The sequence below is a fragment of the Rhipicephalus sanguineus genome, chromosome 10 (genome assembly GCF_013339695.2).
Source record: "Rhipicephalus sanguineus isolate Rsan-2018 chromosome 10, BIME_Rsan_1.4, whole genome shotgun sequence".
Taxonomy (NCBI): domain Eukaryota; kingdom Metazoa; phylum Arthropoda; class Arachnida; order Ixodida; family Ixodidae; genus Rhipicephalus; species Rhipicephalus sanguineus.
The window spans coordinates 150,420,413-150,679,534 of record NC_051185.1 but is presented as its reverse complement, the minus strand read 5'-3'; the positions used below and the strand labels follow the sequence as shown (position 1 = coordinate 150,679,534).

Here is a 259,122-nt window from a genome sequence, read left to right as displayed (position 1 = left end):
CATGTAGGCATTACGCGCAGTTTGTTGATGCGACGGTTTATGCGACGAAGAATAATGGCTGAGCCATTTGTAATGGGTTGGAAGCTCTAAACGACCCACAATTCACATCGTGTGACGCCCCGGCCATTATTTTACTCTCCCACCACGCTATATAACATTGGTCAACGTGAGAAAGAGAGAGACAGGGAAAGAACTTTATTGAGACCCTGAGGAAATGCATCACGGGAGCCTTATGGGCTTCCTTAGCAACCTATAGAACTCCACTTGCGAGGAACCCACTACGATATAAATGATCATAATTTTTTGAAGTAGGGAAGCAGCCACTATTTCATTTTTCGTCATTCTGCAGAGAATCGTGGTACCCGCTAAACACCTTTAAGGCATTCTGTGCACTTTGTTGAGGCTGCGGCTGATGAAGATGAAGAATTGGGGGAGAGCCCTTTGTAATGGGTTGGAAGCATTCAACAGCCCGCTCGTTGCGCATTCGCATTGTGTGACGCCTGGTTACAAAATTGGCGTTGTGTGACGCTTGCTTGCTATTTTACTCTTCTACCACGCTACATTGCTTGTGTTAATGCGGTTTCTTCGCGACATGAAGCCTGCATACGGTCTTTTTGCAGCGCAGTTTCAAGCACCGGCATGGCTCCGAGGTAGAACACTGGGCTCCCACGCAGAGGGCCTAAAGTCGGTGACAACCTAAGAATAAATATAAGCTCCGCCCACGAGGCCACATTGTCCATATTTTGCATGCCTCCGCGCTACAAACAAAGTAGTTCCTAAACAATGGCAATAATTTTCACTCATATAAACCTTATTTTGCAATACTGCACTGATATTGAAATAAAGAAAACAAAGCTAGATAAAATAAATTTTGAAGGCACGGAGTTCGGCGTCAGCATAACAATATATGTGTTGTTTAAATCGCACCCCCCGCTGCGTTCATCTCGGAGTCTATATACGAAAAAGTAAAGTACATCTCAAAGGCGATGTTTCTGAGCAGTACCTAATATGGTATTAAAACAAAGGATACCAGATTTAACATAAAACTTAAAATAAAGGAATCGTTATTGTACGGTTTCACAGAACAAAACAGGGACATTAATCACGTTTAATAAGGTCGTTTGTAATTTTTTTGCGAAACTCTCGCCGCCAGTTTTCTTCGCTGTCTGCTGTAACTATGGCAACTGTGACTCAAAGCGAGGTAGGGCGAAGTGGTCTGAGATCGCCTTTGTGAATTTGTACTCTTTGTGTTCCCGTAAATACCGCATTTGCGTCTCTAGTCGCCGTGCTTGTCATCGTGTTTGAGGAAAACGCCAAGGCTTCGATCATTTGACGTCTACTTTCATCGAAATAAAAGCGTGTTGCACACATGGCGTGTAGCTGTGGGGGCCATTGCGTGCGTTGCCGTTCACGCCAAGGAGGTGCACGCGGCTAAATAATTGGCATTGACTAAAACTTTAAGTGGGATTATTTCTCGCTTCGACAACTTGCACTGGCACTGCTATTACCCCTTAAACCCTTGAACGTTCAAGTTTTTAGTCAATTTATTATTTATTTATTACATAACTGCGTCACCCCAGTGGGAATTACAGCAGGGGGGGCCCACTTTTGCTAGAAGAGGGGCCCCTACCTTCGATATATGTGTGTATCTGTGCGAAGGTATATATATATATCTATAGGTAGATTGTGAAGAGGCTGTCATCGGTTGCCGTAAGACAAATAGGAAAAGGATACACGCTTCTCAAGAGAGTTTATTTGTCAACGTTTCGATCGGAGACCGATGTTTATCAAGGGAAAATTTACGAGGCTTCGATGCGCTTTTATAGCATCGTCCTCCGTACAGGTAGAGCGACAAAAAAATATAAATAAGAAAAAAATGTAGAAGTGAAAAAATCAGGAGCCAAAAGATGACAAATATACACTCGGATGATAGAAAAAGCACGTGCATCCTCGAAGAAAAACAGGAAAACATATAGATGTCTACATAGATAATCTCGGTGGACACAATCAGTAAGTACATTCCTCTCGTACATTGTCAGGTCCCAGCTCTCCGGCTCCCCCCTCCTCATTTGTTCGTGGAGCATAGCGAGGGGCTGAGGCTTCACAAGAAGGGATAAGCGCTTAAAAAAGGGTCTATGCACTATAAGCTTCGCGAGTTTAATATAAACAAATTATCACTGCGTAATACATGCACACAATACACGCGAAATGCTAAAAAAACGCACGTTAGACAAAAACAAGGATTCCAAATATGATATCGTGAAGTATGATGCAACGCCATTAAAAACAAGCTTTTTTCACTCAATAATTGTTTTTAGCGGCGTGACTTCAGTTACGATCACGATACATGCAATCGACGTGTCACAGCGAGCGCATCATTTCACAGTTTGTAGACAACGATTACCTCGCACGGTGTTTCTCGTTGCAAGGCGTTCGTGCATCGAGCGCGATACTTACGCGACGGGCACTTCAACCTAGCACATCATTCTAGGCTGGTGGAACTAAATTCCGTTGATACGACACAACTGCGCCAATAGGCACACGTCGCATAATCACAAACGCATCAGATGACCACAATTATCTTCTTATAAATCACACACCACTGCATATTCTCCACACCTGGTTTGTTTACTTTCGCATTGTGTTGCGCTAATGGGTTATGTTGGTCGCTTTCTTTCTCTCACGCTTCGTGCGCACATACGTCACTCACATAGGCACAGAGCACGGCGCATACACAATAGCTCACCAATATCCCCACGTTGCGCGAGCTCCAAGTAACACGAAACCACGGTGAAACACACGCGGACATGCGGCAACGCTAATGCCATGGCGTTTGCGGGCGGTAAATCGCACACAGACGCGCACATTCAGACTTCACTTTCATCTCACTGCACACGAATGAACGCGACGATAATCGCCGATGTGGTGACCCTCAGGCGATATGCTTGATGTATCCGAGCGATGGAGGGAACACACGCCGTGCTGCAATTGACGCTGCCCAAACGACGGAACGCGCTAAAGCGTTGTAAATGACTACGAGCTGCTGCCGCTTCGGTGCACTGCAAACGCGGCACAGTTAGGCACAGTCACAAGCTTCTATACTGCATCGGATGACGACCGGCGAGGACGAAGCTGGGTACGTGCGAATAACAGTAGGAAATAGAATCTTCTGGAAGAAACAAAGACCGCAGGAAATTCGAAATGACGGATCTCGGTCTCGGTGCAGCGGTACTAGCGGTACCTCGCCTCTCGTCGCGAACGGCGCCATGTTGCATTTTTCATTGGTTCGTCTTAACCGTTACGTCATGGTAAAGAGCGGCCGTAGTTGGACGCGCATAATACAAATGGACAGTGGTACAGTTTACTTTTTATTCTTAGCTTGTCACCGACAATAGGTTCGAACCCCGTTCCATCCTGGAAATTTTTTCTTATTTCGTCTTTTATCTTATTTCGAGCGATAGTGGTTACGGACACCGGCGGCGGCGGCGGCGGACAACTAGGGCGCCAAAAACGGCCCTTGTTGTGATCTCATAACAGCTTTCGCTGTAAAACCCAGATCATGCCAAGCGTGTGCGTGGCTGCTGCTGATCGAATCCCAGTGCCAAAGACTCATCGTGATAAGCCCCTTCACTGTTTAGTAGGGTGATGGTCGGCTGGCTGACGCACGTGGGAGCATTCTTGTGGATAAGGAAAGCTTCGATTACTTCTCTCGTTAGCTATACGAAGGCCCCTACCGTGTCGTGGAACGCACGTCCCCTGTAAAATACCTGATCCAACCCATTGACCCAGCTTCGGACATGCGCCGTCGAAGGCGCGACATTGTCACCGTGGAGCGGCTGAAGGCCTACTATGACCCGCTCATAGTGACAAGCTTTGAGGTCGCTGGGCGGCTCCCTTTTCGTACCCGGGGTAATTGTAGCGAAGCCTTGAAACTCTGCAGTGTCTCGTGCTCTCCAACACCTTCTAGTGTGTCGCCCTCTTCGGCTCCTTTCGGAGAGAACGACTGATAAGTGCGGCAAGTTGGCCAAGTTGGTGAATATGCATAACTTCGACTGGGTAGCGCTCGTGCTGAGGGCCGGTCCCCGCCTTGACTGTGGCTCTCGTGCATCGTCGCCGAGTAGCCGCCAATAAACGTCTTTACAATATATATATATATCTATATATATATTATATATATATATATATATATATATATATATATATATCTATATATATATATATATATATATATATAATATATATCTATATATATCAGTGGCGTAGCCAGGAATTTTGTTCGGGGGGAGCTCACGTTGCAGCGCGACCTCCTCATTGAATTTTTACGACTAAGTATATGAATAACATTTATTTATTTATTTATTTATTTATTTATTTATTTATTTATTTATTTATTTATTTATTATATTCTCAAAGGTCCCATATGGGACTTTACATGAGGGGTGGGCGACACAAAAATTGCGGTATCGATGAAGGTGGATGTGCTTGAGTCTACTTCCTGGGTGGCATTTTTTGAAGCGCGCAAAATCGCGGATGACTGCTGCTTCGTTCGGAAGGTCATTCCAGTCTCGGGCGGTGCGCAAAAGAAGGACTGCTGAAATGAGGTGGTGTGGGCACGTGGCGGAATCAAAGCAGTTTGGATGACTTGTGCGATGACCTCGATGGACCGGCTGGATGAGGTGGTTGTCCCGCGGGGTTGAATAAAAGAATCTGTGAAAAAGGCAGAGACGTGCAATACGACGACGAAGAGTGAGGGTAGAAAGTTTAGCTGGATTTGAGGGCGGAGACGCTCGAGTAGCGGGAATAATCTGAAACAATGAATCTGGTTGCTCGGTTCTGTACTGACTCAAGATATTTGATATGATTAGTTTGGTGGGGGTCAAAGACAGCAGACTGCATACTCAAGTTTTGGTCTGACAATGGTTTTATAAGCGAGTAGTTTAACGGAAGGTGGTGCCATGGAAATGTTACGGCGTATGTACCCGAGAGCGCGGTTAGCGGAGTGAATTATGTGATTTATATGGTCGCCCCAAGATAGGTCACTCGAAAGATGGACACCCAGGTATTTAATCGAGTCAGTAGCAGCTATATGACAGTTGTTGATTGTGTAAGTAGCCGGTGTGTGGTTTCGGCGACGATGGAAAGAAATCAGTAATGTTTTTTTTTCGCATTAAGGGACATCAACCAGGTGGTACACCACTGCTGAATACGTGAGAGGTCATGCTGTAGAGGGGAGACATCGGTGGGGTTATTTATAGGGCGGTAGAGGACACAATCATCAGCAAAAAGACAGATGTTAGATTCAACGGAAAGCGGAATATCGTTAATGTATATTAGGAATAAAAGAGGCCCTAGGACGGTACCCTGCGGCACGCCGGACAAGACATGGGAGAGGTCGGAGGAGTGATCATTAACATGCACGAATTGTTTACGGTTTGTTAGGAATGCTTTAATCCAGTTAAAAACATGCCGATGAAGGTCTAGACGCGAGGTTTTTAGAAGGAAACGGGAGTGGGGTACCTTATCGAAGGCTTTTTCAAATTCTAAGAACAGTGTGTCAATTGGAACGTTACGGTCCATATGAAGGTGAATGTCGTGCAGGAATAATGTTAGTTGGGTCTCGCATGAGTGATCTTTACGAAAGCCATGTTGGTTTGGGTGAAAGAAGTTTACGGATGATAAAAATGTAGCAACATGAGAAAAGATGACGTGTTCCATGATCTTTGAACAAACACTAGTGAGCGAGATTGGTCGGTAATTACCTGCAAATGAGCGGTCACCTTTCTTGAAGACCGGAATGACCTTCCCAACTCTCCAGTCTAATGGGACTTCACCTGTGTCGAGTGACTGCTGAAAAATGATTGACAATATGGAACTGCATACATGTTTGTATTTTTCAGAATTTTGGCGTTTATGCCATCTATACCGCATGACGAAGAGTTCTTTAATTGGTTAATAACTTTTACAATTCCCTCTGAATTGAATTCAATCTTTGGCATTGGCGGAAAAGCAAAATGCGGAAAATCAGGAAGTTCGTTGTTAGGTTCGTTAGTAAAGACGGAACAAAATGCAGAGTTGACGGATGGAACGTCGCAATCGGCAACGGGGGATCCAGAAGTGTCACAAAGAGAGACTGTGGTTTTGTCGTCCGGTTTCATAATTTTCCAAAAAAGGCGTGGGTATGTACATGTATTACCATGTACATACATTGTCACTGGTATTACCATTAACATGTATTACCAGTGACAATTTGTATTAGATGTTGCAAATCACTTCTTGAATGCTGCCCTCTGTTAAGAACGAGTAAGAAATGTGTTTTTTTCGTAAAATATTATGTTGGCATGCCCGCAAAATCTTTCCAGGAATAACTGTCTTCAATCTTTTCAATATTTTTTTTGTGTGTGTAACAGGTACGGCAAATATCACGTAAACTTCGGAACTGCATCAGTTTTGAACTGAAGAAGCGCCTGATAACAAAAAAAATGAAGTCCACAAAATAACCAGGACGAGATCAAATATTTTAATGTAGATTGTTTACGCAAAATGTTCATCTTTTTGCACAAATGATGCGGCCAGGGAAAAGCAAGAATGGGAAAGTACACCTCGAATACGGGCAAAACATAAGTCACCGGAAACAGTGCGCAGTATGCTTACGCAAAACTTCACAAATGTACATTTAAATATGCAATCAATAAACGGAACTAAGCAATGATCACTATACATAATGCCCAACTGATATGTCCTTGGGCCAAGCTGCTGTCTCGGACGCACCATGTGGACAGAACTATAAAGGAAGAGCGCAGAAATAACGAAAGAAACTATTTCAAAACTGTTTTAAAAGTGCGAACCACTATTGTGCACTCAATATAAAAGGAAGGTTGCCGCTTCTAGTTCAAAAAGCAATGAAGAACAAAAACGACAAATGAAAGTAACAAACAATGCTGCTAGTACGGCTTCCCAATAGTTGAATTTGTTTGGTAACGCCGCGTATGCCGACCTCTCAGTGAACAAGGTGAAGCTGTCGATTGGCTGGTAATGTCCACCTGATGCCCGTATTCTTATGTTTATATTAGGTCACAGTGTTAACTGCTAAAAGGTACAAAATCCTCACGGCTTTAAAAGGTGGTGAACAATAATATTGCGTCAGAATTACGGGCTCATTGACCTGAACTCTGGAACAGCAGTGTCTTTTCCTTTCGTTTGCGCTGATTTTTGTCCTGCTCGGTATCAAAGGACAACGTTGACCCGGCGAGGAAGCTTAGCGAAACGGTCAATGACTTCCGACACGCTGATGTCGACATTTCTGTGGGCGTACAGAAGTGCCTGGCCAACCATGCGTTCCTCAGACATCGTGGAGCGTAAGTAGTTCTTCAGTAACCTCATGCTTGAAAACGTTCTCTCTGCGCTGGCAGTGGTCACTGGAAGGGTGACTAGAATCCGGAGTAGCTTGTACACATTCGCATAGAACCTGCTGTCGCAATGAGAGAGGCATCGGTTCCAGTACCGGGGCGCTGGTTTGCTGCTTTGTTCGCCCACTTTGTCCACCATAGTCGCAGTTCTCCAAAACCAGCCCTCGTTTCGACGTCATGCGCAAAAACGGTCAGGAGATTTTCTGCTCCTTTCTCCCGATCATCTTGGCATTGGTGGTATTGCGGATGGTACAATTATGAAAAGTCCTTTAGAAGTGCCCTGTGCTTTTCGAACCGTTGGTTTAACTGGGCTAGTACGTGGTCCATGAACGGAATGAACAGGGTTCTGCGAAAATATTCTTCCGCGCTTTCGAATGCATTGCTCACAAGGTTTTGCTTCCGGACACCGGCTCGACGGCTGGTGATCTCCACATTCAGTTTTTCTGCCAATGCCTGCACTTGTGCAAATATTTTTGAGAATGAAGCATTCGTGTTCTTGCGGTCACTTTCAATTGTCTGCTGTACCACTTCTATGTCGTCAATGGCAGCGCTCATGTCGATACTCCTCGTCTGCAGCTTCTTTGACAGTGGCAAAGTCAGTGCTAACACGTGCTCCGTCACATGCAGGCTTACAAGGAACGCTGGTGAAAAGAGTGCCAACATTAGACTGTTTGCCTGCACTGGACTTTCGCCATTTCCGTTAAACTTAATCTCCTCTAGTGCTGCGATCAACGGCTCAAAGAGGCTCACAAATGAAAGCACTGCATCGTGCTTCTCGGCCCAGCGCGTTTCGCATAGTCCCAAAAGGCGCTGCCTTGTAGACTCAGGACAGCTCAAACTTATCATTTTTCGCAAAACGTGTGAGCGGCTAGAAGATTTACGGAAAAAGACTGACGTCGCCTTCAGAGTCCCAAAACAGTTTCGGATGTCTGTGATGGAGCATGCCGCACACAGAAGTAGATTAAGGGAGTGACTGGTGCTGTGAGTACATAGAGTGCGGCTGGATATTTCTCACGAACAGCAGCTTGAACACCATTCGTTTTGCCGGCCATCGAACTTGCACCATCGTAGCCTTGACCACAGAGATGCTGCATGTTAATTCCCATTTCTATAAGGAGCCTTATGATGGTGTCGGCGAGGGCCCGGCCATTTGGTCGTGAATTGGCACAAAGCCTATAAGAACACTTCTTCGATTCCGTTCGCATCCTTATTAAGGTACCTTGCACAAACAGTAAGCTGCTCGATACCAGCAACATCCGTCGTTTCATCAGCAAGTACGGAGAAGCAGCCTGCAGCGTTTACTTTTGCGACTAGGCTTTCCTTGATGATTGCAGCAGAGATTTCTATAATGTGGTTTTGTACATCTGGACTAAAATATGAGGCCTTATTTGGGCAACTTTCCAAATGCTTTTTTAGATCTGTGTCGCCACAATCCGCGCGCATGCGAAGCAGCGCTCTGAAGTTGCCTGTATTTGTAGAGGAGGCTGTGCTTGAATCCATGGGACCACTGTCTCTATGTCCACGGAGAGCCACACCTTGCCGCCCGCAAAAGAGAACTGTCTCAACAATAGGCTGTAACTTCCTTCGGGTCTCTCTTATTTGAATTTGCCTGCCATGGTCCAGTTGATCAACAACACTGGGCACACATCCTGAGAAGGTTTGAAGAAAACTATCGGCTACCAGATGAGCGTCAGTGTGATATTTAGTGACTTCATGTGCACCGAAGACTTCGAGGGCGTGCTTCCACTTTTGAAATGGCTTGGATACGAGGGCCTTAGTGCGCGCATGTTGGCCCTTGCCAATCTCACTTCTGCTAAAAAGGACACACACTCGGCAAAACGCACCCTCTTGAAGCGCTGAGTAGCTAAGCCATCGGTACCTGTCCAGCCAAGCCACGTAAACCTTCGTTTCTGCTTAAAATCGTTCATAGACTTAAAGATATAGCACGGCGGAGGAATACAAGGAGAAGCTAGCAGTTGATGTTTTGTGTCATCATCCACTTTTGAGCCATCTGTGTAGAGCCCGATATCAAACTTGCTTCTGCTAACATTTTGAGGGTCAGAAAAAGATAAATAATTAAATAAATGATAATCAGGCTGAAGCCCAATAAATCCCACCACCCGGGTGACGCCACTGGTTGGTGGTGTATGAGAGCACGAAAAATTTCGGGGAGGGGGCTGAAGCTCCATAAGCACCCCCCCTGGCTACGCCCCTGATATATATATATATATATATATATATATATATATATATATATATATATATATATATATATATATATATATATATATATATATATATATATATATATATATATTATTGGACAATCAAGACAGATTGCTTTTAAATGCGAAGCATTTCTTAGCGAACCTCTGGCACTTTGAGCGTTTCTATCTGCGTATCTCTCTATCTATCTAGCCGCCTACGTCTGGGTGCTCTCGTGATCGCCTCCTTAACTTAGTGTAGACCAAAATTAGCATGGGAGGGTAAGAGGACTTGATGAATATGACTGTGTGGTCATGACATGCATAATGTGAAAATCCTGTCGCGTGCGTCGTCAAACCCTTTCCTCGAGACACATATGGCACATACCCGTTTACCACCGGCCGCGGTGTACGGGTATGCGCCACAGGTGATTGACAGTTTATATCTACCCAGGAACGGCGAGAACAGACATTAGTAATTTGAATGCGAGAGCGTTAAGAAAAACCGGCATCGGCAGCGTTGACCCGACGAAATCAGGATGCAAGCAGGAATCGAACCCAAGCATTCTGCGTGGCAATCGGGTATTCTACCACAAAGCCACGTCAGGTCTACGAACTGATTCATAATGGTGTAATAGTAGTGTAATAGTAGAATCAGTACCAACTAGCTCGCCTTTCCGTTTTGCGTCTACGAACTGGTTTGGAAAAACAGCAGGCGTAATGGCGGTGCAACATCAGTTGTGGTTGTGGTGCTGGGTATCTAATTTTACAAGAAAGCAATAAACACTACATAGGTAGTCCTACAATACAGGCGTCATATCAGATTAACGTCCGTGATTCCTGTGTTGGCTCCGCTTTTATAGCACTCTAATAAGCATTACATTTGCATTCCTATAATTCAGCAAGCTATATTGAAGCATTGCTCGGCCCCGGAGGAATACATTAACGAAAGTTACGCATGATATTCACATCATCGCAGCGTAAAGTGCACTTATTCCGCCAGACCGACGCAGTGTCCTGTTCATTTCTACCGAGGCTGGGCGATGGCCTCATGCTGACCGAGGATGATGACAGATTGATTGACAGCCGATTTGTAGACTAGGCTACGTAGGTCACATACGCCCAGGTAGCCTACGAATGCGACAAGCGTCATCCACTGATGTTGGTCTACGTAGCCTTATCCAGGCCTACCAGCCTCAACGGCCTAAACCTCACCAACGCGATGGGTGACTTCAGATTCCGACAAGTCGCCGGCTCTATATACAGACAATTTGTCGACGAAATGACCGAGGCATCCACGATTTCTAACAGCTGTACTATAACTCATACTTCACTACACATGGACCCCTCGCCACCGCGATCGCGACCGGATCCGATAACAAGTCATGACCAGCGTCTAGTGCTCACTGATCCCGGTGATGATGACCTTGTTAAAGAACTGTTAGGAACCCCTTCCATGCAAGCACACGGGTTCGTGAAACGTGCGTGCTTTCTCTACGATAACGGACAAGTATAAGCACTACATATGAGCTCACCGCTTCTGGTGTTGGTAATACCCACGTTGCCGTTGGCAGCGTTACCCAACATTAAACAACTGGTTTATAACACATATGCGGCTGCAAAGCATATATGTGTGCGTATAAAATTTATACAAATCTTTAGCATGATTTCGTAACGTGTCGCTCAGTAAAAAAAATTACGCCACAGTCACCTTCGCGCCGCATGCTTCGCGTTACACTCACTTCCACGGTACTTGGGATCTGCCGAATTTTTTCAAAATAAATGGTTTTCTGTGGATGTAATAACTTTACTAATTTGAGACAAAGCAGAACGAAGAGGTACCAACCGATCACACGGTAGAAGCTTGAAGTGTCCATTTTCCCGCGCTTTCTAATCGCTATCTCGTATGTCTTGAGGGAAATTGCTCCGCTTGTCGAATGCTAAAAGCAAAAGAACGTGCGTTTGCACTGTTCAAATGATAGCGAGGTTATATACTAGGCACCACAGCAAGGTTACCGCGCTACCAGCGAAATTACAGAACCTTACGACATTCACAAAAAAAAAAGGCACCAGTTGTGTAAACATGCCTTCGATAGCCCTGCATGACACAGAGATTTGATTTTTAATGGTTCCGTCAACTACATACAGATTGTACTTGGTTCACCCACCCCTCTGACTTTCGCATCTATCCTCTCATGACGTCATCGGCGTGCGTTCACGTGGCATAGCTTCTCAATCAATCAATCAATCAATCAATCAATCAATCAATCAATCAATCAATCAATCAATCAATCAATCAATCAATCAATCAATCAATCAATCAATCAATCAATCAATCAATCAACTTTTATTTCTCATAGAGAAATATGGGGGTGACGGAAAAAAAGCCGCAGTACTGCGGCTTGACAAAGCTTTCAAATAGGTGTTTTTGTGCTAATAGCGGTAGTTCTGAGACAACGCTGGTGTGCTCTGTCCTCGTCTGTTTCGCGCTAAACCATTCAGGACGTTTAACCCCATCCAACTCGCATAAATGCCAGTTCATCAGCTAGGCATTCCTTTTGTGTCGCGGAATAGTTAGTTGGCTTCGGTGTTTCATACCGATCGGCAAGCATAGGCAATGGCCGTTTCAAGATCCACTCTTCTCTGTACAAGCACGGCGCCGAGCTCTGCACTGCTTGCATCAGCGTGAATTTCGATTTTGGCTTGTTCGTCGAAATGGGAAAGGGAGGAAGGCTACTGCGGGTGTCGTTTTAGCTCCTAAATAGCTTCGATCCGTGGCGTTTCCCATTTGAACTCGACGTCACATTTTGCGAGGACCGACAGCGGTGCGGCGATGCGGGAGAAGAAATTTTCACTGAGCGTCCACAGTGGGCACACAGATAGGCGAAGAAACCAACGCACTGCTTTCTTGTCGACTGGCTCGCGGAAGTTCTTGATGGCTGCTGTCTTCTGAGGGCCTCACCGAGCCCCAAGCTTGCTGATAGTGTGCCCCATGAAGAGTATTTCCTAGTACGCGATATGGCACTTTTCCAGTTTCACGGTGAGCCCGGATGATATCAATAACCTGTAGCACTGTCAAAAGGCGTCTAAAATGATCATCGAAGTTAATAGCAAAAGCGACTTCAGTCAAGTAGATGAGACAGAAGTGCCATTTCAGCTCTGTGAACGCAATGTCCATTGCATTCTGAATCGTCGCAGGTGCCGAGCAAAGCCCGAACGGCATGACCTATAACCGGACTCGAATACGCTGTCTGGCGTGATGAAGGCGGTCTTAAGTCCCTCCATCCCTTTCGGTCGATTTGAGTTTGCCAGTAGCTCGTCTTGATATTCCTTAAGAATAAATACTTGCATGACAGAGTGGGTACAGCATGGCGTCTATCCGTTCGCGGAGGTAAGCGCCCTTTTTAGTGGTATTGTTGAAACCAGGATAATCGAAGTAGAACCTCAGGGATCCATCTTTCTTCTTCACTATTACTAAAGACGATTCCCACGGACTCTTCGATGGCTGTATGATTTCATCAGGAAGCATTTCGTCGACTTGTGGCTTTATGGCCTCGCGTTTTCAGGCCGAAACTCGTCTCGGTATCTGACGGACGGTGGTCGGCCACATGATCCCGTGCCATCTCTAGCGACAGGGCTTTTGTTGAATTCTTGATGAAGCAGCGAAGCAGCCTTTGCATTACCGGAGCCACCCTTTGAACTTTTCTCACTTATGCCTTGGAGGACTTTGATGAGAAAAACAGGTCCAAGAGGACGGAACATCGGAGGAGCTTCGGTAGAATCTGTGAGGGTGAAAGTGTTCCTACCTTCCACAATTTCTTCTATGTCCATGAGCCTTTGTTGATGTGCTTCTACTCATTGCTGAACTTTGTGAGCATCATCGTTGCTTTCCCTCCACGCAGTTCGTCTATTAAAGGGACACTAAAGAGAAACAATGAATTGGTTTAGATTGATAAAGTGTGCTCGGAGAACTATTGTGTAGTTTAATTATTTCACCACCATTGGTTTATTATTAGAGGAGAAAACCAAATTCAAAGTTTCATTTTTAAATTTCCCGCCGAACTTTGTAATTCGTGACGTAAAATATTTCAAAGAGCATTTAACGTATTTTGGCGCCACTGGCTCGACGAAATTTCCACAAACTCGTTATGTCAAGTCTCTGGCCCCCTCAGAGGACAATGTGCTTCGATTGAACCGATTAGGAACTACGCAGGCCCAAGCAGGCGCCGTCAAAAAATATGTGACGTCACGGCAAATGGTGCGGGAATTCCAGGTGGCGTCGCCATCTGTATTTTCTTTTTGCGCGTTTTCTCGCTTATTAAGCGTCTTCGCGCAGAAAGCGTGGTGTTTTTGGTATCGTGGACGACTACTTTACTAATGCGAGAAAAAATTGTTCTGCTCTTAAGTGTCCCTTTAAATGCGAAGCATTTCTTAGCGAACCTTTTGCACTTTGAGCGCTTCTATCTACGTATCTATCTATCTATCTATCAATCTATCTAGCCGCCTACGTCTTGGTGCTCTCATGACCGCCTCCTTAACTTGGTGTACAAAAAATAAATTGACAAGGGAGGGTAAGAGGATTTGACGAATATGGCTGTCGGGTCATGACATGAATGACGTGAAAATCCTGTCGCGTACGTCGTCAAACTCTTTCCTCCAGACACGTGTGGCACAAACCCGTTTACCACGAGCCGCGGTGTACGAGAATGCGGCACAGGTGATTGACTCTACTTGAGGTTCTTTCCAGCGATATCGCTGGAAAGTTCGACAGCGCCTGTATAAAAGCCGACGCGCTTGACTGCTTGTCAGTTGATCGACGGTCGACGCTCTGTTTCAGTTTCCCGGCCACAAGTTCGGCCAAATAAACAGTTTCATCTCGGACGTGCTGACTGCTGTCTTCGTCGACGTCACGACCACGTGACAATATCTACCCAGGAACGGCGAGAACAAACATTGGTAATTTAATTGCGAGAGCGTGAAAAAAAAAAACAGACTGCTGGTGCTCACTGACCACGGCGTTGATGACCTTAATTGTTCAAGAACTGTCAAGAACTTCTTCCACACACTGCACACGGGTTCGTGAAACGTGCTGCGTTCTCCATCATAAGGGACAAGTATAAGCACTACATATCAGCTTACCGGTTCTGGTGTTGGTAATACCCACGTTGCCATTGGCATCGTTACCCAACTGTAAACAGCTGGTTATATAACCCATATGCGGCTCTTTAACATATATGTCTGCGTATAAAACTTATACAAATCATTAGCGTCATTTTGTAATATTTCAGTCAGTAAAAAATTGGCCGCGTATCTGCGTGCTTCGCTGCAAATGTCGTCGGAGACGATAGAGGAGCGCTGCGTTAGAGTTACTGTATATGCTACCTTTAAGTAGCAGAGTTGCACATAGGTCTGGCTAGCAACCATGGCTATGTCGCGAAGACTCACTCCGTTTTTGCAGGCGAAATGCCTACCGGGCCACTGGCGTCTCGAAGACCGGTAATTTACTTTAATGTGATTGACTAGTGTCAATCCAGTTCGCTGCAGTGGCGCCATCAAGAAATACATAAATTAGCTCCAGCGTCAGCTTCTCCGCAACGCATGGTTACTAGCGGCGTTTGGAAGGCAGATGCGCAACTCTGCTACCTAAAAGTAGCATATGCAGTAATTCAACGCTGCGTGAGATATGGGCGCCATCTCGTACTACGTCGGGAAACGAGCTTGTGCAGAGGGCACGGAGGAGGAAAGTTCTTTGCTTCCTCCGTGGCAGAGGGCTTTCGTCGGCGCGTCGCATTTTCAGCGCAGCTTAAGAAACTAAGGTCTTTAGAATTATGTATCTATGCATATTATATTAAAGGAACACACCACCTAATACTTACCTAGTGATGTTCCGTCTCAGATATGCGTAATATTTACTTTTTGATCGACAACGTTCAGAAGTATGAACAGCCGTACCAGATCAAGATGGGTGGGCGCTAAGCAAGTGGTCCAACTTTGGCGGAGTGGCTGAATCGGGTGACACACAGACTAACAGACAGACAGACAGACCAAAATTTCTGCGTTTAAGTTCCCCAAGAAAGACTATCGTCTTTAAAAAAGATTGCGCCATAGTCACCTTCCCGCCGCGTGCTTCGCATAACATCGACTCCCATGGTAAGTGGGATCTGCCGAAGTTTTCCTCTTGCGACGCAAGTCTAGCATTTGACAAACAGGTGCTAGTCACCCTCAATGATACCTTCTATATCTGCGGATTTCTTAGTGCCGACCGAAATGAAGACGCTATATTCTAGGCGGAATGGTGACTTGATCTTTGAGCATATGCAATGTTTTCTCGGTGCCGTGTTCGGCGGCTATGCTTGACCGCAAGACAGAGATGTCGACTCGTCCTGAGGTAGACAACTACATGTTGACTTAGGAAGTGCATACCGAGAATTATACGTCGTGAGCATACTTGAAGAAAATGAATGTCGCAGGGTGTGATCTTGAACAGTGTGGCCCTGAACAGCGACTCTTGTCGTGAACATTCCAGTCGTAGCGGTATTTTGAAGCGTCCTCCAGCTGTTCGGACTTGGAGGGCCTTCTCATGTCGTCTTAACATTTCTATTCTTGACGGCAAAGGATACACTCAAGACGGAGTAGTTCACTCCAATGTCCAATATAGCGGTGTCTGTGTAGCGTCGCGAAGCACGTCGAGGTCGTCTTTACCGTCAGGTCGCGGCGTCGAACGACTGCTGCGCTGGCTTGACAGCTGCTGTTAATGTTGCTTCGTTGCTTCATCGTTACGCTGTGCGTGATCTCCGGTTCTTAATTTTTTTCTCTATGGTCGCGTATCCTCGCTACGTCGACGAGAACGATCTTTCAACGTTGTCATCGACGATGGAGGTTCTTCGGTATTTCGACGAACAGCAGCCGCCCCTGCATCGGTTCCCGCCTTTAGTTTTCTGGATGCGCACCATCTGACCAGCTCCGAGTTGCGCCATTGTACGGCCAACGCTGCAGAGAACGGTAGCGTCCTGCCGGCGCCAAGCGCGATCGACGTCCTTCTCTCCACTCAGCTGCTTCGAGATAGTCGACGTTATCGCGTGGTCATGGTCGCGGCTGTGGACGCAGTGCGTGGACGGCGAAGCCTGCAGTACGCCTACCTCGCGGAACTGGCAGTGGTGTTAGGTGTGGCCGCCTTCTCCGCAGTGGCAGCAGAGTGAACGATGGTCGGGGTCGCGCCACATGTTGATCCTTCTAGGGGCGTAGTGCTGATTGAGAGGTGGGCGGTGTAGGTATTTCAATGTGAAGAGACATGCCTCAAGAAACTTTTTTATAGAAACTTGTGCCGTAATGTAGGCACTTTGATGAAAAAGTTACACTAGGTAGTTTTATATTATATTTGATTTTTCTCGCAAAGGATGGCTTCCCCCTCCCCCAGCTCGTTTGAACGCACGCCCACACACGCCAACATCCCCCGCACACAAACACACACACTCAAATTCTCCGTGTAGCTCACGTCTCGCTTTCAGCGTTGAGGCTTCCGATATTTGTGTCTCCCTTTCCGGATTGTTCTAGACATAGTAGCAGCTTCGCTGCTTGAGCAACTTGAAGCTGTTTAAAGCAAGCGTTGCATCGCTAACATGCCATGATGTTGTAAAAGATTACGAAAGGGTGCATGAGATCTTATAGCGAAACATAATATTATCTGCAGTCGAAAACTTGTAAATAGTTTCACATGTGCCAAACCAAATTCCCGTGCGTGAAGTGTTACAGAATAGAGGTGACATTGAGCGTTCTTTTTTTGCAGCGATGCCAAGCGACGGTCCCCGGTACTCGCCGTCGCTGCGTCACCAACGTAACCGGCCTGTACACCCGGACTCAGTACTCATGGACAGGGTGCAGATTTGGGACGAGCAGGCCCTGCTGCTGCTTATGAAATGGTCGGTACAACAGCTTCCTGATGCTCCATTTTCTTCCATTCCCACTTTCAAATATACTGCGAGAAGCTTCGGAACCACGGAGATATAACGGGTGTTTATATATTTATTAAGAATGCCACATGCGCTCAGGAGGCATTGCTTTGGCAGGGTGTACAGTTCAACAGTACAAGCACTAGAAAAGTATAATCAGCGTCGACGCTGTATGCTGAGACCCGTTATGATACAGCAAGCCTTCGGAGCTGTATTTATATTCTGAATGAAAAATTCATAAAGGCTCGACGATAGCTTCTTACACTGACAATATGAAGTTCTTTATCTTTTCTTCGAACCCAAGAAAGAGGCCTAAAAGCCCATTGGGCCCCGCCATATGTAAATTTAATTCAGTAAAGCCCTCGCGCAATTAATGCGCCAATTTAGGACTAAGTGATGCACATACATTCGCTACTGCTGTCTTCAGTTTGAGTCACATCGGCGTCGTACGTTTACATCAGAGTCAACATCACGTTTATAACCCAGATTCATTGAGACATGACGTGCTCACGTCGAGCAGTTTTGCAGACCACTTGTTATGCTTAAAGTTTTCCATGTCGCAATTTATTCCTTGAACGCGTACACACCGTACATGTTTTGGAAATATTCTTGCGTTAACAGGCCTGTGTCGAAGGAGCACATAGGAACTCCGCGTATCGAAAAAAAAGGCGATAGGCATTCGTAGCCTTCTAAGATAACAGCAGGCCCTTTAAAAGAGCGATAGGCATTCGTAGCCTTCTAAGATAACGGCAGGCCCTTTAAACAAGCGTTATATACCGGAGGAATAAAATTGTGAGCTCTTTCTTGATTCAGTGCATGGTGGTGCATGCCCGTTCTTATCTGGAGGAGAGAAATGTCTGGTTAATTGCGAGAACGAATGAGACTGAAGTCTATTAAATATGTGCGGGGTTCCCAGCACCTTACAACCTTCTTAGAGGGACAAGCGGCTCCTAGTCGCACGAAACATCAATAACAGGTCTAGTGGTGCCCTTTCATGTCCGGGGCATCACGTGTGCTACACTGAAGGAAGCAGCCAATCTTTATCCCTGCTGCAAAATACTCGGTAACCAGCGCAACTTCTTTCGTGATTGGGATATGGTATTGCAATGTTCCCATTGAACGAAGAATTCCCTATAAGCGCGAGTCATAAGCTCGCTTTGGTTACCTCCCTGCTCCGTAACGAAAGCCCTCGGGAGGAAAACGTTTCATGTTTAGGCTGAAGAGCGACGTTCGCCTTTCTTCACAACACGGTCCCATAACCACGTGATGTGTTCTACATCGCCGATCTTACCCCTTCGGGGCTCAAATTGGGGGAGAGATGGTTGGTTGGTTGTGTTCTCAAATGGTTAATTTATCCTCCTAGAGCGACTCAGTCTCAGAGACGTCGTTGTAAAGGGCTTCGGGTAATTTGAATCTCCTTGAGTTCTTTAACGTGAACTGGCATGTCACAGTACGCGAAATTGGCTAACAGACTGGTGAGTCGAGCCCATCAGCACTGTAGCTTCGAAAGTGTTTCCTTACAAATAAACTTAAAGTTTGCTTTACAGGAAATAAATAATGGATGAAGTGAATAGTGCACGGCTCAAATAAAGTAGACGGAATGTGGGTGGAATCGAGATGCTGTCCGTAAGCTAATTTCCTTCCACTTTCTATTACTGATCAGTTTAGAAATCGCTAGGCCCCTTTGTTAGAAACCGCTTAAAGGTAGAATACACATAGAAAAGCCAAATCATTGCACTTTAGCAGAACGGACCGATGTACTAGTTTGTGTGCAGCCTCTGTCATAACTCGCCCATGCTTTTGTTGCCCATATTATTGACGCTCCCTGCCGGGCAAGGTGCTACGCCTTCTGCGTCCGCAAGGGAATTTTACCTCAGGAGGTTGGTGTCCTTTTCGGTGCTGTCAAGTCTCCATGGCATCACCTAAAAAGACTCAGTAAAACTTTAAAATCGTAGCTGCGGCGGCAAGTTCGATTGTTTCGAGACTCTTTACGAATATTGTGTTTTGCGGCTTAGCCGGAGTGGCTAACCACAAGGAAACTGCGGGAGTTCAAATCAGGCACGGCGAATTGAGACAAGATGGCTATGTATTGTCAACCTCTTGCGAAGCCATTATGCAAAAAAGTTCCAAGAAGCTGCAAGCCCTTCGAAGTGCTGGGAAGTGTTCACCTTCCCGAGGACATATCAGACTGCTGGAAAAGGGACCCAAGTTTGCTGCTCCTACAGATGTTCCTGCCCAGGATCTGATTTGTATCAATCGGGACTAATCGGAAGACATATCAAGAAAAGGGAGAAAGGTGCGCTTTCCAAGGTGTCGAATGCCTGCTCCAGAACAAACATCGAGAGAAGCAACCGCGGAAATACAAACCATTGGGGTGCTATGCAGGATGGCCCCGAGCTTCTCGGGCACACGAGTTTGCTCCGAGCCCGCCCTACGACGGTCATGATAGGAAGACAATGCGGAGCGCGCGATAGCAGCGTTGATAAAAACGGCTACAAGCACGAGCATGGCGTCACAAATGCATGTGCGGCATTTGCGACGGTTTTGAAAGGAAGACCGCGTGCGAACACGTCTGCGCCGCCACTCAGTCAACATTTCAACAGTGCAGCGATGTCAGCGTGTTCGTGGGCGTTTGTCCTCTTTCGGGCAAGTTCTTTCGTTCCACCTGCAGCATGAAAATTTCCACTCTCGAAGGCAACAAGGGCGCACACGCAGCACTCTCGTGCAGCTCGTTTCGCTTCTCTCGAATATTACAGATAAATAAATGGACAGGTTACTGCTATACTTACATTACACGTCTGAAGATTTTTCTGTAGTAACGAATCGGTAGAAACATTGTCTCCACAAACAGGTAAATAATAACAGTTCTCGCCGCAAATCCCACCAGGGGTGCTTGCTTCGTGGCTGTGAGTGGTACGTCGTGAGCGTGGTGAAAGTGAATGCGAGACATCGTAGCCACATGATGATATAACCTTTAGTTATCCGTGCGTGTGTGCATAGTCTGTGTCATTAAGCTGACAGATGAATCGTGCCACTCGCTGGCTTTGCGCCGTGAGTACTGCTGCTCGGCAAGAGGAAACGCGGTGGGCGGACCCGACATTCGGCGCGGGTGTCTGTCAATCAAATTGATTGACGTGCGAACTCGGGCACGAACTCCTTGATTCTGAAAAGGCCCCAGTTCAACTCGTGACTGTCATAGCGCCAGTGTGCCTGTCAAGTGTTTGATGTGGCGGACGCTACTCAGCAGCTTCTTTACATATAAAATAATTTGGTTAGCCTTGCACTACTTGTGCAAGGCTGGGGCATCGGAGGAGCAAGACTTGTGTTTGGGCAAGTTGGTTCATACATGATACGGACATACGAGCGCTATGGGACGGGGACATAGACAAGAGGTACACAGGACAGGCGCTCATAGCGCCTGTCCTGTGTACCTCTTGTCTATGTCCCCGTCCCATAGCGCTCGTATGTCCGTAGCATCGGAGGAGCTTGTTCTCACCTAACTTCTTCCAGCTTATTAGGTGGCTGGTCTACTCAGTATGCTTGGTCTGCTTCTGAGTAATGACCATGTCAGTTCGGTCTCAATATTGGTGCTATTGATTAGCTAGGCCTAAATTAACGTGGCAGGGAATAGTTATGACTGTATTGGTTATGTTTTAATTAACATGACATTAATTACTCAGATTTCATTACCAAGGCCCTAATTAGCGCGAATGTACTTAACATATTGTCAATTAGAGTGATCCTAATTACCGCGTACTTGGTGAAAAAGTTTGTCATAAGCTTTGTCTGAATTAGCGTGCTCCTATTTAGCGCCGTGTTAATTATCATGGGCCTGATTAGCTCGGTACTAACTAACATGGTCTTGAATAGTCCTGTATTGATTGTTAATGTTTGAATTACCACGAAATTAATTACTCAGGTTTAATTCGCAAGGTCCTGAATTGTACAGAGGTAATTACCATAATCCTTATTATCACTATACTAATTAATACGATCTTAGTGAGTAGTAAGATTTTGATTATTTTGGTTTTAATTACGTGCTCCTAATTAGCGCCGTGTTAATTAGCATGATCTTAATTAGTTCTTTCTTATCTTTACACGGCTTCATTAGCGTGGTATTAGTAAGACGTGGCTTAATTAACTAGGCCTTAGCATGATTTGGCTAATCAGCTTCGTCATAGCATGTCCTGACTTAGCTAAGTATACCGCCCAGCCAATTAGCTAATGAGCCGGGCGCACCTGCTCGGGGAGCGAGCAGACGATTAATAAGAGGTCGATGAAGGCGCGCGCCGGCCGACCAACACGCTGGTATGCACAGGCCGAGCATGGTGATTATACACGTGGCCTCGGCGATTAGCTCTACCCGTATTGTAAGGCGCTCGGTCGGAACTAATCTCGCCATGGTGCTGATAATTCTAAAGGATACTTAGTGCAGACATTAAACGCTTGAAAATGGATTCAAACTGCCCGCGCACACATAAGATATATAGTTAGCAGAACTTTCTGTCACTTTTCTTGCATGGGTGCACTTCTGCGCTCAGTGGAACGACGAACAAATGAAAGAATGTGCCTGTAGTTTGAAGACACCACCCAACCTTCTCGACCGCCCGTGACGTGACGCCGCGTTTCATCGTAACCAATGGAACGGAGCGCGCGCTGAGGGATGGATTTCACCTTCTCGTACTATATATTGCTACGTAGCTAACCCATCAAGAGCCAGATATTCTGCATACAGAAGACGACAAAGAGGACTGGCCTGTCGGTCTGCTGTGGGTGCTGTCCTCCATCTTGACCGATGCTGTGCACATCAGTGCAAATACACTTGTAAATAGTCACGCCTCGTGTCATTTTACGTAACATCTTTGTGGTGGAGGCGCTGGTTGTTCCCTGTACTCATCACGAAGCTCCCCAACGGCCGTATCATCGCGAGTCCGACCATGTCACAAGTTGACGGAACATCGTCATCACCGCCTGCCCCTCCCGTGGCTTCCACCTACGTAGTCCTACCTCCTGCTCGTGATCCTGGCGTATTCTCCGGACAGGATGGCGTTGACATTGACAAATAGATCAACCTGTATGAACGCATCAGCGCCAGCTATAGGTGGGACCCGACCCTTATGCTCGCCAACGTACTTTTCTACCTTGATGGCCCACCGCGGGTGTGGTTCGAGACGCACGAATCTGACATTACGAGCTGGGAATCCTTCAAAGAGAAGATCCGCGACCTTTTTGGCAACACCGCTGGACGGCAGATGGCTGCGCGGAATCAACTGGCAACTCGAGCACAGACCTCTACGGAATCGTACGTCGCGTACATTCACGACGTCATCGCCCTTTGTCGCCAGGTTGATGAGCACATGCCTGAGTCAGAGAAGGTATCGCATGTGCTGAAAGGTATCGCAGACGATGCCTTCAACCTGCTTGTTTATACCAACGTTGCCATCGTCGAATCAATCATCAAAGAGTGCCGACGGTTTGAACAAGCCAAGAGCCGCCGTATAACTCAGCGATTTACGCGGCTTCCCAACACGGCCGCAACCTCATCTTGTGAAGCCGCTCCCCAGCCGCCCACCTATGACAATGTCACACGCATTGTTCGTCGGGAGATTGAAGCTGCCTGTCCTGCTCCCATTCAACCACCCGTTTTTACGGCACACACCACTGACCCTTCACAGCCATCGGTGGCCCTCATTCAAGCTGTGGTCAGGCAGGAGTTTGCAAACCTCGGCCTTCCTTCAGCATGTCCCCTGACTCGCCCTGTAGTACCGCCTTACTCCACAGGGAACGCTCGCCGATCCTCTCCTACAGTGTCCTTCCGCAACCCTACGGAATGGCGAACACCCGATGACCAGCCTATCTGCTTTTCCTGTCACCAGCCAGGGCACGTTTCTCGCTATTGCCGTCGCCGCTGGTCAAACCCACCACGCCAGACCTACCCTACCTACATGCGCCCTACCACTTCTACACGTTCAGCCGCTGCACCCTCCAATTTCTACTCGTCCTCTCACGTACCTCTCACCAATGACGCTACTTCGCCCGTTCGCCGCTACTCCCGCTCGCCGTCGCCGCAACACCGCCAGTTCCGCTCTCCGCAGCCTCGACGCTTTCCCTCGCCGACCTTCTCTGGACGCTCGCAGCAGGAAAACTAGATATTGTAGCTTATGGAGGTGAAGCTGCAATACCGTCGACGCCTACAAATCCTCTACTGACGCTGCCCACACACCACAGCCTGCTTGAAGTAAAAGTCGACAATGTTTCTGTGACCGCCCTCGTTGACACAGGCGCGCACCTGTCTATTATGAGCGCCCCTCTACGCCGCCGTTTGCAGAAGATTATGACGCCGTCCACGACACAGGCAATACGTGTTGCCGATGGCGGTACTGTAGAAGTAATCGGAATGTGCACTGCTCGTGTCAGCATTGGCGGTCGTCACACCGTCGTCCTTTTCGCCGTTCTAGCTCGTTGCCCTCATGACCTCATACTTGGCCTTGATTTCCTTTCGGCACACTCGGCCTTAATTGACTGTTCTTCTGGTACACTCAGCCTCGATCTTCCTCTTCTCGCCGATAACTGTGAAAAGCCCGTCAGCCGCTTGAGCCCAACCACTTTTGTTCGCCTGCCACCTCGAGCAGTGACGTACGTCTGTTTGTCATCGACCCCTCCAGTTCCCGACAGCGACTACATCGTTACACCTATAACAGACGCACGGCTTACGCGCAATATTACTGTGCCGCATACTATCGCCACCATAGTGGATAACTCTGTCTTCCTTCCGCTCCTCAATTTCGGCCTCATCCCCCAAGTGTTGCCCTACCAGATGTCGCTGGCCCAACTTACAGCTATAACCGACGATGACATCAACGTTGTCGCCGTAACTGCTCCGGACCAAGCTGAAGTCTCACGGTTGCCCGGTTCTGACGCCGCCATTTTTCGAAACATGATTGGATCAGACCTTTCCCCTGATCAGGCCGACGCTCTCTCCCAGGTCTTAGCCTCGTATAGTGACATTTTCGACATCCATGATCGTCCCTTGGGACAGACTAAGATTGTCACTCACCGAATTAACACCGGTGACTCTGCACCCATCCACCGTAGGCCTTACCGCGTGTCTGCATCAGAGCGAGCAGTGATTCAAAAAGAAGTGGCCAAAATGCTAGCGAAAGATATCATCGAGCCATCGTCTAGCCCTTGGGCCTCCCCCGTGGTATTAGTAAAGAAGAAAGACGGCTCCTGGCGTTTCTGCATTGATTATCGGCACCTCAACAAAATTACCAAGAAAGACGTGTATCCTCTTCCACGTATCGACGACGCACTCGACTGTCTCCATGGCGCCACCTTCTTTTCATCTCTCGACCTCCGATCTGGCTACTGGCAAATTGCTGTAGACGACATGGATCGTGAGAAGACCGCATTCGTTACCCCTGACGGCCTTTACCAATTCAAGGTCATGCCCTTCGGTCTTTGCAACGCTCCAGCAACCTTCGAGAGAATGATGGACACGCTGCTTCAAGGATTTAAATGGTCGACGTGCTTGTGTTACCTGGACGACGTGATCATCTTCTCACCCACCTTCGCAACACACCTTGAACGCCTTTCGACCATTCTATCAATATTCCGACAAGCTGGCCTCCAGCTCAATTCCTCGAAGTGCCACTTCGGTCTTCGTCAAATTACTGTGTTGGGCCACCTCGTTGACGCTTCCGGTGTACGACCAGACCCGGCCAAAGTCCGCGCTGTAACGAACTTCCCCATTCCTCGCTCTGTCCATGATGTTCGCAGTTTCGTGGGCCTGTGCTCGTACTTTCGCCGTTTCGTGAAAAACTTCGCGGCACTCGCACGCCCACTCACTGACCTTCTCAAACAAGACGTCCCGTTTTGTTGGGGTCCTCTCCAAGCTGACGCCTTTTCTCAGCTAATCACCACTCTAACGAAGGAGGAAAGAGTAAGGCATACCATAGAAAGAAAGAGAAAGAGGGAAACAGAGAGAACGAAAGGCAGAAAGAAAAAGATGGAGAGAAAGAGAGGGAATCAAAGAAAGACAGATAAAGATATAGAGAGTGAGATGAATAGACAGAGGAAGTGATAAACACAGAGATAGAGCGAAAGAAATGGGAGAAAGAGGAAGGAAGATAGAAATACCGAAAAAGAGAAAGAAATGAAGAGAGGGAGAGAGAGAGAAATAGGGTGAGGAGGAGGGGTACGTCACCGGCTCCGCTGCAACCTCAGTCTTCGCACCACTAGTGCGGAGCTCCCCTACTTTTTGTCCACTGTGTCCAGATGTATGAGCCGTTATACTACTGTAGTGTAAGCTTACCACTCTCCCATCGCAGCCTACATTGAACACTTAGTTATTCACCTTTGCTCTAAACAAACGTGCCCGCCATTGCACTTTCACGACAGCTTTTCACTCAACTGCAGTAGAGTACATATTAGCCTAACCTGGCTCCCTGTTATTTGAAACTCCCACAAATCTAGCTTTTTGAAGCCTAGACTACGATGTAGTTGGTTTGTGAGGGACAGCTGTATACAGCTGTGCCATAATAGAGTACATAATACCTAAATTGTTGTCTTTTCAGGTGAATCTTGTGTTGAACTTGTATTGACATTGTCCTATTCAATACAACGGAAGCTTGTATTGAAGAAAAGAGTCTCACATTTTTATACAATTCTGAAGGAAGCGCATTGTATTGGAAGTTTTCGTCAATTTGTTTTTATTTTTGTACGGTTTCCTCTTTTTCTTTTGCTGTATATAATATTTTTAGGTTGTGACATGAACTGAGAGCCCGGGAACTGGAAACTAGAAGTAAGTTATCGCAGGTTTATCGTGTTACACAACACCGCCGACATGGATCCTAATTGTTATGTCCTATTTGAGGCTTGTTTATTTGCATTTCGTCAATCTTATTTAGTTATTTTGCTTTTCCTAATGTTCATTGCAGTTTCGCATTGACATCGTTCGTTATACCCTGTCATAGAATGTGGGTCGATGCAACCTAGGAAGACATTGTCTTCGGGAACTCAGTTCTGTCTAATTATATATTGGTCAGGTCGTATTGTACGCTTGTGACAATGACAAAATTGATGTAGCACTTTGGTGCACGACTTACGCAGAAACGATCATTAGTGGTTGCCTATGCGTATGAAAAAATTGCCTGGCACCTTCGGTCCTTTCTAACCCTTTATGAGGCATGACGTCACATGCACAAGGAAGTTGTACCTTTATCCAAAACATTTTATTAACGCTAAGAAAAGTTGGCCCCACAAGTTTTCATCACTTTCCAGATAATGGTCTAGACACAGAAGGTGGGACAACGTGTTTCCCACTGCGCACGAGAAGGAAAGAAGGGAGGCGGGACAGTACATGTCTCAACGCTCACGAGGTGGTAGCAACAAATAAAGTTACATTATTTTAGGCTCATTTTGCTAAATGAAAGGGACAGATGCCCTGCATACACAATGGCACTTCACAGGCTGTGCACATGAGCTTGGTGCGCATTGCGGTGCGCTTGCTGGAGCACCCGCGGCATCTCCTTCTCGTATTGGATGGCTTTGGAAAGTGGTCATTCCCTTGGAAACGGACTTCGTCTGGAACTCCGCCACTAAGTACAGAACCACTGTGGCGCGAAATTTTTCGATGGCGGTCTGCCTGTGATTGTCCTATGAAGAAGGTCTGCCGTTCGATAAGCTGCCGCCCGAGAATGGGCTTGAAATGGAGCAAGTCCTTGCTGCTAGCACCGTGAACACCTGTGTGCTGAATAAAGGCATTCACGATGGCAGCGTCAACCATGAAATAAAAAGTGCAGTGCCATCTTTTCTTTGACCGCCTGTCTACCACTTAGGCATTCCTTTCAGATTTCATACGATCAACGCCACCCGTCCACTGATTGTAATCCTTCAGTGCCTTGTGGCCAGTGTTGCGGAGTTGCCATTCCGGAATTGGAATGATTCCGGAATCATTCCACATTTTCGCGCCCCCGGAATGCAATAGGAATCGAATGGGGGACAACGCTTGGAGGAATGTAATGGGAATGGAGTTAAGCACCTTTTGCACGGAATGGAATTGGAATGGAATTACGTCTGTTTTCGAAAATAGAGCATGTTTTCGTCTACGCGCTGTTTTTCAAATTTCAAACATTACTAAGTTAGAGCCGCAAATTTAACAATAAAGCAGGATTTTCAAAATGGCTTGGCTGATTGCAAGCACGGTACATTTATAAGCGACGCGCCTACTACAATTCTGTCCTTATATAGACTGTGTTGCTACAAAGTTTGTCTCTATTCCTCGCATAACCACGGCTCTATGCCGTTGGTATCCATCGTGCGGAACTACGGTGGCGGCGTACCCCCTCTTATGCCTTGTGATTTTTTTTTTTGCCTCGGTGGCATTGCAGTTCTTAATGCATCAAATTTGTTCATTTACGCCTGGTCGCCTGCTAAAAGAGTGATCTTCTAGCCGTACTTCGTATAACATTCCAATTTGTTGCTATCACGCTCATTGCTTCGACCTTTCGGTGAAACTGACTTTTATCATTGTCTTATTCATTGACGTTACCTAATAAGAGAAAGACGTTCCACATATGTAATGTAATACATTTCACTCACATCGCAAATATTTGTGAGTCATCTCCCAGCACCAAGTTGGGTGTAGAGGTATGTGCCGAGTACATAGTCCTTGGAAGTATTTTTGACTCTGTTTTTAAATACTTGGGTGTGCCTAAATAGAATCTTAGAACTGCAACTCGGTTGCAGTTCTTAATGCATCTGATGACATTAGCTTTATGGGGCGTTCATTCTTAAACCGATAAAACTGTCCAGGTGCCTTTCCTACGTTGAGGAATTACAGAAATGGAATTGAACTGCCCGGCCATTCCCCGGAGTGGGAATGGGCTAAGTTTTTTCATTCCGAGGAATTGAAAGGAATGGAATGGAGGCGCCCATTCCGCAACACTGCTTGACGCACGTCACCCGAATCTTTTTTCCACAAGGCAGCTTCTTTTCCACAGTGGTTTCGTCATGCGGGTCGTGATAATTGGATATCAATGAACGTTCTTCGGGTCCCGCCACTGTTAGACAGAAACTGGCCCCTTCGCTCTATGTAGGAATGATCCGCGCTGTAATTTACTGTAAACCTTCACCTCTGGAGGCGGATCTTTCTTGCTGGATCTTAAACTTCCACAAGGAAATACACCTCGTTCTCGGAGGCGGAAGAGAAGCTTTGTTGACGAAATAAAATTATCACACAGAACGTGTGCGTCCACCACGTCTGTTAGCGAAAGCACAACGTGCTCACCAAACCCCATGTCAGTGGGTCGACGCTCTGTGCGGCCTTGGTCGAGGTCAAACTTAGAGGTAACCGGTCTCACTGTCAGAGATACTCCACACTTTATACCCTCGCTTGATTTTCGGCTTGAGCGGCATATATTTCTTGATCGATGATGGGCCCTTAAAGAGGGTCATAGAGACGTCGATAGCGACTTGGGAGGAAGACTCATACTCTTTCTAGAAGTTCGCATTGAGCATTTCCATAAGGGGCCTCACCCTGCAACACCTATCAAAATTTGGTGAGGTCTTATCGGGTATCTTAGAACTGTCGTTGAGGTGCAGGCAACGAGTGTTATGTTGAAAACGTCGAAACGACATCACGTCGGATATTTACTGCATATCAAAGAACTTGCCTCAACTCCAGTACAGATAGACCTGAGGTAAGTTATGAATGTCCATTAGAATGAGCGTCCCTATGTACGCTTTCAGCTCTCTCACTGTCAGCGATTGACAGTTTGGCATCATTTCTTGAAGCGCATGTAGGTTTGTTTCTTCAACAATCATTTTCCACACTTTTTCATCAAAGTATAAAGAACACGCATCGGAAGCGCTGCAGTCCACATTTAGTTTTTGCGAGTATGTCGGTGGATTTTCGGCGATGCTCACTGGAATGTCGGACGGCTGCCCGGCTATCCATCCCGCACAGTAAGAATCCTCCTCCTCTTTGTGCTCACTGTCATCCTCAATGGGCGCCGCGCGCGCTTTCTTAGGTTTCCTATTCTGTGTGTATGCCTGCCTGCATTTTAAAATGCGAAGCATTCCTTAACGAACCTTTGGCACTTTGAGCGTTTCTATCTATCTATCTATCTATCTATCTATCTATCTATCTATCTATCTATCTATCTATCTATCTATCTATCTATCTATCCAGCCGCCTACGTTAGGTTCTCTCATGATCGCCTCCTTAACTTGGTGTAGACCAAAATTGGCATGGGAGGGTAAGAGGATTTCGCGAATATGACTGTGGCGTCATAACATGAATAACGTGAAAATCATGTCGCGTACGTCGTCAAACCATTTCCTGCAGGCACGTGTGGCACATACCCGTTTGCCACGGGTGTACGGGCATGCGCCACAGGTGATTGACAGTTTATATCTACACAGGAACGGCGAGAACAGACATTGGTAAAAACCGACATCGGCAGCGCTGACCCGACGAATGGAAAGAATCAAAATTACGATCCCAGCAGGAATCGAACCCAAGCATTCTGCGTGGAATTCAGGTGTTCTACCACAGAGCCACGCCAGGTCTATAAACTGGTTTGGAAAAACAGCCTATTCAGGCGTAATGTCGGTGCAACGTCAGTTGTGGTTGTGCTGGCTGTCTAATTTTACAAGAAAGCAATAAACACTACATATGTACTCCTACGATACAGGCGTCATATCAAATTAACATCTGTGGTTCCAGTGTTGGCTCTGCTTTCATATCAGTCCAATAAACATTACATTAGAATTCCCATGATTCAGCAAGCTATATTGAAGCATTGCTCGAACACGAAGGAAAACAGTAACCAAAGTTACGTATGATATTCACATGAGTGCACCAAAAAGTGTACTTAGTTTCGATAATATTGACGTATGTACTCTAACGCGAGGGCTGACGTTACGTCGCACCATAAGTTACCCTTTAAACGTCAGTGTTGTCGACGTATCTGGTAAGCCTAAGATGTGCACACCGCTACTACAATTACAAAAACACGTCGATCCATCTCGTAACGCTTTTCTCAAAGCTATAAAATACAGCATAGAAGTACTCGCTGACTGCTTCGCATGAAACCGATTGCCACAACGCGTGGGACCTGCCGAATTTTTTCTTGCTGGGGGGCTGGATGTTTTCCTCGCCCTCTGATGAATCCATCTGGGCCAAAGTTGAGGTTGATGGCACCGCGAACTCGTCACCCGAGTCGCTTGACATATCACTTTGCGAACCGTCAGGTCGGCTAAAAACACCTATGATGCCTCTTTAGCAGTGAGACTTCGTTGCCCTACGAGGAAGAATAGGTAACGAATGAATACGATTTATTAGAACACGAACGACGCACTCGAATAGACCACAAACAATCCCCAATACATCCGATGGATGTTCAGCGCCAGATGTTTTGAAATCCATTGGACATCCGTACATATCCCAACGACATACGGCGGACGTCTGACGGACCGCCCAGCGCAAACAAAAATGCGTTAATTCGGACATCCTAGGCACGTCTTTCACGGACATTCAGACGTCCGCCGGACTCAGAAATTTGGACATGAACGTCCAGGGGACCCTTGTCGGATTTTCACTCCGGACATCCGTGATAAACCGGAATTTCTGAAGCCTTAATAAAAGACTTACATGCATCATTCTGTTCCTCATTAACAAGCCGAATACCTAAATTAACACTTTTGACTATTCAAGTTAATATACAGTGCCTTTATTATGCATATTTCGGCTAATTTGGTGCATGTGGAAGCAGTTCTCATACATTTATGATGACTGCACACCGATGTAACTTATATTAAATATGTTGAATGGTCTCTTGCAGAGGATGTTGTGTCTTGAGGTAATATGTTGTCACCCAGGTAACCTCTACCAGTAAGAAGGTCTTTTAGTTCCTTTGAGGGCACATGTTTGTGAACGCAACAGCACAGCAAAGAAATAAAGTGAAGCATGGTGCTTTGGTTGTTGGGAGTACAGCTTCTAAAGCACTGAAAATGGAGAAGTATGAGTTGGTTTTCAGACCGTGCTTGAGATTTATTTTTGAGACCTGCCGTGCTTGAGATTTATTTTTGCTTTAGAGGTCGTACTCTATATAAGAATGAGGCCACCAATCATATGCACCATTCTTCACTTGCTTTACTGTGCTGTTGCATTCACTAATAAGTACCCCAAGGCAACTATAGGACAGTCTGACTGGCAGCAGTTGCGTGAGTGACAGCATAGCGCAGGACACAATATCCACAGCAGCAGCACATTCAACAACATCCATAGCATCCCCGGCAAGTTGAACATATTTAATGTTAATTGCATTGGTACGCAGTCATCAGACATTTATATAGCTTCCAAATGCACCAAATAAGCTGAAATATGCAAAATAAAAGGCGCTGTGCAATAAGTCAAATAGTCATCACAGTTAACGTAGATATTTAGGGTATTAATGTGAAGCCAAATATTGCATCTAGGCCTTTTAATAAGACTTTAGAGCTTTTCGTGACGATCTCACGAAGGCATAGACTTGCACATAAAGCAGATCAACAGCATTTTTATTCAAAAGCGCACTGCAAACACATCACTTGTGTGCATATAAACACCTGGCACAGCAGAACCTAACGTATGAAGACATTAACTAAAAGCCGATGACCCGCAGGAATTGAAAATAACAAGAGAAAGCGTGCATGTTAATTTGAGCATCAGTACAGTAGCACAGAAGAGAAGTAATAAATGCACCTTGAAATCACTTAACACATCAAGTCTAGTGTTCCTCCACTAACTAAAGTAATCTGCCCTTCACTTGTTTTACTTGTCCACCGAAAGCAGTGATGTTAACATGTTTTTTCTGACGGAAAACGACACTGCTAGAAAAATCGACTATGCTTACACCTGAACTGCAATACAACAACCTAAAGGAACAGAACACAAGTGAACAAATACCTGGCACAAGGAATATACACACACTTTGTACAGACTTGAAATGGCATGTTTGCAACAATGAAGAGTAATTTGCATGATGCAAAAACAGATGGGCTCTTTCATTTGATGTCGTGAATACAGACTGATAGCAATGACACGTTATCTGTAGGCATATCCAGAGCAAGGACTCCACAGAAAAGTTAATCTGTAGAAAGTAGAACTACAGCATGCAACATACAGCAATGTATACACAACGTAGAAAACTGATTGGGATACACGCATACTCAAAATAAAAAGGTCTTAGATCCATTCAATGTATTGTACACCAATGTTCTGTACTAAAACAGAGTAATCATACTTCGCTAAGGGACACCTTTCATGTAGCAGCAAAATGTTCTTGGTGCATCAAATATATATTTGACTAAAACACACACACACAAAATAAGACTTGGGAAGGTATCTGGCACTAAATTATATGCATAACACCGTGGTTTCACAAAAGCATGGCTCTGCAATAACAGCAACTTATATTATGCAGAAGGTAACAGAATGCTTCGTGACGTAAAATTATGTATATTAACAGGCTCTTGCAGGTTATTTTACACAGAGGGCTCAATACCGGTCTCACAAAAATGCGGCTTTGCAGTGGCGTCAAGATAGTGATACATGATGCAATGCTGATGACAAATGAAAGTTAAAAAAGACCGCTTGTACTCTACACTGCGTGTGAAGATGCACTGGCGTGTTGAATACTAACAGTGGGTCAACAAACAGATACACATTTAGGACAAACAGAAATCTAGGTGAAGAATATCTCGGTTTCACGCACAGATTTTGTACAGAGGCATAATAAAAAGCAGCAATGAATGGCTTGCAGCGACCTAACCGTAATTGCCATGTTGGAAAACTAACATGGTGGGATGTCACGTTAATGTCATCAGTACACTAATGTTATCAGTACAATAAACAAAGGCGTTTGTCTAAGGTGTTCGAAGCTCAGTAACGTCACTGCAATTTTTCGGCCATATACGCCTCCAGAAATTTCGCCAGAATATTTTATGCTTGCATTTTATCCCTTGTAATATTGCGCTATATATAAACATCTGAGTAATTGATAATTACTATGCGGAAGGTATATTTTGCGTTCAAAATATTTTCATACCACGGAAGTTTGTGTATCTTTCGAGAAACGCATAACATATTTGAGAAAATCTTCATCTTGGTCCCAGTTAGACGCAATTTGCACCACATGGTGTTCGGATTGAAAATCGGCTTTATACCTCAAATGCAAGCAAATAAATAGCTATTCTTATATGGCAAGTTTTATCATTACACTATTCTGTTTTAAGCAAGAAAATGTTTTTTGAAGTTCCCCATTGGCAGAAATGGGGAACTTCAACGAGGAAGCTGCCGCGTGAACAAATAGGAATATACCCTTCAATGTCAATGGGGAACGTAGTACGTGCATCGTGTAAAATGTACATATCGCCGCAAAGTAACTTATTTACTGGTGAATACCTCTACAAAAATTCCCTTTAAGCCTCACGAAACTTATGTATTAAAATAATAAAGCTGAACGTGAAGTATACATACATGCGGTAATATTGATACATGACCATAGGTCGGCAACCTTACTCATTAGTCGACTCACTCAGACACAGATCGAGCCGTGCATGTGAGCCTGAGTGAGTCGGGTGAGTAATATTTTGTTGCGATTGAGTCCGATTGAGTCCGGTTGTGAAAAAGTCCAGTGAGTCTGAGTCCGAGTGAGCCCGGTTATGGGAAATTTCAGTGAGTCTGAGTCCGAGTGAGCCCTCAGCGCAAAATATATTTCTTGAGTGAGTCTGAGTGAGCTCCGCACTTTTTTGCCGACCTATGCTTCTATCTAAACAACTTCAGCATTAATATCAGCCTGATGTCTGCCACGTTTATACTCCCGTCGACTCGCACATACTTCAATGCACTAGTGTTCACACACCAGCTCAATATTTATTGATCAGAGGCGGGGGGAAGGGGGGGGGGGCAGGTGACTTTCCCCGCAAGCTTTTTCACAGGTAGTTGTTGATAAAGATATCTCGTGTGAGTAATGTATTTCAATAAAAATGGCCTTACTGGATTGCAACCACTGATAACTTATATTTGAACGTACGAGATCAAAAGGCGCCAAGTAGAGCACCATTTATGCGAGATATTGGCGTTGACACCATTGTTGACAAAGCTAATTATGTTCTAACGGACTCATGAGCCGACTCACTCAGACTCAGATAGAGCCGTGAGTCTGAGTCTGAGTGAGTTCGAGTGAGTAATATTTTGGTGAGTTTCAGTTCGAGCGAGTCAGGCTGAGCAAAATTTTAGTGAGTCTGAGTCCGAGTGAGTCCAGTTGAGGAAAATTTTGCTGAATCTGAGTCCGAGTGAGCTCTAAGGGCACAATATATTTCATGAGTGAGTCTGAGTGAGTTCCACATTTTTGGCCGACCTATGTACATGACCAAAGGTATTCGGTCAGACGAATGCTAATTTGTCTGGTAACTTTCTCCTCACTTTCTGATATGCATAAAGGGTTCATCATGGTGCCCGTATGCACCGAACAGTGGCGCACCAACGGGGGGGGGGGGGTTTAGGGGTTGTAACCCCCCCCTGAGACCGACCAACCCCTCCCCCCCCCCCCCACCGTATCTGCCCCGCTGTCCTTCTCACCGGGAGTCCAAAGTTCATATCCAGAGGGGTCCTGAGGTCGACTTTTCCTGAGTGGCTCTAGAAATGTGTTGTATTCACTCATCTACTCCTAAATTGAAAAAAAAAAAAACGCAAACCGCATGCTCTATGGCTCTGCGTTCCTAAATTTCCAGGGAAGCAGCTTTCCAATAATAATATCTGGGGTTTAACGTCCCAAAACCACGATATGATCATGAGGGACGCCGTAGTGGAGGGCTCCTGAAATTTTGAACCCCTGGGGCTCTTTAACGTGCACCTAAATCTAAGTACACGGGCCTCAGTCATATTTTCGCCTCCATCGAAAATGCAGCCGCTGCGGCCTGGATTCGATCCCGCGACCTTCGGGTCAGCAGTCGAGCGCCATAACTTATCACTAGACCACCGTGGCGTGGCGCAGCTTTCCAAGAAAAAATATGCTTTCACGGGGTGTCAGTCTGGCCCCTTTTTTATTTTCTTGCCCCTTTGATTACTACAATAGAGCATGCCACGGCAAATATAAGAATGGAACACATCGAGGGACGAGCTCTCATTTCACTCCAGCCGCAACCAAAAATATTTCTCAGATACGTCTAAACGACTGTTTTTCGATCGTCAAGAGATCCTACGTCATAATTTTTCTCTCTCATATAAATTTCATTGAACGAGAATTCAATTCGCCCTTGAAACATAAGACTCTCGGCCGCGTTTGGATTTTCCCGTAGCCTGAAAATAAAACGCTGTAAAAACACCTACACAAGTCGATATCTTCGGTTTTCTTCAGACCCCCCAAAAATGCGGAATATATTAGTCTTAGACATTAATGCGAAGAGCCGGAACATACTGCAGCGCACAACGTGAAAAAACAAAGAAAATCAGATGATATATTCAAGAAACTCACCAAGAACAGCTACGGAAAGTCTTTTATTCAGAAAGCAGTTCACTTTCAAAAACACGACGCAAGCTGATAAATCCAGCAACCCCCCCCCCCCTTTTCCAATCAACACCACCACAGAAATGCATCAGTCTCTACTATCCGAGTAGTGATCGAAACCATCGCTCGCATCGACCGGCCGCCGAAAGAGAAAATTCAAGACACCAGCTGAACCGAGAACCTGAAAGAACGTCGTTTTGCGATCTCTTGCAAAATTGGGGAACGACGTCGCCAATTTTGCAAGAGATCGCAACCCCATAGCCGAAGATTCCGAGGACGCGGACAGCCGAATCAATTTTCCTTAAACTACAGTTTTCGCAGTTGAAACCAACTACCGGAAATGAATCTTGACATATGTTAACGACCCAAACAACGTGAACCGCGCTCAATACAACCTACCCCTTGTGTACAGCACACAAAAAAAAGAAAGAAAAAGAGAGAGAGAAAGAGGCATCTGCGTACCCACTTCGACGCGTCCGTCTAAAAAGCTCCCCACCCCCTTCACTGTTCAACTCATGCCTTCCGGTCAAGCCCTTGCACTGCTCTGTTCTTTTGCCGACAAGCACCGCCGCCGCCTGAAGCACCCTTCCATATTCGCCGAACAAGAAAAGAAGCCCTATTCACGTGTGTCCTTTCCTCAAACTCCGAAGAGGGAACCGCATGGTTTCTGAAACGCGGGACAATGCTCACTCAAATTTTAAAGATAAGAAGGCGTCGGCGGCATCTGATCCATCCGCCAAGCTTCGACGCACGTGTTTTCTATTTTCTTCGGGGCTGCTGGTGAATGGTACCGTCTGTCGCTTAATGGCTGCAACGGAGTGGTCGCGCACTTTTTTCTGAACCTCGTTGACAGCGGACGAACGAGACGTGTTAGTGCGGCGAGAAGAAAGGCCACCTCGCAAGCGGCTCGTTCATCAAAGCGGCCGCGAACCCACGGAGGCTGCGTAGCACGAGCACACGACGAGTTTAAGCACATTGAGTGGTTCCTGCATTTCTGAGCAACCCTTGGAGCAACTAGTGTGTGCGTCGCCAGCCATTGTCGCAGCATCGCGCGCACACAGTGACTCTAAGCATGCCATGCGGAGTCCGGCCGTTGCAAAGATGGGAGGAGCAAGAAGCCGTGGCAGAAGGAGTAAATGTTTTTAACGACGTCTGCTAAGAAAAAAAGAACCTTGGGAAAGTGCGGAAGGTCTGTTGGGGCGGCACGTTTCCTTTTCTTTTTCTCAGTAAACGTCTCTCGCCCATTCTTTTGCCACTTCTTTTTTTGCATGTACATCGGGCGGAAACTACAACGTTTGATGTGCACACATGCGTGCACGTTCAGTTTGCTTGCTAGAACTTGTGACCGTGTTTGCTGCGTGAATCTGCGTTGGCAATGACCTACCTCGCCGAAGCCCTCTGTCAAAGCGCCAGTCGAACGAGGCTATGGTCGAACACATCCTCACCTACTACCCAAAAAGGATTTCGTGTTCATATTCAAGCGACGCAGCAACAACACCGGAATGCCCGATTACGTCCATAGAGGAACCGGTAACTCAGCAGATATCGTCGTCTCATGCGTCCGTTGACCAGGCAATTTTTACTAAGGATGGTTCAGCCGCCGAACCTATATGCGCGGAGTGACCTGGGAATCTACGCTGGAAAGTCAGTAAGTGTGGTTATAATGCAGTTTATCCGTGAGCTGAGAATTGTACTGTACGTGTGCTGCATTGAACTGTACATGCTATTTATAATCAATACTATGTAGTTTATAAGTAATATTTATGGTGCGTTTTGAAATTTATAGTTTGGCGAGACTCCAAGGAAGCGTAGGAAATTATAAGCTGCAGCGTTTTTTAAGAGTTGAAGTTGCCATGCATGCGGGCTTGTTCGTATGGCATTTTCTTATTACACTGGTAGTGCAAATACACGGGACACAAGAAACGCACACGAAAACACACACACGGCGCTGGGTGTCTTCATGTGCCTTTCTTGCGTCCCGTTTGTATGCGCTACCTGCCATAGTAATAAAGTTTTAACATCATTGCGCGACCGCCAGCCAGCCGACATGTCGGTTCAATTTGTAGTTTATTTTCTACGTGCACAGCTGCTCCACTGAACGGTTTTTTTGGCCTTGTCAAGTTATTTCAAGACCTTTCTGTAAAACGCTGAATAATCATCATCATAATTCATGTTATTCTTCTTCTTCTTCTTCTTATTATTATTATTATTATTATGATTTGGTATTTTATTTGTTGTCGCATTACTCCAGCTGAAGCAAGGAAATGGCATATTATGCAATGTGCTTGCCCCCCCCCCCCGCACTCCTGTAATCTTGTCAGAAGTTCAACCCCCCCCTGAGAGAAATCCTGGGTGCGCTAATGGCACCGAATGACTTTAGGTCACTAATCACGACATGAAAAATTCGTCAACACGATGTGTCGCTGGAGCCGACGTTTTGGCAAGCGGACTTGTCTTCTTCAAGGCCGCAGCTGCGGCCTTGAAGCCTTGAAAAAGACAAGTTGCGGCCTTGAAGACAAGCCCGCTTGCCGAAATGTGGGCTCCAGCGAGACCACGTGTTGACAAATTTTTCATCCCTTCAACCTTCCATCTTCCCCCAACTTCTGCCTTTTATGGAAAGCAGAACATGCCACATAACACGAAAATTCCTCGTAATATGTTAATAACATGATTTATTTGCCATATTATATAAGCAGAAATACAATTTCGCCATCTTGAGAAGTGCGTGTTTATAAACGGCGCGTTCTCCGTGATGGTGATGTTACGTGATCGCCTCGCAACTGCTGCGGCAGATGGCGCTATCCATCCATGTCTTGCACAAATCAGACTTTACAGTGGAACGCCAACTGCACAACTGCACTCCGAGATCCAAAAATCTGGTCGCCGATTTCCTGATAAGTGTGGGGCAAAAATTCTGCAGCGTTTTTCGACGCGTACATCTGTGCTTCGATATTCGTAGAATAAACCTAGCGCTTTTTATGCAGTAAATTTATTTCAGCTCAGTGCATTCTTGAGCGCAATGAGCGTAGCACAACGCTTGACGCACTTGGGCGATATTTGAGGTGTGAATACTTCAAGCAGCAATTTCTACTTCACTAGCTGCGCTACCGCTTATCGGCTCAGTAAAATTGAATTTCGTGGCCTTCTTATTGGAATGCATTCAATCGGCACAAAATAAAGATGGCAACTTCTCATTTCCTTGGTGTGAAATGGTTTTCGGCGTTTCCGGGCTCAAAGAATGTTGCAATAAGCTCAAGATACGTTACCACACTTCACATAAATGCGCTGGGGTGCAGGGTTGCCACTGACTTTTGAGTAAATGTCGCCAAACGACGAGCAAAAAGTCGCCAAAAGTCGCCATTTTTTTTACAAATTTCGCCAAAAAAGTAGCCATTCTAGATATGTGCGGCATACCCAGTAATAAAAATTTCCACTCACGTATAGCCCCGTAGAATACAGTACCACCCAAGACCCTTAAATTATATTGACGTCTCTCGATGCCAGTCGTATCGCCCGCTTCACCATGGGAGTGCATGGTGCTGCTTCTCCGACTAGCCGCATGATGTGCGTGGTGGCGCAAGGGTGAATGAACGAAACGCTCATGCTATCCTTCCATCCCTGTCCTCTCGTTTCAAAGCTTAAAGTGTGGTATAAACCTTGGGTGAAAACCGTGAAAGCATTATTTGTAGACAGCTTTACGTACCCTTATATGAATTAAAAGGATTAAAAGGTTTATTGAAGGTAACACGACAGAATTCTTACAGGAACCGATCATTAGTGAGTTTTACACCTTTTCAGTGTGAACTAATATGATACCGGACATCACCGATCCTTTGTTATAGTTACTTATATCTGCACGCGTCAATCCGATGCGTTATTGCTGTATAACAATGTAAAATGTTATATAGCAATTGTTTTTATTACACACGCTCACCGAGAACAGTGAAAAATGCCTCAATAAATAATTTTTATTGCAGAAATAGCCGCGTATCCGCCTCTCTTCGCTATTCCAAAACAGTGTTTGCCAGCTGAATAGGGGGTACTGCAACAGTGAATAAGTCGCCAAGCTATTCAGAGCAGTTGGAGCTTTGGCGGAACCAATGGTCGGAACACGCGGCCAACCCGTCGTCTTGCCCCTTCAGATGCGAAACTTCAGATAAGCTTAAAGCACCTAAAGCCATAAACCTATAGTCAATCACTGCCCCCTCGCGGTTTGCAAGGCAGTCCGCTGACTTACATTTTGCTAGAATGTCGCTGGGGGACGTTCCAGTACCTCCTGCATCTAGATGGCATCCCGAACTAAGGATCCCACTCACTGATCTTATTTTCACAGAACATCAAATAAACGTTTTATTATCTCTCTAGATGAATTGAGGAGGTACACACGAGTTACAGGACGGACATACCGAATGAGGCGTAATGTGCACATTCTACTCGTGGGTCTAAAACCAAGAAAAATACTGAGAATGTTGCCGCTCATTCGTTGAGAAGACACTGAGCTTAGGATTCAAAACTCGGTGGAGACCTAAGCCGAAAATCGCCAAAAATTCGCCATGTCGCCATTCATAATTTTAGGTCGCCACGGGCCTCTCAAATTCGCCAATTTGGCGAAAAGTAGCCACCATTGGCAACCCTGCTGGGGTGGGAGGCATGCCGGTTTTTTGAGAACGTTTGCTGAACAAGTCATCCGCTTTCGCTCGTCTTTGGCCTTAACTGCAGACTTCTCCTTCTTCCTTGCAATGCGTATAGAGTCTGAAGCAAACGCCACTTCTTACTGCATTAAATACCCGCGTAACTGCACAGAGTGGCCGAGAATTTTAAATAAATAGGTAATGGGAAGTCGTGGGCTCGGCGCCTTTTACTTGCACGCGCGCTCCATTATCTTATGTTTTACTGACATCGCATCGGTGAGAAATGTCTCCGATGGCGGCGCATTCATGATGAGCCCCACGTCAGTGCCTTTTGCAATTAACGTCCTTGGCAGGTGATTTCTGCATGCGTGTAGATCAGGGGCGTAGCCAGAAATTTTTTTCGGGGGGGGGGGGTTCAACCATACTTTATGTATATTCGTGCGTGCGTTTGTATGCGCGCGTGTATATATAAGCAAGCAAAACTGAAAAATTTCGGGAGGGGGGGGTATGAACCCCCCCAACCCCCCCGCCCCCCTGGCTACGCCCCTGGTGTAGATAGCTTCGCGTGAACGATGAGGTTCACAATGTGGCCGCGCGCACGAAGGTTGTTCGTATCTATCTATCTATCTATCTATCTATCTATCTATCTATCTATCTATCTATCTATCTATCTATCTATCTATCTATCTATCTATCTATCTATCTATCTATCTATCTATCTATCTATCTATCTATCTATCTATCTATCTATCTATCTATCTATCTATCTATCTATCTATCCGCACACGTGTGGGTGCTCTCGTCAGTAGCCAGAACCTTTTTCGGGAAGGGGCGGGGGGGGGGGCTTCGTGCTACAAACGGGTGGTTGTCTATTATCACTTTCTTATACTTTATGTATGTTCGTAAAAGGTGGTTGATTTCCCCCTCCCCCCCCGCCCCCGTAAATATCTTCTGGCCTAGGCCTCCCCTGCCTCTAACGTTTAATAACTCCCATGCCATAGCCAGCGAGAACGGACTTGGCGTCTCGAAGAGCCCCTGTTGACTACGCGCATTAGAAGCCACCTTACCGGTGGGCCATATATAGTGAACGCGACTGTCCAAATAATGCTCGAAAACTAGAAAAAAAAAAATTCAGTGCCTGCTGGGTCTTCGCAGCTTCATCGGCATACATAACCGAAAAAGCAGCGCGTTCCGCCCGCGGCCAAGAGCAGCGCGTGGCTGTGCCTTTGTCAAGGCCAGGTGCAGCACGGCAACTTCGCCGGCTTCCTTATAGAAATAATTTAGTACACTGAATGAGACACCGGAATGGGGCAACTCGCGACTGTACTCCCTTGACCTTTAATTTATTCCAGTCGAGGTTCGACTACCACCATGCCTCTCCCGGTGGATGCAACTGTTCATGTCGCTAATGGCTGTGCGCCACCTTTAAGTACGCCTACTGTTTCGCTAACGGCCCGGCGGATAGTGTCCTGTGCGGCGTTTCTGATTGCACCGGAGGCCGTACAATGTATCCTTATAGACCCCTCACTTAACAATGAAATACAGATATCGCTTGCCGCTCTAAGCCGACTGGATGACAAAACGTTCCCGAAAGAAAAGAGGCTGAGTCCATGACTTCGACCATCATTCGTACTGCGGTTCATAAGAGCAACGATTCCCTTGTTTTTTATTGTCACTCTGATCTTCACATTGCAGAAAACTTTGCTTTCGTAGCCTGGATTCCACAAACCTTTCGAAGACAATTGAGCTGTGAGGTGACCACCTTTTATATGTGTGCGCACGCAGCTCTTGTTCCCTTGTTCCTTCTCCCTTTCCTTTTCCTACCTCTTACCCATTCCCTGTATAGGGTAACTAAACCAAGTGCATAGTGATTAACCTCTGTGTCTGCCCTTCTTCCGTTCCTCTCTTTTTCTCTCGTGGGGAAACGAAAGCATCAAGTATGACTACTATTTAAATGGTGGCAGCTGGTCTAGTTTCGTACTAATGTATGACCTGACTCAGACTTCATTTTAACGTATGTTTTTCCACGGTAATTGAGGGAATATCTTAAGACGTTTCGAACAATCCATCCTCGGATCCACGGTTTGCAGTACCTTCTGCGCAGCTGTCCTTGAAAGTGGTGGATATTTATGCAGTTTGAAATTGCAATAGCGTAGGAGCGGTCTATTTGGTCTCACTGTCGCCTGTGCCAAGAACAGCAATTCAGAGGCTGAAGAGGGTTCTCAAGGTTCTCAATAGCTTTTTTTTATTGCTATCATTAAATACTGGACACCAGGCGCTTTCACCTACGTGCTTATGACGTGCGCGTATAGTGGTAAATATAGACGAGAGCGTCGACTGTCACAATGCTTCTATTTATATCAAAATATGAAGCAAATCCGCATTACTTATATATATATATATATATATATATATATATATATATATATATATATATATATATTATATATATATATATATATATATATATATATGTAAAGAAACGTCCTTTGGCAATGGCAAGATGCTGCTGCTATTGAAACATTTCTTGGAAGCCCCGTGCCGCGCTCTTTCTTTTTGTCTTTTTCTTATTTCCTAAGGTGTTGCACATACTGCAAGACTCTGCGCATGAGCCAAAATGTATTTGGTTTCGCTCGCAACGGTGGCGTGTCATTCCTGTCGGGAAACCTTGCGAAACCATGCTTTCTGTTACTTGTCAGCCCTGGGAAGGAGCATGGGTGCAATCTAGAATACAAGTTTGTTTTTCTGACATTCGAGACACGGCAGTTTCCGCCAACAGTGAAAGTAAGCTGGGTTTTCAATAGGCCTAGTTTAGTTAGTGTAGCTTGAGTTTTATGCTGCTATTTGGAGAGCAGTGTTACACTGTCAAAGAGGAAACTAGTCGGAAAAGTTCGTTGTAGCTCGCGTTTTTTTTCTACCAACTTTGTCAGCAGCAACGTCTGCCACAGCGCAACGTAAAAAGAACCCTCCACCGCCCCAAGAAGCCGAAAAGGTGAAATGAAGTGACGGACATTGTCTTCAAACCAAGCAAACACAGAAGAAGTAACGGTCTTTTTGACAAATCCTGCTACTGACTGACAGTTCATTCATCACCCCTTGTACGCTGTTTTCCTTCGCTTCGATTCATCAGCAGAGGCGGACGTTAAAGGAGTTTTACGCCTAATTCTTGTAGATTTTTGCAAACGAAAACTTCGCTTCTTTCTTGCTACTCAGAATTGAAGGATTTACATGCAACATTCGGTAAAATCGCACTACACATAAGGAAAGCACGATTTCTCAGCTTATAGACTGGTTGCCTACCTTCTGCCGCTTGTGACACGTCAGCAGAACAGCACTGACTCGACAAACAAAACCTCGAGCGAGAAATAATTCCGTTCACCTTGAACAGAGGATGTTGGCTATTGCATCCACAGAAGAGAGCTGTCAACGTCCTTGCATGAGATTGCCACATTTGAGCGGCCGGCTGCGTACCACGCAACACCCCAAAGGCTCATGCACACTTGCGACTTGCACCGGTCGCGCGACCATTTGTGATTGGCGACCAAAAAGAGATTCAAGGCGACCGATGTTCACACCTGCGTGCGTCTTATACCCGTCGCCACACAGAATTCACGTCTGCTGTCATTAGTGGCGTAGCCAGAGCGCGGCACACCGCGGGCCCGTGTCCTCTCCCCCCCCGGAAATCTTTTCCGCCGTGGCATACAGAGCACGAAACGACTCTCGACCACATCTACCTGCCCGGCTCCCACTTCAGATCAAGGAGGTGCCCCCCCCTCCCCCCGAAAGAAATTTCTGGCTACGCCCATGGCTGGCATATGGCTCGCATTGTGATGGCCTGTAAAATAAGCTGACGACCTGTTCCTGCGCATGTGATTGGTTCAGAGGATTGCGACTGTAGTCATGCTACTGAAAAATCGAGCAGCGAGCGACTGAGCCACTGCAGTCGCCTTGCGACAAAAGCGGCGATTTGTGACCAGTCGCTTCGAGACTGACTTGTTCGCTTGACCGGGGCTTGTCCCAGATGAGAAACGCCTTAACTTTGACTCACGATTCTAGCACTTTATTTAGAGAACGACAGTAATACGAAAGGCACAACGACAGCGGTGAGCCCATTGTCGGAAATACGATCTCACCGGGTGAAGAAGTTCCTCCACTATGTGGGAGCGCTCGTAGAAGAGAACAATGACGACAGCCGCAGTCACGAAACCCCACAACTATTAATGTAGCTGTGTGGATACATTCTACAATAATAACATGTCTAACAAGTGTAACAAGCATGCGACATCATGCTCGGTACCTGGGTAGAATGGCATCGAGGGCAATATTGTCACGTTGTGGCAATATTTTATCTATTCGGTTTTGACGAGCAAGGGCGGTTATCAACGCTCGACGCTGACCGCGCCGTAGTGTTCGAGAAGCTTCACGATTGTAGCAGATCACTTTGTTGATATTGCGCGCAGGACGCCGTTAGTCTAGATTATTCCAGAGCTTGCGCGACCACCAGTGGTAAGACTGGAAAGTTCGATGCTTGATGTATAAAAGACGGCGCGTCCCAGCCATGAGCAGTTTTTATCGACGGCCGACGCCCTGTTCGCCGCTATCAGTGTATACATCGTGTATTGCTGTAGTTTGGTTTTCGTTTCCCGGCCACAAGTTCGGCCAAATAAAGTTTCATCTTGAACGCGCCGCGCCGACTGCTGTCTTCGTGGACGTCACGACCCCGTGACAATATGCTTCGTGACAATAACACCATACTAAAAGTGACAAGTAAGCCAGCGATTCTTCTATATAGCTTGTTGTCTCTGGTATAGACTTGGAGATCTTCCTACAGAGGAAGTTCAGAAGCAATCAGCTTCTTTTTTTGGAACACTGGAATATTCAATCGGCTCCAAATCACGCAGTGGTAGTTTGAATACTGACTGCTATTAAGAAAAAATGCCAGGCCTGCGCGGAACACGCAGCGCAAAGTCACAGCGAACGCTGGAAGAGCAACCTTTCTAGAGGCCGTTGAAAACTCTCTTGGAGCGACTAGAGCAAGTACTGTTGCAAGGTACCCACTACGCCATAAATAACCATAATTATGCGAAGCAGGGAAATACCTACTATGCCATTATTCATCATACTGCGGAGAAGCGAGGTAGCCACTACGCGTCTCTAAGGCGTTAAGTGCACTTTGTTGATGCTGTGGCTGATGACGATAGAGAAGTATGGCTGCGCCCTTTTTAATGGGTGGGTAGCTTTAAACCACCATTCGTTACACAATTCGCATTGTGTGACGCCTGGATGTAATGTTACTCTTCCACCACGCTGTATTACGTATGTTAACGCTGTTCTTTCTCCGGTATTACGCCTGCATAGGGCCATTTTGCGAAGGAATTTCAAGCACCGACAGTGGCTCTGTGGTAGAATACTCGACTGCCCCGCGGAGTGCCCGGGTTCAAATCCCGTTCGGTCCCGCATATCCTGCGCTCTAGTGGTTACGGACACCGGCGGTGGCGACGGACGACTACGCCACCGAAATCGGCTGTGGTTCTGATCTCGTAACACCTTTCCCCGCAAAATATGAGAAGTTGACTATAATTTGTGTTACATTAGAGGAGGCTATGCATAGCACACATTCCTGCTGACCGCTGATAAACCACCTATCAAAAGCAAATGTGTCGAGGCGCTGACCGTTCTTCACGGCTTGCTTCGATGGCATGAATGCTAAGCGCACAGGAAAAAAAAAAGACCTTTCCTTTACCATGCAACCAGCCCACTCCACTCCGTCCTGCAGCAGTCCTTGGCAGAGACCTGCTTTTTAACTGTAAATCTGTCTTTTCTGTTTGAATTAGATTCGTGCCCCGCATGCTCTACATCCGAGCGATCCATAGCACATACGATCATCGCAGGCTGCTGCTCCAGCAGTCGCATTTCGATCGCATACTTCCCGGTAATTGCGCTCAACGAGCCGAATGAAGGATCAGTGCTACTTGGATATCATGCACTGGTTTATTATCACTTTGTAACATATCGTTTATGTTCACCGCACATGCTACCTGCCAGAGAGGTAGCTTTATTATATGCATACTTCAGGCATTCGTACTGTGCCTGTTACAGCGACGCTGTTATAGTCTACCTTGTGCCGTCGTAGTAGTAGTAGTAGTAGTAGCAGTAGCAGCAGTACAGTAGTAGTCGTCGTAGTAGTCTTAGTAGTAGGCTTCACGCAAGTCATGTGACCAGTGGGGGGGGGGTGCATAAAGAAATAAGTAAAACGACATGGTGATTATGCTGATGCTGATGATGATGTTCGCGTGCTTACAGCTTCGCTGTTCGACTGTTTTCACGGCGTGGCACTGACTGACTTTTCCTGCCTCTATCCAACAATTCACGTTTCGCCTCTAATTCATGCACCACGGCCCCAATCGTTATTGCAATGGGTCTGACGTATGTCTGCTCAGAACTCGTCCGTACGCCTAGAAAACCAAGTAATCTTTATCATCACGATCGCTATCAGTAGCAGCCGTATAATCACCATCCTCGTCGGAATCACTTACGTTCAAAGACGTATATACAGCTGTCGCGCCGCGCGGAATGCCTGGTTAGACGAATTTCGCTCTACTTGGGATCTCCGACAATGTTAAAGGAAACTTCAAAGCAGTGGATGCGTTCTGCGCAATTGCATATCGACGGCAATGGCACGTCATAACATTCACTTTCCAGGAAATAAGCAAGTGACATAGTCGGGCTATCGTCAGTTGATGCTTTCACACCTGCGTACAAACTTCTCTGTGATATTTCTTCATTGGATTTGCAGCTCGAATTTTATGCGGATCACTCATTCTTTCGCAGTGTGCTTCTGTACGCGGAAACTACTGCTTGCTTAAATTTCGTTAGGTTTGTTTCGTTGATGATTTCGCTGAAGTTACGAACTCCTGTTTCACATTTTGAATCGGTTTTTCTAGTGATCGCTCACTCGCTCTTGAATGCTTTCTTTACTTCTATGTCCTAGCTTTCTGTATTACAAAGGCTACTCTACCTTATATTCTTGTTCGCATCTGCAGTGGACATTCTGTCACATGTGTCTTTCTTTTTATGTGTTTTTTACTGGCTTGACCTATCACAATCTATAACTATTTCTTTTTAACAATCCAAATATTCTCGCTCCTTCCATGACTCCCTAAAGGCAGCCGGCACTATCTCATAAATAATAACAAAAAATACACTCGTTCTGATGAGTCCAGTTGCTGTATTAAAGGTGGCGTGACATATAACTTTGAAATCCGGACAGCACGCACATAGATATCGAAGCTACTCCAAGGTATCCAAAGTGCTCGTAGGCTTCTTAAGCCTCTCTAGGCGTCGAAGCTTTGCGCAAGCTCGTTGAATGCAAGGCCCGCGGTCCGGGAGTGACGAAAGCGTTAGGCCAAGCTGCGGCCATGACAGGCAGTGGTCGTGAAGCGTGCCGCGCGTGCCAAGCGTGTGCTCCGCAAAGATCCGTTATATTAACGTTATTACTACACACGCAACAGTGTTACACAAGGACGCGGGGCACTCGACGCCAGAATAAAAACTATACTCCCGTTGCGGCGCGGTCGTACGCTCGGTGCATTATATAAGGCGCTGAATTGGAAGGAAAGAATTACAACTAAACAGAATAATGAAAGGCAGCAGGAAAGTGTGTCGCATTCGTGAGACAAAAAACAAAAACAGAAAACGTCAACCTCGCCTTAATGCACGACCGGGATTTATTTGCCGATATTTCGCAACGTATCACATCCGTTGCCGCGACCGCATGGTCTAAATCTACGGTTACATCTGCACTTTTGCTGTAAACACTCAATTAACTATTTGAAATATACCTCTTTTCGTGTTCTCTGTGGATGCGTGGTGCTCTTCGCACTAAATGACACAGTCACCCTACAGTGCGCGTCTTGTGTAGTTTTTAGTTAGGGAGCAAAAGAGCATCTGCATTCTTAAAATTTGGAAGTCAATGTCACTACGCAAAAGTCATTACGTGATGCCACATACATATGAGCAACTCCCTGTCAATACTGACACCGGGCATATTACATTAACAAGGTCGGCCTCCAGCGTAGATCGCACTTAGTAACGAAGAGCATGCTGTAAATCTGACTAGTGGGGTCGTGCTTGTAACGTCGCGTTCTTGAGAAATATTTTGTCTTAAGCCTGTTTCACATGCAGCGATTTTGCTCCAAGAGCGGAGCGGCTGCCGTCGCGGAAGCCCAGAAACAGGTTTTTTAGAGCGACCAGTGGACGCGCGATCGAGATCGCCGGAGTTGGAAAAATTCGCTAGCGGCAGAGCGGCTGCCCAAGGTCACCCAATGGGAGAGCAGTGACGTGGGGAGCACGTGATTGCAGGGGCGGAGTCGAGGAGCGGGCGCGTGCGCCAGGAGGAACTCGGTTTCCTAGCAGACGACATTCGCTGTAACGAGCTGGCAGTGTAGAAACACCTTTCTTTTCGCTTTGTTGTTCTCTACTGCGCTTCCATCAAAGCAGACAAATCGTTTGCACGTGTCATTTTGTTCTTTTGTATCTTTATAGAATCGTGGCACCAACACAGGTCCGTACAGGGGGACCCTTCGGCACTGCGCACTTGTTGGTCGCATGTTTCAGTTTTTTTTTTTTGCTTCTCTGACCCAGCACGTTCGAATAGTTTACTGTTTTCTTTTTCTTTTTTTCAATGGTCACGTACCCAGAAGACGACAAATGCGAGCCCCCCAGACGACGACATTGTGGGTTTGCAATGGTTGCCGGCCCAGACGGCGCACCAACGCCTTGCGGCACTCGAGAGCAAAAGCCACCGAAAGCACTCTGAAAGCTTAAAAACCACAAAAACCAATTCTTTTTTTTTTGCTTTTCCATGGCCAAGTGTATGAGTGTGCAAGAAGACTTGCGTGGTAAAAAAAGAAAGCTGTAACAGAAATAAACGTGACTACTGAAGTTGTTTAATTGCACTCTGATACACTGCACATTTTCGTCATTCAAGGTTTAGGCGCGTATAAATCGAGCACCGAAGTAGAAGGCTGGTGAAACTCGCAACCCAAGTGCACCAAAAGAAGCGAACTCGGAGAAAGGAAACCCGCGGGTAACGGGCGCTTTCCACAACCATCACTGCGCATCGCAGAGGCGCGCGCCGCGCAAAAGCGGTGCATGTGAAACGAAGCCGCGTGCGAGCGTCCTGTCGCCGCTCAATCGCCGCGGGCCCCGCCGCTCAGTCGCTCGCATGTGAAACAGGCTTTAGGCGGTCTGCCTTCGATAATACAGGGTACTTCTGAAAACTTTTAATTTGTTACGCTTTTTACCTCTATATTATGGCCGATCGCCATCTTCCCTTCTTGACGTCTCTTTGTTGTCCGCCCCTGTCACTCCATCTGCATCTTCCTGTGAACAATGTGTGTCCCGCATCCTCCCCTGTCGCCAGCTCGCCCGAGTGAACCCTGAGGCAAGACACAAGCACCGCAAGAATCTCCAAGACGCATCTCGCAGCGCTGTGTTCTTCCGCCCCGGCGACGAGGTGCTACTCCGGGCACCCGTTTGCACTCCTGGCTTGTGCGACAAATTTCAATTTCGGTTTCTTGGCCCATACACAGTCTTGGAGCAGACCTCTCCCGTTAATTATCACGTCGAATCTGTTATTGCTCGAACTGACCGGCGCCGTCGTGGTACCGAGATTGTGCATGCTCCTCGTATGAAGCCTTTTACAAGGCGTTCTCCGTACCTTTAAGTTGGGGGAAATTAGTGTGGGCATTTATCAAGGCACTAAGGAACCTGGATGACAAATCAAGAGAGCACCTCACTGAGTTCACCAACAAGTCATGGAGCAATGGAAATGTTCCAGCACTATGGAAGAAGGCCACCGTCATCCTTATTCCCAAGCCTTGAAAGCCACCCGGTCTCGACAATCTTAGGCCCATCTCGCTCACTTCGTGTGTGGGCAAGGTAGCCGAGCGCGCAATCCTGAACAGGCTCTCCCGATACTTGGAAGAAAATGACGTCTATCCCCACCACATGAAAGGCTTCAGACCTGGGCTTTCTAGTCAAGATGCCATGAAGCTAATCAAGAATCAGATCATTGATCGCAACACGAGAGACACGAGAGCCATTCTTGGCCTTGACTTGGAGAAGGCTTTCGACAAAATCCTACACTCCTATGTTTTGAGAACGATCTCGAGCCTTGGTCTGGGCAAGAACTTTTATGACTACATGAGATCCTTTTCGGCGGGCAGATAAGCCACCCTCAAAGTGGGAGACCTCGTTTCAGACTCCGTTAAACTTGGTTCTAAAGGTACGCCACAGGGGTCGGTCATATCCCCGACCCTCTTTAACCTCGCCATGATTGGTCTGTCCAAAAAACTCTCGGAGGTCGACGGCATTAATCATACTATATATGCAGACGACGTCACCATATGGTGCACCGGGGGCAGCGATGGCCATTTGGAAACTGCGCTTCAAGATGCCATCGAGGTCACAGAAAGCTACCTCAGACCTACTGGACTCTGGTGCTCACCGCGGAAATCAGAGCTGCTACTTTACAGCCCCAAGCGCAGGGGCCCCAAACCGAAAGGTTGGAGGCCTGTAGAGGACATCGACATCACTCTAAGGACAAGTGAGGGTGGTATCATTCACAGGGTGGACACCCTCCGCGTTCTGGGTATGATGATTGAGTCCAAACGGTTCAAATAACCAGGACTATACTGAAGCTTACAAGGAAAACAGACAACGCCCTGAGGTTGATAAGAAGGGTTGCTAACCGGCAGCAAGGACTATGCGAGGACAACCTCATCAGGTTGGTGCATGCTTTCGTGATGTGTCACGTCACCTACGTAGCGGCAATGCACAACTGGCAGAGGTCGGAGCGGGGCAAATTGAACACGTTGATAAGAAAAGCGGTGAAGAGAGCCCTCGGGCTTCCCATGTATACGTGGTCGGAGAGGTTGCTTCACCTCGGCGTGCACAACACGCTGGAAGAGATAGCTGAGTCACAAGAGAGGGCGCAGTTCACGAGACTTTCTACCACCAGTGCCGGGAGAAACATCCTGAAAGAGCTTCGAGTTCACCCGACAGAAATCGATACCAGCTACTGCAGCGTTCCTCGAGAACAAAGAGAACGTATTACCGTGGCACCCATACCTCGGAATGTCCACCCTGAATACAATGTAGGCAGACGACGGGCTAGGGCTAAAGCCCTCCTGGAGAGTGCCCATGCACATGCCCGGAGTTGCTGTTTCGTTGACGCTGCACGGTACCCAAACGGAAAAGCATTCGTTGCAGTCACTGTTGATCAAGATGGCATTGTTACAAACTCCTCGTCGGTCGGGACCACAACGGCTGAGGTTGCCGAACAGGTCGCAATAGCCTTGGCCCTGCTAGACGACGGGAGAACAACAATATACAGTGACTCAAGATCAGCAGTCCGAGCATTCGGTAGGGGCACCATCTTGGAATCAGCCTTGCGGATCCTGAGAAATAAGGAGGTACAACAACACACAATTGTCTGGTTCCCAGCTCACATGGGACAGATCGAGGGCGCTCCGTCCAACCTCAACGAGAAGGCCCATAGAGCTGCGCGAGGAGTCGTCGACCGCGTAGCTACTGAACGGCATGACGATGAGGTTGTGTGATAACAAAGATCCCCAACGATGTACAATGAACTTTGCAAGAACTTTTATCTGAGGAGGCGAAGGTATCCGCCACCGCACAGTAAACTGAACAGGCCTCAGGCATTGACGCTCAGACTCCTGCAGGTCGGGGCATATCCCAGTCCCGCACTCTTGCACAAAATTTACCCAGAAATTCAGACGTCAAACACATGCGCGCTTTGCTCAGACTTTGCCAGCTTAGATCATATGCTCTGGCGGTGCCCTGCGTTACGGGTTCAAAACGTTACATCGTCAAAGTGGGATGCTGCGCTACGCAGTACGGATTTCAGGACGCAGCTATGGGCAGTCCAACGGGCCCACGACGTGGCGGACAGATTAGGCCTATCTGTCCCGACGTGGGAGCGGCCCGCTAGGTGCTAGTTCACGCCCCGACGGACCTAAATAAAGTTTTTCCATACCATACCATTTATCAGGCACTTCATCATCTGTACATTATCATCATCACATGGTGTTCTTCATCATCTTCGCTTGTGGGGACACATCTTGACATTGTTCTGTGTCTCGGATGTGATCGGTTCGCCAAGTCTCGAAGGCTTATTAAAGGCGTGTTAACTGCGACGTCACAATATCAGTAAATATTGCGTCCAACGACTCGTTTGGTTGTGCATAACATAATGCACATAATGCATACATGTGCTCGAACAAACACACACACACACACACACACACACAAAACGCGCACACACAAACACACGCACGCACGCGCACGCACCGGTCATAAATGCCGAACGCCACATGTGTTGCAGTTCTGATGAAGTCGGCTATTTGAGGACATACCTCTCATTGGATATCACGGGATGCTTATTCCTCCTTTTCCTTCAAGAGAAAGCCGTAGGATTGACATAGTTTGTTGTTCTGGTGATTTATCACATCCTAAATAAAGCAGAGAAATAATAGACACTCTAACGAGTGGCGACGACAATATTGGTGTGACATGTTGTTTCGTCTTGTTTTATTTGTCGCGGAAATTCCAGCATGTAGCTGCCTTGTTTCTTTAGTATCAACCGCTTCTGCGCGAATTGCAATAATCATGCAGAATACACGCCAGTTCGTTTGACGAGATGACAGCTAGGTATGCGACTCCTGTAAATTATAGCTAGAAAAAGAGCCGTTCTCCTTAAAGCACATACAAAATGTAACGACCAACATATGTATACTATACGTAATGGATAGGCACAAGGCAATGATTTCAGCGTAGATAGATAAGCTCTGGCAACAAGGCACGCGATGCATGTCTTGCGCGGCGTAATGGGAAGCCGTAAGGATTTCTACATGCGAGGACTACAGCGCAACGTCGTAATTTGGAAAAACTCTTATATCTTTCGAATGTTGTTCGCCATTATTGGTGTTTTCGTCTGCAGAGGCGAGCCGTGGCGTCCTGCCAAGTTGCTCGCCGGGCATTATACGTGAATTATGTAGATTCGCATTCGGCAGCAACTGGTGTACGCCGTATCAATTGTGCAAGGAGGAAAATGAATGGCCGTGCACCGTGTGTTTCATCGCGGTTTGTAATTAACATAGGTTTGTCGACGTGCACCCAAATCTCGCTTGAGTGCAACGAACACGACTATACGCGAGTGCAGAATGCTTTATCCACGTACGTGTTAGTAAACAACTTTCAAATGCAGAGCATGCAGCAATTAGCGCTAAAGTTGCCGATCCAGAGACAAACACAAGCCGCCGCAAGCTAAATTGGAAGCTAGCTAGTGTTGCTATAGTAGACATTCTAAGAAGTCGTAACCTAAATATCATGTTTACATACGCAGCTGTTTTGGATCGGATCAAGGGCAACGCGGTTATCTGCCAGCATTTTTTGTTGTCGTGGTTTTCGAATTACGGTGCGACGAGGTTACAAAGTAAAAACAGAAAGGAAAGCATGCTTGGCACGTGCTCGCGTCTTCGGTCGCTCTTGAAAACGTACTGTGCTTAAGGTGGCGTCTTTGTTCAATGCGACGTTACGTAGTTGAAAAAGTGCCAAGGCTTTAATGCGCTTGGCCGAAATGATTGAACAGGTGCTTCGGGCGTTTCATGGCTCTAAGGCATCGTCTACTTCTTGAAAACAACACTTCATTGGTAGTCGAGCCAATGCGTGACCTCACAGTTCTCGCCTACTTTAAGTGAGGAATGTGCACTATAAGACACCTTATGTTGATATACAAAAATAAAAATTTATTATGTGCCTAACTACTTACGAAATCGGAAACTGCTATGAACGCTAGTAAACTTCTCTTCCAGGTTAATACATTAAACTGGGCTAGTTGGTATTGATTGTATGCTTCCATATTGCTAGCGAACACGCACAAAGGACGACATAGAAAGAGACAGGACAACCGCTAGACTTCAATTGATTTTTAATAGACATGAAGGGCACAATATATTTCTTTGCGCACACGCAGGCGCCACGTCACAATGTTTATCCCCCAAAAGAAAAAGAAAAGAAATTCTCCGCCGCCTATCGGTACCGCCAGTTCGCACGTAGTTTCTTCTTACACAGATAGTCCAGTTCTCTTTTCGACAACGCGATGAACGTAGTGCTGACACATGTGTCACCCGCCTTGTGAATTTCGACAGCCTCTACTATTTCCCTCTTTCTCTGTTCCCCGCCAACGTACATCACAGAAGTGGCGTCATATGCTGGGGTACAACCCTGGCACTTCTTGCAGTGCATCGCCAATAAACCACTCCCTGCAAGCGATCGAACAGCCGTGCGATGCTCCCTGAGCCTTTCATTGACGCATCTGCCCGTCTGGCCAATATACACCTTGCCACAAGCAAGTGGAAGTGTGCACACGACTCCTATCTTCAAGCTGTGAACTTTGATTGGTGTTTCTTAGCACACCGCGGCTTCTCAGGTTCCGTCACAATAGAACAGAGCCCAGCCAGCTTATGAGGAGCCGTGAACAAGACACCAAGACCGCAATTTCGCGCCACTTTTTTGAGCCGGTGGGAAACGCCGTGAATGTACGGGATTGAAACCCGTGGCATGCGTTTGCCCGAGTCCACCTTGGCCGCATTCCCTCTAAAGCTAGCTGTGAGCTCCCTTAAGAGCGCTTCAGCAACCGAGATCATGGTTTGAGGAGGGTAGTCCGCCTTATGAAGACGTGCAAGTTGTCCACTCAAACTTGCCTGAAAATTGTGCGGACAGGACTTCTGCAGGGCTGCACGCAGGCTGTCCGTCACAATTCCCCGCTTAACCAGCTTCGAATGGGCTGATACGTAACTAAGGACCTCTTTTTTGGAACGTGGCTTGTACATCCAGCATATGCGCACGCCCGTAAAGCAGATAGATAATTCTAAAAACTGAAGAGTGCCATTGACAGGCATTTCATGAGTGAAACGGAGCCCCCCCGCACACACCTTAAAAATATCTAAAATGCTAAAAACAGAGCTTTCACTATTCCGTAAGTTGTCAAGATTAAGAATTAAAAGAAAGTCATCTACATATCCAAAACACCGGACCACGCTTTTATCAAGTCGCTCAGCAATACGCTTGTCACACTGTGCTAAATAAATTTCACTAAGAACGGGGACTAAAGTAGATCCTATGCAGATTCCATTACTTTGGATAAAGCATTCTTCTCGGAAACGCACAACGCTTGCCGTAAGATAAAAAGAAAGCAGTTCTAAAAAGTTATCAACTGACATGCCACAGGCATTTTGAAAATCAACAGCAACCCCGTTTTCAACGTGATCACGAACTGCCTCTAAAAGACGGTCCTGCGGAATACTACAAAATAAATCTTCTACGTCAATGGAAAATGCAAAGTTTCCGTGTGGTTCTTTATGTTATTCAGTTAAAAAGTCTACAAGATCCTTGGAATTCGTGACACCAAACGGATCCGTCACTCTGAGTAGATTCAGTTGTTTCTGCAGGAACCTAGAAAGAACACCTTGCCATGACCCCTGCTCAGGCACTATAGCACGAAAAGGTATATTTTCCTTGTGTGTTTTTGCCGAAAAAATATTCTCAAACTGTCTTCATCTGGCATTAATCAGTTTCCTCAAAGACGGTTTGTTTAAATCTTCACACATCGACAGGCATTCTTTCCTCACCTTAGCTAAATGTCCTTTAAAAGGAACAGGGCCGCATTCCAGGGCTGCATTCACGAAACTTTTATATCGTGAGAGCGTTTTGACATTGGTCAGTCGGCTTCGCTAATGATATGTCCCGCCACATGATTGGCTGAAACATTATATGAGGGTGTCCATTCGGGCTTGTTGGTATAGCATGGTAATTGATGGTAGCGCAGGCTAAGGAGAGGACAGGAATAGTGTCGGATGTGTCTTTCTTTTGCCCTGTCCTTAGCCTGCGCTACCATCAATTATCATCAAACATTCTCTTACAAAAATATTTACTGTGAGACTTTTATGCGAAGGCGGGCCAGGGGTTTCTCCTAAAATCAAACATCCTGAACGTGAAATGGCGATACAAAGAAGGTGACGAGAGATAACTAACAAACAAAAATAACAAAACTTTCCAGGCAAGGAAAGAAACGGCTATGAAAGAACCTCATGAAATACTCCTCACCCTAAACGGTTCCCATCCCCCGTATTTTCGCGATGTTCCTAGGGCTGGAACCTTTGGTATGTTGCAGCTTGTAAGGGAAGCGGGGAACGGCAGTTAATGAGGATGTCTCGGTGGGCTATTTGGTATTGCATCTTAAAAGCGTTAGAGCGCAGACAGACGGCGTCAAAATGAGGAAGAAATAAATCAGTGCTGTGTCTTTTTCCTTCAACTGGTCCCCGTCTCGGTGCGTTGCAACGTTTCTAAGGGTGCGGGAGTGTGAGGGTGGTCTGTGTTTGACGCGGTGACCGATGGTGATAGCGATGATGACGGTGACTGCACGGGCACTAACGACGAACAACAACAACAGTAATACCCGTGTCACACGGCACTTTTGAATGCGATCAGAGTAGATCAGGATCGCTATCCGGAACGATAGTCGCATGCTACGCGGTCGTAACTTATTCGCATCGAATTTGGCGCAGGCGTAATCCAAATCGCGATATGGGAGTCGGATCACGATGTGCAGGTCGCAATCGTCTTGATCCCGATCGGTCTTGACTTAAAGTGACAGTGTAGCAGCACCTGATCCGCTTCGATCTTAATCCGGATCGGTCCTGATCGCGATCGAAAGTGTCCGTGCGACAGCAGTATCATAATACCCTTGTGCGCACGCGTACCGCTGAGCATTCTAACCACACATTCCCTTTATAAACACGGAACACTGGCGTTAAAACGTACGGTTTTATTACAGTATTGACCCTGATGCAACTCATGAGTTATATATAGATAGAAGTGATCCACTTCTATGTCAGCTTCGGGTGTGTACAAACGGAACAGAGATAACATAATGCTGAAGCGTGCAGCTTCGTTAATTGTAATCTTTCAACAGCCTCGCTGTTGAATGATTACAATTAACGTCCCCTGTACTTTCTGGCTTCATTATCTGATGATTTTCATTAAGCTTCTACATACCGGGTATAATAAAGGCGTCCACATTGAGAATTCAGATTACCAACTTGTTTGTTGATGCAATTTCGAACACGGCTCCAGAGGCCGCAATCTAATGGGCCGAAATTCAACAACCATAGAGGGCTTAGATTTCCATCGACGTTAAGGAAAACCTGGTGGTCCGAATTGTTCCGGTTTCTTTACTGTGTCGCGCAATAATAATTGGGTCGTTGTTATGACTCGTTACTTCCAACAATATACAATTACCAGGATTAACAAGTAGCGTCACTTTGCCTCTTAAGAGCATCGCTCACATCTAGGTTAAGGCTAAGTAATTGTGAGACCTGTTTCTCAGATTTAGGTGCGCTTTAAAGGACGCCAGGGGGTTGAAACAATCCGGAGTCCCATACTACGGCGTGCCTCATATTCATATTGTGGTTTTTAGTACGTAAGACACCGGCAATTATTATTTTTATTAAGTATTTGTTGGGTGGTCAGTGATTCGACTGATCAGATTTCGACGCGATGCGGTCAAAATTCGAGCATGATAAACATGGCGATTTCATGTTGTCGGTGTACACAACGCACCTGCTGGAACTCCGAAATAGATTTGAGCAACTCGCCTTTAAAAAGCAGCCTCTGAACTTCATTCGTGCTGGAGGAACTTGAGATGGAAAGCTCGGAAATCGTTTTTGTGCGCGGTGGCACCGACAAGCAAGCCTAGAAAATTATTTGTGAGAGACAGGATTGCCACAGGGGCAATAACTGGACAGTGCGGGATGACGCGACATGTGCTGGTCTTGCCGTAATGTATCCATTTATCCGACGCGATGAGTCAGCCCTTGCACAACGTGCGAGCAAACGAGCGAATGCCACGCATTTGCGGTCCGCTGACTCACACGGCCTTCTCTACATATTCGCCGGCTTCTTCTCCTCTCTGGCGCGGCGAGAGCGCAGAGAGCCTCGCCACCGCCTCTGCGCTCATTTCAAGGAACACGTTTCGGCCACGCGTCTATTCGGCCAACGCGGCAGAATGGTCGGGGCATTGCGAAAGCCTCTCGCTGGACGACGTGCCATCGCGGGAGCGTGGTGAAATACTTTCGCATCTTCACGAGCCAGAGGCCTCTCACAACGAGAAACGAATTTTGGCACCGATGGTCAATGCAGGGAGTGGACTAAGCGCTGGGGAGAGCGCTTGAAAAATTGCTGCCGCGGCACCACTGCGATAGCCCCGCTCTTTTTCAAGCAAAGCCTGTTATGAGTTACAGATTTCGATGGCGGCCGCGGCGCCGTACGCGAAAACCCCGGCGCCGGCGAGTGTATCGAAATGCAGCCCTGGAAGGTGCGTCGGTTACTTGCATATTTAATAAAAATTCGGCAGATCCCACGTACCGTGGGAATCAGTGTTATGCGAAGCATGCGCGGAATGGTGACCGTGGCGTAATTTTTCACATTGAGCGAAACTTTACGGAATGACGCTAGAGAAATGTGGAAGTGGTATACACACACATATACGTTGAAGAGGCGCATATGAATTATATAACCAGTTGTTTAAAGTTGCGAAACGATGCCAAAAGCAACATCGGTGTTGCTAAAACCGGACTCGGTAAGCTGCTATGTAGTGCTTATATTCTTCAAAACTAATAGCGCGAATCCGAACAGCACAAAGGAGAAACACATATGAACAGGACAGGCGTTACTCGCAACAAAGCTTCACTCAGGAAAGTTTCCCTGGATATACACAAAGCCGAGTGGCACGCGCAGGCGCACTACACGTATACTTTACAGTCACAGTTGCAGTTGTTACAGTTGCGTTACAGTAGTTGTACTTGTCCGTTTTGACGGAGAAGGCACGCACGTTTTACGAACCTGTGCGTGTGTGTAGAAGAGGTCTTTGACAGTTCTTGAAGAAGGTCATCATCACCGTGATTAGTGAGCACCAGCCGCTGGGCCGGACTTGTTAATTGAAGCCGTTCGTAATCGCGGCTACGAGGGGTCTAAGTTTAGTGAAGTGCAAGGTATAGCACAGCTGGTGAAAATCCTGGATGCCTCTTGCGATGTAATGATCTATGATGCCTCGTGTCCAGGACTAACAGGGAGGTTTGTTGATGCGCTGTACACATTCAAGCCGTCTTTGACGCATTATAAAGACCAGGCGTTGTTGGGCCTTGATAAATGAATGTTGAAGTCACCGGCAATGATGAGAGGTCTGGTTCTCTCGGCAGATTTAATGTAGGAAAGATTGACCCCGGTTTTTGCGTAACCTCCGCGGTCCACGTTGCGGACCACGTGGACAAGTGGATGGTAGTTGAGCATCTGCCAGGGATGTTATGTCTTCAGCTTCTTCGCTTTCCTTGCGTCCGCCGTGGTGGTGTAGCGGTTACTGTGCTCGGCTGCTGACCCGAAGGTCATGGGTTCGATCCCGGCCACGGCGGTCGCAATTCGATGGAGGCGAAATGCTGATGGCCGTGTTGTGTGCGATCTCGGTACACCTTAAAGAATACCCGATGGTCGAAATTTGTGGAGCCCTTCGCTATGGCGTTTCTCATTTCATATCGTCGCTTTCGGACATAAAACCCCAGGAATTATTATTATCACTTTCCTTGCGTGTCAATGTGTGTGTTCGCCGTTACTGTGTTGGTTGAGACTCTGTGTCACCTGTGGCACATACTCGCATAATATTAACTCTGGTTCACCGTCCTCTTCTTGCCTACGCAACCATCCATCAACATGAGGCTACTGAACAGGCAAGCTGTGTCTTTAGAGCTCGAGTTACTGTTGCCGAACAGTATTGAGGATATCAGAGTGAATCCCCGGAAAAATGTTGTAGCAGTGGACGTCGCTCAAGCGTCAGCGTTAGATTCACTGAGCAAAGTCGCCGTCCTCGGTGGCATGAATGTTCGCACTATCATTCCGCTAGGAAAACAGGCAGCTACAGGCGTCATATATGACATTGATGTGACCATCTCGAACGAAGATCTGCCGATTCTCATTAAGCCTGCTAATGATGGGCCCCAAATACTCCAGGTGTGCCGTCTAGGAAAGTCGAGATGCGTGACGATTGACTTTAAGAGTGATCGCCTGCCGTCACATGTTAAGGTGGGTCATTTCCGACATGCTGTGCGGCCCTTTGTTCCTAAGCCGCTTCAATGCCGAAAATGTCAGAAATTTGGTCATGTGAGCGCCGTCTGTGGAAATTCTACAACATGTTCTCGTTGTGGTGCACCACACTCTGCCGACAACTGTAAGGCTAATTCGTATAGTTGTCCGAATTGCCAAGGGCCCCACGACGCCACATCAAAAGAATGTCCGAAAATAAAGCAGGAAATTTCGGTTTTGAAGAAAATGGTGAGGGACCGTTCGACTCACCGAGAAGCGGTTGCTGTCGTCAGGCGACATCGTTCTCGTCGCAGACGCTCATCTCGAAAGTCTGCAGGTATCAAGCCTGCTGTAAAGCCTCCTTTCGTTGAATCGGCCTCATCACCACCGCCGAACAGAAGGAACACGCGCACTGAGAATGCTGTTTCTGGAAAGGACGCTGTGGAAGAAACATGGCCATCACTCCCAAGGATAACTCCTGCAGAAAAACTGGAACGCGCACCGGTAGCACCACGCTCCGCATCTCGCCTAGATGAGGTGACAGAGCGTGACCGTGAAATTTTGATGGTGATCAAGTCTCTCATCAATACTATTCGCACGCTTGTAGGCAATACGAACACGCCTACAGCACGATGCGCAGTGCAAGTATTGGATGCCCTGAGTCCAGTGCTTGCCAACTTTGCATAGACACAATGGCTCGTTCACTGCCTTCATTCCGAGATGAAGTACGTAGTGCGACAGTTTTCCAGTGGAATGCCAGAGGACTTAAATCACGGATCTCATGTTTTCGCCAGTACGTTTTCCGCAACAGGTTTCCTGTATTAGTAATATGTGAACCAAATTTGTCAAAAGCGATAAAGCTCTCTGGCTACGAAGCCTTCACTTCATCGACTTGTGGTGAGCCCAGCAAAGTAATTGTGTATATCCGTACAGACTTAACCTACATTCCACATTTGGTGCAACCCCATAACGGAAATCAGTACGTGTGTCTCCGCGTTGCGCAGAAGAAGGTAGCCTTCACGCTTATCGGCGCCTACATCTCACCATCGGGTCGGTTCGACGGTGAGAGACTGCATGACATCTTGATGGCGACACCTGGACCCTGGATTGTTACTGGCGATTTCAATGCTCATCACTTGCTTTGGGGTAGCACCAAAATTGATTCTAGAGGCCGGAAACTTGCTGAATTCGCCTCACGCCACGAACTTAACGTTATGAATGACGGCAGTCCAACGTATTTACGTGGTTCGAAATATAGCAGTTGCTTGGATCTTGCATTGGTGTCACGGCGATTCACTCAACAAGTGCGATGGTTCACTGATATTGAAACTCACGGCAGTGACCATATTCCAACGTATTTGAAGGTCACAGGTTTTACAACTTCCTCCCGATCAACTTACAGAAGAGTTAATTGGACAATGTACAAGACAAAGATGGAAGAGGCACGCGATGATATCACGTGCGGCCTCGAGGAGGTAATTATAAATGTGATGGAAACGGTTAAGTGCGCATTTACGTACGTATCAAAACGTACAGATTTCGATGTGGAACTTGAACGATTACGAACGATTCGTAGGCGGGCTGAGAGGAGATACAGGCGCACTAATTCGCTTCATGACCTCAAAGATGCTCGACGTCTACAAAAGAAAATCCAACGTCGAATGGACAAGCTGGAGGACCAACGGTGGAAGAAGTTTTGTGAATCACTCGATCCTCGCAAACCTTATATGGAGGACGGTGCGTGGCCTTGGCTCGACTCCACAACAACAACATCCATTCAGCACATTGGCTCTCCATCAAGGCCGCCTGCAGGTTGACGTTGCCGAAGATTTCTGCGTGAAGATTGCGGGCAATGTGGTCGCCATGAGTGACGAAGTTCTCGGTGATGTCCCTGTAGCGCGCATCTCTGAACTGAATGTGCTTTTCTCACTCGAGGAACTAGATGCGGCTCTAGCCACCTGCAGGCATTCATCGTCACCTGGGCCGGACGGCATTACATACGCTGCTTTATGCCATCTTGGAAGGCGCGGCCGAGACCAACTGCTGAAATGCTACAACCAGTCATGGAACGATGGCGTCGTTCCCGAAAGGTGGAAGTCCAGCCGTTTGGTACCGCTCCTCAAACCTGGAAAGTCGCCGCTTGATCTGGCATCATATCGACCCATTGCGCTGTCCAGCTGCGTGGGGAAAGTAATGGAAAGAATGGTTCTGACACGTCTCGAGTGGTACCTAGAGCGCTACAATATATATCCAGAGGCTATGGCTGGTTTTCGAAGAGGCCGCTCTTCTATTGATAATGTCATCGACCTTGTAACCTCTGTGCAACAACAGAAATACCTCAAGCGCATCTCGGTTGCAATGTTCCTCGATGTGAAAGGTGCATACGACAACGTAACGCACGGTGCCATCCTCGATGCCTTGGCGAACGTTGGAATCGGTGGAGAAATGTTTCGATGGATTCGAAGCTACCTACTGAGGAGATCCTTCTTCGTGCATACTGCGGAAGGCCGCACCGTTGACCATTACACCACTCGTGGCGTTCCACAAGGCGGGGTGCTCAGTCCTACGTTGTTTAACCTCACGATCATTGGCCTTGTCCAAATTCTACCTCGATCAGTCAACCTCTCTGTGTATGCTGATGATATATGTATCTGGGCTTCAGCAGTGACACGACCCCAGGTACGCGCACGGCTCCAAAAGCAGCGAGAATAACGTCGATGTACCTCCATGCTCGAGGCCTCAGAATTTCCACCGAGAAGTGCGCCTTAGTCCCTTTTACCCGCAAGCCCATGATCTGGTATCCCGTTTCCATCGACAACGAGAGGCTTTCGTATACGAGACGTCACCGATTCTTGGGCGTCATTATCGACAGAGATCTTTCGTGGAGTGCTCACATCTCGCACTTGAAGAAGAGGCTCACCTCTATCACACACATAATGAGATTTCTCGCTGGGAAAACGTGGGGCACATCAGTGTCATCTATGCTTCAGCTGTACAGAGCGCTCTTCTTGGGATATTTGCGGTATAGCACGCCCGTGCTTTCCAACGCCGGAAAAATTAACACCCGGGTCCTGCAAAGCATTCAAGGCCAAGTACTGCGTACATGCTTGGGGCTACCTCGGTGTGCTAACACAGTAGCAACGATTGCTATTGCTAAAGACCACCCGATCACGACATATATAACTGTCGACACACTCCGGGCACATATCCGCTACATATCCAGAGTGCCTGACCACCACCTCGCTAGCTTGCCACTAGAAAGACCAAAGGCAGCGTTTTCCAAGGTTGTTGCGGCTAACCAGCATTCCATCTCGTGGAGATTCTCGCCCGCAACAATACCACTATCTCCGGAGTGGTGCATGAAACGGCCTGTGCACCTTGAAGTGCCGGGGATATCTAAAAAGGCAAGCCTGTCATCTGCAGCCCTCAAGCAGATCTCACTGGACCTTTTGCATTTGTCGTATGCTAACCGAATACATATTTACACAGACGGTTCGGTCTCGGGAAGTTCGACAGGTGCCTTTGTGATACCATCTCGATCAATCACCGTCAAGTTCAAGACATCACACGTCACGACATCTACGGGCTCCGAGCTCGCCGCTCTTCGAGCCGCTATGGAGTTTGTTATGCAAGAATCCCCTAGTAGATGGGCCATATTCTGCGACTCCAAGGCAGCCCTTCAATGCGTGCGAAGTCTACGACGTGGAAACTACCACCAGTTGGTGTCTGATATCAATGCAATTTGTCATCGCGCCGTTAGTCAAGGACACGACATTGTTTTACAATGGCTGCCGGGTCACTGTGGCATCAGTGGTAATCACCTCGCTGACGACGCTGCCCGATGTGCCCACGATGGAGCGCCCACACTGTTCATACCCTTGTCAAGAGTAGATGCAGCTAGAGAACTTCGTCGCATCGCGCATAATACCACGCTTGCGCACTGGAATTCTCCGCTTAACTCCAATCCTCGCCCTAAGAACCTTGAATCATTACTCCAGCTACAACTCCCATCCAAGATTTCTCGACGTGACGCTACAATGCTGTGCCGGTTGTGGATCGGTGTAGCGTTTACTAACTCATTCAGCCATCGCATTGGCATGGCCGATTCATCCATGTGCGAAAGCTGCAATTGTATAGAGACTACTGAACATCTCTTGTGCCACTGTGCCCAATTTGATGAAGATCGCCGGATTCTCCAGTGTGCCTTGGATAGACTGGATGAACGTCCCTTTAATGAAGCAAAGATCTTAGGAGCCTGGTCGCGCAGCATATCAGCCCAGAAAGCCACACGAGCCCTACTGCGGTACTTGAAAAGAACCCTATTGAGCGACCGCCTGTGAAACTCGGCACTGTGTGTGTGATGTGACATGTGTCTATCCTTCTCTCTCTCTCTTTTACTCCCCTATTCCCCCTCCCCATGTGTAGGGTAGCAAACTGGACGCATTGTCTAGTTAAGCTCCCTGCCTTTCCTACATTCCTTCTCTCTCTCTCTCTCTCTCTGGTTTACGGGTATGTGCCACACGTGACTGAGAGAAAGGGTTTCATGACGTACGCAACATGTATTTTGCGTTAATAATGTCACGACCAGCGAATCGTGTTCGTCATACACTTATCCCCTGCTATGCCAATTTTGGTATATTACAAGTTATGTAGACGACCAGGAGAGCGCCCAGACGTAGGCGGCTAGATAGATAGATAGATAGATAGATAGATAGATAGATAGATAGATAGATAGATAGATAGATAGATAGATAGATAGATAGATAGATAGATAGATAGATAGATAGATAGATAGATAGATAGATAGATAGATAGATAGAAACGGCCAAAGTGTCTGAGGTTCGCTAAGAAATGCTTCGCATTTAATACTAATAATAATTCTTGGCGTTTCACGTCCCAAAACCACGATATGTTTATGAGGGACGCCGTAGTGGAGGGCTCCGGAAACTCTGGCCACCTGGTGTTCTGTACCATGCACCTAAATCCAGGGCTGGGCAAAGATACTTTGAAATTGTAGCGTGATACGATACAAGATACTCAGGCAAGAAGTATTTGAGATACAGATACAAGATACCACCGCGATAATTTTGTCCGATACGATACTTGCCAATTGTGTCTTAAGATACTTCGATGCATTCGCAAGTTAGTTATTATATATCCATATGATGCAGTAGCAAACGCCAATGCACAAAAATGTCTGCTTGAAGTTCCTTAACTCTGACCATGTTTGTTTCATTTGAATGAAATGTCTTTAGTATCTCAAAAGTACTGTCTTTCTTGCTCAAAGTACATTAGTACAATTCCTAAACAACTTACGGGGGTTCAATTCCGAAACAATTTACAGGGAAGAACTTCAATAAGAGGCCTTCGCACGATGTTGCAAATAGCGGCGTGGAGTTTAACCGTGTCTGTAAACCACCACTACGCAGTATTGTTTCAAGATGAATTCACCTTGCTTTTGTTTCGTAGCGGCAATTTGTATATTGTTTTGTATTCATTGTTTATGTATACTACATTTGTTTTCGATTTTATTGTATTCACTTTGTTTCGGTGATTTCTTGATGCCTGCATCATGAAGATTTTCACTAGCATTTTTTTTTTCTTCAGCTTATACTAACTATTGTTTAATCATAGATTTATATACCATGCGAGTTCTTTTTCCTTTCCTTTTTTCATTCACTTTTTGCTTTCATTTGTCAATCTTGCGTTCTCCCTAGCTTTTCAGTAAGTTTTTTATGAACGCATTCTTCTTTCTCATGCTGCATTTGACACTTTAACATACATGTGTTTCATTATTAGGAAGTCCCCCCGTCAGTTCTCGCAACTATGGGACCTCCGAATGTAATACATATCACTAACGATGTTACACTGTATGCAAACAAACTGTATAAAATTCATATGCTGAACATTAACTAAACTTTTTTTCTGAAATAGCCGGACAGTGTCTCCTTCTGTACGCAATTCAAGAAGCCTACCCGCCGATCGTATTAGCAGCCGGAACTTATAGCAGCTGGCGAGATAGATTCAGATTTGTATGACAAATGTTTTCAGTTGTAGTAAAACGATGTTGAGCTGTATGTGCGCGCATACAACTCTTTGAACTCATCCTTACTGAAAAGAGAGAGAGAGAAATAAGCGGAGCTTAGCGTGCTTATTTTCTTCCGTGTTTTATTTTGCACTGTAAAAGTCAATTCAAGATTAATGAAGACCAAATGGCGCGGCTGTTACTTTAGTCTCCTTAGTCCAGAAAACCTTACACCTTGACTATTTCCCTGGTCCGGTACATCAAGTTGCGGGGCAAGGTTGAAAGGTGGCTTCCCAATGTTCTCGGGTCCACTGCCTTATTCGTCGCCTTGTTTCAAGCCGCCGCGATCGCTGCAAGGTACCGCACGCGTATGATAATCAAAGCTAATCAGGTTGATCGGAGACTAAAGCTGAAACCTTTTTTTATCGCTTCCAGCTCGGCCAAACTAAAAGAATCAACACTTCTGCACACTCATCGACTCACAGCGGCTTGGACACATATAGCGGTGATGCTATCCCTTTTCGCTGAAACAAAACGAATTTCCTGAAACAGGAAGAGGTTTCATCGCTCCATGATACGTTTACTGGTTTCCGCCCGTATTTGCGTCACCGATGATTTAAATTCCAGGCTAGAAAGATCATAACAAAAGCATGACAGACTGATCCAACGTTATAGATCCCCTGCTCAGCGGTGGCCTTCTCTGCAATGTTGGAGCACAAGGCGCGAAAGTGTGGTACAAGCGGCTTGCACCGCAGAGAGCCTACAGTGCGTGGTCGTGAGACGCGGAGGACAATCTTCACAGCAGAAGCGTAGGACAAATTCCATTATACAATTACGTGATAGCTATGTTGAAGGAAAACTTCGCCTCAGTTGTTGCTTTGGCAGTGTGCAGCCGACAGTGACCACTATCGAAAGTGGACGGGGGGCGGGGGGGGAGGACTGGAAGCCCCACCCCTACATTTTCTCAGTGGGGGGGGGGGGGGCTAGCGTCACCCCTGCCCCCCCCCCCTCCCGGTTGATACGCCTATGACTGGAGGTCATCGCTCGTCGAAGCCTAACCTCCATTCTCTTGGTCACAGTTTATCTAGCATACGGACACAAGGCCTAACAAACCATTTTTGACAGTTCCTGTTTTGAGTGGCGGAGAAAAGCGACCTGGCTTCTTCGCTCAGTGCACGTCGAACCTTCGAAGCACAGACCTACACAAAACACGCTCCTTCGGCCAACAGTCAAAACTCATTTATAGAACGCGCCAGCATTCGTTGCTGCGTGCCTCCGAAGTGCCGGGAAGTAATTTTCGCGCCCTTCTGCAAACACGACAAGCGTGTCAACAGACGAGCGGACCGCGTGGCCCAGAAGACGCGCCTTATTCAGCCGCCATGCGTCGCAGCGATGGACCCGGAACACATGCATGTCGCCGGCGCTAGTTCATCACCGAGGCGAATCAAATCGACTCTCTTCCGTGTTTACGTAGGACGTCGTTTCCGTGTTGTGCTTCAACCAGCGCATTCGTCACGCAGTAAGAGTAAGTGCCAGGCGTGTTCGCACATGGCCAGCTCAGATAAAACCCCGCGAACTAGTCATAACAAACAACAATGCACAGGAATAATAATAATAATAATATCTGGGGTTTAACGTGCCAAAACCACGATATGATTATGAGAGACGCCGTAGTGGAGGGCTCCGAAAATTTCGACCACCTGGGGTTTCGTTGACGTGCACCTAAATCTAAAAACACGGTCCTCAAACATTTCCGTCTCCATCGAAAATGCAGCCGCCGCGACCGGGATTCGATCCCGTGACCTTCGGGTCAGTAGTCGAGTGCGATAACCACTAGACCACCGTGGCGGGACAATGCACAGGAAGGTACTCGTCTATAGCAACTGTCTTTACTGTTTACAGAGACCCCCAGAGTTGTCACCAAGCGCACACGCCGGCACAAGGGGCACTCTACAACGGGGGTCTCAAATTCAGCTCAGCTAGCGGGCCGCAGGCACGAAATTTAGTCTCTCGCAAGGGCCGGGAGACCAAAGAAGAATATTGGAGCTGAGGGGAGGAGGAGGGGAGAGTTTGGACAGTATGTCAGCTAACGTTGACATTTGACAGAAGGCCTTTCCCGTTTCGCATACATGGGGGATTTCTGAAGGAGATTTGGCGTCAAGATTCGAGAAACCTATCGATGCTGATCTCTGGACGCCGATTCTGAAAAATAGTTTTCTTCCACAGCTATGTTTCAACACACGGTGCCCGTATCGGGTGCCTCAGGAAAATATATCCTTGAGACCAGACACATGTGCGTATAGCTCATGAGTATACTTATTAAGAAAGTATACTCATGTATACTCAGAAAGTATACTCAGAAAGTATTAAGAAAGTATGCAGAAAGTAGAGAAGATATATATGGGACGAAGACAGTCATGGGCGGGCTGGGCACGTGGCTATCGAACGCAGGCACATCCGGCTGTTTGAGTCCCCTGCCTACAACCAGCATTTTTTACGCGTGTCAATGGTTCATTAAACAATGTGGGCAGCAGCTTGCACTAATTTCAAACGGCGAAGCTTGTGGCCGATGTAGATTATTAGCAAGGCCTCGATTCGCAAGATCCTCTCTCACTGTTCCTGCCTGTTTCTGTCGCTTTCTATTCCTTTCTCATCCGCTTATCTGTCACAAAAGAAAGTTTATTGAACCTGTACACGCCAGCACATGAGACGTTTCTGAACGAAATACTTATAAATTGCGTCAATGTAACTTACACATACGCTAGACGCAATCTTATACAGACTGGGGTAATACACTGTACGCTACCAAGTAACTACACAACGACAAACATATTAACTAAGCATCTTACTTCACAAGGTGATGGGGGGAAATAAAGCAAAGGGAGGAAAGGGAAAAAAAGGGGAAGGGGGAAGTGTAGCACGGGGAGTCGGAAACCTTGTTTCTTTTTCCGAACTCAGTATGGCGCTGCTGGAAATTCAAGTTTCTCTATGGTGTTCGCTTTTGCATTTTTCCGAAGGCACACGCATTTAAGAAATACCTACATTGCACATCCGTCGTGTCAACCTCAATGGACGTGCTGGCCACAGGCCTTAATATCCGCCAAATTACTAGGCAATAGAGATACATGTACCATAACTATCCTCATTTCTAGTGTGTACATCGCCAAGAGAAAACTGTTTTTACTTACAGTCAATCCTAAAATGAAGAAGAGGACGACGAGAGAGCGCGCCGGACGAGTTATTGCGTTCCACGCGCTAGGCGCGGCTTTGTTTTCTGGTCACTCGAAGCGGCTCAACAAAAAATTGGCCGCGTATCTGCGTGCTTCGCTGCAAATGTCGTGTAAAGACGATAGAAGAGGCGCTGTGTGAGATATGGACGCCATCTTGCAATACGTCGGGAAACATGAGTGCTGTGTTGCGTGCTGGTAGTCCCGGCGCAGCAGCAGGCGAAGACCGGCGGTGACCAACGCGACCGGCGGGGACGCCAGCCAGCCCGAAAACGCGGTTTGGCGCGAAGCGCTGAAGCAGAGAAGCGTCCGCACTCAACGAGTACTCTCCACACAATCTTTTATTTACACGTCGCCTGGGTAAAACAGGAACGCCAGAGCGGCGCCCACAACCGGCAGCCTGAAGGCCGCCCACAACGCTGCTTTTTCATTTTTTAAATATTTTTTTTCACCTTCTTGGCCTTCTCAAAACTAAAGTTTTTCAACATCAACCCATGGCATTCGTACAGTGCAATACAGAACCGAAACCGAAACACAACAATGAGCTCGTGCGAAGGGCACGGAGGAAGGCAAATGTCAGCGCAGTCGCATATTCAGCTTTGTTGAAACAGCGCTCACTAGACGACGACGAAGTAAAAGAAGACACAGGACAGGCGCTCCTGTCCTGTGCCTTCTTTTACTTCGTCGTCGTCTAGTGAGCGCTGTTTCAACAAAGATGAACGCATACCAACTCGCTCAAGCTTCCATTCTTATGCATTTTCAGCGCAGCTTAAGAAACTAGGGTCCTTAAAATTACGTATGTATGCATTTTCTATTAAAGGAACACGCCACTTAATACTTACCTAGTGATGTTGCACCTCAGATATGCATGATATTTACTTTTTGATCGACAACGTTCACAAGTATGAACAGCCGTACCAGTTCAAGACGGCTGGCCCTTGGGCAAGTGGTTCAACTTTGGCCGAGTGGCTGAATCGAGGGACGTGCCGACAAACAGAAAGACAGACAGACAGAAAGACAGACCAAAATTTCTGCGTTTAAGTTCCCCAAGAAAGACTATCGTCTTTAAAAGCTTCAACAGCAGAGCAGCGCTGTTACAATTATGTGTCCAAAGCATTTCAAAGACATATCATGGACCCATACGATCAACGACACGCGAAAAAAAAAGAAAAAAAGAAATTGTACGGTGAATCCTTGGGCTGGCGCATGGACTGGATGAGAACCCTGCGGTGCTGTACAATTAATAAAGTAAGTCGCTAGAACAGCAACTTCCCGTGCATTTATCGCTTCATTCGTATGCGTCTAGTTCGCTGGTTTCCATTTCGGTTGGCCGACCCGCATACGTGTCTCCAATAGCGCGAACTGTGGCCGTTGCCAACATTCGCGGAGAAATTCTTAACGAAATGGGCTTAGCTAAGACAAGCTCCGGTTGGCGTCTGCCAAGAGGCCGCACGACATGCCCCCGAAGCCAGCATCCATGGCCGCCAAGGCTTGCAACTTCCCCACCGGCCTCGAATGACTTGCCAAGAACGCCGAAGGTAGTCCCCGTCTAACCAAGGTTCACTCGCTCACTACTCGGCTGGAGTCCGCGCTCCGAGCAAGGACTTTCGATTCTTTTCGTCGCTATTTTTTGAGCTGCATTTGAGAACGAGCCAGCGAGATGGCCGCCACGCAGGAAGAACAAGAGAAATGCACCTTCTTTTGCTTATCGGAGGCCGCCTCCTTTTTTAGTCGGCCCCGCTGATAAGTCGGCAAACGCCGGAAGAAGGTCTCTGCTATTACGACACCGCTGTGTGCAGTAACTGTGACATAACGGGTTTCGCGCGGCCGTTCACCGCGTTTCAACAACGTCGGCCTAGATCGAAGGTCGCGCGCTTGCGTGAGAGAATTAGTGACGGGCAGTATGCGTTCGTTTGCCTTCGAAAGACTACGGCCGAAGAAGTGATTCACCGTTTCGGAAGAGGCTATATATAACGAAACAGATCGCGCAGCTCGTAAAGGTAAGTTTTCACTGGTCGCTGGAGTTGCCGAACAACATTCACGGCTGGCAGTAGCATAATGACGTTGAAGAAATTATTTGGTTTAACTTCCTACGGTCACCATTAATGGCCAACACGAAAGCGAGGAGGACGCTTGAGCTGCTTCTTGAAGAGTATAGAATGCGATAGCGTAATCGCTCCGTGCGCATCGCCTTCTCAATTGCTAGCCTACCTTCGGTTCTCGGTGCATGCCTCAAATGTGCCGCAAGGAAACGAATGTCTGTGCGCGTAACTTTGGCCGTTTCAAACTATCCTAGAATGCCTACTGCAAGTACACTTGCGAAGTGCCCACTACGCCATAATTATTCCTCTTGCGAATCAGCGAAGCGCCCTACTACGCGTCCGTAAGCAAACACGCGAACCTACGCAGCTGCTAGCTTTGTTGATACTTTTACTGATGATGATGATGAAATATTTCTGAGCACTTTTTAATGGGTGGGCATTTCAAACACCCGCTCGTTGCGCAATTCACATGTCCTTGATGTCTAGCGCGATTCGACGCTTCTGCCACGCAATATTACATGCGGTAAGTAGACTCCTCCTACTACGTAACAATCACATAGTGTTTTTTCCGGAGCAGTTTCAAGCTTGGCTGTTTGTTATTTCTTGAATAAAGGCAGTAAACAAAAAAATGGCATGGCTCTGTTTTTGAATGCCTGCTTGCCACACAAAAGGGCAATGTTCGAGTCTCACTCGAACCGAATGGTTTTATTATTTATTTTGTTTGCATCTTTCTGGATTTTTCGCTCACGGACAACGCTGACTTTTCGCTCACAACGAACGACGCCGACGCCAACCCCGACGGCGACACCGGAGTTTCTGTGAAACGGGCTCTTCAACGCTATCGCTTTAATAGTCAGTGGTTTAACTCGCACCATCACTAGAGTTTTCGCAGCACAGCAACAATGGAGCAGTGCATGTATGTGAAAGAAAAAGAAGAAAACAGCGCGATTAGTAGTAGTAGTAGTAGTAGTAGTAGTAGTAGTAGTAGTAGCAGTAGTAGTAGTAGTAGTAGTAGTAGTAGTAGTAGTAGTAGTAGTAGTAGTATAGTAAGTGGTTGCTTATTTGAAAAAATAAACAGAGAAGGTGGGAAGGAAAATGAAAATTAGTGCTGATGATTGCGCAGTAACTGTGCAGCTCGACCAGCGGACACCACAGCAGCGGCCATCAAAAAAAGCTACAAGGACCTAGTTGAGCCACCATGTTTTAGGGGTGAAGCTCTTCTTAGTCTAACCATGTCACGTCTCCGTTGTCCGGCGTAACCACCTTTGCAAACTGCCCACTACTTCGTCTTTGCAAACATCCCACTACGACCCATCACCGATCCTTTGCAAACTGCCCACTACTTCGTCTTTGCAAACATCCCACTACGATTCATCACCGATCCATTACTTCACCGACCATAAAGCCGTTATAATGAAGGGGGAACGGAAGCCACCTTTGCAAACTGCCCACTACTTCGTCTTTGCAAATATCCCACTACGACCCATCACCGATCCTTTACAAACTGCCCACTACTTCGTCTTTGCAAACATCCCACTACGATTCATCACCGATCCATTACTTCACCGACCATAAAGCCGTTATAATGAAGGGGGAACGGAAGCCACCTTTGCAAACTGCCCACTACTTCGTCTTTGCAAACATCCCACTACGACCCATCACCGATCCTTTGCAAACTGCCCACTACTTCGTCTTTGCAAACATCCCACTACGATTCATCACCGATCCGTTACTTCACCGACAATAAAGCCGTTATAATGAAGGGGGAACGGAAGCCACCTTTGCAAACTGCCCACTACTTCGTCTTTGCAAAGATCCCACTACGATTCATCACCGATCCATTATTTCACCGATCATAAAGCCGTTATAATGAAGGGGGAACGGAAGCCACCTTTGCAAACTGCCCACTACTTCGTCTTTGCAAACATCCCACTACGACCCAGCACCGATCCTTTGCAAACTGCCCACTACTTCGTCTTTGCAAACATCCCACTACGATTCATCACCGATCCATTACTTCACCGACAATAAAGCCGTTATAATGAAGGGGGAACGGAAGCCACCTTTGCAAACCGCCCACTACTTCGTCTTTGCAAATATCCCACTACGACCCATCACCGATCCATCACTTCACCGACCATAAAGCCGTTATAATGAAGGAGGAACGGAAGCCACGTCTAGCTACCACTTACGATTAATAAAATTTCTTGTATAAATATATAAAGTGTCACGTCTTTGATGATGTACTGGGCTATCGCTTTGATTACTGCTGGGCGAAACCACTGAAGATTTCATGGTGTAACCATGATTGCTTCAGGAGCTTCGCCCAAGCTCTTCATCATTCACCCGTGGATATGCTGTGAATTTTTTTTTGAAAGCAACAGAAGCTGAATAGGGGCCAGAGATCCTCTTAATACTTACTGTGGCATACAAGGCGAAAAGTGAATTTTCTCGCTCTTAGGTAGCGTCACTGTCGCTGATAGAGCATACTTCAATGATTTGCAAAGACAATGACGATGACGTTTATTTTTCGCACCAATACAGCGTAGTGTAACGAAAGGGGTGGGCTGAAAAAGTTGTCACTTAGACAGCTTGACGGAGCCGCAGGCCCCCTCATTGGCGATCGTAGTAGTGATGCAGTAATAGTAGATCAACACAATTCAAGAATAAATATATCAATGAACATATAGTAGCACAGTTAATGCATTCCAACTTTACGCAAAAAAAATGCCGTCCTTTTCAAGAGACACACAAAAAGCAGGAGATATACAGCGTTATTTTAATTTTGCTCGATGTACACCATGAACAAAACACAAGCCCTCTCTAGGAAAAGCACCAGAAAAGAAAAAAAACGTTTCTTTTGCCCTTTCAGTCAAAGGAAATCGAAGAACATCTGTTTTTAATCAAAAGACGATACTCGAAAAATCAGACTCCATGAATTTACTAAACATGTCGAGCTCACTTTCTCCGTTTATATAGATAAAATATCCAATAAAATGACGTAACGCCATCCAAGATCTCGCTAAATATTGCCAGTGTTTTTCAATCCCGACCCCTTCCTGTACAGGCGGCCTCGCATTGGCACGGCGGCATGCTGCACTGCTAGCGAAAACTCTTGGCACCAGTCTCTATCCTTCCAGCTCCTTCACTTTTCGTCTCCTTTCACTATTTGAGTCACTAGCGTGCCAACTCCTTTCACTACTACTCGCGGCTCCTGCGCAGCGTTCCAAGATATCGTTGCGATTTAGAGTGGCGGTGGCAATGGACGTCAGCGGCAATAACTTCTATGCACATCGAATGGAGATACAAAAGTACGTGCTTGTGGATTGTATTCCCCGACGCACGGATGTACTTGGTCAGCCGAGTAAAAACAGTCACACGGTCCGTTATGCATTTGTCTGACACGACTCGAAGGCGAAAGCCATCTGAACTGTTTAAGCCAGCCGTAAAATCTTTGGTTGGTGGTTGGTTGGTTGTTGGAAAACTTTATTGAGGTCCTGCAAGGCGCGCGTTAGCGCGCAGCGGGCGACTCCCACGTCGGGACTCTCAGGCCAAGCCTTCCGGCCGCTCCGCGGGCCTGCTGGACGGCCCAGAGCTGGTAAGCCAGGAGGGAGCTGCGGAGGGCCGCCTTCCACGTGGCCGAAGCAGTATCGGGGTTAGTGTACGTTGCCTTGCGCTCCCAGAGCATGTGTGTTAGCGTGGCTACGTCCCCGCATGCGGGGCGAGCGTCATTGGGGAACACCTCGGGATAAGTGGCGCGTAGGGAGCTCGGATTAGGGTGTCCGCAGAAAACTACAGGTGCGTATGTGCCACAGGAATTGGGCAAGCCCCACTGCCGAGTGCAGCGGGTGCTAGCGTTAATGGAAAACTGCTCGGCGAAGTATAGCACGTGAAACACGTGAAAGAGAGAGGGAAGGAGGCAGAGAGAAAGAAAGCGATAGAAAGTAAGACAAACATACAGAGAAATGAGGGCAATGAAGACATAAAAGGATGCAAGGAGAGAAGGAGAAATGCAACGAAACAGACACGAAAAAGAGATCGAAAGAACAGAGAGCAAGAAAGAGAAACAAAGAAAAAGAGAGAAAGAAGCAGAGAGAAAGAGAAAGGATAGGACGAAAGAGAGATGACGATTGAAAGGGCGAGAAAGAAAAAGAAATACAGAAAGAAAGAAACAGACAGAAGAAATAAATAAAAAGTAAAGAGAAACAAGGAAGGGCTCCGCTCTTCCTTCAGGCTTGCCACCACTAGCGCGTAGCTGCCACAATGTTCTTTTTCTCTTCTCGCTCGATTTTAAAGATCATTCCTACTACTCCCCCCAAAACCTTCTGCACCTCCCGTGGTTTCGCAGTGCCTCCAGGATCGGCCCCCTTCCCCGGTGGTCTAGTGGTTATGGCGCTCGACTGCTGACCCGAACGTCGCGGGATTGAATCCCGGACGCAGCGGCTCGATTTTCGACTAAGGGAGTAACAGTGCGAACACACACCCACAAGAGAGACGACACTCATCTCTCTTGTGGGTGTGTGTTTGCGCTGTTACTCCCTTAATCTAAAATAAACCAACTCGCCCAAAATGAAGTAATAATGCATTTTAGATGGAGGCGAGAATGTTTGAGGCCCGTGTACTTACATTGAGGTGCACGTTAAAGAACCCCAGGTGGTCGAAATTTCCGGAGCCCTCAACTACGGCGTCCCTCATAATCATATCGTGGTTTTGGGACGTTAAACCACAGATATTAATATTATCCAGGATCGGCCACACCTTGGACCAAGCGACGATTGTATTTGATGACGTCATGATGTGACGTCAGAATTATGACTACCTATGACGTCATAGGGCGACGTCATCACGTGACGAGGATCTTTTGCATGACTCTTGTTGACGCTGACGCCGCCAGCGGTCAACTTTCACGTTCGATGAGGCAGCTAAGGCTCTCGCCTTCAAGATGTACAGTGAAAAACTGAAAGTGATCGACAGATCTTCTAAACTCAACTGCTTTCAACAGCAGTTGAATTTTGTTTTCCTCGTGCAATTTTTTTTCGATGTGTTGCCCCGTCTTTTTCGAGGCTTTTTTAAGGCGCATGCATTCGAGGGAAAGCGGCATCTTTTCAGAATTCTATCGTTTTCGTCTGCATCAGTTCATTCCAACATCGGATTGCGAGTCACCACAGGTGCGATGGCCAGCTTCTTCTTTTATACCTGAAATTAAATATTTATTGCTTTAGAAGAAGTTCACGCATGTCATAAGCCGATATACGTATATATGCAATACTGCGCTTGACAATATAATGCATTAACAGAGAGATTCATGGCGCCAAGCTTTCTCTTTAAGTGTACTCCTCTCTGACATCATGCACACTTAATCATTCCTAATGCGCACTTTTCTGCGCAGATTGGGGAAACTGCTCAGACGGAGACAGACACGATGTGACCAGTATTATAAGTTCTGTAATATATACCGAGGTTTCACGTGCCAAAATCACGATATGATTAAGTCACGCAGTAGTGGAAATTTCCACCGCGCAAATTTCGACCAGCTGGGGTTTTTTAATGTGCAGTGACATCACACAGCACATGGACCTCTATAGGTTCGCCTCCATCGAATGCGACCGCCGCAACCAGGATGGAAGATTCATAAATTCTCTTGATTTCACCAAAAGCTGCACCTTGTTACAGTGCACTTTTTAGTGAGGAGCAGGTGTTTGACTGATCGTGCAGTGCATTAGATGCCGCAAGAAGCGCGTTCGAAGTCGCAGCGAATCAGCGGAACGTTACTCTAATTTCGTAGCTCATAGAATGTTTTTCGCAGCAAAAGCTCCGTGACGTCAGGTTATGGTCCGTAGCCCCCTCAGCAGTTTAGTCATACGCTGAGTGCGAGTTCTCATGATCCCGCACTTGAGTTCTCTATATAACTTACCGACGTAAGTGGTAGTGCGGGCGAATTAATTGTGCCGTGCAAAATAAAAAAAAAACTGGTTTGCTCAGAACAACGCCGATAAAAAAAGTGAGATAACAAGGATGAATACCAAGGATAAAGAAATTCGGCGGTTGTGGGTTCGGATCCCACCGATGGAAAATGCGCTTTTTCGTCCATCTGATAGGCGGTCAAGGCTATAACCGGTATTTTAAACCGAAAGCTCTCCAAGCAGAGGCCACGTAAGGCTACTGGCGATAAATATCGCGTTATAAATGGGACGCATTCATGCTTTGCTCTAAACAAACACGTCGAACTCAAGTTACGCGTTTACGTGCGCAGAGCGGGCAATATGAAACGAACAAGTTGTTGCACTGCCGCGTAACACTGAGGCACGTGCACCGATCGCCGATCAATGTGAGCTTCGGTGTTAAGCTTCGGCCATGATCTCAGGCATTGAAAGACCACAACCCAAGATTATATTAGTTTTGACAGTAGCACGGTGTATACCTTGATAGAACAAATTAAAGGTTGAGATATGTAATATGTGCACATTACACGAAGTCAACAACTATGTCTACTTCGGCCGCTCCATAATGCGATGACAGCACAAATGCTTTAAATGGAACAGTTTTGCCTTCCCGCCACATGCTTTGCTTTACATCGATTCCCACGGTACGTGGGACCTGCCGAATTTTTTTTCTTCGGAGGCCTAAAAGTAAACGCAACGTTGTAAGAGCAGCACGCCATGTAGTTAGGAAAATTGAATATAGTCACTTTTTTCAGATAATAAAAAGAAATGTCTTATTGCGGAACCGCCTGTTCGGTCGTTGTATCCAAATAAGAACACTATTCTTACTGGAGTGAGTAACAAATGTAGATAAAATATTAATGTATATACCTAATTTTAGTTTTTTGGAGACACAGTTGAATGTTTTCATCGCATCGCAAACATTCCTGTGGCAGTACCTTGATACCAAATGATTGTTTTAGAACATACCGGGTGTGTTTTTTTTCTTGTTCCGGACAATGGATATTCATAATGACAATCCTATGACGGTCAGGCTTCTGTTGTTTTCGCGCACGAAGTCTACGTCGAGTAAAAATAGCAAAAAAAAAAAACCAAACAAACGCCCTGTATAAATGGACCCAACGAAAGAAGACAAAGAGGCCCCTTCCAGATGTCCACAGCACGACCCCCGAATGCCTCCACGACTAACGAAATAGTGCCGCCCATGACTTCTCGCTGGAGGTAGGGGTCAACGGCTGTTCGGCTCATGAAGTCAGTCTGTAGTGCGCGCCCATTGGTACTGGATCATGCACATCCGTCTTTGACGAGGAAATGCTGCTGACTTCTAAACTTGAATTGCCCAACGGTAAAAAAGACATCAAGGTTACGAAAACCACAGTGTGCGCACCTAACGATAAAATAAGTGAGAACCTTGAGTGACTCGATGTAATTTGTCAACCCTTCGGATACTAAGTGAGTCGCGACAAAACAGGAAAACAACGAATGCTGAGTACATCATCCTGCGATGTGGATGACTACAATAGAACAATCGTTGTGAAATTGAAGTTAGAAAAGGACACTAATAAGGTGGAAACGTTCTTTTAGTGAACGTAACTTCGTAGTCTGAAGATGAAGAACTAAGAAAACCGCAAAGACACTGAAGGCTTGTATCTGTGATGCATTGCATTTTATATAGGCGCCGCCATGCGCATGAGCCGTGCTTCAATCGCGTAATGACGCAAAAACTTAGGAATCACAGACAAATAGATAAAAAAAGGGGGATTCCTAAGCCTCGCAGCACCTTCTGTTGTTGAACTGCTGATCTGGTGTTGCGGCAGCGGCCTCTCTCTGCACAAGTTTCCCAGAACGCGTGCGTCGCATAAAGGCCGCATGTTGCTCTCGTTGGACCGCTGTCGCAGTTTCAGCCTCTTCCTCTCGACGAGCGGCCGCTCTAGCCCCTTCTGCTGTGGCGTACTCTCTGTGTCTCCCTCCTGCAGCGACAAGGGCGTGGGCACGTGATATCTGAGCACTTAGTTTTTCTTTTCTTACACACGCGAACGCCGCAAAGAGGAAGGGGACACGCACTTCGCGCATTCACGTGACATTTTCTGTAACTCCACGGCCTTGAAGTATAGAGATCTAAGGCATTGGCCTTACAATGAAGAAACGTGCCAGAGTATGGTTGTCAGCCACGAAGGCTGCACGGTCGACACACAAACAATCTTATTACTAGCTTGACGAGACAATAAATTTCACATTGATTGTGATCATTATTGATTGATTTTTGTCCCCTTATGCGATTGTACTATGGCTTATGCACATGGTGGTCCATGTAAGCGTGAATTGTATCAGAGAAAAAGCTTTCGCTGCAACTTCGCAGTTGTCTTCGTCGTTTCCTTCGTGGCTTGTTCTTTGTTTTCGCGTTGCGAAGTTACGTCATAGAGTACTGACTAGCCCTACCGTCGCCATTATTAGAAAAAAATAAGCGCATGTACTTGCACAAAATGCGTCCAATGTCTTGTTAGGGGGCATAATTCGTAAGCATCTTTCGGTCGACAGATTTCCTTACCAGTGGTAGGCCGCCTTGGCTAGTAATATGCCCCTCTTACGATGGGTAATAATTGAAAGGTATGGGCCATTGGTGTGATTTTACGGTTTGTTTATTTGGAGAAGACAGTGTGACTACTGCGTACCCGAATTATTGAAGACCAAGTGGTAACAAGTAGTACCTGAGCCTTAACTGCTTGAACATATAGAATCCAGCTGTGTGAAACGTTTCTCGAAGATTTTTCACTTGCCTGTTGCCCCAATGGAACATCATTCCTTACAAGTTTGTAAGCCACAAATATTGTACAATACTGATAAATGGGCGAGTTGGTAGGCATTCATACTCAAACTTGCAGCACGCACAGTTGACAGTGACACAAAGGAAGAGAGACAAACGAGCGCTAACTCACAAATGTTTATTTTTGAAAACGACTCAACATATAACTACCACGAATCCGCACAGAGTATAAGCAAAGCGAGTCATGTAGCATAGATACAGATTACAAAGGGTTAAGTAAAATTCAAGAAGGCCAACTCTTTATCGGTAAGTGCCACCGATGGCTCACTGATACATTTGTAGGCGCACCTTTCCTTATGGCACACCTTCTTGGATTATATGCTGCTTATATGTTCAGTCGTTTTCAAAACTAAACAGTTGTGAGTTGGCACTCGTTTGTCTCCCTTCCTTTGTGTCACTGTCAACCGTGTGCGCTACAAATTTAACCACGAAAGATTGTACACATGTACAAATGCTGTATGCACAAATTATAAACACCGTGGCCGCACGCTTCTGCTGAGAACCATCTTTAGCTATGCCGTACGTCGTCTAAGGATCTGTGTATGTTACTGACGACGATGATGATATTGATGATAATGATAATAGTAATAACAATAATAATAATGACGATGACAGTGATTGTGATAGTAATGTGGTTTTTCATCACCTAGATTCAGGAAGGTACCCCCTTATCCCTGGGAAGAAAGTGGAGCAAGATTGAGTTGCAGCATTGAGAGAGTTCATGTTGATTCCGAACACGGCGACTTTTTCTTTCTTAAATGTATATAACACGGTGGGAAGAACAACGCTGTCAACAAAAGGACGGTACAAGTGCTCACAAGCAGGTTTCTAGTGAGTGCTTGTCGTGCCTTCTTGGTTGCTTCTTTGTCCAATGCTGCTAGCTCAAGACGGCTGCAATCAGGAGTGGGGTACAAAATGCATTTCATGCCCACGTGCTACACATTATGAGAAAGTGGGAAATAGATACTCTTCATATTACTGATACTACACTTCTACGCCATTACACTATCACAAATACGCATACATACTACATACAACAGAGAAGAATGCAAGGATTGGATTGGTAACGCATGCAAGAGCACCAGTAGTGTTTATGCAACATCGTGAAGCGTACAGGCAGAAACGTACAAGGCGACAAAGGAAACTCTTAAATCGATAGCTAAACAGTCGACAGCTGTGCATTCAGTGCCTTCTGTAGTCTTCTGTAGTCGAGCGTTACAGGGTGTCGATTTGGAACTCCTTCCATTTCCGGACAGCTAGCCGGCAGAATGGCTTTTTAAACACACTGCTTCGACAATAGAACTCTCGTATCGTATTCTTCTTCTTCTTTTTTTTAGTGGTGAGGGTGGTGCGTGTGCGCTATTCCTCGCACTCTGTTACGTATTAAGCGTTATGAAACGATTGGCCCACCGGCGTACGTTGTCAAGCTCGCATCTTCCTTTTTTCCCACGTGCAGGAACAACGCGTCCGTAACGGAGGTGCAACGAGCCGTGTCCAAGCTGGATTTGAGCGAACTGGAGGCGGTGTCCACGCGCAAGGAACTGTGCGGTCGGCTGTACCCGACAAAGTGCGACCCGTCCGCGCCTTACCGCACTCTGGACGGCTCCTGCAACAACATCGAGCACCCCAGCTGGGGCAAGGCCCTCAGCTGCCACTCGCGCATCGCACCACCGGTTTATCTGGACGGTGAGCGAACAGTGACACGCCGGTCGGGTTATCTCTGCCCGAACTTGTATAGATTGGCGACTTACTTCTGCAGTCGGTCTTGGCACAAGGTCAAGGTCTCCGGACGTAGACACCTTCAGACTGAGAGATTACGGCTTGCCGTCACTCAGAATCAGCCCTTTATAGTTGGAGAATAACATTGGGTACAAAGGCAAAAATTGCGAGTAAGTGTAATGCAGTGCGTGATGGTGCTTAGGAACGCAAAAAAATCACACAACAATGCAGTGGGGAGAAAAGTGGCAAGAGGACAAGTGCAGGTCTGCTGCGATCAGTGGTGAAAACGCTGCCGCCTCAGTTATTGTGAATGGTAGTGTTACGGAGCAACTCCAGGCGCTAGTGTGGGCCAGTTGGGTTATTTATTACTTTCATAATTATAGCCGGTTATAGTTTAACGGGCTTAGCCTAATAGCGGGATCGAAATGCCCATGATTAGTACGCTAAACGACCTGTAGCGTTTACCGTACGCACGCTATTTTTCAGATTTAGCGTTACCGTGTTTGCGTGGTTAACGTATACCGTGTGCATATAACATGGCGGTGGTTTTTGACGCCGGCTTCGAACTGAATTTAGCCTTGATGTGGACGGATCCACTTCCTTCGTAGGAAACGACTGTGTAAAATGGTTTCGCTTGCCTTCAGGCAGCTTCGACGACCGAGTATTACGGATAACTTAGCGTAGTTTTTGAGATCGCTTCGCATTCCGTACGTCCCTAGGCTTAACTCTAAGATTGGTGTAAACAAATCTGCAACAAAAAAGCTTTCGCTTTTGGTGCGTGGTTCATATTTATTAACTTTTATTCTTACTAAAAAAGTAGTAATATTGCTGCGTGCGGTGATACAGGCGAGCATTCTCAGTTTTTTCTTTTGACTTTTTTTAATGCACTCACCCTCCGCTAGGTGACGCCACCGTCACAGCTTGGGCATGTAGACGCTATGCCGCTGAACTAAAACGCGCTGTCCGCAACGAACGTTTGCGGCACGGTAACGCTATTCCCTTAAGCCCCCGCTATCGTGCTATAACGCTGAACTTTAACTGTCTAATTATCGTCATATCAATGTCGTCATCTGTCTTTGACCTCATCTTTTCCCTCTGATGAGTAAAAGCATATCAATAATAACACAATAGAAAATACTGTATAATAACAGTTTTAGTAGTAGTAGTAGTGGTGGTGGTGGTGGTTGTTGTTGTTGCTGTTCTTAAAGTTGTAACATTATTACAACATTATCAACAGCGCTTACATTTTATGCAGTGAATTTACATCCAAATATTCAACATATGAAGAATTCAAGGAGAAAAAGTGTACGCATTGTAATTGCAGCAACAGATGGACTCGGCCGGCCTATGTTCATTCATTTTCACACAGATTAAAGAAAGTCGCATCTAAGTTTAGAATAAGCGCCGGTTTTTCGCGTGAAACCAAACTAAAGGGAATTTGCCAGGGATTAAATAGGCGCATAGACAGAAAAAGGAGTAGAACAAATCAGCAATGCAGAATGAAACATGCTCCGAAGTTTGTTCCTTGCATCCAGAACGTTGTGTATTCAATTCCTTTTTCATGCGGTCGTCCGTACATTGTTCAGATCGGGCGTTGTTTGAATATTCGGTTGAGGGAACACCACAGTTCATTGAAAGGCTTTACGAATTAGCATTTGTCTATGCATTGTCCCGATTGTGAGTGCCACCCGCTGTTTGGTTAGACAAACGTGCTCTTCAGGAACCCAGAGAAAGCACCAAAAGAGATTATGGAGGCGTTTTTTATAAATAAGAACGCGTCTCAGTGTGTCAGCCAGCCATCCATTGCCTTACTGGATAACGAATTTTTCATATTAGATAGTGAATGAGGGTATTTTGTTACTTCGTGCCGGGTTTTGGGTTGTGGTTACGATATTGCTTTTATTTTTTCGCGTTTCTTGCTTTCTTTGGATACGTCTACTTGACAATGCTTAGGTGCGCAGTGTACTTTTTAGTCGGATGGCCAAGGCCGGGTTAGTCACGAGGTGTTCTGTTCCTGTATTATATATGTTATCGTTTTCTTCAATAAAGATTCAGTTGAAAGTCAGCGCTGCGCCGTGTCCACTTCGCGTCTTCGTCTGTGTTTTTGCGCTGTTAGCCACGATGAATCTGCACCAACTCGCCCAGTATTCCATCCTACTTCATTATTTGCAATCGCCACCAAGGAAGGAGCACAGGCTTCACGAAATCGTAAACGTTAAGGTGACCACACCTGTGTAAAATAACAAGTGTCGGCCCATAAATGCGTTACTGAGGGAAATCTTTCAGGAAACATACCTTTCGTCATTAGTGCGTGCTGCAGAAAGGTCGCGAGTTTCGGTCACTGGCAACTTCCTCTCAATTCCTCTGATGTTCCAAGCCTTTTGAAACATACACTGAAGTGCTAGGAAAAACGGCCGCTGATGACCTCAACTAGCCCCGCAGAGCGTTTTGTTCACGCCAACTTTAGCGGTCGGCATTACCCATCGAAATGCTTCGCATAACTTCCTTCTATTTTTTTCCACGAATAAGATGCATAATTAGTCCGGTTCAAATACGTCCCTACGATCATGGAGTGTGAAAAACTTCTTCACGGATGGCAGAATTACTCGTAAAATGTAATTAAATTGCATTACCAATTACTTTCTTGTATTTTTCAAATGTAAATAAATTACACTACTTGTTACAGCTGGCCGAAAGTAATGACTTTACATTACAATTACTTTTGAAAAGTAATGATGCTGCTTTGAAATTAATTCAGCACAAGTTCATAATTCATGCATTAACTCATGCACGTTTCTTTTACGGAACGTATACACTGACATCTCAGGTATCTGTTCAACTCCACACGCATGAGGTTTGGTACTAAGGTTAACTTATCTCTGATATGTTCCTTTCCTTCTTACAGCCAAGCTGTATGTGCCTAGGGGAAACCAGACTTCGTCCTTCTTATGTGCCTAAAAGCTCCTAGCGCATATGTGCCATAAGCCGCACTGCTCACAACTGGTCCACTAAAAATCAAGAAAGAAACACGCGGACGGCAAATGCCAATTAAGATTTTTGAACACATGGAACAAATCAGGGGCGTAGCCAAGGGGGGGGGGGGGGGTTGGGGGGTTCAAACCCCGCCCCCCCCGAAATTTTTCAATTTTGCTTGCGGTATATAGGCACGCGCTAATACAGCGACAAACACGAGGGCCACAAGCTTCGGCTGCGCAAGGTTTACAATCTGTACAGAGTGCGTGGGCAATGATTTTTGGCCAATTTCTCATGCCATAAGGGAAACAGAAGTGCTATACTTTAGCCGAAAGTAACTGGGAATGTAATGAGTAATTTATTTTCAATTACTCGATCGGCGTAATTACTTAAATTACTAAATTACCAGACCACAAAAGTAATTGGTTACTTTGCTTATGGTATCAAAATGTAATTTCACTGCTGCCAAGTCTGCAGTGTGTGTTCAGTGAAACTCCGAGAGACTTCCACGAAGTTAAGCCTCAAAGGCCATGTACGTGCAGGACTCGCGATGGCGTGGCAAACGCCCGCATCTCGTGCAGTTAATTGCGGTCAACTGCCGAGCGTTTCGCGAAACGTGTTGTCCACCCTCGCGTGGCGGCAGCAAGTCCTTCATTCGCGAGGTCTTGGCCAGTCGCCAACGAAGCGGTCTTGAAAGAAAGCACCTTGAGAAACACCACTGCTCCTGGTCTGTCGCCGTGAAAGATGGGGCTCAGAGATTCGTATCACGGAAAGCCGTATCACGGCAGGGGACGATGCCGGAGGAACGGCCAACACTGAATTCCGAGAAAGCAAAAGAAAATAATCGAGAAAAACAAAGTAGTCCCGGAAAGGGGCGATAACGGCTCGGGGAGAAAGGCTTCTCTAGAAACTGCCGGTGCGGCGACTGCCCGAAGTGTCAACAAAGAGAGGACTCGAAAAAAGAAAGTAATGTAAAGAATGCAGTGCACGACGGTTGCTGTGTGCGTAGCCACACGAATGTGTACGTGCTTACCAAGGTCACCCCGTGCTCTCGAGCCGGCGCGCACAGTGACCTTGCATCAATGTGAACGGTGCTTCATTTTACTCGAAGGAGAGCAGCTGATGCACTCGCAGCGACTGACCGCTAAACTACACCAGTTCAAACTTCCAAGATGTAGTAATTAGCTTGTTCTTAACAAAGCAGAATAACGGGCGAGTTGGTATGTATTCATCGTTACTGGAGAGTGCGCAATGACTACGGAGACCAAGAGAACAATACCACACAAGCGCTCGTGTCGTGTTGTGCTCTCTTTCTCCGTCGTCAGTGCGCGCGTTCCGGTAACGATGAGCTTGTTTTTATTTTTTTTGTTTTTTTTGTTCACCGGTGGCTTTTGGTGACACAATGAGTGTACGAACGTCAGTGAGATCTATTTGAAGTAAAACATTTAACCTTACATGTTATCCTCATGCCTTATGAACGCAACGTAACCGTGTCGTGCGCGGGCTACCAACCATGTTCTCCCTTACCGAAGTACCTTCCACAATGGCTAGCATTGATTTGCGCTCCATCGAACAGGCTCAGCTCACCACATGACCAAAATCAGAGAGGTTACGTATCATGACCTTGCTTAGAAAAAAACATTCAGCATTGTTTTGGCCTTATGACCAAAATATTCGCTCCTCAAGCAGTCCATACGGTCCAAGCCAAACGCTTAATTATGCAGTATGGACTGCTCATTCGATTTGCTACATAGCAGTGATGTCATTTAGTGGAGTGAATTGCGAGGTTCTGTTATCGGTATTTCCAGCAATGTTTTGAGATTCATTATTAGTTACCACACCGCAGCTATAGGCATGTTGTCTTTGGTACGCGATATTGAGAAAAATGGCCGCCGTTAATTGATTCATTGTTGCTTAATTCTGACGCCACAGTGCCTCAACTTTCGTACGTACATTTGGTGCAGGGATGTTTCTACTCAGTAGACTTGTCCATCTTCTTGGCGACTAAAACTGCCGTTAAACCTGTTGTGACTGTGCACTAAACTTTCTCTTTGTTAATAATTCTGTCCCCTGAGCATTTCGATGCGGCTTTGCCACCCTCTCCGTCCAAACAGCAGGCCATCCCTTGGAGTGAGTGTAACAAAGCCTCCAGAGTTTTTGGTGCTGTAGCTTGAACTTGACTTTAGACATGCGTGTATAGACGTGTTTCGAGCTTCCTTTAACAAAAAACAATCTCATCTCACGCTAAAGCACTGTGATGCAGGTTCTTTTTACTGCTTGTAATACCTCTCTAGCGCTGAGCCTGTAAGAGTTTTTTAAGGACAAAGCCGTTTATTTCACAAACAACACAAAAAAGTTTTAATGGGAAACTACAGGAAAGATAACTATACACAAGTAAACGCTTAATAAAAAGCTCACTGCACACGTTAACACACCGAGCACATCAACTAGAACGCAAGTTCAGGAAATTAAGCTATGCTTTACAGTTCAGCGCGGATAAGCGACAGAGCGGCGGCAGAAATGGTGGTCAGTCTCACCAGAACGTTCACAGGTTGGCCGACGCTTGCGCAACAGAACGCGGTGCCGCTGGCTTGTGTAGTGGACACGGGCTGACTCGTTAGGAAAAAGAAACGTTGGCTGGTGGCCGACACGATGACAAGTCAGGACAGACATAGCCAGCAACTGGACGAACAGCTCGGGCCCGAAGCCCGACTGATGCTGAAGCCTTGGTTCACGCACCATTGCTGTGGTTGGAACCCTGGAGGCTCGGGTCCGCAACCCGACTGCCCGTCTTCAGCGCCCTGTCCGGGCACAACCTTCTGCCCGCCACGTATCCTCGAAATTCCCCTTTCTTCTGCTGCGGATCAGGCTTTTTCTCCACCTCGTGCCCACTTCTCCACTCCTCACTGGTCATTTTTACTTCCTCAACGTCGCGCTATGGTAGCCGCGCCGTGCGTCCTCGTGCTCTACGTTCTTCATCTTCGTCTTTCATGTGGCTCCGTTCACGAGCGCTCTTCTTTTTATGTCGCGCACTTTTCAAAGGCTCACATTTTGAGCGCGCACCACTCTCATCACAAGCACTTAAGCCATGAGCGATGGATAAGACCACTAGACGAATAATGTTCTTGCCTCGTTAGGCAAGCTGTCGTCAAACCTTGAATGAGATTGAATACTTGCAAAGGTAACATGAAGGGGTAAAAAGATGTGAAAGGTGTTGATTAAAGAATGCGAGCAAGCCGACTGCATCCTAGCGAAGATTATGAGGATCAAACATAATTACATAAGTGATACACGGTGAATATCAGTTAAGGGGTCGTCCGTTTGTGCATCCGTAACGAAGAAAAATGCAGTCCGTGGCAGCATATAGTATTCTAAACGGCATAAAATCTTGCTGGCGTTAAAAGCAGTCCTGTTACAACTTGAAGATGACTTCGAAATTTCAGGTAAATGCCTTTGTGCTGGAGCGGAATTAATTTATATCCGATTGTAATGATCGCCACAATGACCATAAGCAAAAGGGAACATACAATGAAAAGCGTAGAGGCCAACCAGTGAGCACTCCCGAGGCCAAAGGAATGTTCGTACTGTGACGCGGTGGTGACCATGGAGTACGAAGCAGCCAAACCGTTGAAGATTGAGTTATTTATTGTACGACCTTGTGCACAGCAAAAGGAACACTCGATGTAGAAGCATGTAACATGCGCTCATTACAATGATAGCGGCGATCATCGCGGGTCCTCTGGTGCGATTTGAGACCTGAAGTCGGCTGTCACGTTTTACTTCATAGTCCACTGTCCGGTTCGCTGCCCTTTTCATTCTTCATACTAATTGCAGCGCATAGCGAGTAATTAGCGTTGTTTGCATGATCCGCGCACATGTCACTCGTTTCAGTCGTATTGTTCTTGGGCTATTTTCAGCCAACTCATGCAAATCTGGCTCGCGCCAACATCGTAGTTCACTGCTTTGCCACGTGAAGCTCGTAAGCCACCTCGTCCCTCCGCGAAGCCTGTTTCATTTCAAGGCGAGGGCCCCGACGCCATCGTGAGAAAACTCATCTCCGCGCACAAAGACCGAGAGTAAGTGGCGGGACGTGCTGAAGCCTCTTCCCAGACAACAAAGAAACAGAAAACGCGGCGGCGCAACCACCGCCACCGGATGCGCCGGGAGGGGCGCAGCCAGTTGAGCGAGCAAGCGGTCACGCAGGACACGCGCTCTCGTCCGGGTCACGTGCGACCGCGTCCTTCCTTCCGCAGACGCTTCACCTTGACGGTCTCGTAAAGGGTAACATGGAGAGAGAGATAGAGAGAGAGGAGGACACGCGGTCACGCGGTTCTCGTGGCCACGGGGACGAAACAAAGAAACGAAAATACCTACCGCTCCAGGGCGCTGCACTCTCGGACGAGAAGCACAGTAACCCTCCAACTCTTTCGCCTTTCGCTATTTTCTCCCTTTTCTCTATTTGCCGAAATGAAACCTTCTCTCCCTTTACACTGTTCGTGTACCTGCGCCCGCCTGACTCTGAGGTGCCCTCACGCAGCAGGCGCATAAGGCCAAGTCCGCACGAGTACTCTACTGACTTTCTATAGGACCGACGGGGATCTTAACTAAATCCTGTGGTTTCACGTTCTAAAACAGTGGCATTATTCTAACGCAAGTTGCATAGTGGGGCACTCCGAATTAACTTTTAATGCCAGGGGCTCGTTAATATTAATTTTTATGAAAATGGTGCGACCGAACAAGACGATCAGACTGAATACACACGAACACAAAGGCCGCGGCATTAGGTTTCTTGGATCTTCGGTCTTATCGTCTTATTCCGTTGCGCCGTTTACATAATACTGCACGTGTACCAAATTAGCCAATTGTGAGTCCTACTCGGACAACGCAGCGCGACTTCGACGAAGACAGGAGACGTAGATAAACACAGACGAGCGCTGTCCGTGTGTATCTGTGTCTTCTGCCTTCGTCGAAGTCGCACTGAATGTCTCCGAGTATGAGCCAATTCGCCCAAGTCAAGGTACTACTGTCGATCCTATGTACCGTTCTTTAACGTGCACATAAATCTAAGTACAGGGCAATTCTGGCATTTCGGCCCGATCGAAATGTGACCGCTGTGGTCGGGGAACGAAACCAGCGTCGTCGAGCTTCGCAGTGAAGCACCGTAGCTGCTAAGTTACGATTATTGTCGCAATTGGCATAATCAGCAAAGCACATGTGAAGACCTGACTTCGCGCATCTGGCATAGTATACTTGCGAAGACGACGTCAAGTAACGCGAGCTCAAGTGGTCTTTCTCTCGTGAGGCACCACAAAGACTGAACACCATTCCAGGACAAATACAGACTGAATGTCATGAAGCTTCGTGAGTGCTTGTAACAAGACACTAAAGGCGCAACGGAAAAGCGTCTGTTTTGAGAATGATGAATTCGTCGAGCTTGTATTCGTGCATCGTCTGCCACAGCACACTCGTCCGCCGCCGTGGTGGAGTGGTTACGGCGCCCTGCTTCTGACCCGAAAGTCGCGGGTTCGATCCCTGGCCGCTGCGGTCGCATTTCGACGGAGGCGAAATGCCAGAGCTCCGTGTACTGTAGTATGTAAGCGCTTGTATAGGAACACCAGATGGTGGAAATTATCCGGAGCCCTCCACTGCGGGGTGCCTCGTATTCATGTCGTGGTTTTGGGCCCAGATATTATTACTATAGCACACAGGACAAAGACAGCACTGTACTGCTTTCTCTGCGTGTTTTGACATTCAGCCCCACCTAGCTGCAATTCCGCGCCTCTTATCTATTAATATACAATAGGCCTCGAGCCATCATTTACTTTTCTCTCCCCCTAGACTCCCTTCACGCACTCCTGTTCGGCAAATACTACTTTCCTCTTGATAAACGTCTTCGTACAACGCTCCTGTATTGGATTAGTCTGTGATTTCTTCAGGGCATCGACAGATTGTCTTGGCGCAAGGGTACGAACCGCATATCTGAGCGCAGTAACGACAGTCATTAGGAAAGGGACGCGTGCATGACCGGCAACTACGCTTATCATCGGCAATACTCAGGTCGGCAGACTCACTCATGAGTGGAGTTACTCAGAATCATTCAGACTCGAAATGAGCCTTGAGTCTGAGTGGGTCCGGTTGAGAAAAATTTTAGTGAGTCTGGGTCCGATCGAGTGAGTCCGGTTAAAGAAAATTTTGTTGAGTCTGAGTCCGAGTGAGGCCTAAGGACATAATATATTTCTTGAGTGAGTCTGAGTGAGCTGCACTTTCAACTCATCATCCTATCTGCTCAACTTCAGCGTTGCTATCAGCCTTGTGTCGGCTCATGCTTATGCTCACGTCTACTCACACATGCCTCAATGCGCTAGCGTTGTTACCCCAGCTCTATATTAATTGATCAGAGGCTTGAGTTACGGAGGGTAGTAGTGAATGGCGGAGGGGGTGCTTTGACCTATCCTCCTCACCCCCAGCACCCACACCTGCAAACTTTTATACCGGAAGTTCTTCATAAAATTTTCTCTTTTGAGTCGTGTCTGACTAAAAAGGTCCTTACTGGATAGCAACCACAGATAAATCTTATTTGAAAGTGCGAGATCAAAGGTGCCACGTAGAGCACCGATTATGTGAGATACTGGTGTTAAAGACCATCGACACCATGGTCGAAAAAGCTCATTATGCTATAACAGGCTCATGAGTCGACTCACTCGGACTGACTAAGAATCAGATTGAGCTGCGAGTCTGAGTCTGAGTGAGTCCTGGAAAGTAATATTTTGGTGAGTTTGAGTACGAGTGAGTCCAGTTGAGGAAAATTTTAGTGAGTCTGAATATGAGTGAGCTCTACTTTTTTTGCCAACCCAGGGTCATACTATACAGCGAGCTACCGCTTCGGGTCGATTCACACGTGCGTGGTTTCGTATAACAACATTGAAAAATCCCCCATAAAAACGAGACAAACTCCGCGCATGCGAGTCTCCCTTTTGGCTGTGCAGCGAGGACATTACAACTACACTGACAAGGAGACAGAGAGGAAGCAATTCGCTGAACAAGTGTGATGCGTGGCGGTGTCGTTTCGTCGTTATCGCCACGTACAAGCACGCATTTGCTTGTCTTACACGAACAAGTTCAACAGTGCGGTCGCACGTTCCGCAACGCCAAATGTGGATGTAGAGCCAGCTACCATGACACGCTCTGTGGCTCTGATACAGAGTGTGACGTCTGCATAGTTTTTGTAAAGTTTTATTTAGGTTGCACATAGGCGCCATCTTTGGCGTCTCTTGCTGGTGCTACAATGATACACACTTCCAGCGCCGATAAAATCCACTTCCAGCGCCGTTCAGTATACGTGGCGCTTAGATACAGCACATGCAGATGTGATTAATTAGCCATGAGAGCAGAGCTGACGTCGAATAAATCCATGTCTACATAATGACTTTATCGAGTCCTTTGTCAGGTCGTCTCCTTTTTATTTACGCGAAGAATGAACGAACCAAACCTTCATATTCTTGCTCCTTCGTATACCTGCGCCTCCGACTCTTCTTTTTATGCAGTTTCTTTTCTTATCTTGCGTTCACGCCCTTTATTGCTGCAGCAAATGCTGTTTCATTTTTACATCTTCAAAAGCATCTTTTATCACACACCGAGACTTTCCTGTTCCACACACACGCTGCAAATGCATAGCTCACACTGTGCGCGTATGAACAAGCGAGCACGAGAGATTGATTTTCGTTTTCAGTACACTTATCGGCCCACTGGCCTTCGCAGTTTTCCTTGTCGGAAGTTTACAGCCGGGATGAGGACAATTCTTCTTTCTACTGGCGAATCTCTCTTTCAAAAAAAAAAAAAAAAAAGAAGCGTGGTTTTAGTCAGGGGCGTAGCCAAGGGGGGGATTGGGGGGTTCAACCCCCCCCCCCCCCCGAAATTTTTCAGTTTTGCTTGCGTATATATGCACGCACACATACAAACGCACGCACGCACATACATAAAGTATGGTTGAACCCCCCCCCCCCCCCCCCCGGAAAAAAATTTCTGGCTACGCCCTTGGTTTTAGTTGTAGCTTTACTCACCAACGTGGCCGAAATTTAGCGTCAAGTGAGCGGATGCCCAGGAAGCAGCCAAACATTGTTGCAAAATCAATGCGTTATGACAAATAGTACGAAGGAAGAGAAGAAAACATATGCATGCAGTTAATAAATGTAATGGAGGGTTACAAGACATCAACGAGGCGTACAAGACGTCAACGGCAGGGCATACAATCACCTCTCAAGGAAAATGTGAACAAAGGGCTAATAGCAAATGAATACGAACCAAGAATGCCTACTACACACGTTAAACTATTTACGGTCATTGACGCCCACTTGCTAGAGCGTAAATGGTGGGAAACGCCCAACGCAAACAAGACGGGCTGTAGAGATTGCACGGCGAGGAACCGGGACCTCAGACGAGCTGAACGATGTTTCCATAGGCGGACATGTCTCTGTCAAGGGAGCCCTTTCATGTTTAGCCTGTTAGTTCTAAAGGCGCCTTAACGTGGTTTTTCGTTCATGATACGATTCGATTCCTTCTTCCTCTTGGAAGCATCGTGAATTTGATTAACCTTACTTCAACTGGCAGGGCTTATGATATTACCGGGAAGCTGCATATGGCTAGGACATTTCTTTTGTTAGAGAGCAGAAGCGTATGTGACCCAGAAATAAATAAAAAGAACACTGTTCACCTCTGGTCCACTAAAATGAACGAAAGAACAAACCATGCGCGTTGGAACGCATGTGCCACACAAAAGACAACGCATGGCGCAGCAAAAAAGATGCATGCTGCTCAAATGGAAAGCCTTGAAGGAGCATATGATAAATTCGAAAGAGACTTTCTGGACAGAAATTTCGGATTTAGTTGGAGGGTGTGTGATCGGCTATGATTTGAAATTCTCTGTCACCTTTTTTGTCGTCGGCTAAGGAACTTCGCTGATCATCTACGTTCACACGGTGGAATGGGTCCTGAAATTTCTTCCGCCCCGTGCCACCTATGGACTATTTTGTGGACGGGTTTCGGTGCCGCCATATCGGGCTGTTAACCTTCCCGTTTTGTGTCTTTAACAAGAACGAACACTGCTACTGTGGACGCCCAGGTATACAAATGAAAGCGGTTGGGTTGGCGCATTCGATGTTTCCTCACCTTATCAATTCACGCCACGAGATACAAAAATAGGAAAACAGTCGTTTAACATCCGAGTGTGGCAGTGCCCATATGTCATACGTAAAATCGTCTACAGTCCTACAGGCCCCGCATAATGTGTGTTACTGTCTTGTACCTTGCCGCCGCTACCTTGGCCCCGCAGCCCTCATAGCCTGCAATCGCCCAGAAACCTGCCCCGTCTGGTTGGTTGCAACGGGCATTCCAGTGGCGCCGCCGGTCGGGTGCGTTCCATCGGCCAGTGAGCGACCCAGAAACCGAGACCTTGCATCACCGACGAAGGAGTGGGTTGGAGGAGGTCGCTGCCTCGGCGCTAAAGGGCTGCGCAACGACTCGTATATCTGAGCTTGGTTGCCGTAAGAGAATCGAACTGGTCTGGCGGTGATCCGGTTGAGAGAGTACTTGTTTTCTTATTTATATATACTCTAGACATGTGTGGAACGAATTACAGTGTACTGTCGATACCCGAGTCGAAGTTACATAATATTACTCGACAGGTGCGGCAGACTGGGTCAATGGTCAAGGTCAAAGGTGAATGCCTCTATTGGGTATAACGTTTCGCATAAAGGATACGGACACGAGAAGAGACGACGTAACACATAGAGCGTGTTACGTCGTCTCTTCACGTGTCCGTGTCCTCTATGCGCAAGTAACAGGCCCAAATTGCAACCTTGGTGGTGTATGCTTTGCACATGTCCTAGTCAGTGCTTGTTAAGTTCCGACTTATTGCACAGTTAACTGCGCTACGCTGCTTTTTCGTCATTATTTTTCATTTTTTCATCAATCTGTACACTGATAGTGAAGGGGTGTATACACACGTGCAAAGCGAATCGTTCGTTCACCCGTCTGCACACTGCAGCCTTTCTTATACATTGTTTCTTGGCGTGGAGTGCAAAGCGTGCGAGCGCACTGCTTTGTTGCGCTTGAAATTTATGCGCTTCGTATCGTCGAATCATTGGTGGCCCTAGAAAGGTTACCACGAACTTTGTAGCCCTAATATCGCCATTTTGAAACTTGCATCTCACTGAGCGATGGAGAAAATAACGATGGCATTATTGATGATGATGATGATGATGGAATAATTGGAACCTACCCACTCAGGGGGATCGGCCAATGGTCGGGCGGATCATATAGTCTGAAAATTGATAATAGACGTTGCAGGGTCAATTAGAATGAAGGGGTATTTTTTTTAATGAAGTCCAGTTTTAGATTAGACCGTATTGCATAACCTCAGAAATGACCAAAATGATTGTCATTATGACAATTTAAGAATTATTAGCGGTTGATGTGTCGAATAAGACGATTTGATTCGCATATGAATTTCTCGATAGCACTGCATATATTCCCGTCCTAGTGCCCCAGCACAGAAGCCCTTAACAGTGCAGTTGAAGTAACTGGCAGACCAAGATTACAATTTGGATAGTTCGTTTTCTGAGAGAGGAAAAACGTCGGCAGTCCACCAAGAAATGTTCGATTGTTTCTATCTCATTGCAAAAGGAACATGTGGGAGAGATCGCCAGACCAGCTCTGGGCATGTATAAATTAAGAGTTGGGATCCTACATCGCAATCTAGTCATTGCTACTTCTGTCTGCCTTGTTTTACACCATTTTCTGCTCCAAGGGAACTGAAGGTGCTGAAAATCTGAAAAGCGAGACTTGGAGTAAGCAATGATAAAGCGTGCTTTCTAAATCTGGCCGCAGCAACGAACGCCGTAACTGGAAGTAGATCAAGGACTGGGCCTGCAAGGGAAGCCTTTGCCAAAGTGTCCGCAACTTCATTCAATACTATTTGTTTATGCCCCAGAACCCAAATTACCCGAAGGTTTCGCAAATGCTGTGGACCAAGTACGCGCAATAATCTCAGAGTATGTGATTCAGCAGGGGTTGGGAAAACAGAACACAATGATAATGAATCTGTTACTATAGCCACTGAAGTTATGGAGACGGGGAGTTTACGCAGGGCCAAAATGACAGCTAAAAATACAGCCAAAAATATTGGTGTATGATCAGGGAGTCGTACAGAAAAGGACCAGTCTAGTTGTGTGGAAAAAATTCCAACGCCGGCCTTTTCCTCACACTGCGAAACATCAGATGCTATCACAACAGTCGTGCTAATCTGATTTAAGTGATATTGAACAAGTCCATTCAGTACATTCCAATGAAGTAACTTCGCGTTGTTAGGGAATATATCATCATATGATACCGCCAATGTACTCAACCTATTATTCATTACCATTATATTATTAGGGTTATCTTTAATGGGTCAATAGCCGCTGCGTAAGAATCACCTGTGGGATGTGGAATCGAGGCCACGAGACATTAAAAAACGCCAGGCCTGCGCTAAAACCGCAGCACAGTCACAGCGAAAGCTGGAAGAGCGGCGTTTCTAGAGCCCGTTAAGCTCTCTTGGGGCTACAATTCAAGTACACTAGAAAGGTACCCACTACGCCATAAATCACGATTTTTGTGAAGTTTGGAAGCACCTACTAAGCCATTATTCGTCATTCTGCGGAGAAGCGAGGCACCAGCTACACGTCTGTAAGGCATTATGTGCACTTTGTTCACGCGACGACTGATGACGATGAAGAATTATGGCTCAGCCCTTTGTAATGGGTTGGAATCTTTAAACGGCCCACCAGTTATGTAATTTGCATTCGGTGACGCCCGGTCGCTATTTCCCTCTCCCGTCATGCTGTATAACATACGTTGACGTGGGAAGAGACGGGGGGGGCGAAGAACTTTACTGAGACCCCGAGGAAATGGATCATGCGCTTATGGGCTTCCTTGGCAACCAATACAAGTGCCCTTGCGAGGAACCCACTACGCTATAAATCAGTGTAATTTTACTGAGACCCAGAGGAAGTGGATCATGAGCTTATGGGCTTCCTTGGCAACCAATACAAGTGCACTTGCGAGGAACCCACTACGCTATAAATCATTGTAATTTTTGATAAGTAGGGCAGCAGGCACTCTGCCATTTTTCTTCATTCTACGGAGAGCGTTGGTACCTGCTAAACCCATGTAAGGCATTATGCGCACTTTGTTGATGCTGTGCCTGATGACGATGAAGAATTATGGCAGGGTCCTTTGTAATGGGTTGGAAGCATTCAACAACCTACTCGTTGCGCAATTCGCATTGTGTGACGCCTGGTTACAGAATTCGCGTTGTGCGACGCTTGGTGCTTATTTTACTCTTCTACCACGCTATATTTCATATGCTAATATGGTTCCTTCCCGACATGAAGCCTGTATAGGACCTTTTAGCAAAGCAGTTTCAAGCACCGGCATGGCTCAGAGGTTGAATACTGGGCTCCCACGCAGAGGGCCCAGGTTCGAACCTCGTTCCATCCTGGAATTTTTTTCTTATTTAGCTTTTTTTCTTATTTCGAGCGATACTGGTTACGGACACCGGCGGCGGCGGCGGCGGCGGCGGCGGACAACTACGGCGCCAAAAACGGCCGGTGAAATGATCTCATAACAGCTTTCGCTGTAAAACAGTTCTGGCTGGCTTATAAATACATATTGGTCTCGTCTTATCGGCGATTCATAGAGCCTTAAGAATGTTTGAACTGTTAATATTTTGAATGTAGTGCTCAAAGATGGGATTCGAGATTCCTTATATAGCACTGCATTTGCTACAAATTTTGGTAAGCCAAGGCGCCAGCGAAGTGCTTGGCGTTCAAACAAAACTAGCGCATTTAACTTCCACGCTGGGGCGCCAGAGAATAAGGCACATTCAAACTCCAGTATAGGGCGTATATACATGCGGTAAATCATTATCAATGTGTCTCTGCGCATGCCCCATCGATGATTGCTAATCCTTCTGAGTATTCCCATCGCACGTGACGCTTTAGTGGCCGTACGTTCAATATGCATACGCCAGTTAAGCTTTCCACCATAAATAATTCTGAGGTACTTGACTGTTTGCACTTGGGGAATGTCTGCTTGATGTAATGAGAGGGATATATTTATGTTGTCTAGCAGAGAGAATGCCAGAACTGCACACTTCTGTACATTAATGGTCAAACGAATACTGTCGAGCCAATATTCCAATGTGGACAAGTATCCTTGTAAAAGGTCGTACAATGCCTGAATGTCATCTGCCGGGGCAAAGAATGCTATATCATCAGCTAAACATACGTGTTTACGTTTCGATGACAAGAAATGGAGCTAAGCAATATATTAAACAATGGCGGTGACAACACTGCTCCTTGAGGAACACCGCGTGTTTGTCTGAATTTCCCATTTGAAATACCATTCTGTACGCAGTAAAACTCCCTGTCCAGCAAGAATTCAGTCGTCCACGCAATAAAATAGCCAGGCAAGCCAATCTCTTTCTTCCTTTCAAGTAAAATCCGGTACTCTACACAATCGTACGCTTTAGAGATATCTAAAGTAACCAGTACTGCGTACTGTTTCTGACGCCGTGCCAGCTGGATTCTGCTCTCCAGATGAACATGTGCACACCATATTGATATCCCTGGTCTAAATCCCATTTGACAGGGACTCAATAATCCTTTAGCGGTCACAAATTTAGTTATCCGTGCATGTAATAATCTCTCAATTAATTTGACAAAATTGGATGTTAACGAAATAGATCGGATGTTGTCCAGAGCATACCCTTTATTTTTATCTTAAAGCAGTGGAATCACCTTCGCTACTTTCCACACAGAATGAATCCAAGCGTTTCTTATCGAATAATTTATGGTATCCAATAAAACAATAGGAGCGACACCGAAGAAAATTTTCAACATCTTTGTAGTGATGCCATCAGGGCCTGGGGCTGCCGCTGGTAAACCTGATACCACTGAGGATAACTCAATGACAACACTTCATTATATTCGAGACTGTCCTGTCGCACAAGAGTTGAAGGAATGCAGGAAGAAAATCTACCCTCCAAACCTCTGGCAATTACATCTAGAGAGTCTTCTATTTCTCGGGTGGTTAGCACAATTGATTCTATATTTAAGGAACGCGGAATTAATTTGATTGATCTTAAATGCCGGAACAACGCGCTCTTATTTTTAGACTTTGAGAGAAATTCAAAATGGCGAACGTTGTATTCGTCGTTTGCTCTCGCTACTGTTCGTTTGAATGTCCCTGCAATAAACTTGTAGTTTTTCCAGTTTCTAGGAGACTGATTGTGCATGAGCTGCTTCCACGCTGCTTTCCGTAGCTCATAATCTCTCGAGCAGTCGTCATTCCACCAATTTCTAAAAGTAGGGTCTTTCGTTCCCTGTATTTCGAACTCCGATTTCTTTCGAGAGGAGTCGATAATATCGCAAATATTACGCACGCTGCACTGATTCTAAGTTTAAGCTGTAAAATATTTCCGCAAATTCATTTTAAATCTGTTATAATTAATAAACGAACGAACGTTAACCTGCGCAGGGTACTGTAAGCAATTGATCTCGAATACTACTGGAATGTGATCGCTGCTGGTTCCAGCCAAAATTGTCTCCCAGGATAATACCGAAAGTCCTGGACCCGAAAACGTAAGATCCAATACCGATCTAAACTGTCCCTGCATAAACGTTAAGGATCCAGTGTTATGGCAACTGAACTGATTGGATGCCGCCCAGTCCCATACACGCTTTCCACATTGGTCTGTTTTGAATCCCCGTGATATATGGTGGGAGTTGAAATCTCCAGCTAGTACGATCTTTTTTCCACAACTTAGAAGAATTGAATCTAAGGACCGTGTATCCAGCACACCCAAAGGAAAATAAGCATTAACCAAAGAAAATGTGAAGCCTCCTGGAAGAGTTAATTCTACCGCCAAAATTTCACTTTCTGCAGACATTACCTGAAATGATATTTGTGCTTTGTGACAAAATCTATTCGATACAAAGGTAAGCAAAGCACCACCTCTGGATGTACGATCTAATCGAAATGATCGGTAATTACACAAACTGTAGAATTTGTCAGGAGATAACCAAGTTTCTTGTAGTAGGATTACATCCGGATAAATCTGGGAAACTAAAACGTTTATATCTGTAGAAGCAGCAAATACTGATCGGCAGTTCCACTGCAGCATTCTCATCTACCTTCCGGTGGCGAAAGCACCGCAGAGGCTACTGCCTCTTCCAAAATATTAGCTGTTGCCTTGACCTGCAGGAGAATTTTCTTTGATTTCGAGCTAGGAATAGAATCAGTCGCCTTTAGGGGAGGAGCCCTTCGTTTCTGTACGCGCGGGTCAACATCCATGCTTGCATATTTCTGTGAATCTGCTGTGTAGGCTTGCGAGCCCAGACAGCTACCGCTTTTTGTAGGAAAGCTTCAAATAGGGCCTTCATGAGAGGGAGTCGCATTTAAACCATCGACTTGCGAGGGAAGAGCGTTTCGGCTGAGACCCGCTGTCTGAATAGTCCCGCTTGAGCCATTATTCCCATTTGAGATGCTAATAACCCACTAAGGCATTCCGTCACACTTTCTACGACTATTTACATCATTTTGGCCTTAGCTTTTTCTACAGCTTCTGCTATCACTTGCGAAATATTTGCATCAATCATCACCTGGTGTCGTGCACTTACGCTAGCATATCCATGTTCTCTTTCCTTTACAACTGAAATAGCCTCTCTTCGTGAGCACCGCCTTTTATCCATAATCTCTAAGACTTGGATTTCCTGCGCTCTAGCTGGACAAGTGGGTTCATCAGCTTTGTGAGCACCTCTACACAGGCAGCACTTGTGCGACTGAGCAGTGCAGTCGTTCAGGGAGTGACTCTCTCCACACATACAGCATCGCATGCCAGATTTTCAACCTCCCAAACTGTGTCAAAATCGCCAGCAGTTGCGACATTGTAATCGACGCGAGGCAAGCGGATCTACTCTAAAAATCAGAGGCCACACTTTGATTTCCGAAGGGCATGATGTACCTGCAAACGCGGCAATCACCGACTCTGTTGGAACTCGTTTGTTGTCGACCATTTTGTTGCACCGGTAAATTGCTATCGCACCATCTGCGGAAAGCTTCTCAAGTGTCTCTGCCGGACTCAAAGTAGCGTCTGCACCGCGAACAATTCCCTTTGTGCAGGCGAGGTGCGGCGGGATGAAAGCACTAACTTGTATTGATCCAAATGACGAGAATTTTAGAAGATCATGCACACAAGCCTGGTCCGGCCATCGGCAGACAATCCCACTTTTGCCAAACTGCCGGACGTCAGTAATGTGAAGATAGTGGCGCGTGGCCACCTGGAGTTCCGCCGGCACCGCTTTCGGATTTGTAAGCCGAATGGATCCTCCGTGCAGGGGCACTAGCGCTACAGGAATACTGCTCACACCACTGCGAAAAAACGCTTCAAGCGGCATTTGATCAGGTGAGAGAGTGGCTGACCAAGGCGGCGGAGACCGCCACAGCCACCTCCAGGAGAATTTGTCGACATCAGTTGTGCTAGCAGCCAATAAAACAGTAAATCACCTTTCAACCACTACGATTTAGATCCGCCCGACCCTTAGACAAAAACCTTGAGTGCTCACTCAGCTGTCTTGAGGGCTTCCGAACAGCAGCCCGCTACGTGCTAGAGAACCTTCCAAAGGACCTTAATAAACTTTTTCCAGTCATCCATCCATCGCGCGAGATCAGGCGCTTTATCATAGCAGTCACAATAAGTCAGCTAAAGGTTACCACCACCTAATTGCTCAATGTTACATTATAACAAATGTCACGTGATTTATTCACGTATAAACATAAAAGAATGACGAGGGATATCAAGGGGCCAAAATCCAGGTAAGCGCAAGCTCGGGTCACGTGGCCACCACTAACGCTGTGGCTTGCTTTCTTGGCTGCTTCGTCGTTGTCTCGTATTGTTCATTTCATTGGCCCCCGGTTAAAAGCGTAGCCACCCTGGCGACTTAAGGAGTTGTCAGTATAGCGGGGTAATAATAAGACTTGAGGCGACGCACATGGACGATTTCTATACCACGACGACGTAAGTCTTGGGACGGTGTCTAAGGGTCAACCTCATAATTGACTGGAGACGTACGAGCGAGAATGCGGTAGGGCCCATGATATCGGGCCAGTAATTTAGACGAAAGGCCAGGAGTATTCAGTGAAATTCAAAGCCAAACGAAGCTACCTGTCGTGAAGGTAGCTGGGAGAGGTCGGTCGGTGTCATGCCTTAGCTTCCGGTGGCCTTCGTCCTCGGGTTGTCAGCGAATGGGCCAATTGTGTGCAATCTTCGGCGTACCTGGTAACATCATGAATTACAGTGTATTCACATGAGTCAGGCGGGTAGGGAATCATAGTGTCCAGCGTGCATGATGTTTCGCGTCCGTACAACAGAAAGAATGGCCGAAACCTGTGGTCGCGTGCGTAGTGGCGTTGTACGCGTACGTGATGAATGGAAGGACGGTGTCTCAATTGATCTGGTCTTATGCTGTGTACATTGGCAGCAAATCACCGAGAGTGCAATTACATCGCTCAGTGTGGCCATTCTTTTGCGGATGATATGCGCTCGTCATGCGATGAACGATGTTGTGCTGAACGAGCAAAGCTTGAATAGCGTCAGACAGGAAAACACGCCCTCTGTCGCTCAAACGTTTTTAAAGATCACGGGGAGCACCGTGGCGAAGGACAAAGTTGCGTAAGATGAAAATCGAAACTTCTCTTTCGGTTGCTGTGGGCAGAGCTGCAGTCTTTGTCTAACGGCTGAGGTGGTCCACACCGACAATTAACCACCTATTTCCAGGGGAAGTCGAGGGAAGCGGTCCGTATAAGTCCATACCGACACGCTCAAATGGGCGCCGGACAAGAGAGAGAGAATAAGGATGGAAGAAAGGCAGGGAGGTTAACCAGGGCTGAGCCCGGTAGGCTACCCTGCACTGGGGAAGAGGAGAGGGGGAAGGAAAGTTAGAGAGGAGGAGAGAAAAGTCACTGTTGGCGTCGACGTAACGGCAGTTCTGCGCTTGACATCACAGGCGGTGTGTCCATCCCGTTGCTGAAACTAGAGCAGCGCATTCGTTGCTTTATGCAACTTGTATGCGCGGTCCCATGCAATCAAAATTTCGTTGACGGTGAAGCCATGGTGGTGCTGCTAGTGTTCTCATGCAATAGACTTCTGAAGGCTTGCGAGAACTGGAGTGATGGTGTCCAGCAGTTGCAACACGCTTCGAGCTATCGGCTGGGCGTTGAGGTGGAGCTTTACGCCTCTGACAGGCAGTGCAAGCACGTACGTGCTTGCACACAAATGCATAAATGCCGCGCCAGTAGTATACCACTGACGCGGGTGGTTGTAGGTCTTGAGAGCGCCGGCGTGAGCGCTTTGCGGGTCGTTGCGGAAAGCACTTGTGGGGGTTCTCGCCGCTTGACCAAACGACGGGATGCAGCGCCACCTCAACACTCAGACAACATTTATTAGTTCAAGGAACGATCAATAGTTACGCTTACAATTCAAAGTCCTAACGGCCACCGTACAATGCATTTACAGATCAGCCTTCGCCCCGCCGGCCATCCACCACGCGCGTGCACACACCCGCCCAGTCCGTCGGCAACACCCCCCGCATCTTGTCGGCTGGCGCTTTTGTAGCGGATCTGTGCGACGCGCGCTCCCCTACTGCGCAGCACGTGTCGTTATCGGGTGGCAATTTCCTCACATTCCGCCCCCTAAGAAAAAAATTACACCATCTCCCGCTAAAGGGGACCATGAGGCGGTGCGAAGCCGGAGCACTTGCACGATCTGGCTCCGTTGGCGTTCGTTGGGCATGCTACCGACCTCGGATCGTTATTAACGGTGTTATTAACGTTGTAGACGAAGGTGAGACGGTTAACCAAGGTCTTTATTGAGCAGCGTCTAGTACTTGAGGTGTGCACTTTGCTTTGATGAGGATGGCTTTGTGGTCGCTGAAGTGAACCGTGAGGGGATCTTGGTGTAGTGGGTGGATCTTGAAATTGGTGAAGACGTGATCCATGCATGTGCCGCGAATGGTAGTTGGCTGTTTGCGGTCGTCGTGTGATACGTGTTGCAGCGAGTGGTGTGATGACATGTACTCAACTATCCAATCGCTCTTCATGACGTCGGCATTAAAGTCGCCAATGAGCATGAAAGGATGTGTGTCTGCACATTGCTTTCGGTAATCACCCATGGCCTCATCGATGTACTGCTCCACGGCTGTGCGTAAGAGGTCGGGTGCGATGTACATGGTCATGACGTTAACGCCATAGACACTAGCGGCACAATGCTCGCCGCTGCTACGTTGGTGAGCAGTGGGGTGCAGTTGTAGGTCCAGCGCGTTGACGGAACGTTTGTCGGAACGCTTGACGTAGATTTCCACACCGCCTGCAGGTCGTCCGAACCCCTGCGTACGCGCGACCGTAGCGTAGCCCGAAATGTCAACGTTCACGGCGTTCCACGTCTCCGTAAAGCAGAGTACGTCCGCTTTGCTGAGCACTAGATATCGCTCAATGTCTAATGCATGAGCGCTGAGCTATCTGGTGTTTAGGAGTGCTAGCGTGAAATCGGTGTCTGCGTGAACGCCGGTCTCGAGCGTGTGCAAGTACCGGTGCGTGACGGTGTCTAGCCTGTGTTTCTGCAAGCGTTCAAACTCCTCCGCCATGTTCTTGTCGGCGTTGACGTCTCTGTGATGGAAGCAGTGATCGCCGGACGAGTTGGTGAGGTATAGGTTGTTGATGTCGGTGCAACGGCTCAGCGCAACGTACACCAACTTTTGCGGATGGGTATTTGCGTACTCGTACACGACCTCGGAGTACGTGCCGCCCTGAGACTTGTGTACGGTAATGGCGCTGACCTGCACTAGAGGGAACTGGAGCCGTTTGCAGGCAACGCCGGACTTGCGGTTGACGGTTAGTGTTAGACACTGTGGTTCGATCGGGATCCACGCGCTTTCAACGACGTGCCCGTTGCGTGTGGCTTCTCGTACCGCTCGTTTGGAACGCGAACGAGTGATCCTGCCGGTGGTGGGAACGTCAAACTGTAGCCACAGGCGTTTAGGGTAGGCGTTGTCGTCGCCGGCGGCCTGGCGCTCGCAAAGCTTGAACGTGCCGATAGCGCCGTTGACGAGCCCATCCACTACGTCGATGTTGGACGTGATCATGTACGGTTTCCCCACCACCAGCAGAATCTCCCGCGGAAGGTTTGCAAACTCGCTGGTAGCCATTTTGTCAACCTTGCGTTTGGCGTTTTCGAGTACGTGTGGAGTCTCGTAGCCGAGGAACGTGTCGCAAGCACGCAAGCACAGGACTTCTCGCTGCTCTTGCTGTTGGTTGGCAACGAATGCAACCAAGGAGAGACGGAGCTCGAGCAAAACCTGTCTTCACTACCTCGCCAAGAGAGCTGCGGAAACAGCAGTCACGAGTTCCCCTCTCCCTCCTCGTGCTCGCACATCCCCCCTGCGTCCTCCTCTCCCGCCGTCTCCACCGCGGAGAGCAGCTCGACCGGTTCCCCACCTGCCCCCTCCGCAGCGTAGTGTGAGTGCGGACCACAACGCGGATGACCACGCCGCGTGACATATCCCCAAGCAAGAGATACTTCGCATCTAAAAGTTCGTTGATGGTGGTTATCTTTGCGGCCCTTCGTAGCATCGTTCGTGGCTCCGACGGCCGCAGTCGGGCCCGCAGCCAACGCGGAATTAGCCGCCGCCGCCTTCATCTCCACTTCCTGACCGCACACCTCTGCCGGGGTTGAGAGAGAGTCGCGGTGGGATGGTGAAGTGGGGCGTGCGGCCTTGCGCTTCTCGCAAAAAAAAATCTTTTTCTCTTTAGTGTCCCTTTAAAATGTAGGGATATGTAAAGCCTTTCCAACCTGTCGCGCAAAATGAGACGCTTTAGCAGCGGGGTGTCCTCTAGTATGTGCCAAGAGCTCACTCGAGCGTACCAGTGCTGCATATTACTCCAAAATTAATGTGGAAACAAAGCGCAGCACTAAAGAAAGTAACTCATCAGACATTCATTATTACGTTTCTTTTTTTTTCTTTTCTTTGCTGCAGTAATGCCCTGACCCGAGAAAGGTGTTCAGCATTGTGTGATGCCGCACACTGTTGGCGTCTAGCAGGCCCTGTATGCATTTCGCGTAATCATTAAATGGCCTAGATTGTTTTCTGTTCGATGCGAGTACTGTGCTACCCGATATCTAAGCGCCCACGATCTAAATGACGCTTTTCAGCACGTCTGTTCTCAGTGTATTGCGTCGACAAGCAGGTTTACTGATGAAATTCACCGAATTGATAAACTGTAATTTAACTTACATCAGCATCATTACGTTGTGACATGTACATACCACGATCATATTATCTTCTTTTTATTTCCCTCTCCTTTCCTGCCCTCCTCCTCCTAGCGTATTTCTGTCCTCAATCCCCTCCCCTACACAGAGTAGCATGTAGGCGCCTTTAGGTACGCTAACAGAATTCTCTGTTTTTCATGAAAGAGCTTTCTCTCTCTCTAATGAAATACTCGCGATCGTTTAATATTAGGGACAGCCACATAGTGATAATGAGGGACAGGTCCTATGTATATGCAATAGTAGGTGAAATAAAGGACAGCCTCTGAGAATCGCGGTGACTTTCAACCTCACTGGCTTGTAAGCCGTTTCAGGGTGGTCAGATAGGCCGCCGTACTCGTGACTCATTTATTTTTAATGGTGCTTCCGCGACTGTAATATTGCAATTACTATCTTGCCTCTCGGAAAACAACATGCGTACCCTTCTTGAATATTTCTCACGCACCTCAGTGAAAACAAGCCAGTTTAAGCAAGTTCGAAGCGTTAAATGTTTTCTGCAGAGTAGGATCGCAGATCAACATTTTAAAAGAAGTGTTCAAAATTGTTGGTTCCCAACTTCGCCCAAAACTTTAAAGATCTTGGCTGGCCTTATCTTTGCAAGAAGGTGAATGAGATTCCAAGTGACGGGTAAAGGCACGTCGAGGGGCTACAAGATCACCTTTAAATGTATGTATGGCATGACAACATCTTTCTACGTAGCAGTAGCTCACAGAATGAACTGAAGAATGCAGCTCGGCTGCAGTATGCACAGTAATGTTCATTTTGACAAAATCAAAACGAAGAGGCTAGATTGCAAAGAATACACAGAAAGTGACTCCCAGTTCCTAGTGCTTAAGAACGAGTGGTCAGCTCTCGCTTAGCAACGCGATTGTCCACTATACACTCGAGACTCTTGGCTGTAATAGAAGGGCGCACTATCACGGCGGAAGTGTCCCGCAAGCTCAACACAATTACTAGAGACCGGAAGTTCAGGCACGAAAAAACAATGTTTTAGGCACCTATAATAGGTCCTAAAAACTGTCATTTAGGCATAAATAGGCGTTAAAAACTATCGTTTAGGAATATATAGGTGCAATTCATAATGACTTCAGCAGCGTGTTTCAGGACAAATCTTCGACTTCTAACAAACACAGCAGACAAATCCTGTGCTCTGGGAAAGTCAATTTTATTTTTTTCATGAAAATGATTAGGAGAAGAATAACCATTTCAACAGATTTAGGTAAAAGCTAGGGTGATTGAACACTGTGAGAAAGGCTATGAATGCAGTGGCAAACCTGCACCATCTCGAGGTTTTCGGGCTTGAAGTTGTGCCTTCTTTCAGTCAGTATTTGTTTGTATGCGGAAAAAGAACGCCCGACATCCAGTGAAGCTAGTGGAGCGTGCTTGTAGTCCGGCACTTTCGATGTCTAATTGCATCTGGAATCTTCGAATCTTCACCGCTCAGAACTTTGGACACTTGTTTTTACACATAAAATCCGGGATTCCTAATAATAATATCTGGGGTTTAACGTCCCAAAACCACCATATGATTATGAGAGACGCCGTAGTGGAGGGCTCCGGAAATTTCGACCACCTGGGGTTCTTTAACGTGCACCTAATCCGGGATTCCTGTCCAAGCCAGATTTAAGCTTCGTGGTGACCCTGTCAGCACGAAGCTTGGGGATGGTGGTGAACCTTTCTTGCACGTCCAAAATTATCTCAACACTCCGAGTCAGAGTGTTGCCCGAACTTTCAAGTTTCGGTATGCTTTCTGCAAGGAAAGTAAAATGAGCACACAGATATGCCTAGTCAGATTTAAGTTTATCGGGGCGTAGAACAGTCTGGGATCTTCTCACGGTGATGCTCTCGTCCGCTGCAAAGCTGTAATAACAACCTTAACACCAGCGAAGTGTTTTTGTAGTAGACCACAGCCTTCAGCCAAGTTCCCCAGCGGGTAACAACGGGCTCCGGTGGAAGAGGCACATCCTGCAACTGCTCTTTAAAGGCACGAACGCGCGAAGGCGCCTTAAGGAACACCGCCTTAGTTCGTTAACAGAACTGAACAACTTTCTCAGCCCTTCACAGACCCGATGAATACCATGGGCAAGACAAGTGACATGCAATAATTCTGGATAAAACATATTGAGAAGTGCAGCAGCCTTGTGCATATAAGCTGCTGCATCTGTGTAGAGCAGCATTACACGGTCATCGTGAAATCCGGAGGGTTACAGTACCCTCAAGGACGAGTTCACAAAGTAGGCGGTGGTATCACCGCCCGTTTTTTTCTAGTTGTTTCGAGCATACCAAGAAAGGTGTTGTTTTCTCTTTTGCATCCAGCTTTCCAGCTACAAAATGTCCAAGTAATCATCCGGTCGCATCTGTTGGATCGCCCACTAAAAACCATATGTATGATTCATCGAGTTCTTGTCTGTTTTTTGCTATTGTGTCCTCGTACATGGGCCGCAGGTACTGCTTGCGAAGAGTGGACTCTGATGGTACAGCGCTTGTCTAGCCTCGCTTTCCCTCGCTAGAGTACAGTCTAGCCTCGCTCATGCAACCGCCGTGCTGCACTACTCTCGAACCAAGCGACGGAGATCTTTCAGGGGGGCCCACTAGCGCTGGGCTAGCCTCGCTTTGCCTCGCTGAGGTACGCTGTAGCCCCACTCATAGTCCGACGTTATCAGAGCGTTAGCGAGCGTCACATGCGTGGAGCGCATCGGCCGAATCCAGTTATACGTTGGCTGTGGCATTGCGTCGAACTACGGTCTGTTTTCGCCGACGTGGCGCAGCGCATGCGCGCGTCTACCCTCGCCGAGCTATAATCGCGCCTTAACAGGAGCTAAAAACGTGAACGAAATAAACATAACTAAGGCGTGTTCTAGTTAATATCGCCACACTAAGTGCTTCTTTTCCTCCGTATGAACAGCTCATTTAAGCAAAACGTGTACTCGACGAACGCGAAAAGGCATTTTTAGGCGCTGAAAAGCTGATATAGGCACGAACCTCGAAATAGGCACTTATAGGCACAATAAATGTTTGATTAAAACGTTTCCCTTCCCTTAGTTCGTGCTTATATGTGAAATAGGCTCGAACCGGACTCCACGAAAAAATAGGCATTCTGCCTGAAGTTCCGGTCTCTAACAATTACACATGGCGAAACATGCTCGTAACTTGAGAGAACACGAATTTCTGCTCTGGAAACAAACGAACAAGAAAAGAGCTCGCCTAAGAACACAATACCCGCTCAACTCCTCCCACGCCGTACAACTGGGATCCACGCTTACGCTGTCGCAATCTTTCTGCGCGTACCATATTATCTCACGCGCGTAATCACCACCATCACGACCATTGCGATGTGGTCATCGCGGGAAAAAAATACAACGAAAATCTCAAGGTTGATAGTGTACATACAGATATGTAGTAGAAGGAGTGGCTAGGGAGCAGCCGAACTTTATCTAATTAGACGCCGTGAAAAACCACGAAGAAGGTAGCACTCCTGTAGTAGCAGCCCTTGCCAAGCAACGTTGACCTTCCGCGGCGCGAGGACACCGCGCATTATGTAATCACGTCTCACTGCACTACGTGAGCATGGCTTGGCATCTCGCCCAGCACGAGCAGGGTCAGATGCGGCGCCGTGCTCGCAGCCACCGGTACAACCAAACAGCAAGGGCGGATGGTATATGGAGAAAGCCGTACGAAAAGACGTGAGTTTTCGCGAAAGGCAAGCATTGCAGAAATGTCCTCGCATTTTGAGTCTTATTTTTCGCTCGATGTATTCGCAACAACTCACGTCTCCAAAACGTATCGAAAGGGCCTCGAGTAAATTCAAGTAGCAACGTGTGTTGCATCTACTGCGGCGATACGTTGGCGGCGAAATTGTTTTCTGTTACCGAGCGAACCGAATCATCCTCAGGAGTCGTTTCACTTCTTCGAACATCATGTACTTATATCATTAGTGTCAGCATGCAGACGTAAAAGTTGAATATCCGCTTTCGCACACTCAGCTGTTGGTCACTTAGGACACGGGATAGTGTTGTCACTTGCAGATCAGCAGGCGTGCGTGACACCATTTGCCAAGGTCTGATGTCACCGAAGACAAAATTTCTGGGAAAGTTGGCTGGTTGTAGCTAGGTAGCACGATAGTGGGGACCAAGGACACGGGGGAGTAGAAAGACACCAACAACATCTGACGTTGTTGGTGTCTTTCTAGTGGTCCGTGTGCTTGTTCAGCAGGATCATGTTACACAGCTATAACCAAAACCAACCAGCCAAGCTTTCTACGCTTAATTTCTTGGTTTGTGGAGTTTCACGCCCTGAAACAGCTCAGGTTACGAGAGAAGCCGTAGTAGGGGGCTTCGGATAATTTCGACTATACCGGGGTTCCTTAACGTGCAGTCAAATCCACAGCACACAGGCCTCCAGCAATTCGCCTCCATCGAAATGCAACTGCCGCGGCCGAGATCGAATCCGCGTCCTTAGGGTAAGCAGCCGAGCACCGTAACCACTGAACCGCCGCGGCGGCGCTTTGGGACACATAATAGCATTGTCACTTGCAGATCCCCAGGCGCGTAACACCGTTAGGCAAGGTAACCCCGAGTTTCAGGTCTCCAAAGACGAACTTCCGGGGAAACGTTGCTGAGAAGGAAGCAAGCCCTTGTGGATTATGTGCACATGTGTGCGGTCTGATGATCGACATCAGGGTAGAAGATTACAGGAGAGATCGGGGTCGTAAGAAATCAGTTAGGGCTGTGCGTGCGTCAAGTGAAGATGCGAAAATCACCCTTTCCGTCGGTGGGATCCGGACCTACAACCTTGGATCTCACCTAAATTGAAAGCAAATAAAGTGGACGAAAAATCGCCATTTCCGTCGGCGGGATCCGAAACCACAACCTTCGATCTCACTTAAATTTAAAGCAAATAAAGTGCACGAAAAATCACCCTTTCTGTCGGCGGGATCCGAAACCACAACTTTCGATCTCACCTAAATTGAACGCCAATAAAGTGGACGAAAAGTCACCATTTCCGTCTGTGGGATCCGAACCCACAACCTTCGATCTCACTTAAATTGAAAGCAAATAAAGTGGACGAAAATTCGTACTTTTTGTCGGTGGGATCCGAACCGACAACCTTCGATCTCACTTAAATTGAAAGGAAGTAAAGTGAACAAAAAACTTAATTTCCGTTGGCGGGATCCGAAACTACAACCTTCGATCTCGAAGAATGTAGGTCCGGATCCCACCGACGGAAAGGGTGATTTTTCGTCCGGCTTACTTCCTTTCAATTTAAGTGAGAATCATCACACTACAGTTAAGAAATCACCTATAATGTCCCCTATGCTTAATTGTCTGTCAGTTTCATTAGCTGTCTATTCCATTTACGTTCTTGAGTTCTCTCTTGTGTCCGTCTGTGCACGCCTGGTCTCTTTAACACGAATTGTAGCTTTGCCGTTAAACGTGGATTGTACGAACACACAGAGGGAGGCGTCATAGTCAGTCGACTGTACGGACTGTACTAGAGTCAGCGAGTTTCGAAAATATTGAACTTCCGAAATACTAAAAAGGTGCTTTCAAATGAGTGACGTCACAGTTATCTGTATTAGGGTTTGTGTACAAAATTAACACAACAAATAGGCCTCCTTCTCCTCATTCAATTATATACTTCTCACAACAAAATAAACATTCAAAATGGAGCTTCCACAAGCGTTATGAAAGTCTAGGCGTGTGTTTGGCAATAATATCCGTCGTAAGACGTTAACAAAGGGGAAATAGAAACATGACCGACCATTCACACGTGGCTGATTATTATGACAAATTATAAAGCTAAACCATATTATATATCGCATTCAGTGTCCGGTCCCATCAGTTTCTTCTCACAAATGTTCACAAAATCAACGTGACTTGCCCGCAGACAAGGGCACGGGTGATCGTCGGTACAGTCGGCCTTTCATTCTTAGAATCCACACATTTTCTTTAATGACACCGCATCTTTAATTAGTCCGGCTTTCGTGCCTTGATTATGCGAGCGGACGACACAAGCAACAGGCTATGAAAGAGAACGTTTTTTCAGGCTTCTCTGACGACAAAGCTGCGACCACGGCAAAGAGCCAACACGAGCTGAGGTGCCCGTAGATATAAATGCGAACTCGTTTTTCTTTTGATGACCGCTAGATTGCCGTCGATGGCCATTGTACTTTCTTCTTGCGAACTGAGGTGATGACTTGGCGTAGGCCTCACCGACACCGATGAAACAAACGATACCGAGTAGCCATAGCAGCCAATCCATCCTTGCGAACAGAGTCGTTTGCCTGCCTGAAAAGCATTTTGCATCGTGATCGCGCTGTTTGTTTTCACTGTCCCGTGCAGCGCCGTCGTGTGTCATAAGTATCGCGATAGAGTGATAAGCCGCACTTGCCCTTCATGTACGCTTTCCCTATTGCGCGCCCACGCGCAACACGCAGTGCAGGCAGTGGTGATCTTTAACTGAGCTGTTGCGCCACAGTCGGCCGTGAAGCATCCTGCAAGGTATATGCCTATTAGTTGATTTCACTATATTCCTTCCTACATGCGACGGCAGCTTTTGCAAGTTAGAAGAAAGCCAGGAAAGAAGTGGGCATATCTGGCAAGGCCGCTGAGGTGTACTCAGCGGCAAGATTTTCAGGAAATTTTACTTAACCAAATCATGCGTGTAAACAATGGAATCATTCCCTTAAGACTCATGACCCATGCCGCGCCCGAATGTCTGGGAAGCTTCCAGATTATTTTAGATCTTCTGATAGACTTGAGCGCGCAAACGCGAACACTTGAGTTTGTTCTGGAACTAGCGCAGCCACCAGCGATAAGACTCGAATGTTCGATGCCACATGCATAAATGCCGGCACGCCTAGCCGCAGATCCGTTTTATCGACGGCCGACGCTCTGTTCGCCGCTATCAGTGTACAGTGTGCATTGCTGTAGACTTTCCGTTTTCCGGCCACAAGTTCGGCTAAATAAAGAGTGTCATCTTGGACACGCCGGCTGCTGCCTTCGTCGACGTCACGACCTCGTGACATCTGGTGGAGGTGCTGCTTCTTTCATGATCCGGACTCCCGCGCGAAGCGCTCACCCAAGCCCAATCCCCGACGAGGACGACGGCAAAGAAAACCCGGATCGTCGAACAAACCGCAGGCAGAAGGCACTGCAGCCAGAGTACGTGTTCCTTCCCGAAAAAACCAGGCAGCCTCAGATCCCAACATCGACCGCAGCGACGATGACCAACCCGGTGCAGCCTGGGCTGATCCTTCTCCGGCAGCCCAAGGAGCCGCGAACGCAGGCCCATAGCCAGGAATTTTTTTCGGGGGGGGGGGGGGGCACTTGCTGAAAACCTTGACTTTTTGAGAAAAACACCTATTTTTATTATTTATTTTTGGTAAAAACACATACGTAGCCAGGGGGGCGCAGCCCCCCCCCCCTCCCCTGGCTACGTGCCGGCGCCAACGTCACCTCTCTCGTCGACCCTGGAGCTGACTATTGCGTCGTCAGTGGGCCATTCGCCGCAAGGTTCAAAAAAGTTAGGACCGCCTGGGTCCTAACATCGCATAGTACACGGGCTTCTAGCATTTCGCCTCCATCAAAATGCCACCGCCGCGGCCGGGACAATACCCATGCAGTGCTGCTTATGCCACATGTAAGCGGCCCCCATAATTTCCTATAAATATTTGCATCTTTCTCGCTTGCCCTCAGGCAGGAGTCAATAGCGTCTTCATTGTGCGTCTCATTCACATTTTTGTAAGACGTATGTTTAAGAGCGCCGCCATTGCTTTCAGATGACGCATACGCATTAAATCTACACTTTCTCATGGTCGTTTGTAGGATTCATTACTGGGCACAGAAGAACGGAGCATTACCAGGCATTGTTCGTTGCTGTACCAATGCTCACGCTTGCAACACTTCTTGAGAAAGAATCCGATTAAATCAAGCCCTGCGGGTCTCCGGGTCCGACGATTTATCAGACAGAATCGCAGCACCGATCTCGCACAGCAGCGGCGCTCAGTTGTCGTACGCTGCACAGCGAGGCCGTCTCTTTTCCTTTTCGACTCAGCTGCAATGCTTATCGATACGGCACCACTCAGATGCAGATCAAATTGTGTAACACCCGGGAAAGGGCTTCCGCCTTGGCATCGATCGCTGCAATATCATCTCAGCACATCTATGAAATCGCGCCAGCGGTCAGGTCTTTAGCCATAAGTATAAAAAGAAAGAAATACTTTGCAAGTTAATAAGCGAAAGCTGTCAAAGCAAAGCGCATGCCAAAAAGGGATAGCTCTGGCTCGAATGCTTTGGCGCTATGCGCGGGAGACTGAACAACCTTTTTTTCATTTGTTTATATTTTTGTTTGTCGGAGTCGGGACGAAGGCCACCGCGAAGCGAGGTGAACGCGCTTTAGATGAAGCAGCTTGGGGCGGAAGTGGCGTTGCTTTTACCTCGTCCGACCTTGTCGCGCTCTTTCCGGTAGTAATCGGCCCTTCGACGTAACTCGGCGCGCGGTCACGGTTATTGCGGATGCCGGCGCAATTCTACAAAGGTCGTCGCGCGGCAATGGGTTAATCGAGCGATAAGCCTATGTGTGTCGTCGTGGGCCGAGGCAAGCGAGTTTGAACGGAGCGCGTGACATCTGACAGCACCTTGTGTGCGGATGTCCTTTGACAGTTAGGGAGATCTTTATTGCAGCTCAAGGTCATGTGCCTGCGCCGCTGGCTTCCGCAATACACCCTCGCTGGCGGCTTGATGTGAACACATGCTTTCTCCCTCTCTCTATGGGAGCTCTGTTTCAATGCTTCTCTTATAACTGTGTCTCGTAAGAGCCTTGGGTAACGACCTTTGAAAGTGTGTCGTTTGATGGTTTATCTGCTCCGTGAGAGGGAGTGAAAACAAAAATGCAAAGAAAGGTCATCGCCTGATGAGTGTGACCTAAGATGCAACAAGATGCCATGCCAAGGGCCTTTTGAGAAAGGAAGTTTCGAACCCGGGACCTTCCTCAGAATAGGAAGCATGTGTACGGATAAGCCATACCATATCGGTGGTGATAGATTGGCTGTTAGTTTTAATAGTGACAGAAACGATATTAGTCGTTGCCGCGTTGAAACTGTTTACGTTCGTGTGGTCTTGACATTTCAAGGGGGCCCCTTGAGGGCAGTGAAGGCAAAAGACAGGGACAAAGATTAGCGAAGAAAGGAAACAAGTGCTAGGTGAAAGAAAGATGCAGTTACTCATAATCTATTTAAGAAATTTTGCGGAGTTAGTAGCGGATAATCTGAACGATTTCTATTTTCTTGTCGTCCCGCGTGCGTAAAGCACATTGCTCAAACTTTAGCCGTATGAATATATCCGAGTACAACTATAACTATAACTAGTATAACCATATGGACATATGCATGCGAGCGAACACTTATGCCAACTGTTCGCATTGTAATGCTTCAGCAGATTTCAATTCCTTAACTTAAATGAGGTGTTCACTTACAACGCTGCTCTCTTCACCATATCAGTGGTCAATTTGTTTTTTGCGCAAATGCATGGGCCGCAACATTTACCGGTGCTTGTCATGCCCAGACTCCTCCTGTCTCATAAATACTGAGAACGAGGGTTGTCGCTAGTGCTTCCAAGTTCCACTTCATCAGTGCAGTTGCTGCACTGATGAAGTCAACTCCCCTTCGCAAAACCCCGGATTCATCCACATTTATCATTCCGGTCATTGGAAAGAACTTCAAGCCCCCACGTCCTCTGAAGCCTATTTCTCGCTTGGTTGCTTGTCCCTTGTACCTTTGCACTGGATACACCACACAATTTGAAATAATGAAACAATGAGTCAACTCCTTTCTGTTACCTTGCAGTCTACACGCGTTTTCTGCAACTTAATTGTATCTATTCAGGAAGCTTGAACCATTTCCGTTGTCTATTTTAGGACTCGCGTCCAGGAAGCGGAGGGGCCCTTACCGCGACCACGCTCATGTTTACCCACTGAGCAGCGAGTATCCCTTGGATGACGGCCTCAAACTTGCAGTGAGCCGTAGAGCGAAGAGAAGAAGCACCAGGGCCTCTTCGTCCTCAGTCACAATGAATAAGAGAGCGCAACGGAGGTGCGTGACTATGACCGCTATCTCTGTTGCTGCGGCAAGCAACAGTAACATGAAGAGCCCCAGCATACGCTCTGTTTTGGTGCTGCTGGAAGTGCTAGTCCCCAATGAAAACACCGGCGTCAGACTGAACACGCCTGAGAACGTCTTGAATGATGTTTCGCACGCTGCCGCACTGAACACACTGCGCAACGCCACAGTCCCGGATGGAACGAAGCTCCGCTTCTAATCCTGATGACTTCTGACGTCATCATCGGTGCCATCTAATATGTAGATGCTGCCATTAGCTCCTCCAACTTGGATGTTGTTCACGACTCAGCCAATCAAGCTAGCCTCATCATGAAGGTCGCCCACTTGGGCAACTCACGCTATTCGAAAGAAACGTTTAAGGGCGATTGTCTCCATTCGTATGTATATATTGTCACGGCGTCTTGACGTGGACGAAGGCAGCAGTCGGCGTGTCCAAGAAAAAACTCTTTATTTGGCCGAACTTGTGGCCGGGAAACGGAAAGTCAAACTACAGCAATACACAGTGTGCACTGATAGTGGCGAACAGAGCCTCGGCCGTCGATAATATTTCAAGTGGTAAAGCGTGTCAGCTTTTATACGTGTGCTATCGAACATTCCAGCGTTACGCTGGTGGCAGGGCAATCTCTCGAAGAAACTAGACTATTTGCGTCCTGCGCGCAATCCTAATGGAATGAGCTAAAACATTTGTAGAAGCTTCTACAACATCGCGGCGCTGTCTGCACGCAGCGTTGCAAACAGTCTTTGCGGGTAAAGCCCGAATACAACAAAATAACACGCGTGGCAATGCCCTCCTCTGAAAAAGCATCGCGCCAATGCTTGGAACAGAGCATGGAACTGAAAACATGCATGCAGTACAAAAGAAACATAGTAAAGCACGCAAAAACTAGAGTCCACAGGTTCCTTAACGCGCATAGAAAGGCTTCAGGCGCACCATATGCACGACCTCGGGGCGTGCCCGGCGCCACTGCGAGTTCGTCATGCCGTCGGCGATAACCTCGTAGTCGAGTTCGCCAAGTCGTCGAAGTATGCTGTACGGTCCAAAGTATCGTCGAAGAAGCTTCTCGCTAAGTCCGCGTTGGCTTATTGGCGTCCAGACCCAGACACGGACGCCAGGCTGGCATTCCACGTGGCGTGGTCCAAGGTTGTAACGACCGCTGTCGGTCTTTTGTTGGCTCTGGATGCGCAGACCCGCGAGTTGTCGGGCTTCTTCGGCGCGCTCAAGGTAGACGGGGACGTCGAAGTTTTCTTCGTCTGAGACTTTGGGTAACGTGGCGTCGAGCGACGTTGCTGGGCTCCTTCCGTAGACCGGCTTGTACGGCGTCATTTGCGTCGTTTCTAGCATGGCCGTGTTGTAAGCGAAGGTCACGTATGGAAGGATGGCATCCCACGTCTTGTGTTTGACGTCGACGCATATGGGCAGCATGACGGCGATGGTCTTGTTAAGCCACTCGGTGAGGCCATTGGCCTGTGGGCGGTACGCTGTGGTCCGGCGGTGGCTTGTTTGGCTCTATCTCAATATTACCTAAGTTAGGTCAGCAGTAAATGCCGTACTTCTGTCTGTGATGAGCACCTCTGGGGCGCCATGACGGAGGACAATGTTCTCAATGAAGAACTTGGCTACCTCGGAGGCACCTGTTCGGCGTAGCGGGTCATGTAGCCGGTAGCTACGACGATCACTTTGTTTGCGGAATTCGACGTCGCGAGCGGCCACAGTAAGTCCATCCCGATTTGCTGGAACGGCCGGTGAGGTGGCTCGATGGGCTGCATAAGTCCTGCTGGCCTAGTCGGCGGTGTCTTCCGTCGCTGACAGTCTCGGCAAGTCTTAACGTAGTGGGTGACGTCGGCAGCAAGGCGAGGCCAGTAGTACTTTTCTTGTATTCTCGCGAGCATGCTGGAAACACCGAGGTGTCCTGCCGTCGGGTCGTCGTGCAGGGCCTGGAGAACTTCTGGTCGTAATGCCGAAGGCACCGCGAGAAGGTACTTGGCTCGCAGTACCGAGAAGTTCTTTTGGAGAACGCCGTTTCGCAAGGAAAACGACGCCAGTGCTCGCTTAAATACCTTCGGAACAACGGTGGTGCTGCCCTCGAGGTACTAAATAAGTGAATTATGATTACCTGCATCTCTTTTTATTATAACTTAATCGAAAGAAAAATCACGTCATGACCTCAATTCGCACGCACCATTGAACTAGACAAAATAGGGAACCGCTAAATCAAAACGACAAACAATAGCTTTGCCATTTGGGCGAATACAATTGGTATGAAATCATTATTTTCGTCACATCTCTCGTCTCATTAAAGGCTCTGATATACTCCAGCGTAACGTCGTCGAGCGCGAGCGCGCGTCACGGAGACGTTACGTCAGAAAAAAAAACAGCCCTCTATGGTCCGGCGTCGGGTCCGGCGACGCGGCCGACGGCTGCTGGCGCGCTAGGGCGTCGCTCGGCGCCGAATAGATCCTGCTGCATTTCGCGCTGGCCGCGCCGGACTCGCATGTAAGTACAGAAACCTGCTTCGCAGGCTGTTTCGTCGGTTGCCGACAGGTGGCGCGGCCGTTCTTAGCTTTACTACGCATGCGCTCCTCTAGATGCGATCGCACCGGCGCGTTGGAGCCGGCTCGACTGTAGCGGAGACTGATTTGCGCCTGGCGTAGCGTCGCCGGCTCGGCGTTACGAAACGCAGCGTCCTCGCGGGCGCTCGCGTCGGACGTCGGAGTATAACAGAGCCTTAACTTTCGTCTTACGCTTTCATAATTTGCTTTATCTTTTTTGTTCAACGCTGTGCAACGTATATGCTTCCCTGTTATTCTTTAAGCACTGCATTTGTGACATGACATGTACTTATATTTATTTGCTTCCTCCCTGATGTAATGCCTTGTTTGGGGCCTTTAAGGGCTTAATAAATGATGATGATGATATCCAAAATTTCGGTTACGCAGAGTAATTCAAAATTCGCGCCAGTGAAACCGAAACAGGAAGCGCAGGCCACTTGCTCTCACCAACCACAAGGTGCGCTAGGGTCTATTGGGCCGCTGAGGTCTAGGGAAGTGTCCATTCTTAACATTTTTTTCTTTCTCTGTGCCTTAAGGCCAAGGCATGTCCGTTCGTGTGCGTCTGTGTCCGTGCTTACACACTACTCGCCCACTCGTCATCATTCACTTCGTGGAGACGCTTGTTTTAACAATATTTAGGTTTAACAATAGACTAATATGAATCATAATTGTGACAGAACAATATAAAACACCCGCAAGCGCAAACCCTTCATACTAGACGGCGACTTCAACGTACACATTTGGACCTTAGGACCTAGCTTTGTCGTCGACTTTCACTGTCGGCTGTCACGGTATATAGAAAACCATTGCATAGTCTAAACATATATGTGTGTATTTGAATAAAAAATGTTTACGATAGACGAACATTGATCATAATTGTGAAAGAACAATAAAAGATATCTACAAGCACGAACCCTTTATACTAGTCGGTGACTTTAACGTAGACATTATGGACCTTAGGACCTACAGAAGGCGGACCCTAGCTTTGTCGTCGACTCCTTATGTCACTTTATGTCATTCAATTTACATCATATGGGACAACGCTCAGGTAACGTACGGTTACCCACCCATACAATGTCCAGAGCTTCGCCCACTCGTCATGATCTACTTCATGGAGATGCGTGGATTTTTCTTTAGTCTCACGTCATTTTTCGTCGTGCAGGCGTGTCCTCACCGAAAACCCTGTCCCAGTCCGGTCGCCCGCTGCCCAATGCCCGCCTGGTGTCCAACGCCCTGTGGGACCTGCGATTTTCGCAGGGAGCCACCTACTCTGACCGGTACACGCACCTAGTCATGGCCTTCGGACAGCTCATCGACCACGACCTGGCCCTGACGCCAGACGCGAGAGGAGGTACCGTAGGCCGCCTACGCCCACGCACGCTCTGCAACGTCTGGCGTCAGACGCGCGTAGGACGCCTCCGACTACGCGCGCCTGCTTACGCACACTCGCATGTGTTGCTTGAATTTGAATCGTGCCTCTGCTTTTGTGCAATACTCTGAACGCTTGTAGTTTAACCCATACTTCTGAGAACACAACACGTGCTATAAGTTTGAAGCCGAAATTTCCTACCGTAAAATCCTCAGATAGTGAGCAGTATCTGGAATTTCATTGTTTAACATATTACTAAACCGTTCTATATTAGCCAACACAATACGGCATTAGCCGTCATTTAGCCAACGTGCGTCTGCACTAGCCTGTATGCTTTGGTCTCTTATTGCGGCAACTGTTGTGGCTCACTGTCTTTCGGCGCCAACTGTATGCTATGAGCATAGGTCGGCAAAAAAAATTTGGAGCTCACCCAGACTCACTCAAGAAATATATTTTGTGCTTAGGGCTCACTCGGACTCAGACTCACCAAAATTTTCCTCAACCGGACTCACTCGGACTCAGACTGACTAAAATTTGTCTCAACCGAGCTCACTGGAACTCAATCTCACCAAAACATTACTCACCCGGACTCACGGAGACCCAGACTCACGGCTCGATCTGAGTTTGAGTGACTGGACTCATGAGGGAGTTTGTCGACCTATGGCTACGAGTACATCTGCTTTAACGGCAGTGCTCTGCTTTCTTATTGCGATAATTCGCAATTTTAAAATGGGGAATTTCAATCCTAATTCAATGCACGCTTTAATCCCATTTCGTTCAATTCTTACGACACACACAGGTGCTCCTGTTGCTCACATGCACCCTCATGCCAGCTCCTTCCATTTTTTGTTGTCTGCTTGTTTACTTATGTTTCGCTCTTCTATCATACCAGCTGCACATTGGCACGCACCCGCTCTATGGGAATGCCCCAGAGACGATTTTCGCGTGCTCACTTGCACAAAGAGGCAACAGAAACTTCCCTTTTATATTGAAGAAATTGAAATGTAGCAGCAGAAACTTCCTACGGGCTTACTGTCAGATATCGCGTGAGCATTATTCGCAATACCTTTGCTTCACCGACATATGGCAACACTAGGCAAAGTTATCCTGGCTTGCACGTGACGTCATGGACGCCGCTTCTGAATGTACTGGTACTCCACGATGGTGGTTTTGATGACAAACGAATTGCGACAATGTGAAAACGACGTGGCAGGAGCGTCTCTGTGCATGCGTAAATAAATAACCTGCATGTGATGTTTTGATAGCATTAATGTGGCATCGCAAGCATGATTTAGTCAGCAAGAGCCACCTTTTCCCTCTCTGTAGATGATAATAACAATCATTTCGCTAACTGTGTCCGAAATCGGCCAACAACGACCTACGTGGCATCTTTACTTACTACGGCAGCTTTACTGTCCTGCTCGCTTCCTTCAGTAGTACGGTGCCATTGTCACATGTACCTGGATTCAACTTAATGAACTCGCGTGTAAGTCGTAACGGACGCCCGGTTCTACGAAAGGAGTAGACGTAGCATGCTTACCAACCAGAAAAAAAAAAAACGTGCTGTATATGGAGCCGAACCATGCGGAGCCGATACATGAGACTGAAGTAGCTAGAAGAATAAGAGTCGGGTGGAGCACATTCGGCAAGCATTCTCAAATCATGAATGGTAGTTTACCGCTATCTCTCATGAGGAAGGTATATAACAGCTGCATCTCACCGGTATCTACTGACGGAGCAAAAACCTGGAGGCTTACAAAGAGGGTTCAACTTAAATTGAGGACTACGCAACGACCAATGGAAAGGAACATGATCGGTGTAATCCTTAAGGGATAAGAAGAGAGCTGAGTGCGTCAGGGAATAAACGGGTGTTAAGGACATCTTAGTCGAAATCACGAATAAGAAATGAACATGGGCAGGGCTTGTAGCGCACAGGCAAGATAACCGTTGGTCATTAAGAGTAACTGACTAGATTCCAAGAGAAGGCAAACGTGCGAGGGGGAGACAAAAAGTTAGATGGGCAGATGAGATTAAGAAGTTTGCGGGTATAACGTGGCAGCAGCAAGGACAAAACCGGTTTGATTGGCGGAACATGGGAGAGGCCTTTGTGCTGCAGTGCGCGTAGTAAAGCTTATGATGATGATAACGATGATGATGATGAAGATGATATGGAGCCTCACGGGTAGCAAGAAAATACTCGCGCTCGTTACAAGGAAAATGGCGTTTTTTTTAATACCAGCGGCGGGTCAGCTACCTACTCGAAAATCCACTCCAAGTTGTGCCGTCGCATTCAGAAAAAGTTCGTCCGCGTCCTATAGATTAAAAGGGTCGCATCTCATTGCGCAAGCAAACCGGCTCGGCGACTTTCAGTGCTTGCACAACGCTGTTCGGACTTGATTCCGAGGCGCCCAAGCGCGCTTTGCGCAACACGTTGTCTGCACCCTCCTATCTTTCGCTAAAGTATTCGAAGAAGTGCCGCAACCCGCTGTCGTGTCATTAATACCGACAGCTCACGTTTTTGCGTTACATGAATGCCGGACGCGTCGAAAGTACATTTCAACCTTTCAGGGTTATACGCGCCTTCCTGATAGCAACGTTTCTTTTCATTTAAGTTGAGTGCCGTGGTGTGCCGGTAGAAACCGCACGTGTGCAAAGGTTTGCAGACAACTCAATTATTGGATTGAAAGTGAATGCAAGCAATTTCGATGTTATATCAGCGAATATTCAACATTGGCAATTGTTTCGCCATACTTGTAGAACATTAGCCAGTAATAACGAACATAAACCATCATCTTTTATTGAATTTGAATAGAACTTTATAAAATGAAGTATGGTTATGGAGAAACATGCTTTAAGCATCTGGATCCGTAGTAGAGTGCTATTAGGGATACATACGACAATTACCTGAATAACTCTACAGGCAGGAAACAAATTTATTATTTCTTTGTTACAAACACCTACAAAATCCTTATCTATTATTGTAGATGGATAATTACAAGTATAAAAGTCGTATCAATAGAATGTCACGAACAGCAGCACCAAAACAACCATAGTACTGACATACAGACATCCTGATAAAGATGAAGACAACATACTCAAAATCAAGCATATAATATCCTATCGCAAAATATGTTAGACTTCGCATAGAACAAGACACTTAAAGAGTTATCTAAAGCGGACTCATGTAAAGTTCTCTATGGCAGAAGAAAAAGTGGGTGCTTAGACTATCCTATCGGGAAGCAAATTCTATTCATCTGTTCTTCGGAGAAAAACCTAAATACATTAATACGACATTGGTAGGGCATTGTTTTTTTGGATTTGTCGCGTCTCTTAAACTGATACTGAGGTTCTCTTAAGTATTTTGTCGCGAGAGGAGAGGGGAAACAGTCGACTCGAAGCGGATGGCTGTTTGCTCTCGGCCACAGCAGCCACCAACATCTTCCTTCTCGACGTCTACCGCCACTAGAGCGTGGCATTATGTTGTTCAATCCCGTGTTATCGTTCACACTTCAATTTAACAGCATATTAGGTTAGCATACAGAACATCTAATACTCCTACACATCGTTTCAACAGCGCATGAGCTTAGAATACCAGATATGTATAACTTCTAATACAGTTCCTTGAAATGCCGGTTAACCATCGAAAGAAAAGTATTGTGTGGCTTTACGCAGACTGACAGATTATTCAATAACGATATGCCAACACTGAAAAGCCTCCTTTCTCCGTACTGTCGTGCCTGTGTATTTGGATCCGTCCCTCCTCGGCAACCAGGTTGCTGCTACGATAGGGCAGCGTCGTACCCGGACTCCGTTTGGTAGCGTAGTCGAGTCTCCGGGTTGAAGAACTGATGCTAGCAAGTTGGGAAAACAATAACAAGTTTACTGGCACTTTTGAACACTCAATTACATAGTGACAAGGTAAGAGTTCAGCGACGAGCGCATTGGATGAGCCTGTTACCGAGGGCTCAGAGCCCCATTTCTCACATAGCACCGTCGTTTTAACCCCTCAGGCTGGCTCCTCCTTCTTGATGACCACCAATCACACACATGACCTCACCCACCATGGCACAGTCCATTTCACTGTCGCTGCGGGGTCGTTGCACTCTCGAAACAGCAAGGGTCAGGTGGTCGACGGCACGCTTGTGGGGGAAGCAAGGCGACAGGTTCCTCGGGCTCGTTCCTCGTACTCTTCTTTTCCCCGAAGGGCAGAAGAGGGTTTGCGGCGACTCCTGTCTAAATATACAGGTCAGGTCGTCTTCGCAGCACACCAATACAAGCCCAGGTGGCCCATTGTGAAAACGTCTCCAACTTGGCCGTCCCTGTATTAGTTCAATATTCTGCCCATTGTCGGTCGCTTGCCGTCCCTGGAATTCCGTTTCCAGGAAGGATGCAGGTGTTCTAGCAGTGTGAGAACGCCTCGCCCGCCGATTCTCACGGTCAGCGCGTCGCCACCGACTGCCAGTCATAACAGTACACATTTGTAAGCAGTGCTTCAAGGAAGTTGCCACATTTAAAGCCTTCCTGTATTGAATTGCGATGGCGTAAAGACTGAAGAGGAAAATTGCTAGTTAAGGAGTTAATAATAGTGATGATCATTACCATAGTTTTGTTATTTATTACGGCAAACGCTTCAGATTGCTCATGAAACACGAAAACTGACCGCCAAAGCACTCATGTGCATCCCTCTTTGCCTACCGTTCTTCACTTTGTCGCTTTTCCTTCAGCACTGTAAACTCTTGAAAATGCCATCATGATGTCACTGGTAGCCGAAATATGTGAAGTCATTATGACGTCACTATGACGTCACATAACGGGACGCCAAGCGACATGGTCGCTTGGTCAAACGTGCGCCGATCTCAGCTCTGCAAAACCACGCGAGGTGCGGGGGGATCAATGCAATCGACGAAGAAGAAGGAGAAGAAAATGGTTTTTGCTTTCGAGTCGTCTTAGGCGAAGGCACAAAGGACCGCGTGACTTGTTATTGAGAAAAGCAAGGATTTGTAGAGATCACATAATTTTATTGTAACATAAAATGGATTGCGTATTTTTTCAGGAATACTAGCGGTCTTATGTAAAAATCTTATGTTTGGTCATAGTACACTGTCATATTCAATAGATAATGACAGCGTGCTATGGAATAGGTCATAATAATTTGTTCTCAATATCGCTGCATCAAAGTGATGGCGACACTTGAAAAGCATAAAGAAGACAGGGCTGAGCTTGTTAGTGAAGAAGTCAGTGTGCATTTTCCAGTTGAAATGAGGATCGAGTACAGGGGTCCGCAAACTGCGGCCCGCGGCCCTCTGGACAATATTAGAACGCCCCTCCTCCCCCCCATCCCACCCATATTTTAGATGCGAAGCATCTTATGGCGGAGTTCAAACCGGTGGTGGTGGTGGTGTGCGACCACCCTTACTGCGCATTCGCGAACCCTCTCCACACACCCCCTCTCCCATTTCCCCCTCTCCCATTCCTTCTCCCATTCCCATTCCCCTCTCTCACTTCATCCTCTCCCCTCACTTCCTCCCTCCCCTTCACCTCTCCCACATACCCCTCCACCTCTCTCACATCCCCTCTCCCACTTTCTCCCTCTCCACATCCCCTCCACCTCACCCCTCCCCACTTCCCCTCTGAAACGCGGGCTCGACATACCGAACCGCTGCTTCGCATCGCCTCATGGTCCCCTTTAGCGGAGATGGTGTGATTTTTTATTCAGTTATATGGACAATCTCGGCTGGATTTTGCCGTCGCCGCCGTCATGCACCATATATATATATATATATATATATATATATATATATATATATATATATATATATATATATATATATTATATATATATTGTAGTGATAAATACGGTTACCATAGAGAACGATGAAGAAGACGGTTGTTGTGGTTGGTGCTCGTGCTGGCTCCGTTTCGGGGAACTGACTGCTGTCCCGTCGCTGTCTCGCCTCTAAGACGCTCACCGTACCTGAACTATTAAACGCATACTATCAATTGGTGGAGGTGCTGGGTACTTCACCCTGGAACTTCGTTCTCGGACTCTACCTCCCGCCTCGTCGATTCCTGACGACATGGCCCAGCAAGCTGCTACCCCAACCCCATCTCTTACCTGTTCCGGCATGCCAAGACAGCGCGATCCGGTGATTTTCAACGCCTCCGACGAGCAAGACGCCGAAGACTGGCTATCTTCATACGAAATAGTAAGCGCGCACAATAAGTGGGATGAAGCCGATAAACTTGGCTACCTTCACTTCTATCTCGCGGGTGTGGCACAGCTGTGGTTTAACAATCACCAAGCTGACATTCCTACCTGGTCGTCCTTTAAGACACGCTTCGCGGAAGTATTCGGCCGACCCGCTGTTCGCAAGCTCCGCGCCGAACAGCGCTTGCGCGCGCAGCGTTCTGGTGAGACCTTCACGTCTTATATCGAGGATGTTGTGGACCTCTGCCGTCGTGTCAATCCAGACATGTCTGATACTGACAAAATCCGGCACATTATGAAAGGTATTGAAGACGACGCCTTCCACATGCTCGTTGCCAAAAACCCCCAAACTGTCGCAGAGGTGACTCAGTACTGTCAGAGCTACGACGAGCTGCGGAGACAGCGCATTTCTACGCGACAGCCGAGCTTCGACACGGCCGCAACGTCTGCATTAACCGTTGGCGCTGTTTCTACCGACCAGACCACGTTCATGCAACAGATACAGCAGTTCGTCCGCGAAGAAGTGGCGCGACAACTGTCTCTTGTGCCTTACGTTCCGGCCAGTGCGCATACGCTGACCCCGACACTCAGACAAGCGATAGAGGAGCAAGTCTCTGACGCTCTCCCTTCCACCTACCATCCTTCGCCTATCTCCGCACCTCTGACTTACGCTGAGGTCGCCAGACGACCATCGCTGTCGCTACCACTCGTCACGGACCCTGCTCGACAGGCTAATGCCTTCTACGCAGCTACAGGCTACAGGCTGTACAGGCTACAGGCTACAGGCTACAGGCTGGGCGGGTCCGGGCGTACAGGCTAATGCCTGTACGCCCGGACCCGCCCCCTTTTCGCCGTCCCGCACCACCGTCCTCCAATCCTTGGCGCACACCCGACAACAGGCCGATCTGCTACTCCTGCCGTCTCCCTGGCCATGTCGCCCGTTTCTGTCGTCGTCGTGATTTCCGCCAAGGTGCTGGCGAAGAAGGGTACGGCTACTATCGTACAGAGCCACCTCAGTCCAGTTCCTTCCACCCCACGTCGGACACGTCATCGTCAAGTCGTCGCGGCTTCGACAGGCATCGGTCACCCTCACCACGGCGCCGTTCCATTTCGCCTATGGTTCGTCGCCCGCCACCCGTCCCAGCGGAAAACTAACCGTCGCAGTTCCCGAGGCAAGAGCTGCGCTCACATCGAAAACTTCAAGGCCTCGATTTCTACCCGCCAACGAAATAACTGTGTATATTGATGGTGTAGCTGTGCAAGCGCTCGTTGATACTGGTGCTGCTGTGTCTGTGCTGAGTGGTGAACTGTGCCGCAAGTTAAAGAAGATTACGATTCCGCTTTCCGACGTCTCTCTCCGTACGGCAACTTCGCACCACATCCAGCCTTCTATGGCGTGCACAGCTCGGCTAGTCATACAGAACGTTTTGTATGCAGTTGAATTTGTCGTATTTTCACCATGTTCGCATGACATCATCTTGGGCTGGGACTTCCTTTCCGCTCATCATGCCGTCGTTGACTGTGCGCGTGCCGAACTAGAGTTGTCAACGATGTGTGAACTGCCGCTGTGTCAAACGCCGATGTATGACGGGCCCTCTGACCAGGCATTATCTTCTCGAGTCGTCGTCGCTGCGGACACTCACATTCCTCCTCTGTCCTCTGTTCTTGTGCCACTCTCTTGCGACGGCGCGTCCTCTGTCACTGCCCTGTTTACACCCTCCGAAGCATTTGGCTCTCGCAAGAGCTTCCTTCTCCCATTCGCAGTTGTCACTATAGAAAACTCTTGCGGCGCCATCTATATCACGAACCCGTTTTCTTCCCCAGCCACCTTGTTCCACGGCGAACTAATAGGTCACCTTGAGGAAATAGTCTCTGTTTACTCCAGTCACCTGCCTGATGGCTCGACAACTCCCCACGTAAACAGCATTACCTCTGATACCACTACCACTTCATCTCTCGAGGCATTCCTTCCATCTATTGATTCCGAACTCCCCCCTGCTCAGCGTACGCAACTCTTGGCGCTACTTGATCGCTTCAAGACGTCATTCGACCATAACCAACGTTCTTTGGGCCGCACGTCTGCCATCGTTCACCGCATTGACACCGGCACCCACGCACCTTTGCGCCAGCATCCGTATCGAGTCTCTCACGCTGAACGCCGGGTCATCGACGAGCAGGTGAGCGACATGCTTCAACGTGGCGTAATTCAACCTTCACACAGCCCTTGGGCCTCCCCGGTTGTGCTGGTGAAAAAAAAGGACGGCAGCATCAGATTCTGCGTTGATTATAGGCGTCTTAATAAGATCACGCGAAAAGATGTTTACCCGCTGCCCAGAATTGACGACGCTCTCGATTGCCTGCAAGGAGCAGAGTTCTTTTCTTCTTTAGACCTTCGATCGGGCTACTGGCAGGTTCCTATGAATGAAGCCGACCGCCCCAAGACTGCGTTTGTAACTCCCGACGGACTGTACGAGTTCAACGTGATGCCGTTTGGCCTCTGTAATGCGCCTGCCACCTTCGCACGTCTGATGGACAACATCCTAAGAGGCCTAAAATGGAACACGTGCCTGTGCTATCTGGATGACATCGTCGTTTTCTCGAAGGACTTCGACTCCCACCTCACTCGCCTCGCAAGCGTCCTCACTTGCCTTGCGGACGCGGGACTGCAGCTGAACTTGAAGAAGTGCAATTTCGCCGCACGCCAGCTTACCATCTTAGGGCACGTTGTCAGCAAGGACGGTGTCCGTCCCGATCCTGCCAAGCTTCGCGCTGTCGCCGACTTTCCCAGGCCGTCTACACTAAAAGAACTCCGTAGCTTCATAGGCCTTTGTTCGTACTTTCGCAGATTTGTGCGCGATTTCGCGACGATAATCGCCCCACTCACACAGCTACTTGCCGACAACCAAGACATTTCGGCGTGGTCTTCAGCTTCCGACAAAGAATTCGCCTCTTTACGCCATCTTCTGACATCCCCACCTATCCTACGCCACTTTGACCCGGATGCTCCAACCGAAATCCACACGGACGCTAGTGGAGTAGGCCTCGGCGCTGTTCTTGCCCAGCGTAAATCTGGCTTCGACGAGTATGTCGTTTCCTACGCCAGTCGCACTCTCACTAAAGCAGAAAAGAACTACTCAGTCACGGAAAAAGAATGCCTTGCCATCGTTTGGGCAATCACGAAATTTCGACCTTACGTATATGGCCGCCCATTCGACGTCGTGACTGATCACCACGCTTTGTGCTGGTTATCGTCATTAAAAGACCCATCTGGTCGCCTAGCTCGTTGGGCGCTCCGTCTTCAAGATTATGACATCCGTGTCATCTATCGGTCAGGCCGTAAGCATTCGGATGCCGACGCTCTTTCTCGTTCACCACTTCCCCATGAGTATGCTGTTGCGTCTATTTCGAGCTGCGATTGTTCATCTCTTGAACATGCCGACATGTCATATGAGCAACGCCAGGATCCATGGATAGCCTCTCTCCTAGAGTATCTGTCTCCGGCGTCTCCACATACAACCAACCGCTCGCTTCGACGCACTGCTCGCCACTTTAAAATCCGTGATGGCCTCCTGTACCGCCGAAACTACCTGTCTGATGGCCGCAAATGGTTGCTGGTGATTCCTCGCCATCTACGTTCCGACGTCTGTGCCTCCTTTCACGCGGATCCGCAATGCGCCCATGCTGGTGTGGTGAAGACATATGCACGCCTCCGGATTCGATACTACTGGCGCGGAATGTACCGCTTTGTTCGGCAGTACGTCCGTTCATGCTCCAAGTGCCAACGCCGGAAGAGCTCTGTGCACACGACCACAGGTCCACTCCAGCCACTGCCCTGTCCCTCTCGGCCGTTCGACCGCATCGGGATCGATTTGTACGGTCCCCTACCGTACACACCAGATGGCAACCGTTGGGTGATCGTCGCTGTGGACCACCTCACGCGCTACGCTGAAACTTCCGCACTTCCAGAGGCCACAGCACGTGAGGTCGGCTTGTTCATCCTTCGAAAGCTCGTTCTTCGGCATGGTGCACCTCGCGAGCTACTCAGTGACCGCGGACGTTCCTTCTTATCCGAAGCCGTAGAAGCCCTCCTCCGCGAATGCAACGTTGTCCATCGAACTACTACCGCATATCACCCGCAAACCAACGGGATGACCGAGCGCTTCAATCGCACACTCGGCGACATGCTCTCCATGTATGTTTCCGATGACCACACGAATTGGGACCGCATACTGCCGTTTGTCACGTATGCTTACAACAGCGCCATTCAGTCTACTACGGGGTTTTTTCCGTTCTTCCTGCTTTATGGTCGGGAACCTTCCTCGTTCTTGGATACTATTCTTCTGTACCGACCGGACCCCTCAGAAACTACGACTCTAGCCGAAGCCGCCACTTATGCCGAAGAATGTCGGCAGCTCGCACGCTCGCTTACCACGCACGACCAGGCCCGCCAGAAACACTCTCATGACCGAAACTTATCTGCTTCGTCATATTCACCCGGAACAATCGTGTGGCTTCGCGTGCCCTCATCTGCCCCCGGCCTTTCCACAAAGCTCGTCCCTAAGTATGACGGTCCTTACCGGGTCCTACGCCAGACTTCACCGGTCAACTACGTTATTGAGCCTCTTCAGCCACCTACGGATCAACGCCGCCGCGGGCGCGAAACTGTTCATGTCGATCGATTGAAACCTCACTACGACCCACCAGTACTACCTGTGCCATAGGTCGCCAGGATGGCTCTTTTCTGCCGGGAAGTGATTGTAGTGATAAATACGGTTACCATAGAGAACGATGAAGAAGACGGTTGTTGTGGTTGGTGCTCGTGCTGGCTCCGTTTCGGGGAACTGACTGCTGTCCCGTCGCTGTCTCGCCTCTAAGGCGCTCACCGTACCTGAACTATTAAACGCATACTATCAATATATATATATATATATATATATATATATCAAAGTCCCAAAGAAAAAGAATTCAGAAAAATGTTTCCGAAGCGCGGAATCATACCAGCGACCTCTCGTTCCACAGCGCGTGGCGCTAATCACTACGCCAGAAAGCGCAGATCCTTCAGATAGCTAACGGCGAGCGTTATATACACACCCTTTACGGCTGGCAGGACTCAGAGATGGCAGGCGCTTATAAGCGTTTCTTCATTACCAGCGAGATGGCGCAAGGAGCGCGACGGGCGCATTTAAAGGTCGTCGGCTCGCTCGCTCGCTTCTTCTTATATTTGCGCCGGGAGAACCTTGCCCTTCCGCTGTCTGCTCGCGCGGTTTTCTTGTGGTGAGGGGAAGAGAGATGTTTCGAGCTTTCACCGTGATGTCCGCGCTCAGGTTATAGATCGTACGAAAGTCACTCGAGCTCAAGGGACGCCGCTAAACGGACAAACAGAAGATGAGCACGAACTATCAAGTGTCACAGCTCGACACTTGAAGCACGCTAGTTTCCTTCGCTGCTTCGGCCGCCTTTGCAACAGGTGCGCTGTTCAAACTGAGAGTATCCATTGGCGAGCCTCACTTCGTATAGCATTAGTTTATTGCTATCACATTCATTGCTTCGCCCTTGCGGCGAAACTGTTACTTTTTGTTTAAAGAGGTATTTACCATATACAAAAGGAAAAAAAAAATAGCACTGCAGTGAAGATTGATCTTTTGTTCGGAAACCACGTGGTTAAGACCGATTATAGATAAAGAAGTTTTAGTAACCGCTTCCCGATAAGTTTCGCGAACACCATATTGATGGCACTTAGTACATATTTAGTACATTGGACGGTAGCTATCCGGAAGGCTATGGTCTGCAGTTCTGTGAATTAGAACCAGTCTGGCTAGCTTTAATAGATCTTGGTAAGTTGCGTGATTAATAATATTAGTAATCGGAGAGCAAAGAATGTCAATACAGTTTTTTAATACAATTTGGCACCTTGTCAGCGAGCGCGACAATTTGCACGACATTTATGTCGATGTATCACAATGAATTGACAAATCTACACGGAACGGCACCGAGCAGCACATCACGGCAGGAGTCCGCAATTTCTCTAGCAATGTTATAAACATAACGGCTCCAAGCCAAACGAATTGAGGAGCCATTCCATTCATTCTGTGTGGAGGTGTGTGACCAGCGAAGCTGTTTAGCTAACGACACACATATGACATAGAATTTGGAACTTTAGCCGATTACCCACGCCGCAAGTGAATCATATATATCTCTCCAAAAAGTCCCTTTTGAATGTAGTGTATGCGCGTTTAAAGTTTTCTATTTGAGTAGCATGCGTCCTTTTGCTGCGACACGTGTCGTCTTGTCTGACCGTGCACAATCTTAATTGGAGTTGGCCGCTCGTGTGCTCCATTCTTCATTTTTAACAAACCAGTGGTGCACAGTAGAGTTTGCCCAATTTCTGTGGCGGTTACGCTATTGCCGCCGAACGAAGGACATGGCATAGCCAGATATATTTTAGGAGCTTGCTCCTTTTGCGGGAGGGGGGTTGTCTCTCGTCTCTCCTGCCCTGTACGCTAGTTCTCATTGCTCCCGCTAGAGGCGCAACTGTGCTCTCTGTTGATTGAACGACGCGTGCTCCGCTCTCGGCGGAGCAAGCGCCGATGTTCGCGCCATAGTTAGCGCTCGCTCTTGGCGCGCTTCCTTTCTCATTCGCCGGACATCACTCAGTTCACTTCACTACCGCTACTCATCATGAACACCGGAGAAGCCAAGGCAGTAGCGCGGAGGGCTCGCAATGCAGTAGCATCGCTGGCTCGCCGCCAAGACCTTGCAGTGAGAGCTCGCGAGGCCGAAGAGAGACGCCAGCACCGACCGCAAGCACAAGCCACTACCAGCATCGAGGCGGAGGCAGCGGCGAGGGCTCGCAATGCCGAAGTTAAACGGGCACGTCGACAAGCGGACCGGGAGGCGGCACACGCCCGCGAGGCCGCAGCGAAGCGGGCGCAAGGACAAGCGGACCCCGAGCTGAGAGCCCGCGAAGCAGAAGCAGCGCGAAAGCGTCGACACGCGGACCTCTAATCGGCACGGGCACGGGATGCAGCGGCCAAGCGCCTGAAGCGGTCGCTACCTGAGGTTGGTGGCGCCGATGCTCGCTTTAAGCGTGGTTTCCTAGATCGCAGTTTCGGCCACAGCTGCAAGGTATGCGACCGCTTGCTGTTTGACAAAAACCTCACCACAATGTCGACCATTTGGAAGCTCTTGAACAAAAAGTATCTACTGCGTCAATATGTAAATTTGTGCATATAGTGCATCGATATGTAAATTATAAGCATTGTGTATATAATGTGTATATACAATCACACCACAACAACTCCCCGTATGTGTCAATTCTTTATATGATGATGATTGAGCAGATGTACAGAGGATTCACGGTTTACCGGATTTAACCTCTGGAGCAAGCTCCTTCATCATCATTCACATCATGGATATGCTGTGATTTTTATTGATTGATATTGATCCCGTGACTTGGGTGTATGCCTTGTGTCATGTCATTGTGTCATGCACGTTGCGCTTTTTATTGCGATCGCAATTATCCGGACACCCTCGGCAGATTCTTGCCGTCGCCATCATGTCCCGTACATGTATTTGTATGGGTATATAATAAAAAGCGATAATAAAAATACTTCAAAAGAAAAAAATTCTGAAGAGCTAGCGACCGGGGACTCAAACCTGCAACCCCTCGCTCCGCAACGCGCTGCCTTAGACAATTACGCCATGCGTCATTCGTTCACCTGGATGCTAAGGGCAGAATACAAACGCACGGGACTCCACACGTGGCGAAATTAAAATTATGCGAGACGCGGGCCACGCTGCATCGTTGCCCGCGCTGCGTTTGCGTCGTATCGCTGGCGACCCACGCTAGTTTTGCAATTTGGGTTTGTAGCGCCGCGCCACTCGTGGACAATCGGCCGGGGAAAAAGAAGAGCGTGGCGTGGCTCGTGGTGGCGCGAGCTAGTGGGAACGCCTTGGCTCTTGTAGGCTTATGCCACAGGAGCGAAGAAACGAGACGGCTGAACGAGAATCACAGTATACAGGGTGTTCAACATTAAGCTTTACGGTTTTCTTAAAATTTAGCACAGCGATTACGTAAAAACTACCCTTGAAGATAAGTTACGTATACAGGGGGACACAAAGTGAGACATTAACTATTGCCGTCAGCCACCTAATTAACTAAGATTGAATACTGAACTTCTCGGTGGCTGCGAGCAAGCGAGCATGTTTTTATTGAAGAGTTGAAGGCAGTTGCACTTCTACGCAGTTCCACATGGAAGAATTCTAGCTTGTCCGTGCTCCGAGAAATCCCGCTGCAAAGTTTAATTGCGGTTTGCATGATTACGCATGCAAAGCAGCGAGCACTAGCTCAAAGATCCTCCCTGATGCGCCGCGGCAGTTGCGAGCGGTGTTTAATCTCCCAATGGGTTCAAGGCATAGGCAAAGATGATAACGGTTACCCTTTTGCTACTGGCTGGCGATAACAAGCAATAACTGCTCGTCACATAAGGCAGGAACATTGCGCTGATCCTCACCGCTTTCCATGCGTGATCATGCAAACCGCAATTATTCTTTGCAGCTGCATATCTCGGATCACAGACAAGCTAGAAGAATTCTTCCAAGTGGAACTACGTAGAGTCGCGACGGCCTCTAACTTTTCAATACAAGCATGCCCGTTTGCTGCACCCACTAAAAAGTTAATTATTCAATCTTAGTTAATTGGACGGCTGAGAGCGATAATTATTGTCCTACTTCGTGTCGCCCTGGATACAAAACTTTTCTGCAAAGGTATTTTTTACGTACTTCGTAGTGCTGAATTTTAAGAAAGCCATAAAGCTTAACTTTGAAGACCCGGTATATCTTACACCGTGACCAGAATCCTGAGGCTAAAGTTACAGCGGAAACGCACAGGACACCGAAGAAAAAAAAAAAGAAACGTACGGCAGGAGCGCTGACTAACAACTGCTTTATTCTTTCATACGCCAATGCATATATAAGTCTAGGGTAACTTTACTGCACATGCGCACACAACAGTACATCTCTACCAAAACGTGTAACAAGGATGCTGCTGTATTAGATACGTGAAGAGATGAAATGCTGTTCAGATGTGTGTAGGGACGAAGAAGTAAAGAAGAAGTAAGAATGACAAAGAAGTGCGTTCGCGCTGTAATTTTAGCCTCAGGAATAACTACCAACTAGATCCAAATGAAGTTTTAGATGCGAAGTATCTTAAGGCCGAGGTCAATCCGGTGGTGTGCGGCGTGACCACCCTTACTGCGCATGCGCATACCCTCTCCACACACCTCCTCTCCACTCACCCTCTTTCCTTTCCCTCTCCACTTTCCATCTCCCCTTCCCCTCTCCACTTTCACTCTCCACTTTCCCTCTCCACTTCCCTTCACCACTTCCCATCTTTCCTCCCCCTCTACCATACCCCTCTCCCCTCCCCCTTTCCACTCTTCCTCTGAAACGCGGGCTAGACATGCCGAAATTCTCTCCTGCGCAACGCCGCGATGAGCTCGAGCACATGCGCGTCCCCTCCCCTTCTCTCTCCTCTCCTACGCTGTCCCCCTCTCGCCCGCCTGTCGACCGCGTTCCCCGCTCGCCCTGTGAGAATTAACGGCCAGGCTAGATGGAAGATACGACGCGCGTAGCGTCCCTCTTCGCGTTCCACGACGCGAGGTCGGTAGCATGCCCAACGAACGCCAACGGAACGCGATCGTGCAAGTGCTCCGGCTTCGCATCGCCTCATGGTCCCCTTTAGCGGGAGATGGTGTAATTTTTATTTTAAATACCAGAATCAACGCCCGCAGGGAACTGTGATAGTTGTTAGTTCACACTCGCCCTGTGTGTTTTCTCTTCCTCCGTCCTTTCTGCTTGAAAAGCCCGCAGCAAGTTTCTAGCTGCATGCCGTTCTTCCTGTGACATTCCAATTTCTTGCTGTTGCATGCATTGCTTCGTCCTTGAGGCGAAAACTGTGAGTTCTTTAGATGTCTCTATTTTCTTTAGCCTAATAAAGCTTCAGTTGTGAGAGCACTTGTGGAGTGTGTTTCCCTTCTTCGTCGTGTCTCGTATAGTTGCGCTCAAAGATTTACATGAAAATGCGATACCAACTAGCACACCTAGCTATCCTTTTACATTTCGTGCTGGCCTTTATAAAAATAGACCAACACCTCCGCCTCGGGCACCGGACTGCCGAGAGATAGAAGCGAATGAAAAGCCTGGAATATTTTCAACTTCACAGGTTTAAGCCAAGGCTCAGAAACACCTATGAAATCGAATTCAAATGAATCAGCTGCAAGGAAGGAGCAAAGAGTATCAATATTTAAGTGCAAGCTAAACGCGTTGCACTGTATGAGAGAGTAAACAGAGACTCTCCTGTTATCTCTTGATAAGTGACACGTAGCCATGAGCATGAAGGTTAGCAGATATTAAGTAGATGTTCTGTAGTTTGAATATGTAGAATGCTTGAATTGTATGTTTTCCAGCAAGAAATTTTCCGTTCGCAAACCAGGTGTACCTCCAGATATTTTTTTTCTCCTTTTTGCGCGTGGTATCCTTGGCAAAAATTACTTTATTTTCAATGCACAGATGTTCATTCATACCCACTGAATCATTCATTGCTTTTATGTCCAATGTCTAGTGGAACGGGCCTCTATTTTTTAGGTGCTTTCAAAGCATTATCACGGACTGAGCGAGATACGAATTTCACGACCGCGTTCGGCTTTTCGTAGCCCTTGCTCCTGCCTCGATGAATTACATCCACGTCTGCGCGTATCAGTGGAATACTATTGAACATTTTTGCCTACTTCTAGCATTGCTTCAACTAGTTTCAAGTGCGAAGCATTTCTTAGCGAACCTCAGGCACTTTGGTCATTTCTATCTATCTATCTATCTATCTATCTATCTATCTATCTATCTATCTATCTATCTATCTATCTATCTATCTATCTATCTATCTATCTATCTATCTATCTATCTATCTATCTATCTATCTATCTATCTATCTATCTATCTATCTATCTATCTATCTATCTATCTATCTATCTATCTATCTATCTATCTATCTATCTATCTATCTATCTATCTATCTATCTATCTATCTATCTATCTATCTATCCGCCTACGTCTGGGCGCTCTCCTGGTGGTCTCTATAACTTGTAATATACCAAAATTGGCGTGACAGGGGATCACTGTATGACGAACACGATTCACTGCTCATGACATGAATAACGCAAAACGCCTGGCGCGTACGTCATGAAATCCTTTCCCTCAGTCACGTGTGGCACATACTCGCATACCACAGTTCATGTTATGCGGGTATGTGCCACAGGTGATTCACAGTCACAATCAACACATTAACGCGAACATACACATTCAAACGCAAGGCAAGGGAGGGAGCTGAAGACAGAACACCCCTGAAAGACGCTCGACTGCCATTCACTCGTCCACGTGGTCAACCAGAATGACGTAGTGTTCTCTTGAATTCAAATGAGGTTGTGTGATGGCCTCATGCGGATCGATGGTGGCGTCAGATTGATTGACAGCCGCTTTGTGACACGCGAAGAAGCCGCCGCTAAGTGCCCTGACGGCATACGGCACACACGGCATATGGCATTCGAGGTCTGCGGGAACACATCAGTCAAAATAACAAAGACATTGCGCTCACTGCCATCTACGTGAGAACTGTCAAGAACCCCTTCCGCACGTGCACAGGGGTTCGTGAAACGTGCGTGCGTTCTCCATCATATCGGACAAGTATAAGCACTACATATCGGCTTACCGCATTTGGTGTTGCTAATAATTATGTTGCTGTTCGCATCGTTACGTAACTGTAAAGAACTCGTTATATAACACATGGGCGACTCTTCAACGTAAGTGCGTGCGTATACCATTTGCGCCTATGTTTAGCGTCCTTTCGTAACGTCTCGGTCAATGTAAAAAATTGCGCCACAGTCACCTTCCCGCTCAGTGTCTGTTAATGTTTCTGGTTTAACGAGAGGCGTATTTTCTTGCAACCCCGTCTGCGCGAAATAAGACGTTCAAGTGATCGAGTTGGTGAACGTAAATTACCTTTAAAAGAAAACGCGGGGCACAAAACAAACATGCGGCGCCTTTCGTTTGTTTTTGTTTATTTCACGCTGTTTTGAATCTTTTCAGAATGCATGGAAAGAAAAGTGGCGCTATATTACACGGGACTGCACTTGATTACCACAAACCTGGAGCTCGGAGTGCAGTTGTATACAAGAAATGGCGGGGCGCATTCAACGTCGGGCATTTATTATCGCACGCTCTTTTCTCATTATCCGCACAACCACCGTTCAAATCGAGCCTTTTTGAAGCTTTCTGACAACCGGTGGGGCTTTTATTGTTTTTGTGCTTGTTTGCTTAGTTGACTTCATGTGGGTATCAAGAGCAACGGCCTTCGAAGTGCGCTTACCTTCGAAATCTCTGATCGCGAACTCAAGAATGTCGCTCGAAAAACAACACGAAACAAACAGAACCTCAGAGTTAAAGGGTACAAGGGGTTGAAGAGGGGGTGGGTGAAGACGAGGGGTCCGTTTTATTGCGAATCAAAGAACGTGCTAAGGCAACAGAGAAAATCTTAATAGCCAGGTGGCTCTGCGTTTGCGCAATATCCGCCATTTGCTCTAGCCGTCATTGTTGTTCAGCGTCGGTTTTGCAAGTGACGAGCGGCCGTGTTCGCTACTCTGCGGCGGTCAGTAGACTCGAAACTGTGAGAAAGTCCGATTCTGAGAGCTGTCCACTTGACATTAACGAGATGATGACTTTGTGTTTCGAGGCTTGCCTACGTGACGGTCTTCTTGGAAAAAAACCCCTAGATGGACTGTACATGCACTGTGGACTTAGCCATACTTATGTAAGTTTATCAAAGGGTAAACGTGTAAGTTTGTAAGTGTCCTTTCATCAGAGCTATTTAGTTATGTTATAAGGAGCAGCTGATGCCATTTAACGGCGCCATCCTACAATAAACACGAGGGAGAGGGAGAGACACACATTACTAGCATAATTGGCGAGGGCGTCGACATGAACTCATGCTCTCAAGTCTGTTACTCTGAACAGGGCCAGAGGGCAGGCAAGTGAGACTAAGTTGGTGAATGAGAGTAAGCAGAGAGGTGAAAAAAATTATTTTATTTGCTTTACCATGAGATTATTGTATGTATGTATGTATGTATGTATGTATGTATGTATGTATGTATGTATGTATGTATGTATGTATGTATGTATGTATGTATGTATGTATGTATGTATGTATGTATGTATGTATGTATTGTCACTTACGCTCATTTCTTTGTTTTTGTGTTGCCGTTACACGTGTGACCGACGCCCGGTGCACGCGGCGACGGAATTTTGGGAATCTTCCCGATTGTTGTAGAATGCGCTGATAAGATATTGCCCAAGCCATGAGTGGTTGAGTTTACTAGCCCCAGCGATAGTGCTGGAAGGTTCGATCAGGCACGTACAAAAGCTGACGCGTTTCACGGGCAATCAGATTATTCGACGATCGACGACTGTAATCGCCGCTGCCGTCGTATTGTGAGTATTACCCGGTTGTACAATGTTACTTGATCTCCTGGGCACAACTTCACCCAGTAAGGTGTGTCGCCCTTAAAAGTCTGACTGCCGCTTTCTTCACCGTGACAACCACGTGACATCTGGTAGAGTGGCTTGTTCATTCGTGCACCGGACCCCTGGAAGCTGTGAACCAAGGCCACTCCGTGAAGAAAGCCATGTATGGCTTTCACTAGGCAAACGGGATGCCAAGGTTGGGGCAAACTCCTTAGATATTATTGTCGGGGCCCTCAGCAGAGGGCTCTAGCAGCGTGGTAGCACTGTCAGCCCTGGCTTTGGTCTTCCAATACCGAGCTCGCCAGCCCCGTGTCGCACTTCCAATTGGGAGATTCTTAACGACACTTTGGCATCGCCTGTGTGAGCGTGCGGTGAGTGTAGCTGCAGTTCTGGAGGTGGTAGTCGTTGATCTGACAAGGCTGTGGTGGCCGTATGCTTCTTCTTAACGACGGCAGCGGTGTGGGATTTAGCAGTAAGTGTGCAGTTATTGCCCACTGGAGCCCTGACCTTCTGTTTCAGTACCATGTTGTAGTGGCTTGGAGCTATCACGCGTACACGATTGTTACCGCTGATACTTTCTTGTCCAAGTGTCCAGAATAAACTGCTGCAGGATATTGCATTGAGGTGAGGCGGATGAGGATACCGTGTGGTTCATTTGCACGCCGCTGTTGGTGTGGGCTGGAAATGCCGACTGAGAGTCCGTAATAATCTATATCTCGTCATTCTTTGGAGTATTTAGTGCTGATTTACGTTACACGGCGGCTTACAAGCCGCTCGCGTAGGCCTGTGCAACGCAAGAACTTCAACAGCAATTTCTTTGCCTTGCGGTTGTATTCGGCCTAGAAGAACGCCCCTCCCCTCCCCCCTCCCCTAAAAACGGTTAATTGCCATGATGGGGATGGTTAAGAATCTGTCCAGCAGCGTTCTTCTCTGCAGCATATGCGCTGGTCAATCGCCTAGTCCATGTTCCAGCCTTCCAGGGGATTTACAGGGTTCACAGTCAGGTACATACGGCTGGCCCATCAGGTGTGTTCAGCGATGGATGAAGGCTTCGCAATCCGAATCCTGCGTTACAGTGACATTAAATGTTCAAAATGCTAGCACGCCACTGGTATGTATTTCGCTGAGCGTACTAGAAGTTAATTAAATGAAACCGTTTTTGCCTAAATATCTTAAGCAGTTACGATTCTGCAAACTACTTACACCTTAAGAAGCAAAGACATCACGCTTAGTCGTCGATGCACAGCCTAAGTGTTCCCTGCCAGCTGTTATTGAAGTCCTTGTGCTTTCTTCGTGGGCCGATGTGATTTTCATTTACAATTATTCGTTCTCGGACCAGCCTCTTGTTGCGAGTTCTTATCTTCAGATTACGCTCTATTAATCAAGATATTAAAGCCGAAATTTGATTGAAGGGCCCCTCAACAACGTTTGAAAATATAAAGCACGAGCCCGGTACTCTTTCCTGGCGTTTCCCTTCTTTCAGGCACATTTAGGGACGCCAGTAGTCTGTTCAGGTGACGTCATGAGGAAATAAGCTCTCGACTGGTCCATGCACGAGGGATATCAGTTGAGAATTTTCTTCGACCCTATTTTGCCGTGCAGTTGCACGCCCGTTCTGCCTTGCCTCGCTTGGCTAACGTGTGCGATGAACTGATTTCACAACTTGTTTTGCGTGTCTTCGACGCCGCGAGCGGCGATAACAGTCTGCAGGTGACGAGCGTGAAATCCTCATATGTTCAACGCTTTGTACTGACATTGTCCGCGTGTTTTATTAAGGAATAAGTGGCTAGGAGAAAATATCGCCTGTACGAACGGTAAAGTAAAGGCGAGCAAGAAACCGCTATCTCGACTTTGAACTCGCAATGGTTTAGGGGCTCTTTAATTTAATGTTTATTGTGAGAATAGAATTTGCATGATCCCGACTTCAAGCGCGCGTTCGCTTGCACGCACGCCCGGACGCGCGCACACGCACACATGCACCGTTGGAATCTGCGGCTGATAGGAGCGAAATAAAATCACTACGGCTCGATTAAAGCACGGCGTTTGTTTGCGCATGGCCGTAGTTCGGTGCACTATAGACGAGCCGGAGAAAAGCCACTCTTGGTCAGCGCTTGTCGAAGCATTACCTTTGCGCACTCCTACGCGTGAACACACGCTGCTTGCGTATTCTACGGAGTAACAATGACGTTACGTAACGGAACTATTGCAATTTAACTAGACAATAAGAACGGGCGGAAATAGTTTATATTTTTTGGAAGCATGAGAGATGTGCATGTGACCGGCCTCACGGTTTCTTTATATGCACTTTCACTCAGCATTGTTGGTCGGTCGGCGCAACTAACCTTAAAAAAAGAGTAGAAGAAAGTTGCGGAGATAACCATTAAAAGAACCGCTTGCGAAACTCGCGTCAAGCCATGCCGCCTCGTCGGTAATTGCTTTCGAAACAGCCCCGTCGCTGCCTTCATGCTTTCGCCCTTTGTGTATCATCGCGCATGGGCTTCGACCTTGCCTCGGCGACAAACTCTTTTTCACGCTCTTTACAAAGCGCCGCCGGCCACGCGGCGACGGAGGCGCTGAAGTCAATTTGGCAACGCTTCAAGTTACGCCTAAACGACTTCGCCTCGCAATCTCTCTCTCCCCTCTCACTCCTACCTTACTGTAACTCACTCTTTCAACGCCTTCCGCCTCAACGTTCCGCCTCGCGCTAATGCGCGCGCCTTCCGCTCCTCCCAGCCCGTGGAAAGAAAGGTCGAAAACGATTCCACCAAGTACGCCTAGCCGCTATTAACAGGGCGCGCCCTTGTCGGGCTTGCATTGAAGTGCGCAAAGCACTTGTCAACGGCACACCTCTGCTTTCGCAGGGCAAAGTACGTGACGTCCGTGGTGCTCCAGTGAGCAATGGCATTTTATTCATTTATTTATTTATTTACAGTATACTGCGGTCACGAAGGACCATGCAGGTGGGAAACTATACACTTGTAGATTTACAAGCACAAATTTCGCCTTCAGTTCGTTGTTCAAAAGTTAGCAGTTTGTCGACGCTGCATAGAATCACGTATTAGTCATTGGGTTTTCAGCCAGGACCTAACGCGACAACCCATTCCGGATTACGACTGCCCAAGCTCAGCATTCCCACTTTTAGCGGAGACGCTCAGAACTGGACAGGATTTTGGGAACAGTTTGAACAAACGGTTCAGCGCAACGCGACTTCATCCCCGACAACAAAGTTCTACTACTTGCGGAATTTCCTCGCGGGACAAGGGACCGCAACAATCGCGGGGTTACTAAACACGGAATCATGTATTACGCACGCCATCGACATTCTTAAAGGGGCCCTGCAACACTTTTCGAGTATGCTCAAAAAGCGCTGCCGATCGGTAGTCGAGGCTCCCGAGAACACGCGAGCCAAATATTACAGCGATGCGCACGGCCTGGAATTTACAATAAATTCTCAAAATCAGCTGAAAATCGCTCCCGCTTCTCTCGACAAATGATGTATTAGTCCGCAAAATATGACGCGATTGTCGGCAGTTCCACCATTGGCTGATGTTATAATCACGATAACACCCTCATTATTACTTTCGTTGTTAATTTTGAGTTCAATAAGTAGATAATATGTATGTTTATATTCTGTTATCGCGTTAAAAACACCGAACAAACATTAATATTAACACTTCCGGTCTCACCAACAGCTCGTCTGCTCGTAGTTGCGTCGTTCCGTTTTCTTCGCCATGCGCAGTGCCGAAAACGTGAATATTTCTGTGCTTTTGACCATCGCCGGTTGCCGTTGAGAGTGGCAGCCGTTCGAGTGTTGCCTCGTCAGCTGAGAACTGCATCGTCGGCACGTTCTCACGACCGACCGAGGCACGGGCGCAGCGTGTCTCCGATAACAATGCTGGCGTCCGGTAATGGCGGCGCTTCGGGGTCGTCTGCCAGTGCCGTCTTACGAGGCGGTGTATCGGAGTATGGGACGAAACCGATCTCAGCTGTCATTCGTTCCAAACGAGCGCGCAGGTTTGCTTCCATGGTTGGCAGAGCGATGAAAACACTACGGCGTTCGAGGTGCACACCCAACATTACCAAACCGACGCGCAGTTTTCAAGCACGCGCGATACACAGTGCGATCGGCTCCGCTCGACGTGAACGACGCAAGCCGACCGGAAGTGGCGGCACAGACCACGTGGTTGCGCCCAGACGTCAGAGAGAAAAAAATGAAGAAAAAAACTCCGCCGGCGCTCTTGGGCGGAGCCTCGCTCCTCTGCGCTGCCTCCCTCGACTCGCTGCCTAGCTTTCCGCGCGCTCGCGGCGTTGAGTTGAGGGAGAAAGCTGCGGAACGTGATCTCTATAATTTGGTAACACCACTTAGACTTGACGGATTCGAATAATTTTTGCGGCATATGACTCGTGAAGAGTCATACGTCAATAATGAGACTATTCCAATATAACTAAGAAAGGTGTTGCAGGGCCCCTTTAAGGAAAGATTCTGTGACCGAAAGAAGATAGAACGATATCACCTGTCAGCATTAAGGAACCTTCCGCACGTCGTGTCGGGAAACGATGTAAGAGGCCTTAGGAAGTTGAACGACGCCGCGCAGCTGCATTCGTTGCCTGAAACTTTTGAAACGTACCGACAGTTAGCTTTTCAGCACTGCTTGTCGACATCCTGCAAAACGTGTTGCCGGGCGGCATCGTCCTGTCGTTTGTTCGCGAAAAACGAAGAGACATTACGAAGTCCTCCCATTGCAAACCCTGTAGGTAATGTGTCGGGACAGGCACTCGTGACTGTGTCTTCGGAAGGCAAGCTGAATGACCTGCTCAACATCACTTGGGTAGAGTTAGAATGCCGAGAGCAAGGTTTCTTAACAAGCTAGGAAAGCAAAAGGTGAAAATTGGAAGGTCACGAGATCACAGTACCGCTTCTGTGCTGCATAACACTACTGCGGCAAAACGCGAATGCTTCTTCTGTAGATCGGATAAGCATGCTATCCGCACCTGTGACTCCAAAATTTCTCTAGGCTCGAAGGAGCAGCAGCTACTCAAGGATACTCGCTGCTTCAGGTGTACGGCACGGGGGCACCAGGCAAGGTTTTTTCAGGTAAAGCTGAGTTGTTCGCTTTGCCATGGAAGACATGCCTCCAGCATGTGCGACCCGACTTACAAGAATCGGGAGAGTAACGACAAATCTGACAATACGGCCGCATTTGTATCGTCGAACGCAATAATTCGAAGTTACCAGTCGTCGTATCTTATGTCTAAGGTGGACAATGGTATAATCCTTCAGACTTTCCGTGCTTGGGTCGTTCATGACGCTAACCGTACATATATCCGAGGCATCTTGGATGGGGCAGCCAGCGATCATTTATCGAAGAAGACATCGCAAGGAAACTACGGCTGAAAGTTGTCAGCGATGTAAGAATTGAACTCAACACTTTTGGAACAGAGGCTCCATCACGTGCGCGAAGGGTCATTATTGTGGAAGTTCCGCTGCGCAGCCTACACAGCTGTCAGATCTGTGTTGTGCAAGCCACTGTAAATAACGAGGACCCGTGGTCGTAAATCAGGAACACGTCTTTACTTAATGAAGGCTAGCTCCCAATCCCCTCTTCGTTCCCCTCTTCGTTTCCTCCCTGTTCCTACCCCGAAGACTATGCCCCACTATTCTATTTTCAACATCCTCCGAGGGGGAGGGCACGAACGTTATACAAGTCACTTCGCTGCTTTCAATGTATACAACTTTTGTATCGGGTGCTTCACCACGTGGGCCGTTGCCACACTTACGGAACAGCCTCTGACTATCTCGTCTGTGATGTGATCACGTCACTTGGACAGCTGTTCTTGCACAGTCACCGCGTCTCAGACGCCATTCTGTGTGAAGCCTGCTGATCCGACATCTAAATGATGCGCGCTTGCATCTCCGGCGTTTCCATCTGGGTGTGGCATTGCTGGTGCAATCCGCACTCAGGTTCTCCTGCAGGCGGTTTACTGCAGCGTTTTGGAGTCTTCTCCACGAAGTGCCTGGATACCTGCAGCGACGTTTCTTGCTGAGGCCCGAACCCTGCGAAATCTCGAATTTTAAGAAGGTTCCCGAGATCGACGCTTGTTCGGATGAGTTTAGCCCGTTAGTGGCGAGTCCCTTTGCCTGGCTCTCCCGCTGCTCTGTAGGAATATGCTCATTGAGAAGCTCCCATAGTAGGTTCGCGTGGTGGCGGTATTGCTTCGACTTCGTTTTCGGGGCCCTCCACTTCTCTTCCCGAGGCAGAAGCAGCGCTTTCTCTTCCTTGTCTACGCGCTCCTCCCTTTGCTCAGTCACAACCTCCTCCAGTTCCTCTAAGCAGTCCACTTCCTCCAAGTCCTCATGTTCAGGCTGTGCGTCCAACGACGAGGATACCACAGGAAGCACAGCGGGACTGTTAGCTCCACCGACCAGCAGATTGAAGCAGTCGTCGTTGCGGGTGGGCAAGCTATCGTCAGGGATACGAGGCTCCGGAATCATGGAAGGCTCTTGGTAACCTCCAGCATGTCTGCTCAGAGAATGCTCTAACATATCGAGCTCTTGTGTTTTCTTTGGCATCCGGTTGTCAATACTAATCGTGCCGAGGCGCCACATAGCCGATTCGTCGCACTCCACACCAGCTGACATGAGGAGGGCACAAGTCGTTGTAGCCTCGTGAGGTGAGCTTGTTCCCTGTACGGTCCACCCAAAAGACGTTTCGACCGCAGTGAGTTCCTCATTGAGGCGATCGATGCTTCCGGTGGCAAACTTCCAGTAAGCGTCTGAGCCAATCAAGATGCTGATGTCATCTGGGTGCCAAGTCTCTGGATCGAACAGATCCGCAGCATCGTGTTTTCTGGCGCACAACAGCTCGAGCACTTCAGTGTCCAGCGGTGGACTTGTCGCGGAGCATATTTCAGGTACCTCTAGTGCTTCCAACGTAACGGTGCTGTCGTTGAATCGTCCACGCAGCGTGACTGAAAGGCGTGGACAGCGCAATTGATGCCGCAGCTTTGCATTTCCGAACGTCACCAATGATAGCTCTTCGATGCCAAGGGCTCTACATCGCAATCTCTTTGCAACGTCGGTGCGGATAAACGAACACTGGCTGCCGCTGTCCAGCATCACACGCACCAGGAGTCGTCGTGGTCCGCTCTCCGCCCAAACACGACCTGTCTGAAGCAGCACTGACTTGGCTCCCTTTTCGCCAGTTGAGGCCGTGGTTACTGTCGGTGGAGTAGTGCCAGACGTACCCAGCTGCTCAGTCGTTCTTGGAGAAGCGGTCATTGCGACAGCGCGTGACAATTCGCAGAGGACCGTTAGGTGTCGGCGTCGGCACTTGTTACACGTGAGATTCCGGGAAACTCGGCAGAATTGCGCGACATGATTGCGCGTTCCGCACCTGTAGCAGCAACGAGAGTTGCGCAACCTGGCTTTTTTCTCTTCGACAGACATTTCGGCTGTGCATTCTGCGAGGCTGTGAGCTCTGCTGTTGCACAGTACGCAAGACAGAGCGCGCTGCTGTAGGGACTCCGTCGCAACCACCGCAGATGCTGATGGAATGGCAAGTGCAGATCTTGTCGGCGAATTCATGTCATCAGGTACCATGGTCGAGTGGCGAGGATGCGACGACGTTGCTTCTTGCTTTCCTTCTTCCCGCGCTTCGACCTGTATTTTTAGGAACGCTAAAATGTCGGTCGCCTTGTGCGTTCTCGCTTCAGGTGGCGTGGTCTCTGCTGATGCATTAGTACCGCGCGTGCTCTCCTCCTTCTTCTTCTGTCGGTACATTATCGCCAAGTCTTCTGGCAAGCACCTCATTAGCACCCGATTCAGCACCACAGTGTACTGCTCAGGTGGTACACCAAGACCTTCGAGCGCACTTACGCGGAAACGCACGGTGTCATGCAGCACCCGAAGCTTCTCCACTTCCTTGGAACTCCTCACGGGCGACAATGCAAGAAGCTGGTCGATGTGCTCGTTGACTAGTAATTCCTGTCGACCGAAGCGCTCTTTCAGTGTTGTCACGGCAATTTCATAGTTGTTATCAGCCAGCCTGATGCCTTCGATAGCTCGCTTGGCCGCTCCCGTCAGGTACGTCAGCAAATACTTAAATTTCTCGATGGGCGGCAACTCAGTGTTCTCGTGAATCGTGGCACTGTAATGGTCCCAGAATTCTTGGCACTGACGTAAATCTCCGGCATACGTCGGGACCTGAAGCGTCGGAAGCGCGACCGACCGATAGCGTGGCGTACTGACGGGTCCTGGCGGCGCCCCAGCAGATCCGATGTTGCTCTGGGTGGCTGCTACCCGGTCGTCATTGGGTTCACTCCTAGACGGGCCGCTGAGACCGGTCGCCTGTTGACGCTGTGACAGGAAGAACTGCGCATCAGCAATCGCGTACAGAATCTTCTCGTGGTAGTCGTTTGTGCCCTCCTCATGTCAGCTGGTGTCGAGTGCGACGAATCGGCTATGTGGCGCCTCGACACGATTGGTATTGAGAACCGGATGCCAAAGAAAGCACAAGAACTCGATATGTTTGAGCCTTGTCTGAGCAGACAAGCTGGATGTTACCAAGAGCATTTCATGATTCCGGAGCCTCGTATCCCTGCCGATAACTTGCCCACCCGCAACGATGACTCCTCCCGTCTGCTGGTCGGTGAAGCTAACAGTCCCGCTGTGCTTCCTGTGGTGTCCTCATCGTTGCATGCGCAGCCTGGACGTCAGGATTTTGTTCCGCTCAGCTTCGTGGAACTAGAAAAGGTTGTGACCAAACAAGTTGATCACCTAGGCAAAGAAGAGAAAGCACTGCTTCTGCCTCCGGAAGTGAAGTGCAGTGCACTGCAAGCGGCGCCGAAGCGAAACAGCGCGATCCATGCACCCGAGCACCTCAACGAGCTTAATCCCTGGGAGCAGAGGAACAGCCACGTACTGAGACTCGCCCCTGATAGGTTGAACCTATCGGAACGAGATGCGTCCATCTCGACATCCGTCTCCAAGTTCGTGATGACGCATAGTTCGTGCCACAGACGCGAAGGGCGCTGCAGACATACAGGCACTTCGTGGAGAACACCATGGCAATACGCTGCGGAAAAGTGTCTGCAGGAGAACCCGAATGCGGAGCACAACAGCAGTGTCTTGCCGGGATGGAAACGTCGGAGATGGAAACACGCACACCATTTCCATGCCAGGTCGCCACGCTGCGTCCCGGACCGATGTTCATCGCAGATTTACATGAGAGGCGCGGCAGTGGTGCAAGAAGAGAACGCTTCTGCCATCGAGTGACATCGCTACACTGCCATGCATTGCCGACTTTGGATGGACCTTGTTTCGTTCGCCTTGAACCGGACCACGTTCTGAAGCCCTGTACATAGGTTGTGCATGTTGTCAGAAACGAAACAACCTACGTCACCTTCGTCCCGTCCCCTCGGAGGATGTTGAAAATAAAGAAGTGGGGCATGGGCTCGGGGAGAGGCGCGAGAGGGAGCTAGCCCTTGAACAGTAAAGACGTCTACGACCACGGGTCCTCGTTATTTACAGCCACCATGGTACCAGTTATCTACCACTATGTTCTACGTCACCCGACGACAACAAAAAACTGCGACTCGAAGGAAAACTCATCACTGATGAACGATGCTTCCTTGGAGCAGATGCAGAACCCGGACTGTCTACTCATTGGGTCAGATCACCTCTGGAAGATACTGACTGGATAACTAGTGCGAAGCACAGACACAGAAGGATTGGTCGCCATGAATTCCTTCTTCGGATGGACTCTCCAGGACCAATCCTACTGTATCTGTGCTTCGCACTAGTTCGCCAGTCAGTGCCTTCCAGAGGGGCTTCTGGATTATTCGTGTTCGTGAGGAAATGAAACGAGTTATAAACGCGTGTTTTCTGCGCAAGAAGTATCGCACGAATCCAGCGAAAGTGCAGTATGCTCCACTGCCACTCGAAAGACTTGTCTCTTCAAGGCCGTTTGACGTAACTGGGATCGACCTTGCAGGACCCCTTCATATATAGCTAAGGACTCTCGCTGACACAACCTGCAAAAGATGCAACTTGGTGTTCACGTGCGCCACTACCCCAGCAGTGCACCTGTAATTGACGAACGGACTTTCTACCGAAATCTCCCTTCTGGCATTCCGGCGATCTCTAGCTCGAAGAGGAGTACCGCTGACGCTATTCTCGGACAACGCACTGATTTTCAAAAAGGCTTCACGAGACCTGAAAGAAGTATGGGAGATCATGAAAGGTTCTCCTTTTGCGTGCTTCCTTGCCACGCACCGAATATAGTGGAAGGTCATTGTGCCAGTAACACCTTGGTGGGGAGGCTGGTGGGAGAGGTTAGTGCGGTGAATCAAGTGTTCACTCCTCAAAGTGCTCGGAAAGAGCTGCCTCAAGAGCAACGAGGCGGAGACTGTACTACTTTAAGTGGAAGCAGTGATCAATTTCTGGTCGGAAATTCATTCATTGCTTCGTCAGGGCCACTTAGCTCCGAGTATGAAGCTAGGTGCGCGCCAGCAACAGGGGAGACCTCACTAAGAAGTTGAGGTATCATCAAAAACTGCTTGACCACCTGTGGATACGATGGAGAAAGGAGTACCTCCTAGAGCTGCGCGCCCTTCACCGCTATCCATCGTGTACTAGCAAGGGCATAGAAGTGGACGACATCGTTCTTGTCGAGAAGCCCTGCGTTTCAAGGTGCCTGTGGCCCCTTGGAAGTGTGGTGGAAGTTTGTCCGGGTCAAGACGGTGTAGTACGGCACGGGCTTGTCGAGTCAAGACGCAAGACGGCTACTTTGTGCGGAGACCAGTCTTGAAGCTCAAACTAGAGTAGAGATAGCCTGCAACTCTTTGGGGCGGGGGGATGAAGAAAAAGTATAAACGTACGCAGCCTAGGACTGCGAGGGGTGACGAAGGAGTTAAGAATGGTATGGGCAAGATGGCTCCGCGTCTGATTTATCGTATTCGCTCGTAGTTTTCTTTAGCCTATATAGGATTGTATCTTCAACCCTTCATAAATATTTGATTCCATTGCCGAAGAGCCCCACGCGGCAAAATGGATGCCATCATGCTGCAACGATGAAAAAAAGGCTCTCAAGATGGGTGCGAAGCTTTTTCGTGTGATGCACGTAGACTAGCTCGAGCTTGGGATGATAGTTTACGGTACGGTTTGTTAGGAAAGGGCTTATGATGATGTACATTTTTTTTCCGCATGCAACGTTGCATACTTCCATCACTACTTAATGTGAAGCATTCTTTTGGAGTCTCTACACGATGCTTCGCAATATGTCGCCAGGTCGCAACATCTTTCGAGGACCCATCAAGCCCAGCCGGACTGGCGGTTCACCGTAAAATAAAAATAAAAACAAAATTTAAAAAGCTGCAGATCCCACACCTTGTGGGAATCGGTTTCATGCGAAGCAGTCACCGGGTAGTTCTATGCTGCGTTTTTTTGCTCTGAGTCAAGCGTTCCGAGGTGGATCGACGTGTTTTTTGTAAGTGTCGTAGTTGTGTGCACATTGTGGGCTTACCAGGCACGTCGACAACACTGGCGTTTAGAGGGTAACTTATAGTCTAACGTAACGTCAGCACTCACGTTAGAGCACATTCGTAAGTATTATCGAAACGAAGTGCACTTTATGGCGCGATGATGTGAATATCATACGTAACTTTCGTTAGCTTATTCATCCCGGGTCAAGCGACGCTTGAATATAGCTTGCTGAATTATACGAATAGAAATGTGATGTTTATTAGGCTGCTATAAAAGCGGAGCCAACACTGTAACCACAGACGTTAACCTGACATGACGGTTGCATCGTAGGAGTACATATGTAGAGCTTATTGCTTAGTTATAAATTTAGACAGCCAGTATCACAACCACATTCGACGTTGCACCGACATTACGCTTGCATAGGGTGTTTTCCAAAGAACTTTTCAGACCTGGCGTGGATCTGTGGTAGAATACCTGACTGCCACGCAGAATGCCTGGGTTCAATTTCTGCTGGGATCCTGATTTTTATTCTTCGCATTCGTCGGGTCAACGCTGCAGGTGTCGGTTTTTACCAATGTCTGTTGTCGCCGTTCTTTAGTAGATATAAACTATCAATCACCTGTGGCGCATACCCGTATACCACGGCCCGTGGTAAACGGGTATGTGCCATACCTGTCTGGAGGAAAGGGTTTGACGACGTACGCGACATGATTATCACGTTATTCATGTCATGCCCAGAGAGTCAAATTCTTCAAGTCCTCTTATACCCACCCAGACGTAGGCGACTGGATAGATAGATAGATAGATAGATAGATAGATAGATAGATAGATAGATAGATAGATAGATAGATAGATAGATAGATAGATAGATAGATAGATAGATAGATAGATAGATAGATAGATAGATAGATAGATAGATAGATAGATAGATAGATAGATAGATAGATAGAAACGCTCAAAGTGCGAAAGGTTCGCTAAGAAATGCTTCGCATTTATTAAGTGTGGCACTCGAATCAGTGTATATCTAGCCCCACTGAAATTACCAGTAGAGCGTGCTGGTTGACGGCTGCGGCAGGCTAAGCAGTAAAGCCTTGTCTCAATATCCTCGTAGCCACAAAGAGGCGTGATAAAGAGAGCAATTATTTTAATAAAGCAAACACTTCTATGCCTGCTTTTTCGGAGCTTGTAGTTTCCTGCGTCTGCTTCGTCGCTCTCTCACCAACGAAGTGCATTTCAGTATTGTCACTCCAGAATCGGGCCACATTTGCGGACACTCCAAATGGCTGTTCCGCGAAACGATAAAGGTATATCGACATATTCCGCGATGGCCGATCCTAACGAAACTTGTGTTCACGTTCTTGAAGACACAGCAAAAAACAATGATCAAGATACAGTAGTGTCCAGGATCAACCGAGATGCCCAAGTCGTCATACCTGTGTCACACGTGCACTTTTGAAAGCCCATCCAGTGGATGGCCATCGAAACGTCACAACTCTATCGACTCGATGGAGTTGTCACGTTGCTTCTCCGCAGATTTGGACGGCCGTCGAGCGGTTCAGGCGTTCCTTGCAAAAATTGTGTGGCGCTGCGGATATTTCTTTTCGTTTTCATGTCACCGAAAGTTTAATGTTAATCCACTTAAAAGGACAAATATGTCCGTTATTTTTGTTTAAACATTTCAATAAGTCGTTTGTGCGTAGTTGGGAATATATATATTTAGTTTTTAAGTTGTTAAGCAGCGAAAATGTGGCGAACAAGACATGGCAAGACAAGCCCATCGCAGCTTTGGAGAGTATGTCCAGTTCGCACATTTCAAGTGACAAAAATACTTTATTATTATTATTATTATTATGTTACATTGATATATATTTCTTTTCAAGCATACTGGTTATATTATTCTTTTCGTAATCGTGAGTACGAGGACACTGTCAACGATGGGCCACTTTCGCGCGGTTTCCGCTTGCGCTGCTCAATGGCTTTCGAAATTTGAAGGGAGTTGTGAGGTGCTCCGTTGACTCGATAGACTATTGAGTCGATGGCCTTCGAAATGTCCCGTGTAGCAGCTCGTCCTTCAAACCATTGATTCAGTAGACTATCGGTTGGAAGGCCTTCCGAACGCCCGTATGACACGAGTATCAAAGGGACTCGTGTTTAACGTTCGTGTCTTCGTGACGTCAGTAACGACTTGGGCTCTACTGTCGACGCCCTTGAGAGGTTCACAACGGCGGAATCTTCGAAGAAGAGGCGGTCTTGCCTCGAAAAGAACCCGCTGGTACGACACTCGTCCGCAACACCAGCAGCTGGCAGCGCGCCAGAAGAGTAACCAGAAAAGAACAACAGCAGATGTCGCACAAAGATCGCGTGGCGATCGCCCCTGCATTTCGCAACAATCGCGGATGCTCGCCGCGGACAAGAGCGTGGCTCGTTGCATGTGAAATTTGAGGCGCACGTGGGGGCCATTAGTGTACAGAACGTTCTCGAGAAAGTGCCCCTCGTGGTCACGCTGTGAGCAAGCAACAACTACCGGGCCAACCTTGGCGAGTAGTTGCTGCTTATGCGACGTAGTAATAACGCCAGGATAACAATAATCATAAATACGAATTCCCACGCAGTTTTTCTTTCAGACATATGTATGGCAAATCGGCCCAGGTGGGACGGTCATTTGCCCAATATTTTACTCATTTCATGTCGTCCATATATTCCAAAGGGGCTGATCTTGGCGATGGGCCTTTAACCTCTTTCCACGTAGGAGTCGCTCTTTGTGGGGCATATTTGCAACCAACTTGCAAGTACTAAGCGGAACTTGCCTGCAAATAATGTCCACGAGTGCCGCCTTCTTATTTGCTCGCCCTTTTTGCCACCGCTGCCTCGCACCTGGATATATCTACGGATTGCAAACTTGCCGATCTTCGAGCCGCAGTGGAATTTTTTTGTACACGAATCTCTCAGCGAATGGGCAGTATTCTGCGACTCTGGGAGAGCCCTTCAGGGTGTGCGAAGTTTACGCATTGGCATCTACGATCAGTTCACTGAAATTAGTCATCGTGCTGCTTACGGACGACATGACATCTTTACAGTGGTAGCTGGAAGATTGTGCTATCGGCGGCAAACGTCTACCCAATGACGCTGCTCAAAGTGCCCACGACTGAGCGCCGACACTGCCCGTATATTCATCAAGAGCGGACGCTGAAAGGGAACTTTGCAACGTCGCGCCTACTACAACGATAACACACTGGAATTCTCCGCTAGGCACCAACTGTCGCTATTATGGCCTCGACCCATTAATACGGCTGCAACTGCCAAGAAACAGTTCGACGTGACGCTACAGTGCTATCATCGGCTGTGGGTTGGCGTAACCTTCAGCAACTCGTACAGCTGTTGAGACGGTTTCACCCATGTGTGCTAACAACAAAATTCGACCAACATCGCCGACTCTGCAGCATGCCTTAAGCAGACGTGATGATCGGCCGTTTACTGAAGAAACCATCTGGGGAGCCTGGCGTCACAACTTATCCCAGAAAGCCACAAGAAACGTTCTACCTTTCTTGAAGGCAACTGAATTATTGGTGATCACCTGTACTCTGTCCATGAGTATTGTGAAATGTGTGAACTCTCTCCCTATCATTTCCCTCCCCTCGAGTGGAGTGGCAAACTAGACATAGTCTAGTTAACCTCCGTGCCTTTCCTGTATTCTTTCACATTTTGCCACTGTGGTCATATATCGCTGTGCAGCACTATTTGTTTATTTCATTACCTCCCATTTATTACACACTGCAGACCCCAGACGCACTCGAGCTGTGTAGGCAGAAAACAGAGTAAATTTCGCCAGAGTAGGCGTAACATGGAGCGCATAGATAATATTATTATGTTTCGCCTACGCTGCAGACATCTTGTACTTTATTTTCTTGTAATATTCTAAATTGAGTGTCACATATGAGGGTTTTGTGCACGTGTGTTGCGTTACGTTATTGCTGCAGGAAAGCGAGAGTTCTTCAACGTATCACTTCTGGTGAAGTAAGCTCTTAAGGTACGTGGTCTGGCAGACCGGGCTATTCTAGTGGCGAGTGATGAAAGGAAGTTGTTCCGGCTCCATAGCACCCAAGCTAGTCAGACAGGAGCGTATCAAAAAATTACACCATTTCCCGCTAAAGGGGACCATGAGGCGATGCGAAGCCGGACCTCTTGCACTATCGCGTTCCGTTGGCGTTCTTTGGGCATACTACCGACCTCGCGTCGTGGAACGCGAAGAGGAACGCTACGCGCGTCTTGTCTTCCCTCTAGCCTCGCCTTTAATTTTCACAGGGCGAGCGGGGAACGCGGCCGGCAGGCGTGTGGGAAGGGGGCAGCGTAGGAGAGGAGAAAGAGGGGGAGGGGACGCGCATGCGTTGGTGCTCATCGCGGCGTTGCGCAGGAGAGAATTTCGGCATGTCTAGCCCGCGTTTCAGAGGAAGAGTGGAAAGAGGGAAAGGAGAGAGGGAATGTAGAGAGGGGAAGCGGAGAGAAGAGGGGGAGGGGGAGTGGAGAGGGTATGCGCATGCGCAGTAAGGGTGGTCACGCCGCACACCACCACAGGATTGAACTCCGCCATAAGATACTTCGCATCTTAAAGCTTTCCTCGGGAACGGCGGTAAGGGCGGGGGAGGTTCGACCCCCTTTAATGTAGGCTCGTGTGTTTGTGTACGCGCAAACACATATAAAATGCAAATCTCGGGAAATGCGTGAACCCCCCCAAGCTATCCCCCTGGCTACGCCAGCGTAGCCAGGTACATACATAAGTAAGTCTCTTTATTTCTGCATAGTTTACTCTAAATCAGTGGCAACATTTTCGAAGAATTTGCCACTTATTTAGGGGCATTTAAGTGTAACGAGCTTATAAGGGCATTATGGGTGGCTTCTTTTTGCAAGCCAATGAAGAAGGAGAAACATGATAAATATAATATGTACGAAACACTATTTCTGGAGCGGCATTTCGTAATGGTACATGTGATTTTTTTTTTATTGCCGCTGGCCGTCCCATTGAGTGAGAGATAATGGCGATAAACACAGCGCATAGCGACATTTCAAGAAATGACAGCTGATGAAAAAAAAGGAACAGACGTTAGCCAACAAAGCGCAAAGTCTGGCTAGTTGGTCTTGATTCATAACGTATGGAATTGCACAGGGCGGAATACAGGACGAAACACTTAAAACACGTGAGCGATTGCTGCCGCTGACGTGTATTTCTCATGATTTTCGTTGTTCTTTGCTCGAATTGTCATTGCAAGGGTGCTGAATGTCATGTGGTGTTAACATCAAAGGGATGTAAGACTGGACGAGATGATTAAGGTTCACAGTTTAAAATAGCGCGAAAGACGGAAGCACGAGACAAAAAGGGCCACAGGACAAGACACTGAACTAACAACTGACATGGTTAGTGCAAACCGGAAAAAAGATATACACAAAAACAACCTCGTGCGTGCGCATATAACGCCACCATTACGCGCAATATTGTTCAAGAATGGTGATTTCACAACTTATTAGGCTGACGGATGGAACTGAGACGCAGCGATTATGATTCTCGTTAACGTGGAATGTCTCGATTAATTCGCGTGCGTTTACGTCATTCCGATGCTCCTTGTTCCTCTGACGTTTCTGTTCCTGCTACTTCTTGCTGATGTTCCTGATGCTCCATGTTCCTGTTTATGTTCCTGTTTCGCCCTTCATCGCGAACAAGGTTCCCGTCTGGCAGCCGAAACGTCAAAGTAAATATTTTTTGGCCTTGGTCAGGGTCTTGCAAAGTTTTCACCATTATTAGATTAGGACAATCGATCTCACTCCATATATCTCGCTCCTTTCTCTGCAGCCAACGGGTCCCTGCTGGTCTGCTGCGGCACCAGCAACGAGACATCACCGGCTTGTTACCCGGTGAACGTAAGCAGCGACGACTCCTTCTACGGACCGCTGTCCGTGCCGTGCATAAACTTCGTCCGCTCCTCGGGGTGCAGCGACTGCGGGGGAGTCATGCGTACGTTCGCTTCACTCTTCATACACTCACAAATTGCTGCCCAAGTAAGTCTAAGTGCCATAAGGATGAAAATAAGCGAGAAGTTAGGCAGTCGTAACAAGGTGATCTCAACAGAGAGCGATTGCTGCGAATATATCGAATAATCGAACGAAAAAACCTTCACCTTAGTGAACTGGACAGAGTTCCCCGAACCACAGATAACATCGGAGAGGTATAAACTTGTCAGCATAGATTATGCTTTGGGATAGCATTCCTACGCATGTAAGTGTGTGTAGGAGGCGAGGGCTGCATGAGCTTTATATGAGGTGTACCTTTAATGTCCTTGATCTTCCCACAAAATTATGGTAACCTTCATATGTTTGAAACAGCGCGTAAAGTACGAGGACACAGAAAGAAACAGACAGGACCAGGCGCTGACGTTTTAGCAGGCTATACTGTCACGTGGTCGTGACGTCGACGAAGGCAGCAGACAGCGTATCCGAGATGAAGCTTTTTATTTGGCCGAACTTGTGGCCGGGAAACTGAAAGTCAAACTACAGCAATACGCTGATAGCGGCGAACAGAGCGTCGACCGTCGAAAAACTGACAAGCGGTCAAGCGCGTCGGCTTTTATACAGGCGCTATCGAACTTTCCAGCAATATGGCTGGTGGCGGCATTATCTCTCGATAAAGCTGGAACATTCACGGGCGGCGCGCAATCTTAACAAACGATCTACTACAATCGCGAAGCTTCTTGAACACTGCTTTGCGGACAGCGTCGATCGTTGATAAACGTCCTTGCTGGTCAAAACCGAATACATCAAAATAAAACAAGAAGTGGGCGTGGCAATACATACTAAGATACCGACTCGTACTTTACGCGCTGTTTCAAAGCCATGAAGCCTTACCAATAAGCTCAAGCCGATACCCTTTTATGGTAACCTTGTAATGTTATATTGCCGATTACAGTTGCTTGAACTGCATCGAAAGTGCAAGGTGCTGCGCCGTAAGTTTATTTTTACAATTTGTGTGAGATACGTGTCAGCACCGTTGTACTTTCATCTACATTTAGTGCCTACCTTGTTTTGTTTTTTCTTGTTATCGCTGTATGCCTTACTTCAATTTCCTTGAAAACTGTGCATTAGCTACTTTAGCATCAAAAACGTTGTGTCACGCTGTTATAGCGTGCGCCGTTCCTTACCTGGTTATATCGGGTGGTTGGGGTAAGGAAAGGCAAGGAAAAGCAGGCAAAATATTTTACGATTATTATTGTGCATCAGAACAGCCCTCGCCCCCCCCCCCCCTCCCATATGGTGCCACGGTTCTTCTGGGTCCACCCACGTGACCTAGGAGTGTGTCTGCAAACGACGCCGCGCTACCTAGGATAACTTACCAACTCTGTACATACTAAGATACCGACACATACGCGCTACAGTGCAGATTATGCGAAAAATCAAACAGCCACCCTGTACCACATGGTATGGACATGGCCGAGCCTGAGTACCACATAGTAAGGAAATACCACAATCCATCCAGACAACACAAGACACAATCCGACAAAGAAGGGTGGTAGGCAGCTCTGCGGCCGTATAATGTACTTTTATTCCGTGTTCCGTATTCCGTTTTCCCTGTTACGTCACGCTTGAAGCGCCGCCCACGCCGGAAGCCGCGACGTTTTTTGAATTTGGCCAATAAAATGCACTCGTAGCCGCCCATAGCTTGTTGAGCAAGACAAGTGCGGCAGTTGGCGTTTTTTACGTAGGAATTCTGGGGAAATCCCTAGCATTTTTTAGGTATTTTCGGAAGGAAAATTTAGGGGCTTTAGTGACTTTTTGGCTGAGGGTCGCAAAGGGGCCGTATAACTATTTTATTTCGTCCGCGAGCGTGTGACAAAAGAACAATTGTACGTAAATGAAAATAAATTTGTTTTATGAGCTTCTGGTGCTAAGGTTAATGAAGCGTATTGGGAAGAAAACGCAAAACAAACGTATTTTGAGAGTCGTAGCCACATGGGTGTCGCTTTTGCATCCAATCCAAGTCGCTTAAGGTGGCCGTTGCGAGAAAAACAGCTGATCGTCTCTGCGAGCCGTGTTTTCTGTTCTGTCACCTATAATACTGCGAAAAGAATGTGATCGCGACTACCGGGGAGTATTTTCGTCGCAGAGGAATATCGGAAGCTGCGAAGAGCAAGGAAAACGTGGAATTCTAGCCGCAAGGTGAGTAAACTATGCCGAGCATGCCGTTACCGCGTTATGTTTAATTTGCTTTGGTTCTTACAGGTAGCGAAGAAACATCGTTATGAACTGGGGAAGCCTGTAGTTCTATCGTCTGATATCTATTAAGCTTCACCTTTTGATTTCGTGAACGATAGTGCTTGAGCGAGCGTAGTTACAGCGTACACGGACGTGCACATTCAGTTGTTTCCCCTGTGCATTTTACGTACTACATTTCTGCTGAATCGAACTTGCACAGTAGAAACTTGTTGCGTAAAACATTTGCGTTAACATGCACACCACGGTGTTTCATTTGTGATGATATAACGAATAGATTTGGTCAGCATAATTGTTGTAGACTGCAAAGAACTGTATCATATATGCTGCATTGGTTTACCGCGTTGCGGCGAGAACTCTGAAAAAAAGAGGGGAAAACTTACGGAGCCACCTATCAGGCTGTTCCAGCAGCGGCGGGCCTGTTTTTGGTGTGTGTGGCTAGAAGTGCTACGAGTTTTTCGCCAAGTTCCGAGTTTTTTTTTTTTTTTTTTTTTGCCACGTAAAGGAGGCTCAAGTGTGAAGACTTAACGATGCTACTTTGAAGTGCTTGTACCAAGGTTAGGAAGAAGCGGAGTCAATTCAGGGTCACATTTTCATGGAACAAAAATAAGTGAAACCAACACTTCAAATCTATTTGACTTCTTGTGGTTGGGCCCTGGTTTAAACGTATAAATAACAAAAAACGGTTGGATTTTTTCTCCAGCTCAATGACAAATCCCTTGTCATCGCTGCCTATCCGAATCAAACCGATGGAGCATTAGTTTGGTTTCCTGTGTGTTCTTGCATTAAGTGGCCTGTAATACATTGTGAATTTCTCTACCTGCAGCATCCAGAGCTTGTCGATGAAGTGAGGGGCATGCGTTCGGCTATCTAATGCATCGCAGGCACGCTCTAACATCTCCTGGCTGCCAATGGGCCTGGAGTTCCCCAGTCTTCACTGCTGCTGTAGCCACCTCGTCGGCCATGAACATTAAGACTTTATTGCCGTTTTAACTTGTCTTCATTTTTCTGTTCTTTGTTTCGCGTTTCTTTACTTGCGTGTCATCTTTTCGGTGTGAGAGGTGTAGTGCGTAAGTGTTTTTAAATCGATACTCCTCTTTCTTGGGGTAGTGTGAGCACGTCTGCCCAAGTTGCTTTGACATGTGATTGTCAGCCTTCTGAAATGATGCACACAACACATATCATGTGGCGTCATTTCGTGCGGCAAGCCTGTAAGCTTAGCCTTTCTCTCCAGTAAAACTGACACTGCAAGATTTCGTGGCAGTGCTTGCTCTTCATAAGTTTTTTGGCATATGCTAGTCAGCTATCTGAAATGATATGCAGACCATGCTTGACTGTACACCAAAAGACTGTAGTTTCATGATGTCACTTGAAGCAGGAATGTATAGACACAAGTGTGTTTACAAGTTGCACTAAAGGATGATATGCCTGTTTGCCACTCACAGGAGGTGCTTTTACACTGAACAAAATAATCACACAGTCCTTTTTGAAACTGCAGTTGACTTCTGCGTGGGTCACAGCTATCAATCCTTTTGCAAAGATATGTCCTCGAAAACCAAGCATATACTCTTCTTTGCAAATTAGGCCAGTTACATTGCAACATGCATTTTACATGTACGTAATGTTGGCGCTATATCTGTTAGAAAAAACTTTGCTATTGCTATTCAGGAAAGCATCCTGTCAGTTGCACAGGCGTGTTTTGAACACTGTATACATTGGTTTGTCTTGCTGCTTCATGTAATATCATTGTTATGCAACTGTCCTTTCTTATAAACATCGACAAACCACCATCTTGTTAGGGGTACTATACTACTCTGTAATATATCTGAAATGCATAGCTGTGCACACAATTGCCCACGTACCTTGTGGTTCGTATACTGTGCACATTTCGTGTGTCCCTCTTTTTTTTTCATGCGGTAGGATGGGACGCAGCAATAAACAGACAACATGTGCCGAACTTCAACCAAAATTTGAGGTGCGCAGACATTGGTTACAGTATTGGTCCCTGCCACACGCGACCACAAAGGTGCTCCTTGAAACGCATATAACGCTTTTAGCAACGTAATATGTCCATAGTACAAAGGCATGCTAATGCTATCTATATTTGCATTATAGTAGCCATTAATTACCCATGCAGTACGATGTCACACTGCGCTTCCTTCAGCATGATGTTTCTTGTAACTTGTGCATGTAAAGATGTCAGTAATGCTTTAAAAACATGACACTACAGTTTCACAATGTACGTTTATTTACAGAAAGTATGTGCCGTCTTTGCATTGGTGTGAACACGAATAAATTCTTTTTTTTTCAAGGTTCTGTCTTGAAGAGACTGCTTACATATTCTTTCACATTACTTCTTCATTCACAAATGAGCACACTTCTGAATGAGAAAAAGGTACTTGAAATGCCAGACGATCTGTTTCAGCATCAGTTGGCCCTTTCAAAAGGAACAGTGTGGTGGATGTGCAACAAAAGAGCACAGTGCCCACAAGCTGTGCGTGAAGCAAAAGGCAAGCCCTGTGTTGTTATACAGGAAGTGAGGAGACAAAGACTTGGTGTGCACTCCCAGTCATAGAACAGATAACGGTCACAGTGTTTGTGATTAGAGGACGGTCAGCAGTAACAAAAACAATAACAAACCCTTGCTTTCCAGAGAATTGGCTATAGCACTCAGCTACCGAGTACAGTGCGTTATATTGACAGTTGCTAAATGAAAAGTTCCTATCTACCACCATATAAAAATGACCCAGTCACGTGTAGTCAAGTTCTGCGAAAGACCTGGTCATTGAGCATATGATGAAACCCAGTAGCGATTTATTATTACCAAGAAATTTAACTTCGAAACGTTTTATTCTACTTGTTAGGTAACATCTTAGCAGGTAAGAAGTTGCGCTGCTAAGCTTCATTCAGCGCATGGGTCGGTTCCTGCTGACAGTGAACACATCTCCATGAGGGTAACGTGCAGGATCACTGCTGTACTTACATTGAGATTCACGTTAAAGAGCCACAGGTGGTCAAGATAAATTCACTCCTCCACTGCAGTGTGGCTCAGAATTGTATCGTGGTTTTGGCACGGAAAACCCGATATATTATTGTTACTTCTTAGGCACATGTTTCTCACTGAAATGACACTTGCCTAGTGCTGTTGTCAGTGGTGCAGTTAGCCAAATAGCGGATTACCACTGCGGACAGCTTGTCCAGGAATACATGAGGAGCGTGATGACCTTCCTTGTCTAAGTAGCGGTTGGGGGTCATCTCTGACAACACTGCCATGCTCACTATTGTAATCATCGCTGAAATCATGAACATTTCTGTCACCTTCTGCAATGCAAAGGCAAGTGCAACACTGCACATGCTGCAGCAATGTGAGATGCACATTCTGATTCTTAATGGAGGGTACAACTGCACTGCTGAACGCAGCTCTTCAATAGCCCAGCACAACGCTTCATTACAGACTGCATTGCAGCATGTGCAGTGTAGCACTTGCCTTTTTACCCCGTTTCTGAGAGGACAGCCTCGGAGAGGTGTCAGGAGCCATGGTCCTGGTTTGTAGACTCTGTCACCTGCACAAATACAAGTGGTGTGTTGTAAATACTACTTCAATGTAAGAGATTCACAAGGCTGAGCCACACAAAGAGAGCAATGATAGAATCATCTACATGATGTAATGCTACACTTCACCAGTCTGACTTACCCGTACTACGCGAAGCATGACTACTACAAATGGGCTGTCATGACAATGTGAGTCATTTGTCGATATTTTGGAGCGGATAACCGATAGCTGCAAGATGACACACATGCAGCGAGCGACATCCTGTCAGTTGTCACAGTTACCAACAGTACCTGTAGCTAATCAAACAGGGCATTAACCATAGCGCGAGCAAATATTCCGCTAGCTCAAACTGTGAATATCCCAACTTTTTGTTCTGCTCACCTAGAGGCCAGAAGGTACGGCCGCGGCAATCCGGGCCCCTTCGATGCGCTCACGCAGCCGCGTTGTCCACCAGACGTGGGCGTCGTAGTCTGACCCCAGACGCAGTGGTTCACGGCAGGATTCCGATGTCTTCGTCGCAGATCTGACGAAAGCGTGAACCACTGTGAGCCACATTTCGCTACGCGGACATGCGCTCGAAAGGATGGGAAGACCGATACTTACTAGCATGACGATGTGGGCATAATGTCCCTTGCGGGGATAAAATGCCGCCTTGTGATGGTCGCCCTTAGGTGCAATGATGACGGCAACGCTGCCAAGTGAACCCACTTGTTACGGATCCCGGCGTGCACGGTTACCTCCGCCACAACATCGCACACAGTCTGCTCACCGCAGCTTGCATGATGACAATAGTATCCTCGCTTCCAAACGAGGCTTGAAGGCTGCCACTCGCGAAGAACCGAAGACCGCACAACACCCACAGGCTGCACCGACAGCGCAGTCGGTCGCCTTCCTCGGCCACTTCGTCGCACAACCAGCACAACCGCCGCACCTTCCTTTCTTCGGGTGAAGGTGACGGCGAACTCTTTCATCGACTGGCATGTCGAGCGCGTGGTCGGGCGCACACGGCGCTGCCGAGCCGGTGAGCGACCGCCGCCAACAACACGAAAAAGCCGCCATGTTTGCTATTCCGTCGAAACGGGGCCACTCGCTGGCTGTTCCGCGCTTCGACGGAACCGATTCCGTATATTTTAGCATAATGAGCGCGTACTCGTCATTTTGACGTCACCAAAATTTGGGCTTCCGACACGTCACTTGAGTGACAGGTGAAACGACCAATCACGGGGCGCTAATGGCGGCCAAAACGGAATACGGAACACGGAACAGCGGTTCATTATACGGCTGCTGACCAGCTGAGATACGAAGAGGCCCTCGTGAAACAGCCGAGGACAGCGGCGTGCGCCAATGGGATCCCGGGCTGAGGACTCTATTCACCGACCTTCTAATTTGAAAGACCAAATGAATGTTTTATTCTTTCTGTCGCACATGATCTAGCCCGTTTAGGATTGAGTACCTCAAGAAAAAAAGAGGCGGAGTTTCATATATATTCCCTGGCGCTCGCTTTCCTTGGAGGCCATGATCACGATGTGCCAGTGCTGTCCACTTTGCAGACGAGCGTCGGTTCGTGAACCAGCAGAGCGCCTTCTTGGACGCCTCGCACGTGTACGGCACGAACCAGGTGGAGCACGAGGCGCTCAGGAACTCCGAGGCCAGGGAGCTGATGCTGCTAGCCGGAAAAGGGCTGTTGCCGCCCAGCGTAACGCCCGACCGCGACGGTTGCAGCGACCCCGCGACCGCAAGCTTCTGTTTCCGAGCCGGAGACGGCAGGGTCAACCAGCAGCCAGCCATCGCTGTGTTGCAGGTACATCTCCGGTTTTATACGCAGCCCGATACTGAGGTGCTAAAGTGAAGATTTCTTTGTGAACTTCTACGGGGTTCTCAGTGCCGTGGCTCCTGCGGCTGGCTCGCCAACGGGCCCCTAAACAACCTCTAAACGTACAATGAACGAGCCCAACATTCTCTCCTGACGTTTGCCCTCTTTTCGGCACAATTCGCGACGCCAGTAGTCTGAAAATAAAAGCAGTGCGCAAAAAAATTACACCATCTCCCACTCAAGGGAACCATGAGGGGATGCGAAGCAACATTGCGGGCGCACACCAACTTTCCGTTGCGTTCACTCGGCGTTTCCGTTAGTGTGTGAGGTTTTAAAGACGATAGTCTTTCTTGGGATACTTAAACGGAGAAATTTTGGTCTGTCTGTCTGTCTTTCTGTTTGTCGGCACGTTACTCGAATTCAGGCACTCGGCCTCGGCCAAAGTATCATATCATATCATATTTATTTCAGACAACCAGTATACATAGTTGCCTAGGGGATCGGCGTAAAGGCAAAGAAAGCCTGACAAAGCGCCGATCATCAGCGTACACACATAAATAAGCAGTCGTACATGACATAACAAATGCGAACATAAGGTGCCATCAAACAACGCGTTTTTTCCAGAAGTCAAGCAGTTAGAAGCAAAAATATGTACATAATTATGAATAACACACGTAATTCACAATTCACGTAACACACGTAATTCACAATAAATATGAATAAGAGAGCAACAATACACACAACAATAACCAGGAAAAAAAAGAAAGGGGGACTTGCAGCATATGCAAGTTACATAACACAGGGAGAGGAATTGATAGTGGTGTGCAAGTCTGTTTGGATTTTTAGAAGGAAGGCGTGTATCATTTTTTGAAGACAGGAATGGAGGACCTTTCTTCAATTAATGTCATCACGGTTGGGTGCTCGTTAAGGAAGTGGGGAATTTGGTAAGTTATTTTTTGTGTACCGTAGTTCGTACGAAGCATATCTTTCTTGAAGCTGATGTGTCGTAAATTATGGCTGTGGTCCCGCTCAAGAAACTTCTTTAAAAATTCAGTTAGGTTAGATTTAACTTCATGGTATATGAGCATTGTTAATTTTTTATGTCGTATGTTATTAATTACTAGCAGTCCATGCTTTTCAAAAAACGGCGCTGTGTGTGTGAACGGAAGGGCAAAAGTTCAATTAATCGCACAGTTCGTTTTTGTAAAAGGTGTAAGTAGCTGCGGTTTGTTTTTGTCGTTGTTCCCCATATAAGAAGGCAGTAGTGAAGGTGCTAATGTATTGTTGTGTAGTAAGCCTGTCTTTTCAGCCATACTGGTAATAAATGACGTAACGTGCAGAGTGTGCCAACTGCTCGAGAGATGTTTTGTCGTAAGTGATATATATGAACAGACCATTCTAAATATTCGTGAAAAAAGACACCGAGGAACTTGTGAGACGTAACGCGATCAATAGGCTGTCCCTGAAAGCTAATAATCTTTTTGCTAGTGTATGTCTTGTTGCGGGGTCTAAATACAATAAACTTTGTTTTCTTGGCGTTCAGATTTAACCTGTTGGCCCTAAGCCAGGTAGATAGGCTTTGTAACCATAGATTGGCTTTAACTTAAGGTCGTCAATATCTGGCCCAGAGAAGAATACGTTGGTGTCATCAGCGTATAAAATAATTTCGGGTGTGAGAGGTATGTTTACGATGTCATTAATGTATATGATAAATAAGAGCGGGCCAAGGATTGACCCTTGCGGCACTCCGCATGTAATTTCACCGAATTCAGATTTCGCATTGCCAATGTTAGTATATTGCAGACGGTTTTCTAGGTAACTTTTGACGATGTCTAGAGCTGTTCCTCTAACACCGTATCTAGATAGTTTGAGCAGTAAAATATCGTGTTGAACGGAATCGAAGGCTTTTTTAAAGTCTAGAAATAGCCCTACTGTGAGTAACTTTTTTTCTATATTGTCAACTATTTTATCTTTAATATCAAGTAATGCCATTTCCGTGGATTTGTTCTTTTGAAGCCATATTGATTTTTAACGATAATGTTCTTTTTTCTGAAAGAAATGAGTAAGTCTGGAGTTTGTTGTTTCTTCTATAACCTTAGAAAACATAGGTAAAACAGATATTGGCCTGTAGTTACCAAGATCGTTTTTATCTCCTCCTTTGAAGATAACTGTTACCCTTGCAATCTTCAGTTGGTTGGGGAAGATTCCAGAGCTTAGAATAAGATTACATATGTGCGATAGAGGTAAACAGATAACATGGGCGACTGCTTTAAGAGGCACTGCCTTTATTTCGTCTACGCCACAGGCACTGCTATTTTTTTTATTTTTTTGGCAAGCTAAATATTTTTTGCGCTGTAGTAGGTGACATAAAAATTGTTGAGTCTGAACTGTTGATGTAGGACGTACAGCTAATACTAGTGCTCGTCGATGACGTGCAAACACCTGCCTTTAAAAAATGCTCATTAAATTTATTTGCCAGCGAATGACCTGAATATAGTACGCCCTCAATTAATACTTCCGATATTGCTTCTCTCTCGCTCTTGTTCCGTAATTCATTTACGCATTTCCACTCTTTCCTGGAATCGTTAGAAATGCTAGCAAACCTAGTCTCGTAATACAAGTTACGAGCGTGTTTAATATCAGATGTTAATTTATTTATTTTTTGTACTCAGCTAACTGATCAATGTTCTTTGTTTCTATGAATGATGCAAATAGTTTATCACGTGTTTTTATTCTCTTCAGTAAAGAGGCATCAATCCACGGTTTTCTGGATTTTTTGGGCATTTTAAGTTGTTCTAGGGGAAATGCGGTATAATAAAGTTCTTTTAATGTTTTAATAAATAGGTCATAGGAGACGGTAGGGTCGTTTATCTGCATTATAGACTCTCAATTAGTTCCTTCAACCAAATGCTTAAAATAATCAATCTTTTCTGCCGATATCTTCCTAAGCAGAATAGGTGGGTGTTCTTTGCGCTGGTTGCGTTGGGCCATGTAGGGCGTAAAAAAGAGAAAGAACGGCAAATGATCACTTATGTCTGATATTAATACTCCGGCATCAGATTGATCAATTTCATAGTTTGTAAAACAAACGTCTAGTAAAGTTTCAGACATGCTTGCTATCCTTGTTGGTATGTCAATAATACTGCTAAAACCGAAAGAAAGAAAAACGTCAAGTAGCTTTTGTACAGATGGCTCCATCGAGAGGAAGTTAATGTTCAAGTCTCCACTAATTATGGTAGGTAGACCAACGTATAAACAGTGCTCTAAAACACGCTCCAGAAATTCAATAAATGGGGTTACAGCACCGTTTGGAGGCCTATAAAGAACTACCAGCATCGTGTTGAGGCATTTAACAAGCACACATTCGTAGTGAACATCAATGAATGAGTATTCTGGAATAACTTCATAATTAAAGCGGCTTTTAAGGTATATTGCAACGCCACCTCCTCGTTTGTTAGGTCGCGACACTGATATGCAGTTGTATCCTGAAAAGTTTACAACAGGGCAGTCATTGGAGAACCAAGTTTCGGTGAATGCTAACACGTCGAATTGATGATCTAAGGTGTCTAAAAAAAGGTCAACAGAATCATGCTTGTTTCTTAGACTTCGTGCGTTAAGGTGAAGCAAAGAAATTTGTTTGGTGCCACGTGAGGCCTTGAGACGCCTAAATGAATCAGCATCATGATAGCATGTTTTATCGTGTGTAGCCATATGCTTACATGGCGCAAGAAAAAAAGATTTTGACATTCTTAAAGCTATCTTATGAGATCAAGGTCACTGGGTGTCCTAATCCTTAGTACTCTGTCACGTTGACTGCGCCGAACAAAGAATTTGCCATCCTTGACCCAGGCGAATTGATATTCCATTTCTCTTGCTTTTGTTTTCATTTGCCAGAACAGCCGTTTGTTCTGAGCAGTCAGGTTTTCGTTGATGAAAACCTTTGATTTCTTTCTCCTTAGCTCACCTCTTTTTGAAAGTAAGGCGTCACGAGTACACCGGGCCGAAAAGCGCACCATAATAGGTGACGGCTTATCAGCCCCGTCTGTTCCTGCTCTGGTGCGCAATCGGTGGGCGGCTTCGATATCCTTTTCAGATAGTTTTGGAAGCTCAAGTTCGTCGGCCAAAAGATTGTTTTTCTATCACTTTCTCGTTTGTTTGTTCGGCTAGTCCATGGATTTCCAGATTAAGACGTCTGCTATATTGATCAAGGTTATTAACTTCCTGCTTGAGCAGTTCTACTTCCTGTTCATTTGTCTGCGTTTCGAGTTTTTCCACCCGCTTTCTTAGACTGCTCATATCAGCACTCTGTCGCTTCATTTCGGCAGGCACTTCATCATACTTTCTTGACATTTCCTGTACTGACCTTTCAATTCCACATACAGTGGCAGCAACGCCTTCTAGAGCGTCAACCTGTGATTTCATTGTAAGTAGTAACGACAATTTTCTGTGAATTTCACCTATTTCTTTTGCAAGGTTCATTCCGTGTTCCACACTTTCTAGTTCAGTGCTCTGGCTGCTTCGAGCTTTTGACGTTTTACATGTTGCACAGTTCCACGAGTTCATCGCTGCTGCAGATTTCTTTTTATATGCCGATTCTGTGACTCCTGAACACGCACCTACATGATAACTGTATTTACATTCTGAACATGACAAGTATGTTGTGTCCCGCATCGCTTCATGGCAAGAAATGCAAGTGTCCGCCATGTTAGTTACTGTTAGTTAATAAACAGGGCGCAAACACGAAGGAAGGCAAACGAAACATTGCGCCGTGTTTCGTTTGCCCTCCTTCGTGTTTTCGTTCTTTTGCGCACCACAGCATTAAGGTGTACATTGTGTGTGGAGAGTACTCGTGGAGTGCGGACGTTTCTTCTGCTTCAGCGCTTCGCGCCAAACCGCGTGTTCGGGCTGGCTGGCGTGCCCGCCGGTCGCGTTGGTCACCGCCGGTCTTCGCCTGCTGCTGCGCCGGGACTGCCAGCCCGCAACACAGCACTCATGTTTCCCGACGTATTGCCAGATGGCGTCCATATCTCACGCAGCGCCTCTTCTATCGTCTTTAGACGACATTTGCAGCGAAGCACGCAGATACGCAGCCAATTTTTATTTGGTGTTTGTGTTATCATTACGTTGTGTTTGTGTGTTGCTTTCCGTACAACTCATCTGAACGGGAGCGAAGCGAGAATGACGGAAGCCGACCGGGCGCACGCGCTTAATACACATGAAATGAGGAAGGGAGAGGAGAGAGTGGGTTACAGCTGTATTTGGCTGCGGCGCGGCTGCATCACGTGGGAGGAGAGGTTGCGACGCGGCTGCAGCGCGGGGGAGGAGAGGAGAGAAGGCGACCCAACACCTGCGAAAAGGAGGAGAGTGAGAGAGAGAGTAGGCGCATGCGCAGTGGAGCGCGGACGCCACTGCCGGACACAGCCCCGAGTAAGATCTGCTTCGCATCTAAAAAACACGGGACACAAGACAAAAAGACGGGACGGGCGCTCTCCCTTCTTTTTTTTTTGCGCGCTGATTTTATTTTCAAACAGTGCACCATCTCGCCCAGCAACGCATTCTATTAAGCCAGTAGTCTGTTCACGTGACCTAACGAGTAAATAAGATCTCGATTCGTCAATGCACGTGGAATATCAGTTGTGTATTGTCTCCCACGCTGCTTTGTCACGCAGTCGCACGCCAGTTCTGCCTTGTCTCGCATGACTATTGTGCGCGATCAACTGATTTCTATTTTCGACTACGCAAGCCGAAAAGTGCCACATCTTGATAGGCTCAACGCTTGAAGTTTAGTAAAGGCGTGAAAGATCCCCTCGTTCGTCTGTGAACTCGGAAATGATTTAGGGGCCCTTCAGACTAAAAAAAATGTTGATCCAACGTGAAAACACTTGACTTCCGTTTTGCCACTTCTAGTACTACAAGTGATTTCCGGGCCCACACTCCCAATCTTATGCTCAATTCCGGTTCGCACTACCGGGCTCCTAATCTACTTGCCAAATTCCACTTCATTTATTGTTATATCTTCCAGGTGGTCGAAATTTCCGGAGCCCTCCACAACGGCGTCTCTCATAATCAAATCGTGGTTTTGGGACGTTAAACCCCAGATATTATTATTATTGTTATATCTTGTTAAGAACGGACTCCGAGACAAGTTTGGTCAAAGGCGATCGTCGACATCGCAGACCTCGCGCCCATTTAGTACAGAAAGCGACCCGAAAAGGCTCGGGAAAGCACATTGCGCCGTCCACGTTTTAGCATGATGTCCACGAGAAGGGTACGAAAGAATTTCGTTGAATGCAGATGCTAACAAGACACGTTGGATCAGCAGCAACCTTTTAGGCATATCAGCATACCGATCACTTCTCCGCGCGTACTTTCCCCTATTCCTACGTCTTCCATCCCTACTTGTCGTTGGTTTCTTTTGTAGTTTTATTCTCTAACAATTGCGTGTATCGATAGCATGGTCCGGAAAAGTGTACTTGAACAAAATGTGAACAGATGCGTCTCCAGAATAAAACAACTTAGTCGTCCCTGGACGCTCTCGCACTGGAGTGGAGTTGTTGAAATGTTCAATGGGGTACTGCTCTACTGTTCCAGATTTTGTATGCTCGACAACACAACCGCGTGGCCCGGGAGCTGAGAAACCTGAACCCCGACTGGGACCCCGAGACTGTCTACCAAGAAGCCAGGTAGGTCTAGCTGATGCGAAGCTTCTATCGGCAGCGAAATTTGACAAAGCTTGTGAGTTGCATATAGAATCGCCGTAGCGTACAGCGACGGTTCAGAAATTGTGCAGTTATGCGTTTTGTGGGGACTCTCACCGGAACTACCTGAAAGAGCACTTTACTGCCCACCTCCGAGACACCGCCGAGCTTTGATCATGAACGGACAGCAATTTCTATGGGGCATCTTTTCTTTTCTTTTTAACAGCAAAGCGGTTATAGCTCGCCATAATTTGTGCGATGTTTCCAGAAAAACATCCGGCACGCGCTCTCTTCGTCCTCTTCTTCATCGTCGCCGTCGTCTTCATCTATTGCTTCGCTCCCAAAACACAAGTGCCGATTTCTCCGGCGTGGGATACAATAACTCTGATGGGCTAATGACGAGTACAGAGAGAGAGAGAGAGAAAGAAAGTGAGAAGTTCTAGGGGGAAAAAATTGCTTCGCCAGGTGAGATTCGAACCCGCGTACACACCATCCGAAGGTGAGCGGCTAGCCCAGCACATGATACCTTCTTCGCGCCACTACTGCGGAGCTGCCTAACCTTTTTTTTTTTTTTTTAGTGTAACGGATTACTTAGTGGTTAAACACTATGACAACACAGTGGTGACACGGAAAACACAGGGGAAATTTTCATGTTAAGGTGTAGAAAAAGTCTGTATGCATGTCGCATATACTACACGTCAGTTTACGCGCTCCGCGAGTCATGTAGCGATTGAAAATTGAATATCCTTTTTACAGTTACCGCGACTGTGGTTCGGTGGTTAAGTGTGTCAGCGTTGTCGTTCTTTATTTATTTATTTATTTAATTATTTATTTATTTACTTACTTACTTACTTACTTATTTATTTATTTATTTATTTATTTATTTATTTATTTATTTATTTATTTATTTATTTTACCTTCAGTGTACGGAATACATTTCAGAGGGGAACGGCATTGCACAACACTAAAAAAAAGTAACACAAAGCACATTTCATACAAATACACCAAGTGATAGAGGCACAAAGGTTAATAATGTTAACAGTTTACAACAACATAATAAAGCAAATGGTGAAAAGAAAATTTTATTTTTATCAGGCGGTGAAGGACAAGCAAAATCAACCAGTTATTGAACAAAACATAAACCTAATCATTGTTTTAAGGATATTCTTAAATTGAATGGAAGTCGGCGATGCTCGTTAACGATGCAGGCAGGGAATTCCATTCATTGTAAGTTCTTCGGAAATATGATTAGGCGTAAGTTACTGCGTTGAAATGGACCACTGTGTCTTTTTGTTGGTGATTACGGCGAAGAGCAATGAAATGTGCTGGTTAGATTAATCGGGAACGAGGTTTGGGATTATGATAAAAAAAATCTCATGAAACAAACAAACGCGCTTGTGCTTTCGGCGGGTGGCTTGTGGGATGAGGTCTAGAGAAGCCTTCATTTGGGTGACACTAGCGGTAAGATGGTAGTTAGCCAAATCGAAGCGAGCTGCCCGATTGTGAACGGATGCCAGCATGTGTGATAATGTTATCTGACCACAGACCCAAAGTCATGAAGCGTATTCCATTTGTTGACACGCGTATGTGATATTTCATAAACTCGGTTATAGCGCAACAATGTGCGTATGTGATGATATAGTAATAAGTTTAGTGACGATAGAAAAAGAAAGAAGTTTCTTCGAAGGTAACCCAGTCTTTTATTAGCTTTGCATGTTATATGTCCTGTATGTAATTTCCAGCACAGAGTGTTACTATATGAACAACGAGGTACTGGTAGGATATTATAGTTTCAAAGGGATGACTATGAAGGAAGTAAGTTTACAAGTTGTATTGGATCGAGAAATCTTCACAGATTTGCATTTTTAAGTTTCTTTTTCCAACTGTGACACCAATGAAGTATGTTATTGAGATCAGCCTGCAGAGATTGAATATCATTATTCGTGACTTATTTTACGGTAAATCGCGCAGTCATCAGCGAATAAACCAATTCTGGAAGTAATTGGAAATATATCTACTCATGCAAAATGAATAGATTCGTCAGTATAGATTAGGAATAGCAGGATGCCACGTACTCATCCTTGAGGAACCCCAGAACCAGTCGGTGCAGTGGAACAATCAACATCGTTAGTGCTCACAAACTGAGCACGAGAAGAAATGCGCGAATCTAGTTAATAACTGCAGGGTCAAATTTTTAGAACACTCAGTTTACATAAAAACAGTCAATGGTTGACTTTATCAGACGCGTTAAAAAAAGTCAAGAAATATAGCGTCAGTTAAAGAAGAAGAGTCCAAACAGAAATGACAATTGTTTGTGAAAGAAATTAGTTGAGGATCACAAGAAAAAACTTTCGGAAGTCATGCTGAGTTGAAGAGAAGAAGGTATTATCCTGAAGAAAATTAACAAGGAGAAAATACCATGTTTCATTATTTTTGTTTAGTATTGATGTGAGAGATACGGGTCGATAGTTAGATGGATTATGTTTATCACCGCCTTTATAATCGCAGCAGTTTTCCAGTCTTCAGGTAGCGCGTGGTCATGATACGATTGTGAAAATATGCATTTCAGGCATATTTTCACAATCTGCATTTTTTTGTATTCTTTAAAAGTTTACTATTAATTCCATCGATACCGTTAGAAGATGATTATTTCAGGGTATCGATAATAGCGGCCTCGCCATGTGATTCAAACATGAACCCATTGCGGCATATCTGCAATGGAATATGTATGACGGAATCCATTGTGAAATGATTATACGATTCAAGTTCAGGACGTTGGGTATGATTAGATGAAGACGAAAACAGCTTAATGAATGTTTACCGCTGTGTAGTGTGCTCCTTTTCTGTGACCGCGTTTTTTACGCTACGTTTAATGATGTTAATGAATGTATCGTTTAGTACCGTAGCACAAAGATGGTCTGAAGCAGGATAGCTGGTGGGTGAAAGTAATAACACTTTACTGGTGCAACCTGGTTTCACTGTGCTCCAAGAGCGTTTAGGGTTAGTCATCGGAATATTCAACAAGGTTACGTTGAAGAAGGGGGATTTCGTAGACTTTAGTGTTCTCGAATTGGCTGAAGAAGTTGTCTAGTGCGTTGTCCAGCGGGCCATTTAATGAATACTGAGCGATTCCCAAACGTCTTATCTTTTCTTGTTAGAATGTCCGTTTAAATATCTGTTATACCACGGAGCTTGGCGATTGGACTACACCCGCCGAAGTTGGATATGGAGATTATTCAGTTCAGACACTCTATTTCGAAACATAAACCGGTTAGTTTCTACTGGGCGCTCGAGGTAATCTGGTAAAGAAATGTCTAAAAAGAAGCTCAGTTCGTTATTAATGGCTAGTGGTTACATTTGTTATAGTCTCTGATGTTCTTAGAGCGTTTTTCTGATGGTGCATGCGACCGATCGAACGCTACATGCAAAATATCATGGTCGCTCACGTCAGGCATGTGCAATACTGGCGACGTGATATTCCCCGATGACGTTAGTACGAGTTCTATTAGGCTGGTTATCCTCTATAGAACAATGTTCTAGCTCTTCACAAACAACTAAGCAATACTCCATTACGCTCTTGCCGGCCTCGTGCGCAGGCGCGTCATTGTGGCGCAGCACCAGCACATCATCTACAACGAGTACCTTCCAGTGGTGCTGGGCCGCCGGTACCGTCATGCACCGGGCCTGCGCAGCCGCTATGACGCCCGACGAGACCCGTCCGTGTTGGTGGAATTCGCGACTGCCGCGTTTCGCTTTGGACACGGCATGGTTGACCACTTCTCTCTAGTGGACGAGCAGTTCAGAGCGACTGTCTACTCGCTGGCTGACCACTACTTCCTGGTGGACGACCTGCACGAAATGGTGAGCCAAGTACAGTACGGTCCACTGTTAAACGAACACTCATACTAGCGCCTTTCATATTTCCTAACTGCTGGTAGATGTGGAAAGATTGTTCTTGCACGACACTAGTCTGTCAAAAGGAGTAAGAACTGTCAACCACCAGTAGTTTTATGGAAATCTAAGCCACTATACTTATTTCAAGGGATAGAAATCCGGACATGACCTCCGCGCAACTGTTCCCTTTAGAGAAACCTTGCCACACTTTTCCAATGGACCATCGAATGACTTCATTAAATGAGTTCATTGTGTCACAAAAATATTTGAGTCCGTCAAGTAAGAACGGAGTTACACAGATTAGTCGCACGCTGTAGCTGCTCTCTCTCTTCTCTGGCCCCGACGAGCGCGCTCGAACCTAAGCAGGGAGGGATGGCATGAGGGAAAGAAGCTACGTCACGCACGCTTCTTGACCTTGAGCACTTTTTATCCTTTTTTTCTTCGAACGCGTGGCTTACTTTCACTATGATCACGAGCGCAGGCACGTGGCGGCCTCCCGCGGTGGCCTCCCTGGCTATGGAGCTTGTGACGCTCAAATCAGCCAATGATCGTGAATTTTGGTACATGGCGCGGTCATTTGGGTATATGGCACCATTTGTTGGAAGTAGAGGGAACAATTTCTAGCTCACTGAAAATTAATTGTAAATTCCAGACCGCGTGCTGCGTTATAATGTTTGGCTCGCTTGTTCTCAGAAGCCCCGACTATTGATCGGAAGCGTTTTCTGACCTTGCTGAAAAAGTGCTGCAAGGCCCCTTTAATGTGGACCCATCTGTACACGGTACAGACGAGCAACACCATTAACCAATTCAATGTTTCGCGCTAATAATACTAATACTTAAAAAAGATAGAAAATTATTCTGACAAAACGGTAGGCGCACCACAAAGAAATGAATTTGGGCGGCCAATCAGGACAGACAACCGGTGGACAGTTCAAGCAACGGAACGGATACAAAGGGAAAGAAACGGAAGCCGAGGACGGCCGCGAGTCTAATGGAATCAATCCGCGCTAGGTAAAGTAAATTGGAGATCAGTGATGGAGGCCTTCTTCCTGCAGTGAAGATTAGATAGGCTCACAATGATGATGGCGATGATGATTATGATGGCACGATGATGATGATGATAGTGGTGGTTGTGGTGGTGATGAGGACCACGAATGTCTTCCAAGGGTTTATGTTTATACGGGCAAGTCCGTAAGGCTCTGCTGTCCATTTACTTGAGCTCGCATATACTACCATCATTCTTTAGCACCGGATAGTGTGGGTATATGGTTGCTGATTAACTACTGCATCCATTCAGTAATCTTCGCATCTCGTCCAGGGGACAGTGGACCGTCTCATCCGCGGCCTGGCCCTGCAGCGTGCCCGCGTGCCCGGACCGTCATTGGCGGAAGCAGTGCGCGTACACCTGTACCGGAACGCGACCAGCCAGGCAGGCCTGGACCTAGCCTCGCTCAACATACAGCGGGGTCGCGACCACGCGATGCCGGGCTACTCCTTCTGGCTGCGCCGTTGCCTGGGGCGACGCGTGCACGACTTCGAGGACCTGTACGCCTTCATGGAACCTCACCGTGCACAGCTTCTCGCAGAGCTTTACGAGTTAGTATCGAGACTTTCTAAATCAAATGCAAATAGTTCCCATTCGGTTCAAGCCATAGAAGCTCGCATTCACTCCTGAATTATGTTCAGTTGAATTTCATTTATTGAGAAGCAGCTGAAAGAACGGACGCGGACAGGGGAGAGACAGCAGAAGCGCTGTCCCTCAAGAAACGCAAGCATGGGGTATATCGCATCTACACACGCTGTCAAACCGCGTCAGACAGGCTACAAGTAGGTGTCGACTTCTATCATTTAGATTATTAGCAAAATTGTTCATTTCTGAAGCAATCTGGCGACATTCGGTCAGGCCCGGCGAGAAACTGTTGCCAGCGGGGCCCTGGAAGAGGGGCCCCGCCCGTGGTAACTAACCTTTTGCTTTAGTTTATCAAAGTTTATTCTCTCTCTCCCTCAAAAAAAGAAAAGGTTACGTACGTTATTGCTGCCGTTAAAAAAAGCCTGATGGGAAGGCCCCTAATCAGGTTCACGACTGGAAGCAGCGCAATCCACAACCACGAAGGTTGTGGATGTCGAGTACAATGCACCTCCAGACTACCGCCTTGTTATTTTGGCGTAATTGTTGAAAGGTGCTGCTTTCACGTTACGAGGTGGACTTAGACATATCCTTCTAAGTAAAAACCGTGTCTCTTAAAATGCACAGCTATTATCGTTCTTGTGCCGGCGTAAACCGGGCTATAAAAACACGATGTTTGTCTTGAGGCAGAAGGTTCAGCGTACACGAGCAATAGCTGTGCCTTGTGATATCCGCGTGCTTGTAACGCACGGTAATGCGCGTGCTTCAATAGTATCTATCGATGCGCTCGAACACACTTCCTTTGTATTCTAACTCACCCGTTTAACCAGTCTTGTGAACTTTTTATAGACAGGGACGATACAAGCTGAACAAACAGCTTGATCGGGGTGCCTTACCCATACGACAGTACAGTAATTACATACTGCACGCACAGTGCAAATGGGTATATAATTGAGTATACAAATCTGCTTACTCATGCTTACTGCTCATCAGGGTCGACATGTTCGTCAGTGACAGAGAATCGGTGGAGCCTGAAGCCGTCGCTGTAGTTTGCAAAAAGCGCGGTATTGTATAGGGCCCCAAGCAAAAGCGACGTTGTCTATTGCGTACAGTAGCTCAAGGGTGTGCGGTTGCTAAAAGTTGAAAGCGACGATAGTACGCGCGAATTCCAAAAAAAGTGGCGAAGCTTGCACTAAGTCGCGCAAGGCTTGAAACAGCGAAAGTGGACGAGTCTGAAGTCTAGTCTGGTTGCTTCTAGGTTGTTGCTAGGCTTTAGCTAGGTTAGTCACGACACGGATGTCCAAACTCCAGAACCGAGCGTTCGCACCTCTCGTAGATGGACGGGCACCTCATCGTTGGCGTAGGGCTTCCATCGCCTGGGGCTCTTCTCGCAGCCGCCGTTGCCTTTCCTGTTCCCTAGTACGGCAGCTTCGCACTAGTCGTGCCAAGCCTGGAGGAAGAACGCAGCTGGGTGGCTTTCTTTGTTTCTCGTTATTTTTTTTCTTACTTGCTTCTCTTTCTTCCTTTCTATTCCTTTCTCTTTCTCGCTTCTTTTTATGTTTATTTCTCTTTCTTCCCTTTCTTTCACTTTATTTCTCTCTTCATCTTTCTATTTTTTATATCTCTTTCTATCTCTTTCTATAGATTTCTCTATCTTTCTTATCATGTCTTTATTCCCATTAGTTCACTCTATTTTTCCCTCTCTCTTTCATTCTACACCTTTCTCTCACACTCTCTTTCTCTCTCTCTCTCTCAATGAAGCAGTGGTGAGTATTGGAATTTGCCCAACTTCTGTGGCACATGCCCGTTGATGATGATGGTTTTTTGAGAGACCGCACAAAATGGCCAGCCCGAACATCTTCGCTGTTAAAATACGGCCGCCCTTGCGTTCGTTCGTCATGCTTCGAAAGGTACCAACGCCTCGACTATTTCAGGATCCGGGCTAATCCCATCGCTGCTTACGATATGTTCAAGAAATTTCAGCTCCTCGCAGCCAAAGCGGCTCCTTCAGGCTGGAGTGACAAGCCAGCTGCTTGGACGCAACTAAACAACAAGCGAAGGCATCGCAAATGCTGCTCGAAAGTCGCCGAAAAAACGACGACGTCATTTAAATAAACAAGATAGAATTGCGAATCCGGACTGGATGAAGCTGTACCCACCGTTCTTTGAAAAGTCACAGAAATAGCCTAAAACGGAGGACTTTATTAGATGCGAAGCAGCTTTTGTGCTGAGCTTTGTCCGTAGTTCTATTGGCGACCGTCCGCTTTCTAAAACCTACCATAGCCATCTGTAACATACTGAACGCGCGCTCGCGCCATGGAGGCGTCTTCTTCGTCTTGTTCTTCGATCGCCTTGATGATGATGCGTGCAGAGCACTTTAGGGGCCCGGGCTGCCGTATGATGTCCTAGCTTGGCGTAACGCAGACAAAAGCACGTGTGCTGGCACGCGCTAGCGCATTCGGGCCTGTGTGAGGGGCTGGGTAAGACGCTGTGGCCTCTCCCCGTTACACTCTCTCAGCAATCATGTGATGGCGTCGGGGAACGAGATTCTGCAGACGCGCGATGAACCCGCGTGGCGTGCTCCCACAAGAGTTCGGGACGAGTAACAGCAACAGCAACTACAGTGAATTCATGGTGTGCTCCACATGCAAGGAGGCGTTAATCTCGGGCAAGGTGCCCGTGATGAACGAAACTTTAAGTCGACCCATGCGCTCCTTCGCATCCGCACATGGTTCCCCTTAGAGGGAGATGGTCTAATTTTTTTTTTCAGATACCATGATGAGTGACAATTGCGGCTCTTTCCCGGTCTCGGTCGTCGACCTTGATGCGGTGGTAGCTGTCGTGGCAATAACCGTCGGGATAATAACGTCGTGTCAAAGCATGCAGCCACTCAAGGAAAGAAGCTACAGCCGGGCTGACAGCAGAACAGCTCCGATCAAGCAGAACAGCTTGCTCTTCAGAGCTCTCCGAAGCCTTCGTGGTGTGCAACCAAAGCTGCAGCGCAGTGTCGCCGTGCAACGTACAGAAATGCGCTGAATGTACAGGGGTAGTTAAAATTTTCCAGGCCGCTATCCTATGTAATCGTATTGCAGCGCGGCCTGTGAACTTCTGACCACTCCTGTACATGCCATAATAATAATTGTTGCGGTTTTAGGTCCCAAAACCACGATATGATTCCTAGGCACGCCGTAGTGGAGGGATCCGAAAATTTAGAACATCTGGCGTTCTTTAGAGTGCAGCTAAATCTAAGAAGACGGGCCTCCGGCATGTCGCCTCCATCAAAATGCGGCCACCATGGCCGGGATCCGGGCCTGTACATGTCAGTGTACCAATACAAATATGTACAGATAACAGACATGGCAGAGCGTTAGACAAAAGAAAAGTTTACATATTTTACGTAGAAAATTTTACATGCATTGAAAAACGTTAGACAAAAGAACAGGGAATTAACACGGGACAACTCTTCCAGGCACCCCGAAGACGTGGACCTCTGGGTTGCTGGCCTGATGGAACGGCCGGTGCAGCCAGGCGCCCTGGTGGGACCCACCTTCGCCTGCATCATCGGACGCCAGTTCCGAGCGTTCCAGGAGGGAGACCGCTTCTTCTACAGCCACGCGGGACCCATGGCGCTTACGGATGGTACACAGAGTAGAATTGAAAGACTGAGAAATTTATATGCTGGAGTTCTCGAGGCTGGAGGCTGAAATGCTCTAGTCTGGATTAATTTTGACAACGTGGTAAAGTTCTTTAACGTACACCTAACTTCTAAGCACACGGATGTCGTCGTACCGCATTTCAGTTCCACCAAAATGCGGTCGCCGTGGCCGGTAATCAAACCCGCGTCCTTGAGTGAAGACGCACAACGCCTTAACCCTTAAGCTACCGCGGCAAGTCATGCTGAAATGGCAACGCACACAGAAGACGACACAAGCAAGTTAGCAAACAGGAACGCTTCTGTTCTGTTTCTAGATAAATATGAACTATCACGTAAAACAACTAAGCTGTTGCATATGGAAAGCGGGCAGATCGGTGTACTATAGGGAGCGATCTGCCTGAGCGGTCTGAGCTATCAGTGTACTATTGTGAGCGATGGTGTAAGCAGTGACAAAAGGTCCGCATTCTTAAATGCCATTGGTAGGTTTAGTATCGTCTGTATTTGTTGTTGTTTCGTTCTTTTTTGTACTTTCCGGATTGGTTCTGCACATGTCCCAGTAAATACGTAGAGCTTTTGCGTGCACTCTCATTAAAATAAATATCAGTCAGTCTGCTGCTACTATATGTTACCTTCTCTCCCTCTTCGTTGTGTGCGCTCCGTGCTCTACATAATCGGCACATACATATCAATGCGCATTCTACTAGACCATACTACTTGCACTTTATTATCCTCAAAATTTAAAGCCACATTACAACGCATGATCGCAAGGGACATGTGCTATAGCGGCCCTTTGATTTCTTTAAGGGAACGCAAAGGGGCCTATTTTAATGGTAGATAACGGTGTATGAATTTCGGTTACAACGTTGTGCCCTCAGATTGTACTCGGCGGTGTTCCAAGCGATCTCGATTACACAGCTTATAGAAAAGTACGAATAGCAGTAGTTACGTTGTGTAGTGAATAAGCTGCTGTAATTGATCTCGGCCGCGAGTAAGTGTCCTATTTTCTCCACGGTGTCGCTACAGCATCCATCAATTTCTATATTTGCCCTGTTTTCATCCTAACGTTATTGTTCGGGGAAGACGTGTTCTCATGACCAAATGGCAAATTGTGTACTACAGGAGGAAAACACCACAAATGTCAGGACAGGTCGCGCTCTCACGGTTGGCCGTGGCCTCAAATGTTATCCACCGAGTACTGTAGAGACGGAACACGCCATTTCGCTGTCCAAGTGGAAGCCTGTCACTTGGATTATGAGGACGGCCTTGGGTACAGCGCGAGTTCACGACGGCCCAAAAGTATTGCGAAAACGCGAGGCTTTTTGTTCTGGTCACAATGGAAGCGTCGGCGCGAGGTGTCTCTGATATAAGATCGGGTCAAGGGAGTAAACGCCGTCCGTGACACGAAGGAAAAAAAGAACAAAGCGAGAAATAGGATGGCGCCGGAATTTAGGCGACAGTTGACAAAACTCTTATTAGGTCTCGCTGGTACAACAATAAGGAAAAGCAACATTCGTACGTCACACTAGCTTTTTTTTTTTTCTGCGACGGAATATTCCACCGAAGCGCCTGCACTCCTAAGCAGTGATTTAGGGCGAAACTATCTGTGTGTCAGTTTCGGAGAGTAGCATTGTGAGCCTTCATGTGCACGTTAAAAAGCACCAGATCCTAAGAAGCACAATGTGGCCAAATTTCCGGAGCCTTCCACTACGGCGTGCCTCGTAATCATATCGTGGTTTTGGCACGGAAAACGCTAGATATTATTATTATTATTATTATTATTATTATTATTATTATTATTATTATTATTATTATTATTATTATTATTATTATTATTATTAATAATATGCGAGCGCCGTCATCTCGGCATAGAAACGAGACATCCGGGCAACCAGTCACAAGTGTTCGATGAAACTTTGATCACGCATCTTGTAATCGCCGAAGCGAAGGAAAGTAATGCTAATATAATGTTCAGTTATCAGAAATTCAATAAATTCCATGCTTTTGTCTTTGAATTCGCCTAAGAAATACCGGCTTTGTGGTTTCTCTAGAAGTCGCACGAGGAAAACTGCTATAAAATTAATAATCGGAACGCTATTCTCTTTAATGGGCTATTTGAAGGAGAGACATCATATCAAAACCACCGCTAGTCTCGTTATTTAGTTATTTTTGTTATTTTTGTTATTTTGCAGTTGTGAACTTACATTGGCCCCTTTTCAATTCCACAACGTCAGCCCTGAGTTCAATTTCAAAGGCATGTTAGCGATATCGCTGGACATTGCTACTTGTCTATTAGTACTACCCTCTCCAAGCAATCCACAACTGAACTGGTAGATCAGCGTTCTACAGCACATGTATTCTTTTATCTAAAAAAGGAACACACCTGTTAACTAGCATGTGAAAAACGAAGAGATGAGATAGCACTGTGCTTCCATTTATTGAGCACGTAAACGTTCCTCGCTACTCGGTCGAACACTAAAAACCAATCTATCATATCGACAGATATCAATCCTGGCTAGTCTTTGTTAGTGAAATGCAACCTCAAGGTTTTGAAATTGTCAGACGGTGTCCCACGTGGCAGAGCGTCAGGCCATGTTCTGATCAACAACAGTGCACAACAAAAGTCCGAACATTCCACCGCACAAAACCTAGAAACTAATTACGTATTAAGATACGTGCGCCACATTTGAATCTAAAAGCCAAAACCTGGCTTATAAAAGGCTGGGGTTTATACAGGTGGCCGTTAGCAGCAAGACAATCGGAGCTGATGCCAACGACAAGTAGTTGGGAGGAAGCAATTGGTTGTCGTAACAGCTAAAAAATGAAGACGACAGAAGACGATCGGATTTCTTTCGCCTCGCTTGCGCGGTTAGAACCCAAAAGCATGCATTCGTAAACCTGGCCCAGTTTCCTATCCTTGCGGCAGAAGGCTCTTAAAGTCTAGTCAATGATGTTTGTTTTCGCCACTATACTGGGTGTTCTAGCTAACTTGCGCCAATTATATATTTCCCGCACCCCAAACAAAAGCTGAAAAAATTGAACAGGGCAGTTGTCTCAGCGTAGATGAAATAATCAGACATTGCTGGACAATCGTTACAACCTTCCTGTTGAATATTTTTCGTCAGAGCTGCTATTTCAAAGGTATTTAAGCATTGTTATCTCAGCATAGATTAAATATTCCGATGTTTCAGAACAAGTGCTACAACTTCTGTATTGAAGATTTTTCGCAAGAGTTAATAATAAAAAAGCTAATTAAGCAATATTTGCTAATTACCCAGCTTGGTGGATTGGAAAAACAACGTCCTGGTGTGCTACATACGGCTCAGAACAAAACTGGACTCGCGTCGAATTAGCCCAGCGTTGCCGACTTGCGACTGTGCAGCGCTCACAAAAAAGACGAAGGACGAAATAAGCGCACCCGACAAGCGCTGACTCTCACGTGAATTTTTATGATGTTCTCAATTCTGAACCTTGTATACACACGCATAATCTTTCAATAGCGCAGGCGCTTTCTTCGCATTAGCGCGAGCACTTTTCTAGGCCAGAAATGCAAGACACCAACCGTGTTTTGCTTTTTTTGTGCTCAGCTCAACTGCAGCAGGTGTCCGAGTTCAGCCTGTCCAAGTTGCTGTGCGCCAACGCGGACGAGCCGCACCGGATGATCGTGCAGAGGCACGCGCTGCTCAGGCCCGACTCCATCTCGTAAGACTCATTCAATTTGTCGCGTGTTCTTTACTTGACAAGTCCTTACGGTATGCGCCAATCCTGCTTAGAGCACTTCGAAGTCGCACATATCGACACGAGTGCTTGTCTTTTATAATGAAAGCCTTTCACTGTTAAAACGCTGACATCTGTTTTCGCGAGGCGCACTGCATTCAGGCCATGCCTTAATGCAGTGGAACCTTTTTGAGTGTTTGCGAAGTGTCCGATCAGACTGTGCGCACGACGCGTGTGATGGAGTTAATTCTAGAACTAACGCAAGCTCCAGCGACAACGCTGGAATGTACAGGTGTGAGCAATATGAGATAGAACATTGAGATTAACTATTAAAGGTCATAGCGGCTAAACGCAGTAGGCGAGCGCGAAAGTGTTCATAGCACTAAAGGACCGAGCGGAAATGTATTTCTTGCAGTTCAATACGTCACATTCATATCGGTACATTGCAAGCAATCATTGAATAAACATGGATTCGGTGTTCCCTCTCATATCGCTCACGGCTGTACTATGACGCATGTATCAAAGCCGACCCGTTTCCCTGACGATGAGATTATCGACGACCGAAGACCGTACTCGCCGCTATCATTGTACCTGCTTTGAGTACCACTTGCTTGTGCTTCGAGGGCTCCTTTCCCTGGGCACAAGTTCACCAAACAAAGTCCATTTCTACCAGCTTAAATGTTTGCTTCTTCACCGCCACAACCACGTGAAAATATAGTTAGAATGGCGATACAGACCTCTAGTGTGTATCGTAAGGCTCGTTGGCCTATTTGTTTTATTTCATTGGCCCTTTGCTCATTCGTGACAAAGCATTGACCTTCGATACATTTTGCTAACCTAACCAACTAGTGCAAATCTGGTACGTTATGTAAGTTTCCACAAATATTTCTTCCACCAGCCGTTTTTCTATGCATCAGGTTATCTCAAGTGAGCCTACATTTTGCATGCACACCTGATAAAGCTCATACATTTTGCTTTATGGTCACCAGTTGTTCTATACCGTTGTTCACCAGGTTTTGCTTTATGGTCAACGAGTCACCAGTTGTTTTATACGGTCTAAAATTAAGGCTAGCGGCTGAGCTTGAGCAATGTATATGAGACCACAAGTTCGTTCGTCATATGACGCCGTGGGCACTTCTGTTGTGTCGTGTCGAACGCTGAACGTGCACACTTGCACTCTCTGAAAACTCCGAAGCATCAGCGAAGCACGTTATCATAAAGTGCCCTCACTATGAAGCCGGGATCGCTGTGGCACCTGGCGGAGCAAATCTCAACTACGCGCTTCTCTATGCGTGCCCTCTGAGATCCGCTTCGGCAATGGGACGAAGCACAAAGTAAACCCAAGGAATGCGCCAGGGCAAACGAACGACGACGTGCCAGTGTCACTACCAGCCACCTAAGTCGTCAACTAGAGGCGCCTCCATTTTTTTTCTTTTTATTTATTTTACTAAATTGTCTTATACGTCCATCCAGCTCTCTTGGGTGGCTGCAATCAAGATTTACAGCTTAACTTTCCAAAACTGGGTATCCTGAAATTAATGTGTAGTCACATTTGCTCATTTCCTTGAAAAACAAACAAAAAAAAAAGCTGCGCGGAATAGATTCGGAACGGCGCAAAGAATTAATTCAAATTACTAAGGGTTATTCAACACGTGCAGCTAATTTATAAACACGAGCGTTTTCGACTACCGTCCCCAACGCCCAGAAATGGCTGCTCTGGTCTATATAGCAAAGTTGTAGCTTTGGCTCACATCTCGGCCTTTGTGTATTTTAACCCGTCTCTTTAGTCATCGTTCGTCATTCTCGCAAAAATAACCAAACTGTATGCCAATGAACTGGTTATCTTCCTTGTAAACCTCTTCGGGTTTTGCTGAGTGTGGCTGTGCTAGGGGCTCTTGCTGTCTGGCCCATTATATCGCATTAAGTTGAAACTCGATTTAACGAAAGGATTCGAGCGTGGTCATCATTTCGTTAAATCGAGTTTCAACTTAATACGAAATGATGACCATGCTCGAATCCTTTCGTTAAATCAGTGATGAAAAATTCAGTGATGAGCCGACGTTTCGACGAATTTTTCATCACAATCTTCCATCTTCCCCTGACTTCTGCTTTTTTCTGGATTTTGTTAAATCACGAAGATTGTAAAATCGAGAGAGATTTTTCAGTCTTTCCAAATCTAAAATTGTAACCGCGGCAATCTATTTATTCCTAATCCCCGCCTGCACGTTGAATAGTCCAGAAGGACGACCCAAGGGAATCCCCGACATAGTGCCTACCCCCCCCTCTCCATGTCGAGCAGGCCGAGCAAGGGAGTTGAAATATGATCGGTGCCATCTGTCGCCTAAATCATGAAATGACGAAAGAAGCCGCCGCCCCTCTCTCCGAAAGCGCTAACGACTACCGAGTCCGTTGTTCTGTACAGGGGCGTGCAGCCTCGTCAAAATAAAGCTAGGGCTGCGATTAAGGCCCCTAGATGCTTTGACGCAATGGCGCTAGATCGCACGCTTGCTGAAAAGCCCATCCGTTTCAAAATTGGAAACAAATCACATTTCTTATTGTTCATTTCCAGGAAAAAAAAGCTTTGTTAAACGGGTTTCGTATATAGTCAAGGAAGTTTCATTAGTTGGGGTTCACGACAGCGTTCAGCCCTATGGTTACCTGCCGGGCAACGGATATTTCTTCGTTAGATCAGGAACTTCGTCAAATCAGGTTTCGTTAGGTCAAGTGTTAACTGCATTTCTTGAATGCAGCAGATTCAACGTATTCATAAATGCCAATTCTAGTAGGTCAAGTGATTTCTGGCTGCTTCGTCGTCTCTAAAGTTCAGTTCGGGTTTCCACTTCCGGTCGGTGCTTGCTTTCAGCCTACAGTTCGCTTGCTGTTATAAACTAGCTAAGCAAGACCTCTGAGGCAAAATCAGTCAGAAATGAACGTCAGAACCACAGAAATCATGCCCCGTTAAGAAATTGGGGAAGAGGTTCAGCGTTGCGTTTCAGGTGAAAATACGAAGGAGTTGTTCGCTGTATGTCAATTCCAGCAGGGCGCGCTGGATCTGCTGCAGTATTTTACAGCGAAAGCTGTTATGAGATCATTTCAACGGCCGTTTTTGGCGCCGTAGTTGTCCGCCGCCGCCGCCGCCGCCGCCGGTGTCCGTAACCAGTATCGCTCGAAATAAGAAAAAAAAACGAAATAAGAAAAAAATTCCAGGATGGAACGAGGTTCGAACCTGGACCCTCCGCGTGGGAGCCCAGTATTCAACCTCTGAGCCATGCCGGTGCTTGAAACTGCTTTGCAAAAAGGTCCTATACAGGCTTCATGTCGGGAAGGAACCACATTAGCATATGCAATATAGCGTGGTAGAAGAGTAAAATAAGCACCAAGCGTCGCACAACGCGAATTCTGTAACCAGGCGTCACACAATGCGAATTGCGCAACGAGTAGGTTGTTGAATGCTTCCAACCCATTACAAAGGACTCTGCCATAATTCTTCATCCTCATCAGGCACAGCATCAACAAAGTGCGCATAATGCCTTACATGCGTATAGCAGGTACCAACGCTCTCCGTAGAATGACGAAAAATGGCACAGCCTGCTGCCCTACTTCTCAAACATTACAATGATTTATAGCGTAGTGGGTTCCTCACAAGTGCACTTGTATTGGTTGCCAAGGAATCCCATAAGCGCATGATCCACTTCCTCGGGGTCTCAGTAAAATTACACTGATTTATAGCGTAGTGGGTTCCTCGCAAGTGCACCTGTATTGGTTGCCAAGAAAGCCCATAAGCGCACGATCCATTTCCTCGGGGTCTCAGTAAAGTTCTTCGCCCCCCGTCTCTCTCCCACGTCAACGTATGTTATACAGCATGACGGCAGAGGGAAATAGCGACCGGGCGTCACCCAATGCAAATTACATAACTGGTGGCACGTTTAAAGATTCCAACCCATTACAAAGGGCTGAGCCATAATTCTTTATCGTCATCAGTCGTCGCGTCAACAAAGTGCACATAATGCCTTACAGACGTGTAGCTGGTGCCTCGCTTCTCCGCGGAATGACGAATAATGGCTTAGTAGGTGCTTCCCAACTTCACAAAAATTGTGATTTATGGCGTAGTGGGTACCTTTCTAGTGTACTTGTATGGTAGCCCCAAGAGAGCTTAACGGGCTCTAGAAACGCCGCTCTTCCAGCTTTCGCTGTGACTGTGCTGCGGTTTCAGCGCAGGCCTGGCGTTTTTTGTTTTGTTTTTTTTGCCAATGTTTGATGGAAGTGGTGATCGATGCAGGAACCCGCTGGTCCCATGTGACGAAATCCCGGACACCGATCTGAAGTTCTGGACAAGGGCTTCAGCCATGGGCTGGGACCGCTAGCTCGAACTCGTTTCGACCGGCTGTCGTTCACAAGGGCGCGTGCTACAGGTAAAGAATTGAGATGACGTCATGCAGTTGGAAGATATTGGGGTGAAATACTTTAGATCAAACTGCACTTTACTTGCAAACTGGCATACCTACTGTGCGGTTGTGCTTTGCAACGATATCGTCATTCTTGTGCCAGGCAGACAACCCATATCATGCAAAAAGAGAGAGACTACCATACAACGTGATGGCTGCCAGCAAGCGCGAGTTGCGTCGTGATATTATGCTCCTTCGCGTGAAGGTCTATATTTATTTCAGGGTCAACAGTTGAGACCGCTACACGAACACATATTTTCCCCCGCTGACCTCGCAGCTCGCCTCAACTCACGTGCGGGCTTGTCCTTAGCCTTGCTTTTGTATATTGCCACAAGCGCTTCTTCTTCTATTTTTATGTAACCGGCCAGTTACACGTGTAACCACTGCCTTGCGCAGGTTCCGCCCAAATATCTCGGAACGTACCCCATTATTTTAGAATCTATCGATACGATTACGTGCACAACGCGAACAACAGAGTTTATTCTCGAACTAACGCGTCCACCAAAGGTAACACTGGAATATTCGATGTCACATATATAAATGCCGACCCGGCTTACCGCAGATTAATTAGCTTACCAACGGCCGAAGACTGTAATCGCCTCTATCAGTTTACAGCGTGTATTGCTTGTACACTGACCTTGCATTTCCTGGGCACAAGTTCGCCCTATAAAGAGTTTTCATCTGTACGATCTTGAGTTCCGCGTACCTCACCGTCATGACTACGTGACAATATTAAGGATATGGGAGATCTCACATATGAATGGCAGTACGTGCTAAAGGGATTTCATAAACCTGCTTAAAATGTACTGATGGGCTAGTTGGTGAGCCATGATTTTCGAATAGGGAGCGCACAAAAGGGCAACGAACAGGTAAACAAAAAAGACGCAAACACAAGCGCTGTGTTTGCGTCTTTTTTGTTTACGTTTTCGTTGCCCTTTTGTGCGCTCCCTATTCGAAAATTCATAAACCTGTCGACTTTCATTCGCCCGAATTTCTCAACACAATTAGCACGACAATATATTTATGCTAAAAATGGTAAAAGATGTATGGCAGGCAGTCATACAATCTCAAACTACATAGAACGTACTCAAAGAATCATGGGAGCATTTATACTGTTCTGTGCAAAACTACGCTCTCCTACTAATGTTGATGCGCACAGCTTTTGTCTGGAAAGGTGGACACCCACCACATGTCATTGCTGCGCTTAGCGCTCCGCCTTCATCATCGTGGTGGGGTAGGGCGCGCTGTAAGCAACATTGTTCAAACGCAGTCAGCGGTCACCTTTTTGCTTGGCGATAAAGGTAGCGCGCTGGCTTTGGAGAAATGTGTATGTGGTGAAACTAGCAGAACCCCCCACCGGCAAAAAAAAAATATCTTCCATGCATTTCTTGATAGCGACTATCGTCTCACGTGACGGGTGAACACAAGTTTTTCTCGTTGAGTCGGCATAGAAGTGCTTACGCATTTTAAAAAATTCCGGATCCCACGCACCACGTCATATTTATATTCAAATCAAGACTCAGAATGTCCATACATGTTTACCGTGATAACAAAAAGATGTAACTCTTAATTGGATACAGTAAATGAAACATTCACTATACCACATATGCCTCTACTCATTGAGTTTTGAACCTTGCATAAACATTTAGCACAAGTGATATACTTCAGTATTTAAGTCACTTCAACATGCGCACCCCTGGTAACGCACAGAATATAAAGCCGGTATTCATGCTCTTGCAACATTCTGCAACATGTCTGGTGTGATGGCGCCAATGCCATCTCTGATGCGCTGTTGCAGTTACACAATATCAGGAACTGCTATTTTGTATATAATATTACCACATGCAATCTGCAAAACACGCCGTAAAACACAACCTAACGCAACCAGAAAGAAAGAAACTGGGACGCTGCACCGTGCGAGCGAAGGCAAGAATACACACGTGACGGAGCCCGGATGTAATTGAAAGCGGAAGCAAGCATATCAAGTGCTGTACTTGCACAGTATTCAACTCAGAGCGCAAAACGAATCAAAACGAAGAGCTAGCGCAACAATAAAGGAAGACGAGGTTCATGCCTGGTTGTTGAAGTTATCAGAGAGACGATACGACACGGAGTCTTGGCCAATCCCCCAGAGTGGGTAAGCGCCGTAATTTTGAGGAAACGAAACGAAACAAAACGACATTTCTTGGCCAATCCCCCAGAGTGGGTATGAGCCATTCATAAAGGCAATAGTCATCATCATCCTTTTTCCAGTGCCTTGCATAATTAAACTGAGCTGTCCTGTACCCGACTTCTGCTGTTTCTGCGTCGTGACAGGTGGAGGCGCTGGGTACATATTCGGTACACCTGTCAACAGCCCCGCATCTAGCCCAGAAAGACTTCCGCATGTCGATACACCCGTTTACCGAAACAGCCGCCGCCTGTTGGGCCTGAGCCGATAAAGGTACAGTTCGGTCCTTTGCAGAGTTCGGTGCAGAGTTCGGTCCTTTGCCAGAAAGCATGACCTCGCCCGTAAGCAGTGTTCCAGACATGACCAGCCCCAGCACGACACAGGTGACTGTTTTGAACCCTCAAATTCCATTGGACTTCCACGGCAACACCTATGAGGACGCAGGTGACTGGCTCGAGGAGTTCGAGCGTGTAGCCAACGTTAGCGGGTGGAACGCCGGACAGAAGTTGGGCTACGTGCACCTCCCTCTTCAAGACACAGCCCGAACATGGTTCACGAATCGCGCGTCGTCATCGTGGGACGAGTTTCGGTGGAAGTTCCTGGACACGTTCCCAAGCCCCGAAAGACGAGAGCATGCACAGCGACTCCTGGAATGACGGATTCAGAAGTCAAATGAATCTGTTGCGATGTTTGTGGAGGACATGGCCCGTCTATTTTATCGAACAGATCCCGATATGTCTGAAGCCTAAAAGATCAGCCACCTGATGTTAAGGAGCAAGTCTTTGCCAGTTTCGTGCGAAACCCGCCTACAAGCGTCGACGAATTTTCGAAGCAGGCGATAGCCATCGAACGCGCACTACAATTACGCTACCGCCAGTATGACCACCTAAACAACAGTGGGCCAGTAAGCGCAACAGCCGTGACCGCAGTGACAACAGCTGACGAGCATTCTTTGCGCCAAGTGATACGAGAAATCGTGCAAGAAGAGCTGAAGAAGCTCGTTGCCACGCCGAATGACTGCGCAATTGCGTCAACCACAGAAGTTGTGCGCCAGGAGATAAGGCAAGCGCTTTCACTTCGCGAGCCGAACAACTACATTCTTAAACTAACGCATGCAGACATTGTCCGTCGACAGCCATCTAACGAGCCGACACCGCAGCAGTACCACCAGCAACAGCCGCCGATGCTACCACCACTTCATAATACCGACATTTGGCGTACACCTGACTAGAGGCCCTTGTGTTTTCATTCTGGGGAAGCAGGGCACATCTTTCAGTATTGCCCATCAAGTGGCTTGAGCGCAAAATTCCAGCCTTGTTTTCTTCGCCTGTACGCACTCATCATCATCGTACAGCTGCCTTAGAAACGATCTCCGCTACTTTGTGCCTAAGCTGGGTTGCGCGCTCAATGAATATGGCACTGACGACGATGATCAGCCCATACACTGGTGAAGCTGAAGGGTGAATACTGGGCTTATATCTGCAAAAAATGTATGGCCTAATAAACTTCATTATGCATACTTGGTGTCCCGATGACGGAAATGTAATCGAAAAATATCGTTTCTATTATGTGGCAGCTACCTACAATTGGAACTTTCTTTCTTATTTTGTTTCCGGCTTACTTCACCTGAACTCTATGTAATGTTCTAGTAATGATACTAATAAACTTACTGTCCACATTCCCCACCCAGCGTCAATGAGCCTTATTTACGGTTGCAACTTCATATCAAACATGGCGTGCAAAACAAAAAACGATGTTACAAAAATCAAGACGTCATAATCGAGAACATCAGATCAAGCCAAAACATAATACACTAACGTGAAAGTGATAATAGAACATCTCTTGATCATTTTGTTCTTGCTGTGTGTTTATCTGCTTATCGCTTTTAAGCATCAAAGTTCCCGTTGACATGGTGTTTGCGGTATGTTGCCATTGTGTGTCAGAATCACGGCCCTTGTTTCACGTCGTTGAAAAATTCTTGGCACGTTTATACGAATGTATTTCTGGTTTAAATAATCCCTAACGTTTATACGAAAGAAGGAAATTTTGAGGGCTCGTTTGCTTGATACAACCTAATGAAAACCAGCAGACAATGAAGCCAAGGGAGGTATAGGGGCGTTACTTGTACTGTGTTAAATGTATTGTAGTAATTAATTGTGATAGAGAGGGGAAGACAGAAAGTGGACGAAAAGACAACTTGCCGCCGGCAGGAACCGAACCTGCAACCTTCGGATAACGCGCCCGACAATCTGCCAATTGAGCTACGGCGGCTGTCGTCCTCTCGTCCACTTTATCGGGTACTTATGCGCATGCAAACCGGGGATTTTGCATAAACCCTAACGAATATAAACCCTAATGTTTATATTCGTTTTTACTACTGCGAACTGTGCGCAAAAGGACCCAAGCTTAGAATAACAGAGAGCTGAGCTAGTTGGTAAGTATTCATTTTAAAAAGACAAGGCGTGCAAACACGGACACAAGAAAGAAGTCACGACACCGCAAACGCTGTTTGTGATGCCGTTTGTGGTGGCGTTTGTGGTGTCGTGACTTCTTTCTTGTGTCCGCGTTTGCACGCCCTGTCTTTTTAGAATGAACGACCCAAGGTTCGGCCGTTGGTCCAAGACTTTTTGTGCAATCTGTATGTATAATATAAATTTAAGAAAATAAGTGACATTAAGCCTTCTTTCCACAGGCTTGTTGCCGCAGCAGTCTTGAAGAAACGAGCATCGACAGCGGACGCAACCTCAAACCGCCGGAGATGCCTTTCTCCGCTTGCATCTCAGACGAGCGCTGTGCTGACGTGAAAGACAAACTGATCCTCCATTTTATCGGGAAGCAAAATGGACGAGAATAAAGCTGATGACTGCGTCTAAGAAAAGGCGCCTTTCTTGGCAAAGCCCGCGTGACGCAATATAACTTGTTCGGTTAATTGGCTTAAGAATGGCATCATACTGTAAGAAAAAGCACCATACTGTAATTGCGTGTGATGAATAAAGACTGAATGAGTATCGTTACAGAATGTTCCAGAATATAACTCGGGCCTGGTGCGATGGCTGCAGTAAGGAACTTCGTTTTCATGTAACCCTTCGCAAGCTCTACAAATACAAGTCATACGAACGAGCGAGTGCGTGCAGTAGGTATTAGTAACAATTGCCCTTAATTTGTACTCAACCTTGCACTGTTTGTCTTTTTTTGCCACAGTTCTACTCGGCGATTTCCCCAACAAATAGCACAGTTATGCTCCTGCGGTGAAGCGAACGAATTATGCGATATCAACGAAGACAAAGGCTCTTGCTGTTGCATGGGCCAGCATTTCTATCTTTGGTAACACACTAGGCGGCCTTGCTCGTCAGAAGGAGGTTGGTAGCGTTGCGCAGCTCCTTGAAGGGAAGGGGGTGGCGTTCAACCCATCCGTTACGTATAACTGACCACAATATCACCATGAACTATAGGTGGATGCATCGCTCCGGTGTCCTTAGCTACGATGAAACACCTCTTGTGGTTAGCACCATGTCTTAACCAGATCTCCCCACATTATCTGCGAACAGTGTGTCGATATCCTAGGAGACCACCAGACCACGAGTCTTGGCTCCAGGGGTGCCCAATATGACGCGCTGATATATATGGCCGGAGTCGTCCTTAGATGGATGAATAAACTTTATTTCGGTCCCTCGGAACGCGCCCTAGCACGTTGCGGGCCGCAGATGCTATATTTAAATGCTTATGCAGATGGGCAAACATTTAAAAATGCGCGCATCTTTACACTCGGCCTATTCTACAGCAACATTTGGTGGAGCTGCGGGCAAGTTCGCAGACACAACAGGCAAGTATGCGTGACCTATGAACATATCAAGCTGCTCTGGGAGATACGAACGACACATACATGCACTGACCAAAGTCATATGCGTAATTCATACAAACGCACACAATTACCGCTAACTAAGGTGAGCCATAGAGTTGTGCCGCTTGAAACCGAGTTCCGTCTTTGAGGACAGCCGCGAGAGTTGCGATGAGAAAAAACAATACTGGCATACAACTAACCGCGACGAAAGCCTTAAGAAAAACACTCCTGCATTTAGTTTCTGGAACACCTTCAAAAACTACAAATAGTCCAATTACAGGCGGCCCCCGACTATCGGGTACTTAGAAATCAGGCCATAGTTTCCACATGGCAAAAACAGCACACCCTTTACGAGGACGGACAGAAGGAACACAGGGCACAGGCGCTCTGCCCTGTGTTCCTTCTGTCCTTCCTCGTAAAGTGGGCGCTGTTTTTGCCTTGTTATGATCAACCAAATAGCTCGAGATGTGTTATTTAGGTCTCGGCGCGTAAAACGCAGCATTTCAACGTGATACTAAGTGATGAGAAATCGTCTCTCGTGCAATGTCCCTGAAGCCAGCGTGACGAGAAGGTAAGTTGTCTTCGCCCTGACGAATACAAGTCCCCGTCTCTTAACGCCCGTGTTGAATGATTCCTCATCACTTTAAGCCTGCATCTTCGCCTAAATTTCTGTCATCTGTCAATGTTTTAACTGTGGTCACTCGTCAAGCTCACTGTGACGATGAGAGAGGGAGAATAAACGTTGATTATGAGCAAGCGCACTGCGCGCCCAAGGTGGGCGGCCTCCTTATTCCAAGTAGCCGCGAGCCTTCGCCAACTCTCGTGCCCGTTTAACCAGGCCACGCTGTGGTGTCCGGGACATCACATTTCTTGCAGATGTGCGAGTGCTCAGTCGGTGAGATGCGGTGAAGTAGTATACCGTGAACGTAAGTGTTCGTTTGCAATTTTCTTAAGGTTACTGCCTCTTCCCTAATTAGGCTGGGGTGAGGTGGTGGATAAGTGCTTCTGCCTAGTCTGTAGCGTTGCAAGATGTCTGAAATTTTTTTGGTTGCACGTGAGGTTAACCGTGAGTTTTAGTATAGTGAGTCAGGATCATCATTTCATCATCGTCAGCCTATATTATGCGTTGTACAGAACGAACGCCTTCCAATGGTCTGCCGTTTGTCCTGTGGTTCACTATATTGGGCGCGAGGCCCACCACTGGAGACGCGGGTGCTACCATCGTGGTGACGTGCAAGCTTTGATCACGTAAGCTCACGTTGCTCCGGCGAAGGGAAGCAGACGGTTGAACGCGTAGCTTTCAACCGCGATTTGTGGCGTTATCTCCTTTGAACAGCGTCCTTTTGCTCTCACTTTATGTGTGCGGACACGTAGAGACTACACAATCTGGGAAAGGGCTGCCAGGGTTATCGGCGGCATGCCACAGTGCGAGCCAAGCGTGAGCTTTCATTTTCACCGTTACTCTGCTTTGCAAGAGCGTGATACCGCTGTCACCTGACGTTCCTTTATTGTTATTCCCAGCTCATCGGGTTCCTTGCTTATAGAGGATGTCTGTAGAATGAGCACATCCAGTGTGACTTCTTTATGTTGCGCTACAGGCGACAACGTGGGTAGCTTCAAACATTGATCCACCGTCCATAATTGTTGGGGTTTCACGTCCCAAAACCACGGTCTGATTATGAGGAACGCCGTAGTGGAGGGCTCCGGAAATTTCGACCATCTCGATGTGGATCTTTAACGTGCACCTAAACCTAGGTATATGGGCATCAAGCATTGATTCACCTTATACAGCAGCCGCGAAGTACAATATTGCTTATCAATGAAGTCGTAAATGTTCGACACCGGTATTCTCACTGAAACGTAAAATTGCCAACACAGCTACCTCACCTAATTGGAATCGGTTCATGCTTATGAAGAGCGAAAAAAAAGAGGAGATCATGGGGACGAAGTACACACAGGACAAGCGCTTGTCTTGTATTTATCTCTGCTTGGTCCCCGTATTTTCTGCTCTTCATAAGCCTAAGATTGCCATCCAAACCACAGTAAGCCACTCCTTGTGGCATACTAGGGCATTGAAATTCGCAAAGCAATGCGGGTGGCTGGCACGCGCTGCATTTACCATCGCAATCAAGCTTTATGGAGACCGTATTTTTCTATCGCGATTGACCCCTTTCCGCCAACTGCCGAACGGCGTAAATGAACGAATATTTTCATCCTGATCTGGCTCGATGGCGATAGCAAATGCACCGTGGGAAAACCGCAGAAAGTTCGCGCAATAAGGAGCGGCAGATAAATCGTCCCGCCGACAAACCTGTGCGGAGAAACCGCTTGCGTCGTGCTTTGCGTACTTTAGGGGAATGTAAATTTGCTCATGCCATTTCTTTCTCGTATTAACCGCGACCCGTCATTAGATGCGAACCTACAATGAATGAGGTTACACGTTGGTCACGTTGCACGCATTTCTTGCTGCAAAAACGTGTTTCTTTGCCTCAAGCACACAATTCGACAAAGAACGGTTCTTTGCCTTTTACAAAAGCAGCGCGCTCGGCCACCGTGGTTTCCATATCGGGGGCTGTAGCAGACGACACCGGCATCCAAGGTGGTGTCTATAAGTCTTATTGAATAACGTATTCTTTCGGAGCAGTTATTTCGAATTTCGTACAGCCAGTAACGAAGCCACAGCAGTATTTTATTGATTTCGTCAAAGTGGAGAACAAAAAAGTCACAGTTTCGCCGCAAGGACGAAGCAATGAATGCGATAGCAAGAAACTAATGCTATACGAAGTGAGGCTCGCCAATGGATACTCTCAGTTTGAACAGCGCTCCTGTTGCAAAGGCGGCCGAAGCAGCGAAGGAAACTAGCGCGCTTCAAGTGTCGAGCTGTCACACGTGACAGTTCGCGCTCATCTTCTGTTTGTTCGTTTAGCGGCGTCCGTTGAGCTCGAGTGAATTTCGTATGCTCCGTAACATGAGCGCGGACATCATGGTGAAAGCTCGAAACATCCCTCTTCCCCTCATTACGAGAAAACCGCGCGAGCAGACAGCGGAAGGGCAAGGTTCTCTCTGCGCAAATATAAGAAGCGAGCGAGTTCGCCGACGACTTTTATATCCGCCAGTCTAGGGAGCCTTCATGTGTGCGCGCCCCCTCCGTCGGGGGCGCGCACACATAAAGGCTCCCTACGCCAGTCGCGCTCCTCACGCCATCTCGCTTGTAATGAAGAAACGCTTGTAAGCGCCTGTCGTTTCTGAGTCCTGACAGCCGTAAAGGGTGTGTATATAACGCTCGCCGTTAGCTACCTAAAGGATCTGCGCTTTCTGGCGTAGTGGTTAGCGCCACACGCTGCGGAAGGAGAGGTCGCTGGTTCGATTCCGCGCTTCGGGAAGCATATTTATGAATTATTTTTCTTTGAAACGTTGATATATATATATATATATATATATATATATATATATATATATACTTATACATATACGGTGCATGACGGCGGCGACGGTGACGGCAAAATCCAGCCGAGACTGTCCATATAATTGCTATCGCAATAATATAATAATAAAAAAGAGGACGTGAAAGCGGCTGCGGGCTGAGCAGCAGAGGGCTGGCGGACCAATAAAACCTTGCACGTCACACGGACGCCTCCGCATAGCGGCGCCACGGTATGCCCTAGCGCCCATAGAGTTTCCTAAAGTTAACTAGAGGGGACTCGGGCACTGCGATCGTTTAGACACCATGGGAATGATGGATAGTACACGGATTTGCCTAATCTTCGGGCTTACGGCGTCGAACGCACTTGTATCTTTGTCTATTGTGTTTTGGCGTTTGTTTCGGATAAAAGAATAGACCGCCGTGTACTTCGTGACCAGAGTTGAATTGGTGAGCCTGAAAACGTTAAAGGGGTGAAGTGGAACTGCTGACTTTTGCTGAACTTCGTTTTGCGACAAAGCGGACGCAGGCGACGCGGAGCCAAACGGAGCCGAAAGAACGAAGTTTAGAAAAATCCGTGTACTAGCCATCATTCCCGTGCTGGCTGAAGCGCCACGCGTTACAGCTCCCACAGACACTAGCGCCAGAGTTCCCTCTAGTGTATTTTTAAGAAACTATGCTCGCGCCCAATAGCGGACGCAGGCGACCGAACACAAATCCCACCACACACACAAAATTCAAAGCCAGTTCCACCCAAAGTGAAAACTGTACGAACAGCGGATCATTGATTCGCCTGTGTTTCCCTTGTGTTTGTCTCGTGTCTCTTTGCTGTCCTTTTCGTGTGATTATGTGGCATTTTCTATCCTTTTCTTGTGATAATCTGATTTGTTTTACGATTATCTAGTTTCTGTTCTATGGCCCCCTTCTTACTCTATTTCTACATATCATTACACCGTAAGGTGAAGTAGCGCACTTTTGACGGAGCAGCAAGCAGTATTTCTACTGTTTACTGCTCCGAACGCGGTGCGTCTAACTCCCGGCGCTGCCGCGTCGCCTCCGCTTCATACATCTGCGTCTAACTCCCGACGCTGGCGTTTCGCTACCGCTGCGCTGGCTCGGACAGATGAATTAGCCCTTCGGCGAAGCTGGCGTTCCAAACGTGCAGCCTTCTCGGCTTACGTGTATCAAATGTGGGACCCGCGCGTGACACCAACGCGAGACATGAGACGACGACAGGGCTGTCCCAAAAAAAAGAAAAAAAGACGGCTGATCCCTCCATCATAGGAATCGGTATAACACGAAAGTGAAACGTGTCGGCACAGAAGTAGTTATTTGTTTATAGTGCATTGATATATGAGAGCTTGTACAATGTCTATTGTTGTTTGGCATATATAGCACCGCTTCATGTGGACGCACCCACGTTGACGCCTAGTGGCACATCTCCGTACCGAGGACTAACGCCCATGATGATGATTTAACCCTTGCGGTAGCTGAAGTTCTTGACATATACGTGGATACCTCATACGGTGAATCCCGCGCAAATATCGCATCAACAAGCACTTAATAAACACTGATACTCAATATGCACTCCTTCAAAGCGTCGTGAAACGCGAAGAGAAACGCTACGCGCGTCGTGTCTTCCCTCTAGGCTAGCCGTTAATTCTCACAGGGCAAGCGGGGAGCGCGGTGCGACAGCCAGGCGAGCGTCGGAGAGCTATTTTTCGATATGGATAGATGCTATGAGCGAGGCTTGGCGTAAAGCCACCACCTCTGTGTTAAAGCGTTGACGAAATTACACTTCTATTGGAAACGCACCGAAAGCAACGGCGCGTTTTTTTTTTCCCCGAGCCTGGTGGCACACATGTCACCACGCTGTATAAAAGGGACGCTCAAAGCATCCATCCGTCCTTCCAAGAGCACTCCGAGAGGAAAGTATGAAACATAAAAGGCGCAATCAAGTAGCCCCCGTAATGTGTTTGGCGTTAGCTCAGTTGGCTAAACGCCCGCCAGCCAACGTCGCGGACCGAGAAGTTATAGGCTCGACTCCAGGAAACGGAACTTTTTATTTTTTTTTCTTTGCCATCTGATGGCGTTTATTTTGCTGACGTATTTCCGTGACGGAAATACGTCATTAAAGTCTTGGTGGACACCGGCATAAAACACTTTCGTGTTAAATAGTTCGACAGTGCTTACCCACTTCAAACCTTGAAAGCGAAAGCCTGCGAAAGCGAAAGCGAAAGCCATTTGGTAATGCATTTAGTTATACAGTCTGGTGACAGGATTCACGTGGTTCGTAACGAGCCAGGTTGTGAGAGACGCATTAAATTGCCTTGATGTTCTCAGCTGATTGCACTGTTCCTCCTCCCCCGAAGCTCTCTGCACCTTACGTGGTGCTGCACAACTTCCGCTATCGGCTCACCTTTGACCAAGCGACGATGCCACGTGATGACGTCATCATGTGACGTCATGACTTTGACGTTGTGACGTCACTATGGCAATTTGCAATCTGTGACATCATTATGACGGCACATGGTAGCGTCACCACGTTACGTCGCCAGTGGCGTAGGTCACGCAAGTTTTTGCACGATTTCACTCACCTGCCGTGTTTGGTTCAAGGGGTCGCTCATCGAGACACTTGAGGCCAAAGCCTGAAATGATCGCGAACTGAACAAGAAAACAACTGCACAAGCACATCTGTTTAATCACACTTCCCTATGCACAAACTGAAACGAACCAATCAAGTCAGGCATAAACTTCCTACTAATTAATCGTCATACGGAGCGTAGCATTCATAACAACGCAGAGTGTTTTCCTTTAGAGAGATTACGTTAAGCCAGACGCGGATATTCTTAGCACATAACGCTCACTATATTTTTCCCGTGATCGGCCTACTTTGATGTGGCACGTTGTGGTTCCACATTGAATCATTAGCAACCGGCACCGCTTACCACGGTTCTGATGTGGCACTGTCCGCGTGGTGGGCGTGCCGGAAAGAGTGGGCCGATTCTGAAAATAGTCCAATGGTGACCTGCGCTTAACTCGTGAGCGACCGAAAAAGCGGGTGCATCGAACACACTTTGCGAAGGAGGCATATATATAAACTGTGCTCCTAATGATGTATATTTGCTGCGCTGAGATTATTCATGTAACGTTTCTCCTTTTTGTGCGTAATTAAAGAAAGAAGGGAGTCCGGAATGAGCGCTGATGTGGTCGGGGGTTTGCCCATAGGACCGAGACCAGATGATTACAAGAACGTTTATTTACACGACTATTTGGTAGCGTGTTTTTGGAACGTCTCGACGTCCGCGTTATAAAGCCTGGGTCTTCCCCAGATTCCCTGTCGGGGAAAGCTATCAAGTCTAGGACACCAATCAACAAGTTGTCTTCATCCCCCCCCCCCCTAAAGGGCCAAGGTGAAGCACCGTCTCCTTTCCATCCCAGGAAAGAGAGAAGCGGCGCGCCCGGCTCGACGGACGGCGTCAGGGAGGTGAACAGAATACACAATAGTGCACCATACAAACAGTGAAGGGATCGCGGCGGCACAAATTCCTGAAAACTGGCCGCACCGTCAGGTGCAGTCTTTCTTCTCCTCGATAACGGCGCGGGCTCTGCTGACAGCGAGCTCCTGGCCCGATCACCAAACCATAAAGGCACCGAGGAGTGTGAGAAAGGTTTCCGATGAGGGATCTCAGGCGCTCGGCTAATTGTCCGGTGCATCTCGCAGAACGTTGGACAAAGCAGGGCAGAGGTGGCAGCTTCTTTCGAGCAGCCTTGACTGCAAACAGGTCACTTCCAGGCATAAATTAGTCAAACTCGGCCGAGAGGGTCCAAGGCGATTGGCGAAGGGAACTGACAGTTTTGAAGGGTTCCGTACACGACTGCCGTGTTGTCGCCGCATCAGGTGCACTTCGGGCAACGTTGACGGTGAAGAAAGCAGGGCAGATGCCGCCAAATTATTCCCACAGCCCAGCGGCGCATAGCCGTGAAAGCCGATCATAACAGCGCACCTATAAAAAGTGGTGTCAGTTTCGTTGGTGCGCCGACTCATCGCGCTCTGCTATGGTTACTATACTGCTGGAGCGAACTAATTGTCGCGCAAGTAAACTACAAAATTTGCTCAGAAGAATAAAAATTAGCCCAGCTTCACTGACTTAACGCCGCGAAGGCTGATGAAACCGCGAAGCGTTCTTCGTCGCTTTGTCTTGCCTTGTTAACTAAGGGTCCGTTGCAGCCTCAGCTTGCCTCACTCGAAGCTCTGGATCTTCTGCCGTCCGCTTGCGCTTGGCTTCGGCACCTCTTGCGCGACCTTTTGGATCAGAACGATGTCGTTGTTGCCGTTCACGCGGCAATTCCCGTTGACGCTCCCGACGGGCAGCTTTTCTTGCGGAGAGTGCACGACTTTATCCATCGCCGAACATTCTAGAAATACTTCCGGGCTCCTGGATCGGATACGTTTCCCTCCTGCCGGCAAAGGAATGCCGATTTCGCTCTTACTGCACAGTGAGCGGTCCGCGGAACGTTTGCTTGCTTGCTTGCTTGCTTGCTTGCTTGCTTGCTTGCTTGCTTGCTTGCTTGATTTTCTTTGCTTGGCTTTGCTTTACTTTGCTTTGGCTTGGCTTGGCTTGGCTTGGCTTGGCTTAGCTTTGCTTGGCTTTGCTTGGCTTTGCTTGGCTTTGCTTGGCTTTGCTTTGCTTTGCTTTGCTTGGCTTGCTTGGCTTGGCTTAACTTTGCTTGCTTGCATTTGGCTCACACCCACAACGGGGGACTGGCCAAGAAGCCGGCGGTTAATGTAACTTGGAGCATTAAAGGTCAGGGAAAGGGAAAAGTGGCTTTTTTCAAAGAGAATAAGGTGATTGTCGTGATATGAGAAAAAAATATAAGTAAATAAATAAGATATCGCTTGGGGGGAATGAGAAACAATAAACTGAGAATCAATGATTTAGCAAGGTAATCTCATTGTGTCACCCAAGACTTCGCTGAGGGCCTCGCAGACATTCCTGTTACTAAATTCCACTGAAGCAGCCCCAAAGTAGAGCACATTTAAAGTACTTGGCGGTATTCCTAATTTTTTGAATAAAATTTTGAACCTCTTCTTCCTCTGATTTTTGAAACGGTGACATCTTACTAAATAATGGTCGATATTTTCGGGTTCGTTACAGCTAGGACACAAAGGGGATGGCACCAGACCAGACCTGTTTAAGTAAAAATTAAGCGGTGGAATACGGCATCTTAATTTAGTGATGGATACTTCCAATTTACGTGTGGGACGCCATTTATTATCTCATGCCAAATGCAAGTGCGAATATTCTGAATTCGGTATTTTAATCTTTTCTGAATCTTTAAAAAGAGAAAATTTTCTGAACCTCGCCGCTGTAACATAAGCTGTAAGAGGCATAACCGACATAATTGGGCAATCAAGGGATACTTTCGCGAGTGAGTCAGCCATTTCGTTTACAAGTATACCACAATGACCTGGAACCCATAGCAACCTAACTATGTGAATGTTTTGGGCGATTAATGATCTGAATGTGTTTAGAATAGCTGACTCCGAAGTTTAAGTGAGGGATGAGCACACGGATAACGAATCAGTCACAATAACAGCTGTCGAATGATCTGCTGGAAGTTTTCGAAGTGCTAAAATAACTGCCGTTAACTCCGCTTCAAATATAGGAGCATAATCTGGAAGGCGTAAAAACATGACCAGTATAATGATTGAGAGAAGATACCCATACCTGCTATCTTATCATTCATTGATGCATCTGTTGCAATTATATTATTAATTCCTAATTGTAAGAGGTGATATTCTAATACGCCAATTAAATACTTAGAGGGCAAGAGTTTGACATTTGTTGCGGATATGTCGTCGAATTCAATTTTTACATTGGACATGAGTTTATCTGATGGAATGATTTCGGACATATTAACATTTAAAGGATCCAGTAGTTTTTGAACAAACAAAATGTGAGGGTTATAGAAACGGCACCAGTGCTTATTGAAAAAAGCACTCGATTGCGCAAAAAATACGAATTGCGACCGTCTTAGAGTGGACTCATATAATTTTAAATATGTTTTAGCTGTCAAAATACGGAATCTGCAAGCAATCCGAACTGCTAGATACAAAGCGCTATTAGCTGTAAATTTGGAACACCAAGACAACTCCGAAGAGCTTCTCGCTCTAGGAGAATCAAAGGATTAATCTTGTATGCTGGCCACCCAGGCTAGTTACAGACAGCTTCTTCATTTTTATTGGACCGGAGGTGAGTAGTGGTGCTTGCTCAATTTCTGTGGCGCGTATACCCGCTAGGAGCTGCGAGCCGCGTTACGCCGATCGTTCCGGGAAACCATAACCATAAACAGGTTCGCTGTCAATATATTTTCTGTTCCTCCCTCAATCAAGACAAAGGAACTTCAGCATGCAAACCTCGCCTTTACCCTTGCGTCGCTACTAGCATGGAGTCATCAATGAGGGTTACCCTCTTTTGTCTGTTTTCCTACGTGGGCGCTGTAAGGTTTCGCGCCCTTTATTCGTGCTGTCCGTCACTCCTCTCGACCATGTCTGCGTTATTGTTTTCCTTTCTTCGCTTGTGTCAGCATAACCGGACATAGATGACACTAAATGGTTCCTTGTAAACCACGTGGCAGCAACAAATCGCAAGGTGGTGGACACGTGGGCAAAAGAAGCATGTCATCGAGAGAGCCAACGCAAAATTGTGATAAAGAATTACAACTTCTGCTTCGCATGGATGCAGCATTGAGCGTATATTATTTATTTATTAAAACAAGAGTTTTAACATCGGGGTCCACCAAAACATCACTGACGTCATTTCCGTCACGGATGTGACGTGGGTAAAATGCGCACGGGCAGACGACAAAGAAAAACCAGAATAAAACGTTTCGTTTATATGGATGACCTGGGAATCGAACCCACTGCCTAGAGGTCTGCGACAATAGGTGCCGGGTGTTCTACCCCCTGCACTACCGACGCATATGCACGATGCTTCTCAAACGCGCCTTATATCTCTCGCAATATCTCCCTCTCGCAGTGATCTTGGTTGGCGGAGGGGAGGGTAAGGGTCGCCGTCTGGGAGAGTGAAGTGAAGTACAGCGTCATGACACAAACGAGAGCCTACAGGGAACGCTTCGATAGCTTTAGCGCAAAGGACACTTCCGGTGAAAAACAACTGCACTAAACGGCACAGAAAGGCAATGATGTCTACAGGTGAATGTCGCACATGTGAGTGCTTTGGTGCACAGAAAGCGACGCCAGCGGGAAACGGAACGCCTTCCCGCGTTCGCGGCTCAAGCTATGAACTCTGCGTATCGCGTTCCTGAAGCGCTGTGTGGTGGTATATGCATGGGCACATGCGTAGGTTCGTGTATTGCTGGGCAGCGCACTCCTTGGCGTTTCTCTCGTCAAATGATGACGCTTTGAATGATTGCGTATCGTGTATCGGTGTTTATTATGTGCTTGTTGATGCCATCTTCACGCGGGTTCACGATACACTGTGTTCAGGTGTATGTTAACTTAAGTTACCCCAATGGTTAAATCATGATCGTGGCAGTTAGTCGCCTGGATGGAGATGTGTCACTGGGTGTCAACGTGGGTGCATCCCCACGTCAAACACTAAACACCAATACACATTGTGCAAGCTCTTATACATCGATGTACAATAAACAATCAATTACTCCTGTGAAGACACGCTTCACTTCTGTGTTACAGCGATTCCTATAACGAAGGGATCAACCCGCTATTTATTTATTTATTTATTTATTTATTTATTTATTTATTTATTTATTTATTTATTTATTATTTATTTATTTATTTGTTTATTTATTTATTTATTTATTTATTTATTTATTTATTTATTCGAACGCGGTTTACCAGGTACCCTGAAGAAATGATTAAAGGAGGCGTACTGTACATTATATAAACAGAAGGTGGCATCATCGGATAAAAAACCCGCAGAAATTGGCAAACAAAAGAAAGCTCTGTTAGCAATAACTTGTAAGTTTGGATGAGTCGGTTCATCTTGCGAATAACCTGAAGCAGCACGAAAAACGAGAACAGCGGATGAACACACGCAACAAGACTAGCGCTGGTCCTGTAGTTTGCGTTCCATCGTTGTCCTCGTTTATTCACTCTGCTTCAAGTTATTCAAAAGAAAACAGTAATAACACTAGTCAAAATACATCACATTGGCTATATAAATATATGCAGGAACAATGTGAGCAAGAAATAAAACAGCGTCAAAATCCTACACATTATTGATTTTCGCGTTCTCCTTTATATTGCTCTCCAAGCATTGTCAATGAGAAGGCAAGAAAAGAAAGCTCGAGTCACATACCCTCAATTGATGTCATGTGTACCTCTCTACCTGAATAAAAATACCTCCACCTGTTCGAAAGTCACATAAGCTCTTAGACATTATGTGAAGTAGCATCGCGACGCAAACATGAGATTCTCCTGCTTCTTTTCTTGTATATTTCTCACTTGCAGCAATGTCTCGCATTCTTTCGGCCGGCACTCATGTCCTGGACCATACGGCGAAGTAATTCATGGTCGAAATTCACATAACTTTCTGTTTGCGTGCTTTGTTTTCAAGAAGTGCTAACTGCTCGCCGCTTTCGCGCAAACATTCGGTGAAACGCGCTTCACTTGGTTTTTCATAGCTTGTCACAGAATAAAAAAAAAAGACAGAATAACTTTCCTTGTGTGCCGTTTATATAAGAAGCGTACACGAACGGCTGTCGCCAAATGCCGTCGTCGAAAAAAAATCCCCCGAAGCAATCAAAGAGCCATGCCTAGCGTTCCGAGATTAGAAACAGGAAAGCAATGGTCCTGTTACGAAATCTCCGCAACGACGAACGGGCGGTGAGTGAAAAACAGGCCTGTTGGATTGAAAAACATGGTACCCTTTCTTTTCTTGTAACGGTCCCACGAATTGGTCGAAAAATACAGATTGCTGAAAATTCATCGCCGAGGTGGTCTTGATTTGCCCCAGAATCCGACGCTTACATCGCCTCCATAAAACTACAGAACCTTGCTGCTTAGAATAGGAAAATACGTCATCATTCGTCATTTCGAGAACTATTTTCCTATTGTACCGTTCCTTTTTGCCACACACTTTGCTACAAACATCTGTTTCTACCTTTTTCTTTCCACTCAAAACAAGTCCGCACGACCTATGAGCGTATCATGCTGCTCTGGGAGATATGAACGAAACATTCGTGCACTGACCAAAGACATATGGTTACTCAATACAGCCGCACACAATCAACACTAAGGTGGGCGATGGCGTTGTGCCGCTGGAATTTGAGGTCCCGAATTTGACTGCACCCGTGAGAGCTGAATCTTAATGAGTGCGTAGTGCAAAAACGATCTTGGTATACAGCTAGCCCTTACGAAGCCTTAATGGGACGCCAAAGTGAAACAATAAATTACTTCAAACAGATAAATTATACTCTGAAAACTCTAGTGTCATTAATTCCACCACTATAGCTTTGTTAACAGATGAGAAACTCAATGCGAAAGTTTCTTTTCTAAATTTTCAGGTTCGTTGAGCCACATTGGCTCAACGAAATGTCCGGAAACGTGGTATGTTGTATCTGGCTGCCTCGGAAGACAATGTACTTGATTTTTACCGATTAGAAGCTGCGTAGGGCTTAGCACACGCCAACAAACCTATGACGTCACGGCGACTGGTGCGGGAACTTCAAGGTGGCGCCGCCACCCGCACTTTCTTTTTTCGCGTTCGGTCGCTTACCGAGCGTCTTCTCGCAGCAAGCGTGGTGTTTTTGGTATTGCTTTTGTGTTTAGTGATTTTGCTTTAGTGCTGAAAAATTGCTTTTGTTTTTAGTGTCGCTTTAAGAAAAAATCCACGCATATCCACGACGTGAATGATGACGAGTTAGCGAAGCACTGGGGATCGTTCGGTAACCGCGAATGTCCCGTGACATTGCCCACTCGCGCATGTAAATGAGTGACAACGCGTGTGTGCAGTTATATACAATGTGTTTTATTGGTCATAACTCGTATATCGTGTTGAGTTGTGGATTCCGTTTTGCCTTCATTATTACTGCTTTGTGGTCCGTGAAATGTAGAGCCAATGGTTATTCGATAGTATCTAGTTTTCGATAGTATCTCACCCTCGCCTCCGGAGTAGTAGCTTGTCGTCGGCGTTCCCGTTGAGCCGCCGCATGTCGCGCCTTACGTTCGTTTTCATCCATGGCAGAAAAGAGAATGTGTGGTGTAGAACGCGCTTGCATACGCATTTGTACCGCAGCGTCCTCTCGTGTATTTTCCCTAAAGCGTGCATTGCGTTGTCATATGCATGATTGATGGGCGCTTAATGTCGGTATTTTTATGGTGTTTTGACTTTTTTATTTTGTGGCAGAAAGAAAATGTGTGGTATGGAACGCATCTCCACGAAGTGAATGATGACGAATGGGCGAAGCTAGGTACTAAGGTCCATAATGTCTACGTTGTAGTTGCCGACTAGTATAAAGGGTTTGTGCTTGTAGGAATTCTATGTTGCTGTGTCAAAATTATGAGAGATATTAGTGTACGGTTCAACCTTTTTTTATGTCTCACATATGTTACCCGAGCGTTGCCCCATATAATGTGAATTGAGTGAAATGAAGTGACATAAAGAGTCAACGACAAAGCTCGGTCCTAAGGTCCATAACGTGTACGTTGAAGTCGCCGACTAGTATAAAAGGTTTGTGCTTATAGGTTTTTTACTGTTTCGTCACAATTATGATTGTTGTTCGTCTATTGTGAACCTTTTTTTTTATTCACATACAGACATATGTTACGACTATAGCAATGGTTTTGTAACCACCATGACAGCAGAGAGTGAGCAGAGAGTACAGCAGAGAGTGAGCGTCGACGACAAAGCTGGGTCCCAAGGTCCATAATGTCTACGTTGAAATCGCCGACTAGTATAAAGGGTTTGTGCTCCTAGGTGTTTTATATTGTTCTGTCACAGTTATGATTGATATTAGTCTATTGTTAAACAGATTTTACCCGGTGCTGTGCTGTGAGAACGGACACCACACAACGAACAGGCATTGACCCTAAGGTGCTTCGCCCCTAAAACACTCATGCATTTTGATTTCGGAGCACCTCCAGAAACTCCTGGTAGTCCTAATAAAGGGGTCTAGGTTGCGGAATATGGCGCTGCATGGGCGTAACAGGGGGGACACTAACGGAGGCGCAAAAAAACACAGCCAAAACAGGTGGTCGAGGCAAAACGAGCGAGCTGAGGAGCGCTGCGCAACCTTGGCACGCGCACATTGTTTGATATCAGTTTCACTACTCTAGTTTGATTTATCACAGTTTTATGTCCACACTTACACCGCTTCCCTAATTCTCTTTCCTTCTCTCGTGGGGCAGCCCCATTTAAAGTTGTTAATTTGCGCCCACCTGTTCTGGTCGTGTTTTTCTGTGCCTCCATTAGTGTCCCCCTGTTACACCTACACAGCGCAATATTCTGCTACCCATGTTAAACTCGTATCAACTAGCCCAAAGAAGTGCTTTCTTGATCTACTAAAGAGGGCCCTGCGATAGAGCTTGCCTGGGAATGAGATCGCACATTTGGCACGTTCAAAAGAATTGTGATTACGGCACCTACTGCCGCAGCAAGTATTATTATTGTAGTCGTATAGAGCTTTCAATGTCTATTTTAACACACCCGCATACTCCCGGCCGTGTTATGCGGATAGGCCCCAAAAGTTTGACTGGGGAGTGGGTCTCATGACGTGTGCGACAGGCATATCACGTTATTCAAGTTATGACCTGGGAATCGTGTCGTGTTCTATGCCAATTTACGTGTATGCCAATTTAAGCAGACTACCACGAGAGCACCCAACGCACAGAGACAGACAGACAGACAGACAGACAGACAGACAGACAGACAGACAGACAGACAGACAGACAGACAGACAGATAGACAGATAGATAGATAGATAGATAGATAGATAGATAGATAGATAGATAGATAGATAGATAGATAGATAGATAGATAGATAGATAGATAGATAGATAGATAGATAGATAGATAGATAGATAGATATTGAATCCTGGCTTCTGCCGATGCCTGATGTTCTTGAGCTTATAGCCTTAAAGTGTCTAAAGTTCTAGGCCCAGTTCTTGAGGCATACAAGAGAGAACCTACCGCAGCGGTCCTCCTGTCGATCTAGGAAATCCGTAGCACGCCAACTCTGTCTACAGGCGCCCAATAGAACGTCACGTCGCCTACACCTCCATCGCGCTAGTTCTCTAAATCGTGTCGTGTTCTATGCCAATTTAGGTGTATGCCAATTTAAGCAGACTACCACGAGAGCACCCAACGTACAGAGACAGACAGACAGACAGACAGACAGACAGACAGACAGACAGACAGACAGACAGACAGACAGACAGACAGACAGACAGACAGACAGACAGATAGATAGATAGATAGATAGATAGATAGATAGATAGATAGATAGATAGATAGATAGATAGATAGATAGATAGATAGATAGATAGATAGATAGATAGATAGATAGATAGATAGATAGATAGATAGATAGATAGATATTGAATCCTGGCTTATGCCGATGCCTGATGTTCTTGAGCTTATAGCCTTAAAGTGTCTAAAGTTCTAGGCCCAGTTCTTGAGGCATACAAGAGAGAACCTACCGCAGCGGTCCTCCTGTCGATCTAGGAAATCCGTAGCACGCCAACTCTGTCTACAGGCGCCCAATAGAACGTCACGTCGCCTACACCTCCATCGCGCTAGTTCTCTAATTTTTCTGACTAATTGCGCGGAATCATGGCGTTGTGTGGCCACAGACTTTTCATTCTTTTTTTCTGAGATCGCATAGTGTGCTTTACTGCAACATGTTTGGGGAATTTATGAAATGTGCGGATTTGTGCGTGCAACTGAGGACGTACATATGGACAATAGTTATTACGTGTACTTCACGTTGTATACTTTACTAAACCTGCAAATTTGGAACGTCGTCATGACGTCACCATCTCGTCACGTAACTTGACATCGTCACATGAAATCGTATCTCGGTCAAAGGTTGGCCGATCACGGAGGCGGTGCAAAACCAGGTGAGGTGCCTCCGATCCTGGAGGCAGTGCAGAACCCCGTTAGGTGCAGAAAGCTTTCGGAGGATTGCGGGGAAGGATCAATACATCGACTAAGAAGAAAAAGAAGACGGCTTTCGCCTTCCAGTCGCCTTAGGTGTGTGTGCATTAGGGACCCTGTAAGTTTTCAACCTGCGCCTAAATCGAAGTACATGGGCCTCGAGCATTTTCGCCTCCATCAAAAATGCGACTGCCGCGGCCGGGATTGAACGAAGATGGCTTTCGCCTTTGAGTCGTCTTAAGTGAATGCGTAAGGGACCCTGTGAGCATTTTAAATTAGTTTATGTTAGAGAAAGAGTTTCTTTTACCTAATCATCATTTTTCTGACAAGTGCCTAAAACTGAAGCCGGCCTACACATTCTTCGAAAGATTCCTCGAAGTCTACCTCTGCTTCAAATTCCTCTATGACGCGTTTTAAATTATTATCTTGGCTTGCGCTCTTTTTTTTTTTTTTTTACACAATATTGTTTCATGCCGGGGTCCACCACGGTTCCACTGACGTATTTCCGTTGCACATATCACTTTGTAAAATATACACTAACAGATGTCAAATAAAAAACTAGAAGAAAAAAGTTCCGTTGCCGGGAGTCGAACCTACCACCCTTCGCTCCGCAGCGCGTGGAGCAAAACCACTCGGCCACAGAGCGCACTTTCTTCAGCATACTAACGGCGAGCTATTAAGGACACTGAAGCACTTTTTAAAAAAATGACTTTGGAATGTGTAATCATAGTTTGATCCTTGCTGAATACGAAAACCAATGTAAGAGTTCACAGAAGTGAACGCAAATGGCATTTCTTGGCAAAAAAAGAGCGGCTGCAGCCGCAGGGCTTTTTGAACTGCTGAGCGAAGGTGGTGACGTCAACTTCGGTATGCCGCGTCATCGGCGCCATCACCTCTGTAAAAGCATGGCCTTCGCGATCAGTTCCACCAACGCGCGCAGCCAGAAATAGTCACGGAGGCCACGGCTCCGCCAAAACCACGGTGGCAGAATAAAACAGGTGGCCCATCGAGCGCCGCGAGCGCGTCGCCGTACTGCTCGAGTTGCTCGCGGCCGCCGCTAGGTTCGCGAAGAGTTTTTGGGCCGAAAGACGCGCATTGCAAGCTCTGGCTGGGCTGTAAAAACCGGTTTTTCTAGCTAATTTTGTGACTTTAAACGGCTGTTTGTGCTTTACTAGCTTGTAGTGGCTGTCTGCCAGCTTCGACCGCAAAAGTGAGAGCGCCAGGCTTTATGAAGCTTAAAATTTTTTAATCGGCGCGGGTAGTCCCGATATGACTGTCACAGGGTGCCGATTGCAAGAGACGCGTGCGTATTTTTTTTTTTCGGAAGCGTGCAAAATTCTACCGGTGAGTGTATAGAGTAAAAAAAAAAGCATTTGGTTTTCACGTTATCGTATGTATGTCGGAGGACAGTAGCTGGCGGTCTTTCCGTGGAATTGCATTTCTACACAACTGCAGTCGCTTTTCGTCTTTCGACGCGGAGAGAAGACACAGCTTTTCTTTGCACGTTTTGTAGCCAGATTTGCAATTTCGAGCGAAGCATTTTCGTCCATGGTGGCCGCCGCATCAGCGGCACAGATCGAGCCACCGTGGTTTCAGCCGTGGTTCCAGCTTACAAAGTGAGCGGAAACACTGATGCGGTCGCGCGCGTTGATTTGACAGAGCGCAACAAACGCGACGCATCAGAGCGGATCTCAAGCCGTGGAATCACCTAATCACGACCACAGTGATCTGGCCGTGATCATGACTCGAAGGCCGATTGCGACTTTGCGACGCTGGTTGCGTCGCATAGGGACGCTCTTGCTCTTCGGACGCTTGCACCCACGGACGCCTCCGCATTTATCGAAGATGACCAAGCAGAAAGGAAGAGACGCGGCTGCAACGCTGGTTGCGTTGCATGCTTTCATTAGTGGCGCGTCCGTTCTAAGCGACGGCAACTCTTCAGTGTTGCTCTAGGCCTCTCTGGTGTAATAAATGCACCGCGGATCTCTCTCTTAAAAGTTAAAGATGTAAATTGCAGTTTAAATGCTCGCGACGCACACTGGCCACATGCTTTCAAATGCGCCGGAGCGGAGATATCGGCCCAGAGTATACCTGCTGCCACCTTGCGGAAAAGCGGCGGCAACTCAAGCACCTCCGTGACACGCGCGGCGCATTGGCGGAGCGGCGCGTCGGGCCACCTGTTATTCTACCACCGTGGCCAAAACTACCGACGATGACGTAGTTCCGATCACGCCCACACTTTCGGCGCGTTCGCGTGGGCGGAGCAAGACGAACTTTTCTTTCGCGTGTTTTAAATCTCCTGCTGCCACAACAGCGAAAAAAATTACGCCATCGTCGACAATAATGTTGGTCCTTGTTAACAACAAAGTTTTACCGAATTGTAAAAGCACTTCAGCATCCCTTTAATATACACCATTTACCGTTGGCGGTACTCATCGCCGCGCGCGTTGCGATGCGAGCGCGCCTCTACAGGGGGTGTCTCTCGTGCTGTGCTTGCACCGCAAGTTTCCGTTGACGTTACAGAAAGCACGAAGGTCACTTCGCTCGTTGCTGCGGCCGCGTTTCCGAAAGGAGCGAGTTGCTCACACACGAAGAAGTAACAATTGTGACAGTTGTGAGTTCGCGCTCGTCTTGTGTATGGTGCTTTTAAATGCGAAGCGTTTCTTAGCGAACCTTTGGCACTTTGAGCGTTTCTATCTACGTATCTATCTATCTATCTATCTAGCCGCCTATGTCTGGGTGCTCTCATGGTCGCCCCCTTAACTTCGTGTAGACCAAAATTGGCATGGGAGGGTAAGAGGATTTGACGAATATGACTGTCGGGTCATGAAATGAATAACGTGAAAATCCTGTCGCGTACATCGTCAAACCCTTTCCTCCAGATACGTATGGCACATACCCGTTTACAACGGGCCGCGGTGTACGGGTATGCGCCACAGGTGATTGACAGTTTATAACCAGGAACGGCGATAACACACATTGGTAATTTAATGGGAGAGCGTTAAGAAAAACCGACATCGGCAGCGTTGACTCGACGAATAGAAAGACTGAAAATTAGGATCCCAGCTGGAATCGAACCCAAGCATTCTGCGTGGCAATCAGGTATTCTACCACAGAGCCACACCAGATCTACAAACTGGTTTGGAAAAACAGCCTATGCAGGCGTAATGTCGGTGCAACGTCAGTTGTGGTTGTGGTGCTCACTATCTAATTTTGCAAGAAAGCAATAAACACTACATGATACTCCTACGATTCAGGCGTCATATCAGATTAACGTCGGTGGTTGCAGTGTTCGCTCCGCTTTCATAGCAGTCTAATAAACATTACATTTGTTTTCCTATAATTCAGCGAGCTATATTGAAGCATTGCTCGAACCAGGAGGAATGCATTAACCAAAGTTACGTATGATATTCACATCATCGCGCCGTAAAGTGCACTCAGTCCGCCAGAACGACGGAGTGTCCTCTTCATTCCTTAGGAGGCTGGGCGATGGCCTCATGCTGACCGAGGATGATGCCAGATTGATTGACAGCCGCTCTGTAGACTAGGCTACGTAGGCCACATACGCACAGGTAGTCTACAAATAGGACAAGCGCCATCCCCTGATGTTCGTCTACGGAGCACTATCCAAGCCTACCAGCCTCGACAGCCTATATCGACAGACAATTTGTCGACGAAATGACCGAGGCATCCACGATTTCCAACAGCTGTACTACACCTCATACTTCACTACACATGGACAACTCGTCACCGCGATCACGACCGGATCCGATAACAAGTCTTGACCAGTTGCTGGGGCTCACTGATCACAGTGATGATGACCTTGTTGAAGAACTGTCAAGAACCTCTTCCACTGATGCACACTGGTTCATGAAAGGTGCGTGCGTTCTCTATCATAGGGGACAAGTAAAATCACTACATATGCGCTTACCGCTTCTGGTGTTGGTAATACCCACGTTATCGTTGGCAGCGTTACCCAACTGTAAGCAGCTGGTTATATAACACATGTGCGGCTCTTCAACATATATGTGTGCGTATAAAACTTACACAAATCTTTAGCGTCATTTTGTAAAGGTTCGCTCAGTAAAAAAATTACGCCATAGTCACCTTCCCACCGCATGCTTCGCATAACATAGACTCCCACGAAACGTGGCATCTGCCGAATTTTTGTGCGTCCTTTCTTCTTTAGAGCGCGCTGCAAGTTTCGAGCTGCTTGCAGTTCTTCGCGTGACATTCCAATTTGTTGCTATAACATTCATTCTTTCGCCGTTGTGGCAAAACAATGCACAATAAACGCTCAACCCCTGAGAAGACGTGTTTCGCTTTCGTGTTATACCGATTCCTATGAAAGGCGGATCAGGCATGTTTTTAAATGCGAAGCATTTCTTAGCGAACCTTTGGTACTTTGAGCGTTTCTATCTACGTATCTATCTATCTATTTATCTAGCCGCCTACGTCTGGGTGCTCTCATGATCGCCTCCTCAACTTGGTATGTAGACCAAAATTGGCATGGGAGGGTAAGGCAATTTGACAAATATGACTGTCGGGCCATGACATGAATAACGTGAAAATCGTGTCGCGTACGTCGTCAAAACCTTTCCTCCAGACACGTGTGGCACATACCCGTTTACCACGGGCCGCAGTGTACGGGTATGCGCCACATGTGATTGACAGTTTATATCTACCCAGGAACGGCGAGAACAGACATTGCTAATATAAATGAGAGAGCGTCAACAAAGACCGACATCGGCAGCGTTGACCCGACGAATGGAAAGAATAACAATTAGGATCCCAGCAGGAATCGAACCCAAGCATTCTACGTGGCAATCAGGTGTTCTACCACAGAGCCACGCCAGGTCTGTAAAGTGGTTTGGAAAAACAGCCTATGCGGGCGTAATGTCGGTGAAACGTCAATTGTGGTTAGGGTGCTGGCTATCTAATTTTGCAAGAAAGCAATAAACACTACATGATACTCCTACGATATGTACTCCTAAGATACAGGCGTCGTATCAGATTAACGTCTATGGTTCCAGTGTTGGCTTCGCCTTTAGAGCAGTGTAATAAAGATTACATTTGTATTCCTATGAATCAGCAAGCTATATTGAAGCATTTCTCGACCCCGGAGGATTACATTAACGATAGTTACGTATGATACTCACATCATCGCACCGTAAAGTGCAGTTAGTCCGCCAGAACGACGCAGTGTCCTCCTAATTTCTTACGAGGTTGGGCGATGGCCTCATTCTGACCAAGGATGATGCCAGATTGATTGACAGCCGCTTTGTAGACTAGGCTACGTCGGCCACATACGCCCATGTATGCAGTCTACGAATACGAGAAGCGCCATCCACTGATGTTGGTCTACGTAGCACTATCCAGGCCTACCAGCCTCGACTGCCTATACATCACCAACGAGAAGGGTGACTTCAGGTTCCGACATGTCACCGGCTCTATTTGTAGACGAAATGACCGAGGCATCCACAATTTCCAACCTCATACTTCACTACACATGCACCCCTCGACACCGCGATCACGACCGCATCCAATGACAAGTCCTGTGCAGCTGCTGGGGTTCACTCACCGCGGTGATGGTGACCTTGTTCAAGAACTGTGAAGAACATGTTCCACACATGCACACGGGTTCGTGAAACGTGCGTGCGTTCTCCATGATTAGGAATAAGTATAAAGACTACATATCCGCTTACCGCTTCTGGTGTTGGTAATACCCACGTTGCCGTTAACAGCGTTACCCAAGTGTAAACAACTGGTTAAATAACACATATGCGGCTCTTGAACTTATACGTGTGCGTATAAAATTTATACAGGTCTTTGGCGTCATTTTGTAACGTTTCGCTCAGTAACAAGAATTACGCCACAGTCACTTTCCAGCCGCATGCTTCGCATAACATCGATTCCCATGGTACGTGGAATCTGCCGAATTTTTCAGCTACCAACCACCACATACCTAGACAGAGGCATTCGGTAAGATGTGACGATTACATAAGCACTTTGGGGATAAGCTAGATGCGAACGAAATCGGCTATCAGTGTAACCACATCAATGCTTTTCTTAACCAGAAAAATGTTTAGACATTGGATTAGTGGGGCCTCGGTCCTGCTGCTTCGATTCTGCGGGTATCGAAAAATCGAAGATGCGTGTTATAAGCTTGTAATGTCGTTATTCTTTATCGTAACTAGGGTTTACGCATGCGGAATACTTATGCGCGAAAGCACACGCGTCGTTAGCGGATGCACGAATGTTAGTGGACGCACGAAGGCTCTTTATCGCGATTGCCGACGTAACATATTGAAGAGACGGCGACAGTGTCGTCGCGACATGGTTGCCAATTTCGATTTTTATCACGAAGGAGCTGTACCTCATTTAGTGCAAGTGTTTCAATTGCTCGGAGCGATAACATCTTCTCCGGTATATGAACCTGACGCCGCTACAGTTTGCCGGTTTTGTGTCTCCCTATCGTCTCTATCAGCAGGTGATATTTAGCCTGTGCCCGAGGCTCTTCAGTTTATGTTTACACTGCGGTTACCGGCCTCTATGTTCGCTCTAGTGTATCGATGTGTAAGATTGTTGTGGTATTTCTAAGTAGAACTACATTTCTCCCTTTTAATAAATGCTGAGGCTATTGAACCTTCAGGAGTTATTTATTTGTTTGTTTAGTTTTACTGAATTGTTTAATTGTTTATTTCATTACTTGTTTATTTCTGCATGTCCTTGTTTATTAATTATCTATTCTAATTTAGTTTCTTAGGTATTTTTAGATATTAAGTATCCCGGCAAAAAGTGCATTACGTCTGTCAGATAGCTCCGATAAAGAAAAACGACAAAGTGCGTAAATTGAATGTGGTTTATGAATTCAAAGTGAAACCGCACAGGTAAGGCAAATAGCATAATTCTAGCCCTTTAGCTTGATTACTGGGAGCAGCGAAGATTACTTTCTTGAGAAATAGAAATACACGGTCGCATAAATAACGAAAATGCACTAGTAACATTTCCATTCCTTTTACTGTGATTTACACGCTGCAGTACAATATAACAATATATTTGTGTAAAATATTACAATTTACACATTTAAACCACTGATTCTATAAGGCCTGTCTGGGGATTCCTCAACTTTTGATATGCACACCACCTAATTCGGGGAAAGAAAGCACTGCTCCATTTAACGCTTTAAGGAAAGCCTGCTTTGTGCACAGACACGCAATGTTACTGGAATCTCCGTACATTTCGTCGCACGTTTTGGCAATGAACACCACGTGACCTGTGTCGCCTTGGAATTTCAGTTGAAATGGATACGGTTGGCAAACATATCAGCTACAGTTCATAAACTGCATGATGCTCGGTTAAATAAATCGTTCCCAAAGTTAACCAGTAATTTTCGTTCATTCTTCCATTAGGCGACTTGATTTGTTGTTCGAGTGTTCAACATGCATGATAGCAGTTGTGGGAGCTGTTGCAGTTGACATCAAATAACTCTGTAGGTCATAATTGAATATACGAACAGCGCAACTGAGAAGGACAGAGGAAGGTAACAACACACAGCGCTGACTTTCAACAATGATTTAATAGCGGAGCGAAGTACATATATAGTGAAAAAATGGGCATGCGTAGAAGGGTGCAGTTAACAGCCACTGCGATACAATGCCAGCAGAACTCTTGTCTGTTACTGATTGAACTGGAAACCAATACAGATCTTAAAAATGATCTAGATACGCAATCTCTTTTTGCAATAGCGCAACTGATGGGGAACTTAGAAAGGCTCTCAGCTAGAAAGGCGTTCAGAAAGGCCCTCAACTTGCCCAAGTTTCGACGCTTCATAACTCTGTATGGTTCTTGAAAAAGTATTCCATGTTGGTATAAATCCGGGAATGCTTTCATTGCTCGATCTGCTTGTTCGAAGTCCTTGTTTTCATTTTTTCGACGTAACTCTCTTTTTCCTTCGCTACTTCCCTTCGCACTACGTCTTTCTTCCTTTTTTTTTATTTCGTGCTTTGTTTAGTTCGTGTGGCGCAGAGCTTCTTTGAAGTAATTTTAGCGGGGATAGAGATAACTGGAACCATTCATTTCGCTGCGTCCTGGCTGAGCAAGCGTAATATGTGGAGGTTCGGTTCGAAAAAAACTTGCTTTCGGTCGATCAGTTCAAGACGCTCGGTTGTACAAACACGCTCACTTGTGTACCGAAATCCGGCACCGATGAGTCAGAGGCAGTTGTAAAGAAGGCACTGAGCTTACGTACACGAGCGTACGTGCGAGCTCGAGGTTACGGCTGGGACTTTCTGGGTAACTGAAGCACTTCCTGAATTCCGCTGCAGCAGAGTCCTTTATGGCCGACCAGCGCAAAACACGCGGCAATGAACAGACAGGACACGGAGCTGCCTATAAACTAGTTGATAATTTAATAAAACATGTTGTTGGGCTAAGGGGTTCACACTGTGCAAAACGTAACAACGCAACGCAAGGCGTGTCGTTATTACTTTTTGCACAAGCACTCTTTCCTGTAATTATTGTTTATTCGCCTTGCGTCGCACTATTCCCTTTTGTATAGTTGATAGTTGATAGTTTATAGTTCACAGCCACCGATGTGTCCTTTGTGGTCACTGTCCCGCGTTTCATCCTGGTCTACCATAGTGTTGATGAATCAACTAGCCCACGTAAGAACCATTCAGCAAAGACCTTTTCATCGCTGCCATGGCGCCCACTAGTCTAGTGCCTACGTCTCACCGCTGCTTTTCTGCACAATGTAGTCGCTAATATAGTCTAGGTGTTCAGTAATTAATAATCGGCGCAGGTTAAGTGTCGTCCGACGAGAGATGCTGATGCATGATTTAAATTTGGGTTGTTCCCCCTCCAAAATTCTTTTTCAATAAAAGCCACTGGTGGGCTAGTTGCTACTCCATATATTGTCACGTGGTCGTGACGTTGACGAAGGCAGCAGTCGGCATGTCCAAGGTGAAACTCTTTATTTCGCCGAACTTGTGGCCGGGAAACGGAAAGACAAACTACAGCAATACACACTGTACACTGATAGTGGCGAACAGAGCACAGGCCATCGATAAACTGATATACGATAAACCGATAAACTTCAGGTCGTGCGCAGCGCCGTTGAGAGTTCATAATGCCGTCCGGGATAACCTCGTAGTCTACGGCTCCGAGACGTCGGAGCACCTTGTACGGCCCGAAGTATCGCCGTAGAAGCTTCTTGCTAAGTCCCCGTCGGCGCATCCACGTCAGAAACCACACACGGTCACCGGGTTGGTATTCCATGTGGCGTCGTGGAAAATTATAGTGACGGTTGTGGACCCTCTGCTGGTTCTTGATTCACTGGTGGGCGAGCTTTCGAGCTTCTTCGGCGCGTTGCAAATAAGCGGCTACGTCGAGATTGTCTTCGTCGGTGGCAGTTAGCAGCATCGCGTCGAGCGTCGTTGCTGGGCTTCTTCCGTTTACCAACTTGTATGGCGTCATCTGCGTCGTTTCTTGTACAGTTGTGTTTTATGCGAAGGTCACGTACGGAAAGATGCGATCCCGTGTCTTGCGCTCGACGTCGACGTACATGGCCAGCATGTTGGCGACGGTCTTATCTAGACGCTCGGTGAGGCCATTGGTCTGTGCGTGGTAGGCTGTGGTACGGCGGAGCCTTGTCTGGCTGCATTCTAAGATCGCCTGAGTTATCTCCGTAGTAAAGGCCGTACCTCCGTCAGTAATGAGGACCTCTGGGGCGCCGTGACGCTGGACCATGTTCTCAACGAAGAACTTGGCTACCTCAGCAGCACTGCCTTTGGGCAGAGCCCTTGTCTCGGCGTAGCGGGTGAGGTAGTCGGTAACTCCGACGAGCCATCTGTTTCTGGAATTCGTCGTCGAGAACGCCCCAAGAAAGTCCATCCCGATTTGCCGGAACGGCCGGCGCTTGAAAGGCTGCAGAAGCCCGGCTGGCCTAGTCGGTTGTGTCCTGCGTCGCAGACATTCTCGGCAGGTCGTTACGTAGTGAGCAACGCCGGTGGCAAGGCGCGGCCACTAGTACTTTTCCTCTATTTTTGCGAGCGTGCGAGAAACACCGAAGTCTCTAGCCGTTGGGTCGTCGTGTAGAGCCTGGAGGACTTCTGGTCGCAATACTGAAGGCACCACGAGAAGGTAGTTGGATCGAAGTGGCGAGAAGTTAACCTTTCGGAGAACGCGGTTTCGCAAGGAAAACGACGCTAGTTATCGCGTGAATACCTTCGGTGCAACGGCGTTCCTGCCCTCCAGGTATTCCACATGGCCCCTGAGTTCCGGGTCGCATCACTGCCGTTCGGCGAAGTCGTCGGACTTTATGATTTCCAAGAAGCAGTCGTCGTCCTGGTCGTGCTGCGGCAGTGGGTCGACGGGGGCACGAGACAGGCAATCGGCGTCAGAGTGCCTTCTTCCGGACTTGTAAACGATGGTAATGTCGAATTCTTGAAGCCTCAGGCTCCGCCATGCGAGGCGTCCTGAAGGGTCCTTCAAGTAAGCTAGCCAACACAAGGCGTGGTGGTCGCTCACTACTTTGAAGGGCATGGCATAGAGGTAGGGGCGAAACTTTGACGTAGCCCAGATAATGGGAAGATACTCCTTTTCTTTTGTGGAACAGTCGGCTTCAGACTTGTATAGAAACCGGCTAGCGTAACTGATATCCCTCTCCAGTACGTCAGTCTTTTGCACAAGGACAGCGCCGAGTCCAACGCTGCTTGCGTCGGTGTGGATTTCCGTATAGGCGTATTCGTCGAAATGCGCAAGTATCGGAGGCAGGCGTCGTTCAAATTCTTGAAATGCTTCAACTTGTGCCGTTTCCCAACTGAATTCGACGTCGGTCTTCGTGAGCTGCGTTAATGGCTCAGCGATCCGTGAAAAGTCCTTGACGAGCGTCTGTAAAGGCGCGCAAGCCGATGAATCGCCGTATGGCGTTCTTGTCGGTGGGTGGCGGAAAGGCAGCGGTGGCAGCTGTTTTCTGCGGGTCTACGTGCACTATGGACTTGGCCATCAGAAACGACCTATTCTGCGATTAGACGACGTTTCATAGTGTTTGGAGACGATTGGAGGTGGTGGAAATTCTCATCAAAGATAGACCCAAGAACAATAGCTCCTAGTATGCAAAGCGACACTTTTAACGCGATAGCGTTAAAGAGCTCGTATCGCTGAAATTCCGCCGTCGGCGTCGGCGCCGTTGGTTGTGAGCGAAAAATCATCTTCTTGTCCGTGACCGAAAAATCGAAAAAGCTGCAAATAAAGTAAATAATAAAAATGTTGGGTCCGAGTGAGAATCGAACCCAGGGCGCCTGCGTGGCAAGCAGGTGTTCTACCACACAGCCACGCCTCTGCTTGGAGCTGCACTGAAAGTAACACTCATGCTTCCCAAAAATACGCGTCCTGTATGCAGGTGCCACAGTACGAGATGTAATATCGCAGTAATATTGCGTGGTACAAGCGTACATTGCCATCGGGCGTCACATCAGGTCAATATCATAACGACTTGGTGGTTTAAAGACAGCCACCCATTACAAAAGGCACACACATTACTGCACGTATTCCCTTAAGACCACGTAGTGGGTGCATCGCAACTTCGAAAAAGTTTCTCGCGCATAATTGCTCCTGGTTTAAAGCATGCTATCCATTACATAAGGCACACACCTTAGTGCGCGCATTCTGTTAAACACTCGTAGAGTTCGAAGTGCGCACTAGGCGCAGGATATCGCTATCGCGTTCAACTCTTAAAGGCGAAGCTTAAGCGTCCGGCACAATTTTTCAGGCTACAGGTTAGGCCAGATGTCTTGATTGCTTGAAGTACAGGGTCAAGGCGCCGGAGGTGTTCACCGAAGTTTGAGGCAAATACAATAGACCGATCCCACCAGACCATCTGCGCATGCGCGAGTTTCCGACAGTGGCACTGCCGCCATCTTAGTTGTAGTTCTCGGAGCGCTGCTGGTGCGGCTGCTTGCTGCGTGTTTCATGTATATTGGCGTTTTGCACCAATCCTCGACACGCAAGACGATTGAACGCGGTGGAAAACTGTGTCCGCACCTCCAATGTATGTTATTTTATTTCAGGTTAAACGGCATCCTAGTGCTAAGAGAAAAAAAGAACAATTGGTAGTGCTTACATGTGACGAGGTCGTCTCGTCGGGTTGATGAGCGTGCGTCGTTTTGCTGAATAAATATTAGTAATAAAAAAAAAGTAATCACGTTCCCGTCGTCATGAAAGGAAATATCTTCTTCAGTGAACGCGAGCACACAAGCGACACAAGCTACAGTATCCGGAAAATAACTTGCCCAAACTGCGTAGAGCTCTCCGCTATACGACAACAGGAGAAAAAAAAAGAAATAAAGCCGAAGGGACGAAAAAATAACCTTATTGCGCTTTTTTTTTTTTTTTTTTTGTCGAGGCGACACTTTCCATGTAGTCTGTGTTGTCAGCGCAGGACTTCGGTCACAGTAATAAGTTAAACGCGAATGAAGATAAAACGGTCGCAGTGAAGCAGGTTAGAGGCGCGTCCGCTGAACGGTGACTGGCCGCTGATACCGTTTGCCAAAGGTTAACATCACAAAAATCTCGTGAATGGCATCATATTTTCTGCGGTACAAGGGATGGATGAGTCAGTAAGAGATTTTGGCGACACACGCAATGCGGCGGATAAGCAGTAGCTCGCTCCGGCTGGCTGCGGCGGCCTCAGCCGGTGGCTTGGCGCCGGTATCGTCGCTAGGCCTACTGCTTCGAAACGGCAGTGTACGGTTAATAGCCCACGCTCATAAAGAAGTTCAGCTTTGCTACCGCTGTTGCCCGCTTTACAATGCGTTCACAATAATATAGGGAAATCCCGGTGGCGGAGTTGGCTACGATGCCGGCACGGCCGAGTTTTCGCCGTGCGCTCCACGGCGCGAGCTGTATACACAGCATGCATTTATAATATTGGCTTGTATTACAGGTCTAGTTCATACTAGCCGCTTGACAGTCGTCGTCGCATTTGGTGAGAGGTCAGTTTAGGTCTCCCTATATATTAAAGCGATTTCTGTTGAGCCCGGAAAGGACGTTGTATCCAGTCTGTCATCGCTGGCGGCGATCGCCCCAGCAAGGGGATCGAGCTCGCGTTATATGAACTTTTGCTGTCGCTGATCGGTCCATCGTTCGCGCAGCAAGGTTATTATGACGCAATAGGGCACTGCTAAACCACGATGCATCATGCACAGGGAGTTCACAAGCACGTTGAACAAGAAAATGCACGGTAGTTGCCTCTCTGTCCCACTTCGTTGACTGTCGCACACATTCCTGTCGGAGCTTGAAATCCTTTGGGAACACGTAAAATCCGAGTCCTTTTACTTCAGGCTCCTGTTGTAGCATCCCAGCACACAGCACGTCAACCCAACCATCGCAATTCATCGAAATAAGGCCGCTAAAGCTCGTTAATCCAGCTCGCCGATGCACCAGCTGTAGGCAGCTGAACGTACCGAGTACTACAAGTACCGGCATGCACTGCGGCAGGGGCGTAGCCACGTTAGGGCACACCGGGCCCGTGCCCCCCCCCCCCCGAATTTTTTTTTTTGCCATAGCATACAGAGCAGAAAATGACACTCGACCACATCTGCCTGCTCGTCCCCACTACAGATCAAGGAGGTGCCCCCCCCCCCCCCCGAAAAAAATTTCTGCCTACGCCCCTGCACTGCGGCAGCGGTGGCGTAGTGCAACTCGCGGTGAGATCGATCTATTACGTCGTCCAAGTTCACGAGGCAAGTCTGTCACTTCAATCCTGCCAGTACTGTATCCATAACGCGTTGGTAAGCCGCAGGTGCCGAGCAAAGGCCAAAGAGCATGGCCTCTTCAAAGAGGCCATCTGGTGTTATAAAGGCAGTCTTCTCTCGGTCTCTCTCGTCGACTTCGATTTGCCAATAGCTGGCCTTGAGTTCCATCGAATAAATGTGCCTCGCATTGCGGAGTCGATCCAGGGTGTCGTGGATACGTGGGAGACGTGGATACACGTCGTTTTTCGTGATCTTGTTCAGGCGGCTATAATCGACGCAAAAGCGTAGGGTTCCGTCCTTCTTCTTCACTAACTGCAGGGGTGACGCCCACGAACCCTTGGGTGGCTGGATGATGTCGGCCCGTAGCATTTCGTCGGCTTGTTTCTTTAGGCGTCATCACGTTCTCGCGCCGAAACTCTGTACGGGCTATGTGGGAGTGGTCTGGCACTTTCCTCTGTTATGATGCGATGTTTTGGAACTGGGGTCTGGCGAATTCTTGACGACAACGAAAAGCATGCAGTCCTTGTGCATCAAGAGCAGGGTTTTGAGCTCTTCTTGCTTATGCTTCGGAACGCTCGGATTGACGTTGAAAGCTGGTTGTGGAATAGGTTCGTCGGAGTAGGTTCGGTAGAATCGGTGAGAGTGAAAGCATTGGTGGGTTCCAAAATTTTTTCGATGTAAGCAACCCTCGTGCCCTTGGTCACGTGGTTGTATTCGTTACAGGAATTCGTGAGCAACACGGTTGTTTTCCCTCCACGCAGCTCAGCTATTCCTCTTGCGATGAAAATTTCGCGGTGGATCAATAGGTTCTGGTCGCCTACTACGCCTTCCAGGTCTCCGGATTTCGGAGTGCCGACGGAAAGGATGACGCTGGAGTGAGGGGAAATGGTGACTTAGTCTTCTAGCACATTAAAAGCATGCTTTCCTGGCAGCGTGCATGGCGGTAGGGATTTGTCTGTGGATAGTGTTATCGACGCGGTTATCACGTCGGTGACTGCACTGGGTAGGCTTAAGAAGTCCATACCAAGGATGACATCTCTTGAGCAACGCTGCAGCACTACGAAGCTCGCGGGATAGATCCGGTTGTTAATGGTAACTGTCGCTGTGCAGATCCCTGCCGGCATTACTAGGTGACCTCCAGCTGTCCGGATTTCAGGGCCTTCCCAGGCGGCCTTGACTTTCTTCAACTTCGTGGCTAACAATGCTCTCGCTTTCTGTTTTTTTTTTAAGCTTTCTGTGCAACCCCTTACGCAAGCCACGTGCTTGGGGGCTTCTTTTCCAAACAATGTCGAACCCACACGTGTAATCCCGCACGCCCTAAAGAAGCCTGCACTCCAGCGTAACCTCCTCCTTTCTCTTAGAGCTCCCCTCTCTGTTGTTCTTAACAGGATTGCACGAGGATGGACGATTACCGTGACTTTGTGGGCCTTGCGAAGTCGTTGTATACGCACGCTTTGCTCGAGCGTTGACCCGCAGAGCGACGAGGTCCTTTCTACAGCACCGCTGATATTGCAGGCGTACACTATGCCGGGACATTCCCAGCAGAGTTCTAGGTTGCCCGCGGGGCGAGTCAGACTCTTTTGTAATCATCACGGCAACGCCCCACGCTTGTGGCCCAAGCTGCACTGTGCAATGTGCATAGAGGTTCGAAAAGTGGCCAGTTTCCTCGTTCGTGTTTACCCGTTTCGTTTCAGTGACCCGGAGGCGTGGGAATCGATCAAGAAAATAACGGGCCGTTCAGAACGTGCCCCAGCGTCGTTGATGATGTGGCCGTTGGTAATGGTGTACTCGCGGATGCCTGGGCTTTGTGCGTCGCGATTTTACTGCCTTTTTAGCTGTTTTTTTTTCCTCTCTTTTGTTTAGATATGAAAGCATAGAAAGGCAGGCTGCGTTAGAGCCCGCAGTCCAAAATCATTAAATTGTTTTTAAATTAAGAAACGAGCAAATAAGACTGAGAAATGTAGTAAAAACTCTTATGTACACATACAGACGCAATAGAGCAAACATTAAGGCAGCTTCGCGCTACTGGTGCCTAGCCTGAAGGCAGTGCGGAGCTGGGCAGCCTTTCTTGTTTCTCTTTGGCTTTCTTTATCTCTTCTTTTTTCGTTTTTTTTCTGTCTTTTTTGTCTTTATTTCTATTTATTTCTATTTTTCTTTGTATTTGTTCCCTTTCTTTCTCTCTCTATTTCTTGTCTGCTTCCTCTTTTTCTCTGTTTTTATAGGTGGTTTTGCCTGCCTTACGCCAAGCGACGACAGCAAGCGACCACAAGGCCTCCTAAAGTGCTCTGCACTTAATATTGTTACGATCGGCACCTGCGCCCAAGGGGAAGCGGCGTCCCCTGTTCTTCGGACAAGGCGTCGAAGGGCTGCTTGTCTGCAGACAGCCGTTCAAATACTTGAATAGTCCTCCCGAGACGGCAAGTGCATGAGGCGCCATGCAGTCCGACACATCAATGTTTGACGAGACAACCGTAATGGTTTCCTGTCGTCAAATCTCTCTTGAGGAGACAACGGCGTCGACGGGGATGACGACCCATCCCGCTATGAGCGGTCAGGTGCTTCGGGGTGGCGGACCTTTTGAAGCACCCTGTTATCCGAGCGTATGATCCATCACCCTAGGGCCTTCACATGTCAAGGAGAGACCCCCTTGGTGCCACAGGTGCAGAGTGCGGCGGCCACGCCCCAGTCGAGGACGTTGACTTGGGCGGGTGTGGGTGGCACCCTCATTAGTGTTGTGTGTAACGTTATCGGACCGTCTCAACTTGGAGCAATTCCCTCATCTAGGGACATGTGGAAAAGAGACCCTTTATATTGAGCCCCCGCGGCTCAATATAAACTCAGAATACTCAGAAAATCAATATGCTCAGAAAATCTTCGTCAAGTACGAAGATGCTCGTCATGTAACGAAATGCTCGCCATGTAAACAATGCAAATAAACCACATTAAGTTTCCCTTCAGTCTCTTGTTGCTGCCTCTGTATCTTCCTCCCGAATCTCTGGTGCCTGCAAAGGCCGGTCGCAACAATATCGTCATCAAGACGCACGAAGAACACTAGGAAGAAGACTTCACCTTCGCGCTCGCTAAAATATGCTACAGATGGCTATGCTATACATGGCTTTGCCTGCGTTACGCCAAGCGATGACAGCATACGACAGCACACGACAGCCCGGGCCACTAAAGTGCTCCGCACTTGAAAAATTTCCTTGCGGGAGGCTCCAAAGCGCTAGGGCCGTCATCCAGATTGCCACAAATAGAGTATAGTGTTGGTGTTGCTGTTGCGTGGTTCTTGCGGATGTTGTGGTTTGACATCTGATCTTTTCGTACGGTAGAGCCATTACTGGCCGATCTTCGCATTCCTTGTGGGTAATCACTTTTATATCTGCTGGAGACATAGCTTGTAAAACATGAGCTTGATCTACAAGCTCATGAAGTAACGCTCCTGGGGTGACTAACAGACATATTGTAGCGCTGAAGCGCAATCACAAAAAGAAGAAACAGCAGACGACAAGACGGGCGCCAGGACAGGACGACAGAACAGGACAAACCCAAGACGATGGACAGGCTCGACAGGCCAGACTACGCCTGTCCTGTCGTCTTGTGTTTCTTCCTTGTTGTGCTTCAGCGCTACAATATGTCTGTTAGCAAACACCATGTTGCCCAGCAACACGTTATTCTCTCGAGGTGGCATTATGCGACGTTGGCATGTCCTTGTAGCCCGACTTGTAAGAAAAGTGAGAGAAAGAAGTTACGTAGTCCCTTATGCGTTCGCTTAAGACAGGGGTCTCAAACTCACCTCAGCTGATGGGCCGCAGTCACAAAGTCTCCTGCAAGCGGAGGTGGAGGGGGAGGACGAAATGTCAGCCAACGTTTCCATTTGAAAGGAGGCCTTGCCCACATCTCATATGTGGGTCATTTCTCAAGGGGATTGGACGTCACTATTCGAGAAGCATATTGATACTGATCCATACTGGCGTAATAGTTGCGCAAAAGGCGCTTGTGGTGTTCACTTTCTTGTCTTCGTCTTCTTTTGGGCAAGTATTACACCACTATGAATCAGTACCAACTAGGTCGCCTTTCCGCTTTGATACTGACCTCTACAATGACTTAAATATACGCATGCAAAATTGAAAAATTTCGGGGGCGGGGGGGGGGGGGATTGAACCTCCCCCCCCCCCCAGTGGCGTAGCCAGGAATTTTGTTCGGGGGGGGCTCATGTTGCAGCGCGACGTCCTCACATGAATTTTTAGAACGACCAAGTATATGAACAACATTTATTTATTTATTTATTTATTTATTTATTTATTTATTATTTATTATATCCTCAAAGGTCCCGTATCGGACTTTACATGAGGGGTGGGTGTCATAAAATGGCGGTATCGATGAAGGTGTATGTTAGGATGTGGTTGAGTCTGCTTCCTGGATGGCATTTTTGAAGCGCGCAAAATCGCGGATGACTGCTGCTTCGTTCGGAAGGTCATTCCAGTCTCGGGCGGTGCGCATAAAGAAGGGCTGCTGAAATGAGATGGTGTGGGCACGTGGCGGAATCACAGCATTTGGATGACTTGTGCGATAACCTTGATGGACAGGCTGGATGAGGTGGTTGTCACGTGGGGTTGAACAAAAGAATCTGTGAAAAAGGCAGATACGTGCAATACGACGACGAAGAGCGAAGGTAGAAAGATTTAACTGGGATTTGAGGGCGGAGACGCTCGAGTAGCGGGGATAATCTGAAACAATGAATCTGGTTGCTCGGTTCTGTACTGACTCAAGTATTTCGATATGATTAGTTTGGTGGGGGTCAAAAACAGCAGATGCATACTCAAGTTTTGGTCTGACAATGGTTTTATAAGCGAGTAGTTTAACGGAAGGTGGTGTCATGGAAATGTCACGGCGTATGTACCCAAGAGCGCGGTTAGCGGAGTGAATTATGTGATTTATATGGTCGCCCCAAGATAGGTCACTCGAAAGATGGACACCCAGTTATTTAATCTAGTCAGTAGCAGCTATATCACAGTTGTTGATTGTGTAAGTAGCCGGCGTGTGGTTTCGGCGACGATGGAAAGAAATTAGTAATGTTTTTTTCGCATTATGGGACATCAACCAGGTGGTACACCACTGCTGAATGCGTGAGAGGTCATGCTGTAGAAGGGAGACATCGGTGGGGTTATTTATAGGGCGGTAGAGGACACAATCATCAGCAAAAAGACGGATGTTAGATTCAACGGAAAGCGGAATATCGTTAATGTATATTAGGAATATAAGAGACCCTAGGACGGTACCCTGGGGCACGCCGGACAAGACATGGGAGAGGTCGGAGGAGTGATCGTTAACATGCACGAATTGTTTTCGGTTTGTTAGGAATGCTTTAATCCAGTTAAAAACATGCCGATGAAGGTTTAGACGCAAGGTTTTTAGAAGGAGACGGGAGTGGGGTACCTTATCGAAGGCTTTATCAAAATCTAAGAACAGTGTGTCAATTGGGATGTTACGGTCCATATGAAGCTGAATGTCGTGCAGGAATAATGTTAGTTGGGTCTCGCATGAGTGAGCTTTACGAAAGCCATGTTGGGTTGGGTGAAAGAAGTTTACGGATAATAAAAATGTAGCAACATGAGAAAAGATGACGTGTTCCATGATCTTTCAACAAACACTAGTGAGCGAGATTGGTCGGTAATTACCTGCAAATGAGCGGTCACCTTTCTTGAAGACCGGAATGACCTTCCCAACTCTCCAGTCTAATGGGACTTCACCTGTGTCGAGTGACTGCTGAAAAATGATTGGCAATATGGAACTGCATACATGTTTAGTATTTTCCAGACTTTTGGCGTTTATGCCATCTATACGGCATGACGAAGAGTTCTTTAATTAGTTATTAACTTTTACGATTCCCTCTGAATTGAATTCAATCTTTGGCATTGGCGGAAAAGCAAAATGCGGAAAATCAGGAAGTTCGTTGTTAGGTTCGTTAGTAAAGACGGAACAAAATGCAGAGTTGACGGATGGAACGTCGCAATCGGCAACGGGGATCCAGAAGTGTCACAAAGAGAGACTGTGGTTTTGTCGTCCGGTTTCATAATTTTCCAAAAAAGGCGTGGGTATGTACATGTATTACCATGTTACATACATTGTTACTGGTATTACCATTAACATGTATTACCAGTGACAATTTGTATTAGATGCTGCAAATCACTTCTTGAATGCTGCCCTCTGTTAAGAACTGGTAAGAAATGTGTTTTTTTTCGTAAAAATATTATGTTGGCATGCCCGCAAAATCTTTCCTAGAATAACTGTCATCAATCTTTTCAATATTTTTTTTTGTGTGTGTGTAACAGGTAGGGCAAATATCACGTAAACTTCGGAACTGCAACAGTTTTGAACTGAAGAAGCGCCTGATAACAAAAAAAAAATGAAGTCAACAAAATAGCCAGGACGAGATCAAATATTTTAATGTAGATTGGTTACGCAAAATGTTCATCTTTTTGCACAAATGGTGCGGCTAGGGAAAAGCAAGAGTGGGAAAGTACACCTCGAATACTGGCAAAACATGTCACCGGAAACAGTGCGCAGCATGCTTACGCAAAACTTCACAAATGTACATTTAAATATGCAATCAATAAACGGAACTAAGCAATGATCACTATACATAATGCCTAACTGATATGTCCTTGGGCCAAGCTGCTGTCTCGGACGCACCATGTGGACAGAACTATAAAGGAAGAGCGCAGAAATAACGAAACAAACTATTTCAAAACTGTTTTAAAAGTGCGAACCACTATTGTGCACTCAATATAAAAGGAGGGTTGTCGCTTCTAGTTCAAATAGCAATGAAGAACAAAAACGACAAATGAAAGTAACAAACAATGCTGCTAGTATGGTTTCCCAATAGTTGAATTTGTTTGGTAACGCCGCGTATGCTGACCTCTCAGTGAACAAGGCGAAGCTGTCGATTGGCTGGTAATGTCCACCTGATGCCCGTATTCTTATGTTTATATTAGGTCACAGTGTTATCTGCTAAAAGGTACAAAATCCTCACGGCTTTAAAAGGTGATGAACAATCCCGATATCCCGATATCCTGTTGACCCCCCAGACAGTTCTACGGCCAACCTTTCTACCAACGTTTTCTCTCTGTCTGCTTTTCACGATATTGGAATCGAGCAACGGCGGGACACCTTCTTGCACGATATCATCCAAAGGCTAACATCCGCGACGCCCGACCCTTCCCTTCGAATGTTTGAGCTTCATGATGGTGTATTGTACCGTTGCAACATGCGTCCTGACGGCCCCGACAGACTACTCGTCGTTCCTCCTCACCTGCGTCAGACTGTTCTCGCCCAGCTTCACGATATGCCGACAGCCGGTCACCTCGGTGTTTCACGGACTTATGACAGAGTTCGCCGGCGCTTCTTCTGGCCTGGACTGTACCGCGACGTCTCCCGTTATATTGCTGCCTGTGATCTTTGTCAAAGACGGAAAACACCTACTACCTATCCTGCCGGACGCCTTCAGCCGCTCGACATACCATCAGAGCCATTCTACCGTGTGGGTGTTGATCTCCTTGGCCCTTTTCCTACGTCCACTGCGGGCAATAGGTGGATTGCAGTAGCAACTGATTATGCAACCCGATACGCGATCACACGGGCTCTTCCAACTAGCTGTGCAACTGACGTTGCCGACTTTCTCCTCGAGGACGTCATCCTACACCACGGCGCCCCTCGGCAGCTCCTCACCGACCGAGGCAGCTACTTCCTTTCGAAAGTGGTTGATGACCTCCTACGCTCCTGCGCCACCAAACACAAGCTTTCAACTGCTTATCATCCGCAAACCAACGGCCTAACCGAGCGCCTCAATCGAACTCTTACTGACATGCTATCCATGTATGTCTCCGCTGATCATCGCGACTGGGACACTACGTTACCGTTTGTCACCTTTGCCTATAATTCTTCTCGACACGATACCGCTGGGTTCTCTCCATTTTTCCTTTTGTTCGGCCGCGATCCTACGCTACCTTTCGACACACTTCTGCCGTCCAAACTGAGTTATACGTCGGAGTACGCTCGGGAGGCATTAACGAAGGCCCAAGAGGCGCGCGAAGTTGCTCGACGCCGACTAGCGGACTCGCAGGAAAACCAGAGGCGTGTATATGACGCCCACCATCGTGACGTCCACTACGCGCCCGGCAATCTGGTTCTGCTTTGGTCCCCCACGCGCCGCCTGGGACTTTCCGAGAAGTTACTCCCACGCTATTCAGGCCCTTACCGCATCTTACGCCAGGTGACCGACATCACCTATGAAATCGCCCCTAGTGACCCCACCGTCGTTCACCCTCGCACTGACGTAGTTCACGTTATGCGGCTCAAGTCCTATCACTCGACTGCCTCCTGATGAGCACCGGGTCGGTGCTTCAGCCGCCGGGAAATAATGTAACGGGCTGAAAAGGACAACGAAGAAGACAAGAAAGAGAACGACGTTGACAGACCCTGCAAGCTGGGCGCCATCTTGCCAGCCGCTGAGTTTATTCCCTGTATATATATTGTAAATATATTCTCCCCGTAACAATATTGCGTCAGAATTACGGGCTCATTGACCTGAACTCTGGAACAGCAGTGTCTTTTCCTTTCGTTTGCGCTGATTTTTGTCCTGCTCGGTATCAAAGGACAACGTTGACCAAGCGAGGAAGCTTAGCGAAACGGTCACTGACTTCCGACACGCTGATGTCGACATTTCTGTAGGCGTACAGAAGTGCCTGGCCAACCATGCGTTCCTCAGACATCGTGGAGCGTAAGTAGTTCTTAAGTAACCTCATGCTTGAAAACGTTCTCTCTGCGCTGGCAGTGGTGACTAGAATCAGGAGTAGTTTGTACACATTCGCATAGAACCTGCTGTCACAATGAGAGAGGACATCGGTTCCAGTACCGGGGCGCTGGTTTGCTGCTTCGTTCGCCCACTTTGTCCACCATAGTCGCAGTTCTCCAAAACCAGCCCTTGGTCCGACGTCATGCGCAAAAACGGTCAGGAGTTTTGCTGCTCCTTTCTGCTCCCGATCATCTTGCATTGATTCTATTGTGGATGGTACAATTATTGAAAAGTCCTTTAGAAGTGCCCTGTGCTTTTAGAACCGTTGGTTTAACTGGTCCATGAACGGAATGAACAGGGTTCTGCGAAAATATTCTTCCGCGCTTTCGAATGCATTGCTCCCAAGGTTTTGCTTCCGGACACCGGCTCGACGGCTGGTGATCTCCACATATTTTTCTGCCAATGCCTGCACTTGTGCAAATATTTTTGAGGAAGAAGCATTCGTGTTCTTGCGGTCACTTTCAATTGTCTGCTGTACCACTTCTATGTCTTTAATGGCAGCGCTCATGTCGATACTCCTCGTCTGCAGCTTCTTTGACAGTGGCAAAGTCAGTGCTAACACGTTCTCCGTCACATGCAGGCTTACAAGGAACGCTGGTGAAAAGAGTGCCAACATTAGACTGTTTGCCTGCACTGGACTTTCGCCATTTCCGCTAAACTTAATCTCCTCTAGTGCTGCGATCAACGGCTCAAAGAGGCCCACAAATGAAAGCACTGCATCGTGCTTCTCGGTCCAGCGCGTTTCGCATAGTCCCAAAAGGCGCTGCCTTGTAGACTCAGGACAGCTCAAACGTATCATTTTTCGCAAAACGTGTGAGCGGCTAGAAGATTTACGGAAAAAGACTGACGTCGCCTTCAGAGTCACAGAACAGTTTCGAATGTCTGTGATGGAGCAAGCCGCACACACAACTAGATTAAGGTAGTGACACGCGCAGTGAGTACATAGAGTGCGGCTGGATATTTCTCACGAACAGCAGCTTGAACACCATTCGTTTTGTCGGCCATCGAACTTGCACCATCGTAGCCTTGACCACGGAGATGCTGCATGTTAATTCCCATTTCTATAAGGCGCCTTATGATGGTGTCGGCGAGGGCCCGGCCATTTGGTCGTGAATTGGCCCAAAGCCTAAGAACAAATCTTCGATTCCGTTCGCATCCCTATTAAGGTACCTTGCACAAACAGTAAGCTGCTCGATACCAGCAACATACGTCGTTTCATTAGCAAGTACAGAGAAGCAGCCTGCAGCGTTTACTTCTGCGACTAGGCTTTCCTTGATGATTGCAGCAGACATTTCTATAATGTGGTTTTGTACATCTGGACTAAAATATGAGGCCTTACTTGGGCAACTTTCCAAATGCTTTTTTAAATCTGTGTCGCCACAATCCACGCGCATGCAAAGCAGCTCTCTGAAGTTGCCTGTATTTGTAGAGGAGGCTATGCTTTAATCCATGGGACCACTGTCTCTATGTCCACGGAGAGCCACACCTTGCCGCCCGCAAAAGAGAACTGTCTCAACTACAGGCTTTAACTTCCTTCGGGTCTCTCTTATTTTAATTTGCCTGCCATGGTCCGCTTGATCAACAACACTGGGCACACATCCTGAGAAGGTTTGAAGAAAACTATCGGCTACCAGATGAGCGTCAGTGTGATATTTAGTGACTTCATGTGCACCGAAGACTTCGAGGGCTTGCTTCCACTTTTGAAATGGCTTGGATACGAGGGCCTTAGTGCGCGCATGTTGGCCCTTGCCAATCTCACTTCTGCTAAAAAGGACACACACTCGGCAAAACGCACCCTCTTGAAGCGCTGAGTAGCTAAGCCATCGGTACCTGTCCAGCCAAGCCACGTAAACTTCGTTTCTGCTTGAAATCGTTCATAGACTTAAACATATAGCATGGCGGAGGAATCCAAGGAGAAGCTAGCAGTTGATGTTTTGTGTCATCTACTTTTGAGCCATCTGTGTAGAGCCCGATATCAAACTTGCTTCTGCTAACATTTTGAGGGTCAGAAAAAGATAAATAATTAAATAAATGATAATCAGGCTGAAGCCCAATAAATCCCACCACCCGGGTGACGCCACTGGTTGGTGGTGTGTGAGAGCACGAAAAATTTCGGGGGGGGCTGAAGCCCCATAAGCCCCCCCCCCCCTGGCTACGCCCCTGCCCCCCCCCCTACCTGCTCCCATGGCTATGGCAGTGGTCAAAAGTGAAGAACGGGCCACTCGATGCACAAGACTGAAACTTGAGCTGGTTGGTTGTACTTCATGATGGACCGTCAGCGCCAACATACACAGACACAGAAAAGAAGGACCACTAAAACCACTTGATGCAGCACTGTCGCTGAGCAAACAGCGTTTTTTGTTGTTTTGTATTCTCGCCGTCTCGTTATCTGCCATCCCTGCTGTCGTGCGTAGCGTTCTCTTGTCCTTAACGGAGAATGAACTTAATTAACCCTGGGTAACTGTTATGCACGAAATATGGCTAATGGTTGTGGTCAGAATGCAGACAGCGCAGCAAGCATATGGGGAATTTATGAGCATATGCTGGCCATTCAATGAGCGGGTGAATTATGTCGACCTTACATCCTTACATCACGAACGATAGCTGTTTCCATAGGCCCCGCTGGGTACACAGCTCTCGCATAGTTTTTTTTAGTGACCTAGACCGGTGCCAGCCCGTCAGTTCGAAAGCCATTTCTCCAGCGCACCCGTGTATCTCAGCAAAATTCTTCGAATAGGCAATGGCAAAGACGGACGAACAGAACCGGTTGCTACAAATGATAAAAACGCTTGGAGGCGCAGAAAAAGAAAGCTATTAATAAAAAAGGAGAGGGAGAGAGACATAGCATTATAGGAAACGGGACATCCACCCTCGCAAGCGCAGCGAATGGCTGGCTGTTCAGCGCGTCACTGCCAAGGCCGGTGTCGACAGAGGCGTTCGCGTGTGGCCGTATACCTGTTACCGTCAACACGCAGAGATTACGGTCAAAGACTAATGCGTTGGGCGCACCGACAGCGTCGATATACGCTACACGCTCGTCTTTCATTTCTTCGTCGCAGAAAAAATTAATAAATAAATAAAGGAGGAAAGCATATGCAACGCGAAATGGTTTCTTTTCATAGCGAGAGAGCTGCTGTCACTGTCATAAACAAAGACCGCATGTTTACATCGGTGCGTCGGAGGGCTGGCTGGATAAACTGCTCCATAGCGTTAATGTGTACGGGTCAACGGCCGCCGCCAGCACACCCGGTAGTACACCGCACGCGTTAAGCGTAGGTTGTGGGTTGGTATCCTACCGGCGGTTAGTTCGCTTCCGCCCACTTTCATTGCTCTTGACCCCATAATTACCACATTTAAGTAGGGAAGCTAACTTTTTTCTTTTACCTATTTAGCCGAATTCATTAAGACTGACATAAGTTACCTCGTTTCTGCTGATTCTAAGTAGCTTATTGATCAATCGATCGCGACAGAACAGAGCCGACCAAGCATGTCACTGTTAAAGCGCTAGCAATGCGTGTAAGAACGAAATGGTATGTATATTTCACCCCGAGTCTCGAAAGGGAGTCGGAACCTGATATTTGTTGGTGTATATTTCAATGTGTTAAGACTGACATGAGTTACCTCGTTTGGCGGTGGTTTACAGTGGTTTATATACACGCAACCGTACAGCCTGCAGTCAACTCCATTTTTTTGCGACACGGAATCCAGGAGACTCTGGGACGTAAAAGACGACATCCAGTTACGTTGGAGACAGTGTACACTCGTTCCTAGGACATCCAAGTCATTGTAGGTGTAAGGACCGAGTGGTAGTTCGTCACGTTTGCGAGTGCGTGGCTCAACGGAACAGGCGACAAGAGAATACGCACGAATAAGTTTCAATAAACATTTATGGGGACAAGGGATTCTAGGGACGATCACGGAGAACAAGCACCGAGATAAACATACATCAATTAATGTGGAAGTCCTACCCGCGGAATGTCCGACCGAGGTTACAAAAAAAAACATCTCACGACTTGTAGATGTCGTCTTGCGGAGGGTCAGTCCACGTGCGGCAACGAGTCTCGTCGAAGGCGAGCCCAAGCACGCAGGTGACACGTCACAAGACAAGACCTCCGGAAGGCCTCCCGTTTGATCACGGCCTTGCGCCGTCCCAGGTGGCGACGGTGTTCAGGAACTCGTGACGCCTGCCCGCCGACACAGCAGGAGCCGCGCCCTGTACCGGTAGCCTCAGGCAGGTAGCTCGGCTCCCCAGGTCTCACCGAGAACAGGCAGGAGGAGCTCACCGAACAGCGCCCTGGTCCGGCACGTCCTCGCTGGAGCCACCGCCAACGCCCGAACCACCAGGCAAGCACCAGTCCTAGCTGAGCACGGCCACGACGAACTTCTAGGACAGCGCCCTGGTCCGGCGTGTCCTTCGGCTAGCTTCGCTCAGCCCTCTGCGCGTTCCACAGGCGCCTCTCTTCTTTCACGTCTTCTTTTCTCTTGTGCCGCCGCCGCGCGTGTCACCTGCCCCTGGCTCGCCTTCACGTCTCCGTCGTCTTCATAGTCACATACGCACAAAAGTTCTCAAAATTCACTTGAAGGTTTCCAAACACAAAAATGTCCCTTACAAATTTCGTCCATTCATTACAATTATCCCCCCACTCAAGAAAGTTGTTCGGTACAACAACTTGTCCACAATCATGAAGTCCAACAACACACAAGGACACAATTTACATAATGTTGCACCTCTTTTGCGATAGTTCTGAGCAAATGTCAGCACACCTTCGTTCTCACAGGCACTATCGGTAACGGGGTTGTGTTTCCTTTTCCTCATATCTTTTGAGGAGGTTAGCGTGAAATAAGCTAACTCGCGAACCTAGGTCTAATAGATAATCATTCTCGCTACGTTTCTCTAGGACTGTAAAGGGACCTTTCCACGTGAGGATTAGCTTATTCTTGGCCGATGGAAGGAGCAGCAACACTTTATCGCCTGCAGGGAGCTCTCGAAGTCTTTTCTTCCTGTCATCAGGCTTCTTTTGTGAAGCTTTTGCCTTCTGGACCTCTTCTTGAGCTATCTTGCAGGTGTTCTGCAACCTCTCTTTTAGCTCGATGACATCTCTGTACGCGGTCTTGATCTCACAATCGACGTTTTCGCCTGCCCACAATTCCTTAAGTATGGACATTGGGCCACGCACGAATCGTCCGTAAAGGAGATCAAATGGCGAAAAACTAAGGCTCGCTTGCGGGACCTCGCGATAAGCGAACAATAGTGGAGCCAAGTACCTGTCCCATTGTTTAGGGCACTCCTGACACATTCGCCGAATCATCTGTTTGAGGGTCCCATTGAATTTTTCCACAAGTCCATTCGCCATGGGATGGTACGGCGTAGTGGGGAGTTGTCTAAACGACATTAATCGTCCCAGTTCTTGCATCAGACGAGATGTAAATGACTTGCCACGGTCACTCACGATTTCCCGTGGGACTCCAACGCGAGCGAACATTTCTAGTAGCGCTTCTGCTCCTCGCTCCGTTTCAATACTCGGCAAGGCTACCGCATCTGGGTAGCGCGTAGCAAAGTCTATCATGGTTAAGACGTATCTATTTCCTTTTTCCGAAGTTGGGGACAGAGGACCGATAATATCAATCGCGACTCGGTGGAATGGAGTCTCGATTATGGGCATATTCCCCAAAGGCACACGACCCACGAGGTGCTTTGGTACTGTTCTCTGACATATGTCACACGATTTTACACAGCGTGTGACATCCGCTTGTACTCCAGGCCAATAAAACCCTTCAAGAACACGGTCTACTGTCCTCTTTTGCCCCTGATGTCCAGCGAGCAATCCCTCGTGTGCCATCTTCATTACTGTGGCGCGTAGCTTCTTCGGAAACACCAGTTGTTCGAAGTGTCGCTGTTCCGCAGTCTGGTAATGCCGGAAAAGGATGCCATGGACCAGCACGAACTCGGTAGTAGCTCGTTTCTTGGACGTTGTTGTTTGGTCCAATGCTTGGAAACAAGCCTCCAGTGTCTGATCCGTGCTCTGCAATTGCCGAAGTTCTTCCCGGCTGACGTTTAAGGGGTCAACTTGCGGTGCAGGTAATTTTTGCAGTTTTCCCGTCTTTCCTGCAGCGGCCGTCACTTCCTCACTCCGTACTTTAAGCTCTGTCTCTGTATCCTTGGCTTCCTCTTTCGATGAATTGGCTTGCTTGGAATCATGATCCGCCATTGGGACAGCACCTTCGATGTTGCCAAGAATGACCTCGTACAGAGGGTTCTCCATGCAAACGGCGACCGCAACTCCTCTGGAGAATGGGGAATCAATAAATACTTCGGCCTCCGGCAAACTCTTTTCAGACCGGTCGAGTAGGCGTATAACGCAGGTATTAGCAGTCAGCTTGGAGTCAGGAACGAGGGACCGTTTCACTACAACCGTGTTGCAGCCGGTGTCTCGCAAGACCGTCACCAAGGTTCCCTCAAGACGACTAATTACCGTCGGCATCTTTTCCAGCGCTCCACAGCACGTTGTACCGCTTTGAGCAGCGTCAAGCACGTCGTCACTGTTGCGTGCACCTTGTTGCGGAGGCTTCAGTTTTTCCGGGTCACTCTGCACCTCATGTCTTAGAAGTGTGCATGAAGCTTCACCATGTCTGCCAGAGCCGGTGGGACACATATCGGCGCTGTGACCTGTCTTCTTGCATTTCCAGCATGGTGGCTTCGGTGCCCTCGTTCTGGTCCAGCAGTCGGAAGCTTTATGTCCCGGCTTGCTGCAGAGGAAGCAGAGAGGTTTTCCCTTGCTTGCTGTCGTCGCAGATCCTTTATACTGGCCAGGCGGCTTTCCCTTCTCTTCTCTGGTTTCCTTGCCTTTAGCAAGGTTATGGATGCCTTGAGCTTCCAAGTACTGGTCGGCTGTCGTGGCCAGTGTGTCTAGGTTATGACACGCTCTTTCCTTTAGAAAAATCGCCAACTTTTCCTCACAGCTGCCTAGAAACTGCTCCGACACGATCTTGTCTCGCAGCGCTTCATACGTCTTCGGTGTCTTGGCTAACTCTTGCCAATGGTCAAAGTATCCTAGAAGACGACCAGCAAACTGCAGTGCGGTCTCAGCATTTTCAGGCTTCGCATCCCGGAACTTTACACGGTATCCTTCTTCCGTGTAGCGGAACCGCTGCAGCAAGGTTTGCTTGAGCTTGGCGTAATCGGTAGCGTCTTCCGCGGACATCCGACCTACTTCCGTTAATGCTTCGCCCGTCAGACAAAGACTCAACGATAAGGCCCACTTGTCTTGTGGCCAACCTTGACTAGACGCCGCTCTTTCAAACCTTTGTATGTAGGCATCTAGTTCATCCCTACACTCGTTATAGGGAGGAATCATCTTATGGGGGCTGCGAAAACCCTGACCACCACCTGTCTCGCTACCTACGGTGGTTCTCGGACTCAAACGCTCTGCCTCCAGGACACGCCTTCGCTCTTCGAGGAGCGCCCGTTCAGCCTCCATACGCGCTAACTCTCGCGTGTGTTCCTCCTGCGCCGCTACCCTCGCTTCTTCCCGCTCCTTAGCTCGCTGATCCCTCATATCCTTCTGTTCTGCACTAACCCATGCCTGCAAGGCCTCTCCACTGAGTCCCATCTCCTTCCCTAACTCAACGAGTGTTCTCTTTTCGTCCATCGCCGCCCACCACACACAAGCAACGTGAGGCTCTAAGGTGTACGGAAGAGCTTGGTCCTGTCTCGCGGACGCCAGAAAATTGTAAGGACCGAGTGGTAGTTCGTCACGTTTGCGAGTGCGTGGCTCAACGGAACAGGCGACAAGAGAATACGCACGAATAAGTTTCAATAAACATTTATGGGGACAAGGGATTCTAGGGACGATCACGGAGAACAAGCACAGAGGTAAACATACATCAATTAATGTGGAAGTCCTACCCGCGGAATGTCCGACCGAGGTTACAAAAAAAAACATCTCACGACTTGTAGATGTCGTCTTTGCTGTGTCGGCGGCTGGTGGTCCCGACGAGGGAAGCAGACGAAGACGACCGGCTCGACGAACGCGGCCGGCGGGGACGCCGTCCAGCCCCGAACACGCGGGTTGGCGCGAAGCGCCGAAGAAAAGAAGTACGACCGCTCACAACGAGTACTGCTCACACACTGATTTTATTTACAAGTGCGCCTGTAGAATAACGACACCAGAGCGGCGCCCCCTGGCATCTTACAAGGCATTCTCAAAACCGAAACCGAAACACAACACAACACAACACAACACCATCCCCTCCTCGAAAGAAAAGTGAAAAACTGAAAAGTGAAGAAAGCATGAAAAACTGAAATGACACGGAAATTCACAAGATACACATTTGAAAAATGCGTAAGACAATTCAGTTCAGTTATTTACGAAATATTGCACAGAACACTGCACACACTGCACCGAGAAACAATGCATCGATAATGCGCACAGAGTAAGTCCACGGCACGTAATGAGCAATAGTATAAGAAAAGAACTTGTTATGACTATTGAACATAGTCCTCATAGCGTCGCGGCTTCTGCCGCTTCCGCTTAGAGCGGCGCCTCTGAGGCGTAGAAGCAGGTGACTGTATACCCTGGTCACTTGTGTCCTGATGTGACGAATCAGGAGCAGAAGAAGATTGTAACGGCTCGAAATGAGCGCTTGAATTCGCGGCCTCATCTTCTAAGCTCGCAGCTTGAGCTTCGAAAGGACTTTGGGGAACGGAGCTCGCAACGTGAGCTTCGAAAGGACTTTGTGGACCGTAGTCCGGTTCAACGGCCTCAGCCGTATTGGCAGGTTCGAACTGAACCGTTTCATTTGGCGTAAGTGTTCCAGCTACGCCTGCTGGTAAGTCCTCCCCCCTTGGCGAAGAAGTGTCTGTACATGGAGGCCACATGGAGTAGTCTAATGTGTAGTTGAACGATGTGGATGGAAAGTGATGGAAGGGTGTTTTAGGTGTTGAGACCGAATCCGTATGGAAGATAACAAGGCGCGAAGCGTTCCATATGTTACCATCACTGAGTCGAAAAGAAGCTGGGCCAACCTGACCCATGACTTTGTAAGGGCCCCGATACTTTGGGCGTTTACCCGGCACACGAACTTTGACTGAATCGCCAATCCGAACTTTGGATGGCTTAGCACCTCGACGGTTGTCTACATACTGTTTCATTGCTTGTTGACGAGAGAAAACTCTGTTACGAATTTGGTGAGGCGAGGGAGCTGCAGGATTGCGATGCAACGACACTATGTCGAGAGCAACTCGCGGTTGCCTACCATGAAGGAGCTGAGCAGGAGACACTCCCGTGGTGCCTTGCGGTGTGAATCTGTAGGAAGCTAAGCATTCAGTCAAAACTTGTTTGAGGGAACGGTGCTCTAATTGTGCAATCTGGATATGTTCCTTCAAGACGCGATTAAATCGCTCGATTTGCCCATTGGATTGGGGATAGAAGACTGAAGAATTCAAGTGCTTAATGCCTCGTTGCGAAAGGAAAGCCTGGAATTGCTGGGACTGAAATTGCGGACCATTGTCCGTCACTATGGAATCTGGGAAACCTTCCCGACTGAAAACGGAAGAGAGAAATTCAATGATGACCTCTGAAGTAACTGTATGCGTGAAACAAATCTCCGGCCATTTGGAGTGGTAATCAATGAGGGAAACGATGAACCGAGCATTTTGTGGAACATTATGCAAAGGACCGATGATGTCCATGCCGAGTTTCTGCCAAGGCCGATCTGGCCACTCGACTGGCTGCAAAGGAGAGAATGTAGGTTTGGCAGACTTATCAGCTGCCTGGCATATGTGGCAGCTATAAACTGCCTGCTCAACCTGTTTATCTATGGCTGGCCACCAGTACCTGTCTCTAAGGTTCTGTTTGGTGCGAACAATGCCTGGATGAGCCTCATGTGCAAGCTGTATGAGCTTGTTGCGGAAAGAAGCAGGGGGAATCACGCGTTCATCGCGGAAAAGCAAGCTGTCTACACAAGACAGTTCCTGTCGAACTGCAAAGTAAGGCAAGAATTCAGCAGCAAGAGCACTCTTGGAAGGCCATCCTTCACTTGAATATTTCAGAACCTGAGACAAAGTAGAATCTGCAGCTGTAGCTGCCTGAAGCTCAGTTTTAGTGATGCATGAAGTAATTAAGGAAACAACTTCCTCGTCCCTCTCTTCAGTAACTGGTATCTGGAGAGGAAGGCGCGACAGGGCGTCAGCAATCACATTATTAGAACCTTTGCAATATTGAACACTGAAATTATAGTACATGAGCTTGGCACACCAGCGAGAAATGCGAATGGGGCGGCGGCCTTCAGATCCTGCAGAAAGAAGAGCAACTAGTGCTTGATGATCTGTACGTAATGTGAAGTGCCTGCCCCACAAATAAACGTGCCACTTTTCACAGGCGAACAAACATGCGAGAGCCTCACGCTCTCCCACTGAATACCTGCGCTCAGCAGAGGTCAAGGTACGAGATGCAAACGCGATTGTGATCAGCTGATCACCTCTGAGTTGTTGAAACACTGCTCCCAGTCCAACATCGGACGCATCTGTTGTGATGACGATGGGGAGCTTTTCATTGAAGATACTAACAACTGGCTTTGAGGCCAGGATTGATTTAATGCGAATGAAACTCTGCTCAGCTTCAGCTGACCAGGAGAAAGGCTGTCCTTGCCGAAGTAAGGCACGCAGTGGTTCAACAACATCGGCATAGTGCGAAACAAATTTGGCATAATATCCAACAAGACCCAAGAAGGATTGCAAAGTTTTGGCATCACATGGCCGTGGGGCATTAACAATGGCCTGGACTTTAGATTCAACAGGTGTTAAGCCACGGGAACTGACATTGTGCCCCAAAAATTGCAATTCACTCACTGAAAAAATACACTTATTATTTAACTTCATACCACATTCACTAATGCGGTTCAGGACAGTATGTAAATTGGCATCATGCTCCTCGCGAGTACGTCCCCACACCAAAATATCATCCAAGTAACAAAGTGCGCCAGTGCAACCCTTAAGAATAATAGCCATCATTTTCTGAAACACGGCAGGGGCAGATGCAAGCCCGAAACACACGCGGCGAAACCGAAACAAGCCTTCGTGTGATACAAATGTGGTTAAGTCCCTGCTGCACTCGGAAAGTTCAACTTGGTGATAAGCGGACGCGAGGTCCAACTTAGAAAAACATACCGCTCCGGAGAGCTGTTGAAGAAGCTCTTAAATGTGGGGAAGAGGAAACCCGTCGATGATGATCGCCTTGTTCGGTTCCCGTAAGTCGACGCACAGTCGAAGAGATCCGTCCTTTTTCTTCACGACGACTAGCGGCGATACCCAGTCGGAAGCAGAGACAGGCTCGATGATTCCGCTGGCTTGAAGGCGGGACAGTTCCGCAGAGACTTGCTCACGAAGAAGAAGGGGAATGCGGCGAAGCTTGGCACGCACCGGGCACACACCTGGTCGACGCGTCACTTTATGCACAAAACCGCGCACACAACCCAGTTCAAGGGGTGAACAGGTGGCGGAATTCAGAAGGCGCGTTGGCCGGAAGATCATCCTGGACGTCGACTTGAGCACATGTCATGGACGCACCGAGGATATTGATGGACAAGGCTTTGATAGCATCACGTCCCAGAAGCGAGCTACCAGTAGCAGTGACATAAAAAGTAATGAAAGCATTGCGACTGCAATACGAGACCTGAGCAGTGAAATAACCCAAATTGTCTATTATTTCCTTAGAATATGTTTGTAGAACGACATGCGAGGGCGAAAGCCGAACATTGGGAAAATGACTATGAAAGTCAGCGGCACTGATTAAAGAAACTGAGGCACCAGTGTCCACGAGAAATGTCAAGGGCACGTTGCCCACTGAAGCTACGACGGTAGGCTCGGACGTTGTGTGGAGGCCATCCACATTTAACACCGTGACCGTATTGGTCTGAGCGGTGCTCGAAGGAACGGAGGAAGAACTTGATCCATGAAGATTTCCTGGACGGGAATTGCACACGGACTGAAAATGTCCAATTTTTCCGCACGCACGACAAGTGCGGTTTCTCGCCGGACACTGCGCAAAGTTGGCTAAATGCCGTGCCGATCCACAACGAAAGCAGTGTGCGGTTGAATTATGCGAAGAAAATTGAGCACGCGAGTCCAAAGCTCGGTGTTGATCCGGAAAAGCTGCATTCGGCGGCATGGAGTCGCCATGTTGACGGCTTCCTCGACCCCGCGACGCTGAGGGGCCGCCATGTTGACCGCCACGAAAGGACTGTGCAGGCGGGCGGCCATGTTGACCGCCGCGCCAAGACGAAGAAGAAGGGCCGCCATGTTGGCGCGTCCCGTGAAACAAAGGACCGGCGCCCTGGCCCCCCGCAGCAGAAAGTTGCTGCACTGAGTGCGGAGCGAATTGCTCCAACTGCACACGGACAAGTTCATCCTCTCGCGCAATCGAGAGGGCTTCGGAAAGAGTGATAGACGATCCTTTCTGGAGGAGTCGGCAACGGACATTTTGCGACGCGACGCCAATAAAGAGCTGCTGCCTGATCATGTCATTTTCAAGCGCGCCGAACCCGCAAGACGCGGCTAGCGACCGGAGACTAGCTATGAAGTCTACCACGGGCTCACCGGGGAGCTGACGACGCTCTTGGAAGCGGAGGCGCGCGACATAATCACAGGACGCGTCTTTAAAGTGGTCATCGAACAATGCAAGTGCGGCTTGGAATACGTCAGCCGACGCAGGCGTCTCTGACGCGTTGGCGGAACTCAACGTCTGGTAGAGTTTTAGACCGGCGTAGCCTAATGCGTTGATTAAGAGGGCTTTCCGACGCTCGGGCTTGGCGGCGTCCTCTCCGGCAGCGTCGGCGTAGGCCTGAAAAATTAATTTCCAGTCAGCCCACGGAATTGGAGGGTCCCCGGGCGTAGAAAGGAACAAAGGCGGGGGAATTGGAGACGCCATCGTTAGGAAAGAATTGAAGGTGAAAGCCGGAAGAAGGATTGACGCCAGTAAACACCGTTTAGAGAAGCAAAGGCAGCGTCGATTGAACAGGAAGAACGAAGAAACGAGGCGACGCCGCAGCCACCATGCGAAGAAGAAAGGCGAGCGGTTAGGCTTAGCCTGAGCGGTTCGTTACGGAAGGAAAAAAGTAGAGTTCACAGCAGAAAAAATGCTTCTTACATGTCCTCGTCGCCATTGCTGTGTCGGCGGCTGGTGGTCCCGACGAGGGAAGCAGACGAAGACGACCGGCTCGACGAACGCGGCCGGCGGGGACGCCGTCCAGCCCCGAACACGCGGGTTGGCGCGAAGCGCCGAAGAAAAGAAGTACGACCGCTCACAACGAGTACTGCTCACACACTGATTTTATTTACAAGTGCGCCTGTAGAATAACGACACCAGAGCGGCGCCCCCTGGCATCTTACAAGGCATTCTCAAAACCGAAACCGAAACACAACACAACACAACACAACACAACAGTCTTGCGGAGGGTCAGTCCACGTGCGGCGACGAGTCTCGTCGAAGGCGAGCCCAAGCACGCAGGTGACACGTCACAAGACAAGGCCTCCGGAAGGCCTCCCGTTTGATCACGGCCTTGCGACGTCCCAGGTGGCGACGGTGTTCAGGAACTCGTGACGCCTGCCCGCCGACACAGCAGGAGCCGCGCCCTGTACCGGTAGCCTCAGGCAGGTAGCTCGGCTCCCCAGGTCTCACCGAGAACAGGCAGGAGGAGCTCACCGGACAGCGCCCTGGTCCGGGACGTCCTCGCTGGAGCCACCGCCAACGCCCGAACCACCAGGCAAGCACCAGTCCTCGCTGAGCACGGCCACGACGAACTTCTCGGACAGCGCCCTGGTCCGGCGTGTCCTTCGGCTAGCTTCGCTCAGCCCTCTGCGCGTTCCTTGTTCTTGTTCTTGTTCGCCTTCAACTATGGCTCACACCCACTGCGGGGGAGGCGCCTCTCTTCTTTCTCGTCTTCTTTTCTCTTGTGCCGCCGCCGCGCGTGCCACCTGCCCCTGGGTCGCCTTCATGTCTCCGTCGTCTTCATAGTCACATCCGCACAAAAGTTCTCAAAATTCACTTGAAGGTTTCCAAACACACAAATGTCCCTTACAAATTTCGTCCATTCATTACAGTAGGCGAGATGTGCTGCTCAGGAAAGTGTCTAACGGGTTCTTGATATGTTATAAGTGTGCAGGCACTTTTATGGCTACCTAATGCGAAAAACATCCGTCCGCCGCGTAAGACGAATCGCTATAAAGAAATCGGTCTGTAAAACGAATCGAATACGAAAGAATAGTAAGCATTCTTGGGGTATTACGTCCCAAGAGCACGGTATGTATGTGAGAGACGCCGTAGTGAAGCGTTCAGGAAATTGAGAACTCCTGGGGTTCTTCAACGTGTACCTAAATCGAAGCACACGGGCCTCTAGCATATTAACGCGATAACGTTAAAGAGCTCAATTCGCAGAAATTCCGGTTGTGAGAAATTCGTTGGTTGTGAAATTCGTCGCAGAAATTCGTCGGTTGTGAGCGAAAAATCACCGTCTTGTCCGTGACCGAAAAGTCGAGAAAGATGCAAATGAAATAAATAATAAAAAACTTCGGTTCCCAGTGAGAATCCAGCCCAGGCCGTCTGCGTGGCAAGCAGGTGTTCTTCCACAGGGCCACGCTATTGCTTAAAACTGCTTCGGAAAATAACACTATATTGTCACGTGCTCGTGACGTCGACGAACACAGCAGTCGGCGTTTGTAGGATGAAACTGTTTATTTGGCCGAACTTGTGGCCGGAAAATGAGAACTAGAACTACAGCAATGCACGCTGTAAAATGATAGCGGCGAACAGGGCGTCGTCCGTCGATCAACTGACAAGCGGTGAAGCGCGTCGGCATTTAAACATGTGCCGTCGAATATTCCAGCGTTATCGCTGGCTGTCGTGCAAATTCTAGAATAAACTCGAGTGTGCGCGTCTTGCGCGCAATCTTAACAAAACGATCTACAATGATCGCGAAGGTTCTCGAACAACGAGGCGCGGTTCGCGCTGAGCGTTGCTGACAGTCTTTGTGGTCTTTGTGGCCGAAAACCGAATACAGCCAGGGGCGGCGCCAGTGGGGGGTTTGGGGGGGCTCCAGCCCCCCAAAATTTCCGCCTGCCCCCCCTTTGCCCCCCCAAGAGCATCATCATCATCATCATCATCATCAGCCTGTCTACGCCCACTGCAGGGCAAAGGCCTCTCCCATGTTCCGCCAATCAACCCGGTCCTGTGCTTTCTGTTGCCACGTTATACCTACAAACTTCTTAATCTCATGTACCCACCTAATTTTCTGTCTTCCCCTCACGCGTTTGCCCTCTCTTGGAATCCAGTCAGTTACCCTTAATGACCACCGGTTATCCTGCCGACGTGCTACGTGGCCGGCCCATATCCATTTCTTCTTCTTAATTTCAACTATGATATCCTTAACCCCCGTTTGTTCCCTGACCCACTCTGCTCTCTTCCTATCTCTTAAGGTTACACCTATCATTTTCCTTTCCATCGCTCGCTGCGTCGTCCTCAATTTAAGTTGAACCCTCTTTGTAAGTCTCCAGGTTTCTGCTCCGTAGGTAAGTACCGGTAAGATGCAGCTGTTATATACCTTCCTCTTGAGAGATAGTGGTAGACTACCATTCATGATTTGATAGTGCTTGCCGAATGAGCCCCCCAAGAGCAAGCGTAGTCAAAATACAATGCATATGTTCCCAGCCTCTCGCCCCCCCCCCCCCCCTGAAGGAACCCACTTGTCGTGGGTGCCCCCCCCCCCCCCCCCACCCAGTAAAAAAATCCTGGCGCCGCGCCTGAATACAGCAAAAGTGATAAAGAAACGCACGTGGCAATATGAATGCCATGTTGTGCAAGGAGTCTCCTTAACGCATGTAGTATTGTGTGGCAGAAGCGTAGAATCGCGCCAAGCGTCAGAACACGTGAATTGCGCAAGGAGTGGGCGCTTTAAAGGGCCATTACAAAGCGCTCTTTCATATTTAATCATCATCAGCTGCAACAGGGTTGCCGTTGGTGGCTACTTTGCGTAAACTTGGCTACTTTACGACCCTGTCTGTTGACAAAAATTTCAGATTGGCGCCATGGCTAGTTGCTGGCTATTCTCAGCTTCTATTTTGCCGCATTTACACGCCATTTTTTTTCTATTTGATGATAAATAGCAAGAAAGCCTAAATAATCACCGTTGTTTGCACGCTTTTCTGCAGTGTTGGCCTGTTGCGATGCCAGCCCCACTCCAGCGGGCTAGTGCGCATCGAGGCACCCAACGCGCTGCGCTACTGTAAAGACGGATTGACGACCATATGCAAAGAAATGCGTCGCTACGCCACACTGCTGACGCCAGATTTTAATGCTGAAGCACAGCGCGTGAAATAGGCATGCGCAACAAAATAAAGCTGGATGGTTCATCTTCGATCAGGTTTCACTACCTGAAGCTGGCCTGTTATCATAATAAATCTGTACCGCTTTCCGTCTACGGCTTCAAGAGAAAACAGCTTCAACGTTTAATGTCCCTACTAGTTGTAAGTCCATACATACTTTGGTAAGAACTATATCAATTCTAGACAAAATTGCATGCATGCGCGCTGAAATTAAAATAATTGATTAACTCATTTGCAACTTACCTCCGGCTAGGAGACCAACCAAGAAAGAAAAAATATTGTACTCGTTATTCCGCGTTGTCGCCTATTCAAGACCATCTTATTTACTGCTGAATAATAATAACTCTATTCATAATATCGTCTTTTTTTCATTTGGCAACAAATTTGGCGCTAAAATTAAGTGACATGGCTACTTTGGCTACTTGTAGCTTAAATCTTGGCTGTGTTTGTTTTTCTTCCAGAAGAAGCTCTTTCCTACTCTTAGCCACACGTACTCATCATAGGCCTCGCCGGTCGTCATTCGATGAAATAGAAGCTTCATCGAATGACGTCATTCATATAAAAAAATTCGGCAGATCCCACGCCTCGTGGGAATCGGTTTCATGCGAAGCAGTCAACGAGTACTTTTATGCTTATTTTATGGCTTTGAGCCAAGCGTTACAGGGTGGATCGACGTGTTTTTATAAGTGCAGTACCTGCGTGTGCATCGTGGGCTTACCAGGTACATCGACAATACTGACGTTTAAAAGGTAACTTATGGTGCGACGTAACGTCAGCATTCTCGTTAGAGTACATATGTCAATATTATCGAAATTAAGTGCACTTTATGGTGCAGTCATGTGTATATCATACATAACTTTCGTTAATGTATTCCTCCCGGAGCGAGCAATGCTTCAATATAGCTTCCTGAATCATAGGAATAAAAATGTAATGTTTATTACACTGCTACAAAAGCGGAGCCAACACTAGTACCACAGACGTTAATCTGGTATGACGCCTGTATCGTAGAAGTATATATGTAGTGTTTAGTGCTTACTTGTAAAATTAGATAGCCAGCACCACAACCACAATCGACGTTGCATCGACATTACGCCTGCATAGGCTGCTTTTCCAAACCAGTTTATAGACCTGGCGTGACTCTGTGGTAGAATACCTGATTGCCACGCGGAATGCTTGGGTTCGACTCCTGCTGGGATCTTAATTTTTATCCTTTCCATTCGTCGGGTCAACCCTCCGATGTCGGTTTTCCTAAACGCTCTCGCATTTGAATTACCTATGTCTGTTCTCGTCGTTTCTGGGTAGATATAAACTGTCAATCACCTGTGGCGCATACCCGTACACCAAGGTCCTTGGTAAACGAGTATGTGCCACACGTGTCTGGAGGCAAAGGGTTTGACGACGTACTCAACAGGATTTTCCCGTTATTCATGTCATGACCCGACAGTCATATTCCTCAAATCCTCTTACCCTCCTATGCCGATTTTGGTCTACACGAATTTAAGGAGGCCGAACATGAGCGCCCCCAGACGTAGGCGGATAGATAGATAGATAGATAGATAGATAGAAGTGCTCAGAGGTCCAAAGGTTCGCTAAGAAATGCTTCGCATTTATATTGAATTTATGGCGTAGTGGGTACCTTGGAATTGTGTGCTTGTAATTATAGCCCTCAGAGATTGTACAACGGGCTCTAGAAATGCCGCTCTTCCAGTTTTCGCTGTGACTGTGCTACGCTTTCTGTTCAGGCCTGGCGTTTTATTTTCTTCAGTCAATGTATTGATCCTCCCCCTCCCCCCCGTCCCGTGAAAGCTTTCTGCACCTCACCTGGTTTAGCCCTGGCTCCGTGATCGGCCCGCCGATCACGGAGGCAGTGCACAGCGGCGATGTCGTGATGTCGTCATCGTATGACGTCACGTACTGTGACGTTATAGTGACATCACGAAATTCGGTGCCGTGTGTCGTCATAATGACGTCATGTGACTGCCAGTTTTCTGCAGCTCACCTGGTTTTACACTGCCTCCGTGATCAGTCGCCGATTACGAAAGCAGTGCAAAGCGGCTATGTCGTTAGAAAATTGTTGGCGCAAAACAAGAACGTGGCCGAAGAAGTAACACGGACAGGCGCACAGTCGCAACTGACTTTTATTAAATCGATGCTCCCTTCTGAAACCCTCACGCATGCGTACAACACACACAACAAAAAAATCCACAAAGATCTATCATCGCAATCTCTCAGATAGGAAGGCAAACCCATTTTCAAAAAGCGACAAGGACGGTACGCTGATGCATTGGTCTCCAAAATGCTTAATGTCCATCGCCTCCGCTAATCCACGTGCCACCTTGCCTTTGCTTCTTTGTGACATACTTGTGCTGCCCAGCAAAGGTTCACACGAGCACTCCTCGTGCTCAGAAGGCGTTTTTACCGTTTCATTCTGCTCATTCTAAGTTAGTGAAAAAAGCCGTTGCGAGTACCAGCTTAGAGTTGGCTCTAACTAGGTATTGCCCCCACGTTCTTCAGGAAAGCTTCAAGTTGCAAATCTCCAGGCTTGTTTCTGCGGGTTTTCCTTCTTTTTTTGTTGACTTCGGCGTGTGAAGCTGTATTGAGGAAATTTCGTCGGGGGGCCACCAGTGCTCCAGAAACAAGCAAAAAGACTCAGAGGAAGCGCCCTGTTGTCATCCCGTATGTGCACAGAGTGGCTCATTCGCTAAAGGACGTGGCCTCTCGCTTCGAGGTCCCTGTCGTGTTTTCGGCACCTCGGAGGCTTTCACGCATTTGTGCTCGTTCAAGTGGCGCACCAAGTGCTGAGTGTGTCAAGGAGCGCACAACACGTTTTTTGAAGTGCTCAGTAGGCGTTGTCTATAGGATTCCGCCTAGTTGTGGTAAGGTGTATAGATCGGCCAGTCGGGCCGGTGTATATATGATCGCCTAAGGGAGCATGCGCTGTCAATGCGGAATGGCACAGGTTCGCATTTGCCGCATCATTGCAAGGAGTGCTCGTGCGAACCTTTCCTGGACAGCGCGAGTACCTTATCAAGAACCAAAGACGAGGTGGCACGTGAACTATCGGAGGCGATGTAGTACCCATCTTAAAAACACAGCGCTAATTTAAACATGGACAGGGACCAACGAGCTCGCATCCAAACTCTTCTAGATGTAGTACATTAAGCATTTTGGAGACCAGTGCATCAACGTCCCGTCCTTGTCGCTTTTTGAAAATGAGTTTGCCGTCCTATCCGAGAGGTTACGATGATAGGTATTTGTGAATTTTTTGTGGTTGTGTGTGTTGTACGCATGCGTGAGGGTTTCAGAAGTGAGCATCGATTTAATAAAAGACAATTGAGAGCGTGCGCCTGTCGGTGTTACTTCGTCCACGCTCTTGTTTTGCGCCAACGATTTTCTAACCAGTTATGCACCAACTAGCCCGACAGCATACGTTATTCGGCTATGTCGTGATGGCGTCATCACATGACGTCACTTCATGTGACGTCATAGTAACGTCACAAAATGTGGCGCCGTGCGGCGTCATGATTACGCCGTGTGATTGCAAGTTTTTTGCAGCTCACCTGGTTTTGCACTGCCTCCGTGATCAGTCGCCGATCACGGAAGCAGTGCAAAGCGGCGATGTCATATGATGGCGTCACTATGACGTCGCAAAATTTTGCTATCTGTGACGTCATGTGGCGACGTCCTCACGTGATGATGATTTTTTGCATCACTCGTGTTGACTTCGCCGACGGTCAATTTTCGACCCTGGTGAGGCATCTAAGGCTTTCGCCTTAACAATGTGAAGTAAGGGGTTAGCAGAGCCCGAATCGGAAAGTCAGCTTAGCATGATGTAAACAAATCGCGATACGTGCCACGACCAACTACATGGGAACCACTTGAGGATTATACGGGCACTTTTGATTGCGATCAGATACGGGTAGGACTGCTCGACATAGGTCAACAATGATCGCTGCTGCAAGGTCCCTAGTTATCCGGATCGAGTTTGGCACAGACGTGAGCCAGACCGAGATGCATGGACCGCGAACGTCGGGATTCTGATTCGGCCTGATCACTGTTAAGAGTGACCGTATAGCAGAACTTGATCCGCATCGGCCCTGATCGCGATAAATGTGGCCGTGTGACACTGGTACTAGTTATCCTGCAGGGCATGTGCAGTTCAATTCTGCTATGTTCGCATCGCCGGCCAGCTCCAGGTCAACTCGATGTGGATCCTTCGTAAGCCCCGCCGATTGCGGCACGAATGCGATAATGTGCACTCGACCGTCAGAGCAGCACGTGGGCGCGACGACACTGCATTCGATAATGTGGCCAGCTGCAACGACCTCGTCCCCTTCAACGAGACACCTGAGACCGTCCCCAACATGCTTAAGGCAATGGCACTCGAAACGAAAAAGACAACGCATATTACCCTCATAACTTGCTAAAACGCGACAAGCGCTTATTGTGCGCACGCATCAAGCAAATGCGTTTCCCATCGATGGATTTACTTTCGGAATACAGCGGTTCACGTTACGAATTTCCGTTGCAAAACGCAAGGAATAAGATTTTGACAGGTTACTCACCGTCAACCAAACCGTCGTCGTCAACTTCCATCGTGAGTTCGCGAAGTACAAACACCGCACACAATGCTGCTAAAGCGGCCACGGCTGACCGACATCCACACTTCGGCGTTTCGTCCATTCAACGCTAGGTGCCGACTCTGTTCGATCTCGCGGCCAGTAGATTTTCTCTGACGCACCTATTCGCCGCGAGATCGGGCTATAGGTGGCAGCACCGTCACCGCGTTTGTGTGGATAGGCGTTCGGCGGTGCGTATACAAATGTACGCAGCGGCGCTCCGCCGTAGGCGGTTTGAGTCGATTGTCGGCGAATAAAGCGCATGGACTGCTGCCTAATGGTGATGTATACGCCCTCTATTGCCTCATGATTGCACGAAACCGGCCTAAAGTTTCTATTACGTGACAGAGAAGCGCAATCTACCAATCAATGGGGTACTGGCCTTCGGTCACATTCCTGTTTTGCACTGTGCTCGATGTTTTTTCCTGCTTTATTTGCACGTGTTTAAATCGTGTTTTGCCTATACCACAATACAAATCGTGTTCCGCGACTGAGTAAATTAAGTATTTACTTCTTGCTCTAGCGGCTACAAAAAAAAATAGCATGCATTTCTGCGTAATTAGATGAAGTAGAACTTTGTGCACTTTGCTCTTCTGTTCGCATGAATACGCGTACTGCTATAGAAATTAGTGGCTTCAGGTCTTTTTTACTGCTAACCGGCCTCTGCAGACGCCAGTTCATGCTTTGCGGTATCACAAGGATTTCCAAATCGCCAACACTTCACGAGATGGTGTCGCTAAAATTCTGCATTCCCACCTCGACATTTAGTACTTTCTTTTCGTTTAGGACGACGCCAAATGTGATGTGCTTGAACGACAAAGTGGTACCCACATTGAAATGATTTTGGCGAATGGACGGTACGATGGTTAGACGTAGCGCCATACCGACACGTGCATGCACTCACTTAATGGAGTGCATACAAGTCTCGTAAGGCGAAATGCTCATGTATATCGTGTAGGCATACGTACAAGCATTTGATACTGTGCTAGCACAACGTAATAAGCTGTAATCTGAGGACGTGCATCATGTACGCACGCATGCAAACAAGATGTGGCTAGCAGACGACGCAAGGAGCCATCCACACCACGGGGTTTCGCCTGCTCGCCGCTAGGTGCCGACTCTACTCGACCTCGCGGCCAATAGGCGCTGCGCAAAGCACCGACAACGCCGCCTGTCGCAACGGCTCGGAAGCGTAGGCAGGCTCGGGCGAGCACTGTTCCCGTGAGCATCAAGGCGAGTGCTATTTTGCGCTGTGTTAGCTGCGTTTTCCATCGCAATTTAACGTTTCTGTCAGCCTTCAGCGATTTCCAGAAACAACTGCTGCGTAGTTGGCTGCTCAAACACGTACAAAAACTCGCCAGGAACACACTTCAAGATTCCGGTGCTGCTTCACGAGCAAGAGCGACGGCGGCGGTGGATTACCGCCGCCGTCGACACAGAAGGTAAGCAATCGCGCTTTGTTTAAGCAGTGTTCGAGCGATTACCGTGTTTTCATTTCCGCATTTATGTCGGTGCGCCTTTAGTGAACGCTACCATGTTTACACTTGGTCGCCTCGCCTAAATTCTAGATGCTACATTATACATAAGGTTGTTGTTATTTACGAGACATGATGCTCCTCATTGAAGAAACGAACGATGCGAAGCGCAATGCCAGACAATGCGGAGTAAAGCTGTGAAGAAGTAATTGCGCTTTGACGCTTCAAAAAAAAAAGGACTCCTTGTTAAAAAGCAGTTAACGGCGCCTTGAGAAACGCGCCGATTGAATCACACATGTGCTGCACGGAATCGGTTGCATGCTGAACCTATTACTCGCACTGCCATATGCCATCTTCGGTGCAGAGTGTTCGCTGTGCGCTCGCCTCAGCTATCTGCATATTAGCTGCAGTACAACCTGGCACCTGTGAGCATTCAAGGCTTTGGACAGGACATTAAACATGACTCCATGGTATAGGGAAACGCCCGAACGTTAAGCCCTGATGTCGGCCACTAATTCACATTCACTTTCCACAAGTTGCGTAATGCGTAGGGTCGATTCTGAAACCTTCAAGTTTTGAACTACATTTCAAAAATTGTACGAAAGTAGTTAGTAATGTAATGGAATTACATTTTAGAAGCAATTTTGCCATCTCTGCCTAAACTTGAGATAAAAAAAATCAGCAGATGCCACGTACATTTTCGATCAGCTCACAGCGCAAAAAAAGACGAGGACACAGACAAAGAATGCGACGACACGAGCGCTGGTCGAGGGTGGCCCCGATCCTAAGCCATATTTTCTTTAGCCGCGTTGACAAAGTAATAGCCCACAGCTTAGGTAGTTTGGCCGTACGGGTCTTCCGATATGTTGACGATTTCTTGGTCATCACTGAATGTGACAGATCAGCATAGCAGTGTAGATAATATTCTAAGGATTTTTACGGCGTGCGGTATGGGGAAGAAATTTACTTGTGAGCTACCCGCTGACGCAGAACTCCAATTCCTGGACATTAGACTTAGATTTGAGAAAGACCACTTGTGCTGGTTATATAAGCCGCGCTCTTTAAAGACGATCTTGAACTTTTCGTCTGGCCATTCGAAGACGGTGAAATCCGGTATCGTGTACGCGGCACTGCGCGCCGTGCTCCAGAACACGTGCTATCATTCCCTAAAGGAGAGTTTCGTGAGCCAGACAGAGAAATTGCAGATGGCCGGCTATCCGGACACGGAAATCGTGAAAGCCTGCCATAATCTGGTCAAGTGGGTTAAGGGTGCCAATAAGGCAAACTGCGCAAGGAAAATAGGCTGGTGGTTGTACCTTATGTGCATAGGTTTACGCACTGCCTGAAGAATGTAGGAAACAGATATGGGGTGCGCGTGGCTTTGTCCGCC

The 259,122-nt window shown here is 47.4% G+C and overlaps 1 protein-coding gene across 1 annotated transcript; it reads left to right on the top strand.

The window, feature by feature from the left end:
• The first annotated feature begins 17,394 nt into the window (after nt 1-17,394).
• On the top strand, nt 17,395-195,144 carry LOC119372588 (chorion peroxidase). Its single transcript, XM_037643063.1, has 12 exons — nt 17,395-17,529; nt 82,481-82,710; nt 120,961-121,149; nt 158,269-158,430; nt 165,783-166,033; nt 172,637-172,728; nt 176,340-176,604; nt 177,956-178,233; nt 181,734-181,903; nt 185,504-185,618; nt 189,913-190,045; nt 194,941-195,144. Exons 1-11 carry the CDS (start codon nt 17,399-17,401, stop codon nt 189,995-189,997), a joined length of 1,968 nt encoding a protein of 655 aa, XP_037498991.1. The 5' UTR covers nt 17,395-17,398; the 3' UTR covers nt 189,998-190,045; nt 194,941-195,144.
• Nucleotides 195,145-259,122: the final 63,978 nt, after the last annotated feature.

Excerpts from the sequence above, each read along its gene's own strand:
- LOC119372588 (XM_037643063.1), top strand. The coding sequence starts at position 17,399 with ATGCCAAGCGACGGTCCCCGGTACTCGCCGTCGCTGCGTCACCAACGT. Across the intron at positions 17,530-82,480 it reads CTGCTGCTGCTTATGAAATG|GAACAACGCGTCCGTAACGG; the intron begins GTCGGTACAACA and ends TCCCACGTGCAG. Across the intron at positions 158,431-165,782 it reads CGACTGCGGGGGAGTCATGC|ACGAGCGTCGGTTCGTGAAC; the intron begins GTACGTTCGCTT and ends TCCACTTTGCAG.